The sequence below is a fragment of the Camelina sativa genome, chromosome 9, assembly GCF_030686135.1.
Source record: "Camelina sativa cultivar CO46 ecotype springtype chromosome 9, ASM3068613v1".
NCBI lineage: Eukaryota > Viridiplantae > Streptophyta > Magnoliopsida > Brassicales > Brassicaceae > Camelina > Camelina sativa.
Genome location: NC_141888.1, coordinates 32,840,533 through 33,047,582, shown reverse-complemented (window position 1 = coordinate 33,047,582; position 207,050 = coordinate 32,840,533). Strand labels below are relative to the sequence as shown.

The 207,050-nt window shown below is 37.0% G+C and overlaps 36 protein-coding genes, 3 long non-coding RNA genes, 5 other non-coding genes and 15 pseudogenes across 88 annotated transcripts; 27 read left to right on the top strand and 32 right to left on the bottom strand.

The window, feature by feature from the left end:
• Positions 1 to 420: 420 nt before the first annotated feature.
• On the top strand, positions 421 to 3,024 carry LOC104712491 (putative metal tolerance protein C3). The gene is made up of 8 exons (XM_087464078.1): positions 421 to 828; positions 930 to 1,130; positions 1,235 to 1,425; positions 1,520 to 1,718; positions 1,825 to 2,003; positions 2,077 to 2,227; positions 2,321 to 2,457; positions 2,694 to 3,024. Exons 2-8 carry the CDS (start codon positions 932 to 934, stop codon positions 2,868 to 2,870), a joined length of 1,233 nt encoding a protein of 410 aa, XP_087320204.1. The 5' UTR covers positions 421 to 828; positions 930 to 931; the 3' UTR covers positions 2,871 to 3,024.
• Positions 3,025 to 3,282: 258 nt separating this feature from the next.
• Positions 3,283 to 8,694, bottom strand: LOC104712490 (uncharacterized). Of its 4 annotated transcripts, none has more exons than XM_010429403.3 (8): positions 8,063 to 8,694; positions 7,441 to 7,809; positions 7,107 to 7,366; positions 6,696 to 6,837; positions 6,185 to 6,556; positions 5,938 to 6,069; positions 5,713 to 5,841; positions 3,283 to 5,633 (listed from the first exon to the last, which is right to left on the bottom strand). In XM_010429403.3, exons 1-8 carry the CDS (start codon positions 8,153 to 8,155, stop codon positions 3,582 to 3,584), a joined length of 3,549 nt encoding a protein of 1,182 aa, XP_010427705.2. In that variant the 5' UTR covers positions 8,156 to 8,694; the 3' UTR covers positions 3,283 to 3,581. The 4 variants fall into 4 exon arrangements, with proteins under 4 accessions (XP_010427705.2, XP_010427707.2, XP_010427704.2 ...); XM_010429405.3 differs by having other exon boundaries at positions 7,113 to 7,366; positions 8,063 to 8,636; XM_010429402.3 differs by having other exon boundaries at positions 7,107 to 7,369; positions 8,063 to 8,634.
• A 989-nt stretch (positions 8,695 to 9,683) lies between these two features.
• Positions 9,684 to 12,930, bottom strand: LOC104712489 (E3 ubiquitin-protein ligase SINAT2). Of its 2 annotated transcripts, XM_087467288.1 has the most exons (5): positions 12,605 to 12,876; positions 11,806 to 11,862; positions 11,405 to 11,701; positions 10,928 to 11,314; positions 9,684 to 10,412 (listed from the first exon to the last, which is right to left on the bottom strand). In XM_087467288.1, the coding sequence occupies exons 3-5, from the start codon at positions 11,621 to 11,623 to the stop codon at positions 10,092 to 10,094; spliced, it is 927 nt and encodes a 308-aa protein (XP_087323414.1). In that variant the 5' UTR covers positions 11,624 to 11,701; positions 11,806 to 11,862; positions 12,605 to 12,876; the 3' UTR covers positions 9,684 to 10,091. The 2 variants fall into 2 exon arrangements, with proteins under 2 accessions (XP_087323414.1, XP_087323413.1); XM_087467287.1 differs by lacking the exon at positions 11,806 to 11,862 and having other exon boundaries at positions 12,605 to 12,930.
• Positions 12,931 to 14,082: 1,152 nt separating this feature from the next.
• TRNAS-GCU (transfer RNA serine (anticodon GCU)) lies at positions 14,083 to 14,164 on the bottom strand. The gene has a single exon. It is a non-coding gene; the product is annotated as a tRNA-Ser (tRNA).
• Positions 14,165 to 14,414: 250 nt separating this feature from the next.
• On the bottom strand, positions 14,415 to 17,337 carry LOC104712488 (uncharacterized). The gene is made up of 2 exons (XM_010429398.3): positions 16,477 to 17,337; positions 14,415 to 15,997 (listed from the first exon to the last, which is right to left on the bottom strand). The coding sequence occupies exon 2, from the start codon at positions 15,924 to 15,926 to the stop codon at positions 14,613 to 14,615; it is 1,314 nt and encodes a 437-aa protein (XP_010427700.2). The 5' UTR covers positions 15,927 to 15,997; positions 16,477 to 17,337; the 3' UTR covers positions 14,415 to 14,612.
• A 157-nt stretch (positions 17,338 to 17,494) lies between these two features.
• LOC104712487 (uncharacterized) lies at positions 17,495 to 19,243 on the bottom strand. The gene is made up of 6 exons (XM_010429396.3): positions 18,892 to 19,243; positions 18,708 to 18,788; positions 18,485 to 18,608; positions 18,073 to 18,388; positions 17,909 to 17,963; positions 17,495 to 17,786 (listed from the first exon to the last, which is right to left on the bottom strand). Exons 1-6 carry the CDS (start codon positions 18,997 to 18,999, stop codon positions 17,712 to 17,714), a joined length of 759 nt encoding a protein of 252 aa, XP_010427698.1. The 5' UTR covers positions 19,000 to 19,243; the 3' UTR covers positions 17,495 to 17,711.
• A 401-nt stretch (positions 19,244 to 19,644) lies between these two features.
• LOC147939089 (uncharacterized) lies at positions 19,645 to 20,274 on the bottom strand. The gene is made up of 2 exons (XR_015566963.1): positions 20,218 to 20,274; positions 19,645 to 20,114 (listed from the first exon to the last, which is right to left on the bottom strand). It is a non-coding gene; the product is annotated as an uncharacterized LOC147939089 (long non-coding RNA).
• On the top strand, positions 19,735 to 22,900 carry LOC104792094 (putative plastid-lipid-associated protein 9, chloroplastic). 2 transcript variants are annotated; one of them, XM_087467285.1, is made up of 8 exons: positions 19,735 to 20,055; positions 21,152 to 21,435; positions 21,621 to 21,742; positions 21,832 to 21,915; positions 22,009 to 22,105; positions 22,199 to 22,415; positions 22,503 to 22,555; positions 22,648 to 22,900. In XM_087467285.1, the coding sequence occupies exons 2-8, from the start codon at positions 21,202 to 21,204 to the stop codon at positions 22,741 to 22,743; spliced, it is 903 nt and encodes a 300-aa protein (XP_087323411.1). In that variant the 5' UTR covers positions 19,735 to 20,055; positions 21,152 to 21,201; the 3' UTR covers positions 22,744 to 22,900. The 2 variants fall into 2 exon arrangements, with proteins under 2 accessions (XP_087323411.1, XP_087323412.1); XM_087467286.1 differs by lacking the exon at positions 19,735 to 20,055 and having other exon boundaries at positions 21,072 to 21,435; positions 21,824 to 21,915.
• Positions 22,901 to 23,180: 280 nt separating this feature from the next.
• LOC147939088 (VQ motif-containing protein 25 pseudogene) lies at positions 23,181 to 23,934 on the bottom strand (annotated as a pseudogene). The gene has a single exon (XR_015566962.1). The product of XR_015566962.1 is annotated as a VQ motif-containing protein 25 pseudogene (transcript).
• Positions 23,935 to 26,561: 2,627 nt separating this feature from the next.
• Positions 26,562 to 28,114, top strand: LOC104712483 (uncharacterized). The gene has a single exon (XM_010429393.3). It carries the CDS (start codon positions 26,865 to 26,867, stop codon positions 27,960 to 27,962), a length of 1,098 nt encoding a protein of 365 aa, XP_010427695.1. The 5' UTR covers positions 26,562 to 26,864; the 3' UTR covers positions 27,963 to 28,114.
• A 746-nt stretch (positions 28,115 to 28,860) lies between these two features.
• LOC109126193 (uncharacterized) lies at positions 28,861 to 33,493 on the top strand. 2 transcript variants are annotated; one of them, XM_087464869.1, is made up of 4 exons: positions 28,861 to 29,515; positions 29,610 to 30,207; positions 30,358 to 32,644; positions 32,735 to 33,493. In XM_087464869.1, exons 1-3 carry the CDS (start codon positions 29,163 to 29,165, stop codon positions 31,357 to 31,359), a joined length of 1,953 nt encoding a protein of 650 aa, XP_087320995.1. In that variant the 5' UTR covers positions 28,861 to 29,162; the 3' UTR covers positions 31,360 to 32,644; positions 32,735 to 33,493. The 2 variants fall into 2 exon arrangements, with proteins under 2 accessions (XP_087320995.1, XP_087320996.1); XM_087464870.1 differs by having other exon boundaries at positions 28,903 to 29,515; positions 30,364 to 32,644.
• LOC104712481 (protein EMSY-LIKE 1) lies at positions 31,307 to 33,306 on the bottom strand. Of its 2 annotated transcripts, XM_087464872.1 has the most exons (8): positions 33,166 to 33,306; positions 32,839 to 33,020; positions 32,649 to 32,758; positions 32,433 to 32,559; positions 32,114 to 32,338; positions 31,956 to 32,030; positions 31,738 to 31,866; positions 31,307 to 31,654 (listed from the first exon to the last, which is right to left on the bottom strand). In XM_087464872.1, the coding sequence occupies exons 1-8, from the start codon at positions 33,203 to 33,205 to the stop codon at positions 31,586 to 31,588; spliced, it is 957 nt and encodes a 318-aa protein (XP_087320998.1). In that variant the 5' UTR covers positions 33,206 to 33,306; the 3' UTR covers positions 31,307 to 31,585. The 2 variants fall into 2 exon arrangements, with proteins under 2 accessions (XP_087320998.1, XP_087320997.1); XM_087464871.1 differs by having other exon boundaries at positions 31,517 to 31,654; positions 31,738 to 32,030.
• Positions 33,494 to 33,812: 319 nt separating the features above from the next.
• LOC104715756 (protein EMSY-LIKE 1-like) lies at positions 33,813 to 35,801 on the bottom strand. The gene is made up of 8 exons (XM_010433137.2): positions 35,635 to 35,801; positions 35,182 to 35,402; positions 34,985 to 35,094; positions 34,826 to 34,892; positions 34,570 to 34,719; positions 34,415 to 34,492; positions 34,185 to 34,319; positions 33,813 to 34,076 (listed from the first exon to the last, which is right to left on the bottom strand). The coding sequence occupies exons 1-7, from the start codon at positions 35,672 to 35,674 to the stop codon at positions 34,230 to 34,232; spliced, it is 756 nt and encodes a 251-aa protein (XP_010431439.1). The 5' UTR covers positions 35,675 to 35,801; the 3' UTR covers positions 33,813 to 34,076; positions 34,185 to 34,229.
• A 5,169-nt stretch (positions 35,802 to 40,970) lies between these two features.
• Positions 40,971 to 41,902, bottom strand: LOC104712480 (uncharacterized). Its single transcript, XM_010429387.2, has one exon. It carries the CDS (start codon positions 41,794 to 41,796, stop codon positions 41,239 to 41,241), a length of 558 nt encoding a protein of 185 aa, XP_010427689.1. The 5' UTR covers positions 41,797 to 41,902; the 3' UTR covers positions 40,971 to 41,238.
• Positions 41,903 to 45,751: 3,849 nt separating this feature from the next.
• Positions 45,752 to 52,583, bottom strand: LOC104712479 (RNA cytidine acetyltransferase 2). Its single transcript, XM_010429384.3, has 26 exons — positions 52,207 to 52,583; positions 52,001 to 52,092; positions 51,702 to 51,873; positions 51,488 to 51,610; positions 51,227 to 51,400; positions 51,021 to 51,131; positions 50,793 to 50,926; positions 50,592 to 50,685; positions 50,286 to 50,384; positions 50,059 to 50,195; positions 49,850 to 49,947; positions 49,433 to 49,556; positions 49,228 to 49,315; positions 49,060 to 49,159; positions 48,936 to 48,988; positions 48,505 to 48,681; positions 48,381 to 48,418; positions 48,133 to 48,226; positions 47,822 to 48,001; positions 47,617 to 47,725; positions 47,460 to 47,529; positions 47,223 to 47,370; positions 46,777 to 46,905; positions 46,544 to 46,669; positions 46,259 to 46,324; positions 45,752 to 46,160 (listed from the first exon to the last, which is right to left on the bottom strand). The coding sequence occupies exons 1-26, from the start codon at positions 52,309 to 52,311 to the stop codon at positions 45,918 to 45,920; spliced, it is 3,084 nt and encodes a 1,027-aa protein (XP_010427686.1). The 5' UTR covers positions 52,312 to 52,583; the 3' UTR covers positions 45,752 to 45,917.
• Positions 52,584 to 52,956: 373 nt separating this feature from the next.
• LOC147939087 (uncharacterized) lies at positions 52,957 to 53,971 on the bottom strand. Its single transcript, XR_015566961.1, has 4 exons — positions 53,777 to 53,971; positions 53,551 to 53,650; positions 53,386 to 53,471; positions 52,957 to 53,290 (listed from the first exon to the last, which is right to left on the bottom strand). It is a non-coding gene; the product is annotated as an uncharacterized LOC147939087 (long non-coding RNA).
• A 990-nt stretch (positions 53,972 to 54,961) lies between these two features.
• On the top strand, positions 54,962 to 56,822 carry LOC104712478 (uncharacterized). The gene is made up of 2 exons (XM_010429383.3): positions 54,962 to 55,605; positions 56,212 to 56,822. Exon 2 carries the CDS (start codon positions 56,265 to 56,267, stop codon positions 56,691 to 56,693), a length of 429 nt encoding a protein of 142 aa, XP_010427685.1. The 5' UTR covers positions 54,962 to 55,605; positions 56,212 to 56,264; the 3' UTR covers positions 56,694 to 56,822.
• Positions 56,823 to 57,796: 974 nt separating this feature from the next.
• LOC104712477 (squamosa promoter-binding-like protein 15) lies at positions 57,797 to 59,621 on the top strand. The gene is made up of 3 exons (XM_010429382.3): positions 57,797 to 58,369; positions 58,640 to 58,779; positions 58,869 to 59,621. Exons 1-3 carry the CDS (start codon positions 58,053 to 58,055, stop codon positions 59,426 to 59,428), a joined length of 1,017 nt encoding a protein of 338 aa, XP_010427684.1. The 5' UTR covers positions 57,797 to 58,052; the 3' UTR covers positions 59,429 to 59,621.
• Positions 59,622 to 59,667: 46 nt separating this feature from the next.
• Positions 59,668 to 61,417, bottom strand: LOC104712475 (uncharacterized). Its single transcript, XM_010429381.3, has 4 exons — positions 61,044 to 61,417; positions 60,362 to 60,907; positions 60,138 to 60,203; positions 59,668 to 60,032 (listed from the first exon to the last, which is right to left on the bottom strand). The coding sequence occupies exons 1-4, from the start codon at positions 61,164 to 61,166 to the stop codon at positions 59,973 to 59,975; spliced, it is 795 nt and encodes a 264-aa protein (XP_010427683.2). The 5' UTR covers positions 61,167 to 61,417; the 3' UTR covers positions 59,668 to 59,972.
• Positions 61,418 to 61,669: 252 nt separating this feature from the next.
• On the bottom strand, positions 61,670 to 66,389 carry LOC104712474 (uncharacterized). The gene is made up of 9 exons (XM_010429380.3): positions 64,962 to 66,389; positions 64,178 to 64,318; positions 63,619 to 63,996; positions 63,394 to 63,498; positions 63,131 to 63,271; positions 62,565 to 62,768; positions 62,366 to 62,458; positions 62,157 to 62,268; positions 61,670 to 62,057 (listed from the first exon to the last, which is right to left on the bottom strand). The coding sequence occupies exons 1-9, from the start codon at positions 65,586 to 65,588 to the stop codon at positions 62,014 to 62,016; spliced, it is 1,845 nt and encodes a 614-aa protein (XP_010427682.2). The 5' UTR covers positions 65,589 to 66,389; the 3' UTR covers positions 61,670 to 62,013.
• A 2,260-nt stretch (positions 66,390 to 68,649) lies between these two features.
• LOC104712473 (FT-interacting protein 3 pseudogene) lies at positions 68,650 to 72,747 on the top strand (annotated as a pseudogene). Of its 6 annotated transcripts, none has more exons than XR_015566957.1 (3): positions 68,650 to 69,081; positions 70,002 to 70,065; positions 70,169 to 72,747. The product of XR_015566957.1 is annotated as an FT-interacting protein 3 pseudogene, transcript variant X3 (transcript). The 6 variants fall into 6 exon arrangements; XR_015566955.1 differs by having other exon boundaries at positions 68,934 to 69,301; XR_015566958.1 differs by having other exon boundaries at positions 69,059 to 69,348.
• Positions 72,748 to 72,942: 195 nt separating this feature from the next.
• LOC104712472 (SUMO-conjugating enzyme SCE1) lies at positions 72,943 to 75,193 on the top strand. Its single transcript, XM_010429375.3, has 5 exons — positions 72,943 to 73,708; positions 73,841 to 73,924; positions 74,411 to 74,563; positions 74,668 to 74,781; positions 74,881 to 75,193. Exons 1-5 carry the CDS (start codon positions 73,640 to 73,642, stop codon positions 74,941 to 74,943), a joined length of 483 nt encoding a protein of 160 aa, XP_010427677.1. The 5' UTR covers positions 72,943 to 73,639; the 3' UTR covers positions 74,944 to 75,193.
• Positions 75,194 to 76,422: 1,229 nt separating this feature from the next.
• On the bottom strand, positions 76,423 to 78,935 carry LOC104712471 (protein GIGAS CELL1-like). Its single transcript, XM_010429374.3, has 3 exons — positions 78,679 to 78,935; positions 77,882 to 78,284; positions 76,423 to 77,246 (listed from the first exon to the last, which is right to left on the bottom strand). The coding sequence occupies exons 2-3, from the start codon at positions 78,269 to 78,271 to the stop codon at positions 76,857 to 76,859; spliced, it is 780 nt and encodes a 259-aa protein (XP_010427676.1). The 5' UTR covers positions 78,272 to 78,284; positions 78,679 to 78,935; the 3' UTR covers positions 76,423 to 76,856.
• A 3,292-nt stretch (positions 78,936 to 82,227) lies between these two features.
• LOC104712470 (receptor protein kinase-like protein ZAR1) lies at positions 82,228 to 85,473 on the bottom strand. The gene is made up of 2 exons (XM_010429372.2): positions 83,674 to 85,473; positions 82,228 to 83,109 (listed from the first exon to the last, which is right to left on the bottom strand). Exons 1-2 carry the CDS (start codon positions 85,004 to 85,006, stop codon positions 82,457 to 82,459), a joined length of 1,986 nt encoding a protein of 661 aa, XP_010427674.2. The 5' UTR covers positions 85,007 to 85,473; the 3' UTR covers positions 82,228 to 82,456.
• A 997-nt stretch (positions 85,474 to 86,470) lies between these two features.
• Positions 86,471 to 89,022, bottom strand: LOC104712469 (OVARIAN TUMOR DOMAIN-containing deubiquitinating enzyme 4-like). 5 transcript variants are annotated; one of them, XM_087467607.1, is made up of 6 exons: positions 88,597 to 89,022; positions 87,602 to 88,122; positions 87,378 to 87,510; positions 87,260 to 87,300; positions 86,971 to 87,069; positions 86,471 to 86,792 (listed from the first exon to the last, which is right to left on the bottom strand). In XM_087467607.1, the coding sequence occupies exons 2-6, from the start codon at positions 88,071 to 88,073 to the stop codon at positions 86,770 to 86,772; spliced, it is 768 nt and encodes a 255-aa protein (XP_087323733.1). In that variant the 5' UTR covers positions 88,074 to 88,122; positions 88,597 to 89,022; the 3' UTR covers positions 86,471 to 86,769. The 5 variants fall into 5 exon arrangements, with proteins under 5 accessions (XP_087323733.1, XP_010427671.1, XP_087323732.1 ...); XM_010429369.2 differs by having other exon boundaries at positions 87,389 to 87,510; XM_087467606.1 differs by lacking the exon at positions 88,597 to 89,022 and adding an exon at positions 88,257 to 88,455 and having other exon boundaries at positions 87,389 to 87,510.
• Positions 89,023 to 99,972: 10,950 nt separating this feature from the next.
• LOC109126313 (uncharacterized) lies at positions 99,973 to 103,206 on the top strand (annotated as a pseudogene).
• A 1,941-nt stretch (positions 103,207 to 105,147) lies between these two features.
• On the bottom strand, positions 105,148 to 105,867 carry LOC147939086 (uncharacterized). The gene is made up of 2 exons (XR_015566954.1): positions 105,728 to 105,867; positions 105,148 to 105,626 (listed from the first exon to the last, which is right to left on the bottom strand). It is a non-coding gene; the product is annotated as an uncharacterized LOC147939086 (long non-coding RNA).
• LOC104712465 (transcription factor bHLH60-like) lies at positions 105,810 to 109,309 on the top strand. The gene is made up of 6 exons (XM_010429367.3): positions 105,810 to 106,385; positions 106,475 to 106,588; positions 106,694 to 106,759; positions 107,848 to 107,916; positions 108,070 to 108,141; positions 108,857 to 109,309. Exons 1-6 carry the CDS (start codon positions 105,810 to 105,812, stop codon positions 109,136 to 109,138), a joined length of 1,179 nt encoding a protein of 392 aa, XP_010427669.1. The 3' UTR covers positions 109,139 to 109,309.
• A 213-nt stretch (positions 109,310 to 109,522) lies between these two features.
• LOC104712463 (putative polygalacturonase) lies at positions 109,523 to 112,307 on the top strand. Its single transcript, XM_087467283.1, has 3 exons — positions 109,523 to 110,372; positions 110,485 to 110,816; positions 110,911 to 112,307. The coding sequence occupies exons 1-3, from the start codon at positions 109,768 to 109,770 to the stop codon at positions 111,405 to 111,407; spliced, it is 1,434 nt and encodes a 477-aa protein (XP_087323409.1). The 5' UTR covers positions 109,523 to 109,767; the 3' UTR covers positions 111,408 to 112,307.
• LOC104712462 (uncharacterized) lies at positions 111,585 to 112,307 on the top strand. The gene has a single exon (XM_010429364.3). It carries the CDS (start codon positions 111,677 to 111,679, stop codon positions 112,019 to 112,021), a length of 345 nt encoding a protein of 114 aa, XP_010427666.1. The 5' UTR covers positions 111,585 to 111,676; the 3' UTR covers positions 112,022 to 112,307.
• Positions 112,308 to 113,595: 1,288 nt separating this feature from the next.
• On the top strand, positions 113,596 to 117,492 carry LOC104712461 (uncharacterized). Of its 4 annotated transcripts, none has more exons than XM_087467282.1 (8): positions 113,596 to 114,002; positions 114,557 to 115,448; positions 115,539 to 115,821; positions 115,916 to 116,107; positions 116,202 to 116,375; positions 116,469 to 116,639; positions 116,715 to 116,828; positions 116,911 to 117,492. In XM_087467282.1, exons 2-8 carry the CDS (start codon positions 114,649 to 114,651, stop codon positions 117,244 to 117,246), a joined length of 2,070 nt encoding a protein of 689 aa, XP_087323408.1. In that variant the 5' UTR covers positions 113,596 to 114,002; positions 114,557 to 114,648; the 3' UTR covers positions 117,247 to 117,492. The 4 variants fall into 4 exon arrangements, with proteins under 4 accessions (XP_087323408.1, XP_087323406.1, XP_087323405.1 ...); XM_087467280.1 differs by having other exon boundaries at positions 113,993 to 114,234; XM_087467279.1 differs by having other exon boundaries at positions 114,000 to 114,279.
• Positions 117,493 to 118,112: 620 nt separating this feature from the next.
• LOC147939085 (U2 spliceosomal RNA) lies at positions 118,113 to 118,308 on the top strand. The gene has a single exon (XR_015567739.1). It is a non-coding gene; the product is annotated as a U2 spliceosomal RNA (small nuclear RNA).
• A 1,832-nt stretch (positions 118,309 to 120,140) lies between these two features.
• On the top strand, positions 120,141 to 120,336 carry LOC147939084 (U2 spliceosomal RNA). The gene has a single exon (XR_015567732.1). It is a non-coding gene; the product is annotated as a U2 spliceosomal RNA (small nuclear RNA).
• A 796-nt stretch (positions 120,337 to 121,132) lies between these two features.
• LOC147939083 (U2 spliceosomal RNA) lies at positions 121,133 to 121,328 on the top strand. The gene has a single exon (XR_015567741.1). It is a non-coding gene; the product is annotated as a U2 spliceosomal RNA (small nuclear RNA).
• Positions 121,329 to 122,417: 1,089 nt separating this feature from the next.
• LOC147939082 (U2 spliceosomal RNA) lies at positions 122,418 to 122,613 on the top strand. Its single transcript, XR_015567743.1, has one exon. It is a non-coding gene; the product is annotated as a U2 spliceosomal RNA (small nuclear RNA).
• A 354-nt stretch (positions 122,614 to 122,967) lies between these two features.
• Positions 122,968 to 124,376, bottom strand: LOC104712459 (uncharacterized). 2 transcript variants are annotated; one of them, XM_010429362.3, is made up of 4 exons: positions 123,920 to 124,146; positions 123,628 to 123,828; positions 123,363 to 123,527; positions 122,968 to 123,269 (listed from the first exon to the last, which is right to left on the bottom strand). In XM_010429362.3, exons 1-4 carry the CDS (start codon positions 123,936 to 123,938, stop codon positions 123,184 to 123,186), a joined length of 471 nt encoding a protein of 156 aa, XP_010427664.1. In that variant the 5' UTR covers positions 123,939 to 124,146; the 3' UTR covers positions 122,968 to 123,183. The 2 variants fall into 2 exon arrangements, with proteins under 2 accessions (XP_010427664.1, XP_010427663.1); XM_010429361.3 differs by having other exon boundaries at positions 122,968 to 123,527; positions 123,920 to 124,376.
• Positions 124,377 to 125,704: 1,328 nt separating this feature from the next.
• Positions 125,705 to 128,357, bottom strand: LOC104774208 (meiosis-specific protein ASY2-like). 2 transcript variants are annotated; one of them, XM_087465178.1, is made up of 5 exons: positions 127,706 to 128,357; positions 127,058 to 127,601; positions 126,540 to 126,985; positions 126,322 to 126,460; positions 125,705 to 126,246 (listed from the first exon to the last, which is right to left on the bottom strand). In XM_087465178.1, the coding sequence occupies exons 4-5, from the start codon at positions 126,442 to 126,444 to the stop codon at positions 125,845 to 125,847; spliced, it is 525 nt and encodes a 174-aa protein (XP_087321304.1). In that variant the 5' UTR covers positions 126,445 to 126,460; positions 126,540 to 126,985; positions 127,058 to 127,601; positions 127,706 to 128,357; the 3' UTR covers positions 125,705 to 125,844. The 2 variants fall into 2 exon arrangements, with proteins under 2 accessions (XP_087321304.1, XP_087321305.1); XM_087465179.1 differs by having other exon boundaries at positions 126,566 to 127,601; positions 127,706 to 128,354.
• Positions 128,358 to 131,020: 2,663 nt separating this feature from the next.
• LOC104712457 (non-functional pseudokinase ZED1) lies at positions 131,021 to 135,047 on the bottom strand. 10 transcript variants are annotated; one of them, XR_015564978.1, is made up of 6 exons: positions 133,402 to 133,541; positions 133,216 to 133,324; positions 132,881 to 133,125; positions 132,714 to 132,801; positions 131,913 to 132,019; positions 131,205 to 131,587 (listed from the first exon to the last, which is right to left on the bottom strand). XR_015564978.1 is itself a non-coding variant. In XM_019229772.2 (5 exons), exon 1 carries the CDS (start codon positions 134,952 to 134,954, stop codon positions 133,998 to 134,000), a length of 957 nt encoding a protein of 318 aa, XP_019085317.1. In that variant the 5' UTR covers positions 134,955 to 135,047; the 3' UTR covers positions 131,674 to 132,019; positions 132,714 to 132,801; positions 132,881 to 133,125; positions 133,216 to 133,324; positions 133,402 to 133,997. The 10 variants fall into 10 exon arrangements, 3 of the variants coding, with proteins under 3 accessions (XP_019085317.1, XP_019085318.1, XP_087319789.1); XR_015564977.1 differs by lacking the exon at positions 132,714 to 132,801 and having other exon boundaries at positions 131,021 to 131,587; XM_019229772.2 differs by lacking the exon at positions 131,205 to 131,587 and having other exon boundaries at positions 131,674 to 132,019; positions 133,402 to 135,047.
• A 1,943-nt stretch (positions 135,048 to 136,990) lies between these two features.
• Positions 136,991 to 145,947, top strand: LOC147939081 (serine/threonine-protein kinase ZRK3 pseudogene; annotated as a pseudogene).
• Positions 145,948 to 150,716: 4,769 nt separating this feature from the next.
• Positions 150,717 to 151,416, top strand: LOC104715751 (uncharacterized). The gene is made up of 2 exons (XM_010433131.2): positions 150,717 to 151,020; positions 151,097 to 151,416. Exons 1-2 carry the CDS (start codon positions 150,717 to 150,719, stop codon positions 151,414 to 151,416), a joined length of 624 nt encoding a protein of 207 aa, XP_010431433.2.
• Positions 151,417 to 154,264: 2,848 nt separating this feature from the next.
• Positions 154,265 to 155,713, top strand: LOC147939080 (uncharacterized; annotated as a pseudogene).
• A 3,174-nt stretch (positions 155,714 to 158,887) lies between these two features.
• Positions 158,888 to 159,613, top strand: LOC104715750 (serine/threonine-protein kinase ZRK3 pseudogene; annotated as a pseudogene).
• A 1,029-nt stretch (positions 159,614 to 160,642) lies between these two features.
• LOC104712456 (uncharacterized) lies at positions 160,643 to 161,839 on the top strand. Its single transcript, XM_010429359.3, has 3 exons — positions 160,643 to 160,861; positions 161,044 to 161,259; positions 161,350 to 161,839. Exons 1-3 carry the CDS (start codon positions 160,750 to 160,752, stop codon positions 161,634 to 161,636), a joined length of 615 nt encoding a protein of 204 aa, XP_010427661.1. The 5' UTR covers positions 160,643 to 160,749; the 3' UTR covers positions 161,637 to 161,839.
• A 427-nt stretch (positions 161,840 to 162,266) lies between these two features.
• LOC109126484 (non-functional pseudokinase ZRK6 pseudogene) lies at positions 162,267 to 163,270 on the bottom strand (annotated as a pseudogene).
• A 164-nt stretch (positions 163,271 to 163,434) lies between these two features.
• On the bottom strand, positions 163,435 to 164,904 carry LOC104712455 (uncharacterized). The gene is made up of 3 exons (XM_010429358.3): positions 164,442 to 164,904; positions 164,153 to 164,350; positions 163,435 to 164,048 (listed from the first exon to the last, which is right to left on the bottom strand). Exons 1-3 carry the CDS (start codon positions 164,458 to 164,460, stop codon positions 163,576 to 163,578), a joined length of 690 nt encoding a protein of 229 aa, XP_010427660.1. The 5' UTR covers positions 164,461 to 164,904; the 3' UTR covers positions 163,435 to 163,575.
• A 2,133-nt stretch (positions 164,905 to 167,037) lies between these two features.
• On the top strand, positions 167,038 to 167,661 carry LOC147939079 (uncharacterized). Its single transcript, XM_087465853.1, has 2 exons — positions 167,038 to 167,329; positions 167,429 to 167,661. The coding sequence occupies exons 1-2, from the start codon at positions 167,038 to 167,040 to the stop codon at positions 167,659 to 167,661; spliced, it is 525 nt and encodes a 174-aa protein (XP_087321979.1).
• A 59-nt stretch (positions 167,662 to 167,720) lies between these two features.
• LOC104712452 (non-functional pseudokinase ZED1) lies at positions 167,721 to 170,233 on the bottom strand. 4 transcript variants are annotated; one of them, XR_015566132.1, is made up of 3 exons: positions 169,047 to 170,233; positions 168,470 to 168,662; positions 167,721 to 168,066 (listed from the first exon to the last, which is right to left on the bottom strand). XR_015566132.1 is itself a non-coding variant. In XM_010429354.3 (2 exons), the coding sequence occupies exons 1-2, from the start codon at positions 170,011 to 170,013 to the stop codon at positions 167,882 to 167,884; spliced, it is 1,152 nt and encodes a 383-aa protein (XP_010427656.2). In that variant the 5' UTR covers positions 170,014 to 170,233; the 3' UTR covers positions 167,721 to 167,881. The 4 variants fall into 4 exon arrangements, 2 of the variants coding, with proteins under 2 accessions (XP_010427656.2, XP_019084929.2); XR_755514.3 differs by having other exon boundaries at positions 168,510 to 168,662; XM_010429354.3 differs by lacking the exon at positions 168,470 to 168,662.
• Positions 170,234 to 170,351: 118 nt separating this feature from the next.
• LOC104712451 (serine/threonine-protein kinase ZRK4 pseudogene) lies at positions 170,352 to 171,520 on the bottom strand (annotated as a pseudogene). Its single transcript, XR_015566133.1, has one exon. The product of XR_015566133.1 is annotated as a serine/threonine-protein kinase ZRK4 pseudogene (transcript).
• A 235-nt stretch (positions 171,521 to 171,755) lies between these two features.
• Positions 171,756 to 172,929, top strand: LOC104715749 (serine/threonine-protein kinase ZRK1 pseudogene; annotated as a pseudogene).
• An 87-nt stretch (positions 172,930 to 173,016) lies between these two features.
• Positions 173,017 to 174,641, top strand: LOC104712450 (serine/threonine-protein kinase ZRK1). The gene has a single exon (XM_010429352.3). It carries the CDS (start codon positions 173,313 to 173,315, stop codon positions 174,519 to 174,521), a length of 1,209 nt encoding a protein of 402 aa, XP_010427654.1. The 5' UTR covers positions 173,017 to 173,312; the 3' UTR covers positions 174,522 to 174,641.
• A 641-nt stretch (positions 174,642 to 175,282) lies between these two features.
• On the bottom strand, positions 175,283 to 177,568 carry LOC104712449 (serine/threonine-protein kinase ZRK1 pseudogene; annotated as a pseudogene). The gene has a single exon (XR_015566136.1). The product of XR_015566136.1 is annotated as a serine/threonine-protein kinase ZRK1 pseudogene (transcript).
• LOC104715748 (non-functional pseudokinase ZRK2 pseudogene) lies at positions 177,537 to 178,787 on the bottom strand (annotated as a pseudogene).
• Positions 178,788 to 178,869: 82 nt separating this feature from the next.
• Positions 178,870 to 180,890, top strand: LOC104712447 (serine/threonine-protein kinase ZRK1 pseudogene; annotated as a pseudogene). Its single transcript, XR_015566134.1, has one exon. The product of XR_015566134.1 is annotated as a serine/threonine-protein kinase ZRK1 pseudogene (transcript).
• LOC104712448 (serine/threonine-protein kinase ZRK7-like) lies at positions 180,861 to 182,215 on the bottom strand. 2 transcript variants are annotated; one of them, XM_087465177.1, is made up of 3 exons: positions 181,616 to 182,215; positions 181,282 to 181,543; positions 180,930 to 181,186 (listed from the first exon to the last, which is right to left on the bottom strand). In XM_087465177.1, the coding sequence occupies exons 1-3, from the start codon at positions 182,099 to 182,101 to the stop codon at positions 181,170 to 181,172; spliced, it is 765 nt and encodes a 254-aa protein (XP_087321303.1). In that variant the 5' UTR covers positions 182,102 to 182,215; the 3' UTR covers positions 180,930 to 181,169. The 2 variants fall into 2 exon arrangements, with proteins under 2 accessions (XP_087321302.1, XP_087321303.1); XM_087465176.1 differs by having other exon boundaries at positions 180,861 to 181,543.
• Positions 182,216 to 182,292: 77 nt separating this feature from the next.
• On the top strand, positions 182,293 to 184,508 carry LOC104715747 (serine/threonine-protein kinase ZRK1 pseudogene; annotated as a pseudogene). Its single transcript, XR_015566137.1, has one exon. The product of XR_015566137.1 is annotated as a serine/threonine-protein kinase ZRK1 pseudogene (transcript).
• On the bottom strand, positions 182,989 to 184,180 carry LOC104712446 (serine/threonine-protein kinase ZRK7 pseudogene; annotated as a pseudogene). The gene has a single exon (XR_015566135.1). The product of XR_015566135.1 is annotated as a serine/threonine-protein kinase ZRK7 pseudogene (transcript).
• LOC147939078 (arabinogalactan protein 23 pseudogene) lies at positions 184,493 to 184,889 on the bottom strand (annotated as a pseudogene).
• A 749-nt stretch (positions 184,890 to 185,638) lies between these two features.
• On the bottom strand, positions 185,639 to 188,436 carry LOC104712445 (carboxyl-terminal-processing peptidase 3, chloroplastic). Of its 4 annotated transcripts, none has more exons than XR_015566131.1 (12): positions 187,969 to 188,436; positions 187,803 to 187,884; positions 187,598 to 187,728; positions 187,429 to 187,515; positions 187,244 to 187,322; positions 187,075 to 187,163; positions 186,958 to 186,993; positions 186,767 to 186,886; positions 186,589 to 186,686; positions 186,359 to 186,508; positions 186,134 to 186,241; positions 185,639 to 186,037 (listed from the first exon to the last, which is right to left on the bottom strand). XR_015566131.1 is itself a non-coding variant. In XM_010429348.3 (12 exons), exons 1-12 carry the CDS (start codon positions 188,302 to 188,304, stop codon positions 185,783 to 185,785), a joined length of 1,560 nt encoding a protein of 519 aa, XP_010427650.1. In that variant the 5' UTR covers positions 188,305 to 188,436; the 3' UTR covers positions 185,639 to 185,782. The 4 variants fall into 4 exon arrangements, 3 of the variants coding, with proteins under 3 accessions (XP_010427650.1, XP_087321300.1, XP_087321301.1); XM_010429348.3 differs by having other exon boundaries at positions 186,600 to 186,686; XM_087465174.1 differs by having other exon boundaries at positions 186,600 to 186,686; positions 187,244 to 187,332; positions 187,969 to 188,375.
• An 8,313-nt stretch (positions 188,437 to 196,749) lies between these two features.
• LOC104712444 (zinc finger protein WIP2) lies at positions 196,750 to 199,482 on the bottom strand. Its single transcript, XM_010429347.3, has 2 exons — positions 198,536 to 199,482; positions 196,750 to 197,454 (listed from the first exon to the last, which is right to left on the bottom strand). The coding sequence occupies exons 1-2, from the start codon at positions 199,232 to 199,234 to the stop codon at positions 197,002 to 197,004; spliced, it is 1,152 nt and encodes a 383-aa protein (XP_010427649.2). The 5' UTR covers positions 199,235 to 199,482; the 3' UTR covers positions 196,750 to 197,001.
• Between the last annotated feature and the right edge of the window lie 7,568 nt (positions 199,483 to 207,050).

The following is a 207,050-nucleotide window of genomic DNA, read 5'->3' as shown; positions in this document are numbered from 1 at the left end:
TTCAAATTTTGTGTTATTGGTTTAGGATTTTATATCATTTCCTTCATAACAAAAGTCATGAAAACTCTTTCATGAAATAGAAAGATTTTGAAAGATTTTATGAAAGATTTTACAAGATTAGGAAACACAAATCAGCAAGATTTAAAATAACTTTCTAACAATCTCTTATAGAATCTTTCATTTTTACTTTCTAATTTTCTATGATTTAAAAAGTCAGCAAGATTTTTAAAAACACAAAGTCACTAAAATTCTTTCTAAATCCTAAACCAATACCTCCCCCTAATCAAGTAGTAATAAAAGTTTTCAAATCTTTTAATGATTATTAATAATAAGGTTTAAGTTAATTTAGTATCTAATAAGTAATAAGTCTAAATTTTCTTGTAGAAACACTCATTTATGTCAGCATTATCCAAAATTAGGGTTCCGAGAGTTATCATTATTTGTGCTTTTCAATTATAGTACAACTTTTTAAAACTACACGTGTCGTTGTTTTCCAAATTAAAAAAAAAGTTGACATTGTCATGTCTCCAAAAGACAAAATGGTCACGGAACAAGAAGCTCCTGATTTAGGCATGGATCAGACAAGCATTGTTGATGCTTAGGCATGTGGGCAAGTACCACGGCTGTCTCTATCATCATCATCATCATCATCATTTTCTTATTCCATACAATAGTTTATTATCTTACCCCAAACATTCATTGAACGCTCATAAATTATCTTATATTTCATTATAAAAACCAATCTTTGTGTACAATCCTTTATCTTTTTTTCTTTGTTCATCATCAATCATCATCTGCAAGCATAAAAATTCCTCTACATATCATCCGGTATATATACATTTTTTTCTTTAGTTTTATTTATGAATTATCCATGCCTTTATGCTGATCATACCTATTTTACAATGATTTGGTTATATATAATTTTCCAGAAATGGAAGTCAACTGTCCGGAGACACCGTTGCTTTCGTCAAACGATCATGAAGCTGTTGATCACAAACCGAAGTTAACCGGTATGGTTTCTTCTATGAAAACCAATTTCTTCACGGATTTGCCTCAAAAACTTCGATCCAAAATCGATCCGGAGAACCCTTTTCACCTTGATGTCTCCAAAGCCGTAGGCCTCAAAGGAGGTATATGTCTTAGTCTTACTTTATAAGTTTAGATAATAATTGTCACAAGACTCACAACTACTAAACCAAATATTATATGTTGTTTAAATATCATATATCTAAAGATGAAAAGGAGTATTACCAAAGACAATTGGCAACATTAAAATCCTTTGAAGAAGTAGAAAGTTTCATAGCTCGATCAGATGAGTACACCATCGATGAAAAAGAAGAAGAAGAAGATCGAGCTGAGAGAGCTGCACAAGAGCTTGCGATGCAAATCTCCAATTGGGCTAACATCTTTTTACTTGCTCTCAAGGTATGACTTTATCTACTTATACTGAAACATTAATTTATAACATTGTTTTCATCACTATGTTGATTTTTATTTAACAAACGTATACAATGTGTAGATATATGCTACGGTAAAGAGTGGATCCATAGCGATTGCAGCATCGACTCTCGACTCTTTGCTCGACCTTATGGCAGGAGGGATACTGTGGTTCACACATTTGTCAATGAAGAACGTCAATATCTATAAATATCCCATAGGAAAGCTTAGGGTGCAACCCGTTGGAATCATCATTTTCGCCGCTGTTATGGCCACTCTTGGTATATAATATATATCCTTATCCGAAATTTTATGAAACTCTAAACTATATATTATAATTGATTTGATGGAAATGTAATGCTAAATTAACCATACAAAAATGTGTAGGGTTCCAAGTGCTGCTTGTGGCAGCTGAGCAATTGATTTCAAATAAACCTTCAGATAAAATGAATCATGACCAACTGGTTTGGTTATATTCAATCATGCTGAGTGCAACAGCTATTAAACTCGTCTTATGGATCTACTGCAAAAGCTCAAGAAATCATATTGTTCGTGCATACGCGAAGGTATATAGATATTTGTGCATATATTCTTATACTTTCATGTATAATGAGGACTAATTGATGAAGTTTGGTATAGGATCATCACTTTGATGTGGTGACAAATGTTCTTGGATTGGTCGCCGCCGTTCTTGCTAATGCCTTTTATTGGTGGCTTGATCCATCTGGTGCTATTCTCTTAGCCATCTACACTATTGTCAACTGGTCCGGGACGGTTATGGAAAATGCAGGTGAGCTTGTATTTGAACATTGTTGCATTGTCCGATTTAGTCGCAATAATTGAGATTTTTCACAATGATTTTTTTTTTTTGGTTTATATATAGTTTCATTGATCGGACAATCAGCTCCTCCAGAAGTACTACAAAAATTGACGTACCTAGTGTTGCGACAAGGCGGGGATAACATCAAACATGTGGACACTGTCCGTGCATATACCTTTGGTGTTCTTTATTTTGTTGAGGTTTGTCTATAAATATATCTCATAAGTCAATTTCTACTTAGCCATAATTTTCCGACACTTTTGCTACAAAATCGTCATGATATATATTTTTTAAAAATAAACGTGTGCATGGTTCGTGGCTAAACAGACATAGCAACTTATCAAAGATAAATCTTTGTTAGGTGGTTACACTCGATAAGATTTATATAACAAACTATATAGTTAGGTTAATTATTGTTATATGTGTGTATTGGTAGGTGGATATAGAACTGCCAGAAGATTTGCCATTGAAAGAAGCTCATGCAATTGGTGAGACATTGCAAATAAAGCTCGAAGAACTTCCAGAGGTGGAAAGAGCTTTTGTTCATCTGGATTTCGAGTGCCATCACAAGCCTGAACACTCTGTACTTTCAACAATCCCCAACGATTTATAAAGATTATATACATATATAACTTTGTATGTGTAATTTGCTTGTTTTTTTTTGTTGTTTCTTTAATATATTGTACTATATATATGACCTCTGCAGCTTGATACATTGCAGTATGAGTTTTCTTCTTTTGCTATTGAATTTTTGCTTTAGTGAACAATTTACGTTTACTTTTCTATTTCTTCAACTCATAAAACATTTTATATAATCTAAGATGGCATGCTATCAAGTATCAACTTTTTTTTGGTTATATCCTTCTTATATTAGATTGTTTTAAACGCAAATTTTAATGCTTGGGTTGAGTTTGCGTTTACTCATTGTACAATGTAGAACATGTAAATATTAATTTCATATAACATGTAAATAAATCATTTCAATATCTTATACATGTTACCAATCAAATTCAATGAGGTATATCTTGAATAAACAACAATTTATTCAGTGACAAAACACTAAAAATCTCGTAGATCTTAACATTTGCTCTATATCAAATGAAACAATGAAGCAAATAAAAAAAATAAACAGAGTACAAATCCAAACGTGAGAGAAAAAAGTGTAAACTATAAGGGAAAAAGTGTAAACTAAAATAAAAAGTTTGAAACTGAAAGCTTTTTTTTTTGTTGTTTTCCGGACGAATAATAATGTTCCGGATGATACAAAGTATGAAACCCCTCACACTCCACAGTTTAAATCAACAGCAAACCCAAAACCGTTAACTTAGAATAACGAAAACCTCAGCCCATTGCTCGTTGCGAATAAGTTATACTCCTCAACCTCTTTGCTCTCTTTCGCTTTCATATCGCTATTTCCAACAAGGTTGCGCAAAACCCCGTCTTTGGAATGAGCAGGCTTCGACTTAATTCCAGTGGAAAGACCCACTGGTCCACTGAAATGGAACAAGGAGAAGCTGTCTTCACTTACGGCTTGTGTTTCCGGTGGAGACAAACTGTTTAGTTCCACTGGTGGCTCAAGATTCTGAGCTTGGTCCTCGGTGCTGGTTTTGGAATATGGATGGAACACTGGAACTGGCCCGGGATTGAAGAAGGGAGTTGCTGCATGATTCAGTGGGTTACCATACTGCTGCAAGCACAGCGGGGAATCTCCGTTCATGCTATAACCAAGCGGACCTGTGTATAGATAAGGATTAGGGTGAGGGAACGGAATTAAGCCGTTGCCTGGAGCTGTGGGCCAAGAGACTGGTGGTGCTTGATGGAAGTAGCTCATTGGTGAAGCAGTCTGGAAAACAGGAAACTGTAGATTCTGGTTTAGCAAATGAGGAAACATGCCTCCTTGTGGTTGAACATCAACAACACCATGTGCCATGTTATTATTACTGTTATTATCCGTGTTGTTACCAGTTACTACGATAGGAGTTTCAAAATTTTTACTCTTCCCAGTAGTATCTGGTATGAGGATATCGTTCTGTGTACCAACAACTATACTCTCTCTTCCTTCAGACTGCAGACTGGCGTCTTCAGAATCAGATGTGGAGGAGGATTCAGAGTTTCCGTTGTTTGAAGAAACCGTATTGCTCTCTCCCTCGCTCAGGCATGACGAGCAATTGTCTGAACTTGATGTACTACTCATCATAGGATCTTTCAAATGCCACCCATTCTTTGTTTCCCCAGACTCCATGCTGTTGTTATCTTTAAGCTTGATATTATCCAACTTCTCTGTAGCCTTACATTGAGACACAAGGTCAGATGGATTATCAGCAACGATAGTGTCTTCTATCTCTTCAGCCTTAAATGTTGAACATCTCACTGCTACTTCAGAGTCAGAGTTGCTTCGTGGATACTTTTTTGGCTCCATGGGCTCCCAAACTTTTTTTGAATGTAGTGAATCTCTTGTAATAGAAGGATTTGGACCAACTCCCACCCTGCTTTTAAGTCTTAACTCACGAGTATAGTCTGGTTGAGTATACCTGTTGCCTCGGAACACTGGCTTGGAGGCATCAGGAGCAGAATCTGAATTTGATAAGATTTTTGGTTCTCGCATGCTTCTGGTTGCAGAGATGTTAGGTTCTACTTTTGCCCGGTATTCACAACTCGGTTTGCAACTGCAAGAATTAATGTCAAACCTCTCACTGTTTCTGTTGTCGCAACATCGAAACTTCTCATGAGACTTGATGCCATTCAGGCCACCAGTCTTTGAAGCTTTCACTCTTAACTGTCTGTTTGACCCATTGAATCCCCTTGAAGGCAATTCTAATCTCTCATTACGGAATCTTGCCTCTGACCTACTGACAAAAGAAGCATTATCCGAATATCTGCGTTTATCTGACCACCTCAAAGCATTATCAGACTGCACTTCTTTCCAATAACTAGCATTCTGGTAGTGAACAGGTTTTTGATGATCACTTGTAAAGTACCCGTTCTCATCTTCAAGATCTGTAATTTCTTTGTCAGGGCTGTCACAGTAGTGGTTTTCCGTTCTTGGAGATGGGCAGCCATCCAAACACTGTCTTTCTTGAACATCAGGAGAACCAGGTGGAGACAAATCTGCATCCCCCGTTTCAATTTCTGATTCCTCACAGTTTATAGTATTGTTTGTCTCGTCATCAAGGTTTGGAAGATCTTCTTCTTCCCTTGATGAACTCAGCAGCATGTTTTTATCGCTGGATTCAGGGGTTTTCTTCTCTTTGCCTTTTTCTTTTTCCTTCAATCTCTCCTTTCTACGAAGTTTTTTTTCCCTTTCTTTGGATCTTTTCTTCTCCTTCCGCTCCTCTTCTTCACGCTTTTCCTTCTCTTCTTCCTCAAGAAGTTTCACCTGCAGGAGTTAAGACAATGGAATTGTTGGATATAATCTTGATGAAATTGTTTTGAGAACATTACGACAGAATGCCTACCTGTTTCTCCAAGGTAATAATTTCCTTGCAGGCAACATGTACACGTTGTTCTAATAGTTTCAATGTAAGACATACAAAGATACTATGAGCATTTTGCCGAGCGGTTCCTTCCCTGAATGCTTTTTCAACCTAAGATACAATCAATAAATGTGAAATTAGAAACCTAATACAGCACCAAATAATAATAATAATATGTGACTTTGAGGAAACCTATAACTACCAAACCTGTTCTTTAAAAATAACTGTTGCAGCATCTAGAAGAAACTCTCGAGCCAGTTCTGGACTTTTTGCATGCTTTTGTGGACGGGAGCATTCCCCATCCAGCTCATTCCCATCTTTGTCCACCATCTCTTCATCCTTTTATTATACAGGAAGCACAGTGATATCGTTTAGAAAAAGAAAAGAATAATACTTTTGCAATCATAAACATTTGAGAACTTTGATTTAGCAAGATTATGAAACAGGAATCTACCTCTTCTTCCTCGGCCTCTTCAGCATGCTCAAAAAACTTACGGATGCTTTCCCCTCTCTTGATTGAAACAAACCCATCCCCAACAACTAACCTACCGTGCACGCAGTTTTGACCTTTTAATGCGTGGGCTTTGACGGATACCTCAGACCAACGGCCATCTAATTTATAAGCTCTAAGTGTAATGTAGCATGAATTTAAACCACGAAGGTCTAAGCCATTGACTTGAACTCTCCCATTCATGCCAACATTTTCAAATTTGAGGATATCACATTTTCCTTCTCCAGTTCCAATGGCCCACTCAAAGTGATGGTAAATTCCAGCGTTGTCAGCAAACGTTTCCCGCCAATCTGCTTGCACCGAATCAATGGTTACCTGTAATATTGCAAGTACATATGTGATCCCGTCTTGCAATATAATGCTCTCTAGAAATATAGCAATGTACTTTTCAAAAACCAGAATTCTGGACTACAGGAACCCCATGGAGATGAAAAGGTTAACAAAGATTAGTTACCTCATATTGGAAGGCTGTATCGGCAACACAAAACCAGGAGGTACACCGAGGTTCTCTCCGCATTCGTTTCAGTTCCTTGAGCTCTTTAAACTCACGGATAACATTTCGCCTGCAGTCTCTACAAAACCTCTTGCTGTCGAATCTGTAATTTGAAAGGACCATTTGTTATTAAGGTCGAGAGAAAAAAAAGTCTCCACAGGGCCAGAAAAGGAAGATTGTTGTATTGCATGACTTGGTAGGCACATCCACAAAGTCCAGAAATCGAAATGCCAAGTCATCTTGCAATTCACAATGAGATGACTAAAGTTGTAACATTTCCTGTTACCCATGACCCAGAGATCATGTCCAGAAACTTCTCAACTCAATTTGTCGTAGAACATCAAGAAAATATCAAATCAAATAAGAACGTACCTGTACCTCAGTCTCTCCATGAAATCCTCTTCCTTCATCCTCAAAAGAGATTGTCGAGTTTCCTCGCTGAGTGCGGACCAGAAATCCACCAATGTATCACAAGAAAGTCTTGCAGTATGTAGAGCACACGTCTCTCTTGTTCCATGGCCTCTACCATAGCTAGCCATTCCTTGGCTTATCCACCCCCGGCCTCCACCACCACAAGCATCGGGATAAAGCAACTCACGTTCCCTTTCACGAGCAGGGGCACTGTCAAACACCTGCTAGAACCAATAGATTTAACTAGTTTGAACTGGAGGGAGAGCAAAAATAAGTAACCGTTGCATGAACTTACATTTTGAAGTCCCTTGAGAGACTTTGCATACAAATAGCAATCAAGAAGTGTGAGTGACCCATCACGTGTCGTGGTGAGACCTCCCCAAGGATGAACAGAAGGATCTTGCATCTCATCCGCACATCCGTTACTGACAACTGAGTTACAGTCGTTTTGAAATTTGGAGCCCCCTGATTTGTTGCAAGGATGATTCCCTAATGATCCCTCTGGATGCAAGGACTTCCCATGCATAACAATCTGCATGAAGCCTTCCAGAAGAAGGCCGTTGCATCTAGAACAATACATGTTCTTACGAGCTTGCTCAAACAGAGTCTGTTTGTCAATCTTGAGGAGCTCCTGTCTAGCTTTCGGCGACAGGTCACTCCAGAACTGCACACACAAGTTCAGCAGAGCAATGTGTCTCTTAAGTTAAATAGTTATTTAGCAACACCACTATGTGTAAACAAACAAACAACAAAAGTTAGCAACATAGCAAAATGCAGTGTTGAAAGTACTAGAGAAACTCAAAAACAGATATAACTAAGATCTGTGAACTAAAAACTTGGGAGTGATACAATCAAAGCAAAACATCTCTAGCTAAAATCAGACGCAAAGATCCAAAAAAAAAAAAAAATGGGGAAACCTTTTGGAGCTGATTGTAGCTGACTCCATCGATTTCCTTGGACCAGAAGCCAAAAGAGTATTGGTCATTCCTCTGAGCTAAACCAGGCATCATTTACAGTCTCTTGTTGTATTCATCAACCAATGTTTTCATTATATTATCGCTACGGTTCTCTCAGACTGACCCCAAAAAAATATAACCCCAATCCTATCCGATTCAATTCCGTGAAATCGGACTACGAAATCACCAAATCCAATCGGAACATTAAAAATAAACAAAACAATCGATCGCGATGAATCGGGATTATTCTGAAAAAAAAAATAATATAAAGAGAGAGTCTGATAATGAAAAATTTCCCGGGAAAAACTCGTGTGTATGTGAGATCCTTGGGGGGGATTGAAAATGGAGAAAAGCCGGCAAATCAGGGTTCTTCCCTTTGTGCTCGATGATGATGACGATGACGATGACGATGAGATTCGCGGCTGCGTCAATATATTCTAGAGAGAGATGAGAAGATTGTAACTTATAAAGGAGAGAGAGAGAGAGAGAGATAGAAATTAACATTTATGTAAAAAAAAAATATTTAGAGGGAGGCGGTTAAAATGTGCAAACGATAACAAATTTATGTTATCATTTTTTTGGCTTTTTCTAACATTTAGGTAAATAATATTTTCAGATTATAATATAAAGAAAAAAAACTATAGATTTTGTTTTGTTTTGAACACAAATATAATATTTGGTTATTTGTTTTTTTTTTTAATATGGGATGTGTGTTTATGTTTGTTACCTTTCCTCTAATGAATAGAATGTGTATGTGTGGGTATGGTGTTGTCATCATGCTGTAATTGCTATATCTTCTTCTTTCTTTCTTTTTTTTTGCTATCTTTTAATATATAAAGACCAAAGAAATATACTATCAATGTATTATACGTATTTGTCATACTATCATGTGACTATCGGATTTTTATATTTAGTAATAAATTGTGTACGCGTTTGTTGACACAAATAATCATTTGCATATATGATATATATATATATGCATATTGATTTAGAATTCAAAAAGTAACTATTAAAGAAATATAAAATCAAAATTTTATTGCTTTGTTGTACTAATAATTAGTGTTTTTAATGTATCATGATCCATTGTTTGAATTTGGTAGGATGCCATTAAAACTGCAAATATAAAGAAAATAGTCAAATTTTTGAAATTCTGGTGGGATATATGAAATTAGGTTTTAAAACATGAAAATTCATTTGCCAAGTGTCATAGCATTATGTTAAAAAGTAACAAACAAATTTTAGGGATATAGTAGATTAGTAGTAGTAAGTATCTTTTCATCTTTTATTTAGGTTCATAAATTTGGACAATAGCTTATGTTTACATTTTTTGGTCCCTGAGAGATATGGATCGATAATGTCATCAAATGGAACTGAGATGCTGAATGATCGCATTACCCACATGATCACGGTTTTGTATCTGCTGATTCATCTGAAGAAGCTTGGTTTCCCCATCAATGAAGATGATGACTTGCATGCTCAATTCCTATTTTCTAAGTATGTTATGCAAGATGGAGTTGTGAAAATGAAGCAATGTTGTAGCAATGTTGTTCCAGGACTCATCACAGAGTCTTAAGTCTAAACATGATCAAAATCACCATTGTAAAGAAAAAAGAAATTTTTGCACCAATCTTTTTGGAACCTGGTTTACAACAAGGAGAACATAGCCAAAATCATGTCTTACTTTTTCCTACATTCCCTGTCTGAAAAGCACAGAAACCCAACAACAACAAAAAAAAAACCAAAAATTACAGAGATAATATAATTCTTGCAGCCACAAAATAGTAACAATGGCTCCCTCCAAACTGATTCATCATAGAAGATTATTATCATCATCATCATCATCTCACTTCATTCCCACTGGAGAAAGACTCCATTACAAAAAAATCCAGACAACAAACTTCAAATCTTCCATATGATCATTAGCTCTTCATGAGGCTTTTCTTATGTACATCATTTTTCAATCAATTCCCCTTCTTGTCTTCGTTTTGGTTTACTCCTCTTTCCAGATGCGACCGGTCACTCTCAACTTGAGTTCTTGCCTATCACCTCCAGAGAAGTAGAGTGCAAGGTTTCTTGGTATGATGAGTCCGTCTTGACTGTCCCGGACTTTCCTGTGACTGTCACGCACGCTTCTAGGGATCCCTTGCCATGTTAGTTTACGTCCATGAGCTCCTACTTCCAAGCTGTAACTGAACTTCTTCGCCTCGTTCTCATCTCCCATGAAACGAAGGAATGCCATGTACACTGGAGCCATCCCCAGCTGGAACGCCTCAAAGTGTAAACAGAACTGTCTCCCAAAACAGTTGAACACCTGGAAACAAATTTATGAAAGTCAAGATGGGAGTTAAAGCATGAAGCAATATATATTGGCTAGGATGAAAAGGAGACTGAGAATATGGACGTTAAGAGCCAGTAGAATCAAAAGTAAAATGGGAGAAAACTGGACTGACAAAGAGGAGCAAAACAGAAACCAGAAAAACAGCTAATATGGGAGTTTCGCCTAAAGTAACCGAGCAGGAATGTGAATCTTGGCCTTCTGCTTATGGCAACAGATTTACAAAATGTAAAATTCAATGGAGACTTGAGCAAAATAAAAATAACACAAACAGCTGAAAAAGCTGGAGATTATAACAAGTCCTATGAAGAAGAGAGCTAAAGCCCGGGAGAGTTCATGGTTAGTCATATGAGGATTGTGAAAGAAGGTGAATGAATGTGAAGCTTAGTCATATGATGATGTAAATAAACAACTTGAGAAAAATAATCGGACTTTTAATTTGAGACCTTTTGGAAAAGAGAAGACAACATGTGGAAACAAGAAATATTTACCGTAAGCATCCATGTAGCATTTTCGACTTCATGCGGATTTGACTTAACATAACGGTGGTTGAAAGTGCACCCATCATGCATATCGACTTTATGATCATCTTTAAGATGAACAACTAGTGTGGGGATATCACCTGTAACCGAACACTCAGAGCCAGCATAAGGGCAAGTGTAAGGCCTAAACCTGCAGTGCTGCTCGTGCTTAAGCTTGCTGTAGTAAGGAAAAATGTCATGACACCCCAAATTCTGGTAACGGCATGGAACTTCCAGAGACTCTGCAACTTTCTCAAGAGCTAAGCATCTTATGTTACCAAGCTCGTAGCGACATGTAGGGCAAGTGTTCTGCACTCTCACTTTGCAGTTTGAACATAATGTGTGGCCATTTGGACACTGTAGAATTAAAAAAAAAAAAAAAAAAACAGATGTTAAGAACATGTAACATTGTAAGTACAAAACTATTAAAGCTCACATGTTTCTGACCTGATGAATTGGAGGGTACATTAAATTTGTACAGACGGGACATTCAAGAAGCTCATAAACACCATTGTTAGAATGGATGCCATATTTACCAATCCCTGCACCACCTGGTTTTGTAGGTTTGCTATTATTAACTTCCACTTTCGCTGTTTTAACCTCGTAATCCATTCCCGTTGAATTAGATTCCAGGACTTCTTTCAAAGCACTGCCTCCAGGAGCCATGGTGTCCCTTATTCAATCAAACCTTGTTTTCTCACTTGGAGCAGATGACTTACTCCTCTTGGATTAGATTTGTTTATTCTGCAGGAGGAAAAGGAATCAAGACCAATGATAAGTCAAATTCAAACACTAACATCAAACTGAGAAGAAGAAGAAAAAAAAAGTAGATTAAGGGGAGCAGATACTTAGTTAACTAGATCAAGTCTTTTAAATTTATCTCTGGGACCTGTTTATAGAGCTTCCTAAGCAACAAAGAATAAAATAAGATAAAAATTTTCAAAAAAGAAAACATACAATTGAAGCAAAACATTAAATGCACTTTCAGATAGGTAAAGAAAGCAATAGGCCTCAAGCTATGAACAAAAGCTAAAAAAGCTTTAGACCTCTGTGCACATTCCAATGACTTTAAACAGTAAATAGTAAATCAATCACAGGACTATCAAACATCAAAAGAGAACAATTTAAAACCTCTTTTTTTTTTTTTTTCTCTTTTCAATCTAACTAAACATGAAAATAGATCTAACCAGAACAAGAATCAACCAATCTAAAACCTATGACACAGCTAAACAAAGATCGTGCAAGCAAGGTTTCACATTTTCGCCATTATATATATATATATAAAAAAAAGTTAAATTTTCAAACCAAGTTTTTAAGCAGAAACCTATAGAGAAAACGGTGTTTGTAAAATGCAAAATCTCTGTCTCTTTGACCCTATGAAACAATTTCAAACAAACCCATTCATCATTAACCAAAACGATTCAAAGACAACAAAATAAATATAAAAAATTGACATTTCGAGATATATTTCCCAAAAGCTATAGATTCGTAACACGATGGCTACCCCCAAACACCGACCCGAGAAATCCGACACGAAACCCAATTTCGGGATTAGTTGATTCTCGATCTCTTGTTCTCGATTTCAAAATTTAAAACCCCAAATTCAAAAACAAGGAGAAAAAGTTTTGATTTTTTTTTTTTAATTACCCGGAAGGAAAATTTCCAGACTTGGCGTTGTCGCGTGGTTTGATCCAGATTCAAATTAAGACGAGAGAAAAAAAAAAAATGGGGATTAGTGAGAAATGAAAAGAGAAGGGGGGAGGAGAGGGAAGAGGAGGCTGGGTTTGGTTTTGGTTGTGTTGTGTTCTGTCTTGTTCGTATCGGCGAAGAAAGCCATTAATGGTGGTGGTCTCTGTTTTGTCTTTATTATTCCTCACTTTTTTTTATAAAAAAGGAGAAAAAAAAAAACACCGAATCACAATTCACGAAGGTGGTTCCTTTTTTTTTAAAAAAAAAGAAAGATAATTAATCTCAGCTTAATTACAATTTGTATTTACTACTTATTATATTCATCACAGATTTGGTACTGTCTTCATAATTATTACATGTAGGATTTTTCTTAATTATTATGTGGTGCGTTACAACTTACAACGCTCGATTTCCTTCTTTTTATATTATCATTTTCAGATATGTTTTACATTTATTTTTGGTAATAAAAAAGGGACAAATATTTCCTCGTTTTTTTTATTGCATCAAATTCACAAAAGCAAAATCGCATTTTTTACGTTTGTGGAGTCTTTTTTATGAGTAAAAAAAAAAAACAAAACAAGACTTTGAAATAATAGTTTCATCTCCGGCACAAGTCAAATTTTTACTGTTAAGGGACCAATTAAGAAATTTTATTTTAAAGTTAAAATATCTTATTGGCTCGAGTTCGTGCATCGAGTAACGAGACGACGCTCGTTTCCCGCACACATCATTTGAGTTTTATTTTATTTTTCTTTAATCTATTTTTATAAATAAGGTTTAATCGTTTATATATAAGTATAATATACCTGCCGTTGACGTAATTTTTATTTTTGCTTAATGAAATTTAGACATGTTTGATTGTTTTAGAAACCATTTGGCATTTTCCAATGAGATGCTAAGGTTAATTCAAATAAAACAGATCATTATAAACTGATGATATACTATGGCAGCAAATGCATGTTTCAGCTTATAATTAAGTTACAAGAATCCAAGAATCTTTATACTACTTGTTTTTAAATGATGAAAGCCTGAAAATGGTGGACGATGTCTGTTTTTGTGGGGTTTAATTTTTTTTTGCCTCCCCCTCGTGTGAATGTATTTATGCGGTGCTTTTTCTATTGCCAAGAAACCAGAAAAAAAAAAATGGAATATCATAATAATAGTATAAAAATAAAAAGTTCTAATCAGAAGTGAAATAATTGGAAAGGAGAAAAAAACGATATGAAGAAGTGAGATCATTCATCAGAATAATAGACGTGTCGGATGTCGCTGTGCGCATGTGACATGTACTCAGCTGAGTGCATTTTTTTGGATTCTTCTAGAACCATTTAAACATCGTTTTGTAACATATTTGTACCCCCCAAATATATATAAAAAGCATTCATTAAGTTAGAGAAAAGTAAAGTAAAAAAAAGGAAAAAAGTTACAAAAAGATTCGTCGCCTGAGAGATTCGAACTCTCGCGGGGAGACCCCATTTACTTAGCAGGCAAACGCCTTAACCACTCGGCCAAAGCGACTTGTTGACAAGATTTCCAATAACTTGTTTATATACGTCAACAGTTTCCGGCCCAAAAGTTGGAAAGGTCTGTTACCGGTCCTAAACACCCACCATTAGTTTTTTATGTTATCTTTCGAATACCGGTGAATAATTGCAAGACTAAAACTTTTAAATTATGGTGTTTTATATGTGCATGATGATTTAACCTATACAAAAGTATGTATTGGTTTTATCATGAACGCAATATTTCATCAGAATAGACATATTACTGAAAAAGATAAAAGAAAAATTTAGATTAAAAATACCATCCCTATTGAGAAAAATACAAAACAAATTACAACAAACCAACAAGCAACACAAGAAAAATAAAGTTACAATCTTTCCCCTTCATCTTCTTCTTCTTCTTCTTCTTCTTAATCATCATCATAGTCAGCTTCCAGGTTGGAAGCTTTTATTGTTGTTGTTTCTCAAGTAAATCTCCTTCTCCTAGGCGGACGAGAATCTGCACTGTCTACATCAGAAACCCTCGAACCATTCTCGTTCCTTCTCCTAGACGAAGATGTCGAGAGAGTAACCATAGAGTCAATCTCAACTGCGGTATCCACTTGACTCTCAGAGTTTATAACAGCTGCAATGCTTGAGAATGAGTCTCTATCATCAACCACAACAGGAGCATGATGGTTTTGCTCTTGGTGGTTCCTCCCCAATGGATGAGTTCTAAAATAAGCATCTACAAGCCTCTCTGCAGAACTCAATGCAGATGTGAAAGTCGAGATCCTTGCAACTCGGTGTGACTGTAGCTGTCTCCTGATCAGCAGAGGATGGAATCTCGTGGTGGTTTCTCCTTCAAGATCGGGAGCAATGTTCGGGTTCAGATCAATATCCTCTGATGCTGCAACGATGGCTGCTGCTGCTGCACTAGCCTGGTTCTGCTCTGATCTAACTCCCCTAGATGTCATCAACCGGTTAAGAATCGAATTGGCTCGATCACTCACTCTTTCTGATGCCTCGCGGTTGCTAAAATCAGGGACCGGGGTTGAATCCCTGTCAAACCTATTCTGTATACGTCTAATCATTTCTTCCATCGGTATTGTAAAAGGCGACCTTTGAATTGTATTCCTCAAGCTCTCGATGCGTCTCGCGTGTGGTCTCATGGGGATCTTAGTATCTAAACTCTCTTCGATTTCCCTTTTATGGTTTCCACGCCCATAGATGGGTGTCACGGTTTTGGGGGTCACCTCTCCTTTGCAAACAGGACACTCCTTTGCATCCGAAATTTGTAGCCATTGATACAAACAAGGCCAACAGTAAAGATGGCCACAACAGGTGAGAACTGGCTCCTTCGACAAATCCAAACATATATTACAGTCGAAAAAGTTACCATCACAGCCACTGCTTTTCTCGACATCGGCTTTCTTCTCTGAGACACCATCCCCAATGGCTCCGTCGCCATTCTCACACATTTTCAGATCCTCATTGCCTCTTTCACTACCCTCACCGGTCTGCATAGCAGCTCCATTTACAGAAGTTCCCATCAGTTGGTTCAGTTCTATAGCCATGGTATGGGTTTCAGATAGAATGGGGATAGGGAGATTAAGCTGTCTGAATCTCGTCCTATGCCGAGTCCTGATCCTCGTCACAGCCTCGGAAGATCTCTCAGAAGGGTCGTTAGTCCAATCAGCCAAATTCACAGTCTCGTTTGTTGCCGGTTGGAGATCAGACTCAGGACCAGGCCCTAGATTCAAATCCAGGTTCATTGTGTCAGCTAACTCCTCACCCATCAATAAACAAAAAGGCTCTTGCTTTCTCACTTGCAGATCAACAATATGTACTCCGTGTGGTCTTTATTATTCTGCAGGGAAGAAAAAGCAATGACCTAATATAAGCTTATCCCGTTCACAACTTCGAGAAGGGAAACAAATAAAGTAATATCAAATACAACCAATCGAGCTTTATTTGCAGGCACACAATTTTCAATCTAAACCAGACATACAAGAACACACGAAGTAAAAAACGAAATTTTTAGTATGAGCTAAAGAGATATATCCACCTGATATATAAATAAAACAAGACAAAAGCATACACAAAGTCAAAAAGAAAAAAAAACATTTGGAACAAGAACACAAAGTCTAAATTCTCTTTAACACAAGATATGATTCCACAACTACAAAGTCCAACTCCAAACTACGAAAGCTAAGAGATCGTACACCAAAACAGATTGACCAGATGAATTAACAAATTAGAGAAGCAAAGATTTAAACTTTGTAATAGAAAAAGAGCTCAATTAACCATAAAAGAAAGAAAAACGAAATCAGAGGAAGAGATGTTTACCGTGGAAGCAATATATAGACGTGGGGGGTTTGGTAGATTCTCAGATTTGCCTCAGATTCAATAACTGACGCGATGGATGAACGAATAAAAGAAGAGTCTTTGGACGAAGAAGATGGTAATTACAGATACAGATGACAAGAGACTAGCCATTATTCCATAACTGAACCAATTCTAGATCTCTAGAAACACGGATTCGAAGACACCATCATCAAGAAAACCCCCAAAAATCAGAAAACCCTAATTCTCAAATCCCAACACCTGAGAAAATTTACAACCTTTCTATTTAAAAAAAAAAGAAAACCCAGATTGAAGAAAACCCCAAGTTGTTTCTACTCTCGATCCAGCAAAAATCAGCTTAGGAAAACCCAAAAACCGATACAAATCTTACAAAATAATAAATGGTAACAAAAGAAACAAATCAGAAAAAAAAAATATGGAGCTGGAGGAAGAGAGAGAAGAGAATCAAATCAACGACCTGGAGTTGGGATTAGGTCGTGTAAAATCATAAGAGCATGGGGTTGGGTAATCAAATCACAGCTAGAACAACAACACCAAGCTCAGAGCTAGCTGAAACTCCGACAACGCCATGGAAAAATTCGCCCTTTTTTTTTTTTTTGGGTGTGCTTTTAGAGAGAGAGAGAGAGAGACAAACGTCCAAATCTTGTCCAATTTGGCTTAAGTGGGAAAACGAACCCAAACCTCTCTCTCTCTCTCTCTCTGAGACCGAATCTGGTACGCTCCGGTTTAGGGCAAAAAGGATGGTCTTAAATTCCACGCGATGATCACGATCTTTTTTAATCGGACGGCTAGGGAATTTTTAGAATCATTTTTTTTTTGTGAGAGACGAGACGTGTTTGTTGTTTTCTCATTAGAGAAAGAAAAGTGATTTATAATGATAAACAAAGGACGAAAGAAGTTTGAAAAGATACCTAATTGTTGTTTCTAATCAGTCTATTAATTCATACCAAAACTCATTACTTGTCCTTCGTTTTTTCTTTGGTGTTTAAATAATACCTTGTTTTAGATGCTAAACTTTATAATAGAGAGTTACAAATTGCTATATAGGGTTTTAAAATATGATTCAATCTGACCAAGGCAGCCCCGTTTCTAAGACAGAGTACACTACACCCCCCACCTGAGGTACTTTGCTTTTGAGCTAAAAATTACAAGAGATTTGTAAGCTATTGCCTAAATTCCTATCATTGTGTCCATTTAAAACCCAAGGGTGACCCCTATTAGTTTGTGGCTAGCTTTTCGCATAAAGATTGATATGCCACAGTGCATAGCTTGAATTTTTCCTCGGCTGCATTCTGTGTTTCATTCATCATACCAAATTTGTAGTCAGTGTCAAGGAACACTTATCAGGATCATCAACGCACTAAGTTACAATGAAGTGGTATTTATTTATATAGGATGAGATTGTATCAGTTACCTTGGTAGAGGCGTGGTGACGATCTGGATGCCATTTTAACGCACAAGCTCGGTATCTGTTTAAAAAAAGTTGTCAGGCAAGAATTTATGAAGATCTAAGAGAAACATGATCTAAGTAACTATCGCTTCCCTCTAATGAGATGAAGTGAATAATTTTTTACTTACGCGATTTTGACATCTTCAAGGTTTAAGGGACCTGAGGAACTCAAACCAAGTGCTAGTCTATGAGACTCCTGGTTTGGCTCTTTGTCTCTCAATTCTCTTGAAGAATACTCATCTTCCTCTTCTTCTTCTTCTTCTTGGTCTAATCGATACCTCGAGCCCCAAGATTTTCTAAAGTTGTTAGAATACCTCCCTGAGCGAGCTCCCCCATCTTGATGAGTGTTGTTTGACCAAGAGAAACCACGAGATCCACCCAATGCATTCCGTAAAAAGTATTCAATTTCATATCCTTCATCAACTTGGCTAAAATCAAAACATCCTACACATCAAAATGAAAAGCATTGTTGGAGAGTAACTCTACCGCAAGCATTATTAGCTATTTGAAGAGAAAGCAGAGCAGAGGTTGGGGTCTTACTTTTATCCAAATGTTGAGGAGTGTGTCTACTACCACCATTACGATTTCTTTTGGAGACCCTGGAGAACTGTTTCTGAAACCACGAGGTGTGTTTACTTGAGTAATCAAAACCATCACTCCAAATCTGTGATAACCAAAAACAATTTGCATCAAAATTGAAACCTTTTTTTTTAACAATGAAAAAAGATGATGGTTGCACACCAAAATTGAGAATTATTATTACCCCAAATAAGTGTTCTGCAAAAGCATTCACATTACGACGCAAATCTTGCTTTGCCCTCTTTCTTTTCCGAGCTTTCGAATTCTATTAAAAAAAAAAAAAGAGGCGTAAGTCAAAACGAGATTTGTACCATAGAACCAAACTCAGATAGAGAGAGAGAGAGAGAGAGAGAGAGAGAGAGACTGACGGATTGATGTTTGCGTTGTAAGATGGGAGTAGAATGGAAAAAGGCAGTTTTGAGGTGAGAACAGTAGTCTTGTGGCTTGAGAATCGCTGCTCTTATGGCGGCGATCATCTCCCCGGCGGCAAAGAGATCTTATAACCAGCTGCTCCATTTCAATTACAGAGGATTGATGCAGAAAAACAGAGAAGAAGCCCATCCATTTCGAGCCTCAATAATAAAGGCCCTAACATCTCTTCAAAGCCCAACTCAATTTCTCAAAATTTGTTTTTTCTTTGTCTTTTTTTGTGTGTGTGCAAAATTTCTCAAAACATGTCTCTAATTTATAAACATGAAGACGTCAATACAAGTCTAATTTATACTATAAGAGAAAAGAGAATGTTAATTAAGTTCGGTGTATTCGAATGTGATTCTGATACTTAATGTTGTGTAGGGATGATGTGATGAACATTGTGATGTGTAAGCGCGCTTGTACTTTTACACACACAAAAGAAAAATATGCTTCTATGCCATGTAAAGAAGAGAACACGAATATGACTCTCTATTAGCTAGCTTACATAAATCAAGCTTCTCTTAGACTTTTTTCACTTCCTTTAGTAGAATGTATGTTGTTTAGTGCATATTTGAAGTTTATTCCCGAGTGATGAACCGTTCTCCCGTGAACCTCTCTCGCACGCAGAGAGATTTCGTTTCAAATCTAACGAACAAGAAAATCCAAACTATCATCTGAAGTCTGAACATAAACACATACATACGTAATTTCATAAAATATGATTGATATATATCCGTGACTTACACGCAATTAAAAAAAAAAACTATAAAGTGTCTATAACTACTATTAAAGAAAAAGCCATAATAATTCTGCTAAGTTCAGAATCTTTTTTTTTTTGTAAGTTCAGAATCTTTGGAACAACATGAACAAAACAGAAGACACCAAGCATGTCATCGTTAGACCCATATTCGAACCGTTAACAGAAGCACTGTTACGATGATGAGGGACCCCGCCAAAGACAAACCTGCCACCACGGCCACCGCTACCACTGTGACCACCACCGCCGTGACCACCGCCACCTCCGTGACCACCACCACCACCACCTCGTGCGGCGACCGAAATTATCAAAAGGGTCAAAATTAGACAAGCGGTCAAGGATTTGATCATCATCATCTTCGGTGAGGAACAAGACTTCTTCATCATCTTTTCTTCTTCTTGTTCAGAAAAAATTACAAACCTATATAAAAGAAAACGATCTTGAATTGAATTTTAATAATTATAATGGAGGAAACTTCAAGAAAATGTTAACTTAGGGTTTGATTTGCATAGACAAATCTCACCTAAATATATATCGATCGTCCTTTATAGGCTCTTTCCCTTTCTTTTTTTTCCCCCACGAAAACGAGTTAATGGGAATTAAAAATATATACAGTATGTTAAAACCTCTCAATTAATTCGATACAGAGTGTCAGAGCACGAGTATCATTAATTACTAGTAATAAGTTTAACCAATTATAATGGTAAAGTGTCAAAAATAAGTTTTCCCATTCTCTACTTCTATTTCTTCATATGCTTTTTTTTTTGGGTTCAATAAGCTTTTTTCACACTTTTGTTCTTGTTTTCGTAAAAGTTTTTTTTTTGTATTAATATATGTTTTCCTAAAATGTTCGACTTTCTTAATGTAAAAATTAAATGCTCTTCATATTTCTAACGAATCATAGAAAAAATAAATGCACAAAATCATGGTGTGGAGGCAAATTAAAATGCTTATATCATAGATGTTCTTTTACTAATATTTATTTAAGTTCTCTTTTTTTTTTTAACAGTAAACATAATGATTTTGTTGCATATTTTACAGGAATTTTAAAAATATTTTACAAATGTTATTAGACCTGAAATACAAAGCATCTGTTAATGTATTACAGGTTTAACTAACTGTTTTACAAATATTATACAAACAGAGTAAACATTGTTCTGTATTATGATGTATTGATGTTCTAGTACTATTTGTGTTATATTGATTTAGATTGTTAAACCCCATTTTTTATTGGTTTTGGTTAGGAGGATGTTATAAACTTGCTTATGCAGTGCTAACACAAAATTTTTAATTTAAAAATGATTAATTACAAGCCCAAAAACGGGCAAACATAAGAGTACAATTTTTGTTATAAGTCGTTTTCTTTTTCAATTTTAATTTTTTTTTTTTTTTCACATAAAAAAAAAATAGTTCGTGAATCTGCTCTCTCGTCTTCTGCTACCTAACTCATACTTCAGATTTCTACGCAGCGAAAAACAAAAAAAAAAAAACAATCTTTGATCTTCAAATGGCACTGATACAACTTGGTTCGGTTTCTGGGACCTCTGCGGTTCAATTGAGCTTCTCATCGTCCGTATCACCACCGTTGACGACGAAGGCTTCCCTCTGTTTTCACCCGGAGAAGAGGAGCCGGAGAATGATATGCAGAGCTATGGTTCAAGAAGAAGCTGTTCAAGGGATTCCTTTGGTTTACGCTAGGGAAATGGAGCGTCTCTCTGCTAAGGAGTCTCTGATTCTCGCCGTAAGATTCTCTCATCTCTCTTCGAATGTCTTATAAAAATTGAAACTTTTTAGCTCTAACTTTCTTAGTAATTTGGTGAGGATTAAGTTTGAGTTATAGTATTTGCTCAGATAAGTGAAAGTTTGTGTTTTTTTTATTTCCCTATGTTGTTGGAAAGTTTTGAAACTAATTTAGAATGACTACAGTTCAATGATGCTGGAGGATTTGAGGCTTTAGTTACAGGGAAGATCACTGATATACAAAGGATTGATGTGAATGAGAGAATAACTTCTCTTGAGCGGCTTAATCCAACTCCTAGACCAACCACGTAGGTTGCTTGCTCGGTTTCAAGATGTTTTATTTGAGGGACCCGACCAATGCCCTTTTTTTGTAACTGGTTCTTAATTAGCTTTCCAGGTCTCCTTATCTTGAAGGAAGATGGAGTTTTGAGTGGTTTGGATCCAACACTCCTGGTCAACTTGCTACTCGGGTTATATTCGAGTTAGTCTTCTTAAAAATCTTGCTCATTGATTACCACAGACACCTTTTGGTTTATATCTTGAGAGTTCTAAGCATTCCTATGTCTTGTGGCAGGAGGTTTCCTTCAGTATTGGTGAGTCTATCCACTATGGACATAGTTATTAAGGATAATAACACAAAGGCAACTGCAAATATTAAACTCCTTAACTCGGTGAGTATACCTTTTTTTTATGTATATGGATAAGAACTATGAATGTGTAGTACCAGACTCAGAAAGTGTATCTGTTGAAACTAATATATGCAGATAGAAAACAAAATCATATTGTCATCGAAATTGACAATAGAAGGGCCTTTAAGGATGAAAGAAGAGTATTTAGAAGGAATACTAGAGTCGCCAACGGTTATTGAAGAAGCAGTACCTGAACAGCTAAGAGGTTTATTGGGTCAAGCTTCTACCACGTTGCAGCAGCTTCCTCAACCTATCAAGGATACTCTAGCCAATGGTCTAAGAATTCCCCTTGGTAAGGCACATCAAGCATCTTTTTAAGATTTTCCCTCCTCACATGTAACATTGTAACCACTTAAGTGTTGTTGTTATTGACTTTTAGGTGGAACTTACCAAAGATTCTTCATGATATCTTATCTAGACGACGAGATTCTTGTAAGTTCCTGAAATGTTATTATGTTCATAGAAGTTGAAAGCTAACAGGATATCATAAAACAGAGTCTTTTTTTGTTGTTGTAATTGTGTAGATTATAAGAGATACCGCAGGAGTGCCTGAAGTTCTAACAAGGGTGGAAACATCGTCTTCATCGAGCGTTGTAGAGAATCTTGAATACAACAGTTAGACAGTTTAAATGTAAAAAACAAAAAGTGAATACAAGTTTACAGTAAATCTCCGAATACACTGAAACCTCTTTGCCTTCCTCTATATACCTTGTTGTCTGTCACATTTGATGTTTGCCTTGTCTATTTCACTAGTGAATATATATTGGATTTAATATTTATGATGATGTGGGGTTGTACACAAATTAAATTATGATGTGGGCTTACAATTTATGGGTGTTTACAATCACCATTACTCATCATTTGTCACTTTTCAAAACGAAAATTTTACATATCATCATCCTTCCAGTATGATACATAATTTTCTTTGTCAGTAAACATACAAATTTAAAACAGACATTGGGATCACATGTTTATCACAATGAACAAATCATAAGAGACCTTTAAGGGAAGCATGAAAGGAGTCCAAGCTTTTCCTCAAAACAAAACTAAACGAAAATGTAATAAATTAAATTCATTTCCACAAAAACCTAATAAACAAAATATAAGACGTACCATTTAAAAAGAAAAAAAAAAATACATCATTCGAGAGACAGAGTTACACGAATTGGTGGTGAGAATCTGAGAAAACTGATCCACCATGTAAATGAGAGGAAGAAGAGGAATTAGAAGAAGCAGAAGCATCCATTGAAGACAAGGGCAAATACGGAAATTCACCAAGTTCTTGAATAAACCCTTCGAAATCTCCCAAACCATTCAAGAAACCTCCGGAGCTCTCACCAGCGACATTGTTACCGTTCCAAGTCATGGAGATCTCTTCTGAGTTTAAGCAGAAGCCTTGATCATCACAATGCTGCTCAGGTTCTCTTAGTTTCTCTGTGCTGATCATGTCTTGTACTTGACGGTGAAGACGATGAAGATCTCTTATAGGTTTTGCTTTGGAAGCTTTCTGAACGTCCTCTGGTTTGCCGGTAAGGCTTTGAACGAGCTCACGGAAGTTAGCAACGTCGGTCTTGATGATCTCAGGAGCAAATATGTGAATTATTCGGATCTTTGGCTTCGATTTGGTTATCGAGTATGACTGTTTGTGCATCGATATGCTTGATGATGAGCTTCTTCTTTTCCCGAAGATCGTGGCTTCCATTTTCAGAATAAGTAGGGTTTATTGTTTAGCAATATAGGGAGAGAAAAGAGTGGGGAGAGATAGAGAGCGAGAGAGAGAGAGAGATGGTGAATTTGATAGTAGGTGAAGAGATATTTGAAGGTTATATAGGAGAACAAAAAAGTTGATAAGTATGAACTTATATCCTTTTAAATAGTGATAGGCAGTTGTTTATCTATTTGATAATTATATTGTACTCAAAACACATCTCCGAAATTTATCATTTTATAGCCATAATGTAAAATTCTATAGTCTTGTTGATATACATTTATTGGAGAAACTAGTTGGATTAAATAATTTTTATCATTAAAGACTTGTTAATTACATGTAGTTCTTGTATTATGAGAAAGATGTGTTAGTATGCTATAGCTTCTTAAGACATGGAATAGAGGAAACAAGAAGCACATTGGTCCCCTCCCACTAACCAAATTAATCGTTCATGTTGTAGTTTCTTTTGATATCTCATTTTAATATTTAATGTGATGTTGGAATTTTTTTATATGTGTGCTTGTGTATAATAGATATATAAATTGCAAGTGGAATAGATAAGTAAGATTTCGCAAACTTGGCCCCATGTAATGAACACAAACTCAACAAACTTATGATTGGTTTTTTTTTTCTTTCTAATTTCCAACCATACAGTATCCATTTAACTATATTATTATGTTAACGTTAAGTTAATGATAGAGATCAATTTTTGCATATATAGACGACTTTTTAATTTACATCAGTTTCAACTTTCATGTTTGGTCTAAAATATCAGCTAAAAGACACACACACACACATATATAGTCGCCAAAATCATAAACACACACACACACACACAAACAGAATTTAATTGGTTTAACTGCATGCAAGCGAGTTTTTATACACATGGATACCTAATTATTCATTAGTGAAGCAATTAAAGGATCTTAGAACACCTTTAACAAACATGCAGAAATGATTTTAGAAGAGTTAGTACAAAAGGTTGGAGGGTAAGTGAAAGATAATAAGGAAAAGTAGAATGTGAAGAAGGAAGACATGGGAATGGCATGACTCTGCCTCTGCGGCGACTTTCACTTGGCCTTTCTTTACCTTTAGTCGTCTGATCACGTCCTTTTTATCTCTTAATGCACGAGGGCAGTTTCACTTCCTGACGTCTATATATCTATCTCGTTCATCATTTTTCATTTCAACTTTAAATTAAAATAAGTTTATATATATACTATTAATAATTATATGTATATCTTTTTGGAACATCCAACCCATACGTATATACATTATCTAAAACAAATCGAAATCTTTGTGTACAGCTACAAGCTCATCAATATTAGTGATCAACCACGAATAACGAAAGAATATTACCAATATATGCATAGCTATATAGATTCTATATTATAAATTAATTTCTTAATATCTTGTATGACAACTTTTCAAGAAAATAAGTTAATGAAGACAACCAGAGTCCGAGCTAATATATGCTGATTAAAAAACGTCAGTTAGTTAGAGAATATATATATATACACAACGTTAACGTGTGTCGATCATCCTCAGTTAAAAATAAAAAAAATAAAGGATTAAAACCTTAAAGTATTTGTTGCACAATCTAAGTTTGTCACAGACTATATAAATTAATTATCGAATTAAACTGCATAAATATAGACTCAACTTAACGGTGAATTGATTGGATCACTAGCTATAACTACAACGGGGCAGTGGCCGTCGGATTAAGAGTAGAGATATGAAAGAGATCCAACGGCCAGAAATAGAAAAGAGAGAGGTGAAGAAAGCTCAACGGAAAGGATTTGGTTTTTCTGTAGTTTGAGGCCTTTTTGTACAAATGCGTGCGTCAGGGACTCAGAGTCCTTTGCTCTCTCTCTTTTTAGATTCGGCCCACATGCGCGGGCACTAAACCATTGGATGTAAGACACGTGTCCATACCAAGAGCCGTAGAGATTGTGGTCCTCTCCATATGTGTGTGTGTGTGTTTGACGTGGTTCCCAGTTTTTACAACTTCTTCTTTTGTACTTCTCTCTATAGCTTAGCTGGAATTATGGACCCCCCCTCTACATCTTTTCAACAAGTGTGATTTTTGTATAAGCTAATAAAGATGGCCCCTTTTTTTTTTTTCTATTGTGTGGAACTTATAAAAAATATTTGTGTTTGATATCGTAGATGAATTAATATAGTACTACAGTAACAGTATATACATATTGCAAAGTCGTCCGTTTGTAATTTGGTAAATTCTTCTACTATAAAACCGTGAGATATAATAATCATAATCTGTTTTTGTTGATAAGTATTCCAGTTCTTCTCGTAGAACACGTACACCTTATTTTTTTTATTTGATCCAAAAATTACTGTATAAGTTAACGTATTATTACTGTATAAGAATCTGTATCAAAACAAAAAGTGGCAACGAACAAAGAGTAAACACGGATTCTCTAAATCAGACTGCCACCAACCTAACCTAAACCTTTTTTCTACGCTCTTGCAATTTTTGTTGATCTCTTTTAAGCGCACGTGTGAGTGAGAGCCCAGCGTACAGGCCTCATTAGTAATAGTATAATGCTGGGCTTTTTGGGTCAGTTATGCCCATTTATGTTTACGGGCTTAATGTATCCAACAGAGGGGAAAACAAAAACAAAAACAGAAGAGATAAGAGGTAATAAGAGGACAGAAGTAGAACAGAAGAGATAAACAAAGCACCAGGGGGCTTGTCCACCTTTCATTTTTTTAGCATTCACCAGCTTTATCTTTTTTCGCCTCAGAACTTCCACGTAATTACAGCACAGACCAGTGTATGCATTATCCATTATTCTTCATATAACACGAGGGTAAAACTGGAAAACAACTTCTTCCTCCTCTATCCTCATGTCCAACCATAATCTTTTTACAAATTTCCCAATTCTTAAGAAAAAAAAAAGAAATGGAAATCTTCTTTTAAAACTAGAAAATAACTTGTATAAAAAAATCCCTTCTACTCTCTCTCAATCACTGGTAGTACTCTCTCCGTAGTAAACTTATTGGATTCGAATCATGAAGGCGTCGATGAAGTTTCGGGAAGAGCAAAAGCCTCTTTTTAGGGCTAAGGTTCCTCTCAGTATCTTAGGTTTACCGTTTCAATCAGGAATCGTCGCCGGAGAATCAAAGGAACTCAGCCTCAACCTCTCTACGTTCTTCGAATCCGGACCTTCTCTCAAAGTCGCTTACCGTCCAAACGATTCGTGGAACCCTTTCTCTCTAATCGTCAAAACCGGGACGGGATCTTTCGGTTCGCCGTCATCAAGCTCCATGCTCATGAGCGCTGAATTCAATCTCTTAGGTAAAGGGAACCCTAGCTTTATGCTTCACTTCAAACCTCAATTCGGAGATTTCTCCATCAAAAAATCTCATTCCTCGTCTGGATTCGAGATCAAATCGATGAATGGATCTGTTTCGGAAGAGGATCCGTCGATTGAGGTGGTTGATAGTCCTGCGGTCAACGGATGCGGCGGAGGATTTAGGAAAGTCACGGTTCTGCCTTCGACTTCTGCCGGAGATATCGCTGGTTTGCTCTCAGGCGTCGAGGTCGCGGCGAGGACGTCTCTGCCTGTGAGAGGACGCGCCGTTTTGAATTTCCGGTGGGGCGTTAGGGTTCCTACGGAGATTAGACGCGATTTTGATCCAACGGCTGCGATTTCGCTTAGGAGGTTCCCGTTTTTGGTGATGAATAAAATCGGAATCGAACACGTGGACGGCTCGGATGCTGGTAAATTGACCAAGTCCACGAGCGATCCGGGTAAAGTTTCGGGTCCTGGTCAACTCACTGGTAGTGGTGACGTGGCGGAGGTGTGTTTGGCTGTGAATCGGCAGATGGAGGAGCTTCGAACGGAGAACAAACAGTTAAAGAGAGCCGTCGACGATCTCCGTGAAGTGATGATGTCAAACGTCAGGCCATACTCGGCGGCAACAATAGATTACGGATCGCACTCAAAGTACCGCGAACAGGAGAGGAGCAGCAATGGTGGCGGGAGATCGAGAGGTGATCGGTGGAGCAGCGAGAAGACGACTACGACGTCGGATTACGGAGGTAAGAAAAGCAAGGAAGAAGGTGACGTAGCAGAGGAGCTGAAGAAAGCCTTGAAAGGAGCCTAATAATGGTAAATCTCGAATTGCAAACTACATTTGTCGACTTAATTAAATTAGCTTATTGCTTTTGTATATATTTGCAGTAAACTTGTTTTTTTGGATCTTTTGATGGAATCTTCAGAGTTCTTTATTATATGAGATTATGCTTTTGAACTCTCTTTATCGGAAACTGGTTGAGCATGTTGAGTTTATTTGAATCCGTCCGTAACTGGTTTAGCATTATATCAATCAATGTAATGCTTGATGGTGATTCTTTTTCTCAGTGAAATATGAGCTTGAATGTATTATGATATCTTCTTATTAGGTGGCATTAGCATGTGTGTGGTTTAGTTTAGAAGAATCATGTATGGATTTGTAATCGATAAGAGAAATCAAGGAAAGTTTCCGATCGTTAACCATACCTATATCGATAAACTGGGATTGAGTGAAGAGTCAAATAACAAAAAAAAAAACAGATGAATCAACTGATGTATATAACTCACTGAGATAACAAAAGAAGAAAGGTTTGAGGGAGATTGGGTTATCTATTCGACGGAGGTGTATATAGACTTTAGCATCACTAGCTCTTAGAAGGGTGAGAACATCTCAGTACCCTCTCCTGGGAAGACACAGTCGTTGAAACCGGTCATGATGTTTGTCCCGGCAAGATCTCCACGCTCTTCCATCCTTTGGTTAAGGTCAATGCCGGTATGGTGGATATGTTTGTATAACTCAGTGTCACTGTACAGTGCAGAAAATCTGAACGAAAGTATTGTGTTGTCCCACAATTAGGAAATAGATTAAATTAAATGCTTCCGTACAACAAGCCAAATTCTTCTTAATAAATGCTTATGATAAAACAAAAAAATCTGGACTCTCTTGATTGGGTGCGTTTGGTTTAAAACCGGTAATGGATTCGGTGCTTGGGGCTTTTGGGTCCACTAAATTGATACGACAAAACGAGCAAAGTTGGTCTCAACATTTTTCTCAATTGGTGCGCCTGTCACAAACAATTTTATCAATGAAATAAAACCTTTCATAAATGATTTGTCCGACAGACAACCAAAAAAGATAAAAATAAATAATCAGTCCCCTAAGGTCTCTTCTTTCTTAGTGGAGGAGGTTAAGAACAACGATTTTGTAGAAGAGGAGATCATTTCTATTTCAGTTTCTACAAAAATTGGCCAAGTGACAATAAGCATCATCATTAAAAAGTTTTTAACTCCAATGGCAAAACCGGAAAACGACAAAAAATCTCCAGAGAAACAAACATGGAGCACAATGGAGGAGCTCCTCCTCGCCTGCGCCGTTCACCGTCACGGTACTGATTCATGGGACTCCGTCGCCGCCGAAATCCAGAAACAAAACTCCACTGTCCGTACACTCACAGCCTTCGACTGCCGTCACAAGTACTGCGATCTCAAGCGCCGATTCTCCCGTGAACTCGTCTCTCCGGGATCTACAGAAGGAGAACAAACCGTCGCCGCCGAGATCTCTTCCGTTCCATGGCTTGAGGAGCTGAGAAAGCTCCGTGTCGACGAGCTCCGCCGCGAAGTCGAACGTTACGATCTATCCATCTCGTAATTTCAAATCGACCCCGTTGCTTTTTTTTTTCTTTTCGATTTCCAGATTTGCATTACCGTAGATTTAGAATCGAGGATTTGGTGAGTACAGGTCATTGCAGTTAAAGGTGAAGAGATTGGAAGATGAGAGAGAGGAGAGCTTGAAGATTGAAGATTCAGATCTAGATAAAATCGCGGAGACGAAAGAGAACCACCGTGATTCGGGTACTAACTCCGGTGCCGTCCCGGTCGATGAGCCGGTTAATTCTCCAGATCCAAAGGACAATAATACCGGAACCGGATCTGATAACACGAACAGAGATGTTAAAATCGCTGAACCGGTGGACGAAGAACCGAACCGGATAGAGAACGATGAGAAACCGGTTAGAGAGGATTCGGGTAGGGGAAGCTGCGAGAGCGCGGGGAACTCGGGCAGAGAAGACACAGTAAGAGAGGGGAATAACTCACCCGAGTTTGTTGAGTCAATGGACGAGTCGAAGGGAGAGGAAGAAACGAAAGAAACGAGTGACGTGCAGAGCTCGGCGAGCTTACCGAGGAAGGAGACGGTAGAACAGGACCAACCGGATAACGAGGATCAATCTCTGACCGTCAATATGAACCCCGTTGAATCTCAGCCGTTGATTGATTTCATCGAGATTCTTAAGTCTCACCCCATTGGCTCTCACTTTTCGCGCCGGCTCGAGAGCCAGGTAATAATAATAATTAAAATCTTTAACATTTTTGTTTTTTTTTTGTGTCTCAGCAATTCAAATTTTCAAATTCCATGTTTAAAAAAAAAAATGTTTTTATTGTCATGCGGCTAGTCTTAAAGCGTGAGTCTTATTTGTTTGATTGCGAAGTTGCAGGAAACACCTGAGTACGATAGGATAATAAGGCAGCACATAGACTTTGAGATGATTCGAAGTCGTGTGGAAGAGGGTTACTACAAAAACTCCAGGAGCAAGTTTTTTCGGGATTTACTGCTACTAATCAACAATGGCAGAGTGTTTTATGGCGAGTCATCTTCTGAGTTTAATGCAGCAAAGCAGCTTTACCAACTCATCAAGAAACAGATGACTCTCAAGATTCCTAAACAAACCTTACCACCACCAAAAGAAGAATCCTTGGTGACGTCTAAGGAGGAAGTCACAGTCCCTTCTCTTAAGCCAACAACACTTTCAGTGCCTATGATAGCTTGTCGAAAACGTAGTTCCTTGGCTGTTAGAACTTCAGCGTCAGTCACTGAACCGTCAAAGAAAAAGACTAAAGTAGTTTCCACAGTCGATGAGAAGCCAGTTTCAGAGGAGGAGAAAGATGAAACTTCTGATAAAGATGAGGAACCTATTGTTTCTAAGAAGATGACTAGAGCAAGAGCACCCTCAACAGCCAAAAAAGTAGGAAGCAGAAACGTTAAGACCAGTTTGAATGCGGGTCTCCCTAGTAAAGGCCGGTCTTCAAACGATAGCTCTGAGCCGAAGAAAATTGTTCAAGAAAAGAAGGGTAACAACACGAGTGGTGGCTCAAAAAAGCAAAGTGCTGCTAGTTTTCTTAAAAGAATGAAAGGGGTTTCATCATCTGAAACTGTTGCAGAGACAGTGAAGGCTGATTCCGCTAATGGAAAAAGAGGAGCTGAACAGAGGAAAACTATTATTAAGAATGAAAAAGTGGGTGCAGCAAAACTGTCTGCAGGTCAGAAACGATCAACTGGGAAGAAGCCAACAATTGAAAAGGGTAGTCCTGCTAAAAAAACCACTGGTGTCGCTTCTAAAAGGTCTTCGCCTCTGATAGCAAAACGAGACAGTGAAACTATTGAAAAGGAAGCAGGCTCTTCTACTCGGCCGAAGAAGCGGTCAAGGAGGTGATGATTTATTGCAGTACTTGACTATCTTCTATCTAGGATCAAGAATTTTCTAAGAAGTTCACAAGGCAGTCATTTAAAGGAGTGTTGGAATTGTTTATACACTTCTCTGATTCCAGATAGCAGCAAAATATGAGTTTAGAAGATTGTAGAAAGAGCCAAAGATGTCAAACAAGGTTATAAGAGTGTTCCGGTATGGAATGTTGTCATGCATCTGTCATCTCAGCATCCTACTGCACATGACCCTTTCCCTTATCAACTTTTCCGATGATAGGAATCCCAGTGCTCGTCTTGCCAACCTATTCGAAGTTTTATTGAGAAGTTGTGTCAGTGAAAGGGTTAAGCATCACAAGAAAAATTGTTGGAGCTGTTTGCAAGATACCTCATGAAGTTGCTTCTTCTTCCGAGCTGTACTGGTTTCATGCAAGAGAGTTTCGCCTGGTTCAGGAAATCTTTTCCATTCTGGTAACTTGGGATGTTTCTTCGGCCATTCAATATCCTCTGCCGGAATCTGGAAAGTTTGAGATCAGGCGTTTCAACTTTTGAAAAAAAGAGGCAAGTATAAAACTTGAAAAAGAGATGGAACAATCTGATATTTACATGTCTGATGTCAACCCAATTGCACGGGTCCTGAACATCCTTTTTGCTGAAAGCACTCACCAGGTAGTGCGTTTCCTGTAGATTTGGAAACTATATTTCTTAGAAGGGCTGAGAGCTGACCTGATGAACAACACACAAAAAAGCATGAAGAAACTTACTGTTTCCACGTCGTAATGTTCGATTTGGAATCGAATGTACTCGTATTCGCCAGGCATTCGTATACCGATCGATTTTCCGATAAGAGAATGAGGAGAAACCTGGCCCCAGCTTGGGACAGGTGGACCGTCAGAAGTAGAACTCAGCTTTGCTTCTTCGTCTTGTATCTTTGCTGGAGGTATAACCTTTCCATCATGTATCTTTGCTGGAGGTATAACCCTATCTCCCTAAGCAATCAGAAAGGGAAACGACAAGTGGAGTCAAAAGCCAGATTGAATTGTCTGCTTTAGGAGTTAGGAAGAGATGATTTTAAAAACCTACAATTTTGACCGTATTGTCTTTGTCGATACGAATGATCAAAGGTTGGCCATCTACGCCAGTAATTTGCTGTTGTTCAGGGGCAGTAAGTTTCTGCGTTTCCCTCTCATCAGACGATAATGAAACATTCCTGAGAAACATGGGGTACGACACAAACTTAAAGAAACAGGGGGGAGAAGATCACATTGTTGCAGTAGTGAAAAGCCATGATTAAGGTACCTCAATTGTTCAACCATTGGATTAGTTTTGATTTCAACCTCAAAAGCAGTATGAGTGTTGATGTGAATCTTCAATTCTTTCATCAGGTCTCTCATGATCATAATCCTAGGCTGAAGAAGAACAGAAGACATGAACACAACTTACAAGAAGCGAATATAATGCATATAGAGAACAAGAAGGATTTGATTACGGTGGATATTGCAAGAGATTCTGCTCTGAAGGCACGGAGAACGTAATAGTAAGCATTTCGCTGGAGTATGATGAGTTTTTTTTTCTTGTCCATGGAGCCGAACAGGATTGTATCGTCGTCAAAGCTATAGCTCGGGATAGTCTCTGTAAGACCTCTCTTCTTAATCGGTAGGTCAGTTGATTCTTCAGCCGCGGTTCAAGAAGATCACAAGAAAATTCACCATCGATCAGTCTAATTGCATCAATGGGAGAAAAGAGAAAACAGAGGAGTCCCGAAACTCTAGAACCCATGAGAAAGATACGAAGAGAAAGAGAGAGAGAGACTTACGAGATGGAGAGCTTGGGGCTTGATCTTTCTGGTCCGCCATTGTTGAGAACAGAGGAATCGGAGCGAAGAGTCTTGTAACTTGTTGACGAGGTTTGTGCGCCTTTGAGAAAAAACCCTAGAAATCGGAGTGAAGCAAGGATCTTCAACAACGTTGCATGAGAGAGAAGAAGTAACGAGATTTTGGATTCTCTCTTTATGTGTTTTATATGCTTTTAGAGTTTTTATACTGTAACTAACTATACTTCGTTCCTTGATCACTTTGACTTAATTGGGATTAAGTATTGACACGTCATCAGTTGAAGTGTAAATCTACGGTTAGTTCAACGTCTTTACTGTTTGGATTGGTTACGGACTTCTGATCTGATTTTTCTAATATTTAACGAAGCTGATCTTATCCCGAGTCAACTCTATCCACCATTCAACTTGGTTTCACTGTGGATAATAGTTGCAAATTTCAAGAATCAATACGTGGCACGAGATAGTTTTATAAAGAAAAATTCAAGAAAGCTGTTGAAAAAAAAAATTAATTAAGGAATATGTCATTTTCAGTTTTAATTTCACTTAATTAAAACGAACATATTTTAATAATGAATAGTTACTTTTTTTTTTTTGTGGCTGAAACTGATTTAATAATGAATATAGTTTAAGGTTTTAACCGCACTACTATCATATTCATTTTTGAGAGAAGGGAAGAGATAAGGCTAACAAGTAACAAAGGTGGTAAAAAGAACCAACATTAACAAAAGCAAGTATTTGAATCCTGTTTAACAACACTTAAACACTGATCCATTTCTAATGTAATTCCAGCAAACAACACCAAAAAAGGTCTGTGAAATGTGATTGTACAAGTAACGAAAAGAGCTCAAAACAAATTGCAAAAGAGGGTCTTGATCAATCTTCTTATCATTGCCCTGCATTAAAAAAAAAACCAAGATTTTCACTAAAATTTCTGCCAAGTCGTCATCACTAAGAGTTCACTGAGAATGTACATGTGTTATATATATCATTGGCAAAGTTACCTTATCAAGCTTTGCTGAGCATGTGATTGTAACAGAGCCTTGTTATCAGAAAAGGGATCGTTGAGCTGTAGACTGTTTGGGAGCATCAAAGTTTGGCTTTTCTCCACCTTCCCACATTATATCCTCAGGAGAAACCTGCAATCAGTTTTGGGATCAAAATGTTTCTCAGCTTCTGATATAAAGACTTTGACTTGACGAAAGGAGATGATAACAGTTTGTGTAATACTTACTTCTCTAAGATCTATCAAGCTATACGGCTCATCAACCTCCATTGCATTCGAGTCTGCAGCCATTACCCGATGCATTTCCTAGAGATAAATTGCAAAGTAGATTTCTCAGAACGGCTTGAGTCTGATGGAACAAGGCATGAGAAATACTTTAGTACCTGTTCCGCATCATATGCTTTGATGATGTAATCACTGAACTCAGCTTCCTCAGGCAGCCTCATACGAACACATTTTCCAATAAGAGACTCAGGATTAACACTGCCCCAGCTTTTGCCAGATTCAGGAACATAAGTCGAACTAGGGGATACCTTAAAACAGAAAAGAGATAATGACCATTAAAGTGAAAACTCTTGCGGTAAAGACAGTCTGGGTAAAGAAAGCAAAATCAGAGAGGGTTCAATTCCTCTGCCTTACAGGTTTGGTCAGTGACGTCTCTGATACTATCTGCGTTTCCTTCTCATCAGTTACAGATGCATCCTCCCTGAGAAAACAAAGATGAGTGTTAAACAAGGAAGAGATGATTATCTTCGAAGTATGTAATTAAAGCTTTGATAAGAAGATACATATACATACATTTTCTCTAGGGTTAGAAGATTCTTCTGAATCTTATCCACAAAAGCGTTGCGAGTTTCGTCAGATATCTCCCACTCTTTCATCAGTTTCTCAATGATCTCAGTCCTCTTCTGAGTAAGCAGAAGACATCACCACAAGCCTCAGGAAACAGAACGAAAATAGCAAAAGAGAAGAAGAGAAAGGGTTACTGCAGTTACGTTTGACATTGTCGAGGTTTCAAAAGAGAAAACTTGGAGAAGATGGTAGAAAGCTTTCATCTGGTATTCTTGGACTGTAGGTGTCTCTTTCGTGACGTCTTCGGCGGATAAACAAGTCACATCTCCATCGCCGCTATCAGACTCTGACTTAGATGACTCGGGTGCTCTGAGAGTTTTTTCAGCCATTGCTCTCTTCTTTATTGGGAGATTTGCTGACTTCTCTGCATCATCACGAGAAGTAGCCGAATCAAGATCACTCGATACAAAAGACAAGAAAGACAGTTCTTTATGATTCAGCCGTTTCCATCAATGGCGGAACAGAGAAAACGAAAAGCAGAGGAATCCTAAACCATGACATCTATATAAAACCCGAAGTTCTAATGATTCATACTCGAAAACCCTAATTACTGAAGATTTCGATCGTAATGTTACAAGAAATCGATGATTACGTACCACCAGGAGGATCTGTGCGTTGATCTTTCTGGTCCGCCATTAGAGAGAGAGAGAGGATCAATGAACTCGAGGGATGAAGTCTGTGGATTAAAGCAAAACCCTAAATTCGAAAGATCGTTGTTGCAGAGGTGAACAAGAGAAGAGAAGAGCAGAGCAGAGCGAGAAGATTTGTGGAAGACGCGAGTTTATAAGACTTGTGGAAGACGTTAGGGGTTGTGTAACAGAACGTTAGTTTAGTTAACTCTCTTTTTTTCCCCAATGGAAGTTAGTTAATTTGTTTATTTTTTAGTCAACAAATAGGAGAGTAAATTAAATGTGAATAATTAAAGAGAAATACCCTAAAATAGCACCATTTTAGATTTTTCTTCCAAAATTAGCATACACAATCAAATTTTCCAAAAATAGCATTTTTTATTATATCAATTAATCCTCTAAAATTAAATTAATAAATATCTTTTTTTTTAATTCTTCTTCTTCTCCGCCTAGTTATGTCGTCTCCAATATCTCCAACAATCATAGCCTCCGTCATCGTTTTTCTCCAGCAACCGTCTTCTTGATTCTAAAAGGCAATAAATGAAATTAAACACACCTTTATTTATCAGAAGCGGCGGTGGAGACAGACATGTAACCGGAATTAGATAGTGGCTTTCTTCTCCAGAGAGCAACACCACCATGAAGGATCAAACTCAGATCTCATCAGAGACAAAATCTACCACTCCAAATTATGTTATCAAAAATAAAAGCAAAACAAATCTGATTTGATGATTCAATGATTCAATGATTATAGAATTAGGCTATTGTTCATGATTTGATGGATATTGAATTCACATAGATCGATGTATTCGTATTCATCAAGGAGAATCAAATTGGCTGGTCCGATTCAAGGAAGTCTTCCTGAATTGCATAAAATCTTTCCCAAATTTCAGACAATCCTTTATGAAGTTCAATCACAGTTAAAATAAAGTGCTAACAGAAACATATGATGCTGATACATCATACAAGTACCAAAGCAATCTAAAAAGGTTTTACAAACATCATACATGTCTAAAAACAGAGAAAGTAAAACTGAATTAAGGAACATAGTTCATCCTGAAATCCAAACTTTTTATGAAAGTCATCCTGAAGTTCAATAAATATTTCATGAATTATGTTGAATTTTTCCTGAATTTTCAAGGAGTGTTGGATGTTGGGTGATGATTTTTAAAGTTACAAAAATATGAGAAAGAATTCTGCGAGCTATCAACAAAACTCAATAGGGTGGCGTGTATGCTCTGTTTTCTTTGTTTATTCCTTTTAATGAAAGCCTTCCTTAAATTCGAGACATCCTTCCTAAATTTCATGGAGTGTTGTTGCAGCTCGTCCTAAACATCATATATGTCTAAAAACAGAGAAAGTAAAACTGAATTAAGGAACATAGTTCTTCCTAAAATCCAAACTTTTTATGAAAGTCATCCTGAAGTTCAATAAATATTTCATGAATTCTGTGGAATCCTTCATGAATTTTCAAGGGGGGTTGGATGTTGGGTGATGATTTTTAAAGTTACAAAAACATGAGAAAGAATTCTGCAAGCTATCAACAAAACTCAATAGGGTGGCGTGTATGCTCTGTTTTATTTGTTTATTCCTTTTAATGAAAGCCTTCCTTAAATTCGAGATATCCTTCCTAAATTTCATGGAGTGTTGTTGCAGCTCGTCCTTACTTTCTTGGAGTGTTGTTGCAGCTCCAATTCTTCTGACCAAATCCGCCTCTTTACAAAGTTATTACAAGTGAACAAACACCACACATTGTATAAAACATCATCCGATATATCTAAAGCTCCAATCTTGACCACTACAACATTACAAGTGAACAAACGTCACACATGGTGTTTATAAACCACCATTGATACATCTAAAACCCCCATCTTCTCCAATCTTGTATAAAACAACTCACACTCGTAACACTTTTAACTCACCCCCAAAGAGTTAGAAAAGAGTAGCTTTGTTCAAAAGGAGAAGTTGAAAAACATCAAAAACTATACACCGTAATTAATTTTATTAAGAACCCATCAAAAATTTGAACAATGTCAAAACTCAGAACACACAAATTGAACAACACAAGTTAAAAATTTGGAATCTTTTTAGGAAAATAAAGAAAGATGAGATCTTTAAGGTTACCCACGTCAAAGAAGAAGGACCTAGAAGAGGATTCTCTTTCATAGTCTAAAAGCAAACTAACAACGACAATGTCAAACTGCAACAATGGATTTTCTGGGAAGAAACTTTCTTCCACGAAACTCATCACTTCCTCTGCTCCAGAATCGAGCTTCACATCGAGAATCCAAATTATCGATCTTACCGTGAGTTTTAAATCTGAGATTGAAAAGCGTTATAGCAAGAGAGAAGCGTTGGTGGCATCATCATCTCCGAATTCATTCGCTGCATCATTCCTCAAAATTGAACCGATTTCATTCTCTGTCTCCTCCTCCTCCGAGCCTCTCTAATTTAAGTGGAGTTTTTTAGGTTTTGTGCTTAGGCGATTGTTGTGTTTTCTCTTTCCTTTTATTTTTTATTTATTTATGTAATTTCTCACAAAATTAAAATTGTGCTATATTTGGAATAATTAAGATTGTGTGCTAGTTTTGAAACAAAAACTTAAATTAGTGCTATTTTTGAGAATCTCCCATAATTAAATAAGTTTACCTAGTGGTGTATTAATATCATCCATTCGATCCACGTTTGCTTATTAACGAATAGATTAGAGTCTAGTCTACGTATGGATATCAAAAACATGAAAATTGAGAAAAATTGAAGATATACAGTTTCAAATTAAAAGAATAGAATACAATTTCAGTTCTTTGGAAATTATAATATGTAAAAAAAATAGACCCAAATTATTATATGTAAGTATAATTTTCATTTTTTTGTCTATTTTCTTTTGTTTTAAACTAAAAGTTGATAGTTTTTGGGTATATTTATTATAAGAAAAATGGTGTTGGCCGACGCCCAAGATACCTTAAACGCATGGTGTTCAACCCTATAGAACACTATATGCTTTCTATTTAGGTAGTAGAAATTCGTATATTTTATTCGTATGATTTAATATCCGTATATTAATGTTTAACATTCTCCAATATATATTGTTATTGGGGTCTCGAGTATGCTACATAAAGTTACATAAACTGCAAAGGTCAACGTAACACGACATCTAGTGGTGTCGAAAATTGACTATAGTACTCTATTGAGACGGGCCTTCCCAGTACGTAGACCCTAGATCATGTATATTTTACTAGAAAAGTATTTCGTTAAACATCAAAGTTGTAATGAAACGCATAAAGTCTGATATTTTATTATTTGAATTTTTGGAGAAAATTATATAAAAGTGAAAACAATGCAAGAAATAAAAATGGCTGATTAAGTGGAAGTGGTATGTTTTAATGGAAAAAGAAAGTGTTAACTTGAAAGAACTATTGCATAAATTGATAACTTGAAAACTACTTTCGTCGTTCGTTCGAAAACTAATTATTTGGGAAAACTGTTACTTATTCTCCGAGTCTTTTTATTTTATTACATTACAGGTAAAATATACAATCATTTGGAGAGAAATGACTATTGTAATTACAAGAGGAGACCACAATAAAGTCCTCTAAAGTCCAAAATTAGGTGAAAATTTGATCTATTAGTAGTTGAGAAGGCACAGTAAATTGTTCTTTAGATATTTTTCTCTAGATTTGTTCGATCCTTTAGTGTCTTTTAGCTATTATTTGATCACGATGTTTTTCTTTATACAATTATATTAATTACCAAGATATTTTCGAGATTGAAAAATTCTGAATTCCTCTTTATAATACCGATATTGGTGTTGTTTGCTTTTCATATCAATTAGTCTGCCTTACATTATTTAAACTCTGTATTACAGTTACATAGAAATAGTGAAATTATGCTCAGAACTATACATGTTTGTGAGTTGCCAAAAATAGAAACTATTTATCTATATATACATTTTTCAAGTACATTTAGCAAATAAATCCTGAAGTTGCCACCTATTTACAAGATTGCCATTGGTTAATTATTAATTTGTTTTTTATTTAGTTAATTAATATTAAGTTTCTATTTTTGAAAACAAGATTTCCCATCCTATATAAATTTCCAAAAAAATTGGAACCACTCCCTTTAACATTAAGTATTAATTTTATAATTGATTTAATTAATATTAAGTTTCCAATTTTACAAAACAATATTTTCTGCATACACAAATTTCCTAAACAATCGGTCTAACCAAGAAACAAATTGATTTTCGATATTGGAGGAGGATTTGTGGCCGAGATTTTTGATCTCAACACATTGATTTCCCCCTAAAATAAATGTTCAAAATCAAATATAAAATATATCATTCAAAAAAACTAACGGTATGATTTTAAAAGGTAATAAACATATTTACCATTCAATTTGATATCTTATTCAAAGAATAATAATAAAATATAAAAGATATTGCTTGCTCACAGATTTACTTTTATTTTGTATTACGTATTTAAAAATAATTTTTACTTTCACGGGTTTCATATGATGAGTTTTTGCGGATTAAATTTTTTTGAATATGTTGCCTGACCCGCCTAGCATGGCGGGTTTGGAATATAAAATCAACACTAAAACTATTAGTTTATCTCATATATACTATAGATTTGTAATCATAATTTTGAAAATTAACTTATAAATTATTTGTAATCATAGTTTTGAAAATTAACTTATAAATTATTTAGTATATGAACTACAAAATATTACACATACTATAACATATTCTTAATATTCCAAAAAAAAAAAATACACATAAAAATTACACTAACATACTATATAGGCATATACCTTTGTTTAATTCTAGAGAACAAAATAAATCTAGAATTTTATATTCTATCTAATAACAAATTTAAGTAATTAGGTTATAAACTTTATAAAATGTTTGAAGAAGAAAAAAAATTCTAAACAAAATTCAAAATTAATTAGACAAGAAGTTAATTAATTGAAAATTTGAAAACTAAATAAATTAAAAATTATTATTTAAAATACAATAATTTCTAAATTAGTCTCGCAGTATACCGCGGGTGAAATCCTAGTATTATACAAAAGGTATCACTATAACAAAAATTACTGCCTAAGGGGTATGATATCTTAATAATAGTAATATGATTTACTGGTAATAAACTAATAACACGTTAAAAAAATTATGTTATGATTTGAACACTCTTGAAATTTCAGTACTTTCTTGTCTTTCATTTTTTTTTTGGTAATTCTTTTTTGATTAATTTGTTTGAACCTTTTCAAGATTGAGCGTAATTAAAAATTAGGCAAGTTGGACGTAATTTACCAAACACTAATCAGAAATCACAACTTAACTAGATGTGCCCAATTAGATGGACATCACTAATTATTGTTTTTTACAATATTAAAGGTTTTCACTATTACCCCCAAAAGTTTCAACTTCTTCCGCACATTACCCCCAAAACGTTCAAGATACACATTTCACCACCTTGTGGTATATTACCGAATCAAATTAACTAGCTAAGATTTTACAACATGATTATTAATTAACCAGACAAGAGTCAAAATCTATGATTCACCTCTGATAATTCACAAACTCCTTTCTAGCATTTCTTGAAATCTCCTGTAAGATTCGACTTTCTCAAGCAAGAACTTCTCGTGGCAATTAGCAATGAACATATCCGCCAAACGATCAATATCATCTTCCTCATGATCATGAGCTGCAACATCTCTGATCTCTTCGGCATCTTCGACTTTCTTGTGTTCGAGCCACTCGAGGTAGCCAGAGAGCTGAGAATCTTCATCCTCTTCACCTTTGATGTCAGAGACAGCTGGAAAAGGAAAGGGTTGAGGAACAGGGACGACATGAGAAGAACACCAGTTGTAATGCAATCTGAAAGATCCGAAGAAGATCTTGCGTTGGTTCTTTGAAGCCTTTGTTGGAAAAAACATCATGAGTTTTCGTTTCTTGTTGTTGTTGTTGTTGTTGTGCTTCGAGATCTCTAGAAAGATTGATTTGGCTCTCGCTACAGCTCTTAGGAAACGGTAGAGAGGGTGTGTGAGGAGATTTTGGATTAGTGTTTTGAGTTTCATGGATGATGATGATGAAGAAGAAGAAGAAGATGTTGATGATGATTTGAGCTGCATGACTTCAAAACTCAAGAGAGAGAGACTCTTTCTCTCTTTCTCACACTTATTTTGTGTTTTTGTTCTTCTTTTTTTTGCTCTCTATGTGCATTAAAGTGATCAACTCAACACTCGCGGGACTTTATAAAGGATTTTCTTGACTTTTAAGCCACTCATTTCCTTGTTATTGTCTGAATTGAAGTTTTGAACTTAGTGGGCGTTTTTGTAATTTTGTTTTCTCCGGATATGATTGTCTTTGTCTATATAATTTGGTCTTAGTTTTTGTTTTCAATTATTATTATTTATTTTTTTCTTGTAATTTGAATGTAATTTTCCGTAGAATTTCCCACGAAGTTAGAGTACGGCGAGTTTTGTTGATGTATTGTTATTCTAATGAACTGGTTATTTACAACGTTATTTCTATCGAGAAGATGTTGTTATATATGCTAAGATAGTTGTAGGTGTGATTTGTGTTAAGTTACCGATTAGGATAGACACACAAAATAGGTTGTGAACTTGTGAACCACAATTTTTTTTATTCTTTTTCAGTTAGCATATTATATTAACACACACACACACACACACACACACCACATTATCTATTTATAGATACAACATAGATAGTTATGTCTTCTTTGTGTATATATACGATATATATACTCATATATAATTTGTGGTTTTCATATGTATATCTCTCGAGATAGATTGTATGAATATTATCGTATAATTTTAAAAAGAAACAAAAAAAGGATTATGTATGTGTGGCGCAACACAAGAAGTAGAGTGAGCCACAAATGGGTTTGGCTGAGGACTGAATTTTTCAACTCCCAATTAGGTATCGGGAAGAGTTCAAACTAATTAAAACATTGCGTAAGGTTAAAGAAACCAAACATTTCCTATGTTTTATTTGTCGTTTTATATTAATATTGTCTTCTAATCTCAGATTCACCACTTCATATTTCACTTCCGTTAATTTTAATTTACTACAAATGCAGACAACCTTCTGAAGAATCTATAATATTTATAGACGTACTTATAATAGATATATAAACGAGCTTATGGAGTGTGTTTAATTTGGTGATTTGAATAAGACCATATCCCACCTACAACTTCTCCTAAATCCTTATTTATACACTCTTCTTAACTTCAACCAAATTCTCACATTTCCCAAACTTAGATCGGATCAACAACTTTGATTTATTATACTAACAGATTAATAGAATACCCAACGCACTTTCGTTTTTCACCAAAAATTACTCTTTTTTTGGCACAAAACATAAACAAAATTTGGGATTCTCGAGTTTCGTCTTCGTAACGAAACTTATAATTCGATATCATTCAGTTCAGATTGTGCAGCTATTTACAAATTTTTAGTAACGAATTATAAATTAGTTATTATTTGGTATTGTAGATTATTTAACACAGCTTGGAGTTATCAATATACCATTATGATTTATGAAGATATATAAATATTCATTATTATTATATAAAAGATAAATTTAACGTCAACACTACCGTAATTAAGTAGTTGAATAACTTCGACTTTTGCTGTACGACACTAATGTATACAGATACAATTTGAAAATGTAAAAGCTAGAAAGTTTTGGAGGCAGCCAGAAAAAAAAGACAGACTTGAAGAGGTTGTTTTGTGTATCAGCCAAGAAAAATACAAATGAATTTTTTTTTTTTTGTGAACAATACAATACTAATGGTTGTAATTAATAAGAATTAAATTATAAATGATTTAATTTTGTTGGCTGGTGTTCATTTGGATCTACGAAGGGAGTAATTTTAGGCAATCGGATCAATGCAAATTAGGCTAAAGGTCCTTGTCGTCATGGAATCTTGGACCAGTTGCAGGAATTTTTAGGGGTTCATGAAGCCAAACAAATCCCAATAAGCACATGTCTTCAACACACACTCAATCACTCATATATGTATAGTATAGAAGACATAATAATTATTAAATTACGTATGGATGTCGTTATTACTTAGTGATCATAATTAATTATTAAATTACACTCGCAATATTACTCTCGGAAAAAAAAACGTATAGTATAGAAGACAAACCCGGCCCTTATATATATGACGACAAACCCTTTCACGTACAAAAAAAAATGAAAATGAAAAAAATATGGGAATAATATTAAAAACTATAAGACAATTTCTGTAATTTGAATATATATATATATATATATATATATATATATATAAAGTATAGTATAATTTGTTTGTGGATGATAAAATAGAATTGATTAGTCTGAAATATTTATTTTTCAAATAGCCGCGAACGGCGCATAAGGCTTAAGCTTCGCTGAAAACCTCAAAGACCGAGAATATATAAAAACAAAACTAATTGCTAAATATTAATAAATCCAATGTGGCTCTCTGGTCTAAAGATAACACTAGTATATAATACAGTACAAACTGCTTTTTAAAGATAGTATTAGATTTAGATGATTAAATATTTTTCGAGACTTGTAAAATAAAATTAGACAAGAAATCAAAGTGGCTGATTTTCAGTTGATCGGCCACACCTGAATCTCTGGAGCTCTTGTCTTTCTTGGATTTCATCTTTACACGATCGAAGACACAGACCAAAATACAACACATGCAGATGCAGAGCACATCCTGCTCTATTATATTTTTATTTATACCAATTGCCAAATATATCAAATAAGTATGACTTATATTGTAAAAAATTGTATGATAATTGTGAAAACTAAAATACAACAACAATAATATACATGCAGCAATAATAGATTTTGAAGTTTTAGTTAGTTTTTGTAATCGAACTTTATCATTGCTAGTATTGACTATTCTTTATCAATTGGTTTTGTAATAGACCTCTTAAAACCCTTTCTTATAATTGCTAGTATTGACTATTCTTTATCAATTGGTCAAGTTAGTAGATTAGGGTGTATAGGATTGTTGTTGGTTATATGTATTAACAATAATGCATACTGAAAGACGTCTAACCGCACATCATATTAATTTGGCCGGTATAAGTAACTTTCATTCAAATTTTCGCGTAAGTTTCCGATTTTTCATTTTGGACTTGTGGAAAAAAAAACTAATGACATGCATGAACTTTACAACTAACCTTAACTTACTTAGATTTTCAATACCTCGATTTCCAATTTTTTCAGAATAAATTTTAAAGTAGAATGTATAAAGATTTGTTTGTGTTATCCTAAGAAACAGAGAAAGGAGGAAAATTTTAAAAGAGTGGAGAAGAAGGCAAGGTTAGAAAGAGATGTCTCCAAAGTGCATCAGCAACGCGTGAGGAAGATCCATAGATGACACAGAGATGAAAGAGTTGGTATCATTTTTTTAACCACTCGCAACTACTCCTCTCTTCTTCTATCATTCATTTTTTACCTTTTGTTAATCAGGTTCCATGCATGTTTAAGCTTTGTTCATCTCTAATGTTAATGAATATATGGATCATTTGACAAAGGCTGTCAATAATTACTTATAAGTAGAAAATCCAATCAAGGGGTGGCCACCCTTCATGAATATAAATAGAAACTATTAAAATATGAATCTAATATTCCTGCAGTATGTATACAATGGTGGCTAGTACGTTATACCGTCATGCACTCAAAGTTCTATATAGCTATTTTTGTTTTTTTTTGATAACTGAGAGAAGTTATAATGATAGAGAGTTTGTAAAGTCATAGAAGAAAACTAAATAAAAGTGATCATAATCATTGAACATCTTTCATTACATCATATCACTTCCAAATTTCAATCATTTGCACATGCTTACCATCATCAATTGTATCCACCTCCTCTGACTCGATCTGAGCCATCGTTACATTTATATACATTTACATCTTTATATTATACTCTTCTAGAATGGCTTGATTTTGTATATTTCTATAGTTAAACACTTAAACATGTCTTATCACTTGTGATATTTAACTCGAATATTCTTCTTTTGAAGACTCGAATATTTAACTAACACACAGTGTTACCAAGTTAAAAACATTTAGTGATTTCTTTCAAGACTTTTCAGCCGGAACATTTGTAATTGTAAATCAAAATTACTACAAACATAACCAAAATTTCTGATTTTCAATGAACATTTTTCATAGCTCATGCTCAAAACTGATATGATCATTGTTAAAATTACTCCTTCAGGCTCTTCTCTTCTTGAAAGATTTGGATTTAGAGAAAGAAGAGGAACGCTTATCACTGCCTCTCTTTTTGGTGGATTTGTCAAACCCGTTCTCATTCTCCGATTTGGTGGACTTAACACTAATAATACCACTTGAAGAGATCTTTGAATGTTGCAGATCCTCTGCTTCTTTGTCCCCAATTACATATTGTTGAAGCTCAGAATCCATTAATCCTTCAATCTTCTCCTTCATCATTTGTTCCTTTTAAAGACAAAGGAATTACAAAGTTAATTCCATGTAATAACCGAAGTAACACAAATATAATATTTTTATACGGTACAGGGAGGTAAGAGAATTACCTCGACTTGTTTTGCTCCTTCCTTGATATCATCATCAACCGACACATTGTGAGGTTCAAGCACTCTCTGCAACAAGCAAAACAGAAGACACTAATCAATTGCAAACACAAGACTATGAGAACAGCTTGAGAGACTTTTCGTTATTCTTATTCTCTCAGGAGTGCTCAATTTGAACTCAACAGCACGCATTCAAAGATCCAAACTTTGTTCTTGGTTTCGTAATGTTAAACTCTTATGATTACAGTTGATGGATCAATTACAAAGCAATAAATAACATGGAAGTACCTCTTTCAAACGAGGGAGGGCTGATTCGATTTCCTTTCCTGCAACTCCATTGAGATATTTGTACAACTCCCTTACGCCCTGCAGGATAAGAGAATGTACTTGTCCCCTCTCCAACTGCATTTGTCTCTGCAAAGTCAAACATTCAAATGTTTGCAAGTTTATTAAATATAAATGTGCTGAAACATAATGAACCAACTGGATGCAATCTTCAAAATTAGAGTAAAACATGTTACCTCGATGGTAGAAAACTCCACCTCCTGCAACCCCAAGCATAACAATATAGATGCCTGAACAGATGAAAGTGATACGGGAAGCTTCTCTTCAAAATACTGATGTGCCAGTGTTTTGCAGATGTCATAAACCTTTTCCAGATAAGACAAAGAAACAAGTTAAAAAGGAAGAACTGAAAGCAGTTAGTACTGATCTAGTCTATATAACAAGTTAACACAAAAGACATTGGTATTTACTTCTGCACCAGTTCAATGTTGAATGTGTGTTGGGTATAAAGTTGGTTTCAAGAGATGATAACGAAATGTCAATGTGTGTTGGGTATAAAGTGATGATAACAAAATGTCAATGTGTGTTGGGTATAAAGTGGTTTTCAAGAGATGATAACCAAAATGTCAATTTAGTTGACAGACATTTTCAAAAGAAACCATTCTAAGGAAAGAAACCTAACCAGATTGAAGTCCGTCAGATTTTTAGTATATGCTCTGAGCCTCTCCATATCATATGGAGATAAAATGCCGTCAAGTGTCTTCAAAAATCCGTCTGATGAATTCCCTGAAGAATCAACCTCGGCGAAGTTGATCTTTGGGTTTAAGACACTGGACAAAAAATGATATGAAAAACAAAAACAATATTATACGGAACTCATAATATCGCAAAATGAAGACAAGAAAATCGTAGTGCTTACCTCATTACAAGTTTATAATCCATCTTCTTGAATTTATCACTCAACAGCTTAGAGAACCTTGTCTTGAAATCTGAACAAAGCAAAATAAGTTGTCACACCATATACTTGGAAGGTTGGAAGATGAAAGTTCAGTTCTTGATCAAAGAAAGTAACAAACCTTTATAGAAGGGAGTAAAGAAGCCCAACTCATCGGACTCGTTGACTACTAGTTCATCATTTTTTAAAGGTCTTAGAAGCATACATGTGTGCTCTCCAGTCACAGCACTCTGATCCAAGCACAGGGAATAATCAGTGTTACATACAGCAATCATAAATGAAATTTATATAAGCAATCAAGGAGAAAGTATAGAAATATTCTCAACTGGGACTTGGCTAACGTAGAAAGGCGCAAAATTCTGTTTTCTCCAAAACCGGAAGAGATCCAATGTAAGCCCCAAGGAAACACCAATGTAGTGGAGTTTCTCAGGCCGTCGTTCATGAAGTGGAACCAATAGAGGTGGAAGATTTGTGCGAGGTTTTACTTGCTCCTCGAGCATGGAGACCTGTCAAAAATGGAATCAGCTAAGAATGGATACAGAGACATAACTATGCGACAGTGAACATAAAAATGTAGCAGAGCCTGCACTAAAAAACAAGAAGCCTACACAGATATATAGAATAAAAAACAAGAAACCTTCTCAGCAGCCTCAGTAACTCTAATGGGCGCTTGCTCCACATCGACTTTATCATCTGCTTCTGAGATTGGAGCTATCTCACCCTCAAAATATCTGCAAATGCCAATCCCTCAGTATTAGCAAAGAGTATGACTACAACTAATTAAGATAACAAAGTCTATATTTTTTAGCACAATTATGTTCATTTAAGTAACATATGAGATACACATGACAGCAAACTTGTGTATGCACATTTTCATGAATTTACCTGGTCAAGAGTTTAACTGCAGCAGAACCATATCCCATCTACAATGCGGTAAATCAGAAGCTTGTTAAACGCACACAAAACCTAAAACCGGCATGTAAATATATGAGCAGAAATAAAAGATTACCTTCATGGCGTTAGGGTGGACTGCTATGCGTACTATTCGAGCACCAGAGAACCCTGGAAACTCAGTGTCCCGAAATTGTTCACAAAATTTCCATGGAATTTGGTCTCCATATGGTGAATGGCCATCCCTTAAACTTTGAAGGGCTGAGTTCTCAGATATCTTTCCTTCGAGACAGACCTGAAGATAACAGTTACAATGATGCTTAAGATCACACAAAAAAAGAACACAAGCTAGAGACTATAATTTCCCTCAATAATGTGGAAAAAGCATCTATAACAGATTGATAGTTGATACTTTAATCTTTGTAAGTTCATTTTCTAAAGACTGATAAATCGTTGTTCTAGGTCAATGTGAACCTAAAATCAAACTCTAGCTCTTTGGTGTGACCAAATAAGGTAGAGAAAAATTTCACACAGAGCAATAATATATACCTGGATAACACAAAGTATATCAGGAAGCTTGTTTTGGGACTCATCAACGGGACCTGTATTTGAAAGCAGTTAGAGATAGTTCTGAAAATTAAATTAGGTGGCGAAAAAAGTATACCATGCATACCAAGTAACACAAACAAATGATGAGCAGGAGCATCAGCCAGCAGTTGAAGATCATTAGGAGAATTTTTGTAGTGAGACGAGACACATAGCGCCATCATTCTCTGTAGGATGCACTTATATCAGTCTATGATCAAAATAATGTACGGATCCCAAAAGCAACCATATTTACCTGTAGAAACAACTCACTATCTTTGTGAAAAGAAAAGAGTGTGTCTCGGTTGACATAATAGAGATCACACTGGCTTGGTGAAGGATGGCTACACAAAAAGAAGAAAGAAAAGACAAAACAAATTTAAAAAAAAAAACATTTCTAGACAATCAGTAACGCACGAAAGGAAAGTAGATGCTACAAATTTTTAGTAAACTATTCATACCGCGCAGGATTAGGCAGACAAGTAGCAACATCAAGGCAAAGTAGGCCATTAAGCCAAGATTCTATTGGATCTCCAGAAGCGTATCTAATAGACTCATTAAGTTCTATCTTCTTGAAAAGAAAACCTGTCCAAAGAAACTTGAGGGAGTCAGGGCAATGGTTCACATAAACTAGAGCCGCCACAAATGCAGGCCCTGCGAATGGTAATGCCTATGCCACCTAGATCATTACGAAAAATATAACTGCCGAATACACGAAATGAAATTTTATAAATAAATGCTGGAAGCACTATACTTTACCTTCCCAGACAGTACATAGGGGAATCTGGGCGATGATTCTAAGAAAGATGAGGTCTCTAAAAAATTTCCCTAATAAGTTTTATATCGAAGAATGAAAGCAAGGTGCAGCAGTTAAATACCTGAAAGAGAACCTTCAAGACCAGTAGCAGGAGCCCGGCTTTGCTCATCTAATTGTTGGAGGAGTTTCAGGGACAAAGATCTCCCAGTGCCTTCATAGCTTTAAAAAAAAGGGTAAAATTCAGCAGCATGATTATCCCTGAATTAAAACCGGAACATGCATACAACTTTCCAAAATTATGGAAATGGCATCAAATCCTGTTTCACATACCCACTGACAGTTGACGATAGGAAAACTAGATAAGGACCAAGCAAAGACTTCACAACTGGCAAAGGAATAGCTGCCGCTTCATCAATAACCAACAGCTCTACTTGTGAGAGCTTCTCATGCTCGTGTGGTTGTATATACTACACGAATAAATCAAGATCATGGAAAACGTCAGAGATGGACTCAAATCACAACTTGAAGACCATGAATTGACTGAGGGATTAACAAACCTGGATAGTTTGTCTATGCTGCTTGTAGATATTTATCCGTACAATAGCTTTTTTGAAGTCAGGATTCGCACTTTTCACAACATCATAATCAAGGTGCTCCTATAAAAACGATAGTGGAAGGTATTTAAGAGACATATGTGACCACATCGCAAAATGGAATACTAATTTCCTCTATCCTTAAGCAGTGTAGGTCTATCAATAAGTATCTGAATAAATATGCATATGTCTCGCACCTTGCAGGCTCTTCTCAATGAAATGGAACGATACTATATAAAAATAATCTGTAGGGAAAGAACTTCACATTACCTTATATTCGAGTGCATCAAAGCCTTTGCAAACAAACTCAAAGAATGTCTTCAAGTTATCCGGGCTTGGTGCAGTTATGTAAATATTTGAGTATCTACGAGCAAGTAAATCACACATGGATAATTTTAACAAAGATCCAGGAAAACACAATACTGATGAGTAAAGTAACCTTTGGGAGTAAAACTAATTTAAGAAATCTACCCAGCAGCAACAGCCCCAGCAACAGCTAAACCAAGTGCAGCAGATTTTCCACGCCCTCTACTAGCAATCAAAGCAACTATGCTGCGGAGAGCCTTATCCAGAATGGCATCGAAAAATGAGATCACAGCTTTCCCCTACAAAGAAAATACAGAAAATCAATTAACATCAGTCAGGCAATAAGAAAGAACTTTAGCAAGACAAGTACGCGAACAATTGATAGTTTCAAACCTGATCCAATGTACAGCATTTCTTGATTAAAGGACCAACGGGAAAATCATCACTTAGTTCATCTTTCAAACTCTTCAGGTCACGTTCTGCCTCAGAGAGCCCTTCAGAATCCTTTAACAGCATACAACATTGAAATGTTATCGATACTAGCTGGAAATCATTTTCTCACAACGAAACCCAGTTCACTTTTCTATACCAAGATTTACCTTTTTCGTTGGAACTTGAGTAATAGACCTGATATGCGAGGAAAGCGGCAGTATATTCAGCTCATCATCCATAACAACACATGCTTTGCACGATGCAAGTGATAGCAGAAAACGTTCATTGAAACGGCCAGCGGCCTCAGAATGCGATTCAGTTCGGAATCTGTCATGGACATCCTAATAAGAAAAAAAAATCATTACTTACTTCATCTTAATGCTTTGCTCAAGAGTAAGGAATGAAAGTTTGAAAACAGTGGTTCATACCATAACCATAGTGCATAGACTAGTAAGCGATGTAAGCGATCGCAATATTAATACAACCAGACCACCACCTTCCACAGTCTCGATTGTCCTTGCTAGTAGATTTGGAGTTAAAGCTTCAAAATCCTGAATGTATCAAGAAGAAATGGTGACTATCTAAAATGAAACAGGGACAGGTGATAGTCATATTAAAATGAATACTAAGAAAACAAAGTACCTGTAAGATGCACATGCCAAAAGTATTACCGAGAATTCGTTCAGAATCTTTGTACAAGCAATGAGTTACTCTTCCGACATCTAGCAAACGGGAGAAGGCGTCAAGCTTTTCTGGATCCAATTGTCCTCTTTCCCTCAATCTCTTCAACTGCTTCGAACGCTTTTGCTTATGACTGCAACCAAAAAAACAGATGAATCCAAAACTTCTCAATGTAAGTATGTATATGTCCTCACTAGTCACTACTCTCCAGAGGAAGGCTAATAACAAAACAGATGAATCCAAAAGTTAAAGAACCGAACCTGCTAATGTCAAGTTTGTCCTTGTAGCACCACAGGATACTGGGATTACACTTAATAACTGCCTTTGACAACATATGATGGAGGTTCACTATCTGTTTAAGAGAAGAAACACAGAAAGGTTGTAGATTTAATATCCAACAAAAACAATTCTCAGGGATATAAAAGTGTCAGAAGTAGGAAGCTTCTGAGGAAAAAAAACACCAAACCTGGTCACGGGACTTGTCACCAATGATTACAAACATGGAACGGTGTCTCAATTTGACACCGTTTTCAATTAGAGTCCTGATACGTTCATCAACCTTCTTCCTCATTCTTGCAAAACTAGCTCTGCTTCTTCCTCCTTAATCTAAACCCCCCCAAATTCAATAACAAAACCTGGGTTCACAAGTACGATAACCCTCGAGTGTTGATGAGAAAAAACAAAAAATCGAACTGATGAAATCAATTTGCGTTTGGGACTGATTTTGTTTTTGTTAATTCTATGAACAAAATTTTGACCGGGACAGAACTTAGGGTTTCTAAATTGTGCAGTAGGGTTTAGGAGGAGGACCGAAGAGAGATTACGATTTTTCTGCTTTGACCTTTTTGTCCTTCTTACTTAAAAGAATTATAACCCAGCACTAAACCGAAATGGTTTAATGCAACAATACTCAATTACTCATAATAGAATCCGGTTCAATAAATGGGTTTGCATAAGTAAACTCTAATGGGCTTGCATAAGCCCACATGGTTAAGGAATAGAAGAAGCCCGAAAAATATGTGCAATGCATAGTTTATTTATTTTTTTCTTTCTTTCCCAATCGAAAAGGTTCACACTAGCTCTCTTTTGTTTTTTGTTCTTTTTGTCTTTTGTTGGTGGTGGTGATCAATCTAGTGACAAAAAAAATCCTTTGTTGAATGTTTTGAAGAGACTAGAACTTCAATTCGCTTAAAATAAAAATTAAAAAAAAAAGAAATTACAAAAGTATGATGATTTTGATATAATGGAGAATATTAGTATATGGATAGAGAGAAATACATAGATAATTAATTTCTATTAGTAATATAGATAGAGAGTGAGACTAGAGAGATAGGCCTAATTAGTAAACCATGCAATGGTTACTTGAGAATGCTTCCATGGCACATTCGTAACTTAATTATAGCTAGGAGCTAGATAAACACAAAATAAGTTAATAATAAAAGGAACAAACAAAAAGAAATTGTAAACACAAGCATTGGACGACTGTGGGTGATGAGATCGTCGTCATGCTCTCTCAATATTTCCAATCGCATCCTTTCAAGAAAATCCAACTGTTTTTAAAGAAAGAAAAAGAAGAAGATCGATGTTAATAAAACTAGCTTATATATAAAATAAATGAGATGGAAAACAAAGAAGAAAATCTCACATGTTCGCGAAAAAGAAGCAGTCTTTCCTGACAATTGTCAGCTAATAACTGGTGTAGTATCTTCGTCCTCAAAGCGAGTTTGGCACCTGCATGGCAAAATTCATATATGCTGTAAATCAAATTAAACCATCGTAAACAAAAACAAGGGAAGAATTTTGGTCCTACTGTCTATATCGTTTCTGCTGACATATTTCTTAGCTTCGTCATGCTCCTTGGCAGCTTTCTCCACGTGACCTTCCCTATCTCGTTCAAAGATCTCAATTTTCTTAGAGACCATATAGAAAATACCACGCTTAAATTATTAGTAGATTGCAATTGAAAAAAAAAACTTGATTCAATTTCACAGCCGATATAAATTATAAGCTCCAAGATGATATATATATATATATACCTCGTTCACTTTGTCTATTGCTACTCGTACTCGTACTCGTACATAACAATAAGCTTTATTTCTTCTTCGGGTGGTTAGCCAGTTCAGAATCATCATTATCCTCTCTGCCAAAATCCCAAACAATCGAATAGAAAATAACCCTTCAAACTTGGATTCCTAAACTAAAACAGCTAGATTCAAAGGCTAGGGTTTATCAATCTCTTTCCCAAGACTATGCTAATATAAATATATAAAGTAAAAACTTAAATGGGCCAAAGCCCAAAGATTAAAAAGAAAAGGAGAAGCCCGGGGAAAAAGATCTTTTGATCTTCTTTTTCTTATTAACGCAACGCGGCTATGTGTATTAGGCTATTAGCTGTCGCTTAGCTTCATCCAAAAAAACCCAACTCAGTAAGGGGATGTTATTGGATTGTGGTTTTTAAAGGAGTTTGATGTATTTGAGAATCAGGTGTTATTCAATTAGGTATTTTAAAAAATCCATTAAAATCTAGTGTTATTCAATATCTACTGGATTTTGTGTGATTTTAGATTTCAACGTACTTTGCTTCTAAAATATGAACAAACACAATACCACACTTTTCTCAATCATTTCATTTTCTTCTCCTCTCTCTAGATGGATCTTTAGCCTTTGATATATTATTGTTTGATTTTTTTTTCAATTTTTTTATATAATCACACTTATTCATTAGATCTGTATTATTTTTGAGAATTTTTTTTTTGTGTTCTTTAACTTTTTTTTTCTGGGTTCATGATCTATAACTTTTTTTTTTGGTTTATGATATAATCACACTTTTTTTTTTCTGGGTTCAATCTCTGTTTCTTCCTCCTCAAACTTTTTGTATATAATCACACTTATTCATCAGATCTGTGTTATTTTTGAGATTTTTTTCTGTGTTCTTTACTTTTTCTTTTCTGGGTTCATGACATCTAGGTTCTTTAATTACATCAAAAATCTCGATTGAAAACAAATACAGTTTAATTCAAGTTTTCCATGACATGTGTAAAAGTCTGGGTGTTATTAATTTAATATAATTTTGGTGTATAACACAGTTTATGGATATATATATATATATTTTTTTCTAACAATAACTTTTTAAAAAAAAATCCATAACAATCACCAAAAATACATTATCAATGACTTTCAAATCCACCTTATATGCATTATAAAGTCCACACAAATGCATTAGACTTTTAAATCCACTAATGTCTTGGATTAATTAAAATCTATTAAAATCCTTAATCCAATAACACCCCCTAAGTTCGAAAACGAGTAGAATGTGACAGCACGCGTTAAAGTGATGCGCGTGGGTGAAAGCCGTATCCCATCTTCAACGGGCTTTACTTTAAGATCCATATTTTGAGTCAGTCTAAGTGAGATGGAACTGAGAAGAAAGAATAAAAGCGTCATTCTTACGTTTTTTTTTTTCTTCTATAAGTTTCACAGCGAAGCTTAGTTAGAAAAAAAAAAAAAGCCTTTTGAAAGCAATCAACTTTAATCTTTCAACGACACTTTCTTCAACTAACACTAAGTTGTTGTTGTTGCTCTTTCTTCTCATTCCCCTTAGATCTCTTTCTTTTTTTAACTTGAGAGTCTTATCCCTTTGGATTTTTATTCGATTTTGATTTCGATTCCTCTGTTTCCATCTGCTCTGATCTGGGTTTTTCCTCTTCCTACTAACTTTACATTGTTTGGGTTTTAGAAACTGGTGGAGTTAGATCGATTCAAAAACCCTCCCCCAAGATAAGATTTTAATAAATAAATAAAAAGAGAAAGCTTGTACAGGTCTTTTTTGGGTTTTCTTGTCTCATTCTGACCAATGGGTTCACAGGTGTGTCTCTGTCTCTCTCTCTTTTTCTCTTGGTGGTGCGTAGTGAATGAATCATGTGTTGCCTGTTTTTGAACAAGTTTAAAACTAGTGCTTGTTCATGCAATTAGTTTTTGTGGAAGATAATTGATTAAAGTTACTTGTGGCTTAGTTTATGGTTTCTGTTGAGCTTGAAAGGATATGTCTTTTGAAGATATCAACTTGTTCAATGTCTAGTGACTCAACTCAACTGTTGTCTTTTGTTCAAACCTTTTTGGAAAGTAATTTTGTATTTGGATGTTAGTTGTCCATTAAGCTCTTCTCTTTACTTGTAATTCATGCAAATGGAACCTTGCTTTCGTGTTTATTCTTCAGTGAATAGTTTCCTCCTATAATGTGTGATCCGAGACCGAAACTAATTATCTCCCAGTTTTGTGCATGTTGAAAAAATGAAATTGATTTTCACATTTTCTTAGCTGTCTTTAACAAATTTTAGTACTTGTTTGATTTTATTAAGTTCACCTTCATTGTGTTGTTGTATCTTTTGTTCTGAACTAATGTTTATCTTGATGTTCGGTTACTGCTTATATAGTTAAATCTGATTGAAAAAAGCAACCTTTTGATTTGCAGGTTTCTTGTCTAGTTGCTTAATGCCTTTTGGTTAGGTGGAGTTGAATTGAGTTATGAGAAGAGGTAGAGGAAAAGGCAAGAGGCAGAGCGCTTCTGCTAGAGAAGATCGAGGAAGCGGTGAGGAAGAGAAGATTCCAGCTTACAGGAGAAGAGGGAGGCCACAGAAGCCGGTGAAAGATGAAATCGAGGGAGAAGAGGAAGAAGAGCTAGTGAAGAAGAAGACAGAAGAGGAAGAAGAAGAGAAGGATGATGGTTCAGTAACAAGTAAAGAAGATGTGACAGGGAATGGGAGGAAGAGGAAGAAACCAGTAGAGTCTAAAGAGAGCAATCTAACCGAAGAAGAGAATGCTATAGGATCCAAATCAAGCACAGATGATTCGACGAAATCATCCTTGTCTATTGGGTTTAGGCAGAATGGGAGCAGAAGGAAGAACAAACCAAGACGAGCTGCTGAAGCTGTTTTTGAATGTAATGGGGTTTGAAAACGCTCTTGAAACCACCTTTTTTGGTGTTCTTTGTTTGGTTACACCTTTGCTGTTAGAAACCCAAGTTTAATGCGGGGTGCATTTTGGTTTTCACTACATGGAATCAAAATTTCGATTTTTAGGACATTGCTCTTGTTTTCTTCTTACCTCTCTTGTGAACAAAAGTAGAGCCTAAAAAAATGCTCTTTAACGGCTATGAAAAAATGCAACAGTTATGAGTTGTGGAAAGTGAAAAAGTAAAGTTTCAGAGTAGTAAAGACTAAAGAAGAACAATAGACTTGGAAAATACTGTGTAAGAAGATTTGTAAATTTAGTTAGTCAAGCGAGATTAGGGGGGCATTAAGCTTTTTTCAGATTGTATTTTTTAAAAAGAATTTTGGAAATCAGATTGTAGTTGTATAAAGCAAAAAGGAATAAAATCAAACTGATACACACAACCCAATGAAAATTCAAGTACACAGTTTCTGATGGATACATATGGGATATGGCTATGAAATCTAACTTCCCATACTCTCTCTTTTTGCAAAAATTATATAGTTTTTGTGTTTTTTTCAATTATCAAGAAAGATATGGCATTGGATATTGTGAAAAGAAGAACAAATCTAACACTAGCAAAATAAGAAAACATATAAAATAATTTTAGAGGAAAGCAATAACCAACAACCTTCTAGTTCCTTTAAAAGAGTCACATCCTTAGTTGAGTTCCAACACTCTGTTCCATAAGGTGCCCATCATCCTCATATTCATATACTAATAAAGTTGTTGTTTCTCTTTAATTAGAAGTAGTTTAGTTAAAACAACCCATCCATTTATAGGTCTGTGGTCTATTCATCTGTACAAACTACAATAAAGGTCACTATTTTGTTATTTTAGCATCATTAGGCTGTACTTATACATTTAGGAGTAGAAAACTACTAGTACTACACTATAATAGTTTGATTAGAATAAATAGCAAGATTTAACATGATAGTTATGTTCCCTGGTCTCGTTTAAGGATATCATTTAGTACGTTGAAGAAGAAAATATTCTTATCCCCTTTTGTGTTTTATTTGTTCATTAACAAAAAAAATCACAAAACGCAAACGCTAAAACACGTAGCTGTCGTGGACTAGTGTCAATCACTCTTGAGTGTCTCTTCTTTTGTCAGCTTCTTCTCTCTCTTTTCTCTCTTTTCTCTCTCTCTCTGATCTTTTAAAAGATAGCAACATCTAAAATCAGCAAAACCACATTTTCTTTCTTACTTCTCCTCTGTCCTTTCTATTTCCAGAGTCCTGTAGTTTACTTTTTAGAGAGAGATGAGAAGAAGCCTCTCTTTCTCTGTCTGAGTAAAACAAGAAACCAAAAAAAAAAACCATAATGGAGTTGTTGATGGGGGGAACCGAGTCTGGTGGTGCTTCTTCCACCGAGTCATCTTCACTCAGTGGTGGACTCAGGTTTGGTCAGAAGATCTACTTCGAGGATGGATCCGGATCCGGAAGCAAGAACCGGGTAGTTACAGGTCATAAATCGTCGACTACGACCACGACGGCGAGGTGCCAAGTGGAAGGTTGTAAAATGGATCTAAGCAATGCAAAAGCTTATTACTCACGACACAAAGTTTGTTGCATTCACTCTAAATCATCTAAAGTCATTGTCTCTGGTCTTCATCAAAGGTTTTGCCAACAATGCAGCAGGTTTCACTCTTCTTTTTCTTTTTCTTTTTTTTTACTTTACTCGTTTGTCATTCCCGGTGATCGGAAGAGTCACAAGGGAACCATAGCTTTTTAAGCTTTTTTCAGGTTTTATGTTCCTTTTGAGCTTTTTGGTTTTTGGCTCTTGACGTCATTGAAGGGTCTAATAAAACTTTACAGCTAGTTATTATGTGGTCTTGTCTCTTGTCTTATGCATTTTTTTTTTTTTATGTTGCTTTTCGTTGAAGCTTTCTTCACTTTTATACCAATCAGGTTTCACCAGCTTTCTGAGTTTGACTTAGAGAAACGAAGTTGTCGCAGAAGACTCGCTTGTCATAACGAACGACGACGAAAGCCACAACCCACTACTCTTTTCACTTCTCACTACACTCGAATCGCTCCATCTCTTTACGGTTAATCCCTTTTTACCACAACTTTTTATTTTTTTCTAAGCTCAATTAATATGCTTCAAAAACAAGTTCTTGATTATCTTGTGTATTAGGAAACGCCAATGCTGCAATGATTAAAAGTGTTTTGGGAGATCCTACGGTGTGGTCAACTGCAAGATCAGTGATGCGAAGGTCTGGACCTTGGCAAATTAACCCGGTTAAGGAAAGCCATCATCAACTCATGAATGTTTTCTCACAAGAAAGCTCAAGTTTTACTATAACATGTCCAGAGATGATGAACAACAACAATAGCACAGACTCGAGCTGTGCTCTCTCTCTTCTGTCAAACTCAAACTCAAACCCGATTCAGCAGCAGCAACAACAACTTCAGACACAAACCAATATATGGCGACCATCTTTAGGTTTTGACTCTATGACCGTCGATAGGGTTACACTGGCTCAGCCACCGCCCATTTTAAGCCACCATCAGTACATGTCTCCTGTGTTGGGACCGAGTCAAATCTCTGCGCCAGATGAGTTCCAGATAAGCAATGTCACCACAATGGATGGTTTCGAGTTGTCTCTTCACCAGCAGGTTCTGAGGCAATACATGGAACCTCAGAACACAAGAGCTTATGACTCTTCTCCACATCATTTCAATTGGTCTCTTTGAGTCCTTTCTATTTCACCCTTTAAAGACTTTCTTTTAATATAACTTGTTCAGCTCCACCAAGAGCTTCTTCTGTGGAAGGTTGCTACTAAGACTTGACAGTCTCAAGATCTTATCAATTTTTTGTTTAATGCTACTTTTGGATGTTACTTTAATTAATGGGTTTGGCTTTTGAACTTTAAGCCCTTTGTTTTTATTGATTTTCGTTATGTTTACAATTTTACATCAAATAGAAACATAGGTTAACTTAATTTGGATATCAGATTGAAACATCAATATCATTATCAACATAAATTTTGTTTGATCAAATCAGAGTTCCACATGCTTTTATCATCCTACTATCTATCAAAGCATATGGTAATATGGGAATTAGCAAGTCCTTACAAAGTTCTTTGAGTGTTTACCTCTTCACCTACTTGCTTATGCAACTGCAAACAGTCTTTCTTCTGTATCTTGCCTCTTCAGCCACATCAGAGAATTATCAACCTCACTTGAACTTCTGCAGACTTGATATGTGTTGGCATGCTACCATACTACTATGACTTATCTAGTGATCATCCTCATTTACGCCAGGACAATTGGATAGAAGAGCTTCAGTCGTTTCATACTGATTCACATATTGTGAAATTTTATGTCAGTACAATTACACAAACTCAACATTTAGCGTTGAGAAAAAACATTGATAAAAGAAAACTTGAACGCAATCAATTACCTGGAACCCGCAAAAAGTACAATACCGATGTTCATCTCTCAGTTTCATTAATATCTCTTGCAAATCCTGCAACCAGTAAAGCTAAATTAGCCAGCCTAAAGAACAATGATGAATCTCAAATGCTCAACCGATAGCCTCGAACTCTACTACATTAGTGTCATAAAGTTGAGAGACAACATAAACACCAAAAGGTACAAACTCTTGTTTTTTATAGGAGAACATACCTCTTCAGTGATCTCCTCCTCTTCTTCCTCTTCTTCATCAGGCTTACCATCCTCATCTTCCTCGGTCTTCTTCTCAGGAACAACTTCTACATTCTCAAGTTGATCAAGAGCTGCCTTAGCCTTCCTAAAGTTAATCACAACTCTTTTATTACGCCATTGAGACTTCTGTCTAGACCCGAAATCCTCCAACATTTCATCAACCTTTCTCTTCTCAATGTCCGCCTCAATCTCCACTTTCTTCTTCTTCTCCTTGTGTGGATCCTCTCTTCCTACACCGGCTCTTGATCTTCGAATATCCATGGTCACTGGCTCAGACCTACCTGAGCCTTGTTTACCAAGAGCAGAACCTGGCTTGTAACCCATTTGCTTCAATAGCTGAAACCCTTTGTTAGACTCACCAATAGGAGTGTCTACAATACGAGCCAATGTCTGTTCATCCTCTTCTATTTGTTTCTTCTCTTTCTCTAATCTTCGCCTCTCGTGCCAGTTGAGATTCTTTAACTTCTTCCGTGATGGTTCAACGGTTACAGGTTTCTTATCAGATTCCTGAACAAAAAAGCATTCATATGATCAACACATGAACTAGGTTTTGAATTCCAAATTAAGGCAGATGAATTGAAATATAATCACAAAATCTCACAAAATTCGTCTAATTCATGAGCTTTTGTTCTGAAAAAAATACCTTTCTTTTGGAAGCCTGGGTAAGTTCAGGTGGAATAAACTGAGATAAGTCTCCTATGTAGTCATCATTGTCTTCTGCTTCTCCTCCTCCAAGGCCACTCAGATTTCTCGTCGATTCTGCCATTCCCGACGGAGCTTGCGACAACGCGGAGGACGAAAATAGAAGGAAGAAAGAAGAGAGTACTAATTGGGCCTAACTGGGTACTAAATGGGCTTTGTTCGGCTCTACCGTCTTTTCGCTGAAGAACACTGAAACCAAACAATTTATCTTAGGAGGTAACTCAATTGTTCCAAGAATCTGTCAGTCTGACACTGAAAGAGTGAGTGCCAAACATAGTTTCGACCTCCATAGCGAAGTCTTGACTCATATTATACAACACAGGTTTGTGATTATTATGCATATCCATAGAGGTCTTACATCATAGTAGTTTTTTAGAGATCTAAAGCTTCACACTATACGAGAACGCATTACATTAGACGATCAGCTCTTTGATATCTCTCTTCCATGTCCTTTCATGTTTTTACAATAAAAATCATTTTTCTAGTTTTTTGCATATATGAGAAATGTTTTGAGCTTCAGAAATTTGCTTCTAACATGTAGACTACTCTTGTGGACAAAGACAAGTATTTCAAAAAAAAGTTTTGCTTACAAGTTATAACTTATAACAATTCAAATCATCATGCTCTATCTGAAGATGAGATTTTCAAAAACGAGGGGATTGGAAATGTCAAAAGAAACAAAAATTAAACATGACCAAAGCAGAAAAAGAAAAATAATCTAAAGGAAAGCTTTAAGAGAGTATTCTGTGCAGATAAGTTACGTGGTGCGTATTGGTTCCAAACTACAAATCAGGCTGGTTTCTCTTTTTTTTTTTTGTCTTGGTGGGGATTCTTCACTAGCAATATGCCAAATATGATCGAGGGAGCTCTACAGGAACGAGACGTCTTCCAACTGGTCTATTTATTCATTATTAGTCACCTTGTAGGCAGTAGAGTTGCCTTATATTTCCAGATGCTGTTAGGTACGCCGTAGAAACACAGAAACAAGTCAAAAACCTAAAGAATATATGCACGAAAACTAGAGTAGGGATCGATTTAGAGAGAAAGTTCTTACCGTAGAGCCAGTCTTTGAAATACACATGGAGTGCACTTGATACCTCTCGTTTCCGGTTTTCTTCCAGAGGTGCTTCTTTTAGCGACCGTCTTGTTTCTTCAAAGTTCTTAAGCTGATGATGAAAGAAAAGAAAAAAATGGAATTACAAGATCAGAGGCTAATATATATGGAAGAAAAGTACATTGTTTCATACTGAAATAAAGACATACGTTTCTCTGCTGAGCTGCCATATAAGCATCTGGCAACGGAAATGGATTGTCTTTTGTCGAACCAATATCCTCGCCGCTAAACCAGTTTGGGATCTGCAACACATAGACATTGATCCCACATATAAACAAGTCATTAGATGCTTCATGAACAGTATCTCCAGTTATTGAAGTAGAAGTTAGACCAACAAAAAGAGTGTACCAAAAAGTTAACAAACTGATCAGGGTCTACAGAAGCAGCTGATTCAGCCTGTGCATCAGCGACACCGGCAGGATGTGACAGTGAGTCATGTGGATCCACTGCTCCCAGTGCCAACGGTTTGTCCCATTTGTTGATAGTTGGCTCAACCCCCACCTCACTCATGTGCCCCTCCAAATGAGAGTAAAATGTATTATATGGAGCAACCTGAAAACAATGTCAAAATAATGTCAGCAACTTAAAATTTAAAACAACGGAAGCCCATAATCATCAGAACAATATCTAACAATCCCCGTGCTCTTTATTCATAAAAAACAGTGAGACCTTCTTGAAGCATACGTCTGGCTATAGGTATCCCTAACGAATTAATTCTTCAACAACATAACTGCGGAACGTAATGAGACAGACAACCCCTCGACTCAATTACATTTCCAAAACAACATACTAACAAAACTAAAGCTAGTAAAAAGTCTATCCGCTTCACAATTTACCTTAATATCAGACAAGTAACTGAGAGCAGCATGACATAAAACTTGTAAATTAAACCTCAATCTTATGAAAAGCTTCACCTGTAGTTTGTGATTATCACCAACTATAAGTGGTCGCTGATTGACTCCCAAGAAGAATACACATTCACGACAATTGGCGATGCACACTCGTTTGGCAGCTGCAATCACATGGACTCTCTCACAGTGCTCAACTTTTAGTGCCTTCAAAATAAATCAGAAAATAGAGTTGCTGCATCATCTACTATAAGTCGGCAGATATTAGAACTTGTAGATTATTTCCTTGACTATCTTCGATAAAGAAGGAAGGAGCATTGTTTTCATACCTTGCCAACAGCTCCCAGAACTATAGTGGTATCAGAACATCCATGCACAGTAGCATATCGCAATGGTGCTAAAAGGTAAATTACAGAATCGTGGCAATTGACAACCTGCAGAATACACAGAACATGGTGATGACACTGCTGCACAGAGAGTACATGACTAGAAGAGAAAATGGAGTTAGGAATAGTCCAACTATATTAAACGCAAGATAATTGTTCACAGCATACCTTCACAGATCTACCCCTTAGATCGGAGGCCTGCTTAACAAGTGAAGTCTTGGAGACGCCCTCGATTAAACACGGGCCTCTAGTACTAGGTACAACCTTGTTCGGAGCATCACCAACATCTGACATCGCATCATCTTGATCAGCGTTTGAAGGCCCGTTTTCTTTTCCAGAAATTTTCTCAGTAATGCTTTCTAACGCGGAAGCTATGTTTTGCAGAAGCCAGTCATGCACTTGGGATGCGGGGACTGGAACAGCGGGCATATCGGGATCGGAATTTGCAAAAAAAGGAGTAGCTTGGCTCAATGGAGATACATCAGATCCCTTATCACCAAACTGAACAAGAAAGCCCAGGTGCTCAAAAGTTTCCATAGAGAGAACCTGAAGGATATTGGACAAAGGAAACAATTAACTAGTTTGAACCATCATGGAATAAGCATCAAGCTTGAGACTTATGTACTCTTTCATACCGTCCAAAATTATTACCCAACATCAGATATTATATCCTTGTATAGTATATACAGTGACAATCCTCGGGTAAATAAAGAAGATTAGAACTTACCAATGATTCATCTCCTTCTCCCTCAACAGGCTCTGCAAGAAGAGAAATGATGTTTGCTAAATGTTTTTGCAGATATGACAATTGATGAGCTTCATCATCAGCTTGTGATGGCATAAACCGACGGCTATTGCTCCGAACAAGCTGCACAAATGAAGAAAAAGAAAAATAATTGACACTATTAACTCCAATAAAGTTGTTTAGACCCATGTGAATTGCATACCAAAGAACAATGACTGTTGGAAACACTGAAAAAGCCTAAGATTTGATGACTGATTTCGAAAATAGACAAGCCATGCCAGTACACCACAAACAGGAATCAGAATATCACAGGAATGGAGACTGGGTCGAAATACAAGGATACACCTAACTTTATCACTAACATTAGCATGGTTCCAATACAATAGCGTTACAGCATTACCTCCACCACAAGAAGACTAATAGTTCATCATATTTTAATCAATAAGTCCATAACCGTTACTAACACTAACACATGAATCTTCTCCGTAGAGAAGTATTACGAACACAAATCCAGAAACTATACCACCGCCATCAAATTCAATTAACCACCACAAAATTTCCAACTTTGCTTAACTCTTAGCTTCGAGTGAATCCGCAAAAATCGAAAATAAGGTATTCTCTCTAAGTCCGTCAATAGAGCTACCACGTCCCAATTTCCATACTCCAGATACAAATTAACATTTCAATACCAAATAGATCGTACGCGCTTGAATCATATTAGAGGGCGCATTACAATGAGAGAGCCAAAAAAAAGAAAGAAACTTGCCTGAATTGGCGATAACGCAGACAAGTATCCATCAAAAGCTGAAGTAGATGGCCACACATCAGCCACAGCGGCGGAGTCCTTATGCGTCCTAGGAAGCAACTTCTTATACGATTGAATGTAGAGAAACAAAATTAGATCCCGCAAATCAGCTCCGACGGAATCAACTTCCTCAGGTTTGGCCTTAACAAGAGGGTCGGACTCGGAATGAAGAACGGAACCAAGAGTTTCGAGAACGAGACGCGCATGGTCGCCGGAGATCTGGAGAACGTCGGCGATTGCAGCCGATCCAACGCGGTTGTTAGAAGCGGCATCGGCTAGCTTCTGCTTGACAGGAGCTAGGGTTTGGATCGGGTCGGTGAAAACGAGTTTCTGGATCGGGAGGAGACCGTGCTCGAAAGACACACGCCGCGGATGGATAACTGAATTCGGATTCGGGTTCGGGTTTGGTTCAGGGTCGGGTGCTGAAGGTGGTGGTGGTGATTGGTCGATGAGGTCTTGTTCTTCAGTCATGATTGATTGATTGATTCGTCGCGAGAGGAGGTAAAAGAGAGAGAGATTGAGAGAGGAGAGAGAGAGACTGGTCCGGTGGTGGTGAAGTTGCAGATCTTTCTTTGGGTGACGAATCATTTCATTGAAGGGGAAGAGGAGAGAGAGAGAGAGCGACTGTTACAGTGTGTGCACGTGTAAGTTAAGTAACGTACGCCTCTTATTTTTGGTCGTTGGATTAACGAGTAGATTAACCTTTGATCGGTGTTTTGACACGTCAGATGAACGGTGATAACAATAAGTCATACTATAAAATGAGGCCCATCGAAATGAATGCACTTCGCATTTAATTTTTTTAGTTAGGCCAATTAGTGTAAGAAGTTAGGACATAAACGCAGTCTAAAGATAAAGGTAATAATCATAGTTTCTTTAGTCAAGGGAAAATAAACAGTACTACTACTACTTTGTTACCTAAAACATTGTTAAGAACAAAATTAAACATTACTACTATTGTTGTAAGTTGCCATTGTTAATTAAGATTGTTGGATGTTTTATGGAAATAAAAGAGGACAAAAAAAATGGGAAGTTTCGGCAGACCAGGTGACGGAAAAAAAACACAACTAGCTATATAAAAAGAGAATCGTTGAAGCCACGAACTGTAAAGCACACAAGACACAACACAAGTACCGTGAACGTTTGAGATGTTTGCAGTCCAAAATGTCAAAGTTGACATGCGTTACACAAAAGAGACAAAACAGCTACTGCTACTGTGAACGTTGTATTTAAACTTCTGGAGAAAGAGGTTAGAAAGTTTTAACGCATTAACCACTCTATCTGTAATCGAAAAATAAATAAAAAGAGTTGTTTATATATTTCTCTCTGTCTTGCAAGCCTACTAGTATATAATTCTTTTGTTAGATGTGTGATAAGATAATGGATTACAAAGTGTTAATTTAGCAAAATTTGTCTTCTTTGTAAACACTTGTCATTTGTCACAATATTTGGATGATAATCTAAGTCGGTGGTAAACGGTGGAAATCCGAGGGAAGCATGAAGGACACGTGTCATTCGCGACGACTACCAAGATCTTATTCTTTAAAAAGAAGTATTATTGGTGTGTACCGTGTAAAGCAGCAAATACTTTTGATTAAATTAGTTAGCAAATACTTGGGGCAGAAGCATTCTCGCTTAATTTAATCGGTGGCACGTCATATATAAAGATAGAACGAAAAAAGTAAAAGACGTACGGCCTCTGATGAGCAGTGAAAGGTTCCACAAGAACACGATCGAGACCATTTCGATTCAACTATAATAAATGGGATACTAATCAAGATAAATTATATACTAATCGCAGATAGTGAAATACTAATAAGTATTAATTACTACAGGCAGCAGTTAGAAAACATAAGTAATTTAACTAGTACTATATAAGGTTGTCCAGTTCAACTCTAGTTTCATAAAAGTAATAACGAAATGGAAATAGACAATTTTGTCCGTATATTTGGATTCATAATCGTGGTTTTCTAAACTCATTATTTTTTACTCCATATATTAGGGCCTGACTGGTTCAAAACGCTGCGGTTGCGGTTGCGGTTGCGGGAGATTGCGGAAGCGGGCGATTGCGATTTCAAGCGTTATTAAGCGTTTTGAACGACTGGTTTAGCAGTTTAAAATTAATGCGTTTGCGGGAGGTTTACGACTGGTTGACCAGCAGGTGCAATAGCTGTTGGAACATAATAAATGTGATATATAATTATATAAATGTTTTAAAATATCAAAAACTTTATTAAACTTGATTTATAATTAAAATACTAAAATAATTATTAAAAAAATAAATAAATTTCATAATGAAATACTTATTACTTTATGCATTTGGCTTTTTACCAAAACTTTAATCAAGTAATTTGATAAATGACTAAACATATGTTTTAGATCGTAGATCTTTTTTCTTAAATCTCACACACTCAATAAGTTCTGTGGGGCAGTATTTGCATTGATAGTAATGATCAAACGAGAGTTGAGAAGAGTCACTCGTGATTTGTTTTTATTTTTCGCAAATAATCTTATTTTCTTAAAATTCTGATGAAACGTCATATTTATTTAGATTTTTTTGAACTTATGTGTGATGTGCCATTAAATTTACATCAAGTTTTCTGGATTATTGTTAATTGAAATATTATTTTCTTCCAATTGTTTATTTTTAAATATTTTCAATCGTATCCGTACTTCATTTTCTTTCATCCTTAATGAATAAAATAGTTAGGTAAAAAATATATAAAAAATATATTTCATTATCATTGATCTGTTTTAAGTTTTTTCTCAAAAAAAAAAAGAAATTTTGAAACGCAAACGCCCGCAACCGCAAACGCTTGCGGGAACCAGCTTTTGGAATTCAGCTGTTGAGAGTGATTAGGAGCGACTGGGAGCGATTTGTGTGATTGGTCCCAAACGCTAGCAACCGTCCGCAAACACAAACGCAGCGTTTGCGGGAGCTAGCGGGAGAACCAGTCAAGCTCTTAGTCGTTAGCAAGATAATCGTGTTTAATTTTTATAGTTTACAGAAATAAATATACGACGACTGAATGTTACGTTTATATAGTATTTGTTTTTTACATTTATAAAACGACTTAGGAGAGAATGAGATGAGTTAGATATATCATTACTATAATAAAATAACTTATCAACATCCACGCAAAGACCCCTATATATCATGCATATATATTTGGAATTATACCCAAAGTATTCTATGGTTTATTCACCTAACCGCATCAGGATGTTCTTTTTTAGTAACACGGGAAAAACAAAATGTTGAAAAAGAAGCAAGAGTAGTGACCTTGCTTGCAACATGACATATCTGTGTGTTTGTTTGGATGACCGGAGATAAGATCATATATAAAGAAAAGAACATGCACATGACTATTACACAAAAACCACATAATTGTAAGAATTATGATCGTGAATGAGGTTTAGACGTTTAAGGTAAATTTTGAAAGAAAGATTAGAAAGAACAGATAGAACAAGATAAAAAAAGAAAAAAAAGAAATGGGACCATAAGTTGTTGTTAGTAGTAATGTAATACTAGTAAGGAGTAAGGACCAAGGGGGGGTCCAAAAATAAAAGCAAAGTGAATACGTCTTTGTTGGTACAATAAACGTATGTGCGTAATGCTGCGTATATTGCTTCAACTTAAAACGGTACACCCGAGGAATCCAATGAGACTTCTTCTTCTACAATGTTTTTTTTTTAATCTCTTATTAAGTGGCCAGATATAATCGCATTATTCGAATAACACAAAGGGATTATGAAATAACTCGACTGGCTAAAACTTCCATAAAGGGATTAGTTTAAAAATTGACCACCGTTGAAAGGATTACGCAGAACCGTCGTATATCTCAAACCACACGTGTTCAAAACGGGGAAGGAAGGGTATGTCTTGCGTGATTATTATTTTTATTTTTTAATAGACAGACCCCCACTTGTTAGTTTGCGTGTGTTTTTTTTTTACTATTTATTTTGGGTATTTCAATTTTCACCCACCCGACCCGAGTAACAAAAAAAGAAAGGAAACTGTACAAAAAAAAGCAAAAGGAAAAAGAGAGGAGGAGGAAGAAGAAGAAGACAAGAAGAGAACAAGGTAGAAATCACATAAATCAAACTTTCTCTCCTTCTTCTTCTTCTTCAAGTATTTCTTTTCTCTCTCTAGAACTTTCCCCAGTCACCCTTATCAATCTCCCTCTGCTTTTTTTTTTACTACTTTGTCTTCTTCTTTTATAGTACTATAAAAAAATACTGTATAATTTAATTGGGGTTGAAAAAAACGAGGAAGAAGAGGGGAGTATTTTTATTAAATGGAGGTTAGACTCTCTTGTGTTTATCGTTTATTTTCTTTTGAAGATCTAAGGTTTGTTTTTGTTTGGGATGATTTTTTTTTTGCCTAACTGCTTTTTTTCCCTGCATATTTTGTCTTCCATGGATTTTGAGCTTTTTTGTGTTTTTGTTTAGTAGTGGCGACTCTCTGTTTTTTTTTTAAATTTTGTTTCTTGTTGGTTGTAACCTACTCTAATGGCTGTTTTCTCCAACTCGCATGCTCTCTCTCTCTCTCTCTCTCTCAGCTTTTTTTTTTTTCTTTTTCTTTCCCTTCCTTGTGTGGTATTGTTTTTTATCTCTGTCGTTTTCTGTGTTTGGTGTCTCTCTCTCTCATTGAATCGAGTAACCAAAAATTCGAAAGAAGAGATTACAGAAGAAAAAAAAATTAACAAGTGTGTTTTCTCTCGATGAAGTTGAACTCTGAACGATGACCTTTTCTCTTTTTGTCCTTTGATTCATGATTTTGTGCCGTTAGATGATTCTGCCTGGGAGATACTAACGAGGTTCTCTTTTGTGTGTGTGTTAAGATCTAGATAAAAAAACTTGTAATATACTGATGCTTGCTTTATTCGAGAATCTTTTCCCCAAGTTTTTTTTTTTTTTTTTCTGTTTTCTCTGCATTCTCTTCAACTTTTTTTTTTTCTGTTTTTCACTTAACTCATCTTAAAATGGTGTTGTCTGTGTCAGATCTAGTGATTTGAAGTAGAGAAAGCAGAGCTGTCTTCTCCGATCCACCCACCGATTAATCTCTGTAAGTCTAAATCTTTGTTACCCTTTTTTTTTTTAGCAGTTTTGAATGTGAAATGTTTTTAACAATCGTTTCTTTTTTTTTTTTTTTTTTTGGTTTTGTGCAGGAACTTTGTTTAGTAGTACTGTAACCTTTCTCAAAGCCTGCAAAGATGCAGAGACCACCTCCTGAGGATTTCTCCTTGAAGGAGACGAGACCTCATCTTGGTGGAGGCAAAATCTCTGGTGATAAGCTTACTAGCACTTATGACCTTGTTGAGCAAATGCAGTATCTTTACGTTCGTGTAGTCAAGGCAAAGGAGTTACCTGGTAAAGACCTGACTGGTAGTTGTGACCCTTACGTTGAGGTTAAGCTTGGCAACTACAAAGGAACCACACGCCATTTCGAGAAGAAATCTAACCCTGAGTGGAATCAAGTTTTCGCCTTTTCTAAAGATAGGATTCAAGCTTCTTTCCTTGAAGTTACTGTCAAGGATAAAGATGTTGTCAAAGATGATTTGATTGGTCGTGTTATCTTTGATTTGAACGAAGTACCGAAGAGAGTTCCTCCTGATAGTCCCCTCGCGCCACAGTGGTATAGGCTTGAGGATAGGAAAAGTGATAAAGTTAGGGGAGAGCTTATGCTTGCTGTTTGGTTTGGTACTCAAGCTGATGAAGCTTTCCCTGAAGCTTGGCACTCCGATGCTGCAACTGTTAGTGGTTCTGATGCTCTTGCCAACATCCGCTCCAAGGTTTACCTCTCTCCTAAGCTTTGGTACCTCAGAGTTAATGTTATTGAAGCTCAAGATTTGATACCGGGAGATAAAGGGAGATATCCTGAGGTTTATGTCAAGGCAATTATGGGAAACCAGGCATTGAGGACTAGAGTATCTCAAAGCAGGACTATTAATCCTATGTGGAATGAGGATTTGATGTTTGTAGCCGCAGAGCCATTTGAGGAACCTTTGATCCTCAGCGTGGAAGACAGAGTTGCTCCAAACAAAGATGAAGTCTTGGGCAGATGTGCCATACCATTGCAGTTTTTGGACAGAAGGTTTGACCACAGACCGGTGAACAGCAGGTGGTATAACCTCGAGAAGCATATTATGGTCGACGGAGAGAAGAAGGAGACCAAATTCGCTAGTAGGATTCACATGAGAATTTGCTTGGAAGGAGGGTACCACGTTCTTGATGAGTCTACGCATTACAGCAGTGACCTTAGACCAACAGCAAAGCAACTATGGAAGCCTAACATCGGTGTGCTAGAATTGGGGATACTAAATGCCACGGGTCTGATGCCTATGAAGACTAAAGACGGTAGGGGAACTACCGACGCGTATTGTGTGGCGAAATACGGACAGAAATGGATTCGAACTCGGACAATCATTGACAGCTTTACCCCAAGATGGAACGAGCAGTACACTTGGGAGGTGTTTGATCCGTGTACAGTGGTCACAGTTGGAGTTTTTGATAACTGCCATCTCCATGGAGCTGAGAAGAACGGAGGAGCAAAAGATTCAAGGATTGGGAAGGTAAGAATCAGGCTTTCTACTCTCGAGACTGATCGAGTTTACACACATTCATACCCTCTTTTGGTGCTTCATCCCAACGGAGTGAAGAAAATGGGAGAAATTCACTTGGCTGTGAGGTTCACTTGCTCTTCATTGCTCAACATGATGTATATGTACTCACTGCCTCTCTTGCCGAAGATGCACTACATCCATCCTCTAACGGTTAGCCAGCTTGATAACTTGAGGCACCAAGCGACTCAGATTGTGTCGATGAGGCTGACACGAGCAGAACCGCCACTAAGGAAAGAAGTAGTTGAGTATATGCTTGATGTGGGTTCTCACATGTGGAGTATGCGGAGAAGCAAAGCAAACTTTTTCAGGATCATGGGAGTCTTGAGTGGGTTAATCGCAGTAGGAAAATGGTTTGAACAGATCTGCAACTGGAAGAATCCGATCACAACAGTCTTGATCCATCTCTTGTTCATAATCCTTGTGCTATATCCGGAACTGATCTTGCCCACCATCTTCCTCTACCTCTTCCTGATCGGTGTCTGGTATTACCGTTGGAGACCGAGGCATCCTCCTCACATGGACACACGCCTGTCTCACGCTGATTCAGCCCATCCGGACGAGCTTGATGAAGAATTCGACACATTTCCTACTTCCCGACCATCTGACATTGTCAGGATGAGGTATGACAGGTTGAGGAGTATTGCTGGGAGGATTCAGACAGTGGTTGGTGATCTTGCAACACAAGGAGAGAGGGTACAGTCTTTGCTAAGCTGGCGTGATCCGCGTGCAACAGCGCTATTCGTCTTATTCTGCTTGATTGCTGCAGTGATTCTATATGTGACACCTTTCCAGGTTGTGGCTCTTCTGATAGGAATCTATGTTCTGAGACATCCGAGGTTCAGATACAGACTACCTTCTCCTCCTCTTAATTTCTTCAGGAGGCTTCCTGCAAGAACTGATTGCATGCTCTGAGATGCTGCTACCACCAATCTGAAAGAAAAATTCGTCCAGACTTGTTAGTTTGTCCTTGTTTAAAAATGTCATGATGACTTTTTTCTTTTTTCTTTTGGTATCTTTGGGTAATGGTTATGATGTCTTCGTCTGTCTTTTAACATTCTTAAGACCTTTTTTTGAAAACTTTTGTTTGAAAAGTAGTAAAGAAGTGTGTGTATCTGTGTGGTTTTGATGTTTTTGTCTCTGGTTAGAAAAGTTATATAGTCTCTCTGCCTATATGTATCGCTGGAGCTTTAGGCGGTTTGGTTGCCGTGGTGTGAGATAAGATGTTGATAATGGGTTTGGTCTTTTGGTAAGAAAAAGAACACATTTTTAATAAACTTATAACCAAAAAAAAGTCATATTGGGAATATATCTGTTAGCTTCAATATAATAGGTTAAGTCATAGTCTCTCTGCCTATATATATCTGTTAGCTCGCTGACAAAACAAGTTTGGTTAGTTACCTGCAACATTTGTTGTTGATTAGAACAAATCTTATTATTCTACACCGACCAACATTAATAAGAAGAAGAAGAAGGGGGAATAATAATTGAAGGTAGCTTAAGGGTTAAGAAGAGAGAAAGACAATGGGCCCAGAATTGGTAATGGGCCACGTGACAAATGGGATACGATAGAAAGTAGAATCTTTTTTTTGGTAGCTTTTTTTTTTTTTTTTTTGGGGTTTCATCGCGTAGGTTTCACGCCACATTTATCCATTGACTTTTTCGTTTATTTATTATACGTCTTTTTTTATAGTATTTTGATAATAAAATAAATTGGGGTTAAAAAAAAATTAAATGATTGACCGGTCAATATCCATTAAAGTGGAGGAGTTTAGGACGAAAGGACATTTATTCGCCGTGAAATCTGGACCGTAGGATACTCCGATTACCCTTTCTTTAACCTTTTTACTAGGGGCAAATATGTAACTTTTCCTTTTCGCTTCTTCTTCTCCCTTTTTCCCCAATCTCTCTTCTTCTTCGAAGTATATTATATAGGAGAGATAGAGATTTGAGAAGCCAAATCACAAGAGAGAGACTTATAGAGAAAGAGTGAGATTCTATAGAGAGAGAGAGAGAGATATGGCAAGTGGAATCGCTCGTGGTCGTTTAGCTGAAGAGAGGAAATCGTGGAGGAAGAATCATCCTCATGTTCGTCATTTTTTTTTTTTTCCAATTCGTTTTTTTTTTCTTCTTAATTTATGTGTTTTGGGTTTGTTTTGATTGCTTTGTTTGATTCCTGATTGGGTTTTGCTTCTTGTTGTTGTGATGGGTGAAATTTAGGGTTTTGTGGCTAAGCCAGAGACGGGGCCTGATGGTACTGTGAATCTAATGGTGTGGCATTGCACTATACCTGGTAAAGCTGGGGTAAGTATTATTTAACTATTCAATCCTTAAATTAGGGGGTTCATGTCTTTTTACTCTATACCTCTGCTTCGTTTTACTTATATGTCTGTCAGCTCCTGATTGGTACATATAGAAACCATTTTAATGAATTCTGAAATTTTAGGGTTTATGATTTTCAACCATCTCTGCTTTCGACTGTAAAGTCTTTGTGTTACCAGTTACCATCTTCTGATGCTTTTATGTCTTCAAAGTTCGATGCTTCACTAGTTTCTTCGCTTGTTGATCCTTTTGTGATTATTCTGTTTGTTTCTTTCATATGAATAAATGCTAGTAGAAAGAGTAAATGTGTATCTCCTTGTTTACTTGTGATGTTCTGTATTGATGCATTAAACTTTGTTCTTCGAAATGAAACTGAATTTGGAACTCTGCTGTGTTAATAAGGGTGTTAGTTAGTACAAGAGCAATTGTTAGTTTTAATCTTCATTGCTAATTTTGACTCTGTTGCAGACTGATTGGGAAGGTGGTTTCTTTCCATTAACGATGCACTTCAGTGAGGACTATCCAAGCAAACCTCCGAAATGCAAATTCCCAACAGGGTTTTTCCACCCTAATGTCTATCCATCTGGAACTGTCTGTCTCTCCATCCTTAACGAGGATTACGTAAGTACTTCTCTTCTGTTTCTTTCTTTTGCGTTTCTCCATGAACAAAGCCAGCTTTATTGTACCTAACTCAGGCTCTCTTTTGTTATGTTGTATATCGATAGGGATGGAGACCAGCCATCACCGTGAAGCAGATTCTTGTTGGTATTCAGGATTTACTTGACACGCCTAATCCCGCTGACCCTGCACAGACTGATGGTTATCATCTCTTCTGTCAGGTACACCTTAGAGAAACCAATATAAATATTTTGTAATAGGTTTTGAAACATGGAAACTAAACGTCGAGTGATTGTGACTTTGTGTTGGTGATTGTGCAGGATCCAGTTGAGTACAAGAAAAGGGTTAAGCTGCAGTCCAAGCAGTATCCTGCTATTGTCTAAAACCTCAAAAAGAGAAGACACCAAAACTGATGACAAAACTCTGAATATTTTCTCGTCTTGTGTCATTGTGATTGTGTTTAGATGTCATTGGGTGAATGAAAACTCCTCATTTTGGCACCTTTAAGACTCCTGGAATCTATTTATTTTCGATGAAAACTCTCTTTTGTCACTCTATTTAACTGTTAATATTCTTGGTACTGGATTCAGTTGGTGTTGCTTCTTTATAATACATAACTATGTTCTCTGGTCACTTAACTTTGTTGTCCAAATTCTACCAAGTACAAGTTTCTCCATTACAAATAAGCTGCAACAAGAATCCCCAAAACTATGAAAGCTATTAAACCAAGCAGAACACTGAGCACAGGAGATGGAGAGTTCTTTTTAGTGTTTAGTGTGAGGAATCTTGGGAAGTTTTGAGATGTCAATGTCGAGCAGAGACGCCTTGCTTTTGCTGAAACTCCACCCGAGTACGTACTGGTAACTCATGCTTGACCCGGTTGAACCAGAAAACCCGACAAACATTCTTTAACTTTGCAAAATATCAGTAAGGTTGATGGATGTGTTTGACAAAAGAGGTTGGCTTGGTTTCTTGATTTTAAGAGGAGCCAATGAAACGTTCAGTGTTGTTCCAGCATAATCCACCCAAACCTGGATAGGATCACCACTCAAGAGATTTATGTCTATCTTCTTCCCTTCTTTATCTGAAAAATAAGAAGCGTTGTCAGATGTCACAGACACAGCGCTGTTCACATCAATCCCAACATGATTATCGCTGATGTCTTTCACTTCTGAAGCTATCGAAGTATCAAGCTCTACAGCCAACACACGTGTGGAAGTAGATCCACTTCAGTTGAAAATCCCGAAGTATCGAGTTGCCTCTGCGCCTTTAAAATCAGTGGAATCAGACAGAAAAAAGGTTATGCCATGGCCACTCGGATCACCTGCAGGGAGCAGTGCACACACAAAATGTGTCGAGAACGAGACTGATTTAGATGATTTGAACTCAATCGGCTTCTTGAAGAAAACATGAGCTATTTGAGAACCCGTTGCATTTGTCAGTTGCAGGATACCACCACCACGGGGAATGATTCTTGCACTACCGTCAAGGTGAAGATGATCATCAGCTTGACCAAAGTTCTTGTAAACAAACGTCGTCTCTTTTTGAAATGATGAAAGTTGGTGTTCTTGAAACTAACAGAGAGAGAGAGTTATCGTTTCTCTTTTGCTTTTGTTTACTTCCTCTGCTCCAATCCGATTTGTAAATCAATAAGTAAAGATAATTTCTAAACTGAAACCAGATTTAACACTTGCAAGTCATTATAATACTTATCATCATTATCTTTAGACATCTGACTCTCTAAGTGCTTGTATTACAATCTTTTTGACCTTTTTTCGTTCAGAAATTGAGTTCGTAAACGTTTAGAGTACTTTGCAGAACCTTGTGATTCAGGAACGAGATAAAGTCTACAGATATATGAATAGCCAAATGAATATCAGCAATTTCAATTATTAAAACCAAATATCGGTACTTCTTATATACAACTCAATTATTCAAAAGTAATACAAAAGGATGAAATTCTTCTACAAGCCTAAATCGTCAACAAGTGAAGACACAAACATGAAATGTGGGGACTGTCAAAAAGAATTAACATTCCTATGATATCATCATTAGCAGATGATTCCTGATCTATCCTATCATCAGAACAATGATTTCTCGAAACAATTCTCCTATAAAATCATCAAAAGATGATTAACGCTTTCTAGTCAAATCATCAGAGAATGATACCAAAGTCTAAGAAAATCACCGAACTTGTGAAGATGATCTACGATATCATCAGAAGATGATGTACTCACTGTCAGGTATCTTAAGCGGATACCTCTCTGGTCTCTCTCCTCCTAAGTGTCGATGATGATCATCGCATTGACATTAGTGTCCGTACCCTTTTCTCCCGCTCTTCTCTTTTTGCTTGAGGAGTGCACTGCAATTTCCGGATCTCCTTCATCACAATTTTCTCTACTTTGTCAATAGAATTGAGTAGCTTCTTCTCGGGAGTGATGAATCCTTCTTCTTCCTCAGCGATCTCTTTAGTGATGTTAAGCAACATCTTATGTACTCTAGCAGTTGAAGGTGGGCAACTACGTTTGATTCCCAGAGATGGACCTGGAGTCTCCATTGAGCATTTGTGTTCTCCTCTTGACAGTGGTACTGGAGATTCAAGAACACCAACTTGTTGATGAGTTGGGATCTCAACATCTCGGCCCTCGTCTGCTCTCGTCCCGGCTGCTCTTCTCCTCTCAATTGCCTGCATTTTCAAGAGTGTAAACAGAATAAATCGCCAGGCTAAGCAAGCCTTATGGCAACAAGATCTATGATTCAGCTTAATCAAATAGGCTAAGCAAGCCTTGTATGATTACTAAGAAACAAAAAAAGCCCTATCAGTAAGTAGCAGAATCCTAACTCAGCTCAAAAAGAGGACTACAAACCAATGAAGAAGCTAAGAATCAGCCAAAACCATTGTCCATCTCAAACACTAAACCAAGCTGCAAAGCCAAAAAACCATTGCCAGACCAAAATGCAAAGCCAAAACCATTGCCAGACCAACAGGTTAAACACAAAATAATCCGCCAGGCTAAGCAAGCCTTATTTATGGCAACAGATCTATGATTCAGCTTAATCAGATAGGCTAAGCAAGCCTTGTATGATTACTAAGAAACAAAAAACGCTTTCCCATCAGTAAGTAGCAGAATCCTAACTCAGCTCAAAAAGAGGACTACAAGAACCCACGAAGAAGTTAAGAATGAGCAAAAACCATTGTCCATCTCAAACACTAAACCAAGCTGCATTATCCAAAACCCATACCAGACCAAAACTGATTATTAGAAACCGAACAATTCAACAGGTTTAAAAGCACAAAAGGGGATTGGGTGAAGTTATTACCCTCATAATGTGAGTAATATCACTTAGAGGCGTTCTAGGGTACCATGAAGGCAACTGACTCCGTGAAGCACGACCTCTCCCACCTCTAGTAGCCACCAAAGGCATATTCTCTCTTCCCTCAGCCAATCTAAAAGGCGTGTGACCAGCTCTCCCATTACCAGGTCTCCACGTACTGAAATTGCCTCTCGCAACACCGCCGCCAGTTCTAACCAAAGATCCTCGACCAACTGAACCAGGTCCTGGAGAATCCGATGGAATTCTGAGAACCGGAGACTGAATTAATCTGAGCTCTGACTCTGGGACGTCAAGTAAGATACCGTTACTCCTTCTGTTGGCAAATATAGCCGAGTAATCCACTGGCCTCACGATTCGATCTCTTGCTTCTGGCATTTTGATATCGTCGCTGTAAACAACAACAAGAACAACAACATATAGAGAAATCAATTACAGAATTGATCAATGGATTGAAGAAAACAACACAAATCCCCAGAGAAACCCTAGAGTTTTAACATCGCTGGAAAACAAGAAGAACAACATTCAGAGAATCAATTAGAGAATCGATCGATCGAAGAAAACAACACAAATCCCCAGAGAATCAGAAACCCTAGGGTTTTAACATTTTGAATCAACCGCCGCTTCCGATAAACGAAATTACAGAAAGAACTCAAGAACGCGAATCTAAGTTTCTCACAAAACAGATCCCGAAAAATCAAATTCGGATCGAGAAGTTACAAGAACACCGTTAAAAAAAACTCACTCAAAATCAAATTAAGAAGGAAACAACATTGGATTCGTACCTTTGTGAATCTTCTTCTTTCAATCAAAGCAATCGACGAACTCCAAAACGGTCTCTTCGAAGAGAGAGAGAGGGACTTTTCTTGGGGAGAGTGACGATCTGAGGGCAATTCTTTGAAGGTCGTCGTCTCCTGAGCGGGATTTATAATGAAGGAAACAAATCCAAATCTTCTCGCACGTGCGAGAGAGAGATGCCACACAACGCTCTCACTCACATGTGTGAAGTCAAAACTCAAATTTCAAATTTTGCATCTCAGGCGGGCGGGATAAACGCCTAACATCGCTATTTTTACATTTTTACCCTTGCAAAACCCTAATTAATATTATTCTCTACGGACGACCCTACCTGTGTTTCTGTACGCTTTACCGATCATCCACCGTTTACAGATCTGACCGTTACTCACTTACATCATAAACAAGCCACGTCCCCGATCATATAAACCACTTCAACTTGTTATTAATTTGAGTTATTTTTGACACCATTTTAAAAATGCTCCATATGAGAGATTTTATTCAATAATTAATCACTCGTGAAATTTTATTACAGTATACTCTCTATAAATTAAATAACTTTATAACTACTATATTTTTATTAATTTATCAATACATCTTGGTATAGATTTGAAGTGGTTTGTATAATTGTATTTAGCAAAAAAAAACTTCAAAGCCAACAGACAAGTCAACACCACACCACATATATATATCAATTTAACCAAATTGGCTTGGCTAATAATAATCATCAATTTGAACATGAGTTCAATACAGTAAAACATATAATTTAGCTTATTTATTTATCCCAAGAATAACAAATATCATATCTTTTGGTTTTTGAATTAAGAGCACAAAGTCCATTCCTTCTAACAGACCAATAACAGTTTCTGCATTGAAAACCATAAATATTGTCTCTGCGATTATTGTAAAGAGTAAAACGACGTCTTTCACCCCCAAATCTAAATACACAAGTATGCGTAGTGTCTCCTCCCCACAATAAATCTTTTAGGAATTCAGTCATTTGTCTAGTCGCTCCAGGCAAAAAATCTATGTGAACGAGTTCATTCTCCGACCTACTATTACGACAAGCAGAATATAACATCGAACCACCGATATCGTTTCTTACGTACACACGTATTGTTGAAATTAAGTCCTATGCGTATATATTCTTGCCCATCACTACACCGTCTTGAGATAATGCTACGTTCAAGAACGACGATAGTACCACAAGAGTTATGATCAGATTCCTATGGCAAGCCATTTTTTTTTTTTTTTTGTTTAATGGTTTGGATTGATGTTTCGTTGCATTATCATGTATTTATACGGTGAATGAATTTTACATTTTATTGTGTTAAGTTGTAACTGATTAGGCGTTAACTAATTATAACATTGACTAGCTTTGGTGGTTTCTAAAGGAAGAAAAATAACTTACAGTTAAGTATTTGCCTGTTTTGTGATCTAATTATAACCATTTTGTATCATCTAGAAACAACACATTATTGTTAATGTTTATATTTAAAGATCTAATTGTATGTTATGTTAAGATTGAAGCAGACATTATATATACAGCTATTTAAAAAAAAAAAAATGTTTCCTATATTGTGTATGTTATCCAAAGATTAATTCCTTTGTTTTTTTTAATATCTAATTATTATGAATCAATTCGAAAGGAATGTCCATAATGCCACTTGATTTTATATTATAGAAAGAGGGTCAAGGGTTTAAAGTTACTTAATTACTTAATGTGAAGGTTCAGAGAGGACACAACATGCTGATATACTTTTGGGACGCCCCAAGCCAAGCCAACGCTTCTATATTTGTTCTTATATCATCATATATAACAGAATACAAAAACATATAATTTGCTTATTTATCCCAAAGCATAGCAAATAATTGTTTAAAGCTATAGCAAACATTTTTTTGTTAATGTTTTGTATGTTTAAAGCTAAAGCAAACATTTAAAAAAAAAAAAAAAATCGTTTCCTTATAGTGTGTATGTTATCAAAAGATTAATTAACTCTTTTGTATGTTTCTTTTAACATCTAGTAATTTATTATGAATGAATTCGAAATTAATCACTTGGTCACGACTCACTGTAAAGGGAAGTACATAACTTATTTTAATATAAGGGAAGTACATCCCCTTTTTAATATAAGGGAAGTACATAACTTATTTTTGGTAGACCATATAATAGTTATATAGGTCATTAGTTGGTTATAGAATTGACATATTAATAATTTAAGTATAACATTTGATAATATTTTAATATTTACGGGTCTACTTTGATTACTGTTAGATCTTATACCGCTTATTTATTCAATTATTCATAATTAATTATTAATAATAACAATAGCAATGAATCCACTTTAAACCTAATCGGAAATAATAATAGCATTTGAAGGAATAAAAGATGATATACAAAAATGAAACAAAATATTTTAACTCGAGAAATCTTCCAAGTTCGGTAACCCTAAACATAAAAACTGTGATTTTTATTAAACTAAACAATATTTCGATCTTACCTAACAATATATATCCTACTTCTATATATTGTTTAAGGAAATTTAACAAATTTAAATATCTCCCGAGTTAAATAGGATTAACTCTATAGACCCCTTTGACGGTCAAAAATATTCAAAATTAAAAATAGCACTTACACATAGTCTACACAACTTTTTATAATAGATATATGAGTCCAGTCAGTACATAATTTTTTTTAGGCTATATAATAGATATATGAGTCATTAATTGGTTATAAAATTAAAACATCAATCATTTTAGTTGTATTTAAGTGTATCATTTGTATAATTTACCTTTGCGGGTTTGCTTGATAATCGAGATTCGAGATCGAGATTTATAGGGTTCGCTTGATAATCGAGATTTATAGGGTTCACTTGGTAATCAAGATTTTCTTTTTTTTCAAACATTGGGTCACAACTGACCGGTCTATTAGCCAAATTCCTACATTCGTAGGAGCCGGGACTCGATCCCGGGTGTGATAGTGCCTTCTACAAATGGACTTACCTCCTGCTACTGCACTATGGTCATTTCAATGGTAATCAAAATTTATAGGGTTTACATTTTGCCATTTTTATAAATATCATATCTAAAAGTTATTATTTGTAATAACACAATTTAAAGTTATATGTACTTCTTTCCTCAGAAACAAATGCATATCTTATTTACATATTCTATTATTATTCACCAATTAAAATGTAGTTAGTTTTATGATAAAATAAGATAAACTTATAATTTGGTTTAAATGTAAAATATCAAGGTTATATGATGATATTGTTTAATGCTAAAAAATATATCAAATAAAAATATTTAAATTTGTCGTATAAAATAAAATTTAACCCGTGCTATAGCACGGGTACTAATCTAGTAGAACTGGATTTTGCAAGGAGCACAATCTATTGGGAAAAAATGGATCCCACATGTCTAAATTTGTCTTCTCAGTTTGGGATTATAGAAAAAAGTATAAATTGTTTCAAAATGTCCATATAAATGTGACTTGATTTGATATTCTAGAAAGATGGTCAAGGATTTAAAGTTAAAAGTTAAAACCAAGAAACAAAAAGACTACTTACTTTAGTGACTTGGTCAATTACAAATGTACAACAAAGGAGAGTGAGTACATGATGATCAGGACCCTAAAGCATGCCAACAAAAATATTACAAGATACTCTACTCATAGTCCTAGAGAAGCAAAACATGATGGTGCATGAATTTTACAATCAACGGAACAGCAAAATCTCGAACTCAGTTTCTAAGTTACCTCAAACGAGCTCAGTCCGATTTGATTCGGCCGAGATTCTCAGACACTGATCTCATCCTCGGTCGAACCTCTGGATCCATTTCTGTGCAGTTCAAGGCAACATGAATGGCTGCAATAACTTGCTTATCTGCATAACCTTTGTTCAGCATCTCCGGGTCTAAAATCTCAGCCAAGGGCTTCTCTTCCTTGACCCAGTTCCTCACAACATGCACAAGTTCTTCGCCATTGTTTTTATAGGAAGCATTGGGCAAACGACCAGTCAACAACTCCATAAGGACAACCCCGAAAGAATAAACATCGCACTTCTGAGATAATTTGTAACCAGAAGAAGCTCGAGCCTCCGGTGCAAGGTAAGCAACAGAGGGAACTGTAATTCTTGCCACCGTTGTTGTAGCAGAGGTTCCATAGGTTTGGTCAAAGCTTTGCCTTTTGGCGGATAACGAACCGGTGAGTTTGGAGTAACCGGAGACCAGACGTGTGAGACCAAAGCCTGAGATGCGAGGCTGTAATTCATCATCGAGCAGGATTTTGGTTGATTTTAAGTTGCCATGAACGTACTTTCTCGGACTGTACTCGTGTATATACATCAAACCACGAGCCGCTCCTTGTGCAATACGTAACCTTTCAGGCCAAGAGAGTGTAGACAGAGTATTCACAGGTCCACCTACAAAAAATAAAACACTATTTCTCAAACCAATGATCACAAATAACAAACATCCCTCAGATTTTAATCTGATCTCTGCTTGTTCTGTCTCATTGAACACTCTTTAAAACTGACTCCTAATTAATCCTGATCTTGACCACTTAAACCAACAATATTCTCTCATCAAGTTAAAACAAACAGGATCTCACCACCTTCTACATTGCTCTTTCCTAATTCAAAACTCTCGCAAAAACCGAATGTTCGACAAGAAGAAAATTCCAAGTTTGCCTAGAACTATAACAGTCACCAAACATGTGAACTCAAAAGATCTCGAATGGCAAACAAACAAGAGGAAGACGCCAATAAATTTTCTATTAACATAAAAAAGCTAATATAGACAAAAAAAAAAAAAAAAAAAACTACACCTATACAAATCCACCAATCAACTGGTTAGTTCAAGAGCACTAAACTACCAAACTCAACCCAATTTTTGTCTCTTACTAAATCAACCTCAAGATTCACAAAAAAAAAAACAAAAATTGAGATTAGCCTTCATACTTAAAGTGGTTTGGTTAATGACATTACCATGTAAGGCAGAGTACAAGCTCCCGTTGCGTATGTAATCAGTGATCAAGAGCCTCTCGTCCTCAGCGTAGTAATAAGCTCTTACCCGTACGATGTTTGGATGCTGGACTCTACCTATAGCCTCCACTTCGTTTTCGAAATCCTTCCTCCGCCACGTGGCGTCTCCGTCACTCAGCCTTCTCACAGCAGCAACGACGGAGGTTGCCGCCACCATACCCGATCCCATTCCGGCAACTACTCTGTACACAATCCCACTTCTGCTCTTTCCCACTACGTAAGCCGATGCTCTCAGCAGATCCTCCAGCTCGAGATCGAATCCTTCGTCCATCACCACGAATTTACCTTCCTCCTCCTCCTCCTCCGCCGCCGCCGCATCAAACTCCGTTGGCATCGCCGTGTTCTTTTTCTCCGATTTGCTCTCGGCGGAGCTTAATTTTCTCCGGATTAGCCATACGGAGATTGAAACAGCTCCGATTACGATTGAGACTCCGGATATGAGAGAAACCGTTATTGATCCGGTGATCGGTTTAGCCTTTTTTCCGTCGTCCTTGTCGACGAAACTAGGGTTAGGTTTCTTCGGGAGTACTAGCGAGCCTTCTGGTTTCGGAGCGACGAGCTTAGGATTTGAGCTTTCTTCTTCTTTACAAAGCTTCTGTAACGGAAAGCCACAGAGATCAGAGTTTCCGGCGAACGCGGTTGGTCCTTGGTTTAAGAGAGACCCAGTCTCAGGTATTTTTCCGGTGAGGTTATTGTGGCCGAGATCTAAGCTGACGAAAACAGGAAACCGGCCATACGACGGCGGGATTTCGCCGGAGAATCTGCTGTAAGAGAGGTTGAGCGTTCCGACTAAGCTTCCGAGTTGAGTGAGTGACTCAGGGAGTGACCCGTTGAGGAGATTGGAGGAGAGATCAACGTGATTGAGATTCTTGAGGGCTCGTAACTGGGCCGGGATTGGGCCTGGGATCGAGTTGTGAGAGAGATCGATGTAACGGAGGTTAACGGCGTTGAAGAGACGAGTCGGAACGGGTTTCGAGAAGTTGTTCCGAGCGAGGTCGAGTTTTAGGAGCGAGTCGAGTAGTCCGAGTTCGGAGGGTATGTAGCCTGATAGTCTTCTTCCGGAGAGAACGAGTGAGGTGACACGTCCGTGAGTGCAGATGATTCCAGGCCAGTGACACGGAGTCGGGTCGGATTCTGACCAGGATGTCATCACTCGGGTCGGGTCTTTTGAGACGGCGGATTTGAGAGCAAGAAGTGACAAACCATCGGGGTTTAGCGACGAGGAGAAGCTTATTAAGAAGAAGAAGGAAGAAACAAGAAGTGAAAGAAACTGCATTTTCTCGAGTTAATAACTAAACTAAGGATTGTGACTATGCAACGAGGAGTTGCAAAAGAGAGGGAGAGAGAGAGAGACGAGAGAAGAAGAAGAAGACGAAAGAGAAGAATAACTTGGTTACAATGTAGTAGCAAGTAGCAACGTGGTTATAGTGTAGACATGGGAAAAGTTTTTTGGGAGCTTTAAAAAAGTGTTGGAAGATGTGTTTGGGGACATGGATACAAATTTGAAATAATAATTAAAAACAAAATAAGAATGTGGTTTTGGTCTGTGACACTGACAGTTTAGTTATGGATTGTTAAATCCAAAGTTTTTTTTATAGTCATTGACTGATGCATCATGCAGGTGGGTTGTTCTTTATAAATAATGTATGTCTGTGTTTTAAAAAATTCTAATTTTGTTGGGTAAGATGTAAGATGTCGATGATTGGGTTTTGGTTTTTGTTGGAAAATGGATATGAGTAGGTTTTTTATTACTTTGGAAGTCGAGACGCACGACAAGTTTTTTTGAATTTGGTTAGGAGACGTTAACCTAGAAAGCCAAATAAAAAACTCTTAACCATGAAACAAATTAGGGGATTTATACAAATTTTTATATACCGTTTTAATTCATTATTTTATTTTCTATCGTTTCATTTCAACCATAATGGGAATGGCCAGACCAACAACACTTATATTTACACTGACCATATCTTTTAGGTACCCACAAACATTGTGATTTTGTATCATCACGACTTTGACAATGTGTGGCACACAAGCTAGTTATGATATTTGAAAACGAGCATATAATTTGAAATTTTATTCAAATTAAAAGGTATGGTACATAAAAAGGTAGTAACATTCTACAAGACATGACTATAGATTTGTGGTTGTGTCAGAAAAACTATAAAATCATCACCACCTGACAAAAGTCACCAATACAAAGATGCATGTGAATATCCCACTTATGTCCCCCAACAACAACCGTACCGGACGGATGGCACTTCCTCTTTTATTTTTTCCTTGTAAACCGAACGTGACACTGGAGCTTTTACCCTCATGAATCAAAAGGGCATGTAGTGACCAAAAACCATGGTATAGAAAGTATAGGACTCGAATCTGATATTCTTTACTGTATTCCTTACCGTATTTGAGATATATATATTTAATCTCTAACTCTTTTGTCATGATTAAATTTAGATCATTTAATAGATTAAAAAAATGATGCTTATGGTCTTGGAGACTGTCACTTACGACGACGTCAACTATCTCAATTAGTTCTACTAGTCCGACTTTTTTTTTTTGTCACTTTCCTTAGCTGCAATGTCTCTACTCTCTAGGATGTAAACCACACATTGTATGAATTACAAGGTTGTAAAATTTTGTCTCGTTTGTAAGCATTTTAAATCCTTGTTCGGCTTTTCAACCATAATGGCCTGATATCACACTGACCAAGTATATTCTTTTGAGTGGACATAAGCTAACATTTTGAAACGAGCATGTAAATTTTATTCAAATTAAAAAGTAAAATTTAATAGAAAGGTTACATTCTACAAGACATATATGGTTGTGTCAGAAACAAAAACACCATCAACACCTGACAAAAGTCCAAGATGCTAAGCTAAATTTGCTAGAGTTTAGATTTTGGAATTGAAGTTTTACCCTCGTGAATCAATAGAGCATCGTAATGACCGAAACCATGGTAAAGGACTCGGATCGGATCGTCTTTACCGTATTCTTGACCATATTCTGCAATGCATATCAATCCTCCAGCTTTCTCGTCCTTCATATACACTGTGATTGGCATCCTATAATAATCACACACAAAAAAAGAAGAAGAAGAGAAAAACATCAAAAAGAATCAATCCTACAAAGATTAATGATATGCCCGTTTCGGGATTCGTTGGTATTCAATCTAAAATGTGTATGAAAAGCTGAAACAATGCACATCAAGGAACAAAGAACAAAGGAGAGGAAGTTATTTACTGGAGAACATGTGAAGCCATGAATAGTTCTGGTTCACCTCCCCACACCTGTGGCTTCCGAATTTGTCTAACATATGTGTCGAAATCTCCTTCCACAAACCTGAAGAGAATCATTTGAATGAGTAACTGCAAAAAACTTCTTAGCCTAGTACTTCATAATTTGGGATTTACAAGATGTTATGCTCTCAAAGCCCTTGACGCTAGTAGTAACAACTAACAAGAATTCAAATAATGTGATATGGAAGTTGAAGAGTGCTATATAGCTCTGAAAACACTAAAAAAAAACTTACCATTCTGTTTCCTGTCTTCTTTTAATAAACTCATCAGCAACCTATCATATTCAAAGATAACACATGGATGATAGATGTAATTTAAGACTTCTGGTTGCAGAGTTTGACAGATACTAACCAGATACTTACCCTTGTACGTAATTCATCAGCGAGTTCTCTTTGTGTCTTCTCGCCTGGAGCCCGTTCTCCAGAGCGTAAGCAAAACCCGTGAGATACAGAACGAAACAAACATCTACCATCCCCAGGAATACCTACAAATCATTGCCATTTTTCTGATTCAACAATGGTCTAACATAAAAACAAGCTTAGCAATCTGACTATTCACATTATTGGTATACTTACCAATGATAGAGTAATCAGTGTAGACTCTTTTCCCATTATGGAATTTACCATCAGAGGAACTGTTATCCCTTGAAGCATCAGCGTAAGCTGATTGAGAAGACGAAGAATAACAAACAAGCAAGCTAACAACCACACCCGTATAAGCAAATCTTGAAAACCAATAGAGGTTTCTCATGTTGCTATTTATCTCAGAGCATTTCTTTTTTGCATCAGGTGACAAGAAAGAAACTTCAAGCTTTTCCTTAGGACCAACGGTTGATCGATTGATCAATACCGACCCAAAAAGTCCTTTATCCAGCACATTACTAGAGATGGATACACCAAAACCGGCATAATCTTTTCTAGAAAGCCCTGAGAAAAGACTGTAACAGCAGGATTTATATGATGATCCTTGGAGGTGAGTGCTTAAATGCCTCTTGATATGGATAACATTCCTAGAACATGTTGTGATTGGAGAGTAACAAATCATCATATCTCTTTTATATAAAAAGCTTTCAATACGAGTCCTTTTCCAGATAAACCTATACAAAGAAGAAGACAATTTCTATAAGTCTTTAATGTATAGCTCTAATGATTCCAAAAACAAACAAAAGATCATTACTTGATAGCAAAATCTATGTCAATAATCCCAAAAAAAAAAGCAAGCTATATATACTTGTAACTTCAGCCCAAGAACTGAAAATTATGCAGGTAATTTCTTTAAAACCGTATGAATTGTATTAGTCAAATCAAAATTGGTAATTGGAATATCAGAGATGTAACCCAGAAGGCTAGAATAACGAATTTAAACCAAAGAAAAAGAAAAAAAACAAAAACACAAAATCAAAAGCTATTGAAACAGAAGAAACGCAGGTAGAATGATACAATTGCGTAGGCGTGTGTGTATCAGAGAAGCATCCGAAAGAGAAAACACGTGAAAAGAGTGAATAAAGGCTTATTACAAGTTCGCGAAGTAAAGAATGTTATTAAAGGGGGCGGGTGTTTCTTGTACTCACTTTGATTTTCCGACAAAAGCAAGAAACCGTTGTTTGACTGTAGGAGATGCGAATTTGGTGCATAAGACACAAGCTGAAACTGTAGTTTTTATAGTTCTTCTACTGGCGCAACGTCTCGAATTTGTAATTTACCGACGCTGCAATCTTACAGAACTAGTCGAGAGAGAGACTCGAGAAGCATCGGCTGGTACCGCTTTAGTCAATCTCATCATTAGAAACGCCACCGTTTTAATGGATCCGCTGAATTTAGCTTGATTGGGCCGCATAACTGGGCCTAATTACCCGTTTTTATGTGTTCCAGCTAACCTTCTCTTTGCATGAAAACATTTTTTTTCTTTTTCTTTTCTCCACCACATTGTTATTACACATTTGCAGGAGGACTGACTGAGGAGACTTGCAATTTGTATTCTTAATAATTCTTCATATGATATGTGATCCAAATTTGTTTATTTAAATATAGGATGGTCCGACTAAAATTTATTTTATTGATATTAGAGTAGGGTTCGATTCGAAATGCGCATATAGAAATCTCCCAAAAAATGCTAAAACTTCATACTGTAAATTAAAAGAGGCTACAACTCAGTTACCAGTTAGATTTTTAACTTTTAATTTGAAAGTTAAGAATTTCTCACAGATATTTCATCAGTAAAATATTTAATATTGTACGTTTTACTTTTTTTTTACCTACATATTTATAACTTATTAGAATACTGAACTGGTGGTTACAATTGACTTCAGCAAATATCTTTACAAAAAAAAAATCAAAATATTTTCTATATTCGTTCAGTTTAGTATCTTGATTCTAGGAATGGAAACACAACAAAAAGTTTTGTCTGTGTCAGAAACCTTTCTTCCTGAAACTGGCAAATGGGCATTGCAGTCTGTGCGTACCGTACGGTGAACAGCCCTTGCCGTTTGTGGTACAAGTACAACAACACACACACACAGAAAAAAAAAAAAAAGGACTCTGGTCTCTGGCAAAAGCAATGAATGAGAAAGTAGTATTCACGGCCCATTTAAACCCAACACATCACTCGACGTGCAACTTGGTTAATGGTAGAGAGACTTGAGACCCCATCATTGTGGTTGTGGTTGTGGCCTTCGGCTATTCACAAGGGATATGTTTTTTTTTTTCCAGGTGGCCCCAAGTTTTATCACAAGCCCTTTTTTTTGGAGGGTCCTTATGTTATGGGCCCACATTGTGTCGTCCTTGTCTTCTGGGCCCATCGTATGTTCCGGTCGATATCGTTTATCTCTCATCAATTTAATTTTTTCTTCTATTGTATTTGTATGGTTTTGTTTTCTAATCCATGTCGTCTGCTCTCACTGTTAAATGATCTGATTGTTACAACGTGGTGTTTTGTTATAAATGATCAAAGTGTCATCTGCTACAAAAAAAAGTTATCTTACAATAAATGCATTTGAAAGTTGAGTTTAATTCAATCTTAAAGTTGGATGTAAATTGTTGTAGCGCTATATATAAGAAAATTGGTTGAATCCAACGCAACTAACATGTATACGATGGTTGATAGAAGTGTTTTGATTTGGATCACTCATTACCTAAGTCTGTATAACTTATTTACTATTACACATCACTGTATCAGTATCGATCATTGTGCCAAATATGTAACGACATGTACGTGTATCTTAAGTATTTTTATATGTAACGACGAATTCTATGCGTGTAAACGTATAACGTAGGAAATTTAGAGACGTCTGCTTTGTAATCGTTAAGTTATATATACACTTCAATATTTCTATGTATGATTTCTTATCATTACGACCCTTAGCCGAATTTAGCATTGGACTTGGACTTCTGGTTTGGCCGTTTGGGTGGTGAAGTGCATTCATGATGTTTGATGCGTTTTAAAATATTCTCTCTTTTAATTTTTTTTTGGTTTCGGCGGTTTAAAATATTCTCAGGAACCTATATTCAAATACGATTATACGACTAAATCCAACTAACATTTTGATGAAAATAAAAATGTAATCACGATTACAAAAAAAAAGATATATATGCTTCATAAACGTTAAACAAATTGAGTTAAAAATGTTGGAACTGAATTTTCAGAAACAAGTTTCAGAAAATTGCAGGTTTTGGGACAATGACTTTCCCGTGACTTTCCGGCCAAATTCCGGCCAAATGGATGATCGGAATTGTCTGGTCGATAGTGCAATGGAAAGCTGGTAACGAGTACTACAAGATGGTATACTCATACGTCCAAAACGGAGTTGATTTGAATGAGAAATAAGAGTGTGAAGTGAGCTACTTGGGATGGTTTGGGAAATATCCCACATCGGAAATATGATTGATTTTTCACTCATATATATATAGTTTCACACTCTTCTAGTTTCAAAAGTATGTAGAAGGAAGAGGGAAGGTTCCCACACGCGAACCAAACCGAACCGGGCCGAGCATGGAGGCGGGCCGGGCCGGGCTGGTCTCGGATGCGGGCTGTGGTCTCTTGGGCTTTTGGGTTTTTGGGCTTTTTGGCTCTTGAGACTGCTATAGGCCCATTTAATTTTTTGGAAAGACTTGGTGTGAACTCCAAGCAAACTTGGGCAGCACTCCGAGAATATTCACTGAATATTTTCTTGAGAGCTCCCTCCTTCCACTATAAATAGAGGCATAACCTCTCATTATTTTTCACACACAAAAACATAAACACTCCTTCCTCTGAAGATCTCTCTCTCCCTCTCTCTTGCTTAGTCCAAGTAAGTTCTTAGTTTAGTAGTTTCGAGAGTATAACGTAGATCTGTTCGCTTGAGTTCTATTACTGGTGTGCTACGGTAATAGTTCGTGATCGGTTGTATCCTGGGATTCATAAATCGTGATTGTCCGAAAGCACTTACGGCCGATTTATTGAATTAAGGAAAAAGATATCATATCTCGCCTCCGTGATTTATTTACTGCTTTATATTATGCTGTTGTAATTCGTTTCTGATTTCGTTAATTTAAATATAATTCGCATATTTTCTCAATTCGATTTTTGCGCTCCTAACAGTCTTAATTCAATAAATCCGCTTTCTGCTTATCGCTTTAAACGGATTGAGAATTTTTCGAATTTTTTATTTATTTTAAAAAACGATTTCAAAATCTTCCGAAAAACTGTTTCTGCTTTCATCTTTCGGTGCTTACGCGGAAAGTTTTTGAAGAACGCTTTTACTTTAATTATTTCTTCTCTACTCTCTCTGGTTTCCACGAAGGCTCTTAATTGAGTGAGTTTGTGAAACAAGTTTCTGCGAACGCTTGTTAAGCGAGTTTGCAAAACTAATTCAGTGTAATTTAATTACTTGAATTGTTTGATTAATATATTAATCAGATCTGTTTATTGTGAAACAGAAAAATGTCTAGAGACAACACCAACAACGTTGACGGTGATAGGATTCCTGCAACCCCTGTTGAAACTCCTGTGGAGTTGGCTTTACGCCTTGCTAAAGAACTTGAAAAGACGAAGCTTACCGATTCGGGTATGGAAAACGTGCGCTGAAATCTGTTCGGTAATGGATCAACCCACATGGGGATACCACCTTCGGCTTCCCAAGGGATGATGCCAGCTAAGTTTGATGGCAAAGCTGGGTTCAAAACGTGGCAAAACAAGATGCGCTACTACTTGGCCAGCATGAACATGGAAAGGTACCTCACAGAGGATCCACCAACGCTTCCACAAGGTGACACTGACGTGTATGTGGTTGGAAGTATGGATAGTTGGGCTCAAGGAGACTACTGTTGCAAAGGTCAGAGTCTGAACCGTTTGGTCAATGATCTGTATGACCTCTACAGTATGTAAAAGACTTCAAAAGCACTGTGGCTAGCTTTGGAGACCAAGTACAAGACTGATGAGTCTGGGATGCAGAAATTCTCAACTACAAAGTTCCTGAACTTCAAGATGGTGGATTCCAAACCAATTATGGAACAAGTAGAAGCTCTTCAACGCATCTTTCAAGAGATCGATTTGGAAGGGATGTCGATCTGCAATGTCTTCAAAACGAATTGCTTGATCGAGAAGCTACCACCAGGCTGGTCGAATTTCAAGCATTACCTTAACTTCAAGCGTAAGGCAATGTCTCTTGATGATCTCATCCGTCGGTTGAGAGTTGAGGACAACAATCGTGGAGCTCATTCGGATGCTCAAAGCCAAGGACATGATGTTCATGTAGCTGAGCATAAGGCTAAGTTTAAAGGCAAGGGTAAAGGGATCTCTATTCCTCATAAACCGTTGAAGGTGTCATCTGGACCAAACTTCAAGAAGAGCAACCTTGAGAGGAAGTTCAAAGGGAAGTGTCATCATTGTGGTAAGATTGGACACAAGGCTGATGTTTGCAAAAGCAAAGCAAAAGATCTCAAGTTGCAAGCAAACCTAACTGAAGAAGACATGGTTGCGGTGGTTACTGAATGTAACATGGTGGAAGACAACCCAGTGGAGTGGTACTACGACACTGGTGCTACCACACACATATGCTCTGATAGGACCATGTTCACCACCTATGTGCAGAACAAGTCAAATGAGCAGCTTTTTATGGGCAACACGGCGGTGTCCAAGATTGAAGGTAAAGGCAAAGTGGTTCTGAAGCTAACTTCTGATCGTGAGCTCACCCTCCAGAACGTGAAGCACGTACCTGATATGCGGAAGAATCTCATCTCTGGAACAGTGTTAAGCAAGCATGGTTTTTCCATCAATTTTGAGGCTGATAAGTTAATTCTTAAGAAAAATGGGATGTATTTGGGAAAGGGTTTTGTTAAGGTTGGACTGATCAAAATGTCTGTAACGACAGTCCATCCAAAAATTGTAGCTTCTGCTTCTGTTGCTGAAATGAAAGAAAACCCTATTGCTTACTTGGTTGAGTCGTTTACTACTTGGCATGAACGTTTAGGACATGTCAATTACAAAACAATGCGAAAAATGCAAAACTTGAATTTGATTCCGAAATTCAAAACTAACCAAGAAAAATGTGAAGTGTGCGTACAGGCCAAACTCACTAAAACTCCCTCACCACGCGTTGAAAGAACAACCAAACCTCTAGGTTTAATTCACACAGACTTATGTGATTTAAAGTATGTGCACACTAGAGGTGGTAAGAAATACTTTGTTACCTTCATTGATGATTGCACAAGATATTGCTATGTATATCTCTTGCATAGCAAAGATGAAGCACTGGAAAAATTCAAAGAGTTCACCCTCGAAGTAGAAAATCAGCTTCAGAAAACTATAAATGTAGTTCGAAGTGATAGAGGAGGAGAATATAATGAGCCGTTCAATGCATTTTGCAGAGAAAAAGGCATTATACATCAGACAACCGCTCCCTACTCGCCAGAATCTAACGGAGTAGCGGAACAAAAGAATCAAACTCTGAAAGAGATAATGAATGCGTTGTTGCAGGAATCTGGGTTAGCCCAGAACATGTGGGGGGAAGCTTTGCTTACCACTAATTACATCCTCAACAGGATACCACATAAGGTTACTGGCAAGTCACCATATGAGCTTTGGAAAGGTACAGTACCTTCGTACAAATACCTCAAAGTGTGGGGGTGTCTAGCAAAAGTGGCTGTACCACCTCCTAAAAAGGTCAAAATTGGGCCTAAGACCGTAGACTGTATCTTCATCGGATATGCACATAACAGTAGTGCATATCGATTTCTGGTTCATAAATCAGATATTCCAGATATCCATGTGAATACAGTTATGAAGTCAAGAAATGCTTCATTTTTTGAAGACATTTTTCCCTGTAGGAAAACTCAAAAACGGACTCGTGAACAACGAGATGCAGCGACTTTGGAAACTGGCAATACTTTGAGTACTACTTCTGTAGAAACAGAACTGGAACCTAGAAGAAGCAAACGAGCTCGCAAAAGTAAATCGTTTGGTGATGATTTTCTGATGATGGCATTTCTAGCTGAAAATCTACCAAGAACATACGCAGAAGCTATGTCTACACTTGATGCACCTTATTGGAAGGAAGCAGTTAAAATTGAAATAGACTCTCTCATGCAACATCATACTTACGAGATGGCAGATCTACCACAAGGATTTAAGCCTTTGGGATGTAAATGGATTTTTACGATAAAACGAAAACCAAATGGCGATATTGAACGGTACAAGGCTAGGCTTGTAGTGCAAGGATTTCGGCAAAAAGAAGGCTTAGATTTCTTTGATACCTATTCACCGGTAACAAGACTATCTTCGATCAGGATGCTCATAGGTATTGCAGCCTTGAGAAAACTTGAAATCCATCAAATGGATGTAAAAACTGCTTTTCTTCATGGAGATTTAGAAGAGGAAATCTACATGAAACAACCTGAAGGATTTGTTATTCCAGGACAAGAACACAAAGTGTGTAAACTTGTGAAGTCATTATATGGACTCAAACAGACTCCTAAGCAGTGGCATGAGAAGTATGACAGTATGATGATGTCTAATGGTTTTCGCATTAATGAATGTGACAAATGCATATACTACAAAACTACTCCATCAGGGTACATTTTGTTATGCTTATATGTAGATGATATGCTTATTATTGGCAGCACCAAAGACATCATAACTCAAACGAAAAACATGCTCAAAAGAAATTTTGACATGAAGGACTTGGGTTTAGCAGATGTAATTTTGGGGATAAAAATCATCAGAACTGATGAGGGCCTTATCTTGTCTCAAATCCACTATGCTGAAAAAGTGCTTGATAGATTCAAGCATTACTCAAATGGGACTGCAAAAACTCCAGAAGATCCTCAAATTCACTTGACCAAAAATTATGGTGAACCTGTGCAGCAGGTGGAGTATGCAAGAGTAATTGGCAGTCTAATGTACTTGACAAACTGTACAAGACCGGATTTAGCGCACTCTGTAAATATACTTAGTCGCTACACAAGTAATCCAGGACATAAGCATTGGATGGCTATAGCTAGAGTTTTGGATTATCTACGTTATACCAAAGATCATGGCTTGCACTATGGTAGAGAACCCGGAGTTTTGGAAGGTTACAGTGATGCCAACTGGATCGCAGACTCGAGAAACTCAAAATCCACAATTGGATATGATTTTACACTTGGAGGTGCAGCAGTGTCCTGGAAGTCTTCCAAACAAACTCTGGCAGCTAAATCAACTATGGAATCTGAATTCATAGCTTTGGAGATAGCTATGTCGGAAGCTGAATCACTTCGTAATTTCTTGGAAGACATCCCAATGTGGGGGAATCCTGTGCCTGCAATACGTGTACACTGTGATAGTGAATCGGCTTTGGGCAGGGCAAGGAATACCCATTACAATGGCAAATCTCGTCACATCAGACGGAGACATAAAACTGTTAGACAACTTATCTCAACTGGTGTAGTTACGATTGATTACATCAATACGAAAGAAAACCTAGCGGATCCATTTACAAAAGGTTTGGCGCGAGATCAAGTTATAAGATCATCAAGAGGAATGGGTTTAAAGCCTACGACTTAAGAGGATGTTTGATGGTAACCCCACCTACTCAGATTGGAGACCCCATGACCTAGGTTCAAAGGGACAACTAAATCAAGCTGAATCTGCTACAAGCACTAGAAGACTTTTGTCTTTTCCCAGTTCCTAGAGTGATGTAAAGTGCTTCCTGTATGTTAGAGGTTAAGCATATGCTTTTAATGATTTGAAATGTAGCTTTGTAAAATATTTGAAATAATTACAGGATATTTCTTTAAATACAAGCAGCTTATATAAATCATCTTGTGAGTGTGAAATGGGGCCGTTTCTAGGAGAATATATGAGGCTATATTCTCCAAGTTCACTCATGATTAACCAGGCATGTTCAAGGCCACAATGAACACAATAGAGAACCTCGTTCTACGAGAAAACGAAGCTGTGTTATGCCTGCTGTCTAAGTTTACATACAAATCCGGATGGTTCAAGACATCATGTTCACCAACTGGCCGAGTAAACTCGACAGGTATAACAATGAGTCGGTTCAAGGTTGAAAAACGCCACCAACTCATATACAATTAGTTTTTGCATATACTCTCGAAGGTCTGTCTAGTCTAGCTAGTAGTGTCAGTCTATAGGGTTAGTTATGTCGTCATATGTTTAGACTTATTTCTATTCATGTGGGGGATTGTTAGAACTGAATTTTCAGAAACAAGTTTCAGAAAATTGCAGGTTTTGGGACAATGACTTTCCGGTGACATTCCGGCCAAATTCCGGCCAAATGGCTGATCGGAATTGTCTGGTCGATAGTGCAATGGAAAGCTGGTAACGAGTACTACAAGATGGTATACTCATACGTCCAAAACGGAGTTGATTTGAATGAGAAATAAGAGTGTGAAGTGAGCTACTTGGGATGGTTTGGGAAATATCCCACATCGGAAATATGATTGATTTTTCACTCATATATATATATAGTTTCACACTCTTCTAGTTTCAAAAGTGTGTAGAAGGAAGAGGGAAGGTTCCCACACGCGAACCAAACCGAACCGGGCCGAGCACGGAGGCGGGCCGGGCCGGGCTGGTCTCGGACGCGGGCTGTGGTCTTTTGGGCTTTTGGGTTTTTGGGCTTTTTGGCTCTTGAGACTGCTGTAGGCCCATTTAATTTTTTGGAAAGACTTGGTGTGAACTCCAAGCAAACTTGGGCAGCACTCCGAGAATATTCACTGAATATTTTCTTGAGAGCTCCCTCCTTCCACTATATATAGAGGCATAACCTCTCATTATTTTTCACACACAAAAACATAAACACTCCTTCCTCTGAAGATCTCTCTCTCCCTCTCTCTTGCTTAGTCCAAGTAAGTTCTTAGTTTAGTAGTTTCGAGAGTATAACGTAGATCTGTTCGCTTGAGTTCTATTACTGGTGTGCTACGGTAATATTTCGTGATCGGTTGTATCCTGGGATTCATAAATCGTGATTGTCCGAAAGCACTTACGGCCGATTTATTGAATTAAAGAAAGAGATATCATATCTCGCCTACGTGATTTATTTACTGCTTTATATTATGCTGTTGTAATTCGTTTCTGATTTCGTTAATTTAAATATAATTCGCATATTTTCTTAATTCGATTTTTGCGCTCCTAACAAAAAAGGAGAATTGCGCGCATGTGACATTTTTATATTACATAAAAATAGTCGAACTTAACAAAATTGACTAAGATATTGAATAATCATCGTTCAATGTTATGAATCTTATGATGCATTGATCCTTTTTGGGAGGTTAAATATAAAATGTTTTTACAACCATTGACAAAAAAATCTATCTATGTTATTGAGTAGTAGCTATAAACCAACTTACACGTACGTAACGTTTTGACAAATTATTATTGTTATGCACTTTTCAACATTAACCTTGCTTAATTTGGGATCTCGTTTTGCTCGGCAATTTGGCAAAAACTAACTCATGATGAGAGACTATATGTATTCATGCATGTATGTGTTGTTGTGTGGATCCCATGCATGTCAGGTTGTAACAGCTGTCGAATAATGCAAGCTACATTACATAGCAAAATAAAACATATTTTTTCATTAAAACACAAAAACAAGAAGAAGATGAAGAAGAAGAAGAGGAGAGCTCTATTTTATTTTATTCATCAAAACATTATAATATGGGAAGAATGTAATTCCCCCCACTCCGAAGTAGCTCCGAAGAGAAGCTTAATTTAATGGGCCAGAGTCACGTGGTTAGCACGCGGAACCAGACCCACTCTATAATAAACGAATTAGCTAAATATTCTAAACATATATCCATCCGAAAATCTTTGTGGTCTCGCCCATATCCATATCCTTTCAAGCTCATCATGATCTCAATGTAATACGTCAATGAGTTTTTGTGAATATACACTTCAACGCTTTCTTTCACAAATTTTAGGGTAACGTATTAGAAAAGCTAGGACCAAGCAAATTCTGGACCACTGGCGTGTTAGTAAAAAGTGTAGTCTCAACTCTCGTGAATCCGAGTCTCCTATAATTGGGAGGGTTGACTTCGTCATTTAAGAATGCAAGTTCAACTACGTACGAGCTTCGCGGTGGAAGGAGGTATACGAGCCTTAATGGACCAGAACTTTTCATGCATGCTAAAAACAAAATATTATAAAAAGTATATCAGCTGAAATGGAATTGAGCATTTGAGCTTATATGGATCATTATGTTCGAGAGAATATATGCATTTCTATGGTTACTTTTAGACTTTTGTGATCAATCACTGAGTTAAACTCAGTGTATCGGTGAAGACTTTTGCATATATATATTTCTCCAAATAAGTCAATTTATAAAAGCAGAAAAGAGCCGTATAACTTAAAAGTGTATGTATGTGAAAGTGTGTAACATAGGTACGTTTAAGTAATTTGGTTGGTTAAAAAGAAAAGAATTGGCTAACATCAATACTATCTATATCTCAATGGACGAAAGAAGCAATGGACATTGGGAGAGTAAGAAACGTTGCCAAATTGGAAATACCAAAAAAGAATTGTACCTTTGCTCTCTTCTTTGATTGAGACTTTACTACTACACCAAACCTTACACCACCAAGATCTGATAGTGAAACCGATATTTTAGCACATTTAAATTCCTTCCACATAATACTTAAAAAAAAATAAAAAAGACTTTTAAAATATATTTTCATATATGTGAAGGTTAATAATAATCATTACTACTGTAATTAAGAATGAATCGGGGTTTGGGTCTGGGCTCAATTCATTAAGGATAAGTTGAATTTCTGTTCGGCCCATTGTGTGTAAAAATATTATTCCACGTCTCTTACAGGACCCACCTGATTATTTTTGTCCCACCCTCTTACAAAAGCAACAACAATTCACAATTTTTTTTTTTTTTTTTGTGAATGTAAATATCCAACATTAGTAGATCTGTAAATTCACATATAATAATATAGTATATATATACTTATGTATTTTATAAAATAATAAAAACAAATAATAATGTTTAATTTTTAAACATTTTCATTACCAAACCACACAATATAAAGACAGTGAAGTGATTAAACAGTGAGTTGAATTCAGTCAAAACTGGGTTCATCATATTCATCCAACGGCTGAGATGATTAGAAGCTATGTGTATATTTTTTTCTTTTCCGGAGTCCGTGTGAAAAGTCAGAGAACCTGATGTAACCCCATTTATGGCATTAACTACTGATACTAATAATACTATACGTAAAAAACATTATTTATACTCTGCAAAAAAATAAAATAAGTAAAAAATGGAGTCAGAGACAGCAGAGGCTGGTCCTGCGCTAAAGAATAAATCTAATCCACCAATTGGATTTAAATATACATATGGGTACTCCCCAATCAATCATTTCCTAATTTAATATAGGGTAAACGTCCTGGTTCCCTATGAGAACTATGATATCGTACTAGATGGAGCCCGATCTTTACCCCCGTCCCAAATGGCTCTCTTGAAATTCTTCTCAATCTATATACCCATATATCTGTAATTTACGTTTTGTATCTCCATGAGAATAGAAGATATCATCTATTTCATCATTGCTATAGGTTTAATTGGTTTACTATTTGATTAACCGAGTGACGAAGTTTACAAACCAAAATAAACCTGATTTCGACCCGATTAAAACCTGATTTTGACCCGATTAGAAACATAACCCTCAACCGAGAAATCCCTAAAATCACATTTTAACCTCTTTTGTTTTCTCTCGCGACGAACCCTAGAAAATCAAATTTCACCATCGATTTCTCAAATTGAATCGATGGATTTAATAATCCGATCTGGTTTTGGGCAACAAGATGGTATTGGGCAAAGAGATGGTGTTGGAGAACGAGAGTACGATGAAGAAGGAGAGGATCGAGATGAATTTCACGTCGATATGCTTGCTCAGGAATTTACCGATGCTGAAGAGTCGATTCGTCATGATACGTACCCAGAAAGTGACGACGAGGAAGAAGGTCGTGGTCGTGGTGCGGGTCGTGGTCGTGGTGCTGGTCCAGAGAGGGTGTTTACGGATATCGGACGTGGTGATGGAACTTTGTGGAAAGACCAATCCTTCTACAATGGGGTCGCATTCAAGGAGAGTGTCTTGGACTATGCAGTACATACTGGTTACAATTTGAAGCAATACAGGTATGACAAAGATAAACTCGGGTTTAGATGTGCTGGGGATAAGGGCAATTGTGAGTGGAAAGTGTTTGCTGCACTTCTTCCAAACGCATCTTTGTGGAAGATTACGAAATACATTGATAAGCATTGTTGTACCCCCAATGGCGAGTGTGAGATGTTTAAGGTCCCAGTCATAGCTAGAATTTTTCTCGATAAGATTAGAGAGGAACCGGATCATTACAAGCCTTTGAGGATTGAACAGATTATCATGGAAAGGTGGAAGATATCCGCTACTAGGCCACAATGTCAAGCTGCTCGGAGAAAGGCTTTGGGATGGATAGAGTATGAGTATGAACAACAGTTTGCACGACTGCGAGATTACCAAGCTGAGATCTTGGAAGCAAATCCAGGGTCTGTTGTGGAGATTGGTACAATTAAGAATGATGCTGGTCAAGACGTCTTCAATCGGTTTTATGTTTGTTTCGATGCCCTTAGAAGAACTTGGAAACAGACTTGCCGGCCAATAATAGGAGTTGATGGCGCCTTCTTAAAGGCAAAGATCAAGGGACAGTTGCTTGCTGCATTAGGCAGAGATGCAGACAATGGCATCTATCCAATAGCCTGGTGTGTTGTTCAAGTTGAGAACAAAGACAATTGGTTATGGTTTGTGAAGAGATTGAAGACTGACCTGGATCTAAACGAGGGAGATGGTTACATTTTAGTGTCTGATCGACAAAAGGTATGTATCTAACTAATTTATTATATTAGTTAATAAATGTGAATGCTCTCGTTTTTAATATGTTTGGTTTTTGGTTCTCAATTAGGGGTTGATAAAAGCTGTGGAGTTGGAGTTACCACAAATAGAGCATAGAATGTGTGTTAGACACATCTATGGGAACTTGAAGAAGACTCATCCTTCCAAGAAGCAAATCAAGCCACTCCTCTAGCATATGGCTTGGAGCTATAATGCAAAACAGTTCGGTGAGAGACTGGAACAGATACACGCTTATGACACTGGTGTGTATGATGATGTTATGAAGTCGAAACCAAAGAGCTGGTGTCGTGCCTTCTATAAGTTGGGGGGTTATTGCGAAGATGTTGACAACAACTTCACAGAATCTTTCAACAAAACCATCGACAAAGCAAGGGAGAAACCGTTTGTGGCAATGTTGGAGACAGTTAGAAGACTGTCTATGGTTCGGATTGCCAAACGTTCAGCTCTCTCTCATTCTCACAAAGGTAATTAACTTTATTCAAAATTTAATGCAATTTTCTACGATTGTCTATGATTTTATTCAAAGACTGTCTATGATTTCTACATATTTAATGCAATGTTCTTGGTTTTTGATGTTTCAGGTTTATGTACTCCATATGTGGCAAGGTTTCTTGCTAAAGAGCATGACAAAGCTTCGGAATGCCAGGTGCATCCTTCTACTAATGGGTGCTTTGAAGTCACACTGGATGGAGACAAACACAGAGTTAGTTTACAAAATATGACTTGTACCTGCAAAAAATATCAAATATGTGGTATTCCATGTGAGCATGCCTATGAAGTGATTCTGAAGAGGACGTTAAGTGCTGATGACTATGTCTGCCAGTGGTTTCGAACTGCTATGTGGAGGCTTAACTACACAAATGGCATTACTCCACAAAGGGGTGCTCGTCACTGGCCTTCGACTTTAGGTGAGAATGTTCATGTTCCACCTGAGCCACCACAACCTGGGAGAAAGAAGATAACCAAGGCAGACAAGAAGAGGAAGCCAGGTGTAAATGAGTCTCCTGTCAAGAAGAAACCAAAACATAAAAAAAGGATAATGCACTGTAAAATTTGTGGTTCTGATCAGCATAACCGTAGGTACCACCAGAAGAAGAATCAAACACAGGTTGTTAATCGGTTTTTTCTCATTTTATTTCTCAAGATGAGTCTCTTGTTCTCATTTTTTGAAATTTGCGGTTTTTCAGGCTTCTCAGGGTGGTGGAGGAGAAGTTGTTCAAGGTGGTGGACTTTCTCAAGATGGTGGTGGACTTTCTCAATCTGGTGGAGGAGAAGTTGTTCAGGGTGGTGGAGGACTATCTCAAGGTGGTGGAGGACTTTCACAAGCCTGAATATTGAAGATTATGGTAGTAGGAGTCTGTTTTTTGGTTTAAGAGACTAGTTGGATCTGTATTTTGGTCGAATAGACTAGTAGGGTTATGTTTTTGGTCTGTGATCATGTTGAGAACATGATTTCAAAACGTTATCATTTTGCTTGTTTTCAGAACATGTGTTCATCATGTTCTGCCTTTTATGAAATGTGGAATGTCTTATCTTATTAAATGCAATAGCAACACCAACAGGAGTTCACACTCAACACCAAAACAAACAAGAGCATAAAGCAGAGCATACAACCGAACAACAATAGATTACAACCGAACAATAGTTTACAATAGCTCATCATACAAGCTTAAACAGAGCAAACAAGATCATAAAACCGAAAACACATACAATTATACTCTTATTCATCCTACATTGCAATTCAGCTTTTGCTTCCAACAAAACTTCTTCAACCCTCTCACAAAGCTCTTTTTCGAACTCCATTTGCATCTTCTCAATTTCAGCTTCTGTTCTTGCAATGTCTCTATTGTACGCTCTTTCATCTCTTCTTTTACTCTCTCAAATTGAACACCCAATGTTGCTACCTCGTCCAACAATGCCTCATCGACCCACTTAAAGATGTGGTTATCGTTCACAAGCTAACATTATATCATAGAATACAATGAAAATTGATGAGAAGGATTAGGCTTGGATTTGGATTAGGTCGATGTCTACATCAAACAAAGCATAACATAGTACCTTCTTTGCTGCTGCTTCTCGACATCGAAAGTATCTCCGAGAAGGATTAGGCTCGGATTTGGAATTCTTTGCCACAATTTGTTCCCCACACCAGCATCTCTTAGGCACGCCAACGACGAATCCTCTTTGTCGAACATTTGAGGGAAAACGTCCTGGTTCCCCATGAGAACTATGATATCGTACCAGATGGAGCCCGATCTTTACCCCCGTCCCAGATGGCTCTCCTGAAATTCTTCTCAATCTATATACCCATATATCGGGATGTTATCGGTTTAAAGAGTGAACCGATACGAAACCGTTCATACCAAATAGAAAACCAAAAATAAAACCCGACTGATGTTAATAATCCGACCCGAGACGATACAGCTATAATACATCTATAACTCCATTAAAATCCCCAAATCCTCAAACCCTAAAAGCATAAAATTCTTAAATCGATCTTTGCAACCATGAGTACTGTTTCTGGAGGTTCGAGTGGTTCATCAAATGTTGGGAAAACGTCCTGGTTCCCCATGAGAACTATGATATCGTACCAGATGGAGCCCGATCTTTACCCCCGTCCCAGATGGCTCTCCTGAAATTCTTCTCAATCTATATACCCATATATCTGTAATTTACGTTTTGTATCTCCATGAGAATAGAAGATATCATCTATTTCACCATTGCTATAGGTTTAATTGGTTTACTATTTGATTAACCGAGTGACGAAGTTTACAAACCAAAATAAACCTGATTTCGACCCGATTAAAACCTGATTTTGACCCGATTAGAAACATAACCCTCAACCGAGAAATCCCTAAAATCACATTTTAACCTCTTTTTTGTTTTCTCTCGCGACGAACCCTAGAAAATCAAATTTCACCATCGATTTCTCAAATTGAATCGATGGATTTAATAATCCGATCTGGTTTTGGGCAACAAGATGGTATTGGGCAAAGAGATGGTGTTGGAGAACGAGAGTACGATGAAGAAGGAGAGGATCGAGATGAATTTCACGTCGATATGCTTGCTCAGGAATTTACCGATGCTGAAGAGTCGATTCGTCATGATACGTACCCAGAAAGTGACGACGAGGAAGAAGGTCGTGGTCGTGGTGCGGGTCGTGGTCGTGGTGCGGGTCCAGAGAGGGTGTTTACGGATATCGGACGTGGTGATGGAACATAGTACCTTCTTTGCTGCTGCTTCTCGACATCGAAAGTATCTCCGAGAAGGATTAGGCTCGGATTTGGAATTCTTTGCCACGATTTGTTCCCCACACCAGCATCTCTTAGGCACGCCAACGACGAATCCTCTTTGTCGAACATTTGATGAACCACTCGAACCTCCAGAAACGGTACTCATGGTTGCAAAGATCGATTTAAGAATTTTATGCTTTTAGGGTTTGAGGATTTGGAGATTTTAATGGAGTTATAGATGTGTTATAGATGTATCGTCTCGGGTCGGATTATTAACATCAGTCGGATTTTATTTTTGGTTTTCTATTTGGTATGAACGATTTCGTATCGGTTCACTCTTTAAACCGATAACATCCCGATATATGGGTATATAGATTGAGAAGAATTTCAGGAGAGCCATCTGGGACGGGGGTAAAGATCGGGCTCCATCTGGTACAATATCATAGTTCTCATGGGAACTAGGACGTTTTCCCTTTAATATATAGTTGATAGTTCATAGTTTTATTATACAAATAATTAAAAATAATTAAATTTATTAAATTAAGGTTTATAATTCACCGGCTAAAGCCCAAAAGGCCCAACTAATATCTATAGGGATCCAGCAAAATAAAATTTAATTGTACATGTTATATCAAAAACCGTACCTTACAAATCATAACAACCAAATTTGTTTCTCTCTCTCTTTTGCTCTCTAATAGTAATAAAAGAGTGGCCTTTTTTTTATTTAACAGAAGAAGCACTCCACACAGCTAACGTTGCTTTCGTCCTACTCCAAAAAAATACGCCTATGGAGTTAAAGCTTTGAGAGAGACTAACGAAGAGAGAAGATACTACTCCTTCCTTCCTTCCTTCCTTCTTCCGGCAACTTCTCTGAAGAGCTTCAGAAGAGAAGTTTTTGATTTCTTAACTCCTTTTGACCCGCCCCATTCATTGATCGTTGCGTTCATCAATTTCTCCATATCTCTCTCTGTCTGTCTTCGCCGCAATTTTCTCGCTTCCTGACAAAAAAAAAAATATCAAAATTTTCTTCTTCTCAGCTCTCTCTCTCTCTCGATTAGGGTTCTTCTTCTTCTGGAGATAGAGTGAGATTTTGATTTACCGCAAAAAAAATCGAATGTGCTGCTGCTGCTGCTGATTTTGGTTTTTTTTTCTAATTATTGGGCGTGAGACGGTGTTCGTTTATGGATCTGACTGGAGGATTTGGAGCTAGATCCGGGGGCGGCGGCGGCGGTGGTGGACCATACCGTGAACCAATAGGCCTTGAATCGCTTCATCTCGGCGACGAGTTTCGGCAACTTGTGACGACGACGACGACGACGTTGTTACCACCTGATAACGCCGCTGGTTCTTTCACGGCTTTGCTTGAGCTTCCTCCTACACAAGCTGTGGAGCTTCTTCATTTCACTGATTCCTCGTCTTCTTCTCAAGCCGCCGCCGGGATCGGTGGTGGAGATATTATTATTACTCCTTCTCCGCCGCCGCCGCCGCTTCACTCGTTCGGTGGGGGGACGACATTGACTTTTCCTTCTAACTCAGCTCTCATGGAGCGAGCTGCTCGTTTCTCTGTGATTGCCACTGAGCAACAGAACAACAACGGTAATAATAATAATAATGAGACTCCGACGAGCTCTGTACCTTCCAATTCCAGCGATAGAGTCAAGACCGAACCTCCTGAGACCGATTCTGCTATGGAGAATCAATCCCTTTGCCCTAATCAAACCAATCGATCTGGCAAGAGGAAAGATTTCGACAAGAAGGTGAGACCGAAGAAATGATTTCACTTTTTTTACATTTGATTCTTTCGTTTCATCAGATTGATGAATCAATCAATCCTAAATTTTTCTAGGTTAAAAGCTCGACAAAGAAGAACAAAAGCTCAGAAGAGACCGAGAAGCTACCGTATGTACACGTCAGAGCTCGTCGTGGTCAAGCAACCGATAGCCATAGCTTAGCAGAACGAGTAATCCTTTCAATCTCACTGTTTTCACTAATTTTTCCTTTTTGGTCTTAATCAGGTGATTAATAGTAGCTAATTTCATCACTAATTATTTTTTGAGATTATTAGGCAAGAAGGGAGAAGATAAATGCACGAATGAAGCTACTACAGGAACTGGTCCCAGGATGTGATAAGGTTTGTCTCTTAGACATAAACGTGTTATCAGTTTGTTAATCAATCATTAGGTCTTCATTTTGTGTTTAACGACATAAATATTTGTTTAATTGAGTCACTTATAAAGTAAGAATTTATCATTAGACGATGTAGTTTGTTGTTAAGGGTCTTAAATCCTTCCACACCTACTTTTTTCTTCCCCAATTGCTTTAATTGCTTTTTTATTAACAAAAGTGGTTTCTGGTGTGCTAATGTGTAATGCCTTAAGAGAGATTATTTTTATCGTGTGGGGAGAAATATCTCACGGGTACACTTAGCTTTAAGGTTAACTTAGTCACACGGAAGTGATAGGACCCTAGCTTTATCGAATTCTTTTTTCCTCATCTCAAAGTGTGTTGTTCATTGAGCTTCAAGATTAGTCAACAAATGACGAGAATGACCTTAGGAAGTGGGGATGCTAGCTGTAATGTGCCATTAAGGTTTTGGGTTTAGGGGACAGATTTTGGTGGAAAGATCAAGATCAAAGTGTGTTTTTGGGGTCCATCTTTTGATTATAAGTGGGGAAAAAAGTAGCTAACTTTCTATGGAAGGTGAGGAAAGGGGTAGAATCGTCTCTAACAAGTTCGGTATCTATCAAGGAAAATAAAAAAGACAATGACTCTTAGAAGGACGATTAAAGCAAATGATCCTTTACAAAAATTGATATGCTTTGAGTCCCACATACCTAATTAATTAGTTGGAAACATGATGTGACACTACCCCCCCAGACAACTTAATTAATCATCCTCTGATGTTAGAAGTTAGCAGCAATTATTGGTGGTGATTGAGATGATGAAATGGAACATCAGTGTTTGTAAAACATTTGGATTCTATAGGTGAGCGTGAGCTGTTAGGACTTGATTGATTGTTCCGTAACCCCTAGAGTACTGATTACATTGAGATTGTAGGTACCATTTATGTTAGCTTTAGTAGATTAAAGGGTCATTTTCTTGCTGTTTATTTCAGACAATCTTAACATTTAGGTAGCTGCGTCGGAACTCCTTTTAGTGTGTGTCAGCAGATCTACTTTATATGAACTTTAAGCTTATCAGAAAGTCTTTGACCTGCAGATTCAAGGTACCGCGCTGGTGTTGGATGAAATCATTAACCATGTCCAGTCATTACAACGTCAAGTGGAGGTGAGACTTTACGTGGTCCAATTTTTGTTCTTAATACCTATATTGTTGTTCAACTAGCCTTAGGCACAACCTAAAGGTCAACTCAAAACAGTTTTGAACATGAATTGAATTGCGTGCCAGAATCTCATGAATCTGTGAATTGTGTTTACACAGATGCTATCAATGAGACTTGCTGCGGTAAACCCAAGAATCGACTTCAACCTCGACACCATATTGGCTTCAGAAGTAAGTATCTAAATCTCAAACAATATGTTGGTTAGGCCCTTCTAATAACTCTTTTTCAGGAATAAATAACCATTTCATGTGTTTCTCATTTAAGTAAACCATACCTCTTTGAGTAGCTCTAGATTCTATTACAGAAAGAGAAACTTTTGCGTATTTATTGATACAAACATTAATTTAGACCATTTTAGTGTAAGCCGTAGGAGATTCAACGTCTACTCTCATGAAGGTAACTCAGGGAAAAATAAATACACAACACACACACACACACACCGTGCAAATTATAGTACACAAAGAGCTTAGCGTGTCAAAAACTCGGACCACCTTTGGTTCTGTAACCCTTTCTGTGTCTTCTGTGACTTATGTCGGATGTGTATTTGATGAGTTTTGATCAACATTTCAAAAATAAAACAATTCAATAATTTCTGTGGGTCTCTTCCAACATCTTGTTGTTTCAAAGTGACCTATCTAATTTCATGATCACCTGTGGATTCTCATCTAAACTTTTGGACCAAAGTAAATAAATGCTTTATCTCTCTTTCTTCTTACAGCTTGTACTGCCATTAAATAGCCAGGGACCCTCTCATTAAACCTTGTTCTTTTAGGATAATAATAGCACAGCAACAATAGTTGACTTCTTTGACTAGATCAAGATCTCTATGAATAATCCCTTAGCTGATATCTTTTCCGGTTTTTTGGCTTTGGTTTTATTTCACAGAACGGTTCTTTAATGGACGGGAGCTTCAGTGGTACAGCAATGCAGCTTGCTTGGCCTCACCAAGCCATAGAGACCGAACAGTCCTTTCATCACCGGCAACTGCAACCACCACCACCACCACCACCGCAACAATGGCCTTTTGACGGCTTGAATCAGCCAGTATGGGGAAGAGAAGAGGATCAAACTCATGGCAATGATCACAGCAATTTGATGGCGGTCTCTGAAAATGTAATGGTGGGTTCTGCTAATTTGCACCCAAATCAGGTCAAAATGGAGCTGTAAGTTGGGAAAACAGTAGTAGATCATGAATGTGTATATATATCGTATAAGCTCGTTTCTCTCTATATATATAATCTCATAAATATATATAAGAAATTAGATATCTGTTAAGAAGGTGTCGGTCATTTGTTTCAGAGAGACAAAACTGGTATATGATTATTTCTTATTTTTTTACCAGACTTCCACAATGTAGAATCTATAGAATATAGGTCTTTGCACTGCTCAAGAGAAACTATTTTACTTCTAAGGTGTCACCAAAAATTCAATGATTCGGTAAAGACATTATTAACTCTTTATAACTTGACCTAGATGGTCACACAACATGCAAGGTTCTTAATTTTAGCACGAATACTTGGAGATATGTGACTGGCTCTACACATCCCATTCGTACATCATCTTCTGTATATTTAGATGGATCACTTCATCGGTTGACTCTCCTTAGAAAATACATCGAGGTCTTGTTGAAGTGACCATGTATTAATAAACTCTAATACAGTAAGATCACGCAAGCTGCTCAAAGAGTTCTAAAGTTTCAAATAAAGAATTGTAATAATATAGTTTCCAATGAAGTCTACATATTGGTCAGTCAGTCTGTTGGATAAGATTAATCAGACCATTAGAAAAAATACACTATGGGGAGGACTACGTTACTTAGCATATTATTGATCCTATTATTTTGCTCTCTCGTCCAATCACAATCGTACACGTCACATTCAAAAATCCAACTTCCCGGCGATTCTCTGACTCTTTCCGTTACCGATTTCGGCGCCACCGGCGATGGTATCAACTACGACTCCTCTGCGATTCAGTCAACCATCGACGCCTGCAACCGTCACTGCGCATCGTCTTCCTCCATCTGCCGCGTCGTTTTCCCATCCGGAACCTATTTGACCGCCAAGCTCCATCTCCGATCTGGCGTCGTTCTCGATGTCACGGAGGACGCGGTTCTTCTCGGTGGACCGAGGATCGAGGATTATTATCCGGCGGAGACTTCCTCGGATTGGTACGTGGTTGTGGCGAACAACGCGACCGACGTTGGAATCACCGGCGGAGGAGCCATCGATGGGCAGGGATCGAAGTTCGTGGTCAGATTCGATGAGAAGAAGAACGTGATGGTGAGCTGGAATCAGACTGGTGCTTGCTTGGGTGATGAGTGTAGACCTAGGCTCGTTGGTTTCGTTGATTCTAGAAACGTTGAGATCTGGAACATCACTCTACGTGAGCCTGCTTATTGGTGGTTAGTTTTGCTTCTGTGATTGCTCAATGCCTCAATGGTTAAAAATAGTTTGAAGAGTAATCTCAAGACTGAATGAATCTATGGTTTGATACTTTAGCACTACTCCTTGCAGCTTGCACATTGTGAGGTGCGAGAACACATCAGTCCACGATGTATCCATCCTTGGGGACTTCAACACTCCAAATAACGATGGAATCGACATTGAAGATTCCAACAACACTGTTATCACAAGGTGTCACATTGACACAGGGGATGATGCAATCTGTCCCAAGACTTACACTGGTCCGCTTTACAACTTAACCGCTACTGACTGTTGGATCCGGACTAAATCCTCGGCCATTAAACTAGGTAGCGCGAGCTGGTTCGACTTCAAAGGTCTTGTCTTTGATAACATTACTATTTTTGAATCTCACAGAGGCCTTGGCATGCAAATACGCGATGGAGGTATACAAGTTTCTTCTTTTCTTTTGGCTGCTTTTATAAACTCATAAAAACTCATGTGATGTAATGTAACCCCAGTATATGTGGCCTTTTGCAGGAAATGTGAGTGACATTACATTTTCGAATATAAACATTAGTACAAGATACTACGATCCATCATGGTGGGGAAGAGCAGAACCAATCTATATAACAACTTGCCCTCGTGACTCATCTGCAAAGGAAGGCTCAATCTCGAATCTCCTATTCGTAAACATAACAATCAATTCTGAAAATGGAGTCTTTTTATCAGGTTCTCCAAACGGATTACTCTCAGATATAAAGTTCAAAAACATGAACCTTACTGTCAGAAGATGGAGTAATTACAGTGCAGGGCTTGTGGATTATAGACCTGGATGTCAAGGTCTCGTGAACCATAGCACCACAGCTGGGATCATAATGGAACATGTGAACGGGTTTAGCATCGAGAATGTTGACCTGAAATGGTCAGATGATGTGAACTCTGCTTGGAATGTTCCTCTCGAATTTAGACCTTCCACTGTGAATAATATCTCGTTTGTTGGTTTCAATTCTGGTCTTTTACACGAGATTGTTTGAGTCTGATTACGTTTTTGTTGTTGAACACAAGATTTGTTTCAATCATTATCTTTGGTTTAAGTAAAAAATTTGGATTCTGATTTCTTTATACTTGTAAACGTTTAGAGGAACTAAACAATACGAGTACTTGTTTTCCCCTAAACGACAACGTTTTCTAATTCTGAGTTCCCTTATACGGTGTCGTTTCAGGAGTAATTTGTAGGTTTGCTTGCACAGTCGCGTGTTTACTTATCAATCAATCGCTCAAAGAAGAAATCGGAATCACAGAAATGGCGTCGACGAAGCCATTGATCGTCGCAGCGAAGACGCTCCGTAACCGGATCTATTTCCGATCTGGATCCACATCAGCTGGTCCAAGCCGGTGGGCGACGGCGGGACACGAAGAGCGACCCAAAGGATATTTCATGAACCGGACTCCGCCGCCTCCAGGACAGTCGCGTAAGTGGGAAGATTGGGAGCTGCCTTGTTACATCACAAGCTTCCTCACGATTGTTATCCTCGGTGTCGGACTCAATGCCAAACCGGATCTTTCAATCGAGACCTGGGCTCATCAGAAAGCTCTCGAGCGCCTTGAGATGGAGAAACTCGCAGCTGCTGGTGATTCGTCTGATTAATCTCTGATCTTGAGATAGTTCATATGATTCGATGGTATGTGTGTTTGTGTTTTCCGGGGGAGTTGAGGAGATTTTTATTTTTACCCGTTTATGATGATGATCACGGAATTACTAGTGACCTAGGGTTTCGTTTTGTTTCCCTTCTCCTCTTCCTTTCTTTGTTGTTGTTAGTGTTCATAAAATTTGTTCATGAAATAAGCCATCTTTTAACTCTTCTCTTGACGATGGTTTTGTGTAACTCACCTTAGATTTTTGATCATGTTTCAAAGCATTTTGCTGTCTCCAATCCTTTTTTTGCTTATAACTTCTCAAATTTGATTAATTTTTGATCTTCCAGTTTATCTTGATGGTCTCTCAGATTCCAGTTTATCTTGATGTTCATTTATGTGATTTGTGAATTCTATAGCTTCTTGTCTTATGATGCTGTGCAGTATAAAGATATCTAGATTCCGGTTTCAGTTTCGCATTAGTGAGGGTGTAAGGATAGTTCTGGACCTTCTGGTTAGGGAAAGTTTCTACTTTGTTTTCTAGTTATGAAAGCCTCGAAAAGGCAGGTTCATGACTATAGCTTAAGATTCTAGTTTGTATACACTCATGGAGTTAGGAAATAGGATGAGCAATTGTAGGATGTAACACTTTGGATTCTTGTTATTTTATGTCCTATGATATTGGGGGGGTTAGCTGAAGCTTTGAATGATTACTAAAGTATGCTTTCCATTTATAACAATTATGTGAGTTGCTGTGTGTGTTGAGTTGCCAACCATTTACTTATACCAAGTGAGAGAGAACATGAGAGTGTTGATATCGGCTTTTTGGAAAACAGGTTTTGATGAACTGGATAAGTTCAGGGAGAGATAGGTGCAAGAGAATTACACTCATGTTGGATGGTGGAGTCTTAGGAACATAACAGTATACTTTATGTCTCTGCAGCAGGTTCAAATGAATAGATGTAGAACTAGAAACAATGAAACATGTATTGCCATTTTTGAAGATTGTTGATGCATTAAGAATATCTAGGTAAACTGTAGGTTCTGTGTTGGATTCCTAAATCTACTGATGAGCATGGTGGCTCGCTATTCTTAGTATTAGGTTTGATCTTTCCATCTCATTTTGGTTGTGTTGGATGCTTACTCTGTCTCACTCTCAGTATGATTATGTAATCCTTTTGTTCTCCTTACTTTTGGGTCTGGAATTTCGAATCAGACTAGACCGAAGCCAAAACAGACTGATTATAGAACCGGAAAATCTAAACCAAAATCCATATGTGATATCCCTACCACACTTGCACATTGTGTGCAACTGAAAAAAAGTGGGCATCGAATTATTTGAGTGTTTGGTGGCTGTTCATGAATAGTGAACACTAAAGCTAGCTGGTGTACTTATTGGTTGTTCCTACCTGCATTGATATTTTTCTTTTTATAAATAGTTTGCATCTACTAATTCCAAAATCATCATCAGCGTTATGTCGGTATACTAACATTAAGTGGTTTTTGTCGTTTCATATTATATGTTTGTAAATTATCAAACTAGCAAAAACTTTTGCTTAAATTATCTTCTACCTGTATCTTAATAATGATCTCTTGTGGTCTACTCTACTCTCCTTTGGGCCATACATACTCTCTCTTCTCTCGTCCACAACCTCCAAACTCAATAATTTCCCTCTTTTTTTTATTACTACTACTGCATCATATTATTGTCATGGCAAAAATATTATGCTTCTGTCTTAAACATTATTTGGATGTAAAAACCAAGAAAAAGGTACGAATCTAAATCATGGTTGCTGTTTAGTGTATAGAAGTGGAAGGCAATAAGATCTGAAGGACGAAAGTGAAAGTGACAGTACGGGTCATCATTACTCTGACTAAAAAAAAAGTAAACTGAGTACAATCTGACCGGCAACTCCCGGTAAACACTTGAACCACCGACAAAGCTTTTCCTGGTTTACATGTAACTGCATCATACACGACGACCGATCTTCACGGTTCGTACCGTAATCGACCCCTTTTTTTTCCTTAATGCCCTCATTTAAATCCTGCAGCAGCACTCCTTTTTCACGAGCCGTAGAGAGCGAGAAAGTGGCTTTTTTACAGTTTCCTGATAAAGTAAAAGCTCATTTGAGGAACCAAAAAAAAAAAAAAACGGATTTCTTGGTGATCCCCAAGTGAAAAAACGGGTTTCTTGAGTCTCTTTGTTCTGTTTCTTCCTCGAGACTCGTAAAATTCTCATTTTTAGTTCTCCTCTGTTTCGATCTTTTTGCAGTATGTAACTTCTATTTTCATTTTTTTATGATTAGAAACATTATCAGAATGCACTCATTTCCATTAGCAACAAGAAAATTGTGAGAATCTATTGATTGCTTTCTGTGGGGCTTAACGTTTTGTTTTAGTATTATGCTATAAAAGAACAACTTTTTTTTTTTTCATGTAGATTGAGACAAACCATAACAAGTGCCGAATATATTGTCGTTTTCCTTTATTTGCCTTGGATTTCAGGAATATACGCAACTGAGTTTTTGTCCTTTTTCCTCTGTTTCAGACTATTGATCACAGCTGTTCTTTTTACATGCGTTACTTGAGAGTTGTTTAGTAACTGTTGTTGCGCTTTGGAGAAAAACTGAAAACAGTTTGATGATGATGAAGGGAAGAACAGCCAACAATGTTCAGACGAATCTGTCTACGAAGAACGGGAAAAGAGATCAAAAGCTACAAAAGATGAACAGTGCTAAAAAAATTTCAGGGCAAGAAAGACTCAAGCCTTTGGATGCTAAGGAGGAAGCTAAAGTCTCTGAAGTAGTAAGTGATGTGATTACACAATCAAATAAGGATGATGAAGATATCGTTAATAGGTCGTCAGATTATTATCAAGAGTCCGAGACTAGTATAATTGAAGAGAAAACCAAGAAAGAAGAGAGTGCAAATGGCTCTGTTTGTGATTTGGTGAAAGTTGATGATGATGATGAGGAAGAAAGCAAAGAGTTTGATGCTATAGCTAATGCAAAGCCAGATTCTGTGTCCCTTTCGGAAACTTCTGAAGGTGCCAATGTCGATTTGGTCAAAGGAGTCGAAGATTGGGAAGATGCTTCAAATGGTGGCATTAGTGGTGGAAGTGAGAACGAGGCAGGTGATGATGTTGAAGAAAAAAGTGAGGATGAAGAAGTATTGAAACAAAAGGTTGAGAGTTTGGAGACAAGAGTTGAGAAACTCGAAGAAGAGCTAAGAGAAGTTGCAGCGCTTGAGATTTCACTCTACTCGGTTGTACCAGAACACTCTAGCTCAGCTCACAAGCTTCACACGCCTGCTCGAAGAATTTCTAGACTCTATATCCATGCCTGTAAACATTGGAGTCAAGGAAAGCGAGCAACCGTCGCTAGAAACTCGGTGTCTGGTCTCATTTTAGCTGCTAAATCTTGCGGAAACGATGTTTCCAGGTAAACAAAAACACAATTTAAAAATTATGAGTGTATTAGCTTTTTAGTATTTTGATCTTCTCAAGGTTTTTCTTGGTTCTTACGTTTTAGGTTGACCTTCTGGTTATCAAACATCATTGCTCTGAGAGAGGTCATTTTGCAGGCTTTTGGTAAAACTAGCGTTCCTAGTCATTTCACAGAGACCTCTGAATCAAACGGGAGTGAACATATTGGTTTAGGGAAGCTAAGAAGGAAGAAGAACCAATGGACTAAGCAGTCAAATGGATTCAAGCAGGTTTTTGAAGATTGGAAAGAATCAGAAATCTTCACTGCTGCATTAGAGAAAGTTGAATTCTGGATTTTCTCTAGAATCATTGAATCTGTTTGGTGGCAGGTGAAATTTCAAGAAAGACTCATTCCTTCACTGAAATTTTTAAGAAAGGTTCCTTCTTTGAAACTTGTTCATGTTCTCTGTTCTCTGTTTTCAGGTTTTCACTCCTCACATGCAATCCCCGGAAATTGGCGGTAAAACGAATGAGAAACTAATGGGACCTGATCATGTACAAGGAAACTATTCAATAAGCCTATGGCAAAACGCTTTCAAAGTTTCTCTATCCAGGCTCTGTCCAATGCGTGGAGCAGGGCACGAGTGCGGTTGCTTACCTATCTTGGCTAAAATGGTATTAAGATTCTACATTCTAAAGTTCCCAAGCCAATGACATAAACTATGTAAAGGCTATTGGAATCTTAAATTATCTTGATACTATGTAACAGGTGATGGAGAAGTGTATAGCTCGGCTTGATGTAGCCATGTTCAATGCAATTCTGCGTGAGTCAGAGCATCAGATTCCCACGGATCCCGTCTCTGATCCTATCCTAGATGCTAAAGTCCTGCCTATCCTTGCTGGAGACTTAAGTTTTGGATCCGGGGCTCAGCTTAAAAACGCGGTACAACATCAAGAAACATAATTCAGATTGTTATGTTCACTTTAACATGAGAAAGTACTAATGTTCTTGAATGTTGTGATCTCTCGCTTTTAGATTGGAAATTGGTCAAGATGCCTCGCTGAAATGTTCTCTATAAACACTAGAGACTCAGTAGAAGAAAATGATCCCATAGATAGCGAGAAGTCATTCAGTTTGCTAAACGAACTTAGTGATCTACTTATGCTTCCAAAAGATATGTTAATGGAACAATCCATTAGAGAAGAGGTTTGTTTTGATTTCTCTATCACTCTTTATTAAGCTACATTTGATCACATAGCATCTTTCTTGACTAATGCATAGGTATGCCCATCGATAAGTCTTCCCTTAATAAAAAGAATACTCTGCAACTTTACACCTGACGAGTTCTGTCCTGATGATGTCCCTGGAGCTGTCCTAGAAGAGCTTAACGCCGAGGTAACATAATCAAATCATCTTTTTTTATTTCTCTGTGCTTATATGTGCACTCACTATACTTTTTTTGTTTGTTTCTCTTCAGAGCATGTCGAAGCATAAGTTATCAGGAGTTAGCTTCCCTTATGCGGCTTCTCCTGTTTCATACGTTCCTCCATCATCAATCAATGTAGCAGAGAGAGTTGCAGAGGTAGAAGGAGACATCTCTAGAATGTCAAGGAATGCGTCTATGATACAAAGAAAAGGATACACAAGCGATGAAGAGCTGGAGGAATTAGATTCTCCTCTTACATCAATCATTGAAAACGTATCGTTGTCACCTTCCTCACAGAACAGGAATGTAAAGAAGCAAGTTGAGCAGATAGGTGCAGTTGTTACAAATGCAAGATATGAGCTACTTAAGGAAGTGTGGTCTATGTGAGTGATTGGAAGCCAAATGTTCGAGTTCTTTAGGAAAAGACCTTTGTAACCATCTACTGAAACAAACCAAGTCATGTCGAAGTTACATGTAGTCGTAAGTATTTGATCAGATGAATATGCTCCTAGCGAATTGTATTTAGATATAATTAGCTACTTTTTTTCCTGTAAGTTTACTTTTGTTTCTTTGTTGTTTTTCCTTCTCAAAAAACCATCAAATAGACAAATACTAATGTTTTTCTTCTGACAACTCTGTCAACGGTAGACAAAAGGTGTTTACTTGGAATTCTGAATCTATAATTGTCAGTTAAGAAGAAAAGGATATAAATACAAACAGAATCTGAGCTCAAGCCGTTTAGAAACAGCCTATACTCTGCAGATGAGGTAGAAACACAACATTGGAGGAGGAAAGAAAGAACAAAACATAAATCTTGGAACTGCTCTGACTACATAAACTTGCGACCAGGATTCAAAAGCAAAACATAATAGCAGCTCAGAGCCTCAGACGGTACTAGGAACGTACTGCCTAATTCCAGCATTATTCTAGTGAGCTCAATGGAATCAGCATTAATTTCCTAAGCAAGAAAACTTCTCCAATACATGATTTGTGTATACGTTTCCATCTTTCTTCCTCTGGGTTTACATTGTTCTGTGATCAATGGCAAATTTGTAGTAACAAAGATGTGTAGAAACAGAATTTGTAGTATTGTTTTGTCTTCGTATGTATTTGAGTAATTTGACTAATGAAGAAATATGCCATAAGAGAAGAAGACTAAAGTGAATTTTTTTAAAAGTCCCACATCGACAAGTTAGAGAATGTAGGTCCAAACTTCGCAGTATAAATAAGACGCAGAGCTGCACGTTCAAATCATACCTTTCTCGGCCTTTTGGCTAAGATCAAGTGTAGTATCTGTTCTTATCAGTTTAATATCTGATATGTGGGCCATCGGCTCACACGATATTAACTCTATTTTTTAAGGGAGAAAGCCCGTTAAGATAGCTTGCTATCTGGGCTTTCGCGAGTCGCTCATGTGTTGCACTACTGCACGGGCCTGGCTCAACCCGCCAATCTATTAGTTAAACAGTTGCCTCTCTTTCTGTATAGTCTTACTCTCTTTCAGTCCGACATTCCTGGCTTTGAGCTATGGCTACAAAAGGAATGGTGAGTTTGCAGATTTCTCAATTAGCCTTCAGCAACTTGAATCCTACTAGTCAACGGGTCTCCTAATTGCATCTCAATGCTACCTTATCACTCTTTATAAGTTACTGATAAAGCTGTCCTGATCACATAACATCTCTCTTGAGTACTGATGCATAAGTATGCCCATCAATAAGTCTTCCTATGATAAAATGTATACTCTGCAATTTACACCTGATGAGTTATGTTATGATGATGTCCCTGGGCTAAACGCCGAGGTAACAAAATCAAATCCATCTTTTTTTGTTCTCAGCTTATCTGTGTACCCACTATATTTTTTGTTTGTTTGTTTCTCAACAGAGAATGTCGAAGTACAAGTTATCAGTAGTTAGCTTCCCTTATGTGGCTTCTCCTGTTTCAGACATTCCTCCATCATCAATGAGTGGAACAGAGAGAGAAGGAGACATCTCAAGAGTGTCAAAGAAGCATCTATGATACAAAGAAAAGGATACATGAGCGATGAAGAGCTGCAGGAAATAGATTCTCCTCTTACATCCATCATTGAAATCATATCGCTATCACCAATGTCCACACAGAACAGGAATGTGAACCAGCAAGTTGAGCAAATAGGTGCAGTGGTTACAAATGCAAGATATAAGCTACTTAGAGAAGTGTGGTCTATGTGAGTGATTGGAGGCCATATATCGAATTCTTTAGGGAAAGCCCTTTGTTACTTTTGTTACCATCAACTGAAATAAACCGAGTCTTGTCGAAGTTACATGTAGCAGTAAGTATTTGATCAGGTGAATATGCTCCTACCGAATTGTATTTAGATATTAGCTACCTTTTTCCTGGTAATTTTCTTTTGTTTCTTTGTTTTATTTCCTCCTCAAGGAACCATCAAACTACTAATGTTCTCTCAACGTTAGACAAAAGGTGTTTTCTTGGAATTTGAATCTGTAATGTCTGCTAAGACCAAGAAAAGGATATAGATACAAACAGAATCTGAGCAAAACTCGTTGGAAACAGCCTATTCTCTATAAATGAGATAGAAAAACACAATATTGGAGGAAGAAGCAAGAACAAAACCTTAATCTTGGAACTACCTCTGACTACAGTAATTTCCCACAAGGATCCAAAAGCAAACATAATAGTAGCTCAGACTGTAGTAAGGAAAGTGCCTAATTCAAGCAAGCATCATTTTAGTTCCCTGAGCAAGAAAGCTCCTCCAATATTGATTGCTTTTATGACTTTTTTATAGGTTTACATCTTTCTTCCTCTGGATTTTACATAGTTTTGTGATCAACGGCAAGTAATGCACAGAGAGAATAAAGATGTGTAGAAAAGGGAATTGTAGTACTCCCTCTGTCTCACAAAGATTGATGTTTTGAGATATTTTTTTGTCCCACAAAGATTGATGTTTTGTAGATTTCAAGAAGTAATCATTGAAAATATTTAAGATCTTGAATTGTTATTGGTTTAAAATTAAATAATATTCCTTTAATCAAAAAAAATATATATTTAAATTCAGTAATCATTGTTTTCTTAAACTGTGTAAAAGTTTAAAACTTCAATCTTTGTGAGACAGAGGGAGTATTGTTTTGTCTTGATATGTGTTTGACTAAAAAAGTAAAAAACGAAAGGACGCATAGAGAAGAAAACCAAATTGTATCTTCCGAAAGTCCCACATCGGAGAGTTAGAGAGCGTTGGTCATATGCTTTGTAGTATATAAACCAAAGCTAAGCCTAATTTTCAAATCATACCTTTCTCGGCCTTTTGGCTAAGATCAAGTGTAGTATCTGTTCTTATCAGTTTAATATCTGATATGTGAGCCATCGGCTCACACGATATTAACTCTATTTTTTAACGGAGAAAGCTTATCAGGGTAGCTTGCTATCTGAGCTTTCGCGAGTCGCCCATGCGTTGCACTACTGCACGGGCCCGGCTCAACCCGCCATTCTTATAGTTAAACATTTACTTAGTCTCTCTATACCTTGTGTCGGTTAAACATTTACTTAGTCTCTCTATATCTATTAGTTAAACATTTACTTAGTCTCCCTATACCTTGTGTGGTTAAATTAAAAAAAAAAAAGTTATAGTAGAAACCAGAAAGTAAGGCCAGATTATACTAGAGAAATCTATTAGAACAAAGAGTAACAAATGACCTCGGAATTCTCTATCATTCAAGTAAATCTGTGATTATTGTAGTAAATCTCTGTAGTGTTTGCCATCTTTTAAGTTACAGTGGCATTCTTGGCTTTGAACTATGGCTACAAAAGGACTCGTGAGTGGATATCATCATATGTAGCTCTTCTGATGCATCTCATAGCCAGTTCGCAGATTTCCACTTTTCATCTTTTTAATGTAATTTGCAGCCTAAACCAGTAAATCTTGTTGATTAAGGTCTTAAGTTAACAAACATATGACTTAACTCCTCAAATGTTGCATTAGAACACTTACCAAATTCCGATTCTTCTCTGTGTTTACATAGTTCTGTAATCAATGTTAAAGAACATACAAAGGCATAGAAGCAAGACAAAGCATGCGAGATCTTCTTAAAGGCTGTAACCAATCCTTTAAAAAAAAGGTTCAAACTCAGACGATGGTGACTCGACGGCGTATTTATTGTCTTTAAGGCGGTTTGTTCAAAATCTCAAAAGGTGATGAGTTGGAATCCCACATCGACAGGTTTGAGAGCGTTGGTCATAAGCTTCGCAGTATAAATAAGAAGCTGAGTTGATCGTTCAAATCATATCTTTCTCGGCCTTTTGGCTAAGATCAAGTGTAGTATCTGTTCTTATCAGTTTAATATCTGATATGTGGGCCATCGGCTCACATGATATTAACTCTATTTTTTAAGGGTCAAAGCTCGTCATGATAGCTTGCTATCTGAGCTTTTGCGAGTCGCCCATGCGTTGCACTACTGCACGGGCTTGGCTCAACCTGTTAATCTTTTAGTTAAACATTTATTTAGTCTCTCTTTAGTCTGTGTAAGGTACATTTTGCATTGTATCGATTGCATTTTGCTTTGCTATATATATATCGTAGGTACAAGAAAGGACATGAAGGAATTAGGAAGAGACAGAGCAATTCACTTGAGCTTGAACCACAGCGTGTTTGGGATTATGCTGGTGACAATTATGTTCACCGTGTAATGAGCTTCCATTGTACCGTTTGTTTCGTGATCTTCTACGTAACAACCCTGAAAGAAGGAGAACCATGGCTCCTCTGATGCGCTATGTGCTTCTGATTTTACATAGTTGATCACATCTTGGAAATGCATTAGGTATGCACTTGACCGTTCACTCCTTCTGGGGAAACGAAAACTCCAAAGAACAGGAATGTGAAGCAGCAAGTTGAGCAAATAGGTGCAGTGGTTACAAATAGATTGGAATTCTTTAGGGAAAGCCTTTTGTTACCATCTACTGAAACAAACCAAGGCTTGTCGAAGTTACATGTAGCCGTAAGTATTTGATCCGATGAATTTTCTCCTAGCGAATTGTATTTAGCTATTAGCTTACCTTTTTCCTGGAATTTTTCTTTTGTTTCTTTGTTGTTTTTCTTCCTCAAGGAACCATCAATATACTAGCGTTCTCTCAACGGTAGACAAAAGGCGTTTACTTGGAATTTGAATCTATAATGTCAGTTAAGGGCCAAGAAAGGATATAGATGCAAACAGAATCAGAGCAAAATTCGATGGAAACAGACTATACTCTGCAAATGAGATAAAAATACAACATTGGAGGAAGAAGAGGGCCTAATTCAAGCATCGTTTTTAGTTCCCTGAGCAAGAAAGCTCCTCCAATTATTTCTTTGATGATTTTTGTATATGTTTCCATCTTTCTTCCACTGGGTTCTTACATAGTTACATGTGGACATATGTATGTGTTTTGTCTTCATATGTGACTAAAGGATAAAGATGCCTAAAGAGAAGAAATCTAAAGTGTATTTTACTGAAGTCCCACATCGACGAGTTAGAGAGCGTTGGTCATAAGGTTTGCAGTATATATAAAGAATCTGGCTTTACGCTCAAATCATACCTTTCTCGGCCTTTTGGCTAAGATCAAGTGTAGTATCTGTTCTTATCAGTTTAATATCTGATATGTGGGCCATCGCTTCACACGATATTAACTCTATTTTTTAAGGGAGAAAGCCCGTTAAGATAGCTTGCTATCTGGGCTTTCGCGAGTCGCCCATGCGTTGCACTACTGCACGGGCCTGGCTCAACCCGCCAATCTTTTAGTTAAACAGTTGTCTCTCTTTCTATAAAGGTAAAGCTGAGAAAATAAAACCAAATTTCACGAGATAAAAGGTATTAGAACTTCATATTTTGTCTATGTAAGCCAATAACAATAGTAACAAATGATGTCGGACTGAAGTTACAATGGCAGGCTTTGAGCTATGGCTACAAAAGGAATGGTGAGTGCATCATATGGAGCCTGAGTTCTTTAGCCAGTTGAATCCTACTAGTCAACGGGTCTCCTAAGTGCATCTCAATGCCATTTTTTCACTTTTTAGAAGTTACTGATTAAACTTTCTTGATAACATAACATCTTTCTTGAGTACAAAAGGTAGTAAAAACGATATTTTAAGACATTGAAGAATGAATTAGCGACGAACGGTGCATCTGAACCCAATACAGAGTTTATCAGAACAAGATGAAATGTCAATCTTTTTAATACACACAAAACCAAAGACTTCATAGAAATAAAGACAAAAAAAAACAACAGATCATTTAAAAGTGAGATTGATGGAACTACTTTTGAGGTTTCTTTGGCCTTCTATTCCGCCTCCTCTTCGGCTTATTTAGCGGCCCTACTAAGCTCCTTCTGCTTCAGCTTATCATCATCTTCAACAGACTGTGAGATATCGATAGGTTTTCCTCCATCTACGAGGCATGTCCAAAGCCATACTGAGCTCACAAATTCAGGGTGCTTTACTGATGCGACATTATTAGAATCTGCTAATAGAATATTGTAACCTCGCAATGCTAAAAGATCAAGAATCTCGAGGAAATCCGTGTCTTCTGTGATGTTTTTTGAGACTACCATCACATTTGGAAAAAGTAGAGGATAGTCGGAAGGATTTTCAAGCGCCCAGAAAAGAACGTCGGTCATCATACTATCAACTCTGGCAACTTTATCTCCTGGAATCACAGAAAAAAAAAACACGGAGAGGTCTCTAACTAACACACACGAAAAATATATATAAATATATTTATCTAGGTTTAAGAAAAGGAAATCAACCTGCTGGTATAACCGTGATTCCGTCAATTAGTAAGTCATCCCAAATCTTATTCTTCTCGCCATAAGCCCTCATATTCACCTTACCACAATAACCCTTATCCGCAAGAGCTGATTTGATATTCTGATAAACCAACTTAGGATTGTAATCACCATCAGGGATTGGACAATCCTGGACGTCCCAGAAGACGCATGTGTGAGCCGCTGCGAGGTTTAACAAATCGGGAAACAGATTAACAATAACGAAATGGAGGAAAAAAAACACAATTAGATCGACTGGAGAGAGAGATCTTACTTGATCGACCGGTGCTCATGGTTTGGACGGAGATCGAGAGAAATAAGAAACTATTTGATCAATGGGTGCGCGATAATGAGAAGAGACCAAGAGAAACGAAGAAGAAAGATTAAACAGAGTTATAGTATATAAGATCTCTCCACCACACAGCTCTGCCTGTAGCATACGATTTTAACCGCATCGATCCATTCCTTAATTTCCAAAGATTAGAGATCCCACATAACACCAACCGTTCCATCGCTTTCTATTATCCACGTGTCAACATCCCCTCAGGGTTTGTTCGTCCATTCTTCTAATTTTTCAAGAAACGATCTCAAAAGTGAGTCACGTTTCGAAATTAATTAATTATTTTGTCACAAAAAAGAAAATTATTTGTTTATTTCAGAGTTCAATATAACGTCAGAGGAGAAAATATAGAGTACTAGATCTCCTACGGAAAAATGTTTGAACTCTGATCACCGGCAATTGTGGAACTTCGGAACCAAACATTTTTAACTACTTGAAAAATATTTTGTGTGTTTAACATTTTTTACACTGAAATCTTTTTTTTTTAACTGGATCGGTTTGATCAAAATTATTTGGGTCTGGTTTAATAAAAAAGAACCGGGTCAAAAAATGTAATTGGGTCATAACGGACCAAATCGCCGGTGATCGGATTCCGCTGCATCAAACACCGGAATGGTACCCGAAGCTATGGTTATGGTGCTCTACACATAACCTCTATAAGTTTACCCATGTCCTTATGTAATAACGATAGTTCAAGTAATTAAACAGACATTTAAATTGTTTGTATGTGTGAGCATGTGTTGGAGCATACTCCAAGTAGCTGCCAAACATTTTTCCATCTGTTCTAAGTTTAGAGGTTTTTATTTATTAATTTTCCACACACTTGCTTTCTCACTGCCACTTATGCATTCCAAGACTTGCATCTCACTACTTCATCTCAGAACTTGACACATTCAAATAAAAGGGTTTCATTGTCCTAAGTGTAAAATAACTACAATAAATAACTCCTCGATTATTCTCTCCAAAAGCGGAGTTTGCTACCAGAAGACAGTCATTACAATACACAAACAAGCATATAGGTATAGCTGCCACTCGACCAAAGTCATTCCTGCTCCAATCTCTCGGATGAGATTTCACCAGATTAAGTTTGTGAATCAGATCATACCTAATCTCATTTACCGCGGTTAGGCGCCTACGATAATCCGTATGATGTTATTTATTAGAAAGGAAAAACTTTCTAGTTGGTATCTTTCCTCCGGGCCAACTCGAAATATTAACACATCCACATAAACCTTATATTTGGGTAATAGGACATCTCTCTTTCTCGATCGATTCTCCATACAAAAGATGATAATCCATAAGCCTAGTTAGGCGCCAATGCTCTCAACTTCGACTAAACAAATAGAACTCTCCATTGATTAGCAAGAAAGAAAAAGAAAAGCAATTGTAGACAATTCTCAAGATGTTGTGGTTGAATAAACGAGGATATATATATATATATATATATATATATATATATATATATATATATATATGTGTCCTAATCCTCGTTTATTCAATCACAACATCTTGAGAATTGTCTACAATTGCTTTTCTTTTTCTTTCTTGCTAATCAATGGAGGGTTCATATATTTATCCCCTTTGGATTATATTTTTCCTTTACTGAATTGGAAAAGATAAAACCGACTTAGCTTAAAGACTTCATATATTTAGTTGGAAGATGCTAAACCAACTAGGCTTAGATTTTCCTTTTTTCTAAAACCTATAAGAGAAAAGAAATTAACTTTCGAGAATTCGGATAAAGTGAAACAAATTTACAAAATCAAATTGTTATTACAAATGCCTACGGCCCGGATGAATCAAATTCTTAAAGAATAAGAACAGAAAAGAAAAGAAGAAATCGAGGAAGCAGTCTACATTCAGGCTTTACGAAGGTTAGCATCAACGCCTGTCGTCCTGATCGTCAGGTCAGTTTGAAAAGCCTCCGCATAAGATCCTTGAGGTTCTCGGATGGAAGCCAGAGTAGGAGCTCCCGATTGCAAAGAACCAAAGTCGTGATTCTCCTGCAGTTTCACCTTTTCCTCCTGGAGGCCTGATTCACTGGATGATAGGTTGGACACAATTTGTTCAAGGGAGGCCATGACTCCTTTTGTCTCCTTGGCAGCACCCACGAGCTCATAAACTGTACCTCGTAGTGATGCTTCCATAGCCCGAGCTCGCTCAAAACATTCCTTCATCAAGTGGAAGGTGTGCTCAGAGGTCGAATGAGATTTCAGCCGCCTATTATACTTCAGAAATAGGGCATTGTCATAGGCGATAGACTGCAAAAATCAGACAAATCGCCTTGAGCTGTTAATGCCCTATAAATACAACAGAAATTATGGAGAAAAATATACCTGAACTGAAAACCGAGCAAAATTCAGGTACTTCTCCTCGAAATATATGTTTTTTGGTTTGAGAAGAATCGATGAGGAGCTCTTCACGTTCCGACATAGGTGGCCCGCTGCCTCCCGCACCATCGCAAGGGGCACTTCTCTGAAATAATCAAAACCAAACTGACATTCTTGAGATACTCAAAACATATCATTGGAATCTAGACCTGCTTCTTGCTGACCTCTTACGACCAGACTGATTTCCGACCTTGGTTGATAAGCGTGTCCTCTTTTCTTTCTTCTTTTCCCTCGATCAAATCGGTTCCGACCTGTTCCGTTGTCGGGTTAACATTGCGAATCTACCCGATAGTAGTCATATAGTCTCTATCTCTTTCAATCTCAATTTCATTTTGGTGCTTGGGAACGATAGTTTCAATTTCTGAGGTTGGACTTCGAGCTGGCACTATGGTGGAAGCCAGAAGACTAGAATCGACGACATTCGTACCATCTGCTGTCGATGACTCACCAAGTGTTTTGGTGAAACTTGGGAAGTTCCTCCTTGTTCTACACATCGCGCTTTCAACTCTTCTTCAAGTGATTTGCTCCCACTCAAAATTAGAACCTTGAAAAAGAGTCTCTCGGATCTCTTGAAATTTGTTTAGAAATTTTTTTAATGGCCTAAGGCGAACTGTAAAAAAGGAAGAAAGTTAGATCAAATAAGTCTTTATAAGTCCAAAATAATTAGAGAATATGGCTCGACCCGGAGATCTATTCCACACTCTCTGCCTTCCAGCGAATGCGCTCTCGGAAGATTTAGAATCAGCTCGGACGTAGAAGAACCGCTTTTCCCTTTGCTTAAAGTTGCTGCCTTTTTTGCCGGACACAACCTAATTTCCCTTTGTCTTAGATGCTTAAGCGGTCATCTTCTCGAAGCAGTGAACTTCGTCTTAGCTTCAGGAAAAAAATTGCTCGGCAGGGGCAAGACCTCGACCTGCTTGACAAATGTCATGTCAACCTGATCGATATCAACATCAGACGTCTCATTCCTAGCCCCTTTAGGTTCAGTTGCAGGTTGGTCCTCCAGGACGACAGCCTCGACCTTAGAGGTTGGAATTTGGGTCTGCAGCCTATTTGAGTCAGCAATAGACGTACCAACTGCTTTGGACGATTCGTCGAGTGTGTTTGCAAAGCTGGGAAACTTGTTTTGGCTTTACCCATGGCTCTCTCAATTATTTTTGGAGTAAAATGTTGCCACTCGCGATTAGAGCCTCTATAAAGTGCGTCTCGAACCAGGCGAAATCCATCTAGCATTTTTTTAAATGGTAAGCGGTGAACTCTAAAGAAAAATGAAGAAATTAGGTGAGTAAGATTTGTGTAAACTAGGACGAGCAAAAAAGTGTTATTTTACCAGGAGAACTGTTCCACACTCTCCGCCTTGCAATGAATGGGGTTTCAGAAGAATTCTGGTCAGCTTGGATGTTGAAATACCGCTGATCCTAATGCTTAAAGTTGCTGACCTTAACGCTAGGCAAAAGGTTTTGAGTCGGACGCATGTTCACAACCGAGGTCCCCTTCTTCTTGGCCGACTTGAGCGTCGTCATTTCTTCAAAAAAAATGGACCCAATCTAAATACCGACCTCGATGGCAATTGTTAATGCCCCCACAAAGTTACAAATACAAGCTGGGGTAAGCTGGGAGATCGCCATTTCGCTACGATGAACATACGCAAGCAGCAATAAAGGAAGGGGAAACAAGAGGCGACAATCCGTCTATTAGGATTCATAAAGACAGATGTATCCCTTCGGTGGATTCCACGGACTTTGATCCGAACTAGGAATAACGATTGAAACGCCATAGCTTGCTAGACCGCAGGAGTTGAGCATCGTAGTGACTGTTGTAACAGAACTCAAGGTCGGGCAACCACCAATCTCACCTCGATGATCGAGAATAAGAGAAATATTCTTGATCATGACACCTGGAAGCGCGAACCCTGATTTGTCATCTTCACCGACCCCCATGTCGCATGCGGAAGGCCCATGTATAGGCAAGGAAAGATTGAAAGTCGAGCCCCCACATGGCAGATCGGATGGAACTACGAAATTCCCCTCACCATCAAGATCCAAGTCGTTATTCAGCTCAGAAGTCTCAAGTGTAACAGCCTGAAAAGTTTGGGCTGCACCTTTCGATATGAGTATTTGAGAAGATTAGGCTCCGCTCTCCGATCTCAAGGCAGCTGATCTAGAACTTTGACGAACCACCTGAAGCAACGACCAGAATTCTTATCATCTTGAGTCCCGAGAGAGTGTGGAAGAAAGCAACGATAAATAAGAACACGAAGATGAGAGAGAATAGAGCAAAAAATATCTTAGCTTGATTCGGCTGGAAGTGAAAAATGAAGAAAGAGTCTGAGTATTTATAGAACCAAGTGGGCGGCAGCCTATGAAAGGTAATCATGACCTATGAGACGTTTCGGCTTCTGATCTGATTGAAGCAACTCGTCTGAATTGGAAGTTGCGATGGTGCGAATATTTGAAGAGATAATTTTGGTTTTTCTAAAGTTTAGGTCTAATATTTTCTTTTCTATAGTTCGTAAATTCGAATGAATATTTGAATATATCAAACTGAGGGGGACTAATTGTTGGTGTGGGAATTGGCACCCACCACATACCGACCTAAACCAAGGACAAACCGGATAATTCTAAAATCTGATTAATCAAGGGTACTCGGTTAGATCTTCTCTAGATGGTTTTGAGAGCAATGGCCCGAGGAGGACGCTAGACCGACCTGCGAAAACCCCCTGAAATTTATCGCACGCACTGAAGAGGAAGTTTCACAAAGATTTGGTTCGAGATTTAAGGAAACTTGACTTATCTTGTAATCGAAGTGTTTGATAGTAATAGAGAGTTTTGTCCTCTATGCAAAGCATCCATAAATTAATACAAAAGCCCTAGTTCTTCAATTGTTCTTGAGCGAAACCTAACTTGTTCTTAAAGAAATTTCAATTCCTTTTCAATAGAAGCTTGAGATCCAGTTTTTGAGAGAGATTGTTAAGTGAATTTGTTCCCCCCCCTTTAAACAAATTCATTGTGAGAATCCTTGATTCTACAACATTCCACAAACCCACATTCTGTTTTCTTGTAGTGAAATCAGAAAGTTTCACCGTCCAATTCTCGTGACTGAAAATATTTGTCGGATTAATATTCCGATGGATTATAGTGTCTGGAAATGCTGTGTGGAGAGAAGTCACAGAAGTAGCTATCGCTTTAGCAATCTTCAATCTCACTTTCTATGGCAAAACATCTCCACTTGAGATTCCTATCTTTGCTAAGCGTGTGTTCAGCGTATTCACAGACTAGAGCTAGAAGATCAAATTCAAAACAGCAACCTATAAGTTTTATAGCATTCTTATGCCCACTCATCTGAGAGGATATAGTGATATCTCGATAAGCTTCTGTGAAGTTTGAGAAGTTTTGACTGGACCATTTTTTTATTGGAACTGGTCTTTCTTAGATTACGCCTCTGAAACAAATGAAATATCTCCAACTGGAGACAACATGGCACTCAGAGAAATTGACAGTCTTTTCTCTAAACTAAATTAAAGACAAATCGAATACTAAACTGATATTAAACTGATATGAGTTTGGATTATGAATGTTAACATTCCTAATAAATATATAAACATAACCCTAAAGATACGTAAATATATTATAAATATGATACCAAACATATTTTTTGAGTACGTGCAGGGTTTTCCGAACATAGTTACGATCAAAATAACTTTTCTGTATATATTTTTTTAATGATTCCATCCTTTTCACCCAAAAATAAATCCAAATATCTGACTAATTTTCACTTTAAAAAATTAACACAAATGTATGTTAAACATTTCTTCCAAATAAATATTTTATTAAATTCACATTCAATATATTGAACAAAAAGTAATGTTTTTTTTTTCTTCTAAAATCTCACAATCCAAAATTCATAATAAAAAATATATATACATATTCAACATAGTTTATCAATTTATTCTCCCACATATACAATTATAAACCCACCTTGATTAATAATTTCATCTATACAGTCTCCCATATCCACATCTCTCTGTCTACACAAAAGCAAACTTAATTCAACTAGCCTAAGAATGCATATATTTGTAAGCCAACTTGCAATATACTATACTTTAGTACTAACCTAAAATAATTTAACAATTTTCTGTCAAAAAATAATATTAAATGCAAATTTCAATATTATTATGACTTAATAATGTATTTAGACTTATTATGGGCCTGGGCCAGGGCCAAAACTGAGAAATAAGCAGTAAAGACGGTTTACTTGCGAGCCAAATTATTAAAGAGGTCAGGTAACCCTAACAGCGACCTAATTCTTCTGAATATCTTCGTCTCTAATCTCTAGCGAAACCAAAATCAAAATCATGAGCGAGAGAAGCAAGAGGGGTGGTAAAAGACCCTTGGTATCGTTTAAGATTGGCCAACCAGTTAAGAAACACAAGCACTCTACAAATCCGCCTGCAGGTCCAGAACTCTCTTCCGTACCTGAACCTTCCCCAAATCCACATTCCGGTCCAGGACCCTCCTCCGTATCCGAAAATCTACCTTCCGTACCTGACCCCGTTCCAGAATCTTCAGGTATATTGATTGTAGACGAATTATCTTTTCTTCGTGAAAGAACAATCATGCCGCGTCCTCTCGGGAACTACAGAAGGTTTTATGGTGTGGATGGGCATTGGGACTTTGAAAACTGCCATTTAACGACCAATTACAACGTAAAAGATCTCAAGAAGAAGATCGATGCTGGACTTCAGAAGGTTCACTCAAAATTATACCTAAATACAATCACCGGTTTTGGGGATAGCAGGTCTGTATTTAAAGAGGAAGATTTCCTCGAACTGAAGAAAGAATTCAAACTGCATAAAGTTGTTGTTCCCCGGGAGAAATATTGCAAAAAGTGTGCCCCAAAACTGTCAGGTAAATAGGTTTTGCAAGAAGTCTATCTCTACTCAAGAACCTCTGTTTCGGTTTATCTTTACTCAAAAGTCTTTATATGATATTCTTAACGCGATGAAGCCGATTCTCTCTTACTACAAGAGATGATGTTCTATGGGTTTGATATACAGCCCCCGGGCAATATGCTAGCTATCACGGGGGACGGTGATTTTGCCAGCACGATCAAAGGCTTGAAGGAGAGAGGGTTTACCATGATGGTCGCCCATCCCAAAAAATTTAGCCAAGACCTTGCTGAAGCCGGCACCCTAACGTGGTTTTGGGATGACCTCATCGAAGGGAAAAAAAACTATTAGTTTAGAAAAAATGTTTGGATTCCATGGTTTATTATATAATTGACTACGGTTCCCCCAAATGTATTTCAAGATTCTACGGGTCCTCCAATTAATAATATTTTATCGTTAACCGCAATAATCACATCACCTTCTCCCACATACACAACTATAAACTCACCTTGATTAATAATGTCATCTATACAATCCCATATCCACATCTCTATGTCTACACAAAAGAGAACTAGCCTAACAATGCTTCTCTTTGTAAGCCAACTTGCAATATCTGGATAATGAACAGAGAACAAGACAATGAACATACTGTCTTGGTTCCGAGACATTGCACAAAGGGCTTTGGTTCCGAGACATTGCACCGAGAAGACAGCGACACAAGAACACCATTGCACAAAGAGCTTTGGTTCCGAGGCACTGCACATAGACATTGATTCGTTAGAAAACCTGAAAAGAGAACATGAAACGCATTCAACCAATGGACACCATTGCACAGAGACATTGGCTCATTAGAAAAACTCAAAACTGCATACAAAAGAAAGACTTGACTTATAACAGTGAAATGAAACTGGAAACAGCAGAAAGACTAGACATATGTTTTTCACAAGAAAAAGGGTATTAATCCACATATAATAGCATAGATTTGAAAGAGACATGCACATATTAAAACAATGGAACCAAGACTAGAAGTGAACAGAAGTCAAATCTGAAAACAGGTAACCAAGTTAGATAAAATATGTTACTCTACTTGTAATAGGAATTTATTACAGGTTTGCCAAGTTAGAAACAATTGACAGAAAAGGTATTGGTCATATATTACCAACACGAAATGATTCTTTAAGCATAGTTGAGCTACATACAGGGTAGACATTCACATCCTAAACCTCCATTTGGATAGCATCTTCATTCAATATTTCAGTCTAATGATGTCCATCTTTTAATAATTAATACCCAGAGAGTTCTATCTATGCAAACACAGAGATCCATTGCATAAGAAAAATATCGAGGATACAGTATTATTAACAAACACAATCAAACTCCAACTTGTGAGACAGACGAAGACAGTATAGCAATTAGGTATAACAAAAGCAACTAGTTTCCTTCTTATGACCTGGGAACTTTTGCTGTAAAGCTCCATCTCTCATTTCAAAAAATTCTTCTTCGATATCTTCGTCATCAATCAATATCTGGATATAGAGCTGATTCGGCCACATTAACAGAGAATCTAGCTAAACTTAAAATTGTGTATGTATGTTTAAATGACAAAACACCACTCACCCAAGAGCTTTCTCAACTTGCTTCTGTGATTTAATTGTTTACTCAAGTTCTTCCAAATATTCAGCAGCAGTTCAGCTCTGATCTTTGACATTTCTCTGCCGGTGTGTCTTTGCTCCGATTGTTTTTGTTCTCAACCGATCCATCTTATAGACTCTACAGAGGTTTATCCTTAAGAGCAGAAGAAGACAATAAGTTCATCTGTGTGAAAAATTCCCATAGAAACTCCATTGATCCAATCTCAACGGCTGAAATAAAGAGAGAAAGAGTACTCTAAATCATTGAATTTGCAGTGAAGAAAAGTAGATTAGATTTCTAGCAAATAAACCTAATCCCACCTTCTCGATCTCTAATGTCAACAGAACAAGGCTGGCCCTAAAGAACTTTTCAATAGCTTTTGATGAGTTTTATGAAACTAATGAACACCAAAGCTGAAAGGAAGATATGCTGACAATAACAAGAATCCAACCTTTAATAATAATGTCTACGATATTGAATAATTGAATTTAGAATTGAAATCGTACCTCAGAAGCAAAAGCACCATGAATGCTGCAGTAAGAGTAAGAGAAAGAAGAAGGAAGCAATATCAAAACTGGATCTATTAAGTTTCTAATATATCCCCTTAAAAAAGTGGGTTTGGTCCAATAACCAAAGTGTGTAGTCGGCTAAAGAAAAGAGTTGACTTTGAGAAGCACCAGCATGAGACTGAATGTGTTCACACTTGGTTGTTTTCACATTGGAGGCAAAGTGACTTTTTCTGGCTTGCCCATATACTGTAATATCACACTGTTCAGTAATGGAATCATCATGAAAATGAGCTCAGTATTTGATAGAGAATTACAAAGACAAGTAGCAGCAAGAACTCAAACACATTGAGACATCACTAAAAGTTCACACTTAGGAGAGTTGAGTATTTGACATCTGAGTTCTGAAGTTACTCTCTTTGGCTTGCCAAGACAATGTCTTTATATAAAAAGAGAGCTAAGTATTTCTTGATTTCTTCATGATAGAACAAGACATAGACTAGTAACACAAGAACTCAAAAAACATTGAGACATCATCAACACTTCTCAGAGGTTATCATTCTTTCAAAGAATCTAACAAGAGAAGGAAGAGTAAATTAAGAGAGTTTCTCAATCAATTTGAGCTCTTTGGCAACTTCAAGCATACTACTCACTGGATCTTCTTTCTTGTATCTCACACACCTCAAAGCTAACCTAAGAAAAGCTTCAACCTGTGACCGTCTCAGAACCAAATCATCACCACCACCACCCAAACCATTCCATATCTCTTTATCAACAATCTCATCAAACCCATTTCTCTCCATTACCTCAGACACATGATCGTTAAGAGACATAGGAGTCTCACCAGGTCCATTAAACACAGCAGCTCTTCCAGACAACAAAACCAACATCACAACACCAAAGCTATAAATATCAACTTTCTCAGTAACTTTCATAGTCCAGTAATAATCCGGGTCAACAAAACCAATCACACCTTTCACTTCATCTTCTACATATAACTCTCCCTCTGGTATTGCAACACAGAACCAGAAATCAGAAAGCTTCGCCGTCCAATTCTCATCAATAAAAATGTTCGTCGGATTAATATTCCGATGGATTATAGTCTCTGGAAACGCCGTGTGGAGGTAAGTCACAGAAGTAGCTATCTCTTTAGCAATCTTCAATCTCACATTCCATGGCAAAACCTCTCCACTTGAGATTCCTCCGTCTTTACTAAGCGGTCCGTGTTCAGCGTACTCACAGACTAGAGCTGGAAGATCAAACTCTAAACAACAACCTATAAGCTTAAGGGTGTTCTTGTGTCCACTCATCTGAGAGGATACAGAGATATCTCGATACACTTCTGTGAAGTTTGAGAGGTTTTGACAGGACCATTTCTTGATTGAAACTGGTCTTTCTTCGATTACGCCTCTGTACCAAATGAAATATCCCCAACTGGAGATTACTTGGCTCTTGGAGAAATTGTCAGTAGCTTTAAGGATCTGATCAGAGGAGAAGCAACGAATCGGATTGGTTTTGCCGATTAGCTTCTTCTTGTTCTTGTTCTTGCTCATTAGATGATTGGAGCTAGAGAAACAAATTCAAAAAGTATGAATCTTTACAGAGAAAAATCGAAACTTTGGCTTTTGTAAAGGAGCAAACTTGTTTTGTTCTTCTTCCTGAGATAGTAACTGAGTGATATGGATTAGATATTTCATTCTAATCCATATCTTTCCAATTACTGAAAAATTCACCCAATACATTTATATTATTAGATATACACCCTCAACTAGACATTTCAATTTGATCCACATCTTCTTTACTATTACACATTGAACCAATAAATCTACAATAGCTACTCTGTGCCCAGAAATAGCTACTCTATATAAAAGTGAGTATTGCTATTTCTGAAATAGTATTTCACAAAGCCTCAAAGAGATGTATATATAGAACCAAAGGTAATACTTCCATTTGGTCCAAAGTGAGTATTAAATTTTGTTAAAACCACTCTTTGTCCATCTCTCAATCCTTTTTAGTTCCTTAGCAACTTCCATCATCTTTGGAACATCACCTCTATGACCAGTACATCTGAGTGAGAGCATAAGGAGTTAAGGACTGCTTCCATTAGCCGTATTTGTGTTCTTCGGTTACATCGTCACCTATACTTTCCAATATATTTGGATCCAACATCTCAAAGATTCTCCCCTCTTCCACAAATTTGGACACCCTATCTGAAATCCTCATATTCATTACATTTTGTTTGTCTTCAAACTCTTCAAATAGACTCTCATCTTCACTGCAGCAACAATCAACCACTCCATACATTCTCGTGAAAAAGTTTTGCAACAACACTCCAAAGCTAAAAACATCGGTATACTCAGTGATCAATCCGGTGGCCGCATAGTTGTACTCAAGATAATCTAATGTTCCTTCTACTCTATCAGCATGAACCTTAACAAATGTCTCTCCTTCTGGTATTGACACACAAAGACAAAACCCACTTAACTTTTGGATACATGGATCCGGTTTACTACACCACGGGCTTAGTGACAGAATATGCAGATGTGTTTAGCTTTGGAGTCTTTATGTTGGTTCTTCTGTTGGGAAGACCAGCTGTTTTTGTTGGAACAAGTGGGGGTCATTGTAATATTCTTGGTTATGTGAAGGATCTGCAGGAGAGAGGAGAAACTGTTGAATTTGGGATTAATGGTTTGAATGACGTGAGGTGTAGTCAGATGAAAATGTTTCTTGAGCTGGCGCTGAGATGCTGTGCGGAGAGGAATGAAGACAGGCCAAAGATGATCTTGGTGGCGAAAGAGATTAAGCTAATTGAAGGATTACTCGATTGTTAAAGCCTGAGATGGTCACCTGGATTTCTCACAGAGTATGTTGATGTTTATAGCTTTGGAATCTTTATGATGGTTCTTCTGATTGGAAAACAAGACTATAATATAGATGTGCGCTTCATTGATATCCGTAACTATGTAAGAGACATTGCGGAGACAGAAAGATCTCAGGTCGGCAAGTTTGTTGAGCTAACGTTTAGATGTTGCGAGGAAAGTGTGGAGAAGAGAGCGAAGCTGATCCAAGGAGCTTAAGCTGATAGAGAGATCACTAGTTGATATATCCGAGGTAAACAAGACTATAATATAGATCCGTTTTGGTTCCTGAAATATGCATAAACTCTTGGGAGAGTCTTAGATATTGATACGTTAAGTCCTTGAAAACAAGGTTGGAGGTGATTTGTAGCGTTTAAGGTCTATACTGTAGTGATATGTGTATTCCCATGGATGGTGATGCAGATCTGAAAGCTTGAGGCAACATTCCAATAACGTGAAGAAGTTACTGACGTATTGTAAGCAATACCTAGCACAAATTATCACAATCTTGAGGATTTCTGATAATACGTTCTGTGGACACGAATTGGTGATGACTGATGGAGTCAGGTCAAAATGTAGCCAATGTTGGAATTTTCAACGAAGGAACTGGAAAAAATGTCTTTGTATACTTGAAAGATCAAATTGATTCTTTCAGAAGCAGCTTTAGGTCTTTCTTGTTTTTGGAAGAAAACTGGAAACCTCTTTGCCAAGATATTGATTAATTTGTGTCCATGGTGAAGAAGAATCTGACAATTGGGTTTTTCGGAAGAAGTAAGGAAGAAAGGAGGTTCTTGGAGAACGGAAGCATCATCTTAAAAGAGCTCATCGCTGATTGTAAAGGTAAATGTAAAGGTATAGAGGACAACAAATCACTCAAACTGCTTTGAAACACGCCAAGCAAACGCTTTTATTCAAACTTATAAAAACTCCCTTTTACAAGTTATGAATCTAAGTCTACTCTCTTGTCTATCTATCACAACACCCTGTGTAGATCTAAAAGAGTAAAATGAACACACTCACCTTCAAAACTTTTTCTGATTGTTTGAAGGTTTACAAAATCTCACAACTTTTATCCACGAGTGCTAACTCTTTTTGCGGCTAGCCCTCGTCCCTTTATACCTCACACAACCGATCTCTAACCTAGATCTTTGTGAATCCCTAACTAAAAGGAAATATTTCTTATCCTCAGAAATATCCTCTCTTAACTCTCTTGATCAAATATACTCTCAATATCTTCGTGTATATCTTGATCCTCTTCTTCCTTCCTTCTCATGCTTCTTATCACGACTTCCATAATCTTCTTCCACGTCAGCCCATCTGCCATGTCAGCATATCAACACTCTGAGACACTTCGCAAGCTTCTGTCACCTTCAGAGCTCTGATGCACTTTCAATCTCCCCCTTTTTGACTGAATCTTGCTACACAAGCAACCGCAGCATCAAACCTGAAAACGCACAGATAACACAGCCAAGGCAAAAACACATCCGTACTAGCAAGATATTCCAGCAATCAACACAAGACGGTTAACCGATAAAGACTTGTTAAAATAAATTGTTCAAAACCAAAACAGAAACAAAATAAACAAGTCTCAAGTTTTAAACAGGGGAGAAACACATAAAATCAACAAAAACTGTGAGCAACAATAACAACTGCTCCCCCATAGCTTAATCTCCCCCTCAGGCCTTTGAATCAGACTCATCTCCCCCTGCTTGTTTGGCACAGTTTAGTCAAAAATACCAAGAAACTAAACCAGAAATTGGAACGAACATCAGAGTGAGAAACTACTTACCAGCGTCCAAAGCATCTTGCAGAATCTTGATTGCCAACCGGATGGCTTTGCGCTCTGCAGATGACCCTTTCGGAGAAACAGGGTCAACAGGGACGGATGATGTCTTCTTCCCCTTTGTCTTCTTTGTATCTTTTGATGACAAACTCGTGACAGGTCTCTGAGCAGTCAGCAACTGATAGATGAGACTGGGAAACGGCAACCGGAAGCCAGACTGAGCTTGCAACCCCAGTTGAATGACCTGGTCGTAGATCATCCGTCCAAAATCGAACAAAATCCCATGCATGATCATGTAGATCACCAAAGCCCTATTCGTCGAGATGTATCCCGTGTTCACCTTGGGAGACCAGTTGCTACAGCATATCCGATGCAGACCCTTGATCACCGGGTTCTTGATTGCATTGGACACCAGCTGCTTGCAGGATTTGACTCTTCCATCAGAGAGAAACAGAGCCAGACCTCCTCCAGAATTGCAGCCGTCTGCAATCTTTGTTCACGCACATCCACAGACCTCAGACCAAACAGGGCAATTGATACGGCTTGGAGAGAACTCATAGACCCAGTCGCGGACGAGCACGTCAACAAACTCCCCCTCAATCTTGACCGTTGGAAGATTCGCCCAAAATTCATAGACCACCTCCGAGTCGTACGAGCCAATATGAGTAACTGTTTTAAGCAGCCCAGCTTTGTCTATGAACTCTCTAGTCTTGTCTGCAGCATCGAGTGGATAACAGACCTCTGGAGCGAGCGTTCGAGAGGCAAAGAACCCATATCGTCGAACAGCTTATGAGGAGATGAACCGTTTGGCATCGAAATCCTTTGACGAGGCTCCTCAAGATGTGGTGGACGTGCCCTTATCCCTGTGGAGAGATGGGCGCTTGGAGTCACGACTGTCTAGATCGGCAGGCGGTTGTCTCTTGCGTAAACGGGATGAGACTCCTTGAGATGGCAGGACAGGTACAGGCGCATCACCGGTAAGATCTACCACTGGAAATCGAGAAGTCACCTCTCTCGGCGGAGAAGACGAGGAGTCGCAGGTCTCTTGGTTCCCGTGAGAAGGCGAGGGAACTTGATCCACCCGAGTAGGAGATGCAGTGACAGACTCCTCGCGAGGCTGGTAAACTACCATTGCAGTCGCGGGATCGATCGGAACATGTGGAGTGGGCGTAGGCAACGAAGACGGTGGAGTATGAAGCTCCTCATCTGAGCTGGAGTCATAGTGGAAACCACTAAAGATGGACTTCATGGTTGATAGAGAGTTGATCGACAGGAGAAGAGAGAGATTTGAGCAGAAGATTAATCGACACAGGATTGAAATCGCAGAGGTGATGAGGAAAACGCCAAAACCCTAGCTGCTCCTTTTTATACACCTCCGTGAGTCTCAATGGGCTGCACAAACTCGGCCCAAAACATTAAAGATTTCCTGAAACCACTCAATTAAACATCAGTGTACACTGCATCTATTTCCTCATTTGACTGCATTCAATCGTTAATTCATTCAATCACAATTAATACCAGTGCATTAATAAATCTCATTCTTCCTCTTTTTCAATCCAAATTAACAGATTCATGAATCAAACACACAGATACACACAGCCACTAATGACAGATTTTGAGGGACCATGATCGAGAACTAAACACACATGAGCATTAAAAACAAATTTTTCTTTTTTTTTTTCTTTTTTTTTGTTAAAATATTAAACAGTGCAGAAATCTGAACACTAACCAGACCTTTGTCGTATCAGCCACTTGTTCAGAACCTTCACTAGAAATTATCACTACCTCTTGAATTGTCGAAGATCAGAGGACTGTTGCATGTGGGTAGTCTTTCACACTGGCATGCCTTAGTCTTCAGTCCATCCCAACATGTTAAGGCAGCTAGAGTTCATCTCTTTGAAGAGCACAAAATATTATTATTATTATTATTATTATTATTATTATTATTATTATTATTATTATTATTATTATTATTATTATTATTATTATTATTATTATTATTATTTTTCTCCAAACAGCCTTATGATGACTGCTTCAGCATCTTGAGCTTCAGTGACATCATTTGATTGTGTCAGCCACTTATTCGGAACTCATCATTCCTTAGGTTATTAAACCTTAGAATGACTGTGCATGTCTCTTCACAGCTCTTTGACCTCCTTAATCATGACAACGTTTAACAGGACGGACAGACCGGCATGACAGGCAGCTATTTCCCACACTCTTTCAGATGTTGATCTTCTATATATTCCAGGATTTCTATGAGCTGTTCTAGCTCCAGTTCCTGCCTTAGACCAACACAACTCAGAGAAATAGTTAGAGTTCACAGACACCGGACTTCCTCAGATTTATGAATCTGTTGAAGTCCAGAGGCTTAGTAAACAAATCAGCCAGTTGAAAATCAGTGCTCACATGGTCTATCTCAATCAGTTTCGCCTCAACAAGTTCACGAACAAAGTGGTGTCTAATATCTATGTGTTTTGTTCTAGAATGCTAGACAGGATTCTTAGAGATGTTTATAGCACTCAAATTATCACAATGAATTAACAAAGTGTCAGAATCCATACCATAGTCAGAGGACATTTGACGCATTCACAGGAGCTGTGTACAACAGCTGCCCAAGGCAATGTATTCTGCCTCAGCGGTTGACAGTGAGACATTGTTCTGCTTCTTGTTGTGCCATGAAATTAGGTTGTTGCCCATAAAGAAGCATCCTCCACTTGTACTTCGGCGATCATCCACAGAACCTGCCCAATCAGCATCGCAGTATCCACTCAGACTGGTGTTGGTATCCTTGGTGAAGGAAATACCAAAGTTCACTGTCCCCTTGACGTATTTGATGATCTTCTTGACTGCTAGTAAGTGAGACATTTTGGGCTTGGCCTGGTACCGTGCGCATATCCCCACTGACAGACAAATGTCAGGCCTACTCGCTGTCAGGTAGAGCAAGCTCCCAATCATACCTCTATATAGTCGTTCATCACATCCTCTCCTTCCTCATCTTTTGAAAGCTTTTCATTGACTCCCATAGGTACCTTAGCTTCTTTACTCTTCCCTAAACCAAACCTCTGTACCAATTCTTTGGCATAGGTGCTTTGAGACACAAAGATCCCATCAGCTGATTGTTCTACCTGCAGACCCAGGAAGTATTTCAGTTCTCCCACCATACTCATCTCAAACTCCTGTGACATGTTTTTCACAAACCTTTCCACCAGAGATTGACAGGTAGAACCAAAAATAATGTCGTCCACATAGATCTGAACAAACATCAAGGCATTGTTGCTGTTGAGAACAAACAGTGTCTTGTCTACACTTCCACGAACATATCCTTGATCCAGAAGAAATGTAGTTAACCTCTCATACCATGCTCTCGGAGCCTGCTTGAGACCATATAGTGCTTTCTTCAGACGGTACACATGCTCAGGGTGTTGTGGATTCTCAAAGCCTTTTGGTTGTTCTACAAACACTTCTTCTTGTAAAATCCCATTCAGAAATGCACTTTTAACATCCATCTGATGTAATGTGAACTTGAGAACACATGACATACCAAACATGAACCTGATGGATTCTAGCCTTGCTACCGGAGCAAAGGTTTCATCAAAGTCAACTCCTTCGACTTGAGAGTAACCTTGGGCCACAAGTCTTGCTTTATTTCTCACAATGCATCCACTGGCATCACTCTTATTCTTGAATCCACTTCGTTCCCACTATATTGACATTAGCCGGCCGTTTAGTGAGTTCCCACACATTGCTGCGCTCAAATTGTTCCAGCTCATCTTGCATTGCAGCAACCCAGAACTCATCCCGAAGAGCGTCTTTGTGATTCTTTGGTTCCATAGTGGAAACAAACCAGGCAAATTGAACGATCTCAGAGTCCTGAGAGACAGTGTCTGGAACTACAGTCTTCTGTTTCCTTCCAGCCAGTTGAACAAAGTCAATCTGTTTGCCCCTGGTAACTCTACCCCCCTGAATCGCACCGATAACATCGCCTGAGGAGTGATTCCGATGAACCTGAGAAGATGGAGGAAGCTCGTCTGTTGACAGTCCAGGGTTGGCATGATCACTAAGACTCCCAGAGGCTTGCTCAGACTTCTCATCATCAGTTACCAGATCCTTGTCAGAGAGAATAGGCACCATATCAACTCGTTGAAACGAAGTATCATCAAAAACAACATTTACCATTTCCTGAACTGATCTTGTGCGTTTGTTGTAGACACGAAAGGCAGTGCTGTGTTCGGAGTAACCAAGAAAGATTCCTTCATCACTCTTTGAGTCAAATTTATCCAACTGATCCTTGTCATTTAGAATGTAGCATAGACAGCCAAACACATGAAAGTAGCTAACAGTTGGAGACTTTCCTTTCCATAACTTATAGGGAGTCTTGCTGGTCCCTGGTCGGACATACACACGATTGATAATGTAGCAAGCAGTGTTGACAGCTTCATCCCAAAACCGATGTGGCACTTGATTCCCATGCAGCATAGCTCTCGCCATCTCTTGCAGTGTTCTGTTCTTTCGTTCAACAACACCATTCTGCTCTGGGGTTCTCGGAGCAGAGTACTGATGAACAATGCCCTGATTTCCGCAGAATTGATCAAACTTGTCATTCTGAAACTCTCCTCCATGATCACTCCTAATAGCTTGGATGGAACATTTTTCACTTTTAATCTGCAGGGCAAGAATGCGAAAGCATTCAAGAGCATCAGCTTTTTCACGAAAAAATCGCACCCAGGTGTAGCGAGTGAAATCATCCACCATGACAAAGATGAACCGTCGCCCAGAAATACTCTGAACTTGAATTGGACCCATCAGATCCATATGTACCAACTGGAGTGCATGGCTAGTGCGAACATCTGTCACAGGCCCATGAGACGTCTTGACTTGCTTGACTTTGTTGCAAGGACCACATATGAAATGTGGATCACCTTTCAGCTTAGGAATTCCACGCACAACCTCTTGATTAGCCAATTTCATCATTGTGCGAATGTTGAGATGACCAAGCTTCTGGTGCCACAGCTCTGTATCCAACTCAGCAGTCGTGTTAAAGCATTGTATTGACGATTTCCACATGTAACAGTTGTTACCAGATCTCCTGCCTCTAAGTCGTACTGACCCTTGTTTATCCACAGCCTTGCACCCCTTCTTGGTGAATGTGACATCCAGACCTTCATCACACAACTGGCTGATACTTATCAGATTTGCCTTCAACCCTTCGACCAAGAAGACATCCTTAAGATGTGGTTGAGAATCATCACCAGTTGTGCCTTTTCCTCGGATTGTACCGTTTCCTCCATCACCAAACGTAACTCTTCCTCCAGCAACACCTTCTAGATGTGATAGATTATCACGGGCACCAGTCATATGCCTGGAGCATCCACTGTCAAAATACCACTTGGCCTGATCAACCTCTGTTTTTCTGTTGTGAAGGCCACATGACAGTAGAGATCATCTTTCCTGACATAACCCTGTGTGTTTCTTCTTACAGCTGGATAAAACTCACCACGTTGCATAAGGTTGGACACACGATTCTGGAACTGATAAAATTGGGCTTTGTAGTGAGTTAAATGCCCACAATACCAACATCCTCTCCGTCTACTACGCTGAACAGGTCTTTGAGTCGTCTGCCGAAACCTACTAGAAGCATATGGCAGCCTAGTATTTACCTCAGGGAACACCTCAATTCTTGGGTTTCTTGAATTCAGATTCACAGGAACCTGATCATACATTCTAGTAGTTTGAGAGAACTTCCTCTCCTTCAGCTCGAGTTCAGACTCCACTCCTTTGACAAATTGAGTGGTTGGGTTGGTGTTTGTTCCTTGGTAACCCAGACCCCATTTCAGATTGTTGGATCTTCCAGTGCTAAGCAGTGTATCCAGATCTTTGGTTCCTTTATTCAGCATCCTGATATTCTTCAGCTGTTCATCTAACTGCTTCTCAAGTCGCAAAGTCTTTGCCTTTTCTTCACTTAATTCTTTAGAGATCATTGCAACATGAAGCTGTAAAGTATCTCTCTCAGAAGTTAACTGTGTGTTGTCTTGAGTCTTCTGAACCACCGTCTTGATGAGAAGCTCTATCTGATCTTCTACTGACAAATCAGCCTCTTCTCCATCTGAATCAGAATTCACCTTCTCATCTACGTCCTTGGTTTCCAGCACCACATCATCTTCTTCATCTTCCTCAATAACACCCAGCAGTGCAGGGAAGCTGTTAAGAACCTCTCCTTTGCTGACCTCTTCATCTGAGTCACTTTTGCTCCAAGTGATGTAGGACTTCTCCTTTTTTTCTCGTGAAGGACAATCAAACTTAGTGTGACCATAGCCCTTACATCCATAGCATTGCAAAGAATTCTTTCGTTTGTTGTTTGGACATTCAGACTTGTAATGCCCAAAACCCTCACATTCAGCACACTGTCGTTCTTGCTTGTCACCCTTCCTGATCTCCTTATCAGTATCGGATTTCAAGACCGATGATGTTCCCTTCCGCTGACCTCTTTCCATCTTGCGAAAGTATTTCTTAACCAACAAGCCCACTTTTTCTTCATCTGCAACTTCCCGAGACTCTGCAACCTTCTGTTCCTCAATGGCTTTAAGGGCAAATGATTTCTCATTTATCTTTTCCTTCTTCTTCAGCTGTATCTCAAATGCCTGCATCATCCCAACCACTTGATTGTACTTGAGCTCATCAGAATTCAGTGAAACATCAATAGCAGACCTGTGTGGTTGAAACTTATCTGGCAGACTCCTGAGGAATTTCTTCACCAGCTTCTTGTCCTTGTAGCGTTTACCCAAAACTACAGCTTCTTGTGCAATACCACTCAGACGACTGCTGTAATCAGCAATTGACTCAGTTTCTGTCATGTGCAAGTTTTCAAAATCTGATACCAATTGTAAAGGTATAGAGGACAACAAATCACTCAAACTGCTTGGAAACACGCCAAGCAAACGCTTTTATTCAAACTTATAAAAACTCCCTTTTACAAGTTATGAATCTAAGCCTACTCTTTTGTCTATCTATCACAACATCCTGTGTAGATCTAAAAGAGTAAAATGAACACACTCACCTTCAAAGCTTTTTCTGATTGTTTGAAGGTTTACAAAATCTCACAACCTTTATCCACGAGTGCTAACTCTTTTTGCGGCTAGCCCTCGTCTCTTTATACCTTACACAACCGATCTCTAACCTAGATCTTTGTGAATCCCTAACTAAAAAGAAATATTCCTTATCCTCAGAAATATCCTCCCTTAACTCTCTTGATCAAATATACCCTCAATATGTTCGTGTATATCTTGATCCTCTTCTTCCTTCCTTCTCACGCTTCTTATCACGACTTCCATAATCTTCTTCCACGTCAGCCCATCTGCCACGTCAGCATATCAGCACTCTGAGACACTTCGCAAGCTCCTGTCACCTTCAGCGCTCTGATGCATTTTCAGTAAATCAAATCCTTTACGCAGTTTTGCTTCTTCCCAGATATTGAAAGCCACCAAGAATTTTGACTCTAGTTGTTTTGTCTCTGAGGGAGCAATCTACAAGTGGTTTAAAGGAATCATAGAAGATTTGATAAAGAGATTTCACGAGGATAGATTCATAGAAAACGAAGTTAGAGAGCCTTACAAAGACGTAGTCTTGTCTGCTCGGATGAGCAATCACAACAACTTTCTGAAGCTAGTTGGATGCTGCTTCAAGTTCAGTTTTCCGGTTTTTGTGTTTGAATATGCAGAACATGGAGTTCTGAATCAGCGAGGGTGTATCACAATTAACGGAGAAGAATCTATATTGCCATGGAGTGTACGGTTGAAGATAGGAAAGGAGATTGCAAACACCGTGACTTATCTTCACATGGCATTCCCTAAGATCACTATACATAGAGACATTACGCCAATAAATATGCTATGTCTAAATTGTTAAAGCCGGAGATGCTGGAAGATGGGTCAAGTATGGTCAAGTGGACACAGAAATTTGGAATCAAGATTGAGATCATGCTCATACTAAGTTTATGTATCACTGGATTTCTCATTGCATTACTTTTTGGGTAAAGCTTCAGAACCATGTAGAATGGTTCTAAAGTTTGCATAGAATCTTGGTGTTGAACTAAGGAGGAGTGTGATTCTAAGCTCAAATTCTCTAAGCATATATATTTGAAATTTTGGCTTGAGTCCTTTGTTTTTAAACCAAATTCTCTGAATCTTAATAGTTACATAGCCAAAGAGATTTATAAACAGAGAAATCAATTATATTAAACGAGAAGTGAAAACGTCCCACATTCAACCTCAGCAAAATTTTACCATTTTGCCATTAATGAAATTACCATTGACGTTGAAATATTTTGCCCGTGGAAAAAAATTTACCTATTTTCGCATTAAAAATAAATCAAAAATCGATTTAGAAATAATCTAATTGCATAAAAAGTTATTTGCAAAACTAGAATTTGCTAAATTAATCCCTATATTTTTGGAAAACAACATTTTTACAACTATAGTTCTGTTTTATACTACAAATTCTACAGATTTGAGATAATTAATGGGCTTAGATTGTTTATAGATTAATGGGCTTCTGCAGGAAAAAAAAATCCAACGACAATACACCTCCTTACTGGAAACCCTAAAAAGATAAGTCATTTACAACTATAAATACAATGCTATAGTTTGCTTTCACCGTAACTCAACAAAGAAAAAAGAAAAAAAACTCTCTTCTCTTGAATTTATAGTTTTATCAATTTCAATAATTCTTTCATCATGTTCTCAAATTTATATTTGTATTCCGATCTTGATGTTTTTTATGATTCATCGACTGATCCTGTTTATTTTCCTGTTCATAAAGTGGTTTCTTGGAAAGCAAGATCCAATAATCATAACGTTTTGGTTGTTGTTGGTTCTCCTTACAAAAAGGTATAGTATTGTGCTTTTTTGGTTGAGGTTTTACGTTTAATTCTTTAATCATGTTCTCAAAAAAACTCTCTTCTATTAAATTTATAGTTTTATTAATTTCAATAATTCTTTCATCATGTTCTCAAATTTATATTTGTGTTCCGATCTTGCTGTTTTTTTTTTATGATTATCGACTGATCCTATTTATTTTTCTGTTCATATAGTGGTTTCTTGGAAAGCAAGATCTAAAAATCATAACGCTTTGGTTGTTGTTGGTTCACCTTACAAAAAATGTATAATATTGTGTTGTTTTGGTTGAGGTTTTACGTTTAATTCTTTAATCATGTTCTCAAAAAAAATTATTTGTATTCCGATTTTCTATTTTTATGATTAATCGACTGATTCTTTGTATTTTCCTGTTCGTATAGTGGTTTCTTGGAAAGCAAGATCTATATATCATAAAGATTTGGTTGTTGCTGGTTCACCTTACAAAAAAATGTATAATATTGTGCTTTTTTGGTTGAGGTTTTAAGTTTAATTATTTAATCATCTTCTCAACATTTTTTATTTGTATTCCGATTTTCTGTTTTTATGATTAATCGACTCATTCTTTTTATTTTTTTTGTTCGTATAGTGGTTTCTTGGAAAGCAAGTCCATAAATCATAAAGCTTTATTTGTTGTTGGTTCACCTTTCAAAAAAGGTATAATAATTATGTTTTTTTGATGAGGTTATAAATTTAATTCTTTTATTATGTTCTCAAAATTATAATAACATTCAAAAAAAAATCTTCAATCGAATATTTATAATATATTCTTATATTTATCTTTCATCTTTTTAAGAAATATAATGCATATGATCTTATTATTCTTTTATTTTCCTGTTAATGTAATAGGTAATAACTATTTTACATAGAACCAGATGAATCGATGAATAAATTTGTTTCTAATTATTATCAGGTATTATTTTATATAATCAGATTTATTAACGTGTTAAATTATTTCTAATATTTATAATTTCTTTTTCATAAGTTGATTACACTTGGATTGCCATATTTGCAGGAAAACTATGATCGTTAATAGCCATGTATATTTTTAGGAAAATAGAAACAAAATTGTTTATTTTTTATCTTTAGCTTAAATTTCATGTAGATTATTTAAATAATCATGTTATATGAGAACTGATAATAATTCCATGTTTTAATTATTACTTTTCTTTATAAAAAAATATTGAACATGTTAAACCTAAAGAATACTACAATGAGGATGGTCCTGAGGATGATGTTATGATTCCTTCAATGATTACAACAACTAAATTCTCAGATTGAATTATATTCAATACACAAGCTCCTCAAGCCAAAGAAATCGCTTATGCTAAAATTTCAAACCCATCAGTTTGGTATCATACAGACATGATGTGGAAGCCAAGATCAAAGAGAAGACAATTTTTTCACCCTACAATATTTCTATAATATTTGTTTCTTTAATTTAATCTATTTTGTTTAATTGTAACATTAAAGCTTATTTAATTTATTAAAAATAGATATATTTAATTTATGACTTTTGTATAATAGAATCTTAAATTTTTAATAAAGCTTGGATGTATGAAAACATTTATTTATAAAGGTTTCTAATAAAGTTCTAATTTATTCTATAATAAATTAATAAATTATACATAAATGAATGACAAAATATTCGTGTATATCTTCAAATTTTTGAAATTTGGTAAATTTAAGACGATAAATATGTAAGAAAGTTTTATAATAGGAAAACTTACTCTTCATTTTTTATTTCGAAAAAAAGTTCAGTGTGCACGTTGTTAGCCAAAAGGTATTTGTAGCTTTCAACAAGCACCACACGTCCAATTAAATCTAAAGATCAGAATTAATATAGTTTGGTCAGTTACACATATTTAATAGAAAATATACATGTAAGACAACTCAAATAATTGTTATATACTTTTATTTGTAAAAATCATACTGGCAAAGGATAAAATTTAAAATCATATAAAATGTACAAATTTGAAATGATAAAGATGGAAATAACTATTGTTGAAAAATAAAATTAACATATCTCAGAAATATATATATAAATATGTTATATATAATTACTTAAATGTATAATTATTTGTATGAGTATATTTATTATAAACTTAAAGTGATAAAGATGGAAATAAATCTATTTTGGTTAGTCTTTTATTTAGATTTTATATAATGGATAGATTAGGATGTAAGTAAGTATTGTTTAAATCAGTAATTTAACATATAGAAGATATATATATATATATATATATGTTATATATTTACACATATCTATTATTATAAACACACAAATTTTATATTATTAAATAATTTAATATATTTAGGAATATATAGCAATCTCTAAGGTTATATATATAGATGTCGGTCAGAGCTTATGATTGATATCAAATCTCAAATATTTTCCAAGGTTCTTAAAAAAAATTTCTTCATTCAATGCGTTTGAAAATCTAAATTTGATTATAATTACTGGTTTCGTTTAGTGCAGGTTATATTATGGTCATGTATTCTCTGACTGATCGTGTTTCACGTTTGAATCCTTCAAAATACGAATGGAAAAAATCTTATTGTGATGATTACTTGGTCGGTAAGTTACCTTTGCTCCATAATTTTAAATCTCCCGTAATTAACTTCTAATCTACTATGATATGAGTTTACGTCTTAAATTTCAAGATGTCATTGGAAAAGTAACAAATGTTGGGTAATTCAATACTTGGGATCATATAAAAGACTCCATGGTTCCGAATAACAGAAATAAGTATGAGCTTAGATCACAAAGTGATCATATTCGTCAGTTGCTAAAGATGTGTACAAGGAATTTAAAGATGCCTGCTTTGCATTGGGATTATTGGATGACGACAAAGAATATATTTTAGCTATAAAGGAGGCAAGTACATGGTGTTTTGGGCTGTTTCTAAGGAAGTCGTGTGTCATACTATTGCTTTCGAAAGGTGTTTCAGTGCCTCTCAATCTCTGGGTCGCTACAAAAGATATATTGTGCGAAGATATTTTGTATTTGCAAAGAAACTGTACGAACAACCAATGTACATATATAGTTATATTTTATAAATATATATAAGAAAATTTTAAGATATATTGGTGTACACAAAAGTTTACGATTATTATTCTGATCATAAATATGTCAACTAAAATCAAAATACTTTATAATGCGGGTCTAATGTTAAGTCAGGATCAGATAACAAACCTATGTTTAGCTGAGATTAAAATGATTATGCGGTCTAATCCAAGCTCTCTGTCAACTATTGTGAATATGCCTAAACCAGACCAATCTATGATGGATAATAATGAGAATAGGCTTCTCATAGATGAGAGGAACTATAAACGTGCTGACCAAAGAGAGAATTGAAACAATAGAGGTGTATTTTTTGTTCATGGATTTGGTGGTAGTGGAAAAACATTCTTGTGGAGTATTATTGGCGCTGATTCTAGATTTAGTATACCCATCAATGTGGACGAATATACAACGTGTTCGATAGATGGTCAATCCCATCTTGCCGAGTTGATTAGAGAAGCAAAGCTCATTATATGGGATGAGTCTCCAATGATGAACATATTTTGTTTTGAAACGTTGGATAGGAGACAAATTCTACTGGCTGTGATCGGATTTTTGGAGGTAAGGTTTTTGTTTTAGGGGGTGATTTTTGACAAATTCTAAAGGCTGTGCCAGAGGCTGATAGAGTTGGGACAGTTTTAGCCTCTATAAACTCATCGTTGCTTTGGGATAGTTGTAAAGTACTTCGGCTTACACAAAACATGAGGCTTCGCAAGGCAAAAAATAGTCGGGATGCAGATGCTCTCTTTACATTTTCAAAATGGCTACTCGACATTGGGGATGGCAAGATCAACGAGTCTAACAGTGGTGAGGTCGAAATAGAAATACCCAAGGATTTATTAATTGCTGCATGTGACAATCCTATACAAGCAATTGTTAAACATATATACGGTACATCATTTGCAACAAGGGCTGATGCAAAATTCTTTTGCGAAAGAGCTATTCTTAGTCCAAGAAATGATGACGTCGATAAAATAAATCAATATACGCTCTCTCAACTTCCAGGTATATTAAGAGTGCAATTTTTTGGCAAACAAAATTCGATATAAACGGTTTCTTATTTTGGTTTTATTATATCCAGGGGAAGAGAGACAATATTTGAGTTCATACAGCATCAAGACTTCCGATACAAGTGCTTACGACGATATGTACTACACTCAGGAATTCTTAAACAGTATTCACGTTTCTAGATTACCTAATCATGTTCTAACGCTTAAAAAGAGAGCACCTACCATGTTACTTAGGAATATTGATCCTAATGGTACGAGATTGATTGTCACTCAAATGGCTAATCATGTTATTGAAGCAAGGATTGTAACTGGCAAAAGAATGTCAACGATAAAGTTCTTATCCCTAGGATGTTTGTGTCTCCACCGGATGCAAAGTTTCCCTTTCGTATGAGGCGTCGTCAGTTTCCCGTTGCTCTTGCATTTGCGATCACTATAAACAAAAGCCAAGGTCAGACATTAGAACATGTTGGATTGTATCTACCCAAGCGTGTATTTACACATGGACAACTATACGTTGTATTTTCTAGAGTGACAAGCAGAAAAGAATTGAAGATTTTGATTACAGATAAAGAGAAATGTCAAAACAAAACCCTTAATGTGGTTTTCAAAGAAGTCTTTGAAAATATATGATTTTCTTTTAAGCATCTAATATCTACTATAACGTTTCATTTCATACTATTGTCATCAGATTTTCAGTTTTTTCCCCTTAATAATATTACATTTTTTTCATATCAATATATAAGTGTTAAGTTTTTAAAAATGAAAATGTGAAAACATCTTCAATATGTTAACATAAATTGTATTTTGTACATGCAAGTGTGACAAACGTTATATTAAAACTGTATTTATTTATATAATATTATAATTTGTAATAATAAGACTAAAGGTGAGAAACTAAAAAGATTAAGACGCAACGTTTAGTCGTGACTCTTTGTATTCTTACAAATCAAAAATCCCCTTTTTGTTTTCGATACCAGAGAAGATTCAAGAAAAAACCTAATTTGATAAAATCATGAGGTTCATTTATATTGCTGATCTGCTACCCGGAAGAACTAATTGGTGTATCAACGCCAAAGTCTTACACTCTTAGAGAGTCAGAGAGTTCTTTACCAAACGAGTTCTGCTTCTTGTGGATGTAAAGGTTAGGGTCGTTAGTTGAATGATTTTTACTTAATTTCAAGTCCTAACAGTTATTGTATATAAGAATTCTTACACAATTGTTGTTAAACTGTGAAGGATGACACAATTGAAGCTCCTTATTTACCTGATACACTCGCTAAACTCCCGAAATATATCGACGATGGTGAGTGATAAAGTATTAGAAATTTCAAAGTGATCAATCCAAACATGGAGGAAAGGAATACTCATCATCCTTATCAGATTAAATTTACGGATGATACCAATATGACGCTGCTTGAATCATTGAGTCCTAAGAATTACTTTCGGTTCGAGGATATGGATGACATATATCGTGGAAGAATAGATCATCCCATCTCTTTCGGTAAGTATTTCTTTAATTGATTTTATATTATTTTGGTACAATCTGTCAATATAATTAATTGGTATCTTTGTATTCGAAAAACTAGACTCTTTTTAGGATTTATGAAACTTTGAAAAGTACGACTTAAACTTACCAAAAATAGATTAGCAACATTTTGAAAACCTAAATTATGTCTTTTTCCCAAATTTGATGTTTGTGCGTGTATAATGGATGTGGAAGATAGAAGAAGGCATGCGAGTGTCATTGATATTAATGAAGTTGTTTTCATGTTGTTGAATGACAGGTAAAAAGATATTTACTCTACCTTTAAAACAGTTACGTTTTAGAGTTGTCTCTGTTAAGATTTTTATTTATTTGATAAACATGTAGGTGTGAGACTGTGAAGTGTCATCTCAAAGACAACTACGCTTCTCAATTCATGACCATATGACAATCAAGTGGGTGCCATCTCATATACAAATCCGAACCTGTGTTCTGTGTAATGTGGTTTATGAGGGTGGAAGAATACGAAGGTATGTAACATAAATTAGTTCTGATATAATCATCATAAGGTAACCAATATATTCACTTAAAATTCTAAATGTCTATAGGTGCACCGTGTCTTGAAAACACCTTGGCCTCTTCGAAGATCTTCATAAAATCAGAGTTTGAAGGACTGGAGCATCACCAGGCTATGTAAGATGTAATTATGTATATTAAAACAAGTTATTTATGATGTTAAAGTAAAATTTCTTAAAATACTTTATATATTTACATGTCTGAATTTGCTGGACGTTATTACATAAACCATGTGATGAAGCAACAAAGTTAAAGTTCAAGCACTCAAATGTAAAGAATGGGGTGTTGGCCGTTTATTTTTTCTCTTTTTGAATGTCTATAAAATTTAGTATGTTTGTATTAACCGCTACTTGAAATCCAGCTTTGCATTACTCTCATCTTTATTTTATAATTGAGATATTACATTATAATACTATTGGGAATTGCTTACGCTTTTAAAAATTTTGAATTTACTTATTGAATTTCAATATCTGTTTACTACAGTTTAATTGTTTATTTAAAAGATTCAATTAATATTTCACATTGAGAGTATTATTTATCTGTAGTAAGATAAACTTTTATGTATATATGCAAATACAAAAAGTACTTAACAATCCAATAAAACATTTTAAACTTTTTCAAAACATAAAACACTATATTTAAATATGTCAATTATTACATATTAAATCAGAAAAGTAACATATCATGAAATAACAAAACTGTTGTTATTAAAATCTTATTACCGCGCTTAAAGCGCGGGTACCTCCCTAGTATTTTTTATGGAGAGAGTTTTAGTTAATCAGTGTAGAGTCTACACACAAGAGTGATTTGTCACAATTTAGACTTTGTCGTCGTCGGACTTTGAAAGTCTTTATATTGACCAAATCGGATCATCTTTCAACGATTGGTTCTCTTTATTGGGCTAAGTATTGTAATGGGCCTCCGTAGTATATAGAATAACTGACTTTGTATAGTAGCTTGGTCAGCACGTCTTGGGTTTATCAAAGTTGTCGAGTCTTGTATATAATGGCCGCAAGGCACCCGTGAATAACACACAACATTCATTCAATCTTTATGGTCAGAGCATAGATCCTTCTAATTGATCTAGATTTTTAAATTTCTTTGAGTTTTTCGTTTCTACTAGTTCTTTCTTTCTGTTTCGTTCCTTGTTCGGAAGTTTCGAAAATTCCTTGTTCGTACTATGGGGGACGACAGTAAGAAGATTTTCGAAACCGGTGTGACCGGTGATAAAGGTGTTGCTGTGTCACCTTACTCTGTGTTTGCTTCTGATAATCCAAGGGCGCTGATCACCTTGGTGGAACTAAAGGGTGATAATTATAACGAGTGGGATACGGAGATGTTGAATGCTTTGCAAGCGAAGAGAAAAACGGGTTTCATTGACGGGACTCTAAAAAATCTGTGTGAGGGACATGGAGATCTCGAGTCGTGGTTGAGTGTGAACTCAATGATAGTCGGGTTTTTGAGGACATCTATTGAGCCTCGTGTAAGATTGACGGTGACGTTCATGATGCTCACAAGTTGTGGGAAAATTTGAGGGAACAGTTCTCAGTTGGGAACAAGGTGCGCGTTCATTAGCTAAACTGGCGGTGTGTAAACAAGATGGGCAAGCGGTGATTGACTATTATGGACGACTTGCTAAGATGTGGGAAGAACTCCAAACCTATCGACCTCTACCGGCGTGTACGTGTGGAGCAGCGGCAGCATATGAAAAGGAGAGAGACGAAGAACGAGTGCATCTGTTCGTGATGGGACTAAACGAGTCAAGGTTTGGGCATGTCGTGACTGCCATCATTGAAGCGGACGTGTTGCCGGATCTCGGAAAGGCGTATAGCAAAGTTATTCGAGAAGAAGATAGACTAAAACTTAGCTAAAGCTCGTGAACAACAACATGAAGCTATTGGGTTTGTGACTCGCCTAGAGCAAGGAAACGGTGAATCAAGTGGAACTCGTCATGAGTCTCATGATGGAGGTAATTTTGGAGTCCAAGGTTCTAGTGGAAATAGAGGACGTGAAAGACTCTGTTCTAACTGTTGTAGAGCTGGGCTTGAAAAGAACTCTTGTTGGCAGATTGTGGGTTATCTTGAATGGTTTTTAGAGAGAGGCGGTAGAGGAGGAAGTGGTCAATCACGAGGAGGTGGTCGCTGTGGTTATTTTGGTGGTCAAGGAAAAGGTCAAGTGAATGTTGCGTATGTGGTCAATCCTAATGTAGTCTCTGCGGACTTAACTCTGGAACAAATGTTGCATGCATTCTCGCAGCTACTTAAAGACAAATCAAATGGTGGGAGTGACAAACTAATCGGTAAGAAATACGGAGATGTGATCCTTGATATAGGAGCTTCACACCACATGACGGGAGATTTTTGGTCCTTTCAAATCTCAAAAACACTTCTCCATATACCATTGGTTTTGCAGATGGAAGTGTGACATTGTCAAAACAAACGGGCTTGTTTTGTTTGTCAGATCGTATTAGTTTATACGATGTGTTATATGTACCTGACTTGAATTGCACGTTAGTTTCGGTTTCAAAGCTTTTGAAGCATTCTAATCTTTTTGCCTTTTTCACCGATCCAATGTGTATTTTATAGGACCGGTTTTCGAGGACGCTGATTAGAGCCGGGAAAGAACGTGATGAAGTTTATTATTTTACGGATGTGCAAGCTGCTCGAGTAAACAAGACAGTTCGGAAAGTTGATGGAATTTTTTGGCATCAGCGGTTAGGACATCCTTCGTTTTTAGTTTTATCTATTATGCCTTTGTTTTCCGGTGTTTCTGTTTCTGCTAGTCCAAGTCCATGTGAGACATGTTTTCGGGCTAAGCAAACTAGAGAGATGTTTTCTGATAGTATTAATAAAAAAAAAGTGAGTGTCTTTCTGTTTGAGTGATTTTTGACAATCTTAGATGATTTTTCTCGAAGTGTGTGGACGTTTTTGTTGTTAGAAAAATCAGAGGCTAAGAGTGTTCTTCAAAACTTTTGTGCCTATTCGGAAAAACAGTTTGGGAAGGCAGTTAAAATGGTTAGGAGCAATAATGGAACAAAGTTTCTTTGTTTGTCATCTTTCTATAGGGAAAAAGGTATTATGCATCAAACGACTTGTGTGGGAACACCGCAACAGAATTGTAGAGTGGAAAGAAAGTATCGTTATCTCCTTAATGTCGCAAGATCCTTGCTATTTCAAGCTCACTTGCCTACAAAATTTTGCCTACAAACTTGTTATCAATTTGACGCCAACAAAACTGCTTCATAATAAATGTCCGCATGAGGTGTTATTTGGACAACAACCGGTGTATGATGATTTGCGGGTGTTTGGTTCATTGTGTTATGCACATAAGCAGATTCATGACAAAGACATGTTTGTTCCTCGTAGTAAAAAGTGTGTGTTTGTGGGGTATCCGTACGGTAAGAAAGGTTGGAAATTATATGATTTGGAAAACAATGATTTTTTTTTTGTATCTCGTGACGTGATATTCAATGAGGATGAATTTCCTTTCTCTGCTCAGACGGAACCAGAGTCGCCTCGTGATGTTATATTCGACACATTTGATACTGGTGGTTTGTCGATGGGTCAGCAACTATTGGAATCAGGGAGAGTGTTAGTACCTCCTAACCATAAGTAGAAAAAGTTAGTCCGGCCGAGCTTGATGGTGCCATTCTCGAAGTTGGACCCATTTTACCGTATGGTACCTCCGCGGTTGTTGACGGTTCTACTGACCGGAACTCTGTTGTCTCGCAGCCCGAACCTAACATGGGACAGGGCAAACGTGCAAAAATACCGTCTGTCCGTTTAAAATATTATGTGTTATACAACACAGTGGCAAGTAACTCCGCTAATCACGTTCTTCCCGACCTCTCCACCAGCGATTCTCGTGACTCGGTCCAAGGTACATCTCTTTATCCCGTCACTGATTTTATCACTGACTCCTGGTTTTCATCTCGGCATCAGGCATTTCTTGCAGCCGTTAGTGCGGCAGTTGAGCCATGTAGTTTTAGAGAGGCTGTTAAAGATAAGCGTTGGACGAACGCTATGGGTAAAGAGGTTGGAGCTCATGAAGAAACAAAAACGTTTAGTGCCGCAGATTTGCCTCTCGGGAAGGTTGCCCTTGATACAATGTGGTTTATAAAATCAAGTATCACTCTAACGGGAGTATTGAACATTATAAGGCAAGGCTTGTGGTGTTGGGAAATCGACAAGTTGCTGGTCAAGATTTTTGCACCGGTTGTCAAAATGATAACAGTGAGAGACTTGTTACGTCTTGTGGCTGCAAATAATTGGGAAGTGTATTAAATGGATGTGCACAACGCTTTACTTCATGGTGATCTTCGCCAAGAGGTGTATATCAAGCTTCCGCAAGGTTTTACATCTTCATCTCCAAATAAAGTACTTCGTTTACACAAAGCTAATTACGGATTACGACAAGCTCTGAGATGTTGGTATCATAAGCTATCTACGGCTCTCGCAAAGGCTAGTTTTGTCCAGTCCTATTCTGACTACTCTTTGTTTACCTACACACGTGGGAGTGTAGAGATTCTGGTCTTAGTTTATGTTGATGATCTCGTTGTTTGTGGTAATGATAGTGAGGCCATTCGTAAATTTAAGAGATATGTTGATGAGTGTTTTCGTATGAAAGATTTGGTGAAACTTAAATATTTTCTCGGCATTGAGATTGCCCGAAATGAAGAAGGTTTTATGTTCACACAAAGGATTTATGCGTTGGATATTGTAAGTGAAATAGGGTTGCTGGGTTCAAGGCCTGCTGCTACACCAATGGAGCAAAACCATCACTTAGCTTCGGATACTAGTCCTTTCATTTCAGATCCAGCATCGTATCGAAGACTAGTCAGTCGTCTTATTTATCTTGCCAGCACTCGACCTGGTCTTTCATATTCTGTTCACATTTTGTCCCAATTTTTGCAAAAGCTGCGGGGAATGCATATCGATGCTGCGTTACGTGTAGTCTCGTATCTTAAAGGAACAGCAGGGCAATGAATTTATCTCAGTTCTCGCTCAGACTTGCAACTCTTGGTTTATTGTGATGCCGATTGGGGTAAATGTCCGCTATCTCGTCGTTCTTTAACCGCCTATGTTGCATTGCTTGGTGGTTCTCCTATCTCTTGGAAGACTAAGAAACAAAAAGCGGTGTCGCAATCGTCTTGTGAAGCTGAGTACCGTGCAATGTCATTGCACACGTGAGATAATGTGGTTACGACAACTTCTTAAAGATTTGGGTTTTCCACCAAACGGACCTTCTCACCTCTTTTTTGACAGTAAGTCTGCTCTTTATGTTGCTGCTAATCCTGTTTTTCATGAACGAACAAACATATCGAGACCGATTGTCATCGGGTACGTGATGCCATCAAGAGTGGAGTTCTTACAACTTCACACATCGGTACTAAGGAGCAATTGGCTGATCTTTTGACTAAAGCATTGGGGAAAGTTCAGTTTAGTAATCTAATGTCCAAGTTGGGCGTTTGTAAGTTGGACGTTTGTAATCTACACGCTTCACCTTGAGGGGGAGTATTGGGCTAAGTATTGTATATTGGACCTCGGTAGTATATAGAATAACCGACTTTGTATAGTAGCTTGGTCAGCACGTCTAGGGTTTATCAAAGTTATCAAGTCTTGTATATAAAGGCCGCAAGGCACCCGTGAATAACACACAACATTGATTCAATCTTTACAGTCTTCAAACCAGGAAAAGGTATTGTCTTGTATTAAGAGATTGGATTTTAGAGATTTTAGAAAAATCATGTCATTTTTGGTTTTGGTATAAAACTTTTGAACATCTTTTCCCCAAAACTCTTTATATTTGTTAGATGGAATCGATGAGGAAAAAATTGAAGCAATATCTAAGATATGGGACACTGAAAAAGAAGGAAAGAAGCGTCAAGCAAAAGGAGAGATGGTTCTTGGAGAACGGAAGCGTCTTCTTAAAAGAGCTCATCGCTGATTGTAATGGTAAATCCATTCCTATACGTAGCTTTACTTCTTCCCAGATCCTTAAAGCCACCAATACTTTCGATTCCGGTTGTTTTGTTGCTCAAGAAGGGTTCAACATATGGTACATAGGTGTAATCGACGATATATCTTACATGATCAAGAGATTCGCGGAGTATAAAGTTACTGATTACAGAGTAGGAGAGGTTTATAAAGACATTGTCTTGTCTGCTCGAGTGAGCAACCACAACAATTTTCTTAAACTATTAGGATGTTGTCTTGAGTTCCCTTTTCCGGTTCTTGTGTTTGAATATGCTGAATATGGAGTTTTGAATCACATAGGTTGTCTAGTGATTAACGGGGAGGAATCGTTATTGCCTTTGAGATTAAGGTTTAAGATTGGCAAGGAGATTGCATATGCCCTGGCTTATCTTCAAATGGTGTTTCCTAAGATCATTATATAGAGAGATGTTAAGCCAATTCATGTTTTCTTGGACACGAACTGGATTGCAAAGTTGTCTGATCTATCTTTCTCAATATCGCTTGACGCGCCAAGGAATCCGCTTTACATTTGCATTACCAGAGATAAAAGATAAAGAGAAAGTTAAAAATTCCTCCCTGTCAATCTGAATGTCATCAAGGTACGATGAGAAAACTGGCCAGTCTGAAGGCAAAAACACCATCTTCACCAAGTCTGAACAATCCTTATAAAATACCACATCGTAAAAGTTATTGCATTGTTCGTTAATGAACCTATCATAGTAATGCTGCTATCAAGATCACATAGTACTGATGCTAAAAAGATCACATACGAGAATCAAAGAAGATAAATTAGATGTGTCTAGATGAAATAACACTTACGCAAGAGAACTCAGACTCTAATGTTCCATAAACTTCAATCAGCCTAAGCGTATCTACCTTCATACACCCTGGTGTCGGTCGACAACATCATCAGCAGGCGGTTGATGTTGTGATTTCTTTGTGTATTGTCTGGTTTGTTTGTTGTTTGATGATTGTGGCATGAGGAGATCTTATTGATTGTGTGTATAGCCCAGTATATGAAAAGATTATCTCACTAAGTGTTTCTCGAAATAATTATGCATCTTTTTTTGTGTTGCGGTGCAGGTAAAGACAATGTGTGATTGTGGAATCAAGACAATGAAGAGCAGAATGTTCTAGAGGTTGTAGATAATTTTTCTTAAATCTCTACAACTTCAACATTACGTTTTTGCTTATTCTCAAAGTCGACAACTCCTTAGTTTGTCTTTCATGCACTCAAATTCTACCACGTCAACTCACGCATCAATGTCATCAACCTAAGTGTCTAATGAGAAATGATGTAGGTTCTTGATCCACACAACATGTTGTTCCTACACAGCACGTTGTTTCACACAGCCCGCTGTTCCAAAAGATGCATCTTCAGTTATGTGCATTTTTTGTGCATTTTTTCTGCTCTCAGTCGCCAGCTTCAGTTCCTTGGAGAAAAAAAATGCAATTACTGCGTCGGGCGACATACGAGTTGGATGAATATATAAATCATCACACGACTAATGCATTTAGACTTGTTATGGGCCTGGCCCATGTAAAGCTGAGAGTAATAGCCCAAGTACAGATGGAGTATAGACGGTTACTACTGAAAACAACGAGCGTATATTGTAGAGATCAGAGTTCGTGTTGTAGAGATCTAATAACCCCCTCTGTAACAGTGACCTAATTGTCTCCTCTAGAAACCATGAGCCATGATAAGCTAATTAAGTACCGCCGAATAAGCCCAGCTCCATTCCCATCGACATTGCCACCGCCAATTTCAATTCCAGTTGAAACTGTGAGCAGAAATATCTTGAGTAAGATCTCTTATCTTTTTCCTTTTTTATTTCCTCCCTTTGGAATTGTTTGTATAGATTTCATCTGATCGATCTGTCTTAGTGTATTAGCGTATCTAATCAGATCTGTTTTACTAAGTTTGAGTGGATCTAAAACTTGTTTCACGATTGTTTGTGCGTTTCCGGTTTTTGAAACCTCGCAGGGGATAAAATAGGTGTCTTCTGGGACATCGTGGATTGTCCCATTCCTGACGGTCACGATCCTTTTTCGGTTTATGAGACTATAACATCAGTTATGGCGGGTGAGGGTTATAGAGATGAGACCATGGAAATAAGGGTTTATGGTGGGAAGAAGGATGAGATACCGGGAAAATTGCGATATGATTATCTTGCTGCCGGAGTCTTCTACCAACCCGAAGGTTCCTCTACTTAACACGCCTCCCTTTTTCCATTACTTATATGTATGTCTGTAAATAAATCTTGATCTCCCTTTTGTATTGTATATATAGTTTCAGGGGGTACATGTGGGAGAGTTAATCAAATGTCGAGGGACATTCTTATCTGGACGATAGACCATCCTGAACCTTCAAATGTGATGGTAATCGGGGAAAAAGTCTCAGAAGACAAGAAGTTCCGCAGAGTTCTCGAAGCTTTGAAATCTAGACATCACAATATTTTTTTCATATGCCCTAATACGCACTCGTTAGAATTGATTCGTCCTTTTGTACTCAAAATAAGGCAGTGGGGAGAACTATTTGATGGACGAAAACCAATCGACCAAGCGGAGCATAGCTGATACTGATTCGAAGGTGTAGCGGAAGGACACGACTAGGGAAGTAGCCCTTGCAAAACCCAAGGATCACTTGTAAATGATCATCCTTTGTTCTGTCTTTCAATTATGTGAAACCTTTGGGTTTGTGTTTTTAAAAAATCAACACTTCATCTTGTTCTGATAAACTTTGTTGGGTTAAGAACTGCTCAGTCGTAATTATTGTTGTACATCGACTTTTTAAGGACGATAACCTGACTTAATTTTATCATACAAAGCCGCCGTTAAAAAACAAAGGGATATCAAGGTTTTGATTCAAGCATTAATCCAAGCCAATCCTCCAAGCTCGTAATCAATAATACAAAAAAATACCTCCGAACATAAAATCTTTGCCCATGGCTGTTTGGATATGCACAGGTTGTAGATACAGAAATCAGTGATCCTGCTGCTGCTTGAATCATGCTAGTCAACGGGTCTCCTAAGTTGCTGCATCCAACGTATCTCAATGCTAATCTAAGAAAAGCCAGGCTGATTAAAAATCTACAACTTGGCGTTGAGATGCATCGGATGATCCCGTATGATGCAATATGACTCACTATTCCTTTTGTAACCTTAGTTCAAGGCCAGGAAATGCCATTGTAACTTCTGTCTTAACATTCAGAAGACCGCTAATTTCTGATACCTGCAGATTATCCACGAAGAGAGATAGATAAGGTCACAGAGATTTTACTACAAAAAAACATAGATAAACACAGATTAACTTATCCTTATTTCTTTTTTATGTTTCATTTTCATACTTGAATGATAGAGATTTCTCAATCAGCCTGAGTTCTTTAGCCACTTGAATCATGCTAGTCAACGAGTCTTCCAATGCATCTCAACGCTAATCTGAGAAAGGCTTTAACAGGCCAAGCAGCTGGATAACTCATATCTGAATCTACAACCTCTGCATACCCAAACTTTCTCAGTATCTTAGTAACATGATGGTGAAGCGGGAAACGAGTATCGTCATAAGGTTTGATGAACAAGTCAACAAATACTCTCAGAATATCGGAAGATAGGGATAGCTCATCATCAACTTCCTTTATCTGCACAAGAGCTAGCATGAATGCTCCAAAGCTGTGCATATCGATCTTTATTGTGATCTTTCCGGTTGACTTGTAATCCGGATCAATGACAGGTAAGTTACATACACCAAGTCCATGTGTTCCCTTTAATGTATTGTGCCTAAACTCATGGTATTTTTGCGCAATGTATCATCATGAACAAATGTCTCTCCTTCGGGGATTGGGATACAGTTGCAGAAGTTTCCGAGCTTTGTGACCCCATGTCCATCTAGAAAATGGTGAAAGGATCTAGATTTGAATGGATGAAAACCCTTGAGAATGCTGTGTAAAAGGTAATAAGTCAAAGCGTTTGCAACCTCTCTAGCTATCTTTATCGCCCAAAGTAGCTACAATAAGTCTAACTCTAATCTATGCACATATTCAAAAAGACAAAAACTAAGACATCAGTGAACTCATCTCCCGACGAATCTCTTTCATATCAAGTGTGTATTTCCCTCTTTTGTGATAAGCACTGGGTGGGAGAAGTTATCTGTTGTACTTTGAATATCTGATATCGATTACCACTAGATTTTGATTTAAGAGCTACGTAATCATCGATTATAAAAGTGATGATAAATAGGTGTGCCCTGTTGTGAAATTAAGCAACATTGTAGATATTGAAGAATGCAGTAGGACGAGCTTAGAGGTCAAAACTACACAAGAGGTTAACAGATCAAAGATGATACGTAGATGTTATCCATACAAAAACCCAAGGAGTATTAAAGGTAGTAAAAACGATATTTTTAGACATTGAAGAACAGTGCATCTGAACCCAATACAGAGTTTACCAAAGACTTCACAGAGATAAAAAAGAAAATGATCATCCATAAAGAAAGATTGATAGAACAACATTATTGTAGCTACTTCGAAAATCTCCTCCGCTTATCTATTGAGCTTCGCTTATCAGTGTCTTTTGCAGTATCCTTACGCTTCAGGTTATCATCATCGTGCTTAACAGATCTTTCAATAGGATCCTTACGCTTATCTATTGAGCTTCGCTTATCAGTGTCTTTTGCAGTATCCTTACGCTTCAGGTTATCATCATCGTGCTTAACAGATTGTGACCTTTCAATAGGATCTCCTCCATCGAAGAGGCTCCTCCAAAGCCATTCTTCGCTTACAAACTCAGGTTGCTTTACTGATGCGACATCAGCCAAGAGAATTTTGTATTCTCTAGAATGCAAACCTTGAAGAACGGAGAGGAAATCCAAATCTTGTCCAATGTGTTCTGAAATTACCATCACGATTCGTTGTGCAGATGGGTGTACACGATTGTCCAGAGCCCAGAAAAGAACGTCCCTAATCATCCTTTTAACTCTCGCATCTTTATCTCCTGGAAAGATAAAAAAAAAAGAACACGGAGAGTCTCTTAGATTACAGGTCCACACAAAAAAAAAAAGTTATCTAGGTTAAAGAGATTTACGGAAGAGAAATCACCTTCGGGTATAACCGTGATTCCGTCTAATAGAAAGTCATCCCAAACCTTGTTTTTCCTACCATAAGCCCTGATATGAACAATACCAGCAAACCCCTTATTCGCAAGAGCTAGTTTTATATTCTCATATACCGAATCAGGATCGCGACCTTTAGGGACCGGGAAATCCTGGACGTCCCAGAAGACGCATGTGTGAGCCGCTGCGAGGTTTAACAAATCGGGAAACAGATTAACAATAACGAAATGGAGGAAAAAAAACACAATTAGATCGACTGGAGAGAGAGATCTTACTTGATCGACCGGTGCTCATGGTTTGGACGGAGATCGAGAGAAATAAGAAACTATTTGATCAATGGGTGCGCGATAATGAGAAGAGACCAAGAGAAACGAAGAAGAAAGATTAAACAGAGTTATAGTATATAAGATCTCTCCACCACACAGCTCTGCCTGTAGCATACGATTTTAACCGCATCGATCCATTCCTTAATTTCCAAAGATTAGAGATCCCACATAACACCAACCGTTCCATCGCTTTCTATTATCCACGTGTCAACATCCCCTCAGGGTTTGTTCGTCCATTCTTCTAATTTTTCAAGAAACGATCTCAAAAGTGAGTCACGTTTCGAAATTAATTAATTATTTTGTCACAAAAAAGAAAATTATTTGTTTATTTCAGAGTTCAATATAACGTCAGAGGAGAAAATATAGAGTACTAGATCTCCTACGGAAAAATGTTTGAACTCTGATCACCGGCAATTGTGGAACTTCGGAACCAAACATTTTTAACTACTTGAAAAATATTTTGTGTGTTTAACATTTTTTACACTGAAATCTTTTTTTTTTAACTGGATCGGTTTGATCAAAATTATTTGGGTCTGGTTTAATAAAAAAGAACCGGGTCAAAAAATGTAATTGGGTCATAACGGACCAAATCGCCGGTGATCGGATTCCGCTGCATCAAACACCGGAATGGTACCCGAAGCTATGGTTATGGTGCTCTACACATAACCTCTATAAGTTTACCCATGTCCTTATGTAATAACGATAGTTCAAGTAATTAAACAGACATTTAAATTGTTTGTATGTGTGAGCATGTGTTGGAGCATACTCCAAGTAGCTGCCAAACATTTTTCCATCTGTTCTAAGTTTAGAGGTTTTTATTTATTAATTTTCCACACACTTGCTTTCTCACTGCCACTTATGCATTCCAAGACTTGCATCTCACTACTTCATCTCAGAACTTGACACATTCAAATAAAAGGGTTTCATTGTCCTAAGTGTAAAATAACTACAATAAATAACTCCTCGATTATTCTCTCCAAAAGCGGAGTTTGCTACCAGAAGACAGTCATTACAATACACAAACAAGCATATAGGTATAGCTGCCACTCGACCAAAGTCATTCCTGCTCCAATCTCTCGGATGAGATTTCACCAGATTAAGTTTGTGAATCAGATCATACCTAATCTCATTTACCGCGGTTAGGCGCCTACGATAATCCGTATGATGTTATTTATTAGAAAGGAAAAACTTTCTAGTTGGTATCTTTCCTCCGGGCCAACTCGAAATATTAACACATCCACATAAACCTTATATTTGGGTAATAGGACATCTCTCTTTCTCGATCGATTATGCATTAGAAAACGTCGGGACATCAACACCAAATTCGAATGATGAGCCAATGCTCTCAACTTCGACTAAAGAAATAGAACCCTCCATTGATTAGCAAGAAAGAAAAAGAAAAGCAATTCTAGACGATTCTCAAGATGTTGTGATTGAATAGACGAGGATTGGGATATATATATATATATATATATATATATATATATATATATCCCTTTTTGATTATTTTTTTCCTTTACTGAATTGGAAAAGATAAAACCGACTTAGCTTAAAGACTTCAAATATTTAGTTGGAAGATGCTAAACCAACTAGGCTTAGATTTTCTTTTTTTCTAAAACCGGAGATCTATTCTACACTCTCTGCCTTCCAGCGAATGCGCTCTCGGAAGATTTATAATCAGCTCGGACGTAGAAGAACCGCTTTTCCCAATGCTTAAAGTTGCTGATTTTTTTGCCGGACACAACCTAATTTTCCTTTGTCTTAGATGATTAAGTGGTCATCTTCACCGCCCATAACTTTTCCGTCTATAATTTTTTTTAATGATTCCATCTTTTTCACCCAAGAATAAATCCAATAATTTTCATTTAAAAAAATCAACACAAATGTATGTTAAACATTTCTTCCAAATAAATATTTTATCAGATTCACATTCAACATGTTGCTCAAAAAGTAATGTTTTTTTTTTCTTCTAAAATATCACAATCCAAAATTCATAAAATAAGCAGTAAATCAATAAAAAAATAATCACACGACTTAATAATGTATTTAGACTAATGTAGGGATTAGGCTAATGGGCCGGCCTGTTGTGGTCCAATGGTTGACAAAAAAAAAATAATGTATTTAGATTTATTATGGGCCTGGGCCAGGGCCAAAACTGAGAAATAAGCAGTAAAGACGGTTTACTTGCGAGCCAAATTATTAAAGAGGTCAGGTAACCCTAACAGCGACCTAATTCTTCTGAATATCTTCGTCTCTAATCTCTAGCGAAACCAAAATCAAAATCATGAGCGAGAGAAGCAAGAGGGGTGGTAAAAGACCCTTGGTATCGTTTAAGATTGGCCAACCAGTTAAGAAACACAAGCACTCTACAAATCCGCCTGCAGGTCCAGAACTCTCTTCCGTACCTGAACCTTCCCCAAATCCACATTCCGGTCCAGGACCCTCCTCCGTATCCGAAAATCTACCTTCCGTACCTGACCCCGTTCCAGAATCTTCAGGTATATTGATTGTAGACGAATTATCTTTTCTTCGTGAAAGAACAATCATGCCGCGTCCTCTCGGGAACTACAGAAGGTTTTATGGTGTGGATGGGCATTGGGACTTTGAAAACTGCCATTTAACGACCAATTACAACGTAAAAGATCTCAAGAAGAAGATCGATGCTGGACTTCAGAAGGTTCACTCAAAATTATACCTAAATACAATCACCGGTTTTGGGGATAGCAGGTCTGTATTTAAAGAGGAAGATTTCCTCGAACTGAAGAAAGAATTCAAACTGCATAAAGTTGTTGTTCCCCGGGAGAAATATTGCAAAAAGTGTGCCCCAAAACTGTCAGGTAAATAGGTTTTGCAAGAAGTCTATCTCTACTCAAGAACCTCTGTTTCGGTTTATCTTTACTCAAAAGTCTTTATATGATATTCTTAACGCGATGAAGCCGATTCTCTCTTACTACAAGAGATGATGTTCTATGGGTTTGATATACAGCCCCCGGGCAATATGCTAGCTATCACGGGGGACGGTGATTTTGCCAGCACGATCAAAGGCTTGAAGGAGAGAGGGTTTACCATGATGGTCGCCCATCCCAAAAAATTTAGCCAAGACCTTGCTGAAGCCGGCACCCTAACGTGGTTTTGGGATGACCTCATCGAAGGGAAAAAAAACTATTAGTTTAGAAAAAATGTTTGGATTCCATGGTTTATTATATAATTGACTACGGTTCCCCCAAATGTATTTCAAGATTCTACGGGTCCTCCAATTAATAATATTTTATCGTTAACCGCAATAATCACATCACCTTCTCCCACATACACAACTATAAACTCACCTTGATTAATAATGTCATCTATACAATCCCATATCCACATCTCTATGTCTACACAAAAGAGAACTAGCCTAACAATGCTTCTCTTTGTAAGCCAACTTGCAATATCTGGATAATGAACAGAGAACAAGACAATGAACATACTGTCTTGGTTCCGAGACATTGCACAAAGGGCTTTGGTTCCGAGACATTGCACCGAGAAGACAGCGACACAAGAACACCATTGCACAAAGAGCTTTGGTTCCGAGGCACTGCACATAGACATTGATTCGTTAGAAAACCTGAAAAGAGAACATGAAACGCATTCAACCAATGGACACCATTGCACAGAGACATTGGCTCATTAGAAAAACTCAAAACTGCATACAAAAGAAAGACTTGACTTATAACAGTGAAATGAAACTGGAAACAGCAGAAAGACTAGACATATGTTTTTCACAAGAAAAAGGGTATTAATCCACATATAATAGCATAGATTTGAAAGAGACATGCACATATTAAAACAATGGAACCAAGACTAGAAGTGAACAGAAGTCAAATCTGAAAACAGGTAACCAAGTTAGATAAAATATGTTACTCTACTTGTAATAGGAATTTATTACAGGTTTGCCAAGTTAGAAACAATTGACAGAAAAGGTATCGGTCATATATTACCAACACGAAATGATTCTTTAAGCATAGTTGAGCTACATACAGGGTAGACATTCACATCCTAAATCTCCATTTGGATAGCATCTCAGAAATTGGAAAACACCAAAACTGAAGCACCAGCATGAGACTTAATGTGTTCACACTTGGTTGTTTTCACTGTAACTTTTTCTGGCTTGCCCATATACTGTAAATATCACTGTTCAGTAATGGAATCATCATGAAAATGAGCTCAGTATTTGATAGAGAATTACAAAGACAAGTAGCAGCAAAAACTCAAACACATTGAGACATCACTAAAAGTTCACACTTAGGAGAGTTGAGTATTTGACATCTGAGTTCTAAAGTTACTCTCTTTGGCTTGCCAAGACAATATCTTTATATAAAAAGAGAGCTAAGTATTTCTTGATTTCTTCATGATAGAACAAGACATAGACTAGTAACACAAGAACTCAAAAAAACATTGAGACATCATCAAAACTTCTCAGAGGTTATCATTCTTTCATAGAATCTAACAAGAGAAGGAAGAGTAATTAAGAGAGTTTCTCAATCAATTTGAGCTCTTTAGCAACTTCAAGCATACCACTCACTGGATCTTCTTTCTTGTATCTCACACACCTCAAAGCTAACCTAAGAAAAGCTTCAACCTGTAACCGTCTCACAACCAAATCATCACCACCACCACCCAAACTATTCCATATCTCTTTATCAACAATCTCATCAAACCCATTCCTCTCCATTACCTCAGACACATGATCGTTAAGAGACATAGGAGTCTCACCAGGTCCATTAAACACAGCAGCTCTTCCAGACAACAAAACCAACATCACAACACCAAAGCTATAAATATCAACTTTCTCAGTAACTTTCATAGTCCAGTAATAATCCGGATCAACAAAACCAGTCACACCTTTCACTTCATCTTCCACATATAACTCTCCCTCTGGTATTGCAACACAGAACCAGAAATCAGAAAGCTTCGCCGTCCAATTCTCATCAATAAAAATGTTCGTCGGATTAATATTCCGATGGATTATAGTCTCTGGAAACGCCGTGTGGAGGTAAGTCACAGAAGTAGCAATCTCTTTAGCAATCTTCAATCTCACATTCCATGGCAAAACCTCTCCACTTGAGATTCCTCCGTCTTTACTAAGCGGTCCGTGTTCAGCGTACTCACAGACTAGAGCTGGAAGATCAAACTCCAAACAACAACCTATAAGCTTTAGGGTGTTCTTGTGTCCACTCATCTGAGAGGACACAGAGATATCTCGATACGCTTCTGTGAAGTTTGAGAGGTTTTGACTCGACCATTTCTTGATTGAAACTGGTCTCTCTTCGATTACGCCTCTGTACCAAATGAAATATCCCCAACTGGAGATTACTTGGCTCTCGGAGAAATTGTCAGTAGCTTTAAGGATCTCATCAGAGGAGAAGCAACGAATCGGATTGGTCTTGCCGTCGAACGAAGCGATTAGCTCCTCCAATAGTATCCCTCCGTTCTTCAAATCCGATATTTTCTTCTTCTTCTTCTTCTTGTTATTCTTACTCATTAGATGATTGGAGCAGAGAGGAAGACGCAAACAAATTCAAAAGTAAAGATCTTTACGGAGAAAAATCGTAACTTTGGCTTTGCAAAAAGAGCAAGCTTGATCTGTTCTTCTCCTCGAGTAGTCAAATTCCGACAATTAGATATTTCTATTTTGATCCATATCTTATGAATTACTAAAATCTTCACCCAATATTTTTATATTTTACATCTACACCCCCGGTTAGACATTTCAATTTGATTCACATCTTCTGTATTATTACAGTATTACACTATTACTAATTGAACCAAAAATCTACAATAGCTATTTTAGCTAGTTTTTGTAGTTCTATTTAAATTGCATTTTAGTCCAAAGATAATTTTTCAATTTGATCCAAAGATGTTTTATTATTACAGATACACCCAATAAATTTTGCAAAATCCCCACTCTATGTCCATTTCTCAATCTTTTTAAGTTCTTTGGCAACTTCCATCATCTTTGGAACATCACCTCTATGACCAGTACATCTGAGTGAGAGCATAAGGACTGCTTCCATCAGCCGTATCTTGTGTTCTTCAGTTTTATCATCACCTATACTTTCCAACAGATTTGGATCCAACATCTCAAAGATTCTCCCCTCTTCCACAAATTTGGACACCCTATCTGAAATCCTCATATTCATGACATTTTGTTTGTCTTCAAACTCTTCAAATAGACTCTCATCTTCACTGCAACAACAATCAACCACTCCATACATTCTCGTGAAAAAGTTTTGCAACAACACTCCAAAGCTAAAAACATCGGTATACTCAGTGATCAATCCGGTGGCAGCATAGTTATACTCAAGGTAATCTAACGTTCCTTCTACTTTATCAGCATGAACCTTAACAAATGTCTCTCCTTCTGGTATTGAGACACAAAGACAAAACCCACTTAACTTTGCTGTCCCGTTTGAATCCAAGAAAACGTTAGAAGGTTGTATATCCGTATGGATCATAGTTCTTGAAAACGCGGTATGAAGGTAAGAAACAGCAATTGCAATCTCTTTCACAATCTTTATCCTCATTCCCCATGGCAAAAACATTTCCTGGTTTGGAGTATTGAAAAAAGGTATACGTTCTGCGTACTCACAAACTAAGACCGGATGCTCAAATTCAAGACAGCAACCTAACAATTTGAGGAAGTTCTTGTGACCACTCACCATCGATGAGACCGCAATGTCACGACAAATCTTTTCTAACGTATCTGATTTGTATAAACTCCATATGGCTCTTTTGATTAGAACAGGACGGTTTTGGAGCATACCTCTGTACATGAACTCGAACCGAACCACGAGATTGCTCTCGCTGAAGTTATCAGTGGCTTCGAGTATTTCGTTAGCAGAGAAGGTTTTAATTGGATTGGATTTGCCGTTGCAGAGCTCGATGAGATCTTCTAAGAGTACCTTGCCGTTCTCTTGGAACAATCTTTGCCGTTGATTTGCTTCTAAGTTCTTCTTCTTCTTCTTCGTCTTCCTACTCCAACAACTCATCTTCTGATCATCAACGACTCGACCGAACACGATTTTATTACCGTGTATGATTGATTTGTTTATGTCTTCTTTCGATTTCTAAAACATTTAAAGGTCAACGAAATACAAATAATTAAAATATTATTGTAAAGACTTGTCTTTTTATTTTGAACAATATAAAGTTTTTGTTTTTACTCGAGTCAATTTAATAAAGTTGGAATTTTTATCAGTATTTTGGATCTTAAATCGACGATGAGGATCATCTTGGATTAGGAAGAAGACTGTGGAAGACAAGGGTAGTGAATGGTTCTTCAACAATGGAGGAACTTTTCTTCAGGAACTTATCGCCGATTGTAATGGTATCTCAAACCCTATCCGTTTCTTCTCTTCCGATCAAATCCTAAAGGCCACGGATCGATTCGATCCCAGTTTGAACCTCTCTCGTCATAGACCCTTTACCTGGTACAAGGGCGTTATCGAAGGAAGAGAGAGTTTAAAGAAGAGAGAGTGAGAGAGGTTTACAACGACATTGTCTTATCTACTAGGGTAAGCAATCAAAGTAGTTTTCTCAAACTCTTGGGTTGTTCTCTCGAGTTTCACCTTCCTGTTATAGTGTTTGAATACCCAGAGAATGGAGTTTTGAACGAGCGAGGAAGTTTTGGTTGTGAGGATGGGTCATTGTTGCCTTGGAATGTTCGGTTGAAGATTGCTAAAGAGGTTGCGGTTGCTGTGACTTATCTTCACACAGCTTTCTCTAGGACTATTATTATACATAGAGATATCAAGCCGACGAATGTTTTCTTGGATAAGAACTGGACGGCTAAGCTGACTGATTTCACGTTTTCAGTATCACTCCCTGAGGGGTAAGTCTTGGATTGAAGATGAGGTGATGGGAACTTTTGGATACATGGATCCGGTTTACTACACCACGGTTTTAGTGACAGAATATACAGATGTGTTCAGCTTTGGAGTCTTTATGTTGGGAAGACCAGCTGTTTTTGCTGGAACAAGTGGGGTTCATTGTAATATTCTTGGTTATGTGAAGGATCTGCAGGAGAGAGGAGAAAGTGTTGAATTTGGGATTAATGATTTGAACGACGTGAGGCCTAGTCAGATGAAAATTTTTCTTGAGCTGGCACTGAGATGCTGTGAGGAGAGGAATGAAGACAGGCCAAAGATGATCTTGTTAAGCTGATAGAAGGATTACTCGATTGTTAAAGCCTGAGATGCTGGAAAATGGTTCTAAGGATGGAACTTCATTTTTAGAAGTACTATGATTTTGGAGTGAAACTTCATTTTGATTTGGAAAGAGTTTAGAGAGTAGATAAACAATATCTTTAGGTTTTGTAATCAGGCAAAACATGTAGGACGATTGTGGTTTTCTGAGAAGCTCGGTCTCGAACTAAGGAGTAAAGAGAACTTGCTTGAAATGGTTCTTATTTGAAATTGTTTATCAGGATAAGGCTACAAAGTCGAAGCCTCATGAAAGTTCCCGTGTTGATATATCTGAGGTAAACATGATTAGTCTATATTAGAAGTTGTAGATTAATCATGTTACCAGAACTGATATTGTTTCTTGTTCACGTTAATGATAATACGTTCTGTGGACACGAATTGGTGATGACTGATGGAGTCAGGTCAAAATGGGACCCCAAAATGTAGCCAATGTTGGAATTTTCAACGAAGGAACTGGAAAAACTGTCTTTGTATGCTTGAAAGATCAAATTGATCCTTTCAGAAGCACCTTTAGGTCTTTCTTGTTTTTGGGAGAATACTATAAACCTCTTTGCCAAGAAATTGATTACTTTGTTTAATGGAATCAATGGTGAAGAAGCTGAAGAAGAATCTGACATATGGGTTTTTCGGAAGAAGTAAGGAAGAAAGGAGGTTCTTGGAGAACGGAAGCATCTTCTTGAAAGAGCTCATCGCCGATTGTAACGGTAAATCCATTCCTTTACGCAGTTTTGCTTCTTCCCAGATCTTGAAAGCCACCAAGAATTTTGACTCCAGTTGTTTTGTCTCTGAGGGAGCAATCTACAAGTGGTTTAAAGGTATCATAGAAGATAAACACTACTTGATCAAGAGATTTCACGAGGATAGATTCATAGAAAACGAAGTTAGAGAGCCTTACAAAGACGTAGTCTTGTCTGCTCGAATGAGCAATCACAGCAACTTTCTGAAACTAGTTGGATGCTGCTTCGAGTTCAGTTTTCCGGTTTTTGTGTTTGAATATGCAGAACATGGAGTTCTGAATCAGCGAGGATGTATCACAATTAACGGGGAAGAGTCTATATTGCCATGGAGTGTACGGTTGAAGATAGGAAAGGAGATTGCAAACGCTGTGACTTATCTTCACATGGCATTCCCTAAGATCACTATACATAGAGACATTACGCCAAGAAATATTTTCTTGGACAAGAATTGGGCTGCAAAGTTGTCTGATTTCTCGCTCTCCATAACGCTCCCTGAGGGAAAATCAAGAATAGAAGCTACAAGGATTGGGGGATCCTACGGGTTCCTCGATCCATTACATTATGTCACAAAATTTGTGACTGAATACACTGATATCTACAGCTTTGGAGTTTGTTTGTTGGTTTTTCTCACTGGCAGACCGCCTTACGACCACGCAAAATCTGATGGGGTTATCAAACATATTGCTGGCTGTGTGAAAGACTTATATGAGGATGGGAAGCTCGATGAAGTAATTGATCCAATGATGGCAAAGGACATCACAAACGGCCAAAGATTGCAAGTGGAAGCGTGTGTGATGCTGGCTTTGAGATGCTGCAAGGAGAGAGATGAAGACAGACCAAAGATGATCCAAGTAGCTAAGGAACTCAAGCGGATTGAGCGAATAGAACCGTTACTAGATGATTCTATGTCTAGATTGTTAAAGCCAGAGATGCTGGAAGATGGGTCAAGTATGGTCAAGTGGACAAAGAAATTTGGAATCAAGATTGAGATCATGCTCATACTAAGTTTCTGTATCACTGGATTTCTCATTGCATTACTTTTTGGGTAAAGTTTCAGAACATGTAGAATGGTTCTAAAGTTTCTGTAGGAGCTTTGGTGTTGAAGTAAGGAGGAGTGTGTTTCTAAGCTCAAATCCTATAAGCATATATATTTGAGATTTTGGCTTCAATGCTTTCTTTTTAAACCGAATTCAATATTAGTAGGATTCAAAATTGCAGTCTTTCTGCTTCAGATTCAAGACTACATTGATCATTTCCATAACTAAAGCATTTTTGCTGGATGAAAGATTGGAGAAGTAAGGGCAAGAGATGAAAATCATGAAAACACACGGCTGACATGTTTCACTCTAACACTGCTGGCACTTATGACGCTGAGATACGAAGTGAACATGAACTTTGGCTTTGAGACTAAAACTGAAATCCAGGGATAATTTCTGATCGTAGACTGTAAAGCCAAGTTTCAAAATCATTACTATTGAAAGTTTGGAGAACGCATATGATGACGGACCTGAAGACTGCCAAAGAGCCTAAGGGGGTTAGAAAGACTTGTCAAAGCCTCTTTGTTCGACCCAAACAAAGTCTACTTTTTTGTGTAGATTTGCTTATATAATCTCTCTGTTTTTCAGACTTTTTTGTTTTTTTTTTCTAGTATTTTCAGTTGATATGTAACATGAGCCTAGATGGCTAGATTTCATTTTGGCCCTGATACCGGCGTAATGAAACTGTGAAGCGATCTCTGCATTATTAACGCCCAGTTTCACATCTACTTCAAACTGAGTTTTCCTGCAAGTTTTATAGACATAACCAACAATCATGGAAACAAGACCCACTTTTATTCAGCACAAAAAAAAATGCATTAAGAATCCAAAATAATGGGATACAACAAATATAGATGTTTCTTTTCAGGCATTATATAGAAAAACACAATACATTCATAGAAGGTCAAAGTTCAAGTTATTTGTTTCTCCAAGCTTCTCTGAGTTACTGCTATATGTACGAATCTGAGTTTCACATTTCAGAAATAATTATAAATTTTTTTTCACATTTTTTTAACTTCACAGTCCAAGAACAGAGAAGAGGTCTTTAGCTAACATTTTTCAGTGATGTCTCAATCCGCTTGAGTTCCTTAGCTACTTGGATCATCTTCGGTCTGTCTTCGTCACTTTCCTCGCAACATCTCAGCGCAAGTACAACACACGCTTCCACCTGTAATCTTTGACCATTTGCGTTGTCTTTAAACATCATTGGATCAATTACTTCATCGAGCTTCCCATTCTCATATAATCCTTTCACATAGCCAATAATACCTTCGTATTCCCCATGGGATCCAGCAGAGACAAGAGCTGGTCTAGCAGTGAGAACAACCATCAAAAAGACTCCAAAGCTGTACACATCTGTATATTCCGTCACAAAATTTGTGGCGATGTATGATGGATCCAGGTACCCTACTGTTCCCATTACTCTTTCTGTTTCAATTCTTGTTTTTCCCTCCGGAAGAGATATGGAAAACGATAAATTGGAGAGCATTGCGTTCCAGTTCTTATCTAAGAAAATCCTTACTGGCTTAACATCTCTATGTATGATGATCTTAGGAAATGCCATGTGAAGATAAGTCAATGCATTTGCAATTTCTTTTCCAATCTTCAACCGTAGACTCCAAGGCAGTAAAGTTTCCTCCCCGTTAACCTTAATAGCTCCTCTATGGTTCATAACTCCAAATTCTGCATCTTGAAACACAAGAACCAGAAAAGGGAACTCGAGACAGCATCCTGATAGCTTGAGAAAGTTGTTGTGGTTGCTCATGCGAGCACATAAGACTATGTCATTGTAAATTTCTTTCACTCCATAGTCTGGAACTGTCTCTTCCGAGAATCTCTTGATCATGTAAGACCTATTTTCGATGCTGCCTCTGTACCACCACATGTGGAACCCAGCATTGGTGACAAAACAACTTATATTGAAGTTATTGGTGGCTTGAATGATCTGCTCAGAAGAAAAGTGTCGTATAGGAATGGATTTACCGTTACAGTCAGCAATAAGCTCCTTTAAGAAGACGCTTCCGTTGTACAAGAACCAACTCTCCTTCATGTTTTCTTCCTTCTTCTACCCGGACGACCAAGATCTCAAATTCTGCTTCAACTTCTTCACCATCGGATCCATCACCAAATACTAGTTTCTGAGCAAACTATTTTCAGTTTTCCTCCAAAATCAAAACCAGAAATTTGCATACGAGATGAACACTTTTTTTTTTGCGGTTTCAAATTCCATCTGTGGAATACTTGTTCAAACCGTTGACATTTTAATCAGGCACAGGCCACACATACTTCACAGTTGACTTTGACACTAATTAAAGAGAAGGGTAAAATCGAAGATATATCTGATTGACTGATTCTCGGAGGAGATAGTTCCAGATCAGACTACATGGTAGTAAAAGTGGGAAGCTTAATGAAGTGATGGGTTCAGTTATGGTTAAAGACATCAAAAGTGGTAAGAGACTGCTGTTTGAAGCGTGTGTGATGCATGCGCTGAGATGCTTTGAGAAGAGAGGTCAAGACAGATCAAATATGATCCCAAGTAGCTAAAGAACTCAAGCGGATTCATTCATACATCGTGTTAAGAGATCCTCTGTTCTGATATAATATTTACACAATTTTCTGTTACATTTGCTTGGATTATATGTAATGTAGCTAAGCAAACAATCCTTGCATAAATGTAGGTATGGAACTCATATTCTTACATACAACATATTCGTGCAAGAAAACTCGAAAATGAGAAGATCACAACATATTTTCACTACTAAGACTGCATAAAAGATATATCTGCTTTGAGTCTCACCAGAATTTTTTGGTGAATCAGGTTTGTTTTTCTATCTATATGAGTTCTTTTGCATCTGAGGGAGGTTATCTTCTAATCTAAATCTAACACATCTCAAACCAAGTTCGACAAATGTTTCCATTTGCAGTCTTGAATGATCATGAATTTCGTCCTCCTCTCTGTTCAACATTGATGGATCTATCATTTTAGAGAACAGTCCTCGCCCCAGAACCTCCTTAACATAATCAGGCAATAAGACACAGAAATGAACATTATCCAGATCCGGAGTAAATCCTGACTTTCCGGTCAAAAGCCTTAGCATTATGAATCCAAGGTTATAGACGTCAACATCCTCAAGATCTTGAAAAGGTTCTTGTGGCTGCTCATCTTTCTAGTCATCAAAGATGAGAGGATCTCTAGCTAGGATCTCCAAAATAATGTCTCTCAATCTGCTTGATTTCTTTAGCTATTTGGATCATCTTCGGTCTGTTTTCATCTCTCACCTCGCAACATCTCAGGGTCAACACCACACACGCTTCCACAAGCACTTTCTGAGCGCTTGTGATCTCTTCCATCACCTTCGTATCTATCACTCCATCAAGCTGCCCATTCTCATGGAACCCTTTCACATAGCTAGCAATATGTTTGTAATCACCATCAGAGCTAGTGGATGCGAGAGCTGGTTTACCATGTGAGAATAACCATCAAAAAGACTCCAAAGCTGTACACATCAGTATACTACGTCACCACTTTCGTGGTATAATATATTGGATCGAGGTATCCGATTGTTCCTTGAACGCATTCAACTTCAATTCTTGATTTTCCCTCAGGGAGGTTAATGGAGATTGAGAAATCAGACAACTTTGCAGTCCAATTCCTTTCCAAAAAAACATTCCTTGGCTTAATGTGTCTATGTATGAGGATCTTAGGGAAGGCCATGTGAAGATAAGTCACAGCATTTGCAACTTCTTTTCCAATCTTCAACCTTAAACTCAAAGGCAATAAAGATGATTCTTCACCGTTAACCGTAACACCTCCTCTATGATTCAAAACTCCACGTTCTGCATATTCAAACACAAGAACAGGGAGACTAAACTCGAGACTTAATCCTAATAGCTTTAAAAAGTTGTTGTGGTTGCTCATCCGAGCAGACAAGACAATCTCGTTGTAAACCTCTGCTACTAATGTGTAATATTGTACTCGGAGAATCTTTTGATCAAGTAAGATCTATCTTCGATGATACCTTTGTGCCATACGTAGAATCCTTCTGCTGTTACAAAAGAGCTGGAATCGAAGTTACTGGTAGCTTTCAAGATCTCGGAAGAAGTAAAGTTGCGTATAGGAATAGATTTACCATTACAATCAGCGATAAGTTCTTTCAAGAAGATGCTTCCGTTGTCCAAGAACCATCTTTCTTCCTGACTGTTTTTTTCTTTTTCCTTCCTTCTCTCGAACGATTCAGATCTCAGTCTCTGCTTCAACTTCTTCACCATTGATTTCATCTAAACAAAAGACTACTGTTTCAGCTTTTCCTCTTCGAACAAGAAAGACTTCATAACTGAACATCCTATAAAAATGGATCTTTGGGCTTTAATTTTGCATAGGCCCAATACATTCTATAGTTGCTTCTTCTTTCTTATTATGTCAGCTAAACTTGTCGTTTGGGATCAGAAAGAAACAGAGCTTTTGACTTTCAGAAGCTTTCAAGGTAAATAAAGGTGTCATTTTTATTCATCTCACTAACAAAAGGTTAATACTTTGCTGAGGGGAGATTAATGAAGAAGCAGTATATGAAATCTGGGTCTGGGACAAGGAAGGAGAAGGACAAGAAGAAGAGGTTGTTCTTGGATAACGGAAGCAACTTCTTAAGAGAACTTATCGCTGATTGTAACGGTAAGTCCATTCCTATTCGCAGCTTTTCTCCTGAGGAGATCTTGAAAGCTACCAACGATTTCGATTCGAGTTGTTTTGTCTCGCAAGATGTATACTATAAGTGGTATAGAGGTGAAATCGAAGACAGACCTTACATGATCAAGAGATTCTCTGAGGATGAAATTACAGGACATAGAGTTGATGAAGTTTATAATGATATTGTCTTGTCTGCACGGATGAGCAATCACAGCAACTTTCTTAAACTGTTGGGATGTTGTCTCGAGTTCCCTTTTCCTGTTCTTGTGTTTGAATTCGCAGAACATGGAGTTTTGAATCAGCGAGGAGGTGTTGTGGTTAAGGGTGAGGAGTTTTTGTTGCCATTGAGTTTAAGGTTAAAGATTGGGAAAGAGATTGCTAATGCTGTGAGTTATCTTCACATGGCGTTCCCTAAGATTATCATACATAGAGATGTTAAGCCAATGCATGTTTTCTTGGACAAGAACTGGACCGCAAAGATGTCTGATTTATCCTTCTCGATATCTCTCCCTGAGGGCAAATCAAGAATAGAAGCTGAAAGAGTTTTGGGAACATTTGGGTATGTCGATCCATTATATCATACCACGAGTGTTGTGACTGAATATACAGATGTTTACAGCTTTGGAATCTGTTTGCTGGTTATTTTTACTGGTAAACCGGCTGTCATCACTATTTCCGATGGAGATCTACAAGGTATTCTTAGCTATGTGAGAGGGTTATATGAGAATGGGAAGCTCGATGAAGTCATTGATCCAATGTTGATGAAAGATATCACTAGTGGTCAAAGGTTGCAAGTCGAAGCTTGTGTGGTGCTTGCTTTGAGGTGTTGCGAGAGGAGAGATGAAGACAGACCAAAGATGATCCAAGTAGCTAAAGAACTCAAGCGGATTGAAACATCACTGAGAAATTCGAGCTAGAGGAAATCAAGGAACTTGATGAGATAAACTTGGAGGTATCTTCGCCGAGTAGGCATCACAAGAACATGAGTGCATTATGAACTATAGAAACTCAGATTCTTAAATAAAAGAGATATCGACTGCATAAGAATGCTTCCATTTGCAGTATTGAATGCTCGGGAATGTCATCACTCACGCTATTCAACATCTACTGGTCTATTAGTTCAGTCAACAAACCTCGCTCCAGAAACTTTCCACTGTATCATGCCACACATTTTGTTACAGAATTTACCGATGTGTATAGCTGCGGCGTTTTTTTTGTTGGTTATTTTCACTAGAAGATCAGCTCTCTCGTTTTTACAGGATCTGATGCGGATCACGAAGGTAATCTTGGTTATGTGAAAGACATATATGAGAATGGGAAGCTTGGTGAAGTAATTGATCCAATGATAATTAAAAGGCAGCAGGAGTGGTCAAAGATTGCAGTGGCTATATATGTGTTTTACTTGCGCTGAGATGCTGCGAGGAGGGACCGAGAGGGATGAAGACAGACCAAAGATGATCCATATAGACTGTATAGCTAAAGAACTCAAGCGGATTGGGACGTCACTTTTGAGATCCTGACTAGGCATCCTCTGTTCTGATATAAACTCTACTTAACTTTGATTGCATTTGAATTCTTGTCAATGTACTTTTTAGTAGCCTCAAGAAACCTGTGTCAGTGTGTGACATGTGTTTGTGAATTCGAAGCAGTTTCTACAAGAACATTACTGAAAATGGGAGCATCTCTAATCTCCAAAAGAAGCTTTTTTATTTTGCTTATATATATATATATGTAGCTATGTAAACAATCCTTGCATACAGCATATTACGTGAAAGAAGACTCGAAAACAAGATGATGATAACAATTTTTCCATTACCGACTACACAAACACAATACAGATAGATATAATCTAGTATGAATCTCACCAGAAGAGTTAGCTTCATGTATGGTTTTCTAACTTCTTGAGCTCTTTTGCAACTTCTATCATGTGAGGCACGTTTTCCCCTGGTCTGAAACTAATACATTTCAAAGCAAGTTCAAGGAATGCTTCCATCTGCAGCCTTAAATGATCAGGAATATTGTCAGTTGTGCTATTCAACATCGAAGGGTCTATCAGTTCAGTGAAGGGACCTCGCTCAAGAATCTCACCAACATAATCAGGCAACATAATCCGTTTATAACTGTCACCATTAGCCGGTTCTTCATGCAAACTACGCTTTCCTGTCAAAAGACTTAGCATGATGATTCCAAGGCTATAGACGTCGACATTCTGAGTGATCAAACCTGTTACAAGGTATCTGGGCTCGATAGTGCTGCTTGTTCCGCAAATAATGTCTTTTACCTCCGATTCTCCCTCCGGAATCGATATGCTGAGGCCGAAAGAAGAGAGCTTAGCAGTCCAATTCTCGTCCTAGAAAACATGTTCAAGCTTTAAATCCCTATGGATTATAGTCTTAGGGAATTCAGAATGTAGATACGTTACAGCATCTGCAAGCTCCTTAGCGATCTTCAATCTTACGTTCCAAGGCAATGGCTTGATTCTCGCCCCCGCACCTCTAAGAGAGGTAAGAGCTCCCATTTTTGGGTATTCACACACGAGAACCGGACGAGGAAACTCTAGACAACACCCTAGAAGCTTGAGAACGTTATTATGGCTGCTCATCATCGATGAGACTGCTATATCAAGGTAGGAATTGTGAGGGTCTTCTGAGGTTTTATATTTAAAGTACTTGATCAGTACGGCTCTGTTTTCAATTGTACCTTTGTACCACAAGAATATGTCTTCAGTGATTGCGTAGCTCCAGTCGAAGTTGTTTGTCGCTTGAAGGATTTGTTTGGAAGAAAACGTACGGATGGGATTGTACTTACCTCCTGACGATGCAATGAGTTCTTCCAACAATAAGCTCCCATGCTTCTGGGAATTGATCTTCTGTTGTTTCTTCTGTTTCCTCCTTGACGAACACAACATCTCTGAATTCAGAAATTGAGAGGTTAAAGATCATCTTGTGGAGGAAAGGACGCAAGAAATAATGAAAGAAAGAATGAGACGATAGAAACACAAGTCAAGTCAAGACAACTTTTGGTTTGGATCTGGTTCTTTCTGTAGGACCTTCGTTTCATCATCAATGAATAAGTTTGTTGGGCCTACCATTGACTTTGTTGCCATTGAGTTTACGATTAAAGATTGGGAAATAGATTGCTAATACAGTGAGTTATCTTCACATGGCATTCCCTAAGATCATTATACATAGAGATGTTAAACCGATGCACGTCTTCTTGGACAAGAACTGGACCGCAAAGCTGTCTGATTTATCCTTCTCAATATCTCTCCCTGAGGGTAAATCAACAATGGCAGCTGAATGGATTATGGGAACATTTGGGTATCTCGATCCATTATACTATGCCACTAGTTTTGTGACCGAATACACCGATGCGTACAGCTTCGGGGTCTTTTTGTTGGTTATTCTCACTGGCAAACCGGCTGTCTTCACTGATTCTGATGGAGATCCCCAAGGTGTTCTTGGCTATGTTAGAGGGTTTTGTGAGGATGGGAATCTCGATGAAGTCATTGATCCAATGTTGATGAAAGATATCACTAGTGGTCAATGGTTGCAAGTCGAAGCGTGTGTGGTGCTTGCTTTGAGATGCTGCGAGAAGAGAGATGAAGACAGACCAAAGATGATCCATGTAGCTAAAGAACTCAAGCGGATTGAAACATCACTGAGAAATTCTAGCTAGAGATCCTTAAGGAGCTTGATGAGATATCTTTACAGAGTAGGCATCACAAGAACAAGACTGAAGATTGAAGTATCATTATAGTCCAAAAGAAGAGTTATCAGTTGCGTGGAATATGTATAAGGCTAAGTAAAATATCCTTGGATTATGAAGTATAGAAACTCAGATTCTTAGGTACTAGAGTTGTCTTGAAAGAAAGCGAGAAAATAAGAAGATCCTAACAACTTTTCACTACTAAATATAAAATACTGTATAAGAAATAGTCTCACAAGAAATGTTTGTGGCGTCAGGTATGTTTTTCTATCCTCTTGAGTTCTTTTGCAATGTCTATCATACGAGGCACGTTCTCTCCTGGTCTGAATCTTACACATCTAAAAGCAAGCTCAATGAACGCTTCCATTTGCAGTCTTGAACGCTCAGGAATGTCATCACTCGCATTTTCCAACATCGACGGGTCGATCAGTTCAGACAACAAACCTTGCTCAAGAAACTTCCCAACATAGACAGGCAATACAGGAAGATAAACAGCGACATCCGAGTTGTATTCAGACTTTCCTGTCAAAAGAATCAGCATGATGATCCCAAGGCTATAGATGTCGACATTCTCGGTGACCAAACCTGTATTAAAGTAATCTGGTTCGATATAGCTTGATGTCCTGCAAACCATGTCTTCTACGCCCATTTCTCCCTCTGGAATAAGTAAGCTGAGGCTGAAAGAAGAGAGCTTAGCTGACCAATTCTTGTCCAAGAATATATTTGCAAGCTTTAAATCTCTATGGATTATAGTCTTGGGGAATTCGGTATGAAGATACGCTACAGCATCTGCAATCTCCTTAGCGATCCGCAACCTTACATTCCAAGGGAACGGCCGGACGCCTTCTTTTCCACGTCTTATACAGTTTAGAGCTCCATTTTGTGGGTATTCACACACGAGAACCGGACGAGGAAACTCCAGACAACACCCCAGGAGCTGGAGAACATTCTTATGGCTACTCATCAAAGACGAAACCGCAATGTCACGGGAGAAGTTGTCAGCGTCAAAAACAGAACAGTCTTGGAACTTCTTGATCAGTACGGGTCTGCTTTCAATCATGCCTTTGTACCACACGAATCTGTCTTCAGAGATTACATAGTTCCAGTCAAAGTGGTTTGTGGCTTGAAGGATTTGTTGTGAAGAAAACGTACGGATGGGATTGTATATACCTCCTGAAGTTGCAATGAGTTATTCCAACAATAAGCTCCCATTCTTCTGGAAATTTATCTCCTGCTCCTCTTTCTTCTCCTGCTTCTTCTTTCTGAACAAACGCAACATCTCTAAATCCAGAAAATGAGATTGAAGAATGAAGATTGTCTTGTGTTGAAAGGGACGCAAGGAGGAAAAGAGAGTCAGAAGAAGAAGTGCTAGAACAAGTCAAGTCAACGAGGGTCACTTTACATGATTTGGAGCTTATGCAAAAAGTCAACAACAACAACTCATGACTTAATTTGTTGTTAAATGCACAGTACATCTTAGTTTGTTCTTGTTAAATAAATGTGAACAATCAGTTTTCACATGATGACATTATGTAAGGATTAATTTACATTATATAAGGGTTATTTGTTCTTGAAAATAAAATGAAGAAGATTAGAGAAAGTTTGTTTATTGATGAATCACTTTCTCTGTTTTATTAATAAACAAGGGAAATAGAAATAGGATAGGAAGTGAATAAGATCACATAATTAGTGTGTTACATAATGAAAGATAGCTTAGTGCAAGTAGTAGCTGAAGAGGGACACAAGGGAAACCCCAACCAAAGAGCCAAGAGCTGGCAACGCAGCTGAGGCGGCGTTTCCGGAGGGTCCTGGTGCCGGAGCTCCGGCTTCCTGTGCAGCCATGACGGCGGTCATGGAGGCAGCAGCGAAAAGCACACCACAAGCAATCTTCTTCATCTCCATTGTTGAGACCTGAAAGGCTTTTCTTTTCTTCTTTTTATTTAGTTTTTTTTTTTTTGTTGTGTTTTTTCAAGTTCTTGCAGGTCTGAGGAATATGGATGGTGTTGATGGGGTATTTATATGTGTGGAACTTGTGTTATTTTTAGTAATCTTTACTTTTTTCTTTACCTAAAAATAATTAGGAGGGGAAAAAAAACTAATTATTATGTTGGTCAAAATTAACTAATTCGCCGTTAAACATAACTATAATTACGGTGAAAAGAGTTGCAATATGTGGCTTAGCTTTATTTTAGCATATCTGTTTCTGTATTCTTGTTACATTATACATGACTGCATGAGTTTCAATTTCGGTACGTAAAAAAAAATTGATTTAATAGATTTTACACCACTCGTTGGTTAATGCGAAGAAAACTTTACCCAAAAAAATAAAATGCGAAGAAAAATCGTGTTAATTACACAAAACATATCTAAAAGTTCAAATGACTAATAGAGTTTCATTTTCGATATTAACAAACTCCAAATGCTACATTTAAGAAGATGATAATTAGTTGATTACGTTATATATATATATATCTGCAACATGACCCATGTCTTCCAAAGCTTGTAAACTTATGCGTCAGCCTCAGCCCCATGACTTATTTTATGTCAATAAAATTCTCGGTGGAAGTGGAACGAAAAAATGTAAACAATAACTCTATATAAATGTAAAAAAAAAAAAAATTATGATGCAGGCAGTGACGTTAGATCGTATAAGAATCGTGAGGATGCGCGTTTGATTAATTCACCATCCGATTAAACCATATTATTTTCATTTAAGACTTGTTATTAGTTTTACCCATTTTGTCAGCAATTAGGACTTCTCATATGCGAATAAGATGTAATCTTTATACAGACGGCAAGTGCCAAATAGATTTATACATGGGACTATCAATATATACACCACACCATAAACTAGTTCTATATTATTTCACGATAAAACCCCTCAAGAAGCTGTTCCATTAGATCGTCGAGTCTCAAGTTCGTGCTCAGCAACCACAACACATGAGTCTGCTTCAAGCAATGGAACCGAACTGTTCATCTTCTTATTAGGTATCTCACCGGTCAAAGAATCGATCATATCCGTGGTACAATGTACATCAGGTGCAATTCCTACTTGATCAATCTCGTGTAGAGACGGAGACAAATACTTAGCCACCGTCACAAACAAAGCCGACCCATCGTTTAGCTCCGTTACACTCTTGCAAAACAAAATCACAAAACATACAACAACTTTTTATCATAAGATCAAGATTTGTAAATTATTATCGTTTACAGCTTACTTTATGTATGTTACCTGGATTTTTCCTTTCCCAAATGTCCGGTTACCGACAAGTGTAGCTCGACCATTATCATGTAAGGCACTTGCTAAAATCTCGCTTGCACTCGCACTTCCTTCATTCACCTGTCCACCATTTTGATCGAGAGATTCACTGGGAGTGGACTTATAGAACAGAACTTAAACTGAAATTTCATTGCATATATTATTCAGCTAGCCAACTTATTTACAATCTATACTTACAAGCACGACAAGTGGATCATGTGTCACGGCGTGTCCATCAATCATGTTTATAGGTGATGTAACCCCTTCTCGGTCAATTGTATACACAAGGGTCTCATCTCCATCAAGCCATAACTGTGCAACATCGAGTCCAGCTTTAACCAGACCTCCCTGAAATGGAAATGTCAAAAGCTAAGTGTCGGAAAATGAACAAATTAATACACACAAAAACTCGTTGTAAAAGCCAAGACCTGAAATTTACCGGATTGTTCCTTAGGTCTAGAATGTATGACTGAACATTCTGATTCTCCATCTCGTGTACCGCATTTTCCATATCGGATGCTGCAGTCTGTCGGAAGATTTGAATCAATGAGCTTATATATCAATTCTCGTTTTCATTTGTTTTTGGTTTTCTCTCACAAGATTAACCTGAGAAAATGCTGTGAGTTTGACATAACCAGTCTTTGCTAGATGTCCATCAGGTGTTGTATGTGGGATTATAGTACTGGATATTGGAGATAGCTTAATGTAATCTCGGGGTACCTTGACCTTCACATATATGAGATGCACTTATTTAGTAAGTAACCAAACAAATCTAACATAAACAGCGTTAATTATACCTCTCTGATACCAGAATCTGTCCCTGATCCATTCATCTGCAATACAAACTTACATGTTATGATCTCAACTAAACCGGGTTTTCAACAAAGAGAATGCAGAGGGAATCAATAGAGTACACTTTTAAGTTTTATGGTAACAAATGTTCCAACTCTGCCTCTCAGCTTCTGTGCTGCTGCTTCACTATCAATACCATCCATTTTCTCACCTGAAATCTCATAAGAAACAACAGAGTTATAGCCAATTTCCAGATATACAAAAAGTTAATAGGGATAAGGACCAATGTACCATTTATCTCAACTAATTCCTCGCCTTCGTGTACTCCAGCACGATCTGCCGGGCTACCTTCTATGCAAGACATAACAACCTACATTGGACTTACCATGAAACAAAAATCTATATCTACTTCATACTTAGACAATGAAAAATTAGGTATTGAAAAAAAGTCTCAAGATGTGTTTGGTCACACTAACCAGGTGACCTGTTCTTGGTTCTGTGTTTATGAAAAGGCCAACACCTTGGAGATTTCCATCACTGCCAATTCTAAAACTTTGGTACTCCTGCAAGTCATAATGCAGAACCAACTTCAAATCATGCCTAGAAACACTCATGGTAGAAGATAACCAAAATTTGCAAAAGTACCTTTGGGCTAATGAGTCGAGTAAAGGGATCACCAAGCGTAGAGAGCATAGCTTTGATCTTTCCGTAAGCAGCATCAGCTGATCTTAAAGGAAACATTTCCACCATTGTTTGCTGCAACTTAGAATCCCAATCTGCAAAAAAATCAAAAACAGTTTCCTCAAGAGAAACATTCTACAAAAATCTCCCACAAAAATCTGAACTTTACCCTGATGATTAAAAGTTGGATCAACAAATGTTTCTCTAATCAAACCCCAAGCTTCCACTAGAGTTCTCTGTACTGTAGTAACCTTCAAACAAAGCATAAAAATCCAAACTTGATTACTCAGAGACGTTACGAAAACAGAGAAACAGAGCTCAATGAAAAAGCTCACCTCACGAGCACGTGAAACAGGGAAAGCGATCGTCAGAGACTCAGCTCGTACCGGAGAATCACAACACAAAGAAACCGCTACTGCAGCTGCGGCGGCGCAACCGAGCAATCTTCTTCCAACGATACTTTTCTCCATTATCACACCATGGCTCTCTGACTCAGTAGTCTTGGTCACTGTTTCGAATCCTAGACGCGAAGACGATGCAAGAAAAGAACGTTTCTTGTGACGATTGAAGCTCGGGAATCGAAGAATCGGAGACGGAATCGAATTAGGTTTCCGAGAAATGGGGAAGTGTAACAGAGGTAGATCAAGTTTTAGGGTTAAAGTTTTTTCCATTATTTCAAGTTTGAACTTTAAAGAAGAAACTTGAATCAGTATGAATCAATCCAGTTAACCGAGTGAGGAATATGTAAATTGGCTATAATGACGTGTTTAAGAAGTTTACGACTGTTACTAAAACCAAATTGTGGAAGATTCTTTATGTTAAGGTAGGTCCACTTGAATCTTTTGTGGCTTAGAGATATTGTTACTGTTGCGTATCTAAGCTAAAGAATTGAAACTAAGATCTACACGTGTTGTGACTGACGTTACGTCAGTGATTCATCAGATGATCTGTGGACATGGTAAGCGTCAGTGATGTATCAGATCAGATGATCTGTGGACATGGATGGACCAGTGAGAGTCAAGATCTGTTTTATCTGAATATGGGCTGGACTATTAACTTATACAAAGCGAATCATAAGGCCCGATTTAGTTTTGATTTGGGGCTTGGGACTGGAATATTCAGATTATCGGGAACTCAATTTTACACTTAAGGGACTTGTTTATTTTGTTTGATTTGTCGTCAACAATAATTTTTATAAGATTAACTAATCCTTTGGGCTAAATTATCGATGATTCGATGTCGTTAGCTTGATGATATTACAAGTGTTGCTTTGATCACAAATACCTCAGTGTATATGTTGTCAAAGCTCCATCTCTTTAATTTGATATGAATTCATTACATTCCACATAAAACGAAAAAAAAGATTATAAACATGAATATTTTGACAATAACTCGTAAACAGGTGATCAAGCATTCATCATAAATATATATATTGCAAGTTTTAGCGGTAGCGTGTGCCCAAATAACTAATTTCTATAAAAGGGTTATAATACACAGTGAATAACTTGTTTTTGGGCATGCACATCATAGATGATCACCATCCACCATGACACGTGAATGCAATTAAAGTGTTGCATGTGCATGCATCGGGAAAAAACGATCAATTTTTTTGGAACTGAAATTTAGGGTTTTGACTTTAGATATGGATGGAATGTTTAGAAGATGGACATACACTTCATCACCAAATTGATTGCTTCCCCTTTGGAAGGTAAACTTTTTATTGTAAGTATGGGGTTCCTCATAATTCATAAACCCATCCCTCTCGTATTTTGTCTTTCACATTAGTCCCAACGTGAACGTACCCTTTTGTTATGAGTTCCGAGACCAAAATTCTTGATTAATGGTTTTCTTTTTACCGATATATAATATAAAAGTACTACTAATATTCATCACCACACATATCTAGAGATTTACATTTGCTTATAACTAAGTAAGATATGGATTTTTCCATGATAGCTAAGCGTGTGAGAAGTGTATCGTCGGTTGAAATAAATTTCGATAGCTGTGATCTTTTTTAAAATTAACGATTTCTATATCTGTCAATTGATGGAACAAAACTAGCTAGTATCAGATTACAAAGAGAGATTATATTATACAAAATAGTTTCTAAAATATCCAAACTCAAGTTTGTATACTATATACAAAATAGTTTCATCTTTTTTAGTCGAACTCACCTAGTAATTAACACGCAGATGTGGTCCTTGTTTTGGGTCTATCTACATAATATAGTACTCATAAAAAAACGAGAAAAAAAACAAAAACAAAAAATAGAAAATAACCGAATACCCCTTACAAAAAGGAAAATATGATCAAGTAGCTTTTCTTTTTAAAAAGAACAGTAAGAAATTCATCTTTTAATTTTGGTTGGTTTCATGAAAAGTAATTGAACAAAAAAGAAAACAAAGGAGGTATGGGAAAGGAGATAAAGACACATTTCACTTAAAGCACATTGTTGCAGACAAAAAGAGAGGGTTGAAAATAAAAGACAAAAATAAAACAAAACGAGCAAATTGAAAAAAAAAATTATGTGTGAGAGAGGATAACATACCTGCTCTTATCAAAGTCCACACTGTTCATAAAAGAAAAGAGTACCTGAATGAGAATACCTTCACTGACAATTTACTTATGTTATGTGGTCCATTTTTTGTTGTTGTCAATATTGTAAATGGAAGTAACATACTAAAACTATGAAATGTGAAAATACAGTTGACCAATCTAACCACTTGATGAAATTGACTGTGTCATCTTCCAATCAAGCAAGCATATAAGCATCAAAGTGAATTAAATACAGTATGTTTTAGGTTTCTTAATGAGATTTTTGATATCGATCGTCAAAATTAACCTAATATTTGATCTGACTAAGCATACAAAATTATTACTATGCCTTTAATCGGAATGTAATTTTCTGTAGGGCAATATCGTCTCATAAAACAAACGATTTCTAAAACTTATCGTGAAAATTAGGTTTACCACAACCTGAATCTTTTCTGCCATTAAGCGTGTGACAACCCGTCCCGCGGATCCCACTAGCCCACCGCTAGCTGTTCCAACGGACCGTCCGTGGACCCCACTAGCCCACCGCTAGCCGTCCAACGGACTTCAAGCTGGTCCTGCAGGGCATCGATCCTAACCCATCACTGTGGATATCCAAATCCACCTGTAGGTTATTGGTGCGCCAGGCGTTCCTCGAACCCTGGTCCTCACCCTTTAACAACCTTCCCACAGGACAAGTTGCCACCAATTGATCTGGGGCATCGATCGACACTGGTTATGGCCGGTTCGGTCGGTTCGATTTTTAATCGTCCGGTTTGCGTGGTTAGTTTAGAAAACCCTAAAATCGGGTTTTAAAAGGGGAACTCGAGTTTTCCCTTCTCTTTTGGCCGTTTTTGACAAAGAAACAAAGAGAAAGAGGAGAAAACCTTGTTCTTGAGCTTTTGAGAGAGATTGGTGAGATTCCTTGCTGTTCTTGGGAGATCTAAGGCTGGGAAGGAGCTAGAAGCTTGCTAGGAGTGAGGGAATTCGTTTCCTTTGGTCTAAATCTTCCTTCAAAGAGGTGAGTACATGACCATGACTTATCTAAGCTAAGATCTCTAGATCAATTGGTGACAGCTTATCCTGTGGGAAGGTTGTTAAAGGATGGGGACCATGGTTCGAGGAATGCCTAGCGCACCAATAACCTACTGTGGAGTTGGATGAATAGTTTCATTTGCCACGGTGAGGGGTTAGGATCGATGCCCTGCAGGACCAGCTTCGGGCCTATGAAGGCAAGCTAGCGGTGGGCTAGTGGGGTCAACGGAACGGGTTGTCACAAAGCGCTTATAGCACCGATAGCATACAATATTTTTGTGGTGAACTTAAAAAAAAAATATACTACCACATTTATTTTTCTTTGTTTATTTTAGCGTTGAAATGTTGTTGGAAACAACACTTTGGTTAATTTGTCATAATATCGACAGTAAGAACAATTATGTAGGGATGTATATATATACACACTTTTAGGGTAATTAATGTAGAAAAGGTTGATAGGTAAAATTGGGAAAAGAGTGAGTGTGGGTATTGTCTTTGGAGTTATGTTAACCTCAAAATAGAATCTCTCCTCAAAGTAATTGGAAAGACAAAAGTCGATGCCATGTCCAATCATATATATAAATAAATAATTATATTTTTTCTCCAATCTAAAAAATAAATTTGATTTTCTTCCACTTTTTTGTTTCTATTTCTTTCTCCTGATATCATCTGCCCCTCCGTTCTGTGATGATCTCACGCTCTAGCTTCAGTGCTTCACACACATATACATGTACAGCCATATATATTAATATATATGTGTGTAATAGATGATACGTGTATACGAAAACTTCTTTTTTCTATTAAAAATAAAGTGTCACTGAGATTGAAACCATAGAAAGAAAATTTAAAAAGTATCACTGAGATTGGAACCATTCTATAATACGTGTTCTATAAATACGAACTATCATTTCATTTACAGTATAGCATAGTATGTATCTGAAAACTTAGTTTTCGAAGATCCCCAATAGATGATGTTTCGGATTCTAATACTGTTTTTTTTGTTTAAAGATTATAAATATTACTATAAGAAAGTAAAGCTTGAGAGAAAAAGTGTTCTGTAATATGTATAGTTTTCGTGAACCTTTTTATATTTCCTTGAGATAATATTCGCTGGTGAAAGAAACCCAACACAACATACAACTTGGAGAATCTACAAGGCGTAATGATCAAATAGCTTTAACAGGAGTAGAAAAAATAAAGTTGATCAAATAAAGAATATGGACAAAAGAACACGCTCGGACAATCATCACGAGAGCTAACGAAACCTCATCTCTAACGATTATATAATATATTATTTGTATCACAAGAAAGGAGTTTTTTTATATAAGAATATTTACCATAATTAATTCGCCAAATGGTATATTGTTTTAAAAATTTATATTATATACTGTTAATAGCATCACAGGTTTAGATAGCGCGATCGATCGACTAATAATGCATGTGAACAGCTGGTTGAATGTAAGTTTATTTCAAGCTGATTCTTGTTTTTAATTGTTAAATTGAAATCTAGAAATGACAAGGGCCAAAATAAATTATTTAAGTACGTATACAATTTAACTTTTAAATTTTATAAAATTGAGATCGGATTACAAAATCATTTACAACTAAAATAATCTTTGTAGAAAAATTAAAACAATCATTGAAGTTATTTATAAATAAACAAAATTACCTAAAAAAGTTTGAGAATGAAAATTTGAAGATAATTTGATTCTCAATAAACTTTCTTACTCTTTTTCAGTGTTTAAGAATTGGATTTTAAAAAATGGCACATATATCAAACCTACATAATGCCCTCTTATAGGTCATTTTTTCACTTGTGATCTAATATAATAGAGAATGTTATATTATACTAATCTAATTGTAATATTCCATAATAATAGTTATGTGTATATATATATATGTATATGTTGTTTAATTTCTTATGTCAATATATGTTGGTTTATATAATTTTTTTTGAATGAATATATATATATATATATATGAAAATAATTTCTTCATTTTTTTGTTTGCTCTTTTGAGGTACCCGTGATTAATCATGAGTCAAGCTCAATTTGGCCTCTTTCTCCCTTTATCTTTTGCATGTTGGGGCCTCATTCAAACAAAGTTGTCGAAAATCATAGATAGCTACATTAATCTTCTTTATGTGATACTTAATAGTATAATTTTAATACTCAAAAAAATTATTCTTTTCCTTCATTTACGATAATGTATATAGACAAAAGGAATACGTCAAAAGAAGATTTTTCTTCCATAATAAAAAAAATATATACAGTGTACGTACGTGTGTGTCCATATTAAATTAAATGTGGGAGATGGAGATTTGAGCCACGGCAGACAAAGCTGTCTCCTTCAAATCAGCCTTGGAATATGAACAGTAAAATAAATAAATCGAGTTACTAATTTACATATATGCATTTCTCGACATGAACATAGGAAATGGTAAAGTAATTAAAATTTCGTTTAACGGATTTAGAATATAGCTTCGGGATTTTAAAAAGCAGGAATTAAGGCCTTTTATTTAAGTTTTTGTCAGACAAGAAAAAATGTATACGTTAAAACAACCAATGTATAAACTTAGGTTTTATAAATGTTTAAGTAGTTAATGTAACCCTTTCATACAAAAATTATTTTTAAAAAAATGTAACAGCATAATTACGGAAGAAAGTGAAGTCCAATGTTCGGATTCTTCCCGGCAACAGTAGAAAAATCCATATATATGTTGCTCGGATTTTGAAATGTCTTGTAGACAAATGCACACTCACAGAGAACAATTCAGTTTCGATTTCGAAAACTTATTCTTAGCTTATATATCCATATTTTCCATTTATTTTTATGTTTCTGTTTGTCATCTATCTAGTTTAATAGGAATGTAAACATGTGCTTATAAAAACTTTATCTGGATATAAATTTCTAAATAAATGAGAGATTTAGATAGCAATGTTTATAACTAAGTTGTAAAATTAAATTCAAAGATTATCTAAGATAAATTATATGATTCATTTATGTAATTATATTAAAAGAAAAGTGTATTTCTTGCTTTTAACAACTTTTCAATTTAACTTTTACAAAGTGATTTACAAACTGTTGGGCTTGTTTTATAGCTTAATCATAAAGCTATAATACATAGACTCCAAAAAATATAATAAAGTGATTAAAGTTAATCTAGAGGTTTTCTACCTGGCCTGTATAAAAAACGTTAGTTTAAGCCACTAGTGAAAACTTTTACTACTTGGTACTTGCATGTTATATCTGTCAACGCATGATCACTTACATTTTACCGCATATAAGTATTAAAGATGAACCAACATATAAAAATATCGGTAGAAATTTCTGGAGAAGTGTTGGGAAGATGAGAGGGGTCAAAGGAAAGAGAGGTAGGGATGGTCTATTTCTCCCAACAAAGGGGTAGGATATTGATTGGCAATAAATGTTGTCTGAATCCTACATAATTTAAAGATGTGCGAATTCATAACTTTTCCAGATTTTGTACTGTTTTAATTCAGCTTGTGACCAATGTAAAAAACAATCCATATCTACATTACATGTATGTATATCCCTCACTAAAACAACGGGCCTTGTTCAAATTTTCTTTGTGCGCATCAGCATATTAGTTTCATTTCTGCATTTAAGGCAGAAAAAATTATCCTGAAAGTGAAAAATAACCAGAATTATAAATACAATTAGAACGAAAAAAATTGGTAATTCACATGGTTTATGAATCAAAATACGGTAAATAATAGGGGGACAATTAATGTAACATTTTAGATTTGGTTCAAATACATTAAAAAAAAGTATATGTAAACTGAAACCTTGAATATGAAATGAATACAAAAGAGGCAAGCATGTGGGTTTTGATTGGAGGAGATGACGAAAGTTGGGTCACATTTGTGTGAGAGTGTGTGTAGAGAGAGAAATTTAGAGAGATGGTCAAAGGAAAAAATGAGATGTCAAATCAAATAACAGTGAGTGAGAGAGAAAAAAAAAAGAACTGTTGATACCATCAATCTTTGCTCCCAAATCTGCCCAACCCATCACACCCTTAGGGCTCCACGCTCTTCTCTTTTGTTTTTTTTTTTTTATCACTCTCCTTCACATTACTTTGTGCCCCTTCTTCACCCATTGATCATCACATTCATGTACATACATACACGTGTACATACATGACTGCATGCATACGTATGCAAATACAGTAACTGAAGGAATATTCACTGTTTATGCATATACCTTTATACATAAACGAAAAATTAGGTCAATCTTTATGTGTATATGCCTAAGTGCGAGAGATTGTTTATTTTTATTTTTTTGCTAAACATGCCTAAGTCGAGAGATGATCATTTGGTTTCGAATTTTAAGATAGGATTTTAAAAGTGAATCATATATATATAGATAAAAAGGTGTAATGTTCCTTCAACGAGCAAATATGTCTGTCCACTAACAAAAAGGAGAGGAGAGAAAAAAAAAAAAAAAAAAAAAAAGGGGAGCATATTGAAAAGCTTTTTGCAGGAACAAAAGCCTCTCTTTAACTGTAATCTTAGTTACACAATCATATCCAAATTGGATCTTGAATTCTACATTACCAACAAACTGACACACAACAAAACTGTAACTAGAATAATAAGACAATCACTTGTAGCCTGGTAATGTTTTGTTTTGTATAGAGTAAGATAAAGAAATCGTTCATATATAGGCTGCATGCACGTTAACAAATGCAATATTCTTTTGGTGATTGTTAATTCGAAAGTTAGTCTGAACAACACTGCATTTATAGGACAAATTTACGAGAATGAAACCAACAAAAAATAATTAAATGAACGAAGTATAACATGTCGTATATTTACAACTTACGTATTCAAAACAACTAATTAAAAATATTTATAGAAATTAGCAGTTGTTTTGGAAAGAAAAGCAGTTAAATTAAACGTTTCATTTTTCAAGTACGTTACGTTCCATTTTTTCAAGAAACCTGTTAATTACTACTATATAACCAGGTAACTACTATGTATTAATTTTTTTTTTTTTGTAAATTCTCTGTACTACCGGGTTTGGATCATTGTAATTTATTTTTATATTTGTTGATACCTTTTTAACGAAAAACACATTCATGTACAAATTTTATGTATTATTTATAAACAACACATTATTTTAAAGAAGCAAAACTATCAAATAATAGAAATTGGTATTTAATCTTCCTAATAAAGGTCTGCACTTGAGTAGTAATATTCTCTAGTGTCCATTCTCTCATTATTCTCCATGATGTCACTAGACAATTAAGTATCATAAGTATTCTTAATACAATAACTTCAAAGATAAAACTCCACCAGAGAATAAATATCTTTTGGGAACAAAAAAAAACTAGAATCTATTATTACTCAAATTAAAATTTGGAAATATTCATTTTGATCTAGAATATGGTATATATAAACATAAAGCATGCATGGATGTTTAGCATCTACTTTTCTAGTCTTGTACTATCCTAACAAATATAATCCAGACGTTTATAGTTTATCTAATTCTTCAAAATGAAAGGTAAAAGTTAATGAAAAATAATATATACAAATAGAAACCATTGAAACCTCATAAGTTAGAGTGCTACATTGTCTTGCAATAAATTTAACTAGAAACTAGTGATACAATTTAAAAATTTCCAAGTAATCTTGATTCATTTTTTTCTATGATCAATTAGATGATATAGCTTTTACTTTGAAAAGCCCTACCTCCATCAAAACTTGGTCCATAGATTTAGGTTTCTCATAATTAATATATATACCGAATTACTAAGTACTTATACTAATTTATATAAACTATTTGGACTGCATTGACTCGTGATCATTGTCTAATTGTTCTACCTCAGAAGCAGGCTCATCTTCTTCATCAAACCCATCAATGCCATACGCTCCATGGCCATTACCAAAAGCCTTGATGTGATCTTTGAGAGATCTCTTGTGCTTGAAATCTGATCCGCATATGCAATACCAAAGCTTACCACAATTCTTCTCATGTGTTCTCCAATCCCCTCGGACTGCAAAAGCCTTTCCACATTTCCTACACATGAAAGGTTTGATCCCATGTTTCCTCTTATAGTGCGTTTGTAGAGTTCTGAAGTCTTTGAGAGGCTTTGCCCTTGGATGGTCAATATTGTTGCGACAGCCTGGTGCGCAGCAATAGCATGGAAGCCTTAGCATTCCTGTTGGCTGCGTTCCCCTTAGAGATTCAGGTCCTTTCCTGTACTGTGATCCATGTCCCCACATATGCATCTATAAACAAAATCATGCAAGCATGTATGATTATGTAGAGTTTGAATAACTTATTGTAGTATATGTTCGAACATAAAGTGTCCGTATGGAAACTTAAGCTTATAATATATGTCTATTAGTCAATTTAGTTACATGTGTCTTCTATAAGATGCAATGATTACTCTAGACAGCAGACATATATCTATTGACTAGCAGATCAATGTTATGATGATTACTCTAACTCGCACATATATATATATATATATATCCACTGAAAATAAATTTGTTAATTAGCATATCAATCAACCTTGAAGCATATATGTAAAAGACATCAAAATTTTCATTCAATAAGGATAAATGCTGAAATGTAAATTATAGAAATTAATTTCACGATAACAAACAAAAAAAAAAATATATATATATATATATATAATTAGATGTGTCAATGCATGCTTAGGTAAGCAAAGCTAAGTAACCCTAAAATAGAAAACAAGATGTTGATGAGTATGTCCAATACAAAATCTTATGAAGCTCATATCGAGTATATGGAAAGCCATAGATATATCTATGTACGTATATTAATTGAATATAGGTATGTGAAATAGTATGACTACTACTATTATTTTACACGTTAGACATTTAAAGACCCTCATACAAAAGAAGGGTGACACACTTGCCAATATTGTAGAGAAAAGCAGCAAAACCACAGAGACTTGAAAGTACTAAAGACATAAAGAACATTTACTGTCTTGTTAAATCTCAGTCTCAGTCTTCACAGTCTCAAGTCTCTCGGTTCTTTGTAACGCAATGATTTATTCATGCATCAGTGAGCAAAGACACGTCCTTTGATTGATTTGAAAACAGTATGTAAATATTATATTTACCGATTAAAGGTGAAAACGTTTTTGCCTTTTTCGAGGGAAATTTAGTGAGCAAACATATTTTCTTTGGTTTTTACCTTTTGGGTTTACTCAGAAAATGAAGAAGAAACAAAAAGAGAGTCGATTTTTACATGGACAATAAAACAAAAACATACGCGTAGAGAGATATGTAAAAGATTTAATTAGATTAACGAGAGTAATGATGATGATTAGTTAAGAACCTGCATGTTGTTGTATCTGTTGAAGGTTTTGAAGCAAACAGGACATGAGAACTGAGTAGGACCAATGAGAATCTGAGAAGGTGTAGGGATCCAATATTGACCCTTGTTGAGTCTGCTGATTCTACAGCCGCCGTCTCCGCCGACTGAATCATCATCGTCATCTTCTCCTCCTTCGGCGGCGCCATGACTGCAATATTGGTCGAGATCTTTCCTGTGATTCATGTCCTCACGATGATGAGTGGTCCTCGACGAAGATGAAGAAGAAGACATCATGAGCAAAGAGGCCATCTCTTGAGCACTAGGGCTTGGAAGGCCTATGTGAAGAGCGACGGTGACGTCATGGTCATCGTCATCGAGGTTATGATCATCTTGATGAAGGTGATGATCGTAGTCGACATCCATGGAGGTGGAAGGTGGTTCTTGAATTAGATGGTCATGGTTATGATGGTGGTCTTGTTGTTTGTTGGCGGGGCTGAGACTGAGGAGAGGGAGGGCTTCACGGAGAGGAGGCGAAGGAGGAGGAGTTAGTGGCGGTGGTGGACGGCGGAGGTCGCCGGATTGAGGGAAGAAGAAGAAGGAAGAGGGAGGAAGAGGAGGAGGAGGATGATGAGGAGAAGGGTTAGCGGAGGAACTAGGGTAATGGTGAAACGGATTGGACTTGAACCAGTCTGTGAAGAAATTGGAATAAGGATCAGTCATGGTGAAGAGAGAGAGAGAGAGAGAGAGAGAGAAAGAGAAGGGAATAGTTTTGAGACTTGTGGGATTATCTTTATACAAGAGACAGAGATGGAGATGGAGATGAAGATGAAGATGGAGATGGAGATTGTGATGGGATGGGGAGAGAGAGAGAGAGAGAGAGAGTTTTTTTTGTTTTGTTTTTTTTTGCAAACAGAGATTTTCTTTGGGTGCAAAGAGAAAGAGAGAGGAGAGAGATTAGTAATTACGGACTGAAAACTAAAAACTGACTTTAACGAAAAAGAAAAAAAAAATTTAACTAAAAGCAGGTCAAATACGAATGTTTATTAGTCTACGCAAAGTAATTATTTCATTCAGATATGTAGGTCCTTATTCTTTGTAAAAAACTTTGAAACATTAATCTTTACACGATGGTTGTTATGATAAAATAAGCATGGTTTAGGAAACAAACAGTGCGACTAAGACTGTTTAATTGGAATTCAGGTTACTAAAATAAAAGTGTTTGCGTGATTTTTCTTGTTTTTTTTTTCTGTACAAAACATAGAATGAATATTAAAATCGAATAATACTTTTAATCAAATTAAAAAGGTTTTGAAAATCTATTAATTTGTTATTATAAATTACAAATTATGTTCTTTTAATTTCTTCAGATTTTAATATTGTTGTACGATGTCTTAATTTTCGGAGTCTCATACTTACAAAGTTCAAACTACTATTCCATAATTCGTGTGATGAGAGTTACTACATGTGTCACAACTAAATTCACATCTTGCACAATCAGCACCAACATAACATACTATTACACTTTATTTTCTATAACTTCAATTTGTATAGTATCTCTTATACCTGGATAATAGATACCATTTAATGATGTGAATAATTGTTGTTCGTATGCCATAGTCAAGTCTGAAATTCACTGAGTTTTTAATGTCAGACTATACATATGGTTGAAAAAAGAGAGTAAACTGTGCTTGAATATGATGATTTTTAATGGCAATTTCTGACTAAAACGAAGTAAGTAGAATTACAAGGCCTATGAAAACAGGCTCTAGTATTGTGTTTATTATATAAAGAGGATCATATGTATTGCCTCTTTTTCTTTGTATTACAAGTACTAAAAGTATTTCACGTAAATGGATTATTATGTACTTAAATAAATGCAATATATATAACACGGATGCCAATTCATACAACTAGCTAGGTTAATATGCAATATCAATGGCCACTGAGGCATTGAGGATTAGGGCTTGGATGGAGATCGAGTATACGTTAATACGCTAAAATACCAAAGACATCTTAGCCAACATATATAACGAAAAGCTATTCGACCTTACTATATTGGCTGTATGGAATATTGGAATTTTTATTTATCACCAATATGAGTGAAACAAGATTAATATATGAAAATGAACGTATTTGACAAAAAAAAAGAAAAAAAAAAACATAAAGCATATGAGGTTCAGATACATCATACAAAGATAATGTAACTGCTTTTCGGAGATTGGCTCTCATCCCAATTCCCAAACAAATTTTCTTATCTTAAAGCCTTTCCTTAAAATAAAATAATAAAAAAAAAGGGAAGAAGAAACCATTTCTTATCAGTTTAAGACTGAAGAATAGTTTTGATACACAGTAAATTTGAAAATAATAATTCTGTATACTGATATATGGAAGAATAAATTGCATAAGATTGTGACGTCTTTCCTGACTCGTGAGCTAATTAAACTAAAAATAATTGAAAATAGCATAAATTTAGGACATAATTCTGATTAAAAAATATATAAGAAAATACATAAATATTATTATATTTTGGATAGCTTTACAAAGGTAGACCAAGGGTATTCATTAAAATTTATTACTTATTTTTCCGAATAATGAATAATAATACTATATATATATATATATATTTAAGAAAATAATTTCGATGAATAATATTTTTCTTTCTTGATTGCCCTAAATATATCATGACATAGTGATCTAAGAATTTGTGAGTTTTGAGCTAAATGTCATGAGATATATATTGTCCCATATTTATAATAGTTTTTCTTAGATTCGCATATAATGGATGTCTTCATCAAACAAATTTTGATTATAAAATAAACAAGAAAAAAAAAGTTGAAAACACACACATGGGAATTCAATAATTAATATATAAAAAAAATTGCTTATCAAGTACGAGGACCCGAGAAAAAAATGGAATGTATTCGCAAAAGCTTTTTGGACGTTTTGATTGTCCATTAGTATTCTACATACGTTATTAATAATAGGGAATGATGAACCGAAATAAAACATTAGTATTTAGTTATCGCTTATGCTAATTATCATTTTATTTTATGAGTTTTATAAGTATTAGGGATATAGTATATGAGAAAGAAAAAAAAAAAGAGAGAGAAGCAATTGCATTGGTGTGCGCATCAATGGTCGGCTTTCCCTCAATCGGTAAGATCATTGAATGTCCAAATCCCCACCGCAGATCCTGCCTCACTGTTCCTTTTCTTTCTTTCTTCACTTTACCCAATAATATCTGTATACAGTATTACTTTTTTTTCTGGACAAACTTTGCTAATCTATATATATATACAATAGTATTACTATTATTATTCTTATGCACAACAAACGATTATATATATTTTTTTTGTTATGGCACAACTGTATATTCAAATCGATGAACTATGGAAGAATGAAATATTGGTCGAAATTAAAAAAATGCGGAACACAATTATTTTGGGCTGAAAACTATTTGTTATAGTGGTGTGAAATAAATAAATAAAAACAAATGCGGTCTTGGGTTTTCTTAGCTACGAAATGCAATTCTATCGATTTGAAGAGAGCGAGCTAGTACGTTAGATTAAAGAAAAAAATATGTTTTCTTCTAACTAGCTAGCTAGGGATGGTCGTCTCACTAGGAAATTCTAGGTTTTCCTTCCATAAAAACGAATACTTGATAGTATATACAGTATATGTGAAAACATAACCCATTTTTCCCTGACGGTGACCCAAACTCTACCGTAAACTTTTTGCGCACCGATTAAGTTATCCATATTTGTTGCGATAAACCACATATGATGCAAAGTTCAGTTGGTGATGATATAATATATGTTCTATAGATTTGGATATTTGGACCCACATTACCACATATCGTAGTTCAAACTAAAACTTTGATTTCCATTATAATTCTCACTAAACCCATTCAGATTATACATACGTGAGTTGGCATTTATCAAATTTAATTAGTATATTAAAGCTGTGATGATGATTAGGCATATAAAATTTAGCTTTGAAGATTAATAAACATCATGATCTTAAATTTATTGTCACTATTATAGTGTTATTTTTGTGATGACATAATTTGGTTTTATATATCCATCATGACACTATTTATGCACAAAACGGACCACATGTTCACAGAGAACATTTCATGTTCACTGTTGCATTTGTAATGTTGGTTTTTTGGCAATATATGTAGGTTATAAACATGAGTACTATTTTCACCAGTAACATCTACATTTGATTTCGACCTCTTATTCAATCCGACCAACCGGTTAAATATGCGAAACACATTCACATCACAACTTGATCTATATATAGGCTATTGCAGCATTTAACTATGCAGAAGCATAACCAATAATTTCTGTATTAAAGATGGATAGACCTATATATATCTTTATAAAAGTATATATATAGTGGTTGAATAATTAATTCCGTTGTAGATTTTTTTCATCGTTACGCATTTAAAATGTGATATTTACGTAGCTAAAAAAGTTTCACCAATGTCTGTTTGTAAAAATGTTGATGAATCCATTTAAAACGATAAACGATCGTCGTACCTTCCGTCAACTAATATGTAACCACCATTCTGTGGAATATAAAGCTAATATAGATAAAATAAATACTTGGATGTAATAGTTCAACATATGATAATGGAAAATACCTAATCTTATAGCCTATAATAATCATAGATACCTTAGTATATAACTTGAGAGAAAACATTCTTTGGAATTGATATAATATGGGTCTTTAGTAGGTAAAAAACTCATATTTAGAAGAGTTTCAACGCAATAAGACTTCGGGCCTTCTACAAGAGGCTGGGCCCTCACAAGCCACATATTGTGACTATTTGTATATGTGATCTGTGTTTTATATAAATGCATAGAGAAGGAGAGAGAAGCCATCACCATGGCTCTATGTCCCTCTTCGTGCTTAGGTTTTATTTTTGGATGTGACGTATTTATGTATATACAGTATACTGTATATATGCCAATATTTAAAATCTATGTGTCGGGTCATGACATCATTAATTCTATATAGAACATTTATGTTGCATGTGATGTTTCTTATTTGAAACAGTTTTATCGATACTACGACTAAAGGTTTAAATAGTGATTCTGTTTGCTGAGTTCAACTGGTAGAACCGCAATAAAAACATATTGTAGTCACTATTTTAATTTTAAAATAGCATACTGTGGTTAGTTATACACGTAGTAAAAAGAGTTGTGAAACGTTAATCTTGGATTTGCGGTGAATATAGAATGTTATTAATTAAAAATCTTTTGATATTTTAGACTTGTACAGTTGTATCTATTTTAAAGTCAAAACTCTATTATACATCAATATTTGCTTTGTTGTCAAAAAAAAAAAAAAAATCAACATTTGCTTCAGATTGTTATATATATATATATATAGTAATTTTATTTTTACCTCTATTTTTTACATTAACTCTATTAACTCTATGCTCTATTTTATAGTTACTCTATTTTACAGAAAAAATAGAAATATATATTGGAGGGGCTTGTCATATAGGTTTCCTTTTTATTTATTGTGTACGAGTGTATGGCTCTTTCCATTTTTTATTTGCTTGAAAAAAATATTTATAAAAACCAATTAACTCATTTGTTTCGTTTGATCTGATCTTATTAACCATGCACGTTTGTTCTTATTTCGTACCATTCGTTTTTATGTTCTGCACAACTCTTTCTTAAAAAAAAAAAAAAAAGACAATCTCGAAGACAACTGCGCCAGTTAATATAAGAAAAGCAAAATATATATAATATGTTGTTGGTGGGGACATTATGGAAGAGAAATAGTAACCTACTAATTTATTTGGACAATTCAAATTTAAAGGAAGTGTACCACACAAACTCTAGGCTTCACCTAATGTGTATATCACCTACATTTTTGTTTATAATTATGCTTATATACATATACACGATGGCAAACACACACACACACACACACTCATGGCAACCTAGTAATTATTCTCATCATATTCTTAGCAACAACCAAAAAATAAAATTATTCCCATCATTTGTTATGATAGGTAGGAGCGCATTTTATCATTTAAACTATCGTATAATTTAATTTAATCGTATTTCTATAACAAACAAATATTATAGCAATATGTTATCAATTTTCCAACTTTCTTTTTTTCCTTAAAGCAAAAGGGTGAATATTTAATAAAAGGAAGAAGAAAAAAAATGAGTGCAGCATTCAAATAAAGTTTAGATAAAATCTTTAGACCACCTTTTCTTGTTTGGTGGGTACACATACGAGAAAATTAGTGAAATTCAAGAAAGCAAGAAGAATTGCTCCAATGATCTATAACATTAACAAAAATAAAGAATTGCTAAATAACTAAATCTAAACTCGATTAACTACTCCAATGATTGAAGTAGAAATTTTGTATTTTTCACTTGTGTCTTTTATATTGTTTTTGTCGGTTATAAACGAGAATGATAATATATTCCACATTGAAACACCCTTTTAAGAGTACATCAAAAGATACAAGATTTTTACTATGTAAAAATATATAAATACAGACTTTTGCTTCATTCTTGTTATCTTGTAACGATGATCTAATTGTAGTAGAATATATAGTTACGTTGTTTTGGAACACAATAATTAATGGAAAGTCCATAGTATAGTATAATAAATATGTTTTACAAGTCGAAGAAAATATTGATTTTGATCTAGGGTTGGGCTAGTTGTAAGCATCAGCCTTTTCACAGAAGCGAGTAGTCTAGTCTTTCTAGTTCCATTCTTAATAGGAAGAGATTCTAAACGATTACCCAATAGAGTTATGCATGGGATTTGGTCTAGCTAGGTTTATTTCTCTTGATTTACCATTAAAGAAAGAAAAAGGTAGCAAATTAAGCAAAAAAATATATATATACATATACGCACATGATAGTCAATCATCTAGACAAATAAACTGTTACTATTTATTGAATCTTGCTTAATACTAAGACAATGTATTGGTGAGAGCTAGTGATGTCAAGCTAGACCCACAAAAAAGAACATGTCAATACACGGATTTAGAGATGTATATAGGAATTGACTAAAAATCTAGGGAGTGAAAAATGAAGGGAACAAATAAAAATATTAGTCTTGGGTTTGGGAAAGAAAGAGCAAAATGTTTAGTGAAACATGCAAGCATTTTTGCAGCGATGGAGGACATCGATCTGAGTGTGATGAAAAAAACATCCAATGCTAGATCTACTAATTAAGATTAATATGTCATATGTGGAAACAGAGAACTGTGATTTTTGTAAAAATAAAATAAATAAGCAGTAATAATTATGAGAATACAGTAGTGAATCAAGTGAGAAATATTTTAAGAAAAATAAACAAGGAGCCAAGGAGGAGAGTACGTAATAAAAGAGCGTGTCGGAAGGGGTTGACCAAAAAACTTACGAGGGAGAGATTTTCAAGACTGCACGAGGGGGCAGTCTATCAAGAGTCAAGACGTCGTCGTTTTCGTCCGCTCTTGTGTTTTGTGTTTTTTCCTCCAAACATCACATATTGTTATTGATCTTTTTCATTCATCTTTTTTTATCAATTATTGTTATTAATAATTGATGTACTATTATATTGTCAAATCAGATTGTGTGGAAGGAAATCATTTTCTTTCTTCTATGTAATATGCAGTGTTCAAGAAAGCGCTAGGTGGTATCTGGGCGGTGATCCAGCGCCTAGCGCCTAGAACGCTTAGTCGGAGTCTAGACAGTTTTAGGCGGTTTAGACGTTTACAACATAAAACATTAAATATATAAAATTATACAAAAATACATGTTTTTTTTTTTTGACAACAAATACAAAATTGGCTCAAACAAGCCAATGTGAAGGAAAATTGTTAATAAAGGTTATTGGATGCGGTGAAGTACGAGCACGCCGTGCAAGGTTATCCGCGTTACCATTCTGGGAGCGAGGGACGTAAACCAAGGAGAAAGAGGCAAACTCCTCCTTATCCATCTGTATGTCCTCCAAATACGGTGTGAAAGCTGGCCACTCAGAGGGTGAAGACACCATCTTCACTAAATCGGAGCAGTCGGTGAGGAAAACAACTGATTGATTATCCGCTCCAATCATACAGCGCATAGCCCAAATAAGGGCCTCAACCTCAGCGTGAAGAGGAGATAGACTACGGCGATGGTTAGCAGCACCCTTAGTAGGGGCATCACCCAAGGGCGAAGTACAAAACCATCCTCTACCCGCAAAACGATATGTTGCTTTCCAAGAGCCATCTATAAAACACATATAGCTCGATGGAGATCTAGGGATTCCTAAACCCCCACTGACGCAATGTCCTATCACCCCAGAGATCTCCGGGGTACATGCCATATCATCCACTTGAGCCAAGGCCCAGGCTTTCGCCTCATCCTCTGCTAAACGCAATATGGCTAAGGAATTGGAATCAAGGTTACCAAAGAGCTTATCATTACGCGCTTTCCAGATATACCACAGAATCCAAGGGAAAAATTCATAGTCCGGCACATTTTTGAAGCGCCAAAAAAGAAAATCCATATTTGTGAAACCAGACTCC

Coding starts and splice junctions, on each gene's coding strand:
- LOC104712491 (XM_087464078.1), top strand. CDS start 932: ATGGAAGTCAACTGTCCGGAGACACCGTTGCTTTCGTCAAACGATCAT. Junction 2,228..2,320: donor GACGGTTATGGAAAATGCAG/GTGAGCTTGTAT, acceptor GTTTATATATAG/TTTCATTGATCGGACAATCA. Junction 2,458..2,693: donor GTGTTCTTTATTTTGTTGAG/GTTTGTCTATAA, acceptor GTGTATTGGTAG/GTGGATATAGAACTGCCAGA.
- LOC104712490 (XM_010429402.3), bottom strand. CDS start 8,155: ATGATGCCTGGTTTAGCTCAGAGGAATGACCAATACTCTTTTGGCTTC. Junction 7,370..7,440: donor CTCTCAAGGGACTTCAAAAT/GTAAGTTCATGC, acceptor TATTGGTTCTAG/CAGGTGTTTGACAGTGCCCC. Junction 5,842..5,937: donor CAGTTATTTTTAAAGAACAG/GTTTGGTAGTTA, acceptor ATTGTATCTTAG/GTTGAAAAAGCATTCAGGGA.
- LOC104712489 (XM_087467287.1), bottom strand. CDS start 11,623: ATGGCTCCTGGAGGCAGTGCTTTGAAAGAAGTCCTGGAATCTAATTCA. Junction 11,315..11,404: donor TGTACCCTCCAATTCATCAG/GTCAGAAACATG, acceptor TTAATTCTACAG/TGTCCAAATGGCCACACATT. Junction 10,413..10,927: donor ATGCTACATGGATGCTTACG/GTAAATATTTCT, acceptor ATTTGTTTCCAG/GTGTTCAACTGTTTTGGGAG.
- LOC104712488 (XM_010429398.3), bottom strand. CDS start 15,926: ATGGGTGAGGAGTTAGCTGACACAATGAACCTGGATTTGAATCTAGGG.
- LOC104712487 (XM_010429396.3), bottom strand. CDS start 18,999: ATGATCGCCGCCATAAGAGCAGCGATTCTCAAGCCACAAGACTACTGT. Junction 17,964..18,072: donor CTTGAAGATGTCAAAATCGC/GTAAGTAAAAAA, acceptor TTTTTTAAACAG/ATACCGAGCTTGTGCGTTAA. Junction 17,787..17,908: donor GTCACCACGCCTCTACCAAG/GTAACTGATACA, acceptor AATGAAACACAG/AATGCAGCCGAGGAAAAATT.
- LOC104792094 (XM_087467285.1), top strand. CDS start 21,202: ATGGCACTGATACAACTTGGTTCGGTTTCTGGGACCTCTGCGGTTCAA. Junction 21,743..21,831: donor CCAACTCCTAGACCAACCAC/GTAGGTTGCTTG, acceptor TTAGCTTTCCAG/GTCTCCTTATCTTGAAGGAA. Junction 21,916..22,008: donor GCTACTCGGGTTATATTCGA/GTTAGTCTTCTT, acceptor GTCTTGTGGCAG/GAGGTTTCCTTCAGTATTGG.
- LOC104712483 (XM_010429393.3), top strand. CDS start 26,865: ATGAAGGCGTCGATGAAGTTTCGGGAAGAGCAAAAGCCTCTTTTTAGG.
- LOC109126193 (XM_087464869.1), top strand. CDS start 29,163: ATGGCAAAACCGGAAAACGACAAAAAATCTCCAGAGAAACAAACATGG. Junction 29,516..29,609: donor CGTTACGATCTATCCATCTC/GTAATTTCAAAT, acceptor TGGTGAGTACAG/GTCATTGCAGTTAAAGGTGA. Junction 30,208..30,357: donor CGCGCCGGCTCGAGAGCCAG/GTAATAATAATA, acceptor TTGATTGCGAAG/TTGCAGGAAACACCTGAGTA.
- LOC104712481 (XM_087464871.1), bottom strand. CDS start 33,205: ATGGCGGACCAGAAAGATCAAGCCCCAAGCTCTCCATCTC. Junction 33,021..33,165: donor AGCCCCAAGCTCTCCATCTC/GTAAGTCTCTCT, acceptor CCGCGGCTGAAG/AATCAACTGACCTACCGATT. Junction 32,339..32,432: donor AAGACAATACGGTCAAAATT/GTAGGTTTTTAA, acceptor CTGATTGCTTAG/GGAGATAGGGTTATACCTCC.
- LOC104715756 (XM_010433137.2), bottom strand. CDS start 35,674: ATGGCGGACCAGAAAGATCAACGCACAGATCCTCCTGGTG. Junction 35,403..35,634: donor ACGCACAGATCCTCCTGGTG/GTACGTAATCAT, acceptor GTGATGATGCAG/AGAAGTCAGCAAATCTCCCA. Junction 34,320..34,414: donor GCTTGATAGATCTTAGAGAA/GTAAGTATTACA, acceptor AACTGATTGCAG/GTTTCTCCTGAGGATATAAT.
- LOC104712480 (XM_010429387.2), bottom strand. CDS start 41,796: ATGCAGCTCAAATCATCATCAACATCTTCTTCTTCTTCTTCATCATCA.
- LOC104712479 (XM_010429384.3), bottom strand. CDS start 52,311: ATGAGGAAGAAGGTTGATGAACGTATCAGGACTCTAATTGAAAACGGT. Junction 50,385..50,591: donor TTGATGCACTCGAATATAAG/GTAATGTGAAGT, acceptor TCGTTTTTATAG/GAGCACCTTGATTATGATGT. Junction 46,325..46,543: donor CCCTCCCTCGTTTGAAAGAG/GTACTTCCATGT, acceptor TGCTTGTTGCAG/AGAGTGCTTGAACCTCACAA.
- LOC104712478 (XM_010429383.3), top strand. CDS start 56,265: ATGAGAAGAGGTAGAGGAAAAGGCAAGAGGCAGAGCGCTTCTGCTAGA.
- LOC104712477 (XM_010429382.3), top strand. CDS start 58,053: ATGGAGTTGTTGATGGGGGGAACCGAGTCTGGTGGTGCTTCTTCCACC. Junction 58,370..58,639: donor TTTTGCCAACAATGCAGCAG/GTTTCACTCTTC, acceptor TATACCAATCAG/GTTTCACCAGCTTTCTGAGT. Junction 58,780..58,868: donor AATCGCTCCATCTCTTTACG/GTTAATCCCTTT, acceptor CTTGTGTATTAG/GAAACGCCAATGCTGCAATG.
- LOC104712475 (XM_010429381.3), bottom strand. CDS start 61,166: ATGGCAGAATCGACGAGAAATCTGAGTGGCCTTGGAGGAGGAGAAGCA. Junction 60,204..60,361: donor AGGAGGAGATCACTGAAGAG/GTATGTTCTCCT, acceptor TACTGGTTGCAG/GATTTGCAAGAGATATTAAT. Junction 60,033..60,137: donor GTACTTTTTGCGGGTTCCAG/GTAATTGATTGC, acceptor TATGTGAATCAG/TATGAAACGACTGAAGCTCT.
- LOC104712474 (XM_010429380.3), bottom strand. CDS start 65,588: ATGATTCGTCACCCAAAGAAAGATCTGCAACTTCACCACCACCGGACC. Junction 62,459..62,564: donor ATCAGTTTGTTAACTTTTTG/GTACACTCTTTT, acceptor TATGTGTTGCAG/ATCCCAAACTGGTTTAGCGG. Junction 62,058..62,156: donor TTTCAAAGACTGGCTCTACG/GTAAGAACTTTC, acceptor CGTACCTAACAG/CATCTGGAAATATAAGGCAA.
- LOC104712472 (XM_010429375.3), top strand. CDS start 73,640: ATGGCAAGTGGAATCGCTCGTGGTCGTTTAGCTGAAGAGAGGAAATCG. Junction 73,925..74,410: donor CTATACCTGGTAAAGCTGGG/GTAAGTATTATT, acceptor ACTCTGTTGCAG/ACTGATTGGGAAGGTGGTTT. Junction 74,564..74,667: donor CCATCCTTAACGAGGATTAC/GTAAGTACTTCT, acceptor GTATATCGATAG/GGATGGAGACCAGCCATCAC.
- LOC104712471 (XM_010429374.3), bottom strand. CDS start 78,271: ATGCCAGAAGCAAGAGATCGAATCGTGAGGCCAGTGGATTACTCGGCT. Junction 77,247..77,881: donor ATATTACTCACATTATGAGG/GTAATAACTTCA, acceptor TTGAAAATGCAG/GCAATTGAGAGGAGAAGAGC.
- LOC104712470 (XM_010429372.2), bottom strand. CDS start 85,006: ATGCAGTTTCTTTCACTTCTTGTTTCTTCCTTCTTCTTCTTAATAAGC. Junction 83,110..83,673: donor CTTGTACTCTGCCTTACATG/GTAATGTCATTA, acceptor TATTTTTTGTAG/GTGGACCTGTGAATACTCTG.
- LOC104712469 (XM_010429369.2), bottom strand. CDS start 88,073: ATGATGATTTGTTACTCTCCAATCACAACATGTTCTAGGAATGTTATC. Junction 87,511..87,601: donor CACTGATTACTCTATCATTG/GTAAGTATACCA, acceptor AATGATTTGTAG/GTATTCCTGGGGATGGTAGA. Junction 86,793..86,970: donor ATGGCTTCACATGTTCTCCA/GTAAATAACTTC, acceptor TGATTATTATAG/GATGCCAATCACAGTGTATA.
- LOC104712465 (XM_010429367.3), top strand. CDS start 105,810: ATGGATCTGACTGGAGGATTTGGAGCTAGATCCGGGGGCGGCGGCGGC. Junction 106,386..106,474: donor GGAAAGATTTCGACAAGAAG/GTGAGACCGAAG, acceptor AAATTTTTCTAG/GTTAAAAGCTCGACAAAGAA. Junction 106,760..107,847: donor TGGTCCCAGGATGTGATAAG/GTTTGTCTCTTA, acceptor TTTGACCTGCAG/ATTCAAGGTACCGCGCTGGT.
- LOC104712463 (XM_087467283.1), top strand. CDS start 109,768: ATGGGGAGGACTACGTTACTTAGCATATTATTGATCCTATTATTTTGC. Junction 110,373..110,484: donor CGTGAGCCTGCTTATTGGTG/GTTAGTTTTGCT, acceptor TACTCCTTGCAG/CTTGCACATTGTGAGGTGCG. Junction 110,817..110,910: donor CATGCAAATACGCGATGGAG/GTATACAAGTTT, acceptor GGCCTTTTGCAG/GAAATGTGAGTGACATTACA.
- LOC104712462 (XM_010429364.3), top strand. CDS start 111,677: ATGGCGTCGACGAAGCCATTGATCGTCGCAGCGAAGACGCTCCGTAAC.
- LOC104712461 (XM_087467282.1), top strand. CDS start 114,649: ATGATGATGAAGGGAAGAACAGCCAACAATGTTCAGACGAATCTGTCT. Junction 115,822..115,915: donor TTGAATCTGTTTGGTGGCAG/GTGAAATTTCAA, acceptor CTCTGTTTTCAG/GTTTTCACTCCTCACATGCA. Junction 116,376..116,468: donor GGGCTCAGCTTAAAAACGCG/GTACAACATCAA, acceptor TCTCGCTTTTAG/ATTGGAAATTGGTCAAGATG.
- LOC104712459 (XM_010429361.3), bottom strand. Junction 123,528..123,627: donor AATCACGGTTATACCAGCAG/GTTGATTTCCTT, acceptor CTGTGATTCCAG/GAGATAAAGTTGCCAGAGTT.
- LOC104774208 (XM_087465178.1), bottom strand. CDS start 126,444: ATGGTGCGGGAGGCAGCGGGCCACCTATGTCGGAACGTGAAGAGCTCC. Junction 126,247..126,321: donor TTGCTCGGTTTTCAGTTCAG/GTATATTTTTCT, acceptor TGATTTTTGCAG/TCTATCGCCTATGACAATGC.
- LOC104712457 (XM_019229772.2), bottom strand. CDS start 134,954: ATGAGCAAGAACAAGAACAAGAAGAAGCTAATCGGCAAAACCAATCCG.
- LOC104715751 (XM_010433131.2), top strand. CDS start 150,717: ATGAGGCTTCGCAAGGCAAAAAATAGTCGGGATGCAGATGCTCTCTTT. Junction 151,021..151,096: donor TACGCTCTCTCAACTTCCAG/GTATATTAAGAG, acceptor TATTATATCCAG/GGGAAGAGAGACAATATTTG.
- LOC104712456 (XM_010429359.3), top strand. CDS start 160,750: ATGAGCCATGATAAGCTAATTAAGTACCGCCGAATAAGCCCAGCTCCA. Junction 160,862..161,043: donor TGTGAGCAGAAATATCTTGA/GTAAGATCTCTT, acceptor GAAACCTCGCAG/GGGATAAAATAGGTGTCTTC. Junction 161,260..161,349: donor AGTCTTCTACCAACCCGAAG/GTTCCTCTACTT, acceptor TTGTATATATAG/TTTCAGGGGGTACATGTGGG.
- LOC104712455 (XM_010429358.3), bottom strand. Junction 164,049..164,152: donor AATCACGGTTATACCCGAAG/GTGATTTCTCTT, acceptor TTATCTTTCCAG/GAGATAAAGATGCGAGAGTT.
- LOC147939079 (XM_087465853.1), top strand. CDS start 167,038: ATGCCGCGTCCTCTCGGGAACTACAGAAGGTTTTATGGTGTGGATGGG. Junction 167,330..167,428: donor GTGTGCCCCAAAACTGTCAG/GTAAATAGGTTT, acceptor AACGCGATGAAG/CCGATTCTCTCTTACTACAA.
- LOC104712452 (XM_010429354.3), bottom strand. CDS start 170,013: ATGAGTAAGAATAACAAGAAGAAGAAGAAGAAGAAAATATCGGATTTG. Junction 168,067..169,046: donor GAAAGAAGATCCAGTGAGTG/GTATGCTTGAAG, acceptor GTCTATGTGCAG/TGCCTCGGAACCAAAGCTCT.
- LOC104712450 (XM_010429352.3), top strand. CDS start 173,313: ATGGAATCAATGGTGAAGAAGCTGAAGAAGAATCTGACATATGGGTTT.
- LOC104712448 (XM_087465176.1), bottom strand. CDS start 182,101: ATGTTGTGTTCGTCAAGGAGGAAACAGAAGAAACAACAGAAGATCAAT. Junction 181,544..181,615: donor CTAAGGAGCTTGCAGATGCT/GTAACGTATCTA, acceptor CATGTTTTCTAG/GACGAGAATTGGACTGCTAA.
- LOC104712445 (XM_010429348.3), bottom strand. CDS start 188,304: ATGGAAAAAACTTTAACCCTAAAACTTGATCTACCTCTGTTACACTTC. Junction 187,516..187,597: donor CTCGACTCATTAGCCCAAAG/GTACTTTTGCAA, acceptor TATGACTTGCAG/GAGTACCAAAGTTTTAGAAT. Junction 187,164..187,243: donor GGAATTAGTTGAGATAAATG/GTACATTGGTCC, acceptor ATGAGATTTCAG/GTGAGAAAATGGATGGTATT.
- LOC104712444 (XM_010429347.3), bottom strand. CDS start 199,234: ATGACTGATCCTTATTCCAATTTCTTCACAGACTGGTTCAAGTCCAAT. Junction 197,455..198,535: donor ACAGATACAACAACATGCAG/GTTCTTAACTAA, acceptor TTTTGTTTATAG/ATGCATATGTGGGGACATGG.